Here is a 288,358-nt window from a genome sequence, read left to right on the forward strand (position 1 = left end):
AAAGAAAGACATCCAAAATCAGCATAAACTAGAGAGTTGCACGGGGACAGAAATCCCTGCCTGTCCCCGCCAGGATCCTCTCCGTCCCCACCCGTCCCCATCAGGATCCTCCCTGTCCCCACTCATCCCCGCCAGGATCCTCTCCATCCCCATCAAGATCCTCTGGTCAGAAACCACTTCACAGGTCGCAGACCTGATGGGCCGCCGCGGGAGCGGACCGCTGGGCGAGATGGACCTCGGTCTGACCCAGTGGAGGCAACTTCTTATGTTCTTATGTTCTCTCCATCCCTACCCATCCCCGCCAGGATCCTCTCTGTCCCCACCCGTCCACGTCAGGATCCTCTCCATCCCCACCCGTCCCCGCCAGGATCCTCTCCGTCCCCACCTGTCCCCGTCAGGATCCTCTCCATTCCCACCAGGATCCTCTCAATCCCCACTCATCCCCGCCAGGATCCTCTCTGTCCCCACCTGTCCCCGTCAGGATCCTCTCCGTCCCCACCCATCCCCGTCAGGATCCTCTCTGTCCCCACCCATCCCCGCCCACCCCGCCAGGATCCACTCCGTCCCCACCCATCCCTTCCAGGATCCTCTCCGTCCCCACCTGTCCCTGTCAGGATCCTCTCCGTCCCCCCCCTTCCTCGCAAGGAATTACCTCCATCCCCACCCGTCCCCATAAAAAGCAGCAATTACTTCTGACAGGATCATCAATTCCACAGTTTCTTTTGGGTTTGGGTTGCTGTTTTCCTTGTGGAATCTCTTTGGTGGAACCCTTTTTTTGTTTTCTGTTCAGGTAATTAACTTATAAATCCCCTCTTTTACTAAGGCTAACGTGTCCATTATATTATATGGACAAACCCTGCTTCCAAAACCTTCCATCCCCGTGGGAGTCCCGTGGGCCAGAGGGAGGTCCTCATGGGAGTCCCGTGGGTTAGGGGGGATTCCCACAGGACCCCCACGGGACCTGCGGGATTCCCGCGATCCCCGTTCCCGTGCAGACCTCTAGCATAAACCAGCACATCTTAGTAGTCAAAACTTTATGGTGGGAATTCTCAGAACAGACTTTCTAGATGTCTTTCTGGTCACTTTCCAGTGTATCTAAACCTTAAGGGGGTATGTTAGAGGCGTGTTTTGGGTGGGCTTAGGACTTGGATGTTCTGCATGGATGATCAAACTTTTAACAAAACATCCGGGTTATCATTTAGACGCTTGGAGCTAGACCTGTTTTAAAAACGAATAAGGATCAGAAAGGTGTCCAAACTTACCAGATGACCACTGGAGGGATTAAAAGATGACCCCTCCGTACTCCCCCAGTGGTCACCAACCCCCTCCCACCACCCAAATATGGGAAAAAGTACTTTCCAGCCTGTCTTACAGATTCGCATGGCTCAGCAAAGCAGAAGGTTAATTTGTTTTTAATGATGTAATTATTAACTTTCCCCTCAAGCTCATGTTCGTATTTGTAATTTGCCTATTTAATGTTCACATTTCTCCCCCCTACAAAAATTTATTTTAACCTTTCATTTTTAGCATTGTAAACCGGCCAGGTGCACGTCGATGGTCAGTAGATTAAAATTAATTAAACTTGAAACTTGCGGTGAATGCCACGTTAAGAGCTCCTTTTACGAAGGTGCGCTAGCCAAAAAACTACCGCCTGCTCATGAGGAGGTGGTAGCGGCTAGCGCGCACGGCATTTTAGCACGTGCTATTCCACGCGTTAAGGCCCTAATGCACCTTCGTAAAAGCAACCCTAAAAGTCCCAGGTCAGATGTCACTATAACTTGCTTATATTGTATGGTGAGCCCTCCAAAACCGGGGCTATTTTATTATGGATTAGCGTGATGCTGCTCTCCGGATAAGTCTGTTGTTCATGTCCCCGACCCTGAAGAAAATTCTGAAACGCGTCGGTGGGGAATGAAGCAGACCCGGTTTAAAAGATAAATCACTTATATTGCACAGAAGTACTTTACAAACTATAAATTATATATTATAGTATGTTAAATAACTAAAAATTAATCCAAAATCGTCACATAAAGATAATGTTCCAGTGAGGATATGCTACCACACTATATATCGGTGTGGCAATCTGAGGAACGTATGTGACTTGATATTAAGACTAGTGGAGTACGTTATTGCATTGATACCATATACTACAGTACCTCTTAGAGTGCCCTTCTGCTGTTATTAGCTGTCTGTGAACAGTTTGCTACGAATGCTGGCTGCTTGCTTTGTGCGTTTTTCATATTTGAGAATGGCCATAAAAGATAGATGCACTAAAGGCCAAAACGTCTACATGAGTCATTTAAAAAAATAAATAAATAAAAGATAGATGTCTTGCAGTTTTGAAAATGAACATTTTCTTTTCTGGATTTCTGAACGTCTTTCTCAAGATGTCCAAACTCAGACCTAGACGTCCTATTGAAAACAGCCCTCCACATGTGAAACATAAAAGCATACAATCAAAGTACACTATTCAAAATTACAATGTAAATTCATTCAACAATTTAATAATTTAATGATTCAAAAGTTAGATAACATCAAAACATGCACATTAAAATATATTCCAAAAACTCAAAGGAAGGAATCCAAAACTACACTACATTAGATTCACACATTTCCAAAAGAAAACAGTAGTGAACAAAAACAAAAACACAGTGCGTTCACTAGTTAGAGTAGCTCCTTTATCTTTGATCCATTCAAGCTTCAACATAAAGTCCAAGAAGACATCAAAGGGCCAATAGGAATCCTTAAACATCCGAGGAGGGTCAATATTCAAAATCCATAAGTCCGTGTGCAGTCAGATCCCAAATATATCATCGAAGATAAAGTGCAAGTGCAGCAATCAAGTGATAATGTGATCAAATTGTGTTGAAAAGCATAAGAGCATTCCATTACTTTAATATCTGTCCCAAACAATTGGTTCTTTGTGTATAAATTCTTTTTTTTCTTTCTTTCAGTGCCAGTGGTCTGGAGGATCTTCATACTGTCATTTCATTCTTGTTATTCCATTCATCAAGTACATTTTCATTTAACACACTTTTTACAATAGTTTCAGTATGAATTGTATACCAAAAATTATTAGCAATTACAGGGACTGGCTGGAAAGTTGGATCTTCAGCTGTTTTCTTTTTACTAGACACCTTGTGAGAAATTTCTGAATCATCCCACCTCCAATTATAATGCTTCAATCTACCTATATATATAAAATCGGAGGTATGTATGTGTGTATGTATGTATGTGTGTGTGTATGTTCCGCGATCACGCAAAAACGGCTTGACCGATTTGAACGAAACTTGGTAGGCAGATCCCTCACTACCTGGGATGATATGTTCTGGGGGTCTCGCGGCCCTCCTTCACACGTGGGCGGAGCTACAAACATAAAATCAGATTTCACCCATTCATGTCAATGGAAAAAATGTAAAAAGCTGCCATTCTCACAGTAATTCAAAAACGGCTTGCCCGATTTGAACGAAACTTGGAAAATCCTTGAGTACCTGATTGTTAAAACCGCTTAGATAACCTTGATAGGCGGTATATAAAATCCTAATAAACTTGAAACTTGAAACTTGATGCTGATCCCTCACTACCTGGGGTGATATGTTCTGGGGGTCTCGCGGCCCACAACTCTATGTTGCTTGCTCAAGGATGGGTTCACACAATAATTTATATGTTCTTGCTCCAGGAGGTGAAACTAAAATTGTTGTTTATAATCACGTTTTGCGTTAGTTGTATTGTATTCATTTTGTCAAATATTTCACATTATAATTTGAATATTGTACTTTTTATTAAGCTGTAAAAAAATAATTTCATTCACCACTATAAAGTATCTTTATTTGAATCCATTTACAGTGTTATTGCTATAATTAAATACCCGTGCAACGCCGGGGCATCAGCTAGTAAATTATAATGTACTTTTTTGTACTTTTCCATTTACATCAAGAATTTCTATAACATTTGCTTGACTTCCCACAATATTAACAACCAGATATGGTTCAGACTCCCAAATATCCTGGATTTTATGGTGACCCTGGAATCTCTGTTTTTGCCCCAACACCCTTGTTTGGTCAAACGGACCTGCCTACAAACGTATCTCTTTTGCTGTATTTTATGCACTGTCTTAACTTGTCTGCGACTCTGTACTCGGACAAGCTGCTTCTTCTATTCCCTAATAGACTCTTCTTTCTCTTCTTATAATTGTAACTCAGTCTTTTATACTTTTCAGTAATTGCTCATTTTGAAAACTTCACTAGAACTTCTTGACAGAACTCTGTATCATTTGTCTTTTCCAGCTTTCTCCTTTTTATAATTATGGTTTTTCAATCCCATTCTTGGGACAATGACACCTAGATCCTTTTTCTGGGCAGTGACTCCTAACACAGAACCCAGCATCACATAGATATTGTTCGGGTTCCTCTTTCCCACATGCATCACTTTGCATTTGCTCACATTAAACATCATTTGCCATTTTGACGCCCAGTCTTCCAGTCTCACAAGGTCCTCTTGCAATTTTTCACAATTCTTTTGCGATTTAACAACTTTAAACAACTTTGTGTCGTTATAAAATTTAATTATCTCACTAATTATTCCCATCTCTAGATCATTGATAAATATGTTAAAATGCAACGGTCCCAGCACAGACCCCTGGAGAATCCCTTCTCCATTGAGAATATTGACCATTTAAACCCACTCTGTTTTCTGACTTTCAACCAGTTCTCAATCCATAAAAGGACATTACCTCCTATCCCATGGCTTTCTAATTTCCTCAGAAGTTTTTCATGAGGTACTATTTCAAATCCTTTTGAAAATACAAATACACTGCCTCCTCCCACGTGGGCTCTGGTGGAACAACGTTTGCTCTCTTGGCAGAATCTGTATTACTTAACGGCTTTGCGGCATGGCAAACTACATGGCTATGCCCACGTGTGGCGTCGATTTCGGGCTTCTGTGGGGGTTTGTAGTAGGGGTGGTCGAGGGTTGTGAACTGGGCCTGGGGTTGTTCTGGGGGGGTGGAGCTGGGGGGGAACTCCTATAGCTCTTTAGTCCCAATTGGTGGGTTTTTGCTTAGTATAGACTGTTCTCAACCTTATTGAAAGCTGTGGGTATTGTGGTTTGTCCCCTGGGGGGGGTGGGTGGGGGGGTATTGATTGTGTATGGGTGGGGATTATAGAGTGTTAATTTTAGTTGGTAGGATTGCACATGTCTATATAGCTGATTGTATTGCTGTGCGTTCTCTTGGAATGTGATATCTTGCTCATTGTATTTTTGTGCTTATATCTTATGTGCAATTGCTATGTATTGTTTGGAGTGTTTTTTCAATAAAAGTTTTTCAATTGAAAAAAAAAGAAAATACAAATACACAATATCAACTGATTCACCTTTATCCACATGTTCATTCATCCCTTCAAAGAAATGCAGTAGATTGTTGAGGCAAGATTTCCCTTGACTAAAACCATGTTAGCTTTCTCCCATTAATCCATGCTCTCATTAATCCATGCTATATGATCTGTCATTTTGTTCTTTATAATAGTCTTTACCATTTTGCCCGGCACAGATGTCAGACTCACTAGTCTATAATTTCCCAGATCACCTCTGGAACCCTTTTAAAAAATCGGCATCAAGTTGGCCACCCTCCAGTCTTCCTGGGCTATGCTGGTTTTTAAAGAAAACTTATAAATTACAAACAATAACTCTGCTAGTTAATTTTTTAATTCTATCAGCACTCTGGGATGTATACCATCCAGTCCAGGTGATTTGCTACTGTTCAATTTGTCAAATTGACCTATTACATCATCAGTGTTACAGAGATTTGTTTGAGTTTCTCTGATTCATCAGAATTGAATACATTGTCTGGCACTGGTATCTCTCCTTATCAAAAAAGAAAAAGGAGCAAAAAAGACACCACTACTACAATGTAACAAAAAATTTCAACAAAGTGTCTCTACTTGGTGCTAGGTGGACGATTGAGCAAAGAGTACAATGTTACTAAATGGATCTCAAATCCAAAGGATAAAACCCATAAAGTCAACAACTTCAATAAACAATTTCAAGTTAATGTTATATGTCTGCTCTGAAAACTAAACCAGAGAGAAAAAACTCCCCACTACAACTAGGGGAGAAAACGTCTCTTGCCAAAAAACTGGGCTAAATTCAAAAGCTCAAAAAGCCACCTACCACCAAAACCAAATAAAGTTGCAAAAAATATCCTAGCAGGAAAATTATAAGTCACTGGGAGTTAGAACAAACATCAAAATGCTGATTTCACAAAAACCATGGAACTTAGCTTTAATAATAATAACTTTATTTTTCTATACCGCCATAGTCAAACTGACTTCTAGGCGGTTCACATAGAAAGAAGGCTGGACAATCAGCGAATTACAAAATGCAAGAAGAAGGAAGTTACATCATGAATTGGAGAAGCATGGGGAAAGAATACATGAGAGAAGAAAGATGTTACATAATATAATGGGGTTATAAGGGGAAGAAAAAAAATAAAATAAAATACCTGAAAGAGGTGATCTGATTAAGCAAGAAATTTGTCAAATAGAACGGTTTTAATTGATTTTCGGAATGTGTTGTAGGTCTATCTGGCTTTATTTATGCAGTAAATCCTAAGTCCATTCAGCCAATGATTGCAATCCACATGCAGACTGGAACATCTCTGTCTGCTGAAACTATCACCCAGGGACACATTCAAACATTCCCGACAAGAGAACTTGCAGGTCCTTGTTTTGCTCAGGAGAAACCAACCTCCAATCAAAAAACAAACTGGTATCTCCCCCACATCTTCCTCAGTGAAAACTGAGGCAAAGAATTCATTTAATCTCTCCGCTATGCCCTTGTCTTCCCTGAGAACCCCTTTTATCCCTCGGTTGTCTAGCGGTCCAACTGATTGTCTTCCCAGCTTCTTGTTTTTAATATACCTAAAAAAGTTTTTACTGAGTATTTTTGCTTCCAGTGCAATCTTCTTTTCTAGATCTATTTTCGCCTTCCTTATTAGCGCCTTGCATTTGACTTGACATTCCATGTGTTGTTTACAATTATTTTCGGTTGGATCCTTCTTCCGCTTTCTGAAGAATTCTGTTTTAGCTCTAATAGCTTCCTTCACCTCGCTCGTTAACCATGCCAGCTGCTGTTTGGTCTTCTTTCCTCCTTTTTTAATACATGGAATATATCTATTCTAGGCTTCAAGGACGGCATTTTTAAATAGCATCCAAGCCTCATGTATATTTTTGACCTTTAAGTTTCTTTTTTACCGTTCTCCTCCTGTTATCATAGTCTCCTTTTTTAAAGTTAAGTGCTGTTGTATTCTCCAAGGTAGAAGACTCCTTTGATTCACTTCACAACACAGAGCTATATGCTTATTTATTGTACAGTTACAGAAAAATATTTAATAGCTGTATCCCACATGCCTCAGTCTTCTCAGAAAAAAATAGAATGCCTGTCCTGGTAACAAAGGCCTCACTGAAGATACAGTACTACATTTTTTTCTGAATGCTGCACTTAAGAGACAGGAAGTTACAAAAGTGTTCTGCTGCAAGGGAAACAAAGTTTGTATAATCTATTTCATTATTGCAATGTTTATTGTCTCAAGCTACTTTTAATCAAGTCCCGCCTAATTTGAGAAAAGAAGAAAGTGGCAGACAGAAGCAATGCCAGCAGCAGCTGAAATATGCTACAGATGGTAAAGGAAGTGTGTTTGCTGCTGTTTAGGTAACAGAGCTGAGATTATGAAAACAACTTCAGCTTTATCTTTTGAAAGAGTGTTGAAAGTCCGTATGACAGCAGAGAACAAGAGAATCTTTGCTGAGGCAGATTCTCACAAACCTCTAGAACTGGATGTTCTCATTGGAAATCCCATCCAGCCAGATTTCCAGTGAACATGGAAACAGAAAAGCCAGTTAAAGACAATACAATACAATGTAATATAATAACAGAACTTCTGTTACGTCTACTCAGGAGTCCATACATTAGGTGATCAATGCATTCCTGTGAACCGGGTTTTACAGAAGTGTGATACTTGCAGCTTTTACCCCCCTTCCCCTCCAGTTTTTCCTTCTGCAAACAAACTGTGCAGAGGTGTTTCTGATCTGCTCTGCTTAGTCTTCTTATTTTCAGCTCTCTCGAGTGAGGGAGAGGCTATCCTGAAAGATGTGCAGGATCACAAGGTGGACATGATTTTGAAGAAATAATTTGAAGCTCTTGCTCTGAGAATCAAAGCTGTGGTGGCAACTTCCTTTGCTTCTCGGGCCTGCCAATCTAGATTGAGATGGGAGCCCTCTGTGGAGAATGATACCTGCCCCCAGATTGTGCTAGAGGGATTGGATTACGTGGCAGACACCTTATATGACCTGATCAGGGCCATGAGCAAGGTATCAGCATATGCGGTCTCTGCTCACAAAATGCTCTGGATCCGGCAGTGGGCAGGCCACTCAGCATCCAAGGCAACCTTAAGCAGGCTGCCCTTCAGGGGGCAGATTATCTTATGGCTAGTACAATGGATCACCGCCCTATGTCTTTGCCTAAAAACAGGCTGTGCTGACCCCTAGGTAATTTTTGACCCTCCTGCTGTTCTTGACAGTACAACCCGATTTCCTCTTCCCAGAGATCCTTCAAGATTACAGGCAGCAATTTGGCATCCCTAGACATCAGCAGCCCTCAGGATCTCATGTCAACCCTCCCTCCAAAAAGTCCCAATGACGCCAAGTTGGCAGCTGTGCCTCCACATATTGGAGGGAGGCTATCAGCATTTCAGAAGGAGTGATAACCAGTGGCGTAGTAAGGGGAGGGAGGCATCCTGGTGAAGGCACAGGTCCCTGTTCTCCTCTCCACACCCCCGCTCCTTCCCCACCCCCACGGCCGCACATACATACCGCTCCCCTTCACCTGTTTCTCTGTAACGTTCCTGGCATGAGCAGCAGCCCCCAACTTACTGTCACGCCCGTGCCCAGGAAGTGACATCAGAGGAAAAGGGGTTGCAGGTTGGGGGTTGCTGCTTGCGCCAGGAATGTTACAGAGGTACAGGGGAAAGGAAGAAGCATGCATGCAGCAGGAGAGGGTGGGGAAGGAGTGTGTGGAGGGGGGGGGGCGCAGAGAAGAGGGGGGGAAGGGCACCAACGCCCCAGGCATCTCTCACCCTTGCTACGCCACTGTTGATAACTAGTAGTAGTTACTACTACCCTTTGTTGTATCCCTTCAACCAGTTTCTAATCCAGTCAGTCAGAATAACATAGTAAATAACAGCAGATAAAAACCTGAACCATCTATCCTGTCTGCCCAATAGTCACATTCATTATACAGTATTTTCATTATTAAATGGTCTTTTCTTTAATATTTCTGGGAAATAAACCATAGAAATCCACCCAGTATTGTCTTTAGGTTCCTACTGCTGGAGTTGCCATTAAAGCCCACTCTAGCCTATCCTAACTAACCTGTCACTGGAGCATCTATCAAAGCTCTTCCCACCTTATCCTAAGCCAAATCACCATAAAATGGACGAAGACCATGCAGGATTGCCCAGTAACAGCCTTGTTTGTTTTATACTATTCATTTTCTAATTATACATCCTTTGTGTTCATCCCACACTTTTTTGAATTATGTCACTGTTTTCATCTCCACCACCTTCCTCGGGAAGGCATTCCAGGCATCAAACAATCTGTCTGTGGAAAAGAATTTCCTAACATTGCTCTTAAGTCTGCCTCCCCGCAACTTTAATTTATGCCCTCTAGTTTTATTATTTTCCTTTCTCTGGAAAAGATTTTTTTTCTATATTAATACCTTTCAAGTATTTAAACATCTGTATCATATCTCCCCTATCCCTCCTCTCCTCCAGAGTATACATATTCGGGTCTTCCAATCTCTTCTCGTACTTTTTTTTTGGTGCAAGCCCCCCTACCATTTTTGTCACCTTCCTCTGGACTGCTTCAATTCTTCTTATATCCTTCACCAGATATGACCTTCAAACCTAAACAGCCAAGTGTGGCCTCACCAATGACTAGTACAAGGGCATCAACACTTCCCTTCTTCTCCTGGTTATTCCTCTTCCTATACAGCTTAGCATCCTTTTGGCTACAGCCACTGCCTTATCACACAGTTTCATTGCCTTCAAATCCTCAGGAACTATCACCCCAAGATCCTTCAGTATTCCTAGTTCAATTTTTGTCTTCATATTTCCATTTATAATTGGTGATCCCTTTTTGTATATTTGGTGAGAGTCTATTTCACATGTGACTGAGATGTGGTATTCTGTTTGCACACAGTTTCTATGTTGAGATCTGTAGCATTCCTATTTGTTTTGTTTAAAATGTGGTATGTGTATTGGTGTTTTAGGGCCCACAGTAATATTTGTAATGCTGCCTGTTTAAAGGAAAAGTTCTAGCCGTTTGAATCATTAGTATTAAGATTGAAGATTAGTACTAAGAGTTTGCTATGACAGGTATGTTGAGTTAGGATTTTTTTCCCCCCAGATTTTGTAGTTCACAATGTTCCTGGTAATGGATAGACTTGTATCTTGCTATTGCTCAGATAACATGAAAATCAGCATTTTTTTTTTTTGTATGGTGACATCCAAGGAGAAAATGTCTAGTTCTGATCTGCACTTGTGAGGAGGCTGCATTTTTGTAGATGCAGAGCATGTTTACTTTAACTCATAAAAAAATGTTTTACTGTGTCTGACCAAAGGTCATCTATGAAGTCCGTCACAAATGCAAGTACTGTCATCAGATGTGTCCCAACTGAAACAAAGGTAGGCAGTCATTGCTCTGAGCAGCATTTAGAAAGCAAAACCACATGCAGATCTTTCTAAATATATACCCCAAATACACCGCTAGAAAATCTCACTCATCGGCCTTCAATCTTAGTCCAGTGTGATGGTGAATCTCACTCTTTAGAATGGGATACCCTTGTTACCTGTGTTGTGGGAAGGGGGCACACGGGCAGTACCCCTGACCTGCCAACTCCTGCCAACCAAAATTTGTGCCAGCTGATTTTTTTCTACTACTTGCCTGTCCCAGTGCCACTAAATCCACTGCAGAGCATAGAGCTTTTTTTTTTTTTCGCTCCAGCCAATATAGCTACTGGCACTATATAGCTGCTAAAATCAGAGAGAATCTATTTCATGTTTTATGTGCAATACAGAAAATAATTGTTCTCTGCTTTCAACTCCTCTGTGATTCCAGCAGCTACAGTGACTGAAGAAAGGAGATTCTCACTCTGGAGTGGATATAGTAGCACTGAGCAGATAGGAAAAGGGGACTGGTGAGACTAGTTTGATGCTGGGGGTTGGGAAAAAAGGGCTGAGGGCTGACAAGGGGGCAGGCAGGAGACAAAAGTTGGGACTTGGAGATAGGTCTGATACTGGGATGGGAAGAGTGGTGGTGGTGGAGTATTGTGAATGTCCTTTTGTAACCTGTTCTGAGCTCCCGGAATAGAAATCAAAGTAAATAAAAGAAAAAAAGAGGACAGATTTTCAGGGGAAGAAAGAAACATGCAGGGGAAGTGAAGATAGGCTGGAGATAAGGTAGAGGAAGGAAAGGGTAAATAAATATTGGAGGAGTGAGTGAGTGAGTGGATGCTGGAGATGAGAAGACGTAAAGGAGAACAGGCAGGGGAAATAGTTGCTGGAGGAAAGAGACAAAGGGAAATGAAGAGTGTGATGGATAAAAGGTGAGAGAAAATGGAAACAGGGAAGATAAAAGTGGGAATGTGAGCCTGAATAAGGGGGTAAGACATAAGAAAAGGAGTGGAAGTGGGGAAGGCATGAATAACAGGGAAGATGAGGGGAAGGTAGAATGAGAGTGAGGGGAAGACATTAGAAACATGATGGTAGATAAAGGCCAAATAGTCCATCCAGTCTGTCCATCGGCAGTATCCACTATCTCCTCCTCTCCCTAAGAGATCCCACATGCTTGTCCCACACTTTCATGAATTGAAACATCATTATGTCTCTACCACCTCTACCAAGAAACTATTCCATGGGTTTACCAATCATTCTATAAAGAAAGTATTTCCTTAGATTACTCCTGAGCCTATCACCTCTTAACTTCATTCTATGCCCTCTCATTCCAGAGCTCCCTTTCAAATGAAAGAGACTCACCTCATGCACATTTATGCCAGGTAGGTATTTAAACGTCCCTATCATATCTCTCCTCTCCAGCCTTTCCTCCCAAGTATACATATTGAGATCTTTAAGTATGTCCCCATAAGTCTTATGACAACCATTTTTGTAGCCTTCCTCTGGACCGACTCCATCCTGTTGATATCTTTTTGAAGGTGCTGTCGCCAGAACTGTGCACAATAATCTCAATGAAGTCTCACCAGAGTCTTATACAGGGGCATCAATACCTCCTTTTTCTTACTGGCTATACCTCTCCCTATGCACTCTAGCATCCTTCTAGCTTTTGCCATCACCTTTTTCAACCTGTTTGGCTACCTTAAGTTCATCACATACTATCATACCCAAGTCCCACTCCTTTTTCATGCACAAAAGGTCTTCACCCCCTAAACTGTACCGTTCCCTTGTGTTTTTGCAACCCAATTGCATGACCTTGCATTTTTTTTAGCATTAAATCTTAGCTGCCAAATTTCAGACCATTCTTTAACCTTTGCTAGGTCTTTCCTCATATTATTCACACCAAAGGGGGGTGGGTCTACTCTATTGCAGATTTTGGTATCATCCGCAAAGAGGCAAATCGTACCTGACAGCCCTTTAGCAATATCACTTACAAAAATGTTAAAAAGAACAGGCCCAAGAACTGAACCTTGAGGCACACCACTTGTAACATCCCTGTCCTCAAAGTGATCTCCATTGACCACTACCCTTTGTCGCCTTCCACTCAACCAGTTCCAGACCCAGTCCGTCACTTTGGAGCCCATACCTAGGGCACTCAGTTTATTTATTAGACGTCTGTGTGAAACACTGTCAAAGGTTTTGCTAAAATCTAAAAACACTACATCTAGCACACTCCCTCTATTCAATTCTCTGGTCACCTGGTCAAAGTAATTGATAAGAGTTCTCTGACAAGATCTGCTCATAGTGAATCCATGGTACGTGGGATCTCTGAGAGAAAGAGATAATGGTTACTGTGGATGGGCAGACTAGATGGGCCATTTGGCCTTTATCTGCCAGCATGTTTCTATATCTCGGGTCCTGTAATCCACTGGATTCCAGAAACTTCACTATTCTCTGTTTTAAAAGTGTTTCCATTAATTTGCTTACCATTAGAGAATGACACAGGGACAAATTTGTCCTTATCCTGTGGGATCTGTCTCCATCCCCGTCCTGTCCCTGTGAGTTCTGACTTGTCCCCGCCCCATTCCTGTAAGCTCTGTCCTCATCTGCACAAGTGTTTGAGGCTTGTGCAGATGAGGACAGAGCTTACAAGGATGGAGTAGGGACAGGGACAGAAATCACGGGGACAGGACGGGAATGGAGATAGATCCCAAGGGAACAGGGACAAATTTGTCCCTATGTCATTCTCTATTTACCACTGAAGTCAGACTTACTGACCTGTAGATCCCTACTTCGTGCTTAATTACACTTTTGTGTAGTCTGGGACCACATCCGCCCTTCTCCAGTCCTCCAGAACTACTCGCTACTTTAGAGAAACATTGAAATGGTCAGCCAGCAGAGCCACCAGAACTTCCCTAAGTTCCTTTAGTGTCCTAAGATGTATACCATCTGACCTAATCACTTTGTCTACCTTTAATTTAGCTAGCTCCTCACACACACAACCATCTGATAATTGATCAGGGTATATCACACCTCCAGCCCTAATTGCATTTGTCATCTGCAGTCCCGCTCCCAGCGCTTCAGATGTGAACACAAAACAGAAGTATTTGTTAAGCAATTCAGCCTTGTCTTCATCAGCTACAAATTTCTCCCCTTTACCTTTGAGTCGCACAATGCCATTTTTGCACTTCTTCCTATCACTAATATATCTAAAAATTGTCTTGTCCCCCTGTTTTACTGTGTCAGCTATTTTTTTCTTCCATTTGCATGGGATCTGCTGGGATCCTTGTTTTAACTCCCATGGATCTCAAGGATCCACCTAATCCCATAAATCTTCATCTTACCCCCTCCAGTGGGATCTGTGAGGTCTGCAGGAGTTAAAACAAGGATCTGTGACGTCTTCAAGAGTTAAAAAACGAGGATCCCACACCAAGGCCGCTTTCTTTTTAAGGCCATGCACCTTTAGTTCAGTGGGGTCCATGTTTTAACTTCTACACTTGCTGATTTCTTTTCTCTATGTGGTTGGGATTGGGAGGAGGTAAAACACAGACCCCACAGAGATCCTCATTTCAACTCTGGCGGACCTCACAGATCCCGCTCACCCCCGAGGTGAGCAGATTTTTAAGGGCGTGCGTAGATTTTAAGGATACACAGATTTTAAGGACGTGAGCAGATTTTTAAGGATCTGCAAAGTCCGTGTTTTACTCAGTCCCCCTGGAGGGCCTCCAAATATGCTCATTTCTGAGCTCAGGGCTTTCCAAATCCCAGACAAACTGCTGGGTTTTGGAAATCCATCCGGGCACCCAGACAGCGCTCTAAAAAGAGGCCATGTCCTGCTTTTCCAGGATATCTGGTAACCCTACCAGAAACCGTGCCATTTAGTAGTAATACACCACTCCACCACTAGGGGGGTGGGGGGCCTACATTATTGTGTTTGTTGCAGACAAGCAGACATTGATCCCTTTTAGATAACACTTATTCTAACAGTCCCATGAAGTCCACTGGAACCCAAAGAAATAAAAATAAATAAAACCAACAACAACCCCTAATTCGCACCATTAGTAGACGAGTAGACGCATGCGCGCGCAATTGCAAGGTTTCGCCGAATCCCCGGCCGCGCCCCCACCTGTGCGGCGATAGACGCATGCGCCCGCATTTGCGAGGCTCGGCCGAATCCTGGCCGCGTCTCACCTGTGCGGTGGAAGGGGTTGGGTGGGTGGGTGCGAGTGAGGATGCGTCGCTCGGCGTACGCGCGCTCCCTTTTCCTTCTCCGGGCTCGCACTGCGCAGCCTCCGCACGTCCCGGTGAAAGATGGCGGCGGATAAACAGAAACACGATGGCCGGGTGAAGATCGGGCATTACATTTTAGGGGACACGCTGGGCGTTGGTACCTTCGGCAAAGTGAAAGGTGAGCGCGGGTGGAAGGGGGAGCGCTAGGCTGTCCTGCCGTCCCATCTCGGGCCTTCCTCTGCTTCCGCTCTGTCAGCGCTCAGCTCCGGGGCCTGAGGGCGCTTTGCATCTTGCGGTCGCGCTCCGTCCGTCCGTTTTCGCTTGCTTGTCCGATGGGTCTCTGCCGGCTCTCGCTTTGGCCGGGACGGGTAGCCTGTGTGGTCCTTTCCTAACTAGACAGAGGACGCAATGGCCCTGATATTAGTGATATCCGACTTCCTGCAGATTTTTTTAGGCTGTTAGGATTGCAGAAAAATAGCAATGGCCAGTCATCTCACTAGCTTCCATAATCGATTATGTTCAGTTTTTTTTTTTTAATTGCATTCTGTCTAAATCGGTTTTCCTAGAATAATTTTTGTTAAGCGTCCGGGTAATTGTGTTATGGGATGGTGCTTTTATTATCTTCCTTAAGTTAGAGTTGTAATTTGAAGGTGAGTTCATCTCTGCCTATGCTCATCATGTCCACTTCCTATAATTGGGACAAACAAAACGAGAATTTTTATTTGTTTAATTTATACTCTGGTGAACCTAATCCTGCTGTTTATTTCATTGTCATAATCTTTAAATTTGTGCACATATTGCATCATCTTTTGTAGCTTCCATATTTTATCGTTTTTGCTTGCTTGCTTTATTTTAGTTGTTCTGACAATGTCCTCCTGCTTTTGTGGGTTTTGAGCTGAGTCAGAATCAGGTCTTGGAGATGGTGCTGAATATTTAGTATTCATGATTGCTCTCTTGCATTTTCCCTCACTTGGGCCCCCTGTGTGGCATAAATAATCTGATCATTTCAGCAATCATCCTGACCAGAAGCCATGCATCCAGGCTCCTCCCAAAGTCCTAGGTCTAATGCAGAAAAGTGTGGTTGGTTTTGCACCACTGGTTACCTCAGCTTTTTTTGGGGGGAGGGAGAGGTACCCTATGTAAAATTAAGTTTTGTGTACAGAGCCTAGCATATACACCATCATGTGGTACATCTACCTAAATCTGTACCGATGAAGCTATTTATCTGTTCAGTGCAGATGCATAGAAAAGCAATAGGCAGAGTACAATGTTGGGGCTATAATGGCATTTTTAAGGAGACACAACTTCTGTGGTAGCATTAGCAAGGATTTCATGTTTGTTTCTTCTTTATAGTAAGTATAATAAGCAAAACATTAAAAAAATAAGTTATTTATACGTGTACATTTTCCATGTAAGTGCCAGACTTCAGGGAGAGACGGGTCTGAGCACAAAAAATCGTATCGGCATCCAAGTTGTGTGCTCATACATCTGTGCATGTGCTAGAATACTGTTCTGGATATAAATATTGGTGTGGCATAATTTTATGTACAGAATAGCATTCCAGCTGCTACTAGTGCTGGTGTATATACACGCATGCATCCAACAATCATATGTTTTTGTGCAGAACTGATTTGCATTGATAAATAAAACTTTGGTGCTACTCTTACATCAGGAAACCATGCAGTAAGCATTAGTGTACAGTGCTAGTGCATAGTTTCTGCATTGGATCCTGACTATGGCTACAAGATAACACATCTTGAGCAACAACCATAGCTTTGTTGCCTTGGAGTGTTATTGGCTTGCCATGGAGGGTCCCAGACAAGCTCATTCTGGGAACCTGTACTAAGGCCCAGATTCTCAAAACTTTAACGCGGTCACTAAACTGGTTTCTGACGGTTTAGTCTGCATGCAATTTAGTGGCGGATTAAAACGGCTTATCTTGGTCTTTAGCAAGCTTTCTAGCAGTCTTCTACACTGCCATGCAAATGGGCTCTTCAATAATGAAATGAGCACGCCAGTGGATTCTTAAAAATTGCCGAACCTTTCCCCAAGAGTGGTGTCTGCTTTTGGTGACAAATATCAACGACTGGTCCGGGAGTGCCTGTACAGTGACAGCACTGTTAAAAGTGCATCTTGTGGCGTGTGTTTTGACTATGGCTAATAAAAAATTACATGACGAATCATAAATTGTTGCCTTTTATTTTTTAGTAGAAGTAGTAAAATCACGTTTCTTGAGCGTGTGTATTATAGCCCCCTTTGGCAGTAGGAGAGATGCCCAGCCTCTCCCAACACCAACCGACACATATCCACCGGCAGCAGAAGAGATGGCCAATGTCTCCTGCCACCGACACACACCCCCGGCAACGGGAGAGATGCACACTATCTTTCGCCGCCAACCAACACCCCCCAACTCCCCTTGGCAGTGGGAGAGTTGCCCATGCTCTTCCGCTGCCACGCAACCCCTCTCCGCCTCACCTTATTTTCAGATGGCTGACCAGAGGAATATCTACTCCTCCGGCCAGCTGGCCCACCTCTTCAAAATGGTTCTAATTGGCCCAGGTTGTTTAAGGTCTCTCCTATGAGTGGGGCCTTATGCATCTTGGCCAATCGGAGCCTTAGGCCCCTCCCCAGATGCATCTGGCCAGCCATCTGAAAATAAGGGTAAAGGGAGGGAGTTGGCGGAGGTGCGGGACGGGGTGGTGTTTCATGGCAGTGTGAGAGTGTGGGCAACTCTTCCACTGCTGAGAGGGGTGATGGTTGGAGGTGGGAGAGATTGGGCATCTCTCCCACTGTGGGGCGGAGGAGGTGTTGGTTGGATGGGAGAGATTGGGCATCTCTTTCGCTGTGGGGTGGAGGAGGTGTTGATGGGATGGGAAAGATGGCTATGGTCCGAGTACAGATGGAAGGAGAACCAGGACGGAGGGCAGAGGTCTCTGTACAGACCGAGGCCATCCCCTCAAAGATGTCTACAGTCTCAACGCAGACAGAAGTAATGGTTCAACCGGACGAAAGCCTTTTGATGGAGCTAAAGAGCCTGAGAGAGGATGTTCAGCGCTTAAGGAGCATCCGAGACGACGAGACCTTCATCGATGGAGTCATCCAGGAGCTGTCTCAGATCGCTGAACAGGAACCTGACAAGACCGCCCTGGGAACACCCATAGCATCCAAAACGGCCACCTTGAGACAAACTACCAGAATGCAGGAAGTGGTTGGAGACGCTGACTCCTGGCAGTTGGTGACTTCCTCCACAAGAAAATGCAGAGGACCTAACTCTGTCTCTTTTTCCCCCATACAGGACAGCTCAACATCGACACCTCATATCGCCCTGAGGAACAGATATCAGCTGCTACAGGAAGGTCCGGAGAAAGAGCTACAATTAGTTGTTCAGCAGACGGTTCCAACTCCGGAATCAACAGTACAGCCCACCCCTAAGAAGCGCAGACTGGTGGTCATCGGAGATTCGCTGCTGAGGGGCACCGAGGGACCAATCTGCAGACCAGACCTACAATCAAGAGAGGTCTGCTGTTTGCCAGGGGCCAAGATCCGGGATGTCACTGCTTGCTTTGACAGACTCATCAAGCCCCGAGACCACTTCCCCATGGTTCTAATCCACGTCGGAACCAACGACACCGCAAGGAGCAGCCCGGACAGCATACCTGAAGACTTCAGGGCCCTGGGGGAGAAGCTGAGGAGGATGGATGCGCAGGTAGTCTTCTCCTCGATTCTCCCAGTGAGGGGCAAGGGCAGAGCCAGAGAGGATCGAATACAAAGGGCGAACGACTGGCTGTGAGGATGGTGCAAGGAGATGAACTTCGGGTTTCTGCACCATGGAGAAGCATTGCAAGGTCTACAGGGACACGACGGGCTACACCTAACCAGAAGAGGGAAGAATGTCCTTGGACACCGCCTAGCCCGCCTACTCCACAGGGCTTTAAACTAGGTAAGTCGGGGGAGGGTACAGGCACAAACAACATACCAGGTGAACTAAAATGCCAATACATTTATGAGGCTGAGGAAAGTAGACACCGAAATTCTGGGTCAGGGGTGAGTGCACACACTTTTGAGTCGGGAGTAGGGTCACATCATATTTATGGGTCACATTGTAATTCCGGGTCTAGGGGGAGTACACACTGTAGTTCTGGGTATATGGGGAGTACACATTGTGGTTCTGAGCCTCAGGAAAGCACAAATAACACAAACAATGCTAAAGGTGTTCAAATAGCTCAAACAGGAATATCCCCACTGAGACATAACAAAAATATAACATGGAGGGCTATGTACGTCAACGCACACAGTTTAGGAAACAAGATCCTGGAATTGGAAACAGAAATAAGGAATGCCGACCTGGATGTGGTGGCGATATCCGAAACCTGGCTCACAGACTCCCACGGGTGGGACATGGTCATACCGGGTTACAACTTGCTTCGCCGGGACAGAGAGGGTAGGAAGGGAGGGGGTGTAGCATTATATACTAAAGATGACATTAAGGTCACGAGAATCTCAGATGTCCAGTATACTGGGGAATCCCTTTGGGTTAATTTGGCCAGAGGGAAGGACAAATGCTTGTATCTTGGCGTAATTTACAGACCCCCAAGACAACAGGATGACCTGGATATGGAAATAATCGAAGATATAGAAAATATCACCTTGCGTGGGGACACAGTATTGCTAGGTGACTTCAACATGCCTGATGTGGATTGGGTTACACTTACCTCTGCTTCCGGCAGCAGCAGGAGGCTATTAAACTCTATGAAAGGAGCAAGCCTCAGGCAACTGGTGTTGGAACCGACAAGGGATCAGGCAATACTGGACCTGATACTTACCAATGGAGAAAGTGTCACAGAGGTCTCGGTGGGCGACACATTGGCCTCCAGTGACCACAACATGATATGGTTCAATATCAGGAAAGGTTTCACTAAATCTACTACACTAACCAATGTCCTCAAATTCAAGGACACAAATTTCAAAGAAATGGGAGACTTCGTTCACCAGGCGCTACAAAGCCAAGAAGAAACCGATAACGTGGAAGACATGTGGTCGACTTTGAAAGCAACCATACAAGAAGCAACAAACCGCTATGTAAAATCAGTAAGTAAATGGCGAAGGAACAATAAGCCACAGTGGTTTACTGCGGAGATCTCAGACCTGATCAAGGAGAAGAAAAAAGCATTCATCTCTTACAAACAATCAGGGAAGCAGGACTCTAGAGCAGACTACCTGGCCAAATCAAAAGCCGTCAAAACAGCAGTCAGGGAGGCTAAATTCCTCATGGAGGAGTCTCTAGCAAAGAACATCCAGAAGGGAGATAAATCCTTCTTCAGGTATATCAGTGATAGAAGAAAAAACTCAGGCGGGATTGTACGTCTTAGGAAACCAGAAGGAGACTATGTGGAAAAGGATTCGGAAAAAGCCCAGCTATTAAATGAATACTTCTGCTCAGTCTTCACCCGAGAAGCGCCAGGGCTCGACCCTCAGCTACAGACAAGGGTTGGCTCAGTTGACCCGTTTAGTAACTTTGAGTTTACGCCCAGCAGTGTCTAAGGTGAGCTGTCAAAGCTCAAGGTTAACAAAGCAATGGGGCCGGACAACCTGCACCCCAGGGTGCTTAGGGAGCTGAGTGATGTCTTGGCGGAGCCACTGTCCGCGCTCTTCAACCTCTCCCTTAGTACAGGCAGCGTCCCGTTGGACTGGAGGACGGCTAACGTCATTCCACTCCACAAGAAAGGCTCAAAGATGGAGACAGCAAACTACAGACCAGTGAGTCTAACATCGATAGTGAGCAAACTAATGGAAACTCTAATCAAACACCAATTAGATAAGATTCTGGATGAGGAGAATCTACGGGATCCCCGACAACATGGATTTACTAAGGGGAGATCCTGCCAATCCAACCTGATCAGCTTCTTTGACTGGGTAACGGGGAAGCTGAATATTGGGGAGTCCCTGGACATCGTGTACCTGGACTTTAGCAAAGCATTCGATAGCGTACCACACCGCAGGTTACTGAGCAAGATGAGTTCTATAGGATTAGGTAACACATTGACGAAATGGGTTGGGAGCTGGCTTGGAGGTAGGCTCCAAAGGGTGGTGGTGAACGGCACCCCCTCCGAAATGACGGAGGTGATTAGTGGAGTACCACAGGGCTCAGTCTTGGGCCCAATCCTATTCAACATCTTTATAAGAGACTTGGCAGAAGGGCTTCGAGGTAAAATAACATTATTCGCCGATGACGCCAAACTGAGTAATGTAGTGGGCAAATGCACAACAGACGAAGATTCAGTGCCCGACAACATGATGCACGACCTACTCCTACTGGAGCGATGGTCTAGGACGGGGGTCGGCAACCTGCGGCTCCAGAGCCGCATGCGGCTCTTTTCCACCTTTGCTGCGGCTCCGGTAGTGTGTCACGCAGGCAGGCACCTTACAAGTCCAGTTGCCGAAGAGAGCCGCGGAGCAGGGGATGTGGCCGGAAGCAGGTAGAAGGGAGAGGGAGATAGGAAGGCTGTAGATCTCCGGAGCATGACACCGACCCCGGCCAGGATGATTTCTTTTTCAGGCACCTTACAAGTCCAGCGTCGCGGCGGGAAATAGCCATGCTGAGCAGTGAGCTCAGCACATACACAGATGAAAGCCTTGCTTGCTGATTGGTCCGGCGGCCCCGCCCCGCCGTGCCGCCGGACCAATCAGCAAGCAAGGCTTTCATCTGTGTATGTGCTGAGCTCACTGCTCAGCATGGCTATTTCCCGCCGCGACGCTGGACTTGTAAGGTGCCTGAAAAAGAAATCATCCTGGCCGGGGTCGGTGTCATGCTCCGGAGATCTACAGCCTTCCTATCTCCCTCTCCCTTCTACCTGCTTCCGGCCACATCCCCTGCTCCGCGGCTCTCTTCGGCAACTCAGCAGCAGCTTCTGACGTCGGGGCCTACCCTCTGCGAGTCCCGCTTGTTTCAGTTGCTGAAGAGAGCCGCGGAGCAGGGGGGTGTTGCCAGGTGCAGGTAGAAGGAAGAGGGCCAGATGCAGGACTCGTGGGTGAGGGAGGAGAAGAGAGAAAGAAAGAGAGAGGGGAGGGAAACAAAAGGAAATCTTTCATACTGGGCTGGGCCGGAGTGGAGGGAGGGTGGAAAGATTCTAGCTACAGGGTGCAGTAACAAAGGAAAAGGGGGGGGGGAAGCTGAAAATGGAGATAGTGACACAAAGAAGAGAAAGGGTAAGCAGGACCTACTGAATAAGGATAGAGATACAGAGGGGACATGAAGAGGAGGTGAAATAGAGACATAGAAGTAATGCTGAAAAAGTGGGGGGGGGAGATAAAGACATTGAAAGGGCAAATGGTGAACATGGCGTAAAGATAAGGACAGAGACAAATGAAGATTCTGAAAAAGTGGTGAGATAGGGATATAGGTGAGATGGACACAAAGAAGGGTGATGCTGGAAAATAGGTGGAATGGTAATTCTGACAGACACAGAAGGGAAATGCTGGATCAAGGAGAGATGGGGCTCAGGCTGGATGGAATGAGGAGAAATGCCTTGTTGGCCCGGAACTTCCTCTCCTACGTCAGAATTGACGTCAGGGAGCGGAATGCTGGTCAGCGCAACACTTCTGCAGGGAAAGCTTGGGACGGCGGTGGCTTGGGGGCTGTTCCCCGATTGCGGTGGCAGCAAACCGAGTGGCTTGGGGGAGGGCACGGAGACAGAAAGAAGGGGGAACAGGGAGACAGAAAGAAAAAGTTGGGGGAGAGAATGAGGTCTGGAGGAGAGGAAACATACAGGAGGCTGAAAGAAAGGAAGAAAGATTGGATGCACAGTCAGAAGAAGAAAGTGCAACCAGAGACTCATGAAATCACCAAATAGCAAAGGTAGGAAAAATGATTTTATTTTCAATTTAGTGATCCTGTATATAGCATTAAGATAAGAAACAATATATGCAGTGTTAGATTTGTTTTATAATGGTTTTGCGGCTCCAAGTTTTTTTTTCTTTTCGAAAACGGGTCCAAGTGGCTCTTTATGTCTTAAAGGTTGCAGACCCCTGGTCTAGGACATGGCAACTCAACTTCAATGCCAAAAAATGCAAAGTTATGCACCTGGGCAGCCAGAATCCATGCAAGTCTTATACCCTTAATGGCGAGATCCTAGCAAAAACGGTAGCAGAACAAGACTTGGGGGTAATCGTCAGTGAGGACATGAAGTCTGCCAATCAAGTGGAGCAGACTTCGTCCAAGGCAAGACAAATCATGGGCTGCATACGAAGAGGTTTCGTCAGTCGTAAGGCGGAAGTCATTATGCCATTGTATAGATCCATGGTGAGGCCCCACCTGGAATACTGTGTGCAATTCTGGAGGCCGCATTATCGCAAGGATGTGCTGAGACTGGAGTCGGTACAAAGAATGGCCACCCGGATGGTCTCAGGACTCAAGGATCTACCATACGAAAAACGGCTTGACAAATTACAGCTATACTCGCTCGAGGAGCGCAGAGAGAGGGGGGACATGATCGAGACGTTCAAGTATCTTACGGGCCGCATCGAGGCGGAGGAAGATATCTTCTTTTTCAAGGGTCCCACGACAACAAGAGGGCATCCGTGGAAAATCAGGGGCGGGAAACTACGAGGTGACACCAGGAAATTCTTTTTCACTGAAAGAGTGGTTGATCGCTGGAATAGTCTTCCACTACAGGTGATTGAGGCCAGCAGCGTGCCTGATTTTAAGGCCAAATGGGATCGGCACATGGGATCTATTCACAGGGTAAAGGTAGGGGAGGGACATTAAGGTGGGCAGACTAGATGGGCCGTGGGCCCTTATCTGCCGTCTATTTCTATGTTTCTATGATTGGGCGTGTCTCACGCTGCTGAGGGGTGTTTTGGGGGGGGTGTTGGTTGGCGGCGGGAGACATTGGGCATCTCTTCTGCTTTTGTGTGTTTGTTTTTCATTCTGCTCATGTTTCGATCACTGTAGCCAGCGATGGGCACAAGAAAATTTAGTGACTCTTCGCTACTCTCCGCCAACCTCATTTGCATGAGTGTTTTTGAGAGAATGACTCGCTTTTTTACAATCGCTACTATAATGGCTGCAATAGAAGCCTGTTGGTTTTTTTGAAAATCTAGTCCTAAGATATCCATCTGTGGCTGGTGTTGCACAGCTATCGGGCATACCATCATGGACCAACAGAATCTAATATTTTCCTCATAAAAAATGCAAAACAGTTTATAACTTGAAGAGCTGACCATATTTCAACATTAATGTATACCATTATTATGGAAATTTCCATGACCTTTGACCCTTATTTTCAGGTACTGTTTGCTTGTGTTAAAGTTGATTTTAGTTTTCAACTTCATCAGGGGTTCTGAAACATATTCTTTCTAATAAAATTAGTTTGAAAATGTTTCCATAATATTTTTTTTTGTAAAAGCTGGTTAAAAATATCCAATTTTAGACATTTAAATAAAACCCACAAACTTTAAATTGAAATGATAAAGTAATGAGATTAGCTTATAAATTGAAATCCGTATATTTGAGAACAGTCATGTCACAAAATAACACAAACTTTTACAGGGATAACTTCATTATTACAGGAGCCATAGAAGGCTAAATTTTGAAATTTTTTAACACGGTCCATTTTCAGGTTACTTTGAGGCTTTTTACGTATGTCGGTTTCAAAAAATGAAAATCTGCATTAGTTCCATTGAATAGATCATATAAAGTTGTATAAGATTGCCAAGTTTCATTTGTTTTAGCTTCAAAGGTCAAGGACATATTTTGACTCAATTGCCAAAATTGTGCAGGGATACTATACATGTCGTGGTATGGTATCAAACAAAGAGCTATATCTCCACAAATATTCTATTGGTGGATCTTAAACTTTACTAGAGTTCATTTGGGTCAGCATACAAAGTTTTATCAAAATCCGTGATAGTGAGGTGGGAAGCCCTAGACCACTTGACACAGAATGACCCCATAGGAAGAGGTATGGCCAATAGGAAAAAGGAGGTATTGATGCCCCTGTATAAGACTCTGGTGAGACCTCATTTAGAATATTGTGTACAATTCTGGAGACTGCACCTTCAAAAAGATAAAAAAAGGATGGAGTTGGTCCAGAGGAAGGCTACTAAAATGGTGTCTGGTCTTTGTCATAAGACTTATGGGGACATACTTAAAGATCTCAGTATGTATACTTTGGAGGAAAGGTGGGAGAGGGGAGATATGATAGAGACGTTTAAATACCTACATGGCATAAATGTGCATGAGTCGAGTCTCTCTCATTTGAAATGAAGCTCTGGAATGAGAGGACATAGGATGAAGTTAAGCGGTGATAGGTTTAGGAGTAATCTAAGGAAATACTTTTTTTACAGACAGGGTGGTAGACACATAAACAGTCTCCTGGAAGAGGTGGTGAATTCAAGCAAGCCTGGTATAGACACATGAGATCTCTTAGAGAGAGGAAGAGATAATGGTTACTGCGGATGGGCAGATTGGAAGGGCCATTTGACCTTTATCTGCCATCATGTTTCTATGTTACCATGGATTTCATCATCCGACCTAACCTCTCACAAACCAGGAAGCCTGTCACGGTTAGGCAGGAGCTCCATGGGAGGGGTTCTGGGCAGTGCATCTACTCCACAGATGAGCTTCATCCAGACAACACTGATAGGCTTCCCTATATATCAACATTTTTCACACAAGGTCTAACTTCTTGCATTCATACTAGATTAAACATAAGCCCAAATATGAAGTTACATCCTATGAAAAAAAACGAGTTATCGGCATATTCCCTTGATGGATCGGTTCATATATGGGTTAGTTATAGAAACAAAAGAAACACCCCCCTTGTGTTTTACAAACACGAGAGTGACCCAACATGGTAGCGAAACATATTGGGGGGAGAAGGACAGAAGTCTCAAATTGCTGGTGCATTCGGATCTCCTTTCACAGTGTCCAGTTCCCATGGAGAGTCTGGCATGCTTTGGTCTTATGGCATGGCTCTTGAACTCACAGCTCTGGTACGGAAAGGTTACTCTGAAGTGGTCATAGACCACTTAGAGCCAAGAGACTAACAATTGCGGCTTATGCAAACACCTGGAAGTCTGTTTCAAGATTGGTGTGTGAAGGATGAGGTAAGTGGAGCCAATAAAAGCCCGGGTGTTGGTGGTTTCCGCATTTCTGCAGACTGGTCTGGACAAAGAGTTGGCAGTGAGATCTCCAAAATGCAGGTAATGGGTCTCTCATGCTTCAGAACCCAAGTGGAAAAGGGCTCTTTGACCTCACATCCTGCCATAGTCAGATTTTTGAAGGGAGCGTTCAAGTTGCGTCCTCTGGTAAGGCAGCTGTTCCCATTGTGGAATGTTAATATCATTTTGAGGGACCTCAGTAATGCTCAGTTTGAGTCTTTGCAAGGAAGTGTCTCTGCTGTATCTGACATTGAAGAGTTTCTGTTAACCATCGTCTTGGCAAGAAGAGTCTCGGAGATTCAGGCACCATCATACAGAGAGCTGTTTCCCAGATTTACAGAAGCGGGAGTCTTCTTTCACCAAAAGTCTTCATTTCTGCCAATAGTGGTGTTGACCTTTCATATCAATCAGGAGGTCAGGTTACCCACATTCCATTATACGGGTTCCAAGAAGAGAGACAAACCCCCTCTTTTACTAAGGTGTGTTAACCGATTAGTGCGCGCTAATCACTAACGCATCCATAGACTTAACATGCATGCGTTAGTGTTTAGTGTGCGCTAATCGATTAGCGCACTTTAGTAAAAGAGGGCCAAAGTGTTAGAATTTCTAAATGTGTAGAGTTCTCCGTTATCTCGAAGTAACGAATGAATTTCGTCTCAGATCGTCTGTATGGCCTCGCTAATGCTGCTAGGCTAGGTAAACCAGCATCTAAGGCGTGCATTTCTAGATGGATTTGTAAAGCGATCTCATCAGCGTACGTTGACTGTGGGGAAACAGCTGCTGATTTCCTTGAGAACACACTCCACCAGAGGGGTGGTTTCTTCATGGATGAAGTCTCTGGCAATCCCTCCTAAGATTTGTAGGGCAGCTATGTAATCCACGTTCCTTACATTTAACAAAGTTTTACAGAGTGGATGTAGCAGCCCATGAGGATACAGCCTTTGGTCCTCACTTTTAAGGGCAGGTTCATCTGTCCCATCCTACACTCAGGAGTCTGCTTAGATATGTCACCTATAGTCAGGAAGACTCCTAGACACATTGTACCAGAACAGAAGATTGGGTTCTTGCCTTGATAATCTTCTTTCTGGTAGATGTGTCTAGGAGTCCTAACGCCCCGTGCTGTCAGAATTTGCCTGCTTACTGTCTGACATTGTATATCCTCAGCTGGAGATCTTCTCCTGTTCGTATGATATGAAGAGTAAAATGCCGAACGTGGAAAAAATGAGTCTCTCAGAGCTCCATAAATATAAATGCTGGTTGCACTTTGACGGGTGGGTTGTTCATTCCACCTGGGTTTGCGTTATGGGTTGATTTAACTTGGTTCAATTTTGTCTTACAGAGCAGAACGGAAATGTATTATCAGGGGTGTTCCCTGTACCCCTCCTTCCAATATCTTATGTTGTAGTGATGATCGATTGTTTTGAAACAAACTGAAGGGGGCACTACAGCCGCTGGAGAAGGAGGCGGAGTTGAAGAATGTAAATTTCATCTTTTTGAACACAACTTATGATATTGCCTATAGTCAGGACTCCTAGATACATATACCAGAAAGAAGATTATCAAGGTAAGAACCTAATCTTTTTTCTATATATGGTGCAACTCTTTTATAGAATCGCACTAATCATCATTCTGATTGGTGTTGATTTTTTTTTTTAGGTTCCATTTATAAAATCCTATCCACAAATGAGGTACAGTCAAAAGAAGATATAAAATCAGGTCTATAAAAACACAGTAAAACAAATTTAATTAATATTTTTTTTGCATTAATATCATGCAGGCATAGTACCAGTTTGACCCCCATCATAAATTTTCAAATTTACAGTGTGAAAGTACAGTACCAAATCCAGCTTGAGGATATGAAGCTATCAGTCTACTACCAAATGCTTTAGTATACACTTCTTTGCTTGTTTCTAAAGGTACAGTAGATGTCGAATGTCTCCTGTTGAGTATCTAATTTATTCTGTTGTCTGTGAAGAATCCTTGTTAAGCAACTTTATATGCTTGAGAGAAACTAGGAAATTAATCAATTAAAAATATTTTAATAGCTGTAGTGTTCTTAGTTTGCCACAGACTTTAGGCTTTAAAAGTCTGAAAATGCTATGTCATTTTTTCTTTCAGTTGGCAAACATGAATTGACGGGTCACAAAGTTGCAGTAAAGATTTTGAATCGCCAGAAGATTCGCAGTCTTGATGTGGTTGGGAAGATACGCAGAGAGATTCAGAACCTCAAGCTTTTTAGACATCCACATATAATTAAACTGTGAGTTCTGTTCTTTCTGATATATACCTGAAAGTATCCGTGGTATTCTTGAACTGAACAGTGTATATATTTTTCCTTCTAAAATATTAAAACCAATTATTTATTGCTTTATATCAAGTTGCATACTACCAAGTTGACCTAAAAATCCTGAGAGCGCTTGTCAAAGCTTAGATGAACAAGAAAAAAAGGTTAACTTTCATAAATTACAAAAGATTGCAGAAAGAGGAAGAAATCCACAATGAATATGTATAAGATAGGTCTGCCTACTAGAGAATGACATGGGGAAAAAATTTGTCCCCGTCCCCACGACCACTGTCCCCGCAGCATCCATACAAGCCTCAGTACTGCAATATGTAGCTTATTCCTTGGCTGCTGAACTAGAGAAACAGATGTTCAGCTGGCAGGACTTTGTTTATAAATTTTTATCAATACAACTAATATATTACTTTATCCTAAGGCAAAAAAAAAGAAAATAAATAGAAATTTTTTTTCTACCTTTTGTTGTCTGGTTTCTGCTTTCCTCATCTTCTCATTCATTTCCTTCCATCCACTGTCTGCCTTCTATCTCTCTTCCATATGCTTTGTAACTGTGCCTCTCCCTTCCATCTCTCCCTCCACCCTCCCCCCAATTGGTCTAGCACCCATCTTCTTCCCTCCACTCCCCCCCATTTCCCTTCAGCATCTGTTCCATTCAACCCCACCTTCCCTCTCTCTCTCCCTTCCCCAGTTCACTTCAGTGTCTTCTCCCAACTCTCTTCCCCATTTCCCTTCAGTGTCTGTTCCTCTGCACCCCACCGTCCCCAGTTCACTTCAGCATCTGTTCCGCCCCCTCCTCCAGTCCATCCTCGCTATTTCAACTCTAAACAGCTGTAGCCACCTTCCCCCAGCCTGCACACTTCCTACCTCTTAACTTCAGCCCATGCAAGCTAGCACTCTTCTTTGGAGCTGGCATGTCATTCTGCCTCTTCATTCTGGTCCACATGCGCCTAGGCTCACTGCAGCACCTCTCCTAGGCGAGTGGGCAGCAACCTCTACTGATTTGCCTGAGCAGACTATCCCCACCTTTCCCAGTTTCCTTCAGCTTCTGTTCTTCTCCACCTCACCTTTCCTCCCTTTCTCCCTCCCTGCTCCTTACCTTCGCGGCAGGCAATTTCTAAATTTTCTTCCTATGAGCAGCCAGAGTGTTGAAGTCGCGTGTGGCTGCAGGAAAGGTCTTTTCTGATGCAACTTCCAGTTGTGTCAGAGATAATCTTTATGGCAGCCACACGCAATTTCAACGCTTCGGCTGTTCGTAGGAAGGAAATTTAGAAATTGCCTGCCGCGAAGGTAAGGGGCAGGGAGGGAGAAAGGGAGATGTTCAGATGGGGCAGTAGCGGTGATCGGGCGGCAGCGATCAGTAAGGAGGGAGGAAGATGCTTGGACGGGGCGGCGATCAGGCGGCGGTGGCGATCAGTAAGGAGGGATGGAGCGCAATCGGTGACCACGTTCATTCCCTCCCTTAACTGCGGAGACAGGGCTATTCACTGCTCAACGGGGCAGTGAATGGCCTTGTCCCCGTAGCTGCGATGAACACTGTTTTCCCCCACCATTTCGGCAGGTTACCTGCAGGTAACAGCCACCGTGTCATTCTCTACTGTGTCATCTCGTGATTAAAAATCCTGAAAACTTGACTGGCAGGATGTGTCCTGAGGACTGGGTTAAGAACCCCTGGTTTATATGTAATATTGTACAATTAAACACATTTAAAAAAAAAAAAAGATGACAACGAAAACACTCATTCCTTATCTTTTCAGCTACTGCTTTTAAGAGCCAAAGCAGTCTTCTTTTCCTCTTAATTTCTTTACAAAATTGTTTGTTGCCCTTACAATAGCTCCTTTCAGATTTGCCCACTGCTTTCCTATTTCTTACAGATGATCCCATTCAGACAACTCCTTGATGTAATCCCCCATCTGAACAAAGTTACATAGTAACATAGTAGATGACGGCAGATAAAGACTCGAATGGTCCATCCAGTCTGCACAATCTGATTCAATTTAAATTTTTTTAATTTTTTCTTCTTAGCTATTTCTGGGCAAGAATCCAAAGCTCTACCCAGTACTGTGCTTGGGTTCCAACTGCCGAAATCTCTGTTAAAACCTACTCCATCCCATCTAAACCCTCCCAGCCATTGAAGCCCTCTCCAGCCCATCCTCCCCCAAACGGCCATACAAAGACACAGACCGTGTAAGTCTGCCCAGTACTGGCCTTAGTTCAATATTTAATATTATTTTCTGATTCTAGATCCTCTGTGTTCATCCCACGCTTCTTTGAACTCAGTCACCGTTTTACTCTCCACCACCTCTCGGGAGCGCATTCCAGGCATCCACCACCCTCTCCGTAAAGTAGAATTTCCTAACATTGCTCTTAAATCTACCACCCCTCAACCTCAAATTATGTCCTCTGGTTTTACCATTTTCCTTTTTCTGGAAAAGATTTTGTTCTACGTTAATACCCTTCAAGTATTTGAACGTCTGAATCATATCTCCCCTGTCCCTCCTTTCCTCTAGGGCAGTGTTCTTCAACCTTTTTACACCCGTGGACCGGCAGAAATAAAAGAATTATTTTGTGGACCGGCAAACTACTAGGACTAAAATTTAAAAACCCCGTTTACGCCCCATCTCTGCGAGCTCGGTCCCCGCAAACCATCTGATCCCATCTGCACAAGCCGCAATTATGATTTTATATTGAACGTATTTTATTAAAGTATAAAAAGAAACAATATTCTGAACAATTGTGATTTTATAAATACAAATATACAGAGCACGGACCAACAAAACCCCTGTCTCCCCTCCCCTTTACATATATCCCCTCTACTATCAAGAAAACTGAACAAGCCAAGTTATTATAGAATGCTACATAGAAATATCATGCTAACAGAATACTGCAGTTCCCAATTATGTCTCTAGCAGGATATATATTTCAAATCTGGTATATTCTAATGACAAAATAGAAATAAAATTATTTTTTTCTACCTTTTGTTGTCTCTGGTTTCTGCTTTCATCTTCTTTTCACTCTTTTCCTTCCAGCATCTGCCCATTCCATCCAATGTCTGCCCTGTCCCCCTTCCATATGTATCTGACTTCTTTCTATGCCCCTCTTCCCTGTCCATCCAGCCTGTTCCTCCTCTCTCCTTTTTACATCATTCATTCCAGCTTCATTGCCTTCTTCATTTTTATCTCTCCTACACCAGATCTAGCATCTTTATCCCTCTCTCATTTCTCTGCTGACCCCCTTTCCAGCATCAATGTCTCTCTACTTTCTCATTCCTCTCTCTCCCCTTTCCCTCATCTGATCTCTCCATTCCATCCTGACCCCCTTCCCCTCCTGTAATCTCCCTGCCAGCTGTTTCCTTCCTTTTATCTTTCTCCCTTCCCTCCTTCCTTTTTTTCCTTCTCCCTTCCCTCCTCCCTCTATCCAACATTAACTCTCTTCCCATCCCTTTCCCTCCTCCCCTCCCAGCAGCATTTCTCCTTCTTCTCCCTTCCCTCCTCCCTCTATCCAACATTAACTCTCTTCCCATCCCTTTCCCTCCTCCCCTCCCAGCAGTATCTTTCCTTCTCCCTTCCCTCCTCCCTCTATCCAACATTAACTCTCTTCCCATCCCTTTCCCTCCTCCCCTTCCAGCAGCATCTCTCCTTCTTCTCCCTTCCCTCCTCCCTCTATCCAACATTAACTCTCTTCCCATCCCTTTCCCTCCTCCCCTCCCAGCAGCATCTCTCCTTCTAACTCTCTCCAAGTCCAGTAACAGCTCTCCCTGTATCCAGCAGCTTCCCTGCCTCCTACAGTGGCTGTCTCCCCTTCCAGCAGCTCTCAGTACTTGCCTGCAGGAAGTTGCCGGTAAATCACTGCCCTGGCAAATAGGAGAGCTGGTGGGAGGGGAGACAGCCACTGTGAAGGCTCCCCAGGATCTTGCTCGCACACGCTGACCATCTCCCTCCACCTGCACCTGAATCTGCAGCTCTCTCCGTTCTAATCGCAACTTCCCCGCGGCCCTCTTCAGCAACTTGGCAGGGGCGGCGATCAAGACAGGCTGCCGACGTCGGGACCTTCACTCTCTGAGTCCCGCATCGAGGTGGAAGAAGATATCTTCTTTTTCAAGGGTCCCGCGGCAACAAGGGGGCATCCGTGGAAAATCAGGGGCGGGAAACTGCACGGGGACACCAGGAAATTCTTTTTCACTGAAAGGGTGGTTGATCGCTGGAATAGTCTTCCACTTCAGGTTATTGAGGCCAGCAGCGTGCCTGATTTTAAGGCCAAATGGGATAGACACGTGGGATCTATTCACAGAGAAAGGTAGGGGAGGGTCATTGGGGTGGGCAGACTAGATGGGCCGTGGCCCTTATCTGCCGTCTATTTCTATGTTTCTATGTAACCCTTCAGCAATGTCACTCACAAACATATTGAACAGGATCGGCCCCAGCACTGAACCGTGAGGGACTCCACTTCTCACCTTTCCTTCCTCCGAGCGACTTCCATTAACCACCACCCTCTGGCGTCTGTCCGACAGCCAGTTTCTAACCCTGTTCACCACTTTGGGTCCTAACTTCAGCCCTTCAAGTTTGTTCAACAGCCTCCTATGAAGAAAGTATCAAAGGCTTTGCTGAAATCTAAGTAAATTACATCTAGCATATGTCCTTGATCCAGCTCTCTGGTCACCCAATCAAAAAATTCAATCAGGTTCGTTTGGCACGATTTACCTTTTGTAAAGCCATGTTGCCTCGGATCCTGTAACCCATTAGATTCAAGGAAGTACACTATCCTTTCTTTCAGTTTGTTGTTTTTTTGGGTTGATTTTTTTAAAGTCTAGAACCTTTGCTTTTGAATGAGCCTTCTCTACACCTATCTTAATAATAAACCACACCATGCAGTGATCACTGGATGCCAGATGATTGCCCAATATAACATCAGAAACACTTTCCTCATTTGTAAGCACTAAGTCCAATATGTCTCCGTCTCACATGGGATCCATTACCAACTCCTAAACAGTTCTTCTTGTAGAGAATCCAGGATCTTTCTACTTCTAGGATACCCTGCAGTAGGGATACCCCTACTACTTCTACTACTTATCACTTTTATCAATATCTGGCATATTAAAATCACCTATTAGTGGTAATTCCCTTTTACAGCTATATTTTGAATCTTCAATTAAATCTGTCTATTTTTTCTTTCTGAAGGAGGCCTGTATACCACACTAATGTAAATACATTTAACATTTCCTCTTTCCAGATTGACCCACAGTGCCTCTTCCTTAGCCTGTAGGTCCTGCATTTGTGTGGCTTTTATATGATCTTTAATGTAATAACTCCATTCCAACTTTTCTTCCCAATCTGTCTTTCCAGAACAGACTATAACCTGGTATAACTATATCCCAAAACCACCAAAATGAGACTGAAGGTATTGTTTTATCTAAGGGAACAAGCCTCAGAACATGGAGTTTTACCCATTCCAGGTTTTCTTAAGGAGACAGACAAATCTGTTCTCTTACTCCTACTTACATCACGGGCTTGAACCCATCCTCCCTACCTTTAACTCAATTAATTCATTTTTTTATCACTTTAATTTATTATTCTTTATAATCTTCTATTAGTTAATGGTAAAATTTATCAAAATTAATTCTCTCAATTAATACAATACAATACAAGTTTTATTTGTATACCGCCAATACATCTTTGAAGTTCACAGCAGTTCACAAACAATGAAATATCTAATATTAGGTGCTTGGAAAAACATCCTTAAATGTCCAATAAGGCTCACAATCTGACTAAAACACTTGTATAAACAATTGCTTACATACTAAGGAATATAAAAAGAACAAAAAATTCATAATTTAAATCCCTTAAGCATTGAAAAGAAAAACAGAATAACAAAATTGAATCAAAAACAAGAGAGTAATTAAAATTAAATTAATAATAAGACCCTGTTCTATTAGACTACCCACATTTCGAACAGATCAGATTCTGATGACACTAAACAAGCAGCTATCGACCTTTCCAACGGCTGGGTGACGGATGATAGCCAGAGATGCGACGTGCCAAGGATTCTCCACGCTAACTCCCACTGCAGGTGATTGAGGCCAACAGCGTGGCAGATTTTAAAAATAAATGGGATATTCATATGGGATCTCTAACGATGTAAAGGCAGGGGGTGGTGAGCAAAATCAAGGCGAAAGGTCACTAGAGTGGGCAGACTTGATGGGCTTTGGCCCTTTTCTGCAGTCATTTTTCTATGTTTCTATGTTTTTCTATGTTTCTAACTCCAGACAGCACAGCCAGTGTATCCATATCCGCCTCCTCCGAGATTTGTCCCAGTGTGTGTCAATGAAAAATACTGTAAGATGTACTACAATAAATACTAAAAAAAAAATACCCTAAAGCTCGTTTCAGAACACAGAACCGACAGAAAAAAGTTTTACTTATTTTGAATAAAGTGCACTGGTGCTTTTAAAGTGCTATATTGAAAGTGCATTCGTGCTGTAAACTGCTTCACTTCATTTCCAGTTTTTCATAGCTTAAAGTGCTTAGTTCCTGCTATAAGATAAACAAGGCTGTTGTTTATTACTTTCAGTAATCCAACGCCGCCAGCGTATCGCGAGATACACTACACTCCCGTTGCGTCTTTCTGGCAACACTGAAGAATAAAGACAGGCAAAAATGACTAACTATTCAAAGGAAGCCAGCTTAAATACATTTACCTTTCTTATAAAAAATCACTCTTGCTTCTCTGGGCTATAAACAAACTCCTGCCGGTTCTGAGCAACAAGTGAACATAGCACTACTCTTTACTTTAAAGAACATGACGTATAGCACGTACAAGTATTCAAACTTAATTAGGAACTTCTTAAGGTAGTCCGCACAGATAGCAAAAACCTACAGAGGCTGGTGAATGCAAAACAGACTTTTTCATAGCATTCACATGCTCCAACCAGATTAGCAACCTTAAAAAACAAATGAGAAGAGCTGGAGCTTGAAGGCAACAAGGACAGCCTGCAGCAGCGTTAAATCAATTAGTAAAGTCAATAGAAATGTTGCCTTTCTAATGCTTTATTCAAACCATCAGGTTCAATTGTTTTCAGTTTAAAGATCCAGCGCTGTTCTTTTTGAACCAGTGTATTTACGGTTACTAATCTGGTTGGAGCATGTGAATGCTATGAAAAGGCCTGTTGTTGTTGCATTCACCAGCCCCTGTAGGTTTTTGCTATCTGTGCGGTCCACCTTAAGAAGTTCCCAATTAAGTTTGAGTACTTATACGTGCTATATGTCATGTTATTCTTTAAAGTAAAGTGTAGTGCTATGTTCACTTGTTGCTCAGAACCAGCAGGAGTTTGTTTATAGCCCAGAGAAGGTAAGAGTGATTTTTTTACAAGAAAGGTAAATTTTTATAAGAAAAGTATATGTATTTTAGCTGGCTTCCTTTGAATAGTTAGTCATTTTTGCCTGTCTTTATTCTTCAACGTTGCCAGAAAGACTTTTCCCTGACGCAGCGGGAGTGTAGTGTAGAAAGGAAGTGGTCACCGCAGGTACGGGGAGAAGACCATTCACTGCTCCGTGGAGCGGTGAATGGCCTTGTCTCCGCAGTGAAGGGAGAGAATGCGCACGGTCACCGATCCCGCTCCCTCCCTCCATTCTGATAGCCGCCGCCACCGAAGTATCTCCCTCCCTCCTTTCATCCTGATTGCTGCCGCCGCCACATGAGCCCGATCGCATCCCCCTCCCTGCCTTATCTTTAGCGGCAGAGAATTTCTTTAAACGTGCTTCTTTACCGGAAGTTGTATCAGAGACGACCTTTCCTGCAGCCACATGCGATTTCAACACTCCTGCTGCTGGTAGGAAACATATTTAGAAATTGCCTGCAGCGAAGGTAAGGGGCAGGGAGGGAGAAAAAGAAGAAAGGTGAGGTGGAGAAAAACAGACACTGAAGGGACCTGTGGAAGGTGGGATGGAGGAAGTGGGGAGAAGATGCTGGGAAATGGTGAAGAGAGAGTGGGGTGAAGACGCTGAGAAATGGGGAAGAGAGAGTAGGTAGAAGACGCTGGGAAATGAGGAAGAGAGAGTAGGTGGAAGACGCTGAAGGGAAATGGGGAACAGAGTGGGGAGAAGATGCTGAAGGAAAATGAGGATGACAGACTGGAGTGAAGACGCTGGAAAAAGGAGAAGAGAGAGTGGGGAGAAGACACTGAAGGGAATGGGGAAGAGAGAGTGGGTAGAAGACGCTGGAAGGGAAGAAGACAGAGATGCCAGACTATGGGGGAGCTGAGGGAAGGGATGGGGGGATGAAGGGAGAGGCACAGTAACAGAGCAAATGGAAGGTGCAGAGAGAAGACAGACAGTGGATGGAAGGAATTGAATGTGAAGATGAGGAAAGCAGAAACCAGACAACAAAGGTAGAAAAAAATTCTATCTATTTATTTATTTTTTGCTTTAGGATAAAGTAGTATATTAGTTGTGTTGATAAAAATGTATAAACAAAGCCCTGCCAGCTGAACATCTTTCTCCAGTTCAGCCAGAACTTTGATTTATAAGGAAGGAATAAGCTAAATATTGCAGTACTGAGTCTTGTATGGATGCTGCGGGGACCGGGCGGTGAAGGGTGTGACGATGACGGGGCGGTGAAGGGAATGGCAGTGAAGGGGCCGGTGGGCCGGGTACGGTGCAGTGATGGGGACAGATTTTTTCCCCATGAGGCTTGTTCCCTTAGATCAGGGGTGTCAAAGTCCCTCCTTGAAGGCCGCAATCCAGTCTGGTTTTCAGGATTTCCCCAATGAATATGCATGAGATCTATTTGCATGCACTGCTTTCATTGTATGCTAATAGATCTCAAGCATATTCATTGGGGAAATCCTGAAAACTCGACTGGATTGCGACCCTCGAGGAGGTACTTTGACACCCCTGCCTTAGATAAAACAATACTTTCAGTGTCATTTTGCTTTATATTGGTGGTTTTGATTTAATTAATAAATAACCACTGGATTTTTCTGGGTTTATTGTTGTATAACTATATCCCAGTCATGGTTTTCCATGAATCACATCTCCATGATTGCCACTACATCCAAATCAGCCTTTTCCATTACAGCCTCTAGATTCAGAACCTTATTTCCCATACTACAAGCATTGCTTTCCATGCTTTGCCTTTTTTCCCTTGTGTGTAGAGTGATTCAAAGAATCACTTACCTAGGGTTATGATCACCCAGTCCCAATGATTCTAGTTTAAAGCCCTCTTCAATGGATTAGCCTGTCTGCTGCTGAAGATAATTTTTCCCTTCTTTGAAAGATGCACATCATCTCTGCTCAGCAGTCCTTGGAAAATCATCTAATGCTCCAGCAAGCCAAAATGCTCTCGACATCACCATCCACATAGCCACGCAAGCTTCTCTGCCTCTGTCTTTGCCATTGACAGAGAGGATTGACGAGAGCACCACCTACTATGTACCTGTCTGCTTCATCTTCTTTCCTAGAACCATAAAGTCACTTTTGATACTTTTGGAGGAGTACTTAGCAGTTAGTGCCAACATGGACAAGCAGCATCGGATAATAATCATTAGGCCTGATGAGTCTCAGCAAGCTCTCCATAATATCTTGAATTTTGGCACAAGGCAGACAGCACAACTTCTGGGATATCATTGAATTTATCCATGATACAGAAATCCATTTTCACTTGCATGTGAAGGAATTTCTTGCCTTAGGGTTCAGTTCCTTCATCACCATTTCAAATTTATATATTTAATGCACTTCAAGAAAAACTTCACTCATTAACCTTCAATTTCACTTATAGGGGTGGTACATGTTGCTCTTCTAGATGGACCACCCTTGTCATCTCTGCATACTGATGCAGCATATATTTTCCCTTCACTACCCTGAGTCTCGTGGTTTCCTTACCCCTACCCCCATGCCTTCCAACTGGAGCTCTCAGATAGTTTGAGCAACTTGAGGTTCATGCAGAACCTGCTGAACTTGCAGCTCCTAGTCTCATGAGACGGTGACATCAACAAGTTCTCTGAGGTGGGAGTGGAGGGAGGGAGGAAGATGTGTTTGTGTGAGAGAGAGGAGCACATGGAGAATAGGTGGGTGGGATATAAGAGAATGAAAAAGTGGGCCATAAAAGCTGTGGTAAGTGGGAGAGGTGATAAAGGAGGAGGTAGACTAGCTGCAGGCCTCTAGAGGTGTAAGCATCTACTGATGCTTTTTTTAGACCACTTTCTAATCTAATGCAATAGATGTGTCATTCTGAATAACAGGTAATATCCTAGTGCTCGCGAGCCATGCAGAAGGAATCCCCTCCTCCTTCACCAGAGGGCTCTGCTGCTCCCTTCAGTTTTTCCTTGTGCACATAAACCAAAAGAAGTCTTTCTGAACTGCTCTATTGTATTTTTTTTTTTTAAAAATTTTGCCTTTTTCACTTGATCTCAGTGTTAAGAACTCCTGAAGTTGAGGGTTCAGCTGTGCCTGCGTGGAGGAGAAGCAGACTCCAGCTGACAAGCTGATCCCTTGTGGTACCTGTTAGCTAGCTTGCAGAAGCCTTCTACCAATCCTTCAAGGAATCAATTAAAATCTATCTCTTTGATAAATTTCTCCGACTCCTTCCTACCTTGTTATATCACTGAAATACCTGCTGTATCTCTGACATTTTTCCGGTTATACCTAACCTCTCTCGGCTTACTAATGTAATTGAAATTTGTTACCAATGTACTTGACAATATTTTCTGTAACGTTGCTGTATATGTACAGTCTCTTCCTCTGTAAACCGCTCTGAACTGCTTGTGGTATTGCGGTATATAAAAATAAAGTTGTTATTATTATTATTTTTGGAGCTCAGGGTCCATTCCCTTTGTAGCATTGCTTGCCTACTGCTTTGCAGGGGCTTGAGCGCAGGCTGCTAGGTATCTGTAGAGAACTCAGTGGGGTCTCACAGGGTTCCGGCTGCATTTTGCTTCCTCCCCTCTTTTTACACGTCCGCGGGAGTTGGAGGCTCAAGTCCGACAACTTTCAGACTGGCATCCAGATGACTCAACGCTAGAAAGACGTTTTGTTTTGAGGCAGTGATTTCTTCTCCCAGATAAAAATACCTTTGGAGCTAATGCAGGCTGCAGTACATTGCCAGCACAGGTCACAGTAAATCAGTCTGTTATAGCCTATGAGGAAAATTTGGGAGGGGCGGCGGCTCTGTTAATCTTATTTTTAAGTCTTCCTGTTTGTTTAGGTTCCCCCACCTCTAAAATTGCTAATTTTTTCTTTTTAAGTGTTTTTGGCGCCAAAATGCTACTGTGGTGGTCATCTTGGATTTACCAGTTTTTTAAAAAGTTATATAGAAGCTTCAAATCATGTCGTTTTGCCTCTAAACTAGCAGGGTTGGAGTCATCAGGTCTTTTTAACCCTCTTTCATGCCAAGTTTGAGCTGGATGTGCACCCAAAGAATGTCCATGTGTTATGTGCCATGTAGCACGTGAAGGGGAGACGGGAGCAGTCGGCTTAGTCTCCCCTTTGCTCTCTAGGGCTGACAAATGGCTGGGCAGTCTGTTGGTTGGGGTTAATTCCTTCAGGAGCCCTGAAGGAGCCTTAGGCGGTTGTCCTAAGCTCAGGATTGTGGGAGCCGCGGAGCCCAAGGGACACAAGCTTGAGTCATCTAAAGGAGACTCCATGCTGCCTAATAAGAGATTTTCTCCAGAATTTGTCAGTTTGCTGTGGAGAGCATTTCAGAATGACTGAAATCCACAGTGAGACTCTGGCAGTACAGAAGGAGGTGTACGAGGGGGTTCTCTATATACTTCTGTGTGCCCTACAGGGCTCAGACAAATGGAAATCCCCTGTGGATCCTACATCACATGGAAACAGTGCGGTCATAGAGGCTGCCGCTCTGGCGAAGTATCTGGCCTCTCTGAATTTGACAGTTATATCTGCTCATTCCCATATTTCCAGTCCATAGAGAGTTCCTGAGGTTTCATGTCTTGTAAAACCATTACCAATTCTTGCTTGGCCTTTCCTTTGGGCTGGCATCATCATCTCGCATACTCGACAAAGTGATTGTGGTGGTAGCTGCCCACCTGTGCAAGGTGGGCTTACAGGTTCAGCCATTCCTGGGTATCTGACTAATTAGAGCTTCCTCATTCCCAGAAGGGGAACAAACAGTGGATCTTGTGGTCAGGTTCCTGCAGAACCAGGGTTGGATAGTGAATTTCTGAAAGAGCCAACTGATTCAATCACAGTCTCTGGAAAACCTAAGGAGTTTTTTTTTTGACATGGCAGATGGTCATGTCTTATCTGTCTCAGGCATGCAAACTGCAGCTTTGCCGTTCCAGCTCCATCCGCATGGCACTAATTCCAAGTGCTAGATTCCAGGACGACCACAATATATAAGGTTCCCTGACTGGAGGCTTGCATGTGTTCTCTCCAGAACGTGTTGCATGCTAGTCAGGCCTTCAGGGTCTACAGCCTATACTATTACTATAACACTTTGAGGGGTTATAATTGTACAACATAAATGTTTCTGATTTGATTGTTGATTGACAATGTTCAACCTGTTTGACTTCAGAGCAGAATGGAGTTGTTCGGGGAGTTCCCCGTACTCCTCCTTCACTTGTCTTCCTCTACGGGGCTATCGTCTGCTTTGGGACAAACTGAAGGGGGCAGCAGAGCCTTCTGGTGAAGGAGGAGGGATTCAAAAGCTGGAGTGGATTCCTTCTGCATAGCTCATGAGCACTGGGATATTGCCTGCTCATCCAGAATTAGGGAAAAAAATTTATCACCATCACTGCCCTGTCCTCGTGAGCTCCATCCCTGTCATTGCCCAGTTCCCACATGCTTGGTCCCCATCCCCACAAACTGCCTAATCCCATCCCAAGCTTCAAATAGTTATGATTTTAAACTAAACTTACTTTATTAAAGTATAAAAAGGAAAAATATGTTGAACAATTGTAATTTTATAAACCACAAAACAGAGCAAGGATTAACAAACCCCCTGTCTCCCCTTCCCTTCACAAATTTCCCTTCCACTGTCGAGAAAACTGAACAAGTCAAATTACTATTGAAACATGATATTTAGAGAGTCCCAGTAGAGAGATTCCAATAATGGTGAAAGAAAGCCAGGACGGTTTAAGAGGAAGGCAGACTCAAAATTTCCACATCTTTTCAGCAGCAAGGAAAAAAAACCACAATTTGAAGTATCTTTATACAAATGCTAGAAGCCTAAAAAATAAAATAGGAAAGTTAGAGTATATAGCACTGAATGATGAGATAGATATAATAGGCATCTTGGAGACCTGGTGGAAGGAGGGCGATCAATGGGACACTGTTACCTGGGTACAAATTATATCGCAAGGATAGAGTAGATCAAATTGGAGTGGGGGTCAGGCTATATGTTAATGATGGAATTGAATCAAATAAACATTATGCATGACATAGATAGCAGTGTGGAATCCATATGGATAGACATTCCATGTGTGAAGGGAAGGAATATAAAGGTAGGGTTAAACTACTGTTCCCCAGGACAAAATGAGCAGCCAGATGAAGAAATGTTTTCAGAGATTAGGAAAGCTGGGAGAATTGGGCAACAGTATAATAATGAGTGATTTCAATTATTGTAATCTTACTATATCTAAGAAGCATAATATCAAAATCACCAAACTAAAATGAAAAATATTATGCTTGACATTCCATAGACAGCCATACTATCCCATGTATATAAGAATGCAGACTGCAAAAAAACAAAAAAAACCCACTGTTTGCTAATATTCCTAATAGAAGAAAAAACCTGTGTGGAAAAAATATATGTGAAGAAAAAAGGCCTCAGTTAAAGCTTCATGGTCCTTAAAAATACACCACTACCACCATCTGTAGATCACATGCAAATGAAAAATCAAGTCAGGGGACTTCAAACAACAGAAGAGGATCAGCGCTCCTGTATCACATCCAAATTAATTTGAAAAAATGACTGGTAAAAATGGGGACCTTGACTGGTAAAAAATGGGAGTCTCGAGTTATATTCAGATTGACTTATATTCGAGTATATTCGGTAATTCCAAATTATATTATAGGAACTTCACTGAGGGAGTAATTTATGTCACTTTAAACAAAACTTGCGCTTTAAGGGTAGTAATGTATACAATTAAGAAATGTTAGAAAATTTGCATTTTTTAAAACATTTTTTTTTAATTTGCATTTTTTTTAACATTCTTTCAAAGGACTTTCCACGCTGCAGCATCATTGTTGCTTCTCTGTTGGCCCAGTTGGATGTGTGTCTGGCAGGTTCTGATTTCTTAAATATATACAGTCTTCAATATTTTGAAATATTAAGAGGAATGGAATCTACTTTGCAGCTTCCTGAATGAGTTGCACTATATTTTTAAGGGTTCTTTGTTTGGAAAGTTTTGTTTTAAATATTAGGTTGTCTGTATCATTTTTGCAGCATATTGGATACTGTTACTGGTCTGTGATTCAAACTTTGTTTTTAGAAACACACAGCATTATGCAGGAAGGTTATGTGTAATGTACTAATATATCTCCCATGCATTTTAAAGAGTCATGAATGTACAGAATTTTATACTTTTAGATTATGAATATACAGTGGAATAACTAAAGATTCTTTTTTCAACAGATACCAAGTAATCAGCACACCAACTGACATCTTTATGGTGATGGAATATGTTTCTGGTGGAGAGTTGTTTGATTATATTTGTAAGAATGGACGGGTAAATATTACACAAGATTTTGTCTTTTATAACATCCTGTATCTATTTCATGTACATTTATTCCTTGGAGAAAAAGGAAACAATTCTGGTATTTCTTACAACTTGCATTTTTATTAGAGAAGTAGTTCAGTAGCTCTATGTCAGGTTTGTTAGTGGCCCCCCAATATTAGGTGGTAGGGGTTAAGTGCGAGGTGCCCTGACAAACGCCCGGTCCCAGGTTCAGTTCCCTCACAGATGACTCACCAGGAAGTAGAATCAAAGAGGCACAGCCAGAGGTGATTGCATAAAGAATATATTATAGAAATAGTCTTACAGAAAAGCAATATTCTGAAGTATTACAATAATTAAGCATTACAATTAAGTAGAGAGCAAAGCAGTTTCCCTGCCTTACAGAGTCCAGAAGGAAGCGTGAAGTTCCAGGGAAAGGCAGAGAGAGAGAAAGGGGGAAGGGGTGATGCTTCATGTTCCATAGATAAAGGGAAGGATAGACAGAGAAAGAGAGGGAGAGTCAAGACCCCTCTCCTCCAGAGATAGATAGCTTGATAGATCAGAGAGGAGGCTTTTATACCTTGGAATCTTATTCTGAATATAGAAACTATTGTATGTCCCAGTATCTTTCTGTTTAGAATTTGTAAACTGTTTGAAACAATGGTTAATTTAATTGATAAAGGAGGGTGTGATATTTACAGGCATGGAGATGGGATTAGTCTCTGGCTTCTTTGTCCCATTCAAGCAGCCTATCTTCTTGATCTGTGCACCTGGACCCATTGTCCTAAGCACCCTCTTAATCAGACATTAACACCTTTTAGCTAGTCATGATTCAATCAGGGCTACTTGAAACATATCAGGGATACTTAAAACAGTTTCCCTGCCCTCAGGGTCTATCTGCATTCCCATGCCAAAGTCAGATTGATATAATTTCCCATAGGCCTTCGCTGACATAAGTAATGCCAACTAAAAATGCTGAATGGTAGCGATAGCTAGGCTGACATCTCCCATGCTTTTTTTATTTTTATTTTTATTCTTTGAAATGAAGGGAAGCTTGTGGTACCCTCGCTTACCTCCAACAGTACGTCCCCTGTCCTGCAGAATCTTCAAGCTATGAAGATAGATTGTATAGTCCGTAAACAGTTCCCATTATGAGTTCAAACCTCTGTCTTAGGTTGTATAGGCCATCATCTGGGCGGGGGACCCCAGTATGCTTATATCTTACCCGTCGTTGAGCGAATGAACGGTGCATAAGGGATGCATGAAGCTTTTTCAAGAGGTTCAGGTATAAAGGTACCAAGATGTCCTGAGAGAGTATCTAAGTATGGGATATGGGATAATATTATCTCTGACCCTGGTAATGGTAATGCAATAGGCCATGCCAAATTAAAACCAAATTAGAACCAAATTAGCAAGTGTCAGAGAAGATATTGGAAATACTAAAAATGCTGAATGGTAGCGATAGCTAGGCTGACACTCTGCAGCATAGAAACATTGACACCTCGGTGCCTAAAAATTGCATTTTGACAGTTGGGATTTCAAACCCCCAAGAGATGATTTTCCTACTGCAGCACTGTCTGAACTGCTGTTCTTTACCCTGAACTGCGACCTAGCTATGCAGTTAATTGAGTCGCGCAATGCAAGAAGTTGAGGAAGTCTCACAGGACTTGAAAACTGCAAGACTTCCCTCAATTTCTTGCATAACTCAAATATATACAGAGCCCAATTGTGGTGCAGGGTGGAGAGAAGCAGTTTCAGGCAGTGAGGGGCACAAGAGAGACTGAAAGAAGACTGTGGAGTGGCACAGGCAAGAGGCTGGGGTAAGACTGGAGGGGCATAGGCGAGAAGCTGGGGTAAGGCTGATGAGGGCACAGGTGAGAGGCAAGGCTGGGGAGGGGCACAAGCGAGAGGCATTTGCCTCTTTTGCTTCACCTAGCTAGAAGGTGCTGTCACACATCTGACAGCTTGCTTTGAGAACGGAGACTATTGACTTCTGCAGTTGTTTAGCAGAAGCACTTTAAGGAACTGTTCTTGTACAATCCCATTCTATTCTTGGACAAGTGGGTTATATATCCCACCTAGTGAGATCTCTTGTAGGAAGCTTCACTTACATATTTTTGAACCTCCTTCTTTTCTCAGGACTGCTCTCTGACTTCCCTACATGTGAGACAGTGGGAGCTAATCTTCTCTGCTCATGTTTATTTTTTCTTTAACTTTAGTTTCTTGTACAGTCCCATGTATTCCTGGACAAGTGAGTTATGCATCCCATGTCGTGAGACTGCTTGTATGAAGCCTCATTTACATAATTTTTTCAGACTCTCCCCTCTTACCTCAGGACTGCCCTCTGGTCTCCAGTTGCTTTTCTACAAGCGAGACAGTATGAGCCAGTCTTTTCTACTTGTATTTAATTTTTTCTTCTATTCAATTTTTCACGCGACTTCACATCTTCATGTTTCAGAGATTCCCCGCGAGAACAGCTCTGGCTGTGGGAGATCGCACTTTGCAGGTTAAGTCTGCTTCCAGGGAGTTGGTTGTTTTGCAGTGTACCTCCTGGACAGCCTGCACCTTCAGATTGGGGGCTGGCTCACCCCAGGTTTGTCTGCTAATGCAGTATTTTTCAACCTTTTTACACCCGTGGACCGGCAGAAATAAAATAATTATTTTGTGGCCTGCAAACTACTAAGACTGAAATTTAAAAAAAACACATTTCCACCCCGTCTCCGCAAGCTTGGTCCCCACAAACCATCTGATCCCATCCACACAAGCCTCAGTTATGATTTTATATTAAACGTATTTTATTAAAGTATAAAAAGAAACAATATTCTGTACAATTGTCATTTTATAAATACAAATATACAGATCAAGGACCAACAAAAACCCTGTCTCCCCTCCCCTTCACATATATCCCCTCTACTATGAAGAAAACTGAACAAGCCAAGTTTATTACAGAATGCTACACAGAAATATCATGCTAACAGAATACTGCAGACACATGACAGGAATAGTGTTAGGGGAGTGCCCCCTGGTCAGAGAGAGCCCTAAGCCAGCTGGAAGCTAAAGAAGCACTGCCTGGGCTTTGCAGTCCCCAGTTATGTCTCTAGCAGGATATATATTTCAAATCTGATATATTCTAATGACAAAATAGAAATAAAATTATTTTTTTCTACCTTTTGTGGTCTCTGCTTTCATCTTCTTTTCACTCTTTTCTTTCCAGAGTCTGCCCTGTCTCTTCAATCCAGCATCTGCCTGTTCCATCCACTGTCTGCCCTTCCATATGTATCTGACTTCTTTCTATGCCCCTCTCCCCTTTCCATCCAGCCTGTGCCTCCTCTCTCCTTTTTTACGTCATTCATTCCAGCTTCACTGCTTTCTTCATTTTTATCTCTCCTACACCAGATCTAGCATCTTTATCCTTCTCTCATTTCTCTGCTGACCCCCTTTCCAGCATCAATCTCTCTCTACTTTCTCATTCCTCTATCTCTCTCCTTTCCCTCATCTGATCTCTCCATTGTCCCCTCCTGTAATCTCCCTGCCAGCTGTTTCCTTCCTTTTTTCCTTCTACCTTCCCGCCTCCTCTCCCAGTAGCATCTCTCCTACCTCCCTCCAGGTCCAGTAGCAGCTCTCCCTTTATCCAGCAGCTTCCCAGCCTCCAACAGTGGCTTCCTCTCCTTTCATCAGCTCTCAGTACTTGCCTGCAGCAGTGATTTACTTAGGCAGCATTATCTGTTGCCGCCTCTGAGGAAAGGGGAAGTTGCCGAAGTGAATCACTACCCTGGCAAGTACGAGAGCTGCTGGGAGGGGAGACAGCCACTGTCGAAGGCTCCCCATGATCTTGCTCCTGCACGTCCTGCACATTCGCGGTCCCCCCCCCCAAAAGCCGGCACAAACAGCGTTGCACTGCGGCCGCCCAAATTGAGCCAGAGGCCCCTCCCTGCCGTAGCCTGCATGTGGGCAGACTCAGCACAGACGCTGCCGATGGCCCCAATCCACACGCTGACCCCCCCATGCACGCTGACCATCTCCCTTCTACCTGCACCTGCAGCTCTCTCCTTTCCATCTGCACCTTCCCCGCGGCCCTCTTCGGCGATTCAGCAGGGGCAGCGATCAAGACAGGCTGCCGACGTTGGGACCTTCCCTCTCTAAGTCCCGCCTATTTTGTTTCAACTTCCTGTTTCCGCATAGGCGAGACTCACAGAGGGAATGCCTGACATCGGCAGCCTGTCTTGATCGCCCAAGGCTGGGAGGAACAGCAGATTTACGCCAACACCACCGGGGCAGGAAATTTAACTGCGTCGATCTCGCCGGCCCTTCGCGGACCGGCAGGAATTTTCTGCGGACCGGTACCGGTCCACGGACTGGCGGTTGAAGAACAGTGCGCTAGTGGGTTTGTGGGCAGACTGCAAAGCTCTGTAGAGGTGTGTCTGGGATCGGGGATGACTGCGTTCATCCGCCAAATGTGTACACGGTGTGTCCTGAGGTGGTGGAGTTGGACTGGTGGTGGAGTTGGACTGATGGGGAAGTCGGAAGACCAGCAGTCCAGTTTACAAGGCTTGTGAGACACAGAATCTCCCTGTATGCTTCTTTTACTGTAACTCACAGCACCACATGGCATAGTGAATACAGGGCTGACAACCTGTCACAGCGATTTTGGGGGTCTTAAAAAAATTGTTTATGGGCAATTTGGGAGTTAACCCTAGTCTCTCCCGCACCCTAAAATCCTAAAATCACCATGTTTGAGGTTTCCTGTGCTTTTCCCGGGCTATTGTCTTTTGAAAATTTTTCCTGCGGTAGCTATCTTGGATTTTTCTGTATTAAATTTAAAGTTTATTTTTTGCCTCTACAAGCTTTGTTTTTGTTAAAAAAAACCATTTAGTTGGACTCCGCGGGGCAGGATACTGCAGATTCATGCTCTTATTTGCAGAGGATGGCTGTTAAAGCGAGCAGCCATGTTCTGAACCGCTACTTGGTCCTTGCATTGATGTGGCAGCCAGGCAGGATGCTGCTTTAGGTTTCTCTGTTTGGGCAGCAGGCTCATCAGTCCCACTCTGACTCTACGGGACTGCTTTGTTACGTCCCATTGTCCAGGAATAGAGTGGAATTGTACAAGAACAGATTAGGTTCTTACCTTTGCTAATCTTTCTTGTAAATCCAAACTCTATTCCTTTACAATTTGGAAAAATTCCTGCTAAACTGGACTCATTTAGAGCACTGGTCTTTGACCTGGGGGCTGCCGCGTGAGCAAACTGCTGGGCACGATGGACCACTGGTCTGAACCAGCAGTGGCAATTCTTATGTTCTTAACCCACCCTAGGAGTTGCTGATTCGCTGATTGTCTGCCTTTGATAAGTACTGGTTAGCCTTTCTAAGAGTACTATCCAAACATGTTATGCACTTTACCTTGGGGGTCCCTAGTTGTTAGTGCAGGCTGCGTCTCCTTATAGCACAGTTGTTTTTAGGTGTTTCGGTTTGCTAACCTGTTTCAAGTGTTACAAAATTTTAATGTTATGAGCAGATTAGACTTTTTTGGAGATTTCCCCCGGACCCCTCTCTTTTGTTTGTCCTCTGCAGGTGTTACTGTCTGCTTTTGCATGAACTGGAGACCAGAGGGCAGTCCTGAGGTAAGAGGGGAGGGTCTGAAAAAATTATTTAAATGAGTCTTCCTACAAGCAGACATGAGATATATAACCCACTTGTCCAGGAACAGAGTGTGGATTTACAAGAAAGAAGATTAGCAAAGGTAAGAACCTAATCTTCTGATACATAATGGATATAATCCTTGCTTTGTGTTTGAATTGTTATGTGTTTTATTAGCCCATTAAAATCTTATATTTGCAGCATACTAATAATCCACTATAATAAAACCCTTAGCGCGCATACGCACTTTAATCTCCGTGATCTGTGGTGGCATGCTGTGCATGTGCAGTGCCTGCCTCAGCTGATTTCCTGCCTTCTGCCCTGATCTCCAATGCCGGCTGACTTCCTGCCTTCTGACTACGCTGCCACTGCCTGGATGCCTCTTCTTACCCTCGGACAAGCAGCGGTAGCAGCCACAGTCGCAGTTTCATCAAGCAGCCGCGGGGCATTTGCTAGGCCGACCCACTTTGATAATGCGAGGCGGGCCAGCGCTAGCGGATATTGGTCAGGGAGAGCAGGGAAGGGGTGCTGATGGACAGGGGGGAGGTCAAAGGAAGGGAGAAGGGCTACTGCTGGACAGGGGGAGCAGGGAAGGGTGCTGCTGGACAGGGGGGAGAGCCAGAAAGAAAGAAAGGTGGACAGGGGGGAAAGAAAGACAGACAGCGGGCAGGGAGAGAAACAGAAAGAAAGAAAGACAGGGGGAGAGAGACAGAAAGAAAGACACACAGAAAGAAAGATAAAGAAAGAAAGAAATGCCTAAGTCTACACATCTATTCTAGCACCCATTAATGTAACGGGCTAAAAAACTAGTGCTAAATAAAAAATTAAAGTAAATAACTCATAAAGCAGCAGTTATTTTTGTGTTCCTCTAAAAAGTGGTATGTGGGCATATTTTTGACTTCTTACTCCAGTATAGTATTATTGTTGGTGCTAAAGTGAGATCTTAGTATTATGTTGCCTTAACTCCTGGTCAAATCTGGCCCATAAATGTAAGGTTGTTGTACAAGTTGTACAAGGTTGTTGTACAAGTGCCCATTTTTAGGCATTGAAATCCAAAGTTGGATTATTTTTAAGTATATTGAATTGAAAGCAAGCTATTCATCTCCTCTTTCTCAGCTGGATGAAAAGGAGAGTCGACGTCTGTTCCAGCAAATTCTTTCTGGTGTAGATTACTGCCATAGGCACATGGTTGTCCATAGAGACCTAAAACCTGAAAATGTGCTGCTTGATGCACACATGAATGCCAAGATTGCTGATTTTGGTAAGTGTTTTCTATTGTAAAATAAAAAACTTGTAAAGCTTTTATATGGGATTCAGCTGGTTTCCAGCAATTGGGTGAATGATTTGATTTGGGGAATGTCATTCAATAATTTTGTTTCAAAAGTCTCTCCTTATGGATTGTGTTTTTAATTTAATTTAAAAAATCTCTATCTTATGTTGACAAGTGCTCAAACATTTATAATCCTTAAAGTGTTTTACCGCTGAAAGCTGTAAGTCATTTACTACTATACTCAAAAAGAAGCCAAGTATTTGGGCCTTGACTCATCATAGGGATAGAAATTTGATGGGTGAACTTTTTTTTCATGTATTTTAAATGAGAATGTTAGAGTGATGTGTGGTGTGGTTAATTTTAATGTTAAGGAAGGCTCAACACTTAGAATTTTGGAAGTTAAGGGGGTTTAGTTTTACCTAGGGCATCTTTTACAAATAGGGATGCTATTTCAGTCCTTGAGTTATAAACAAAGATATGTTTGAATGTTTCACCTTTTTGTGGTATTTTTTGGCCAGTTCTGGTGGCAAGCTAATGAAAAACCAATGGCGTTCTGATGTATTTAGGGAGGGATTCAACAAGGTGTAGTAAAGATTCACTCTTTACTACACCTTGATGCCCCGTGGGATTCGGCAACCTCGCAAGCAGTTCTATTTCAGCAGCCCAGGAGCATCGATCCACACAAAGCTCTTCACTAGGGTCATTTTTACTATCTAGGAGCACGAGACTGCCTCTAGGAGTGCCATTTGTCAGTGGATATTTAAGGTAGCCATTAGGGGTGATGGAGGCCAGGGGGGCTGATTCAAGGAGGGGTTCTGGCAGGAGTGGAGGAATTCATCCTTGCAACTCAGGAGCATCGGGCCACAGCTTTGCATGACTCAATGCTCCCAGACAGTAAAATAACCCCAGCAAAGAGCTGGGCTTATTTTACCGTTGTTTTTGCATATTTTGCATCTTATACTTAGTAACATGCAGCGACATAAATATCGCTGCACTATTTTAGGCCCTGCAGCATTAGGGTTGCTTTAAGTCACGGTAAGGTCCGTCTGATGCTGTTTGATGAATTTCTCTTTAGCATGTATGTGGACATGCATACACAAATGCCTGGGGCTATCAAATTAGTCCTGACATCCCAAAGCTAGTCAGGTTTTCAAAATATCCACAGTAAATACATATGAGAGAGTTCATTAGCTGCATAGTTGGTGAAACTGCCAGCCTTTAAGTGTATATTTGCATATACACCCAGTTATGCTAGCATTCTATAAAGGAAAATAGGTGCTTACTTTTGTTTTGTAGCTTAAGTGCCTACCAGGCACACAAGAGAATTGCCTTCAATTATCTAGGCCCGGATTCTCTAACCGGTGCCAATTTTTAGGCACCCAAGCTCAATATATAAAAAACAAAAACGCTGTTTAAATTACTTTTTTTTAACTGAGTTTCAAGACGCGTACTGGTGCTTAAAAAATTGGTGCTGGAATTGCGCCTCTGTAGGTACTTTAGGCCACCTAACGCCACTGTGGTAGGCGCCAGAAATGTAGGCCTGGAAAACCCTGACCTACATTTCCGGCGCCTACCTTTGCTGGAGCCATGATTCTGTACCAGGCACTGTCACATGATTGACACGCAATCGGCCACTTTTAAGGCGACCGCTGTCAACGGTGCCAGTTACAGTATCCAGGCCTAAGGGAGAAATTCTATAATTAAATGCCTCCTGTTAGGTGCCCCAATGCTGCACAGGAAGCACCTATTCTATAACTTCATCTGATCACTAAGATTCTATTTATAGAACACAAACGTAACTTGCTGTTAATATACTTTATGTTTACGCACCAACAGTTACACCAATCGTACAGTCGGAATAACTTCTAGTGTGCAGATGTGGTATGGGCATGCATAACTAAGTTTTTTAAAGTTATGCATGTAACTGGGTATTCCACACACATATATGGCCCTCACTCTTCTGCACTATAGCACTTACGAGCTGTGCCCTTATAGAATAGCACTTAAGGTGCTTATGTGTGTAAGTGCAACTGTCCTCGCTACCTTCAAACATGCAGTGGTTAAGCCGCTTTTCAAGTATCCCTTGCTGGACCCCATCTGCCCGTCCACCTATCTTCCTGTCTCCCATCTTCTGTTCCTGTCCAAGCTTCTTGAGCATGCTGTTCTCTGTCATTGCCTGGACTTCCTTTCAACTTGACAGATTCTTGATAGTCTACAATCTGGCTTTTGCCCTCGCCAAAGTCTGCAGTGAGTTGTTCATGGCCGATCTAAGGGCCTTTACTCGATCATCATCTTTCTTGACCTGTCTGCTGCCTTTCTGCCGTCATCTGAAACTAAACATGTCCAAGACTGAGCTGCTCCTCTTTCCTCCTAAACCATCTGCTCTTTCTCCTCCATACTCTATCTCTATAAATAATACTGCCATCGGTTTCTGGGTCTCGCTGCGTCTTTGTCAGGTAGAAACTGACGTTTAAGCTACCATGCTGAAGAAAGCCATAGCATGGTGGCTGAAACGTCAGTTTCTACCTGACAAAAATGCAGCAAGACCTGGAAACAATGCCTGCTGTGGAAACCCTGAGAGAACAATACTGTCATCGTTCCAGTCTCCTCTGCTCGCAACCTTGGAGTCGTCTTCGATTCTGACCACTCATTTTCAACGCACATCCAACAAACTGCTAAGGCTTGTCGCTTCTATCTCTACTCAAAAACTGCAAGGGAACTCACTTATCCAAGGTGATACTGTTAAATAACTCTTTCACTAATCACCTTTCTTCTTTATATCAAACACAAATACTTAATTCAACACATAGCTGATGTGGTTAAGTGAACACTCAGACCCACAGCTGAGGTCCCAGTGAAAAAATCACTGAGCAGCTGTTTAGGAGACCATCATAGTTGTTCACAGTCTCCTCCACCATGCAAAGACTGAATAACGTTAAATCAAAAATGAAATAAAGTAAAATAATACATAACATCAACTTAACTTTGAATGGTGTGGGTAATAAGCACAACTGCTTCTATCTCTACAACATCATCAAATTTTGCCCATTCCTCTCTGAGCACATTACCTGGACCTGTGTCCATACTCTTGTAACCTCACGTTTAGATTACTGCAATCTACTTTTAACTAGTCTGCTGCAGTGCCACCGCTACCCCTTGCAATCTGTACAAAACTCTGCTGCACGACTCATCTTCTACCAACCTTGCTACACTCATGTCATCTCTTTCCTTAAATCACTGCACTAGCTCCCTATCTGCCTTTGCATTCAGTTCAAGCTCCTGTTGCTGACCTACAAGTGTGTTCATTCTACTGCCCCTCAGTATCTCTCCTTATATACCTACCAGAGAATTCCGTTCCTCAGATAAGCTGCTCTTAGCTGTACCCTTCTTCTCCACTGCCAGTTCCAGACTTTCTAGCTGCCCCCTATGCCTGGAATAAATTACCCAATTTTGTCTGCCAAGCCCCTTCCCTTGTTTAAAAGCAGACTGAAAACCCACCTTTTTGATTTAGCCTTCAAACCATATCCCTACTCCCCTCTGCCCACCAACCCAGCTAGCAGATTAACCGTTCCCCTGTATCTATGACATCATAAGAACATAAGAATAGCCTTACTGGGTCAGACCATTGGTCCATCAAGTCCAGTAGCTCGTTCTCACGGTGGCCAATCCAGGTCACTGGTACCTATCTTGTCTGTTTAAATTATAAACTCTTTTGAGTAGGGGCTGACTTCTTTGTGACTCTACAGCACCACGTATGTCTGGTAGCGCTATAGAAATAATTAATAGTAGTAGTAGTAAGTTCAAATTTTCTAGCACCTAGTTATAGAATTGTCCTTCACAATTTTTATAAATCTGTGTCCCTGGATTAAGAGGTTAACACTCTGGACTTTAATGATAAGCATATTTTCCAGTACAGTAGGAATATGCTGAACCTTAGGGTACTCTATTCATTCTCACGAGCATACTGCAGAAAGATTTGAACCGCAGCTTTTGAAACCTCCTTCTCCTCCCAGGAGTCTGCTGCTCCCTTCATTTTCTCTTTCTGAAGGTGAGCATGAAGGGTGTCCCCTGATCTGCTCAGCTTTTCTTTTTTCTTTTGCAATGGATTTGCAGTTTTTCACTCTAGTCAGTCTTTCTTGTAGTTGGAGATCCCTTTTGATAAGGGTTTACTCTGCCTGCAGCTGGCAGGTGTATCCTTTGTGAACCTGTTTCATCCAGTCTGTGGAAGATTAGTGGAGCTCAGGGTCAATTCCCCTGGTGTTTGCTTGCCCCTTTGACTTTGGTCAGGGGCTGGAGCACAGGCTGTTTAGGCGCTAATTGCGTTCCTTTGGAATACTCACAGTGCTGGCTGCGTTTTGTCTCTCTCCCCCCTCCCTTCATGAGAGGTCTGGGGGAGGTTGAGGGTCAGTCGGTGGAAGTCTGACTGGCAGCCCGAAGATCCCAGCAAAGTAGTTGAGTGACTGGAAGCAGAGGGCCTTTCCTAGAACAGCTACACCTGAGAGGAGCTGAAGCAGGCTGCAGCACCATTTTCACAGCATATGGTCTGTGAGTAAGGCTGTGGGAAAAATGGGTGGGGGTGGGTGTTTGTCTTCAGAAGCTGTTATAACTGTTTCTCCAGCTAGGGCCTTGGTCCCCTTCTTCTAAAATCCTGTTTGTTGAGGTTTTTGGTCGACCCTGAGATGATTTTAAGCTGTTTTTTAGAACTAAAATTTACCAGTAGCGGCCATCTTGGATTTTCCCACTTTTTTTTTTCTAAGTTTTCAAATTTCTCCAAAACACCTCATTTTGCTTCCAAAGTGCCTGGAGTGGAGTTCTCTGATTCTAATACCCCAAAGGATGGGCGGCGGATGAGTGCCTTTGTACCACATGCCGTGCCGAGTGAAGCGGGGAGGTGGGAACTTTAAGTTTAGCTCCCCACAAAGCCTCTGGGGTATGGCACATGGCTTTTGAGCCTGCTAGGGGAGTGAAAATTTCCCCAGGAGCTCAAGAACAATGGCATAGCATACCAAATTGGCACAGAGGCTCTGCAGCCAAAGAAGAGGCATCTCCTCCCTTCTAAAAGGGAAGGAGAGTTGCCTACTAAGGCCTTTGCCCTAGAGTTCATTAATCTGCTCTGGTGGACGTATGCGCATAGCCAAAGTATGCAATTTAGGTCTGCTGAAGAGTGACCCTCGGCGCACACCTCTAAGAATCCTCAGAGCACTTCTATGGAGTGAAGCTCCTCCCAGACTCTGTCAGTCAGACACGGATTTTGGGGATAAAAGTTAAGTCTTGATCCCCTTACAGGCCTCCTTGATTGGAGATTCAGCCTCTTATGTTGAGGATCAGGATGGAGTCCCAGCCACAAACCCAGGAGAGGATCCCTTCATACTGCAGCTGTTCGTCTTCAGCCCTGCTAGACATTATTATGGTGTCTTTTCATGAGCTCAAGATTGATCCGCCTCAGCCCCAGTCTTCTCTTTTGAGTGGGGTCTGATGACAGCCCACATCCTACCCAGACATGAAACTCCTGGTTACAGAGCTGTCAAAAGAGCGAAAGCCATGACTAGTCTGTATCCAATGGATCAAGTGTTCCAGCAGATGTTTGCTATGCTAAAGGTAGCCTTCTGTTAGCACAGGTGACTAAATTCACATCCTTACTCAGTGAGGGAGGAGTCATGCTGAAGGATACTCAGGACCACATAGTGGATATGATCTTCGGGAGGCAGATTGAGGCCCAGGCCCTAGAAGTTGGCTCATCTCAGAGAATCTATCAAGGTTCTAGATAGAAGCCAGAAAATCCAAAATGTAGGTTCCTGAACCACCATGACAGTCAAGAATCCACAATGAACTTAGACAACAGAACTCATTATTAACATTCCGTAAATCGGTAAAGACCCTCCTCTTCAACTAAAGATCTCCTCTGTCTTCTCCCCCCCTTAGGCCCCACCCTCCACTCTCCTATCACCTTCCCGAACTTCCAATATGACCCTCTCTTCTCTATCCACTAACAAATTGTACCCAAACGCTTATAACTTTCCTTAAACTAAACTACTGTATTTCCCCCCTCTCTCTTTCTGCATACTCTCCCTGTATTTAATTCTCTCCAAAAACTATAAATCCAATCCCTAAACCTGTTGTACTACTTATATGTCTAGTTACTCCCCACTGTGTATGTTCATTTGTAAACCGTTCTGAGCTATTGGGAGGACGGGATAAAAATCTAAATAAATAAATAAATGAAGTCAGGCCTCCAGCCACCCTTCAGAAAATTGGAGGTCAGTTCTTGGACTTTCTGGAAGCCTGAAAAGCATAATGACACATCTTTGGGTCTTGGATATTGTCAGAGGAGGTTACAAGATAGTTTGCATAACCTCTGACTGGTTTGTGGATTCTATGGCGGGCCGAATGGATCAGATGGTCCAAATCTGGGCAATGTTAAACAGATTTCTATGGATATTTAAGCAATAGAACCAGTTCCAGATGAACACATGTGGTCAGGCAGATATGCAAATTATTTTGTTCGTTCCCAGGAAAGATTTAGATGAAAAGACCCATTCTAGATCTCAAACATGTTAATGCGACCCCGAGGGTTCTGTGTTTCCAGATGGAGATGAGACCTGTCATTTGCAGTGGTCCAGCTGGGAGAGTTTCTGGATGCTCTGGATTTGAATGAGGCTTATCTCTGCAGGGCGGAACACTAATAAATGCTTCATCCTTATGTAGATGACTGGCTCGTCAGAGTCCCCCTCTCGAGAAGAGGGAGAAAGAGCAGTGGCTGAAGTTGTGCAAACTTTAAAGAGTCTGGACTGGATTGTAAACTTTAGAAAGAACCAATCAGTCCTCACTCAGTCTTTGGAATACCTGGGAGTTCTCTTCAACATGGTAGAAGACCAAGTTTTTCTAATTGTGGCATGCAGACAGAAGCTTTGGGGGCAAATTACGAACCTTCTGTCTCAGTCAGCACCTACAACATTGTACTACCTACAGGTTCTGGGCTCAATGTCGGCTGCCAAAGAAGTGGTGCTGTCTCAGTGGTGCTATATCAGGATGTGCTTTCTCATTGGTCTCCCCAGAGAGACTCCCTACAGGTCCCTTTACCCTTGATGGAGGCAGCCTGCATGAGCTTGTGTCTCCACCTGCAATCCCTAGCAAAAGGGATTCTACTTCAGATTGATTCCTGGGTCACACTGACAATGGATGCCAGCCTGTTTGGCTGGGGGGGGGCACTGCAGTGGTTGCCTGGTGCAAGGGAAATGGACACTATCCCAGTGGAAGTTGTCAATTAAACAGGCTAGAGATAAGAGCGGTCTGCCTGGCGCTGGCTCTGAAACCTACAGATTGTATGTTTACATTGGTCCCCACCTAGACTTGTAGATAGGCGGGCTACAAATAATTTTAAATAAAATAAAAAATAAATAAGAGTATTCTCTGACAATGCCATAGCAGTGGCCTATGTAAATCGGCAGGAAGTCATTGGAAGCATGTTGCTCCAACTACGGCAAAACTACTGTTCGCCTGGGCAGAAAAGCACCTACTGGCCATTATGGTGGCACATTTATTTGGATTGTATAGTGTGCAAGCGGACAACCTCAGCAGACAGATATTGGATTCGGGAAAGTGGTCGTTAGCCCTTTGGTTGTTCCAACTTTTGATCTGATTGCAATGACATGCAGCAAGAAAGCACCTTGGTTTTTCCAACCGAAGATACGAGACTGGAAGTGCAAGGCTGGATGCAATCATGGCTGAAGTCCAGACTGTGTTTCCTCCATGGCCACTGATAAACCAAGTGGTCTGTTGCATAGCATCTCACCCAAAGGAGGTTGATCCGCGTGGTCTCATATTTGCCCAAGCATCCTTGATATGCAGATCTAGTATACCTACAAGTGTATGAATGTCTCCGGGTCTGTGTTGTATCTGGACTTGCTCACAGAAGGGCTGATTGCTCTGTAAGATCTGGGTCATTTTGATCTTACAGCATGGCTCTTGAGCGTGCAGCGCTAGCCAAGAAAGGATATTCAGAGGTGGTCATTACCACCCTACTGAAGGCCAAGAAACCATCCACTCTTTTGGCATATGCCAAGGCATGGGATACTTTTCAGTGCTGGTGCAATAAAGGGAATCTGGAGCCCAACAAAGTCCCAGTATCATCGGTACTGGCCTTCCTTCAAGAGGACCTGGACAAGGGATTAACAGTAGTTAAGTAGCTTAAGGTGCAGATGGCAGGCCTGGCTTGCTTTAGTGGCCAAGAGAAATGAGTCTCCCTGGCTGCTCACCCAGACATTATTAAATTCTTCAAAGGAGTCCTGAGGCTCAGGCCGCCAATCTGAGATCCTTTCCCTTCCTGGAATCTCAACATTGTGTTAGTGTCTGCAGAGGGCACTATATGAGACTTTGGAGGAACCTTCTGTTATGGATCTTACGATCAAAGCAGTGTTCCTAGTTGCAATTACCTCAGCTAAAAGAGTCTTAGAATTGCAATCTTTGTCATGCAGGGAACCATTTCTGAGGATCACAGAAACAGGAGTGATCTTGCATACAGTACCTTACTTTTTGCCAAAGGTTGTTTCAGTATTCACATTAACCAGGAAGTTAGGTTACCAGCCTTTCAACCAGCGGGTTCTAAGAAGAAAGACAAGGCTTTAAAGATGCTGGTGTCCACAGAGTTCTGTTGCGTTACCTGGAAGTGACTAAGTTTTGTCTTATCTGACCATCTCTTTGTTTTAACCAAAGAGTCAACCTGAGGCACACCAGCCTCCCAAGGCCACTAGTTTCTGGTAAATTCGAACATTGATTTCCTCCACCTACATTGTCTGCAGCAAACAACCACCGGTGTCGTTGAAAGCACATTCAACCAGAGGAGTGGTCACCTCTTGGGCAGAATCGAGGATGATACCTCCGGAGGAGATAAGTAGTTCTACGACTTGGTCTTCATTACACATTTTTGCAGAACAGTGCAAAACAGAAATGTCTTCCCTGATAATTCTCTTTTTTTTTTTTTTGACTAAAGGAAAGAAATTTATCAGGAAGATATTTTCTCCATCCTTAGCATCTAGCTACATTTTTCTGCACTAGTGGGATGTACCGAAGTAGATCTGCTAGATGTGGGAAGGTACGAACCCCCCCCCCCCACCCAAATGACAGCTCTGCCAAAATCCGAGCAGACTCTGGCAACTATGTCCAGCCTGTAATACTTAGCAAAAGATTGGAGTAACGACCACAACTCTCAGGAGACACCATCTGGAAATCTGCCCAGAAAGTACCCAAGCATTTGTAGAATGGGCCTTTAGCCCCTGAGATACAAGACAATTCTTGTAGATGTAGGCAATCTCAATAGTTGCCTTGATCCACCATGCAATGGAGGCCTTAAAGGCCACATGACCCCTCTTAAGGGCCATGAAAGAGAGCAAAATAGGTGACCAGAGAGACACAAATCATTCGTCTACTTGAGGTGCCGGAGGAGGGTCCTCCATATGTCCAACTTGTGAAGCCTCCTGTTCACTGAAGCAGAACCCTCCTCTATAAAGGAATGGTCAGGTCCTCTGGAGTGTCCTCTGTAGGCAGAAGAACATCAAGTATCTTTTTGCTTCAGCTCAGGGAGACAGAGGGGCTCACCTCCACCATATCCTTCACCAGCTTCTCCAAGTCTTCATCACTGAGCAAGCATCCCTTAAAGGGTAGCTGATACAAGAGCTGCTTAGAGGCCACATTTGTGACCCAGTGGCAGCGCCACAGTCAATGCTGTCCCATCACTAAAGCAGGTGACAGACCAGGTCATAGAAGACATCTGCTAAAAAAGGCCATCCCAGACTTCAGGTGAACAGCATCAGAGGACTCGAGCAACTGCTGCTACAGTGCAGTACAGCCCTGGCTATATAACCACCATAAATAGCAGCCCAAAATGCTTAAGGCCCCTACTCAAAAGACCAGTCATAATTTCTGCTCCAGCCTCTGAAAGGCCAAACCCCTCTGGCACAGTGGTTGCCTTAAAGACTGTAGTAGCCAGTGTCCACTTTAGGGAACACCCAATACTTCTCAACTTCCTCGGAAGCGAAAGTGTAGAAGTGATCAAGTTTCCTAGCTTTCCTGAGGGGGCCGTCTGGAGTCTCACACTCCACCATCATCATACAAATAAGGGCCTTATGGAGATTACAGCAGCAGGTATCATCAGAGGAGTCTATGATTGGAGGCTTGAGCACCTTGTCATTGAGACAGTTCCTTATGATGAAAGAGCCAGATCACAAGGGACTGCTCCTCCTCCACCACCCAAGGTTAAGACTCCTCCAAATCAAAATTCAAATCAGTCTGGTCCTCCATCACCACTTTCAAGGAGAACAGGCCTTTTCAAATGTCCAGATCTCTGTGGTCTCTGTGTCCAGATCTCTGAACTTGAAGCAGTGCCCTTGCTGGTCCCCTTGGGGCCACACCACTAAGAGGGGAGTCAGCATCTACCTGCAGGGTTTGTTTAACCATCTGGATTAAGCTTTGGAGCCAAAAGTCCCCAGGTGTCTCATAGGCAGACCAAGAAGGGTAAGAAATGAAGACCTTTCTAAGTCCTGATGGGGACCAAGTTGTCAGCCTGTGAGAAAATGGCTTCCGTTTCCACTGACAATATAGGGACCACAGGTCCCGATGCTTCAGCTGGGGAAGAATGGAAGATTAGGTTTTTACCTTCAATAATCTTTTTTTCTGTTAGTCGCTGTACGATTACATATACTAGGTGTTCAATCCCTTCCTACAGTTGTAGAAATCCAAACACTTTTCTGAGCACATGCTCCTCCCCCTTAAGAGTGAGTGCCGGGTAGGATTAATTCATCGAGGGCCCCTAGGCACACAAGTACATTGGGCCCCCTGCCCTGCCCCACCCCACCATGCACCCAGGTAGAAACAGGAAACTGCGTCAGAGGGAAGCTTTTGGGCAAGCAGCACCGCTTGCACAATTACAGTTCCCGTTGCCTTTCTTAACCACGTTGCTTGCTTGTCTTACTTTCCGTCGACGGGGAAGGGGTCGCGTTGCCGATCGGGGGGGGGGGCCCGCGTTGCCGATCGATGCTGGAGGGGCCCATCGCCATTTGGAAAAACAATGTTGATGCCCTCCTTCATCGGGCCCCCCTGACCATTTCGGGCCCTAGGCACGTGCCTACTTGGCCTATTGGTTAATCCTGCCCTGAGTGAGAACTAGAGCCATCTGCAGTTGAGTCCCAAAGCCAAGCAACATACATGAACAAATCTATGACAAGGAGGGTACAGGGGAAGATCCCCAGCAATCTAAACAATTTCTGAACTGGTCTACTCTGCAAAATATGAAACAAGTAATAAACAGGCACAAAGGCAACCCAGAAAAACATTGAGAAACAATGTAGAACTAACCTGCTGTGTGCAACGAGCACACACATGAGACAGCCTTCAGTAATGCATACTCACAGAAGTGGAAAACTCCCCATAGGAACCATCAAAGAAAAGAGAATTATCAAGGAAGACATTAAGTTTAGGGGGAAAATGAAGTAAACAAAAACAGAGTTGTTGAAATTTTCTGCATTACCAGTTCCTGTGACATTGTTTTATCCTGGAATATGTGGGTTAGTGAGTACCACTCTGTGGTCTTAAGCACACTTGATTATTTAAGCTGCATTGGTTGATGGAGCATGGTGATTTATAAAGGAACCATTTGCTACTTGGGCAGATGCATACTGGATTGTTCCAGGGAGCATCTCCAGTTTCTACAAAGAGGTCACTAGTAGAATTCAGTTTTCTCTACTTCCACTTGCTGGTAGGAAGGAATAACACCCACGTGTGCAGAACAGTGTAGCTGACTAAAGGAAAGAAAATTTTCAGGTAGGATGTAATTTTTCCGGGTTCCTCCCACATCACCCATTTAGAACTTTTGGGTTGCTGGACTCTTGAGCTGAAGTAGCTGACTTGGAAGGCTTAAATTTAGTTTATCTTAGATTCCATCATGTGGTGGTGCTTTGTATATCATAAATATCTGCTTAAGAGTAATGTCTTTGGTCAGCTGTAGCAATCTTCTTCCCATATGGGTGATGTAGTCTTCCATAGTTTGGAGTGCAAAAGAGGCACCTTCTATCTGTAATGGATTGAAGACCTTAGAAAGTCTGTCTGGTTATTTGTTTCATTGTCATTCCAATTAATTTGACAGTACAGTGACAAAATGCACCATTTCCAACTGGGTAGCAGCCAGAATCTCTTGTTCTAGGATAGGGTTGACTTCCTCCACTTAATCTGGGTGTTAAATTCACCACTCAATTTCAATAAAGATTCTGAGCCATTTGCAATCAAGAAATTGGCACAATACACAGAGAATTATATCAGTCAACAAAATATGTATGAAACTTCATACTATATTGAAAAAAGAAAGGCCTTTAGATTTTTACAAAATAGAGTACAGGAAGGCACATTCTCAAATACTGGGGGATGCCACATTTTGGCAGGTTGAAATATGAGTTATCCAAAATGCCCTTAAAGCAAATATGCTTAATTGGATAACTCAAACAAAGCAAGGTTGATAAATGTGATTTACTTCTTGAAACTGGATAAGAAATATCATGTGTAAGATAATAGAGACATAAAACTCCATAAGATCTTGTAAAAACAAGTAATTTTAAACTTGGTGGTGTAACTATCAAATTGCTAAATTGATTCAAAAATTAATTTAGCCACTGTTTTCTGTAACAGATTACAAAGTAGAATCAAGCAGAAATTTTCTGCATTTAATGAATTACAATAATCAAGTTGAGGTAAAATATTAGCCTGAACCAAAACTCTTTAACATGCTTTGGATTGAATAATGATCATATAGTTCAAAACTGACACAATCCTGAAAAATCCCTTTTAACTAACTAAGCTTTTTTACTTGAGTTTTCAAGTACTCCTAATACCCTGAGAGATGATTGTATAGAAAGAGTAATATTCAAAGGAACAGTAACCAGAGCATTACTAAACCATAACTTTTTTTTTTTCTTCTAGAAGAACATGTTAGGACCCTCCATGTTAGAAGAACGATGTTGCTACTTACCAGTCTAAAGGCTACCTGCTTTGGGAGATTACAGGACTGCAGTGTAGAGTTCAGTTGACAAATTCACATCACTATACTGTAGGGATGCTGGGCTTTTAAAGGGCATGGAACCCCATTGTCTTGTCTTGGGACCATTTTTATTACTTTTGTATGTGTGTGTGTGTTAATTTTTTTCTATTTTTCCTTTTGGCTGAAGAGAACTTTGAAACACACTTTTATTTACTTTTTAACTGTTTTGGTATGATGTAAACTGCCATTTAGGAGTATATCAAAGTTTAATAAAGATAAAGATTTTTCTCCAGTTGCCAACTAATCTGTTGAACACAACCTTGAGCTAGTGAGTCCCAATTGTGTAGAAGGTAAACTGTTCTTCAAAGAAAGCAAAGTTGCTTACCTGTAATGAATGTTTTTTGAAGACAAACATTTAAACCAGTGTGTCTCAAACTATGTGCCATGGCACAGTGGTATGCCCCGAAGAGATTCTGGGTGTGTGCCATGAGAGATTCCAGAATTTTACTTTATTTTTAAAAATTCCCTTCATAAGTATACACTAGAATAGATGACATGCATGTTGCATAAGCAATAGTCTGTCAATATTATGAGCGTCTGTGTACGCAAAATCGCCCAGACAAGCATCATTCTTTGATTTTTGGTGGCTGTTGTAGAATCCGGCCCTTAAAGCCACCCATACAGCTAGTAGAAGTGCTTATGCCTGAATGCAGGATATGCTGTATGTAACTTATAACACACTATAGATAAAATAGTAAATGAATGACAGCTAAAGACCTGCACAGGTCCATCCAATCTGCCCAACATGACAAAATAAATTACATACTTCAGGCTCCGTCTCTGGTACAATTCAAATCTATGCAAGTAATTTTTTTATGTACCGTATTTGCCGGCGTATAAGACGACTTTTCAGTACCTTAAAATCCTCCCCAAAGTCGGGGGTCGTCTTATACGCCGGGTACTGTTTAGAGAGCTGCACGGGGACGCCCCCTAGGGTCACGGGGATCCCGTGGGGACGCCCCCTAGGGTCGCGGGGATCCCATGGGGACGCCTCCGAGGGTCGTGGGGCTCCTGCGGGGCTGGATGCTCAGTCTTCTGGATGTACGCGGCTCTTCTTCTCCCTACCTTCTCTGCCTGCAGCACAGAGCCGAACGGAAGTCTTCCCGACGTCAGCGCTGACGTCGGGAAGACTTCCGTTCGGCTCTGTGCTGCAGGCAGGGCAGATAAGGAGAAGGAGAATAGCCTCACGGTTCGAGTGGCTACCAAGGGAGAGGGGCGGCCGCCCCGCCCCGGTTGCAGCACAGCCGGCCAGGTTCCCTTACTTTTGTGGCACTTCCCCGACCGACCGATAACAGCCCGGGTCCGACAATCCTCCCTGCCCTGTAGCCGCGAATCTAAATTACCTTCTTACAGCAGCTGTAAGAAGGTAATTTAGATTCGCGGTTAAGGGCAAGGAGGTTTGTCGGACCGGGGCTGTTGTCGGTCGGTCGGGGAAGTGCCACAAAAGTAAGGGGACCTGGCCGGCTGTGCTGCACCTGGGGCGGTAGAGAAGGTGTGCGGAAGAAGGGGTAGTCAGAAGGTAATTTAGATTCGCGGTTAAGGGCAGGGAGGTTTGTCGGACCCGGGCTGTTATCGGTCGGTCGGGGAAGTGCCACAAAAGTAAGGGGACCTGGCCGGCTGTGCTGCACCCGGGGCGGTAGAGAAGGTGTGCGGAAGAAGGGGTTTATACGGCGAGTATATAACAAAACTCTATATTTTAACTAAAAGTTGGGGGGTCGTCTTATACGCCCAGTCGTCTTATACGCCGGCAAATACGGTAGTAATTGTCCTAACTTGAGCAACAAAACAATCAAGGCTTTGTTACCATATGTATCTTCATATCTTTGCGAACTTGGAGTTTCAGCTCTGACAGAAATTAAATTGAAAAAAAGAGAACTGTATATGGTGGATTATGAAATGCATGTTTGCTTGTCAACTACTGAGCCACATTTTGAGTTAATTTACACTCTAAAACAAGCACATCCATCGCTTTCATTAGCAATCCTGTCTAGTTTCACCATTGTTACAATTACTTATACATAGCTTAAAGAACTTTAAATAAATATCTCTCAAATTTAATTTTTTGCTGGTTTTGCAGTTTTATCATTTCAATTATAATGTACCGCAAAAAAAACCATTTGCTCCATTTAGTGTGCCAGAGCTAAAAAAGTTTGAGAGACACTGATTTAAACATAAATCTCACAAACCACTTCCATCAGTGGGTGTTTTTCCATTGTTAGCATTGCTTATCAGGAGCTAAAAGCAGCTCAGCTTGGCAAGTCAACCAATGATCATTGAAGACTTGAGTCTTTACAAGAGAACTTTGTAAATATGTTCTATGCCATCACATCCTGTCTACTGAGAACACCTACTGCTCTGAATGCTCCTATTTACATTCCACTTGTAATTGTAAAAATGATTTAAACTTCCCAAGCAGTTATTGGTACACCAATTTGAACTATCACATAGCTACAAAGTAAGTTTGTGTTCAGTTTATATTAATCCATGATTGGTTGAGCATTTCTCTGTCTCTGCCACATTGAAAGAATCTTAATACATGTTTTATTTTGTCTTAGTTTAGTGATTTAAAATCACATCTTTATCTTTGATGTATTTTCTGTTTTTAGTCATACAGGTGCTTGGAAACACCCTTCTTTTGTTTTGAACAGGTCTTTCAAATATGATGTCAGATGGAGAGTTTTTAAGAACAAGTTGTGGGTCTCCTAATTATGCAGCACCAGAAGTCATTTCGGGAAGGTAGTGTTTTGTAAGCAGTATTCATGACAAGGTATCTTCAACTGGGAACCTTGTACAGCTTTTTAAAATTACATTTCAGTTTGTTGGTTTCTATGCTGTTAACAAATAGTATTATCTTTTCCAAACATCATCTTTTCTAGGCTGTATGCAGGTCCAGAAGTAGATATCTGGAGTAGTGGTGTGATACTGTATGCTTTACTGTGTGGCACTCTTCCATTTGATGATGATCATGTGCCAACCCTTTTTAAGAAGATATGTGATGGTATCTTCTATACTCCTCAGTACCTGAATCCTTCTGTAATTAGCCTACTAAAACACATGCTGTTGGTGGATCCTATGAAGAGAGCTACTATTAAAGACATTAGGTAAAAAGTTCAAGAATTTAGACCTGAAAATATTGAAGAAGTGTGATGGTGCAATTTGTGTTCAAAATATATTTATTCTTGGAGCTACCATTCAAATCTCGTTAGTTTTTCAGTAACTTTTCCAAACAGTGATTGTTTTATCCCACACATGATGGTTGAGGCTATGAATTGGGCAAGCCAAGGTTTAAATCCCACTTTTTTTACTGACAATGTCTGTGGCCTTTAGGCAGGTTGCTTCACTCTCCATTTTTTTCAGGTACAGCTTAGATTATAAGCCCATCTGGGCAGGGAACTCTTATGTACTGAGTGTAACTTGCTTTGCGCTTCAATTTGGAAAACATGAGTTATAAATCTAAAATCCAAAATCTGGTAGACTATCAGCAAAGATGGTACAAACTGTAATTAACAGAATGGCAATTGTAAGAATAAAAGTGGGGAGGTTGGGCAAAATTGGGGGGAGGAGTTCAGTGCGTCAGCACAGATATTTGCATGCACACCTACCTACTCAGACTTAAAGGACCAAAGATGAAAGACAAAATAAAACAAATTGGGGATGAACACTTCCTTCCACATATGCAAGCTTGTATGGCTGACAGCTAGAGTACACACTTAGCTATAGATAGACATGTGAGCAAATTGTTATACCTATTAACAATTGCATACTTCATAGTAATGTTGCTGTCTTGAAAATAAAATTTTACTGTTAAAGTGCTTGGTTTTTCCTGGCAGTTATAAATGGAGCTAGTTTTATATAGGAAGAAAGAAACTAGTGCATTTCTGTCTGTCTATCAGATATGAAGGAAACCAGATATTGTGGCTTCTGTAGTGGAAGATGTTCAGTTTTATCACTGTACATCAAAGCAATGTAGCAGTTGTTTGAAGATAAGTTTCTAATTTCCCTTAAATTAATAAAATGTTAATAGCTTTGTTCTAACTTGGTATATGTATTTGTTTTTATTTAGGGAGCATGAATGGTTTAAACAGGACCTTCCAAAGTACCTGTTTCCTGAGGATCCAGCATATAGTACAAACATGATAGATGATGAGGCCTTAAAGGAGGTGTGTGAGAAGTTTGAATGTGCAGAAGAGGAAGTTTTAAGCAGTCTATACAGTAGAAATCACCAGGACCCTTTGGTTGTTGCTTATCACCTTATTATTGATAATCGAAGAATAATGAATGAAGCCAAAGACTTTTATTTGGCTACAAGTCCACCAGATTCCTTTATAGATGATCCCCATATATCTCGCCCCCATCCTGAGAGAGTGCCATTCTTAGTAGCTGAAGCACCACGACAGCGTCATACTCTTGATGAGCTGAACCCACAAAAATCTAAACACCAGCAAGGTGTAAGAAGGGCCAAGTGGCATTTGGGAATCAGGAGTCAGAGCCGACCAAATGATATCATGGCTGAAGTATGCAGAGCTATGAAACAACTGGATTATGAGTGGAAGGTAAGAACGAGCATCACTCTGAAATTATTTTACATTCATAAAATGTAAACATTTATGTAGTGTTTCATTTTTAGTCTTTAGGTGGTTCTCCACATGTGATGCACCTCTAAACACATCAAATTGGCATCCTGATTCTTTGCTTGATGCTGTAAAATGCAGTTGTTTTTAATTAAAATAGCAGAATATAAGATTACTGATTTTATTATTATTATTATTCTCTTCATAAAGGTGGTTAATGAATCCCAATAAATAATGTTCTTGGGTACACCAAGTAGCTAGAGGCTCAGTCTCTATTGTAGTAATTTTGTTGGAAGGACGATTGTTTATTATACTGCCACCCCTCATCTTCTAGCTGTTGAGTCTTCTGAATGAGGGTGCAGTAGGAATGACTTGCACATGTACACCTTTTGTTTCCCTTTGGCTTATGTGCTATTTGAAGACTGATTCTTCTGACTCACATGACTTCTTGTTCCACTTACAAGCAGACCACTACCTTTTTCACACTGCTGCTGTAACTCAATTGGACAATAAAGTTGTAAGCATGTTCAGGAAGGTGTTGTCTATCTATCCCTCTGAACCCTTGGCTAGATGTATACTTCATTCTGCTTTTGGCATCTCTCTCCCTGTCTGGCAGAAGGAGAGAGTGCATTAGGATTTTTTTGGCGGTAAAGCTCAATATATTGAGGGTAAAAGGCATCACACATTTTTAACCACAAAACCAGAGGGAGTGAAGCCCCAGTGAGAGGTAGGGAAAAAGGAGGGGGAGAAGGCTGAGTGCTTGACTTAGTTTCATGCTTGTTTAGCTTCCTTTTAGTGATGGAGTTTTTTTTGTGTGTATGTGTGTTCTCATCTATTTTCAAAGTTGTAGTTGGGGCCCTAAATATATCTTAATATCCTCATTTATACTTTAGATGCAATACTTGATGCACACGTGATAGATCTTTCTTGTGTATTATGCCTCATTGATAGAACCAGTTTTCATTGCATATTCATAAATTCTTGTACAATCCCACTCTATTCCGTCAACGCTGGGTTGTCACCGAGGTGTGTCGGAGCCAGGGGCTGGCTACAGGCAGCACGAACCTCAGATTTTTAGAGACGTGCAGGTTTAGATCTGCGAGGTCCGTCAGGTCCGCGTTTTACACCTTCCCTGAACTTTGTTTATTCCACTCAATCTGTAATATCTTTTAATCATTGTAAACCGCATAGAACTTCACGGTCCTGCGGCATATATAAACTGTTGTTATTATTATTCTTTTCCTATGATCGCCAGACAAGCTTGTAAGGAGCCTCAATTACACAATGTTTTGAGCCCTTCCCCTCTTACATCAGGAGTGCCCCCCAATAATCCAGTTTCTTTCCTACAAACCTGATAGTAGGAGCTTGTGTCTTCTGCTCATGTTTGCTTTTCTTTAAATTCAGTCTTTTTGTTCATGAATTCTGCCCTTGTGCTTTAGAGGTTCCCTGTGGGGACAACTCTGGCTGTGGGAGATCGCAGGCTTTGCATAAAGCATATTTCCAGGGGATTGGCTGTCTGGCAGTGCACCCTCTGGACATCCTGCACGTCAGTCAGGGCTCAGGGACCGTTCCCTTGGGAGCTGGCTCACCCCAAGTTCGTCTGCTAGTGGGTTTGAGCACTGGCTGTGTGGCTCCGAGGAGGGGTTCCCAGGACTGGGGCCAACTGCGTTTCTCTGCCAAGTCATGTGAGAGGTGCGTCTGAGGGTGGTGGAGGTCCCCAGTTGTGGGTATTAGTGGGTGGGAGGGGTGGCAGTCAGAAGACCAGCAGTCTAGTTTGCATTCTTGTAGAGACAAAGGATCTTCCTGTAAGCTGTTTCAGCTTCCATTGCAGCAATAGTCACTGTGCCATGTGGAGCTGTGTAAGGGGCTGACAGCCTGAATCAGCAATTTTATGGGTTTGGGATGACTGGCTGATAGGGCGCTGTCAGATTCTGAGGGACATCGAGACGTTCGCCAAGTTGTCCAACTGCTTCAGCGCCCGAGCTGGGTGATCAACTTCTGAAAGAGTCATCTCAAGCCGTCACAGGACTTGGAATACCTGGGGGTTCGTTCCCACCAATTAATCAGGAATTTTCTGGCCACTCTATTCTTGACTGCCTGGCAGAATCTTCAGGTCCTGGGGTCCATGGTGGTGACGAATGATGTGGTACCTTGGGCCAGGGCACATTTGCGACCACTGCAAGACACTCTGATTTTGCACTAAAGTTCACAACTTTGCTAGACAGCGGTGGCTCGGAGCAGTCTAGCCTGGTGGCTGCGTCCTCTTTCTCTGTCCAAGGGTCTCCCCCTCTGGATTTTTGAGTGGGTGATCTTGACGACAGATGCTAGCCTCAGGGGCTGGGATGCTATTTGCAAGGGCGTTCCAGTTCAGGGTCAGTGAGCCCTCTCTGAGCAGAAGTGGTCGTTCAATCACCTGGAGCTTTCACTTCGAGTGTCGTCTGGCATCAAACTGTCCGCGTCTTCTTGGACAACACCAAGGTGGTGGCCTACACCTGTTGCCAAGGGGGCACCAAAAGCACCTCCCTGAGTGTGGAGGCCCTGCTTCTCTCCTGGTGGGCATAGAAATACCTCGTGGTGCTTTCAGCTGCGCACATAGCCGGGATGGACAATGTCCAGTCGTCACTCGACTCTAATGAGCAGTCTGTCCCACAGACTTTGTTTGACTACATAGTAGAATGCTGGGGTCATACCACATTCGACAACATGGCATTGGTGGCCAATGAGAAAACAGATCAGTTCTTCAGCTGCTGTCACAAGGCTGGCAGGGAAGGTCTGGATGCCTTGGTTCGGTCCTGGCCACCTGAGGATCCCACCTATGTCTTCCCTCTGTGGCCTATGAAAGGCCATCTGTTGAGGGGACTAGCAGCCCATGAGGGTCAAGTAATCTCGTCATGCCCGACTAGCTAAGGAGCCCATGGAGCACTGACTTGGTTCAGCTGCAGCTGATTCAAGGACTTGGGCTCTTTTGTCGCCATCTACTTCTCACGCAGGGCCCAATTGCGCTTCTGGATCTAGACAGCTTTGGTCTTCCGGCCTGGTTATTGGGTGCGTGGCCTTCAAGCTATTCCTCAACCGTGTTTGCCATTCTTCCCAGAGTGAAAAGAGGTCATGGTATGTCCAGAAACACGACGATCCATCTATTCTGTTGGAACACTGGATACTGGAGTTCCTTCAGTCTGTCATGATGAAGGACCTGGCTGGGACTTCTCTCAGTGTTCAGATTGCTGGTCTCTCTTGTCTAGGCCCTACATCTCTGAGGGTGTCTTTAATTTCTTATCCCGATGTTTTCCGTTTTCTTAGGGATGCGCTGAGGCATTGCACCCCCCCCCCTAATGTGGCCGCCCTGTCCGTCTTGGTATCTCAACCTGGTCCTCTGATATTTGGCTTATCCACCTTATAAACCTCTGGAACAAGCATCTTTGATGGATCTCATAGTCCAAACTGTTTTACCTTTGCCCACAGGGTTTCTGAGCTTCAGGCTCTTTCCTGATGGGATCCTTTTCATAGTATTGTGGATTCCAGCTTGTTTCTACACACTGTTCCCTCCTTTCTTCTGAAAGTGGTCTCCGCCTTCCACATTAACCATGAGGTCCGGTTTCCTACCTTTACGTCGTTCGGTTAGAGAGTGCAGGACTGGGTGTTGCAGTCCCTAGTTCTGTGCAGGATCTTGTTGTGGTACCTGGTGGTCATGGATGAATTTCGTGTCTCTGACACTTTCCAGATGGATCCATATGGCTATTTCCTCTGCTTATATAGCAGCCGGTATTAAGCCTCCCCCCTTTCGTTGAGGGCTCATTCTACAAGAGGCATCTCTTTTTCTTGGGCAGAGTCATCGGCGTTCTCTTTGGAGATTTTCAGGGCTGCTACCTGGCCCTCTTTGTATACTTTCACCAATTTTTACAGGATCGCTCTGGCAACCAGGCAGGATACAGCTTTTGGTGCCTCAGGTTGGCAGCAGGCTCATCAGTCATACCCTAACTCTACAGGGCTGCTCCGTTATGTCCCACTTGTCCAGGAATAGAGTAGGATTGTTCAAAAACAAAAGATTAGGTTTTTACCTTAGCAAATCTTTTTTCAAGTAAATCTACACTCTATTCCTGGAACCTGCCCTGGGGAACTGCTGATTCGCCAATTGCCTGTGGGCCATTCTTATACGTTTAGCGTGTTGCTTTGGGGGGTCTCTAGTTCTGGTGCCCTCTTCCATTAGTGCAGGCTGTGTCTCCTTTATGCACAGTTTCTTTCAGATTTTAAGCTGTTTAATGACCTGTTTTCATTTTTGTGATTGTTATGATATTGCATGTTATGAACAGATTGAACATATTTGTCAGGGAATATCCTTGCATCTGTTTCTTTTGCCTTTATCCTCTATAGGTGTCACTCTCTGCTTTGTCATGAACTGGATTCCTGTGGGGCAGTCCTAAGGTAAGAGGGGAGGGGATCAAAATTTTGTATAATTGAGGCTCCCTACAAGCTGCCTGACGACCATAGGAAAATAACCCACTTGTCCAGGAATAGAGTGTAGATTTACAAGAAAGAAGATTAGCAAAGGTAAGAACCTAATCTTTCATTGTAGCATTTTTTTATTTTTATTTTTTTTCATTGCAGCTAAAAGCATGGCACTTGACCCAGGCCTGTGGTCCACAATGAGTTGATATTATTGTCGAAAACTATTAAATTTAAAAAAAAATTGTATTGTGACTGTATTATGAAATGTTTATAAACTATTATATATAGTTCTTTGGCCTAAAACAATCATAAATATGACATGTAATGTTTTATTAAAACAAATCAAACTTGATACCTACCAAATGTACCATCACAGATTTTGAAGTGAAACTTTATACACATGAGATTCCAATTCTGCAAATACTGGCCAGATTTGGGTACTAAAAAATTTGTGTTAAGTGCGATTTTATAAATGGCGCTCAAGTTGGACGCCATTTATAGAAATGCCAATTAGTGCTAATACTTGTTAGCACCCAATTTTTGCTGCTAATTGGCTCATTAAGCAATTTGTTTATATAATTGGGTGCACACCCAAATTTGCATGTGTAGTTTTGAGCATTATATATCGATGCATGCAAAGCAGCTCATTTTACAAGGAGAGTAATGGAGTCTGCGTGAAGCATGGAACAATAACAGTTTGAGCTGGTATTATTTTTCCTCTACAGGAGCATTGGGCTACTAATACACAGCCTAATACTCCAAGGGAGCCTCTTATGGAACTAGAGATGGATGACTTGCACACACACTTCCCACCCCCCCACACACTCCTGATGTCTAGTACTTCTTTTTTTGTGTGGGGAGCAAGAGTGTTACATAGTCACTATCTTGTCCCTTATCAGTGCCCAGGCACAAAGTGGCACCAAATATCCTTGGCACAGTAGTCTTGCAGTACCGTATCTAGGAGGATTTTACAATTATTTTGAACCTGGCTGCTAGTAGAGCGAGAGTGACATGATTGTTCCTACCCTTCCAGCAGCAATCAGGGACAGGGAAGTACCTGGTAAATGGAAGAGGAAAGTATGCTTCTGGCCACTGTTTACTGTGCAAGTGAATAAGCCGTGGAAGTGATTTCAATGGTAAATTGGGCTGCTTAGTATCTATTAGGGATAGTTACTAAAAAGGTTTAAAAAAATCCCTACAAAGAAGAAAGTAAGGAAACATGATGGATTGATATATATGCAGTTGAGGAGGATAATGCATACGGGAAGGTTGTGGACTTTATAGTACTGTGTATATATACTGTTATCCCAGGACAAGCAGGCAGCATATTCTCATGTGGGGTGACGGCATCCATGGAGCCCCACTTAGCCACTTTAAGAACTTAAGTTTGCGTACTGCCCGCACCGTGCAGGCGCGAATGCCTTCCCGTCCGACACAGGCTCCGCAGTTCTTAGTTTTCCGCGGAGCTAAGGAGTCGTGTTTCTTTGAACATTGTTCAGTTTTTTTGCCATTGTCTTCCTGCTCATGCGTTTTTTTTCTTAATTTTTGTTTATTTCTTTTTAAAAATTTTTTCCTCGGGGGCTCCTGCCGCCGAGACCTTCATTTTTTTTTCCTCAGACATTGCTTTGGCTGACATGGTCTTTTTGACCACTTTTTTCTGTTTCAGGCCACTAAATGGGCAAAAAAATAAAGACTACTAAAAGTGCCCATAGCCAACTTTTCTTCCTGTTTGTCCAGAACATCGGGTGAAATTTGTGCACAGTATACTACTCCGCACTACATCAGCCAGAAACTTCAACAGGAAAGATTGTTCGGCACTGGCATCGATTAGAAATCTTCATCATTGAAGACATTGACACTGACATCGGGAGAGATATCGCTCTGCCTGGTAAGCCAATTCAGAGGCACTAGCTTCCCAATTGGCATCACAGGTCACTTTGCATCGAGTCTCTTGATGCTGACCAAGCAGCGACGACCACCCACCTGCTTGCCTCAACCTCTAGGTGTGCATCCTCAGTAAGGTCACCATCTTCAGGGCAAGCTGTGACACTGTTGGTATCGGCATGGAAACCAGAGGTACTAGTGTTATTTCTTGTGGATGCACCTACATTACTTAACCCAGTATCCACTCCCTTGGTACCAGTCCGACCTAAGTACATGACTACCAGGTCCTGAGATAGAAACATAGAAAGATGACGGCAGAAAAGGGCTATAGCCCATCAAGTCTGCCCACTCTACTGTACCACCCCATTAAGTCAGTGCTGCTCGACCCACGTAGAGATCCCACGTGGATGTCCCATTTATTCTTAAAGTCGAGCACGCTAGTGGCCTTGATCACCTGCACCGGTAGTTTATTCCAGTGATCCACCACCCTTTCTGTAAAGAAATACTTCCTGGTGTCACCACCAAATCTCCCTCCTCTGAGTTTGAGCGGGTGCCCCCTTGTGACTGAAGGTCCCTTAGGAAAGAATATGTCGTTTTCCACCTCGACACGATCTGTGACATACTTAAATGTCTCAATCATGTCACCCCTCTCCCTGCGCTCCTCTAGAGAGTAGAGCTGTAACTTGCCCAGTATTTTCTCGTATGAGAGACCCTTGAGTCCGGAGACCATCCTAGTGGCCATTCGCTGAACTGACTCAGCTCGAAGTACATCTTTACGGTAATGTGGCCTCCAGAATTGCACACAGTACTCCAGATGAGGTCTCACCATGGTTCTGTACAGTGGCATTATGATTTCAGGTTTACGGCTGACGAAGCTTCTATTGATACATCCCATCATCCGCCTTGCCTTGGATGAGGCCTTCTCTACTTGTTTGGCAGCCTTCATGTCTGCACTGATGATTACTCCCAAGTCCCGTTCTTCTGAGGTTGTAGCTAGTGTTTCTCCATTCAAGGTGTATGTTCTGCATGGATTTCTGCTGCCGAGATGCATCACCTTACACTTCTTTGCGTTGAAGCCCAGCTGCCATGTTGAGGACCAGTTTTCCAACTTGATCAGATCCTGCGCCATACCATCCGTGAGATCGCTTTCACCTACTATATTACACAGTTTGGCGTCGTCGGCAAACAGCGCTACTTTTCCCTGAAGCCCTCAGGTCAAGTCCCTTATGAATATGTTAAAAAGGGATGGTCCCAGGACTGAGCCCTGCGGCACTCCGCTAGTCACCTCCGATGTCTTAGAGAGGGTGCCATTGACCACCACCCTCTGAAGTCTTCCACTCAGCCAATCATTGACCCATGCCGTTAGTTTCTCACCTAACCCCATCGATTTCATCTTGTTTAATAGTCTACGGTGTGGGACACTGTCAAACGCTTTACTGAAACCAAGTACACTATGTCCAGAGACTCTCCCGAGTCTAGCTTTCCTGTCACTCAGTCAAAGAAGCTGATAAGATTGGATTGGCATGACCTGCCCCTAGTGAATCCATGTTGACAGGGATCCCTCAGATTCCCCTCATCCAATATCGTGTCTAATTTCCCTTTAAGTAGAGTTTCCATGAGTTTACACACTATTGATGTGAGACTTACTGGTCTGTAATTTGCAGCCTCCGCTCTGCAACCCTTTTTGTGCAGAGGAACAACGTTGGCAGTTTTCCAGTCCAGGGGGACTCTCCCCAAACTTAGGGAGAGATTGAAGAGCATGGCTAACGGTTCCGCCAAGACATCGCATAGCTCTCTGAGCACTCTTGGGTACAGATTGTCCGGACCCATGGCTTTGTTCACCTTGAGTCTTGACAGTTCTTTGTAAACATCAGCTGGTGTGAACTCAAACTTCTGAAATGGGTCATCCATGCTTTGCTTTGCTTTGCATCCAGCCGAGGCCCGTGCCCTGGTGCCTCGCAGGTAAAGACTGAACAGAAGTAATCATTCAGTAGTTTGGCTTTATCGGAGTCAGTTTCCACATAATTCCCGTCTGGCGTTCTAAGGCGTACTATCCCGTTTGTGTTCTTTTTCCTGTCGCTAATGTATCTGAAGAAGGATTTGTCCCCTTTCTTGATGTTCTTCGCTAGAGTTTCTTCCATACGAAGTTTAGCCTCCCTGACTGCTGTTTTGACCGCTGCAGACTTTGTCCTGTATTCAATGTTTGCTTCTTTTTCCCCCGTGCGTTTGTATGATAGAAATGCTCTTTTCTTCTCCTTGACGAGGCATGATACCTCATCTGTGAACCATTGGGGTTTCCTTTTTCTTTGTTGTTTGGTTACTGATTTTATGTAGCGGATAGTTGCCTCATGTAGGATCGATTTCAAGGTTGACCACATAGCTTCCACATTATCAGTTACTTCTTGAACCTGCAGCTTCTGGTAGACGAAATCTCCCATGCGTGCGAAGTCAATGCCCCTGAAATTTAGTACCCTTGTTTTTGTTTGTGATCTAGGGAAGCCTTTCTTAAGGTTAAACCATACCATGTTATGGTCACTGGTGGCTAGCGTCTCTCCCACCGAGACGTCCGAGACGCTTTCCCCATTCGTAAGTACCAGGTCCAGGATGGCCTGGGCCCTAGTGGGCTCTAGTACCATTTGTCTGAGCCGTACTCCCTTCATGGACGTTAATATCCTCCTGCTGTCACAAGCTGTCGCTGATAGTGTGTTCCAGTCTACATCAGGCATGTTGAAGTCTCCTAATAGAACAGCCTCCCCCTGTTTTCTCCGGAGCGACATCAATCCACTCTTTCAGGAAGCACCGGTATCAGAAAAAAACATTGCTCTTTCAAGTTCTTCAAAGAGATCAATAGCTTCACATCATATTTTTTTTCCTAGTCATCGGACTGGTACAGGATTCGACAGTATTGATCTTCTTGATGCAGAGAGGAAAAAGGAGGTATTGATGCCTCTGTACAAGACTCTGGTGAGACCTCATTTAGAATATTGTGTACAATTCTGGAGGCCGCACCTTCAAAAAGATATAAAAAGGATGGAGTCGATCCAGAGGAAGGTTACTAAAATGGTATGTGGTCTTCGTGATAAGGCGTATGGGGACAGACTTAAAGATCTCAATCTGTATATTGGAGTAAAGGCGGGAGAGGGGAGATATGATAGTCATTGACTGTATTTTTAATAAAGACCTGCATCTTGTACATTGTCGTCTCCCCGGTGTTTTTGTTTTTGTCTTGATTGACCTTCGGGTCTTTGGAGTATTAAGGGTCAATTTTTGTTTGTAGTCGTTTAAATACCTACATAATATAAATGTGCATGAGTTGAGTCTCTTTAATTTGAAAGGAAACTCTGCAATGAGAGGGCATAGGATGAAGTTAAGAGGTGATAGGCTCCGGAGTAATCTGAGGAAATACTTTTTTACGGAAAGGGTGGTAGATGCGTAGAACAGTCTCCCGGAAGAGTTGGTGGAAAAAGAGACTGTGTCTGAATTCAAGAAGGCCTGGGATAGGCATGTGGGATCTTTCAGAGAGAGAAAGAGATAATGGTTACTGTGGATGGGCAAACTAAATGGACCATTTGGCCTTTATCTGCCATCATGTTTCTATTTCTTCACCGATGCCTTCATATCGCTTGAGCTTAGTCTGACTCAATTGAGGACTTCTCTGAGCCTACAATAGAGCTCCACTCAACTGTCCACCGTCTAAATCTTCCACTGAAAGACTATAGTTCTCACGCAGTTGGGGAAAAGAGCGATCACTTGAGCTAGAAGCTGAATCTGCCTGCAGTGCTGAATACTTGCAGTACTTAGATTATGATCAGTCTTCTCAAGAACTTCTCTACTGTTTTCTTTATCTCAGCTTCTTCCTCAACCAATTGAACCTCGGCTCCAGCTGTATTACGGTATCCACATTGGGAACTGATAACCACATTCCTCTGGGTTCTAGAGGAATACTTTTTTCATAACACCTATAAAATGCCCCTCACCTTATGGGAGCTGACAGAGACTTTCCTCCTATATATAACTACCAGTCACTAGTGGTAGAGGTAAATTTTTTTTTTTTTAAATCTATGCCTCAGTGCTACTAACAACTGAAAGCTGCACTATGGACACATTTGGTAACATGGAGAACTGTTAAAAGTGGTATTCAATCAGATCTTTAAATGACAATAGAGTAGCTGTTTCCCATATCTCAAAGGCTCACCTTGCCTCAACCAGAAATGGTGCATTTTTTTACTTGGTTCCAATATTGTGGAACAATTTACCAGTAGAGTTAAGGAAGGAAGGATCATTTCAAAATTTTAAGAGACATCTAAAAGCACATTTTTTTCAAAAGGCTCTTCTGAATTGAATAATGGAATGGGGACCGCAATCTGCCTTAATTTGTACTGATTCGTGTTGATTTGGGTTTATTTATTTCATATAACAGTTTTAGTGGATATGTTTTAGAAATGTTAATTTCTTTGATGCTCTCAAGCTCTGCCAGTGACGGATCTGTGAAGTGTGCTATGCCGGGAGTTGTATAAGACCTGCACTAAAATGTGACTGTTTGCTATCAGACCACTTCAGAGACTTTTCTATCTCTTAAATTTGTTTTATTTTTATTTTTTTAATGTTTTATCTTCTTTCATTATTTCTATTTTCTATTTCTTTGATTTTTGATCTTGGAAATGTATTATATGTTGTTGTTGTTACATATTTTTAGTATATCAGATACTTTAGCTAGATTGTGAACCTTCGGGACAGATAGGGTAGTTTTTCTCAAGTACCTAATTTCATTTTAGTTTGATACACTGTAAACCGCTTAGGTCATTAAAATGCAGAAGCGGTATATCAAATCTTAAATAAACATAAACTATCAAAATGAAAATTTCTATATTTCCAGCTATGTGAAGCATTTTTTTGGATATTGCCTTCTTTTGATGGATGCTTTCCTTCTCAAAGTCTACAGGAATTTCTTCATATATCTTGATCCCTTCTCCTACCTAGAATTTCTCGGACTTGAGACTTATTCATGATCTAAGGAGAAATCTAACATGGATGTAGAGTCTGTAAAGTTAGATTCCTCCACATGTTGTGGCTTCTTTAAGATTCCACAAGATTTCTTACTAAAGAAAATTATTATTAATATAAATATAATATAAGTAGTTTTTTAGCCCTTTACATTAACGAGTGCTAGAATAGATGTGTAGACTTAGGCATTTCTATCTTTCTGCCCGCTATCTTGTCTTTCTTTCTGTTTCGTCCCCCCCCCCATCTAGCAGCACCCCTTCCCTGCTCCCCCTGTTTAGCAGTAGCCCTTATCCCTTCCTTTTACCTCCCTCTTGTCCAGCAGCACCCCTTCCCTGCTCCCTCTGTCCAGCAGTAGCCCTTCTCCCTTCCTTTTATCTCCCCCCTGTCCAGCAGCACCCCTTTCCTGCTCTCCCCCGTCCCACAATAGCCCTTTTCCCTTCTTTTTACCTCCCACCTGTCCAGCAGCACCCTTTACCTGCTCTTATCTGATGTCTTACTTGTTTTCTGAAACAGCTGTGCCAGGACCCGCCGCAGGCTCGTTGTAGGGATAGGGAAACCGCCGCAGACTCGTTATTAAGATGGCTCCTTTTTCAGCTTGGGGAAACCGCCGCAAGTGTTGCAAACCACCACTGCCACTGGGGAAACTGGCGCACGCGTCGCAAATTGCCACAGGCTCCTACTGCGCATGCGGGGACACGGCAGCACAGCAATTGAAATGCGAATGTGCACTAAGGGTATTATTATAGCGGATATATAATTGTGCTTAGTGAAAGCTAAATACTCTTTTAGTAAAAGAGTACAGGATTCTACCAGTTCTGGCTTAAATACATCTTAGCATACCTCCCTACCTACCAAAAATGTACATATCCCTGAACCAAGAAAATGAAGGGCACTTATCTTGAATTGGAAAAATTTTAGATGTTGAAAAAGTTGAAACGTCCTGAACTCACAATACTTCAATTCCAAAGGGCTTAGTGCTCCCCATCCAGGACGTTTCAGCACTTTGGAATTGAAGTATTGTGAGTTCAGGACGTTTCAACTTTTTCAATATCTAAAATTTTTCCAGTTCAAGATAAGTACCCTTCATTTTCTACCTTTATTTTATTGGTTGGTTTCTTAGCTTGCTTACGGAACTGAGGAGCTGTGAGCCTGTGTTGGGCGGGAAGGCACTCACGCATGTGCGGTATGGGCAGTTTGCAAACTTTCTTAAGTTATTAAAATGACGATGCAATTTTAAAGCTGTCCGTACCGGGGCTCCTTGAATGATGTTGCCCCACATGAGAATATCTGCCTGCTGTTCCTGGATAACACCTGTTATGGTAAGTAACTGTGTTTAATGGCCACTTGTGTACTCAGTGAAGATGTAACATGGTAGATATCCTGCAAACAACAGGACGGTTGGATAGGCTGGAGTGAGCTTGGACAGCAACTTCAGCATTTGGAACCTAGGACAATACCAGACTTTACAGTCTATGGCCCAGAAATATCAAAAAAGAGACAAGTTAATTTAATCATGTATTTTTAATGGGTATAACTTATGGACAGACTGGATGGATCGTTCAGGTCTGTATCTGCTGTCATTTACTATGTTACTATGTAAATAAATAAAATAACTTACCCTTGTTTATTGTGTTAGGTTGTAAATCCATACTACTTGCGTGTCCGAAGAAAGAACCCAGTAACGAGCATGCACACCAAAATGAGCTTACAGTTGTACCAGGTGGATAGCAGGACCTACCTTCTTGATTTTCGCAGCATTGATGGTATGGAATGGATGAACATAAACTATAAGTTAAGATGAAGTTCTATGTGTATCGATTATTATTTGGAAATGCTTGATATGGTGCCAATAGCATAGGAATGAAAAGGAAGTAGTGATGTACAATCGGCATTAGAAGAGCTATGTTCAAAAGTGGGGTTTGGTGAATGAGGGAAAAATATACGAGTTAGGTAAAGGGGGAGGGGAGTAGGAAAAGGGAGGGCATAAATCATCAGTAAGATAACTGAAATAGCTATTTTTTAAAGATATTTCATTTACTTTTTGATAGGGAATTCAAAGAGTGTGGTCCTAAATACCTAAAAGAAATGTTTCAGGAGGTAGGGTTCTTGTGTCGAATGTGGGTAGTAGGCGGGATAACAAGTAATGTGCCTGTGAAAAGCAAAGGAGTATAAGGAGGAAACAGATTAACAATGATTGAAGTAGCTTGTGGTTTCTGGCCTTGGAAAACAAGTACCAAAATTGTATATTTGAATCTAGCAAAAATTGAAAGCCTATGCTCTGCAGTAAGCAGAGGGGTAATGTCCATTCACAGCAAATTGTGAAGTAATTTAACAGTGGTGGATTGAATGAGTTGAAATTTTAAAAGTAGGCTGATAGACAATTGTAAGAGGAGATAAAATAATCAAGTTATCCGAGGGCAGGCAGACATCATTACATTACATTAGTGATTTCTATTCCGCCATTACCTTGCGGTTCAAGGAGGATTACATAAGAGTTGTCAGGAGGTTACAAGAATTGTAACTTTACATAGGAATTGTCGTAGGGATTACATAGGAATTGTCGTAGGGATTACTTAAGGTGATACCTGTTGGGTAATTAGAAACATATTAGATTAGATATGGGTAGAGAGTAGGTGACATCATCCACAGAACCTGGTATGGTATCAAGTGCATGCTCTCTTCAAATTTTAAGGCAGTGCCCATTACCGCATGTGTACGGGTGCCTTTCTGCCTGACATCAGCTCATGAGGCCTGCGGTTCTTTATTTTCTGAGAAAAATCAGAACTCTGATGTAACACTATACTGAGACTGTTAAAAACACAATTAAGATGCAAAGAAAGGAAATGGAGAAAAGTTCATTCAGCAGACAATCTTTCTACATACAAAAACTTGCTCACCATACAAGTACACTATACAGTGTTATGTTGCTAGCGATGTGTGGTCCTGGAGTTTCACAAAAACACTTTTTTTCCCAGAGAATTCACACAATTCACATCAGGTTTATTTTTCTTTTCAGCAGGTTTCAGTCCAAAACAAACAAACAAAAAAGCCCACCTCCTTTTAATTTAGATAGTAAATCCCTTAAGCCTGAAGCAGAAGTTCAGTAAGGAGTTTGGGCCTTATTTTGGGTTGGATTCACTAAGCTCACCGATCCTATCCGTGACTGGGTGACCGATTCACTACCAGTCCTTATGCAAATGAACGCGATCTTAGGCACACCCCACAGATTACTGCAGAGCAGGTGAAAACAGTGGGGGGGGGAGACAGAACACGCTATAGCCAGAGCCCTGCTGCAGCCAGGAACAGGTCAAAATGAGGAGGGGGAGGGCAAACAGAACACGCTTTAGCCAAAGCCCCGCTACAGCCAGGAACAGAACATGCATTTAACCCGCGGGTTAAAACCAGGGGCTTGAAGAGAGGCAGGGCGGCAAAGAGTAGGGATTTTGCACAAGGGAGATGTTATTTCAGTCGGAAAGGACATAAGCGACTGGTCCTCAGCAGTCGCTTCTTTTTTGATCAGCCAGCCCAGTCAGTGTTCTGAAATTGTTTGGCGAATTGCTGCCTTCCTACATCTGCATGCGTGGATCGGGAGGAAGGTTAGTGAATCGGTTCAGGGTTGCAAACTAGTCGTGACACGATTAGTAAGGTTATTGAATTTAGGCCTTTGTTTGGATCAGTTACGTCCATCTTAAGCAACAAGTCCCAAGCACTCCTAATGTCATTAATACTTGCCCTAGATAGAAGCTTGTCTCCATGCTGGACTCCTTGTTCCCCTTCCTGGGTTGTTTGCATTGCTGTTGAATTTCCATGTGCCATAATTCTTGTTGCTTTTTCTTTGTCTTGGCTGCTTTATCAATAAAAATTATTTTTAAAAAAGCTTCTAATTCTTTCATTCTGCATTGTTGGTGCTTCCTCAAGGTAGGGCAGAAAAGAGAGTGTAAATTGTAAAGCTTCCCTTTTCTGTATCACACAGTTATTTCTTTCAATAGCAATAAAAAAAAAAAAATTTCAAGTCCTTTCTCAATGGAAAATCCAGATCATAACCATACACAGTTGTGCCCGCAACCCACCTTCCACTAGGATTTTACAATTCTTGTCACCTGGCAGCTACCCTCTTGGCAAGATACTGAATAGTAGTAAATGGGAGCTACCCTCTGGCTGGTTGCTGAATAGTAGTAAATGGCATTAAAAGCCAGAGTTTAAGCTGATTTACACATTGTTATAACCTAAATTGGCTTCTCAGGACAGAGCTCCTATTCCTCCAAAACTTCATACTTTCCTCCAGCTGCTCAGGGGTACATAACATAAGAATTGCCGCTGCTGGGTCAGACCAGTGGTCCATCATGCCCAGCAGTCCACTCATGCGGCGGCCCCCAGGTCAAAGACCAATGCTCTAAATAAGTCCAGCCTCACCTGCGTACGTCCAAGTTTAGCAGGAACTTGTTCAGCTTAGTCTTGAAACCCTGAAGGGTGTTTTCCCCTACAACAGACTCCAGATGAGCATTACAATTCTCTACCACTCTCTGGGTGAAGAAGAATTTCCTTACGTTTGTACAGAATCTATCCCCTTTTAACTTTAGAAAATGCCCTCTTGTTCTCTCTACCTTGGAGAGGATGAACAACCTGTCTTTATCTACTAAGTCTATTCCCTTCATTATCTTGAATGTTTCGATCATGTCCCCTCTGTCTCCTCTTTTCAAGGGAGAAGAGGTCCAGCTTCTCTAATCTCTCACTGTACGGCAACTCCTCGACCCCTTAATCATTTTAGTCGCTCTTCTCTGGACCCTTTCGAGTAGTACCGTGTCCTTCTTCATGTACGGTGACCAGTGCTGGACGCAGTATTCCAGGTGAGGGTGTACCATGATCCAATACAGCGGCATGATAACCATCTCCAGTCTGTTCGTGATCCCCTTCTTAATCATTCCTAGCATTCTGTTCACCCTTTTTTGCCGCCGTGCATTGCGCAAACAGCTTCATTGACTTTTCGACCAGTACTCCTAAGTCTCTTTCCTGGAGGGTCTTTCCAAGTATCTTGTATTCGTGTATGAGATTTTTTTTGTTACCGACATGCATTATCTTACACTTATCCACGTTGAACCTCATTTGCCGTGTCGCTGCCCATTTCTCGAGCGTGGTTATGTCACGTTGCAGATCTTCACAATCCCCCTGCGTCTTCACTACTCTGAATAACTTTGTACGTCTGCAAATTTAATCACCTCCCTCGTTGTACCCATTTTCAAATTGTTTATGAATATGTTGAAGAGCACGGGTCCAAGCACCGAGCCCTGCGGCACCCCACTGGTGACGTTCTTCCAGTCCGAGTATTGTCCATTTACCCCCCACTCTCTGTTTCCTATCCACTAGCCAGTTTTTACATAGAAACATAGAAGATGACGGCAGAAAAGGGCTACAGCCCATCAAGTCTGCCCACTCTGCTTACCCACCCCCTGTCTATGCCCTAATGACCCAATTTCCTTATCTTGACCCTCGTAGGGATCCCACATGGGTATCCCATTTATTCTTAAAGTCTGGCACGCTGTCTGCCTCGATCACCTGCACTGGAAGCTTGTTCCAATGATCAACCACTCTCTCTGTGAAGAAATACTTTCTGGTGTCGCCATGAAATTTTCCGCCCCTGAGTTTGAGCGGGTGCCCTCTTGTGGCCGAGGGTCCCTTGAGAAAGACAATATCATCTTCCACTTCGACACGTCCCGTGAGGTACTTAAATGTTTCGATCATGTCTCCCCTCTCCCTACGTTCCTCAAGAGTGTAGAGCTGCAATTTGTTCAGTCTCTCTTCGTACGAGAGACCCTTGAGCCCCGAGATCATCCTGGTGGCCGTCCGTTGAACCGATTCAATTCTGCGCACATCTTTACTGTAATGTGGCCTCCAGAATTGCACACAGTACTCCAGATGAGGTCTCACCATGGCCCTGTACAACGGCATTATGACTTCAGGCTTTCGGCTGACGAAACTTCTATTGATACAACCCAATATCTGCCTTGCCTTAGATGAAGTCTTCTCCACTTGATTGGCAGTTTTCATGTTTGCACTGATGATTACTCCTAAATCTCGTTCTGCTGAAGTCCTAGTTAAAGTTTCTCCGTTCAAGAAGTACGTCCTGCATGGATTTCCGCTTCCGAGGTGCATGACCTTACATTTCTTAGCATTGAAGCCTAGCTGCCAGGTTGAGGACCAACTTTCCAATGTAAGCAGGTCCTGCGCCATATAATTCTGTAAACTGCATTCACTTACTATATTACATAGTTTGGTGTCATCGGCGAATAGTGTTATTTTACCTTGAAGCCCTTGAGTCAGATCCCCTATGAATATGTTGAAAAGGAGTGGACCCTGGACCGAGCCCTGCGGCACTCCACTGGTCACCTCCGATGTTTTAGAGAGGGTACCATTAACCACCACCCTCTGAAGTCTGCCACTCAGCCAATCATTGACCATGCAGTTAGTGTCTCTCCTAACCCCATCGATTCCATCTTGCTTAGCAGCCTGCGGTGTGGGACACTGTCAAAAGCTTTACTGAAGTCCAGGTACACGACGTCCAAAGACTCTCCCAAGTCCAACTTTCTTGTTACCCAGTCAAAGAAGCTGATGAGATTGGATTGGCAGGACCTACCCTTGGTGAATCCATGCTGACTGGGATCCCAAAGATTCCCTTCATTCAAGATCGTGTCCAATTTGCTTTTAATTAGTGTTTCCATGAGTTTGCACACTATTGATGTGAGACTCACCGGTCTATAATTCGCAGCCTCTGCCCTGCAACCCTTTTTATGCAGAGGAACGACATTAGCTAATTTCCAGTCCAGGGGAACTTTCCCCTTACTTAGGAAGAGATTGAATAGCTCAGCCAACGGTTTCGCCAGGACATCGCTCAATTCTCTGAGCACTCTTGGGTGCAAATTGTCTGGTCCCATGGCTTTGTTCACCTTGAGTCTTGCCAGTTCACTGTAAACTTCACCTGGTGTGAACTCAAAATTCTGAAACGGGTCTTCTGTGCTTTGTGTTGCCTTCAACTGCGGACCGTGTCCCGGTGCCTCACAGGTGAAGACTGAGCAGAAGTATTCATTCAGTAGTTCGGCTTTATCGGAATCTGCTTCCACGTAACTTCCGTCCGGTCTTCTAAGGCGTACTATCCCGCCTATGTTCCTTTTTCTGTCACTAATATACCTGAAGAAGGATTTGTCCCCCTTTTTAATGTTTTTTTGCCAGAATATCTTCCACTCTAAGTTTTGCCTCCCTAACTGCCATTTTGACCGCTGTAGACCTGGTCCTATATTCTACTTTTGCCTCTCTTTTCTCCGTGCGCTTGTAGGAGAGAAACGCTTTTTTCTTCTCCTTAATGAGGTGCGAGATCTCCGCGGTGAACCATTGGGGTTTATTGTTTCTTTGTCGTTTATTTACTGATTTTATGAAGCGGCTAGTTGCTTCATGTATGGTTGATTTCAGTGTTAACCACTTAGCTTCTACATCATCGGTCTCTGCTTGGTCCTGCAGCGTCTGATGGACGAAATCTCCCATGCGTGTGAAGTCTGTGCCCCGGAAATTGAGTACCTTTGTTTTCGTGTTTGATCTAGGGAAGCCTTTCCTAAGGTTGAACCATACTATGTTGTGGTCGCTGGAGGCTAGCGTATCTCCTACTGAGACCTCTGAGACGCTTTCCCCGTTGGTGAGTACCAGGTCAAGGATCGCCTGGGCCCTAGTGGGCTCCGTTATCATTTGTTTGAGACGTGCTCCCTTTATGGAGGTTAAGAGCTTCCTGCTACCACTGGTTGTCGCTGAAAATGAGTTCCAGTCTGCATCAGGCATATTGAAGTCCCCTAGCAGTACAGCTTCTCCTCGTAGAGTGATATTCTCTGTCTTCAATTAATTCTGCGTCTATGTCTTCCAGTTGTCTTGGGGGTCTGTATACCACACCTAGATACAGGCATTTTTCTCTGCCTCTTGCCAGGTTTACCCAGAGGAACTCCCCGGAGTACTTGACATCTGTGATCCTGGTGGTTTTGATGTCCTCTTTAATGTATAGAGCTACCCCCCCTCCTAACCTGCCCTCTCTGTCCTGACGAAGTAGATTGTAGCCCGGTATAGCCATATCCCACCCATGTGAGTCCGTGAACCAAGTTTCAGATATTGCCACCACATCTAGGTTGGCATTCCTTATTTCAGTCTCCAATTCTAGAATTTTGTTACCTAAACTGTGTGCATTGACATACATGGCCCTCCATATCTTGTGTTTGCTAAGTCCCTGTGAGGCGTATCCTACCCGAGTCGGTGTGACTCCCAAAGAACTGTTTGCAATGTGGGTACTTACCTTGGACATGGAAGCGGAGTTTCAACTCACCTCATCAGGATAATTCCTTTCTGCACTAATATGTGAATGGGTACCCTCCCCCGACTTACCTAGTTTAAAGCCCTGTGAAGCAGGCGGGCTAGTCTGTGTCCGAAGACGTTCTTACCCCTACTGGTCAGATGGAGTCCGTCTGGTCCCTGAAGTCCTTGTAGCGCTTCCCCATGGTTTAGGAATCCGAAGTTCATATCCCGGCACCATCCCTGTAGCCACTCGTTCGTCCTCAGGATACGTTCATCTCTGGCTCTTCCCTTACCTCTAACTGGGAGGATCGATGAGAAAACCACCTGCGCTCCTGTCTGCTTCATATGAGTATTTCACCCTCTATTCCATGGCTCTCAATTTTCCAAAGTAGTTATTCATGCGGAACCTTGTCGAACACCTTCTGAAAATCCAGATATACAATTTTGACCGGGTCACCTTTATCTATCTGCCTATTTACTCCCTCGAAGAAGTGCAGCAAGTTGGTCAAGCAAGATTGTCCTTTGCTGAAGCCGTGCTGGCTGGTCCTCATCAGATTGTGTCCGTCAAGGTGATCAATAATGCGGTCATTTATCAGCGCCTCTACCATCTTTCCTGGTACCGAGGTCAGACTCACCGGTCTGTAGTTTCCTGGATCTCCCCTCAAACCTTTTTTGAAGATCGGCGTAACATTCGCCACCTTCCAGTCTTCCGGAATCTTTCCCGATTTGATTGACAGATTGGCTATTAGTTGAAGCAATTCAGCTATAGTCCCTTTCAGTTCTTAACGACCCTCAGATGGATGCCATCCAGTCCCGGGGCTTTGTCACTCTTAAGCTTATCAATCTGCCTGCATACTTCTTCTAGACTGACCATCAACCCTGTCAGTTTCCTGTCTTCGCCTCCAGCATCAAGCCTGTCGGGTTCCGGTATGTTGTGTATTTCCTCTTTGGTAAATACAGATACAAAAAAATGTGTTCAGTTTATCGGCGATGGCTTTGTCCTCCTTTAGCACTCCCTTTATTCCATGGTCATCCAACGATCCCACCGCTTCCTTTGTGGGTCATTTCCCCTTAATAAATCGAAAGAACGGCTTGAAGTTTTTCGCCTCCTTGGCTATTTTTTCCTCATGCGGTGGCCCCCAGGTCAAAGACCAATGCTCTAAATAAGTCCAGCCTCACCTGTGTACGTCCCAGTTTAGCAGGAACTTGTCCAGCTTAGTCTTGAAACCCTGGAGGATGTTTTCCTCTACAACAGACTCTGGAAGAGCGTTCCTGCTCTCCACCACTCTGGGTGAAGAAGAACTTCCTTACGTTTGTACGTAATCTATTCCCTTTCAAATTTAGAGAGTGCTCTCTCGTTCTCCCTACCTTGGAGAGTGTGAACAGTCTGTCTTTATCTACAAAGTCTATTCACTTCAGTATTTTGAATGTTTCGATCATGTCTTCTCTCAGTCTCCTCTTTTCAAGGGAGAAGAGGTCCAGTTTCTCCAATCTCTCACTGTTAACCCCATAGGGTAAATTATCTTAACCTGCCATAAATATTTGGGCCCAAGGCAGTTGAAGCAGATTATGTGGCCATCCTTCAGGTCTACCTTTGTCTCGAATGAGACATCCTTTTTGCAATTCCAGCTTTTAAAATTCTGAATAGCTGAGAGGTGAAATTAAACTCATTGTGTTTTCTCGGAAGAAAAATAATTTCTGGAAGGGTCTTGTTTTTTGTATGTGTGTATGTACATATGTGTATATATATATATATATATATTTTTTTTTTTTTTTTTTTTTTTTTTTTAATTTCTTATATACCGCTATACCGTGAGGTTCAAAGCGGTTTACAATGAAGATAGATTAAAGATACATTAAAATAAAATAAATAAAAATGGTACTTTGGATTTCCCTAGCTGTCCCGAAGGCTCACAATCTAGCTAAAGTACCTGAAAAAACAATAAATAAAAATAAAATAAATTAAATTCCAATCAGACAATAGGATCTGATGTTAGAAGTTCATAAAGACGATATGCCAAGGAGAGAAAGCTGGTATGCTCCTTAAGCCCTGACGTATGCAGCCAAGCCAACACACAATATTTCAGCCATGAGGTTTCCCAGGAAGTAGTAATGAGTGCCAAAATACAGGCTAGTCATTTAGATCAGAATCAATGCAATGCTAAAATGCAGGCATGTCATATATATATATATATACACACACACACACACACACTCACAATATAAGATAAGAGGGAGAGCAAAAAGATGAAAAAAAAATTTTAGTTTAAAGCTATAAAGTAAGCATTAGTCTGAAAGGTTTGGGAGAGCTCAGGATTTGTGTCCATTTTGTAGAGCAGAAAACAAACTTTTTCTAGTATTTTTTTTTGTTTTGTTTTTAGATGAGCTACTCTTTTGTTTTCAACACCTTAATTTCCATTGCTGCTATTCTGGGACTGGTCATAAATTCTGCATAGTTTTATATATTTTTCTAGTGGATTGTCTTAATGACATATAGGGGTCCTTTTATCAAGCTGTGGTAGGGGTTTAATGCGCGCAATACCGCCTGCTGCGGTAGCCGCTAACGCCTGCATTGAGCAGGCGTTAGTTTTTTAGCCGGCTGCAGGGATTCTCGTGTAATGAAATGTCTGACGCGCTAACTCCACTAGCACGGCTTGATAAAAGGACCCCATAGTGGTAGAATTGAGGCCGTAGTTCAGAAATGTATAAGGAGAACTTAACTAATTTGTTTCAGTATGTGCTCGGCATTTTGTTTTGAATTTGCACATGAGCACATGTAAAAAAATGCATAGTATTTTGTATTTGAACTTAACTATGCACATCTTATGATTTGAAAATTTTCTTTTCAAGATGAAGTCACCGAAACAAAATCTGGAACTGCTACTCCTCTGAGGTCTGGTTCTATGGGCAACTATCGATCATTCCAGAAAAATGATTCAGATGTTGATATTCAAGGGAAATCCTTAGAAGAATCACTTGCTTCTTCAGCAACATCATCGCTGGACTCATCTACTACTGACTTGGTTGCAAGGCCAGGAAGTCATACGATAGAATTTTTTGAAATGTGTGCAAATCTAATTAAAATACTTGCACGATAAATATAACCAGTTAGCTTATTTCTGTCCAAAGCAATAAGCATGAAGAGAATCTTAGCCAAATGCATCCAGTCTTTAATCAAGTAAAAAAAATTTAAGGCACTGGAATGACTAGCCCCATCAGATATGCAATTTGCACAAGGATTGAATTTTTATTTTAACAGACCTCTAACACAGTGAAGTATAATCATTGTTTAGTGTTTCGTAGGTAAGGAATATACAATTACCTACAGCTTGTGTATTTGGCTGTGTTTTAATGTTGCATACTGGGCTTCATAGAATTTTTTTCACACATCACAGCAGTTGATTTTCTTTGAGATACAAGTAAATTGTCACTTGCTAGTCCTAGTGGCTTATGGCTTGGTTCATGCTCAGCTATACTGTCTGCAGCTATTTCTAGATGTATGAACTATGTACATTGACAGTGAGCTGTGCAAAGTGAGGAGATATCTGTTCACCTCTGCTTATTCCCTGCTGAGCAACTTAAACACATTGGTTTGGTTTCAAACAAAATTATATATTATTCATTTGCTGTTTTTGAAACAGTTATACCAGACTTAAATTTGAATTAGAGCAGTTTTTAATGCTTTGGATAATGAAAGTAGTCTGTTCATTGTATTTAAATTCCAATGAAACACTGAAATTATATACTTTGTAATTAGTGTTAATGCTTTTTTTAAAAATGTACACTTTAAAAAAGTGTTCAGTCTGCATACACTGAAAATGTTCATTTTCCCTCAGATTTTAAACCAGAAAGCCATTTGGCATATCTTGACTGTTAAGGTATTTCAGCAGAAATGTTGATCTATATATAGGTCTGGAACAGCCCAAAATGCAGTGTTCATCGACATGGATGATTTTTTTTTTCATCATAATTTTTAAACATAAAATACTATGACAAATAACATAATGGAGAACTTAGAAAGCTGCTGTAATTGTCACACTGTACACTATCTTTCCATAGAGATTTTTAAAATGCATTTTCACTATTCTTTGTCTATATAGTGACCATTGCATTTACATAGGGCATAGTTATGTTTAACAGCTAGCTAATCTTGCTGCATTGGCACATACTTTTTCCTAAACAGTTCAGGTGCCTTGCCAGCAAACCTACTATGCTCAACCTTGAATTCCTGTATGCTAAGGCTAGAAGGGGAGAGAAGCAATAGTGGTACATAGATAAAGATTGCAAGAGTTTGTTGGGAAGAATGAAATGGTTATATATATTTTTTTATTGATAAAGTGCAGGACCAAGTACCAAATCTTTCTTTGAGTGTTCATACAGCCACATTTTTTGGGAGAGTTTTTTTTTTTTGGCATTATGTTTTTAAAAATGCTCACCAGTCAAAATTTTATCAACCCACAACCCCATAGTTAGTGAACAATGTTGCTACATTTGTGTCAGAAACTAATACAGATTGAAAAATCTTGCATATTTGCTTTTTTGTACTGTAATTGAATTCATAATTTTCACAACTGTTTAGCCCCTAATCTAGTTCTAAGCCATTACTGATCTGCTACATTAGGCTCAATTTCTACTACTGAACGACTAGCTGAGATTTGGGGTGGTGGGAACATTGGTTTTCTGTAAATTGCTCCACTAGCTTTGTCTAAAAAGCAAACATGACTCTTCATATGCATTGACTGAGAACAATTCTTGAAAAAACAAAATACTCTCTCCCAATTCATGCTGTAACATTACAGCATGGGACCATGAGATGGTTTTAGTCCCATCTCTTCCCATAAGTTTGGTGATTTGAAAAGGAAAAAGGGGCAGGGCAGCTTTGGGACCTGTGAGCTTATACTGATTTATAAACATGTACTTGTAAATAACCTTTCTGCTGACTGTTAACAGAGCAGTGTCCCCCACACAGTTTTACTACTACTAATTTCTAAAGTGTTGCCAAGTTTATCCCAGTGTTGTACACACACATGAGAGAGAGAGAGAGTTCCTGCTCCTCGGAGCTTACAATGTAATCATGGCAAAGAAGAAAGTGTAGGAGAATATATTTATTATAGAGAAGTGATCAAGATGTAAAGGCAGCCTTTAAACAGTGAGTGTGTTAATCTGGATTTGAATACAACCAGAGAGAAAGCATGATGCACTCACTTAGGAAATCTGTTCTAGGCAAACAGTGCTCCAGGATTGACAGAGTGGAGCTGGGAGTTAGCAGTAGATAAGTGGTAGTTTGAAAGGTTTGAGAAGAAATGTATAGCCGCTTCAGTCCCTCATCACTCATGAACTTTTGAAGGGCTGCACAAGTAATATAAGTATATTACTAATGCAATGGTAAGATGTTAACCTAAGTTGTCACAATTTTTCTGTGATTCATATACATTACTAAAGTTTTTTTGTTTGTGGTATTTTTTTTTTATAACAATAGGTTTGAATTTCTCAGATGTATGTGTAAAATGCTGGTGACAGTATTGTAAATTAATAGGGAAAAACACGAGATGAAACCAATTGTACTTAAAACATGTTTGTTCTTGAAAGTTTATCCTGATATTTGAGATGGTAATTTATTGTGATCCCCTTTAGCTATTCTGTCCTAGCCTTCATTAGAATTTTGGAAGTATTCTTTCACAATTAAATGCACAAATTTATTTAGTACTTGCTGTTCTAGAAAGTCATTTATGTACATCTAAAGGTTTAGTACACAGATCTTTTTTTTTTTCTTTTGACAGATTTTAAGTTTTATAGATCTAATTTCTGAACATGGATTTTCCTTACTTTATGTATCTAAATATAGTGGGGGTTTCATGCCTTTGTACCATTCAGCAAGCATATATTGTACATTAATTCAGTCCTAGTCTTTGATTTTAAGGTAGCATCTCTTTCTTATTATTCTACAAATGGTTTACATATCCATCTACATGCTATGGAAATTCAGTGTCTAGTTTCCTTCTATTGTAATTGTTAATGATAACATTTTTAAACATGGAAAATCATTTATCTCTAAGTGCAATGTATAGGAGTGGTAAAGGGAGAGAAAATGGAAATCATTCGGTGCAATACTTCAGAAATATTCTTGTAACAAATTGCATTTTTAATGTGTATGTGTTTCAGTACAGATTTTCAAATAAAATGTCATGAATTACAACTGATTTGCTACTATATTATTGACAGTAAAAAGTATCCATTACTGATCACTTTAGGTTCAGTCCTTTCTTGACAGTTAGATCAAGTTCTTAGTTATAATGCATATAATAGAATTTGAATGGGTTTCTAATTGTATAATCACATAGCATTATACCTTGTGTGTCTGCCATTCTAAAGACTGATGATAGTCAGATCAGTTAGATCAACTTTCTTGATATGCTTGTTTTTGTGGAGGTAACCATATTAAAAATATCCCTCAAGACTTAAAAATATGCTAAAATACCAACCCCATTTATATCATGGAAATGTAAAGGATCTGCATTGTATTTGTTATGTTTCTGGAATTTTTGAAGACACACTATTACAGGCAGCCTTTAAAGATGAAAGTTCAGCTGGAGGGATGCATATACCCTCACTCCAAAATGGCAGCCTTTCCCTTCCTGGTGCATTCTGGGATGCACTAGGGAGGGGCCTAAGGCTCCGATTGGCCCAGATGCCTAAGGCCAGACTTTCATCTTTAAAGGTACCGGGGGGCTGGGGGTTGACAGGCGTCTACAGGTTCGGAGGGGGGTGCCGGATGGGTTACAGCAGATTTCCTTATGCTCAGCTGATGGCAAGGGATCTGGCATGATTCTCTAACTATTGCCTGTGATATGGGTGCCAGTTAGAGCATCAGGATGTTTAGGCATCTGTCTATTAGGGCAGACAGCAGTCCTCGATTCTCAACCGCTTCTTAGGTGGCTGCTAAGACTGGCATCCTATACAGCATTTCCCCCTTTGTGTACTATATGCAATGCTGGAGAGTAGACAGGATGAAGTCTATGAAGAAAGCGGCTACAGAGTCAAAAATATTGTGACAGAGTTAAGATCGCAATGTGTATGCTATAAAAGACAGACAGAAGAGTGGCAGGGCAGATATTTAAATATCTCTGTGGTATAAATGCACAGGAAGCAGGCCTCATTGAAAGGAAGCTCTGGAACAGGGTAAGGGTCTTAGGATCAAGTGAAAGGAAACAGAAGAAATCTAAGGAAATATTTCTTTAGAGAGGGTCATGGATGGGTTGAATAGTCTCAGTGGAGGTGGAAGAGATGAAAACTACATTTGAATTCAAGAAAGCATGGCCAAGCACAGAGAGATTGTAAAGGTTAGTAGTTAGCATTGATAGGCAAACCTGATATAGACCATATGACCTATATGTTTGACACAGTTCCTTGAGAAGCTCTTGAGTTAAACACACAGGCTCGGAGGCAATGCCCTACTGTGAATAAGAAACTGGTTAAAAGATAGGAAAACTATATACCCCTTTTGCTTCCCATCTTCCTCACCAAGCCATCCATCCCTCACTTTCCCTAACCAATGACTCTTCCCCATACAGCCACTATCATGCATCCATCGCCCTTTTGGGTGAGCATTTTTTTTTTTTTTTTTACATAGAATCATAGACCATGAAAGCTGATAACTAAGCCAGTCTGCCCATCTGCTTGCTATCCCTTCCTCTCACCCTTAGATATCCTACATACTTATCCCAAGCTTTACTGGATTCAGATACTGTCTTCACTTCTACTGCTGTTCCACACAAGCCACCATCCTTTCCATGAGGAAGTATTTCCCTAAGGTTACACCTGTCTGTCTTCATCCGTATTCTTTTGCTCTCTGCCAGGGATATCTATCCCAATTCTGGCCCTCCTGATCAAGTAGTACAAAAGGAAGTGGGAACGGACAATGAACACTCCACTGAAGATCACTGATGTAAAACCAACTTGTTTATTTCATAAAAGGATACAAGCAGAAGCTGTGGACCCAACACAGCACTGTTTCGGCGTCTGAGGAACGCCTGCATCAGGGGTCACTGTGACAGGACTGGGATAAAACAAAGCTTGGTCCAACTAACATGCCAGAGTAACCCAAATCACTGAAAAGCTATGTTTTATACCTGTGGGTTCTCTGTCCTATTGGACTTTTTGGTATTTACTTGGACCTCCTGATCAAGTCCCACCCCTCATGCAGGACCCAGTCTTATCTCTATTCATCTCTGATCTGTCCTATGGAACACCCACTCTGTCTCCAACAAGCTTATGTCCATGACCTCTATTGCTCTCGTGCACTAAGCAAGACCTGGCTCTGCCCTGAAGACTGCTTCTGTTGCTGCCCTATGTTATGGAGGTTACGTTCGCTCCCATATACCTCACCCAGTTGGTTGCAGAGATGGTGTTAGATTACTACTCTCACCTTTTTTATTTCAACCCCTTCTTCCACCTCAGTCTCACTGCTTCTCCTTCAAAGTCCACTCCATCTGGCTGGAAGTTCTCAGAATAGTGGCCATTTATCAACCCTCTGACAAGTCCCTCTCTTCCTGGCTTTCCTTCTTTCTTGAACCCTCATCTCCTTCCCTCATTCTTGGTGACTTCAACATCCATGCTAATGATCCTCTCTTACACTGCTAGGTTCATAGCTTTAATATCCTCATTCAATCTTAAGCTGTGCTCCATCACACCTATACATCAGAATGGCCACTGCCTTGATGTTGTCCTCTCCTCCAACTGCTCGATCGCTAATCTCTCTACCTCAGTTCTTCCTGTTTGACCATCACCTGATAACCTTCACAAATCATCACCCAACCTCCTTCATGGCCAAGCTCCATCAAGATGTTTAGAAACTTTCAGACTAGTGATTCTTGTGCTATTTCTGCCACTATATCACCCTTCCTCTTGAACACTATGCTATGTAAGTCTGTCAGCGAAGCTGTCTCTATACTACTACTCTCTCCTCCCATCTCACATTCTATGTAACGTACCAAACCTCAACCCTACAATCCGCTTCTTACATTCTTGTGCCGGACCTGCTCAATGTCTCTGGCTTAAATCCCACACTCAGGCTGACTTTATATACCTCAAATTTCTGCTGACCTTCCAATCAGCTCTCGACCTTGAAAAACAAGACTACTCTAACCCTCTTGACTACTTTTTCTCTTGGATTCAATCCCTACCATCTCTTTGCCACACTGAAATCTCAAGGTGCCCTCGCTTCTGCCCCAGATGATGGCTGAGTATTTCCACAAGGTCTACAAGACTAATTGTGAGTCCACCTCCCCCAGTCTATCCTGCCAACTGTCCTGCTTTTTCTTCCTTCTCTGTAATCAATGAAGAGGAAACTACTATTTCTTTCCTCCTCCAAACCCATAACCTGCTTCTCTGATCCTATGCCCACCCATCTACTTGGCACTATCTTCCTGACTGTTATTTGTCATATCCTCAATTTATTGCTTTTCACAGCAGTCGTTCCTGCCTTCAAACATACCATAGTTATGCCTCTTCTCAAAAACCCCTCACTAGACCCCACTTGTCCCTCCAACCATTGTTCTATCTCCATCCTCCCTCTAAACTACTTGAATGTGCTGTTCCCTGCCGCTGCCTAGACTTTATCATCCCTAGCTATTCTTGACTTGCTGTAATCAGACTTTTGTCCCCTGCACTCCATGGAAACTGCCCTTGCTAAAGTCTCCACTGATGTATTTCTGGTCAAATCTAAAGACCTCTTTTCTGTCTTCATCCTTCTTGATCTATCCATTGCTTTTGACACTGTCCTCACTTGGATTTTAGGACCCTGTTCATTCTTGGTTCTCTTCTCTCTCGCATCAAACCTTTACTGTATGCAGTGTGGATTCTCCTCCATTGCTATCCTGATATCAGTTCCATAGGACTATCTACAGTATACCCATTCACTTGGTTCTCTGATCTCATAGCTTTCAATATCACCTCTATGCCAACAACTTACAACTTTACCTTTCCCCACCAGAAATCTCTGCAGGAATTCAAACACAGGTCTTAGTCTACTTTGTCTGTCATTGCTGCCTGGATGCCCAGTTGTCACGTAAAACTGAAAATGGCCAAGGTTGAGCTACTTATCCTTCTATGCAAAATCTACCTGTCCTATTGCCATGCTCTCTATCTCAGTGGTAACACTATCATCCTCCCTGTCTTGTCAGCTGGCAACCTTATGGTCTTCTTTGATTCCTCTTTCTCCTCCTCTGTACAAATCCACCAGAGCACCAAAACATGCAATTTCTTTCTTTATACTATTACCAAAATCTGACCTTTCCTCTCAGCACCCCCTAAAACCCTTAGCATCTCCTAGACTACTGTAACTTGCTTATCACTGGTCTCCCCTTAACTCGTCTCTCTTCTCTTCAATTTGTTTAAAGTGCTGCTGAACGACTTATATGCTGCCAGTCGCTATGCTCACATCAACCCCTCCAGTCTCTTACTTGGCTCCCTATATATCTCAGCATACAGTTCAAACTCCTCTTACTGACCTACATGTACATTCCTGCTGCAGCTCCTCAGTATCTCTCCTCCCTAATCTCTACCTATGGAATCTCTCCCCTGGAACGCTGATAATTGAGAAAGTCTCTCTGGTTTGTGTCCTACTGTACTGCTAATGCCAGACTATGTCTTTTCTCATACTGGTTGTCTGGAACAGACTGCCTGAGTTGGTATGTTAAGACTAAGGTGACTATATGTCCCATTTTTACATTGCCTGTCCCGTTGTCCCCATGTACCACTTCGGGACACCAAAATGTCCCGTTTTCAGTGGTGAGGGCGATCTAATAACAGGACGGTCCTGTCCCGAACCCTGGAAGAGCTAGGGGCACAACTTTCTTTATTCTCTGCCACCATTTTGCGATCCTGCCCCTATTACTCTAACCTCCGTTCCTGCACTGGTGCTTGGATTTGCCTCGCCCCTTGGAGCCGAACTCTCCTTTGTAAGTGGCTGGCCCAGAAGCATTCTCTCCGATGTCAAAGTTCACGTTGGAGAGAGGCTTGTGGGTAAAGACGTGCAGCGTTTCGAAGCTGCTTGGACCGGGCCGTCCAGGAGTGCTGGAGCAAGGTCAGAGCTGTTCAAAGAGTCCACAAGTAAGCAAAGAGGGGATGCAAGGTGGGGGCTTGGACATAGTGATACGGGGAGTGCTGTTGAGGACAAATGCTAGAGACAGGGAGTAGTGCTGCCCGATTCAAAACAATTCAATTTTTTTTAAAAAAAATCGGCCTCCCGATTCGATGACCGAACCCTTCCCCTGTGCCTTCCTAAAGCAGGAGTGGCAGCGTTGCCTCTTGCTGACCGTCCGCTGCCACTCCTGCTGAGGGGGGAGGGTCAGTTGGCAAGGCCTGCATGTTCTCCGCTCTTACCTTAAGTTAATACGGCAGCCTGCAGGATCGCTGGTGCTATAGCAATCCCTGCAGCTGCTGTCATCCTCAACCGCATGTTCTCTCAGCTATGGTCCCGCCCCTCCTCTAACATCAGGGTCAGGATTGCCAGAGAGACCGTGCTGCTGAGGACGACGGCAGCTGAAGGGATCCTGCAGGCTGCCGTATTAGCTTAAGGTAAGAGCGGGGAAGCTGGGGGAACATGCAGGCTGGCAGGGGGAGCAGGCCTTCGTGGCAGGGAGGCAGGCCTTTGCGGGAGGGCGGAGGCAGGCCTGTGCAGAGGAAGGAGGAGGAAGAGTGCCTTTGGGGTGGTGAGGCAGGCCTGTGCAGAGGAGGAGGAAGAGTGCCTTTGGGGTGGTGAGGCAGGCCTGTGCAGAGGGAGGAGGAGAAAGGTGTAAGGGAGGGGAGATGCCAGACTTGGGGTGAAATGAAGGGAAGAGAGAGACCAAACCAAAAAGAGGGGGAGGAAAGCAGAGGAGAGGTGCTGGACTAATGGAGAAAGGGAGAGAGAAATGCAAGACATGGGGAAGGGTACAAGAGGGACAGATACTGCTCCAAAGTAGGTGGCAGGAGAGATAGTAGGAGAAAGCCTGTACCTGGGGAAGGGGATACAGGAGGTAAGGAAGAGAGAAAGAAGAAGTTGGATATGGGGAGAGACATGAAACAGAGATAAGATGCTGGGCATGGAAGAAGCATAGGAACAGGGACATAAGGGGGACACTACTGGAGAGAATAGGGACAGACACAGAAGATGCTTGATGAAAGGGTAGTTGAGAAAAGGAGAGGTGGATGGTGGGGTCCATTGCTGCAGCTGCGGGGAGATGGAGATGGAAAAAAAAGGAAAGATGCCAAACCTCCGGGGGAGGAAAGGGAAATAGATGGGGATGACAGAGATGTAAGATGGATGGTTAGCATGGAGAAAGGAGAGCCTGGGACCAACATGATTTGGAAAAATGACCAGACAACAAAAGGTAGGAAAAATAATTTTATTTTCTGTTTTGTGATTACAATGTCATTTGAAATGTGTATCCTTCCAAAGCTGGTGTTAAGACCACAAAAGTGAGCTAGGATTTAACAGAGAGGAAAAGTATTTTTTGTTTACACCACAGGACCAGTGTGGGTAGGAGAGGGCAAAGGGGGTGAAGAGGCTATAAAATAAACCCACCGGGATGTTTGAAAAAAATAAAAATAAAAACACCCAATTGGGCAGGAAAATCGATTCAATAGGCTGAATCGAAATTTTTTTTCCTGAATCGGGCAGCACTAGCAGGGATAAGTTTTCATATGGTGGTGGAGAGGGAACAGGGGGAGGGATATTGGACATAGTGATGCTGGAAGTGCTGCTGGGGATAAAGGAGCAGTTCAACAAGAGGGACAAATGCTGGAAAGCAGTGAGGAGGAGAGGGCACAAACTCAGGACACAGGAAGGAAGGAAGGAGGGAATAGAAAGGGACAATTGTTGGGCCTGAGTGAAGAAAGAAAGAAAAGAAGTGCAACCAGAGACTCATGAAATCACCAGACAACAAAGGTAGGAAAAATGATTTTATTTTCAATTTAGTGGTCAAAATGTGTTAGTTTTGAGAACTTATATTTGTTGTCTATTTTTCTATAGTGTTTACTGAGGTGACATTGCATATTTTAAAAATCATCTTATGTTGACCTTTTTGAAAAATAAAACAAATATAAATGATAATTAACATTTGCCCTGCATAAAGTGTGTGGGTTTTTTTTTTTTTTTTTAAATTTTATGGTTACCATTATGAATTAATAAGATATCGTGTGTACATGAAACATGAATGGAAGAAATGGAGGCGGGGATAGGGCTGGACTGAAAATTAGAAGATGTCCCCTTTTGAGGAAAAAAATAAATGGTCACGTTAATCAAGACCCATCCCTGGCTGTATTCAAGTTCAGACTAAAAGCCAATTTTTTTCGAGGTTGCTTTTAACTCTAACTTCCTGGTCACCCTGGGCAGGTCATTTGGCACTCCATTGCCCCAGGTGTAAAGTTTAGATTGTGAGCCGGTAGAGACCGAGATAGGACCTGCACAGTGCTGCCGCTGCGTACGCCTAGTAGTAACATTGTAAATGGCGGCAGCTAAAGACCTGAACGGTAGTAGTGTTATAGAAATGAACAGCGAGCCGGGAGCATTGTATCTAATTTGGCAGAAGTGGAAGACATCAACCCGATGTCCCAATAACAGTATAAGTAGGCTCACTTTTCACTTTGCTGAAAGTGCCGACCCCCATCGTCTCTAGGATGTAATGCAGGACTTCACCCAGAACACGATCTTTCACCGGGAAGTGTGGAGTCTGCGCATTGCGAGTCCTCCGAAGAAAGATCGTTGCGCTACTCGTCCTCATAACCCCCCTCCCAGCACAGATAAAGCGCAGTGTGGATTCGGCGGAGCCAAGTCTATTCACGTTAATATTCGAGCATGCAAGAAGCGCCAAGCGGCTACACCTAGCAAAGAACAGCACGTCTCGGGCTCCGTTTACACGTCCAAGATTGCAAACATTAACCTCTTCTCCCGCAAGAAAAAAAAAAGCGGCGTTGAAGAGAGAAAGTAGGCGCATGTGTAGATCGTCACCTTTTTTTTTTTGTTTCCTCTTCCGTTGACCTGTGACCTGAGGGCGGAGCTATCTGTGGAGACTGAGAGAAGAGATGGGTTGGTGAGAAATGAGGGAAGAGAAGTACTAATACAGGTGGGAGATAATTGAAAGTAAACCAACTTCACCAGAATTTCGGTAATGTCTTTGTTATTGTTCTATCCGGAAACCTGCATTTTTATTTTTTTTTGCATAATTGGAATGCTAATAAAGTTTCTTGAAACTGACCGTAAGATGGAGAAAATAGAGCATTGTTTAGAGAAGAGAGGAACACTAAAGGTGAATTATCAGGGTGATAGAGAAAGACGTAGCATAATTTCGGGACTAGTAAAAGTGAGAGGCCTTAATTTCTCCGTTTTCTCCCTATTTGATCTCCTGATGCCATTTGAATCGAAGGTATTAAACTATTATCGTGCAGCCTTATATATGAAAAGGTAGTAGTCAGGTTTTAGATCAAGAATAGGCAACTTTTATTTTCAAGTGTCACCAGCATGTCAGATTTTCAAGATACACTTGCATATAATAGAATCAATCCCCTGAAATACCATACCCATACCATACATTTTTGTTCTACACCACAAGTTTTGATTAAGATTCAGTGCGGTTTACAATAAATAATAATAAAAATAATAATTTTATTCTTATATACCGCCATGCCCATCGATTTAAGATAAGAGTTCATGAACAATGATGAAAAGCTTCATGAGATAGAGTAGAAGGGTTCATTTTACTAGTTATGGATCATCTGGAAACTTACAGTTCTAGATCAATACGTGTATCTGTCAGAGGACTTGTTTAGCTGGAGTAAACATTTTAGTTTCTCCTATACTACTTTGAATTGATTTGAAGTTTGGGGGTTGTGAGAGAGGTATGTCTTTAGACCATAACGGGACTGATAAGCTTCATGGAGGCTAAGGAAAAGTCTTTCTGGAAAAGGGTGTTTAAGCAGAACTTTCTAGCAAACTGTATAGGTTTGTGAGCACTGAAGATCATATTTGCTGTTTTGAATGGTTTGCCAGGGTTCTAAGTTGGCAGTGGAGAGGTTGGGAAAAGATATTTGTGTAAGACCCCAGTGGCACAATCGGGGTGTGATAATTATATAGTAATCAAGTTAAGATTTTGCAATTGAGTGAAGCTTTAAAGGAAAAAGATCAAATTTGACTGCAGGATAGCAGGTCTGATGAACAATAGCAGTAATGATGGGAAAGATAAGTGGGTCGAAAATTGGTTAGATAAGGAGATCAGACTTTGATATTTCAAGTATTATCGTAATTTATGTAATAGGCACTTAATACACAAAACTGGAGCACGTTCTCAGTGATGTCACTGATGATGAAGGGGGTGTTTTTTTAATTACTTTGGCATCTCAGAGCACCATTATGGAAGTGGTAAAATTGGCATGAGCCGCTACGTTAACAAGTGGTATTTTTTTTTTTTGGGGGGGGGGGTTGCATTGTTTAATGTTTTTCATCACAAGTGTGTATCAAGCAAATATTTCCTGTGCAATATGCCAGTTTTCTTAAACTTATCAATAGAATAAAGAAAAGGTCTAAACAAATCTCCTACAATATACAATAAACTCATAGATCAGGGGCAGAATTACCAACTAAGCACAGTATTTCATATAGCAGACTCTCATGAGAAAATTAAAGCAGTCAGGGCATCATAGAAATCAATAAATCAGTTATTTCAGATCTCTCCATCCTGGGATCAAGACTCTAATCTCTCCAAGACCATATAACTACTTGAACTTAAACACCACTGTTTCTACAATTCTATGATCATCAACTTCATTGCACAGTCCTATGTGATCCTATTAAATCATTCAAAAATGGCAACACTTATATTGATAGTGTCAACTAGACTCCAGCTCTGGCTTAACCTTATGTCATGTTGGTTCAGGTTTATGGATCGAATTGGTGGAGGCGTAACATATGTTAAGGAGCGCCTTGAATCGAGCGGACTCAAAATTCTGCAGCAGTGGAAATACACCTTGGAATCCCTATGTAATGTAATGTAATTTATTTCTTATATACCGCTATATCCTTTAGGTTCTAAGCGGTTTGAAGAAAATATACATTAAGATTATAAATGAGAAGTAAGAAGGTACTTAAAAAATTCCCTTACTGTCCCGAAGGCTCACAATCTAACTAAAGTACCTGGAAATTAATAAAGAAGAGAAAATAAAGATGGTTGAAAAAAGAAAAATTCTATGTGAACTTATAAGATGGAAATTAAACTGACAGTGAAGAACTGTATGAAAAATACATATGGAATGCAGTTAGAGAGGGTAGGTTACAATCTATGGGTAGAAATTCCATGTGTAAGGGGGAAAAGGATAGTGATAGGAGTGTACTACCGTCCAACTGACCAGGATGGACAGACAGATGCTGAAAGATTATCAGAAATTAGGGGGCTCACAAACTGTGTAATACAGTAATAATGGGTGATTTCAACTACCCCGATATTAACTGGGCAAATGTATCATCAGGGCATGCTGAGGAGATAAAATTCCTTGATGAAATTGAGGACTGCTTTATGAAGCAGCTGGTTCAGGAACCAACAAGAGGTGAAGTAATTCTAGATCATTTTTCCGCAACTGCTCCGTGTACTACTTTTTCACACTGCTGTTAAATGGCAAGTCTGCTCAGCCCAAGCCGATGATGACCAGCCAGCATTTCGCTAAGCTGCGTCAGGGCATCCAAGGTTCGGCACATAAACTCCGTGCTCACATAACACTTTCAGCATCTAAGAGACAAACTTGTTTTTTTGGTTTTTTTTTTGTTACATAGAACTTTTTGGAACCCAGTTTGTTTGCAGAAGTTAGATAGTGCCAAATCTAATAGATGCTGGCACTATCATCTTGAAATAGGGACACTGGATCATCTGTTGTTTTATTATCCCTTGATACTCAACTTTTGGAGATCAATATAGGGACAAATCAATTTGATTTTGGAATCTGCAATTCCGCTGTCTTATGAGATGGTTTGTGGTACTTTGTTGTCACCAAACCTCCTTTGGACAAATATAAAAGTAGATTATTTGCCGTCATGACTGGGATAGCCATGCAACTGGTTACGAAAAACTGGGATCGGCTCAATTTCTCATTTTGGTGGGAGTTTTTATGTTCATGCTACAAATATGAGAAAATGAATTCAGAAATTTTAGGTAATAATAAATTATTTAAGTTAACTTGGAGTCCATTGACAAATTTTGTTAAAGTTGATTAATTGGAATATTCTCCTGATTTTTTTTTTTTTTTTAAATTTTTATTTGGGTTACACATCCAGGAAGGGTGGGTGGGCGGAGGGGTATTATATTTTGATGTCATCATTGATCAATATGATTTCACTGAAATAATGCAGTTTGTTTTTGTTCTTATATTGGGGTGGGAAGGGGGAAAATATTTATGAGGTATTTTTATGATGGATGAAAATGCAATTTTGGAATTAATTATATGTATTTGTATATTTTAATGCATTGTTTTTGAATGAAAAATGAATAAAGATTTAAAGAAAAAAAACATATTTTATCAATGATCTAGAGATAGGAATAACCAGTGAGATAATTAAATTTGCTGATGTGACAAAGTTTTTTTTTTTTTTTTTTAAGTTGTTAAATCACAAGAGGATTGTGAAAAATTGCAAGAGGGCCTTGTGAGACTTGAAGACTGGGTGTCAAAATGGCAGATGCCATTTAATGCGAGAAAGTGCAAAGTGATGCATGTAGGAAAGAGGAACCCAAACTAAAGCTATGTGATGCTGGCTTCTGTGTTAAGTCACTACCCAGAAAAAGGATCTAGGTTATTGTTGAGGTTACATTGAAACCCTCAGCTCAATCTGCGGTGGCTGCTAAGAAAACAAATAGAATGTTAGGAATTATCAGGAAAGGAATGGAAAACAAAGATGAAAATGTTATAATGCCCTTGTATCGCTCTATGGTACAACTATACCTTGAATACTGTGTGTAGTTCTGGTCATCATATCTCAAAAAAGATCTAGCAGAATTAGAAAAGGTACAGAGAAGGGCGACGAAATGAGGAGAGACTATAGCGGCTAGGGCTTTTCAGCTTGGAGAAGAGACAGCTCAGGGGTGATATGATAAGAGGTCTATAAAATAATGAGTGGAGTGGAAAGGGTAGATGCGAATCGCTTGTTCACTCTCCAAAAATATTAGGACTAGGGGACATGTGATGAAGCTACTAAGTAGTAGATTTAAAACAAACTGTAGAAAATATTTCTTCAAACAACGTGTAATTAAACTCTAGAATTCATTGTCGGAGAATGTGTTGAAATCAGTTAGCTTAGCAGGGTTTAAAAAAGGTATGGGTAATTTCCTAAAAGAGAAGTCTATAAGTCATTATTTAGAAGGCTTGGGGAAATCAACAGCTTATTCCTAGGATAAGCAGCAAAGAATATGTTTTGCTACTTAGGATCTAGCTAGGTACTTGGGTCCTGGGTTGGCTACTGTTGGAAACAGGATACTGGGCTTAATGGACCTTCGGTCTGTCCAAGTATGGCAATTCTTATGTTCTTATGTTAAGTTGAAGATCATAGAATTGTAGCAACAGTGGTGTTGTAGTTCATGTAGTTAGATGATGTTAGAACCTTGATCCCAGGATGGGGATCTGAAATAACTGTGGGTATCATATGATCTGATTTATTGATTTCTATGATGTCCTCACCTTTTTAATTTTCTCATGGGAGTTCAATATATGAAATACTGTGCTTAGTTGTTAATTCTGCCCCTAATTTATATGAGTTTTCTTAAACTTGTCACATTGATTATTTTAGGCACAGCATTGTTGATCTGAGAATCCCCTGAAGAAGCCATTGGTGAAATGGGTTACATATATATAGTAGAAACCAAAAAGAACACTGTGGAGTGACGATATTCCTGAAATGGACCTTATTATGTCAAAGTTCCAAAAGTACTATAAAACAATCCATATAAAAATAAAATGACCCACATAAAAAACCTAAAGGACCTAGTCTGCTGAAAGCGTAGGACCCAACACGGTCTGTGATTCGACAAGATAGTCGTCTTCGGGGTCCCTGAAAAAGTCCTATGGTGGTAAACGCATGGAAAAATTGATATGTGGAGACTCGTGAGAAAATAGCTTTGATTCCAGCAGCGTTTTTCTCAGGAGTCTCCACATATCAGTTTTTCCATGTGTTTACCCCCGTAGGACTTTTCAGGGACCCCTGAAGAAGACTATTTTGTCGAAATGCGGACCGTGTTGGGTCCTACGCTTTCAGTGGACTAGGTCCTTTAGGTTTTTTATGTGGATCATTTTATTTCTATGTGGATTGCTTTATTGTACTTTTGGAACTTTGACATAATAAAATCCATTTCAGGAATATCGTCACTCCACAGAGTTCTTTTTGGTTTCTTCTGGACTTTTTTTCTCTATGGATATCTTGGGGTCAATTTTCTTTGGTTTTGTCTTGTTTACATATATATAGTAACACAGCAGATAAAGACCTGAACCGTCCATCCAGTCTGCTCATTAGTTACCGAATATACTCAAATATAAGTCGATCCGAATATAAGTCGAGAACCCCATTTCCCCCCCCCAAAAAGGAGGAAAAATGGTTGATTCAAATATAACATGGGGACTTAATATTCAAGTGCCATGCCCTGCCAGGATTTGCGCCCTGAGTCCCCTCCCTCATGCCCTCCCCTGCCAAGTTCTGTACCCAGCCTCCCTTACTCCCTGCCCTACCAGGCTCTGTACCCAGCCCCCTCACTCCCTGCCATGCTCTGCACCCAATCCCCTCACTCCCTGCCAGGCTCTGTACCCAGCCCCCTCACTCCTTGCCAAGTTCTGTCCCAGCCTCCCTTACTCCCTGCCCTACCAGGCTCTGTACCAAGCCCCCTCACTCCCTGCCAAGCTCTGCACCCAGACCTCTTCCCTCCCTGCCCTATTAGGCTCTGTACCCAGCCCCCCTTCCTGCCAGGCTATGCACCCAGCCCTCTTCCCTCTCTGCCCTACCAGGCTCTGTACCCAGCCCCCCTCCTTACCAGACTGCATCCAGCCCCCCTCCCTTCCAGGCTCTGCACCCAGCCCTCTTCCCTTCATTACCAGGCTCTGTACCCAGCCCCCTCACTACCTGATAGGCTCTGTACCCAGCCCTCTTCCCTCCCTTCCCTACCAGGCTCTGTACCCATTCCCCCCCTCACTCCTTGCCAGGCTCTGTACCCAGCCCCAGCTCCCTTCCAGGCTCTTCACCAAGCCCTCTTTCCGCCTGCCCTACCAGGCTCTGTCCCCAGCCCCCTCACTCCTTGCCAGGCTCTGTACCCAGCCCCTCTCACTCCTTGCTAGGCTCTGTACCCAGCCCCTCTCACTCCTTGCCAGGCTCTGTACCCAGCCTCTTCCCTCTCTGCCCTACCAGGCTCTGTACCCAGCCCCCCTCCTTACCAGACTGCATCCAGCCCTCCTCCCTTCCAGGCTCTGCACCCAGCCCTCTTCCCTTCATTACCAGGCTCTGTACCCAGCCCTCCCTCACTCCCTGATAGGCTCTGTACCCATTCCCCCCCTCACTCCTTGCCAGGCTCTGTACCCAGCCCCTGCTCCCTTCCAGGCTCTTCACCAAGCCCTCTTTCAGCCTGCCCTACCAGACTCTATACCCAGTCCCCTCACTCCTTGCCAGGCTCTGTACCCAGCCCCTCTCGCTCCTTGCCAGGCTCTGTACCCAGCCCTCTTCCCTCCCTGCCCTACCAGGCTCTGTACCCAGCCCCCTTCACTCCCTGCCAGGCTGTGCACCCTGTCTCACCTTCCTACCCTGTACCACCTCTGGTGGTCTAGTGTTAGGCCGGGACAGGAGGGATGCCTCCTGTCTCCCGTCCCGGTCGACTAACATTTTTTTTTTTTTTAAACACTCTCCCCTCCCCTCCGTGCTTACCTTTTGCGCTGTTTTTAATCCCTGGTGGTCCAGCAGTGTATGAGGCAGGAGCGATCTTTCCACGCCCTGCCCAATGCTGAGCTGCTCCGTCCCTGGTTCCCATTTCGCAGCCAGCAGCACACCCAACAGGGCCAAGCTTTTCGTGCTTTCTGCTCGGCCTCACTGGACGAGAACTGGCGGCGAGAGTGGTGCGGGGCTGAGCAGGAAGCATGAAAAGCTCGGCCCTGTCATGTGTGCCACTGGCCGCAAAATGGGAACCAGGGATGGAGAGGTTCAGCACGGGGTAGGGCAGGAAAGATTGCTCCTGCCCTATACACTGCTTGACTACCAGGAATTAAAAATAGTGTAAAAGGTAAGCGTGTTAAAAAAATTGTTAGTCGGCTGGGATGGGAGACAGGAGGGATCCCTCTTGTCCCGGCCTACCAAGTCATACGGCAAGCCGGTTGAGGCCTGCAGTGTCCGGTTGGGGGGTCAGGTCTTCATTGTATGATGACCCGAATATTGGACGAGACCCCCATTATTGGGCCATTTTTTTGGGCCCAGAAATCTCATCCTATATTTTAGTATATACGGTATACCCATTAAAAATACATTGATTAAATTAACTTGTCTCTTCTTTGATATTTGTAAAGTCCACTTGATATTGTCCTATGTTCCAAATGCTGAAGTTGCCATACAAGCTCACTCCAGCCTATCCAACCATCCTGTTTGCAGGATATCTACCATAAAGTCTGGCCAGTAACATCCTCATGTTCCATGTTAGTGGAGTTCTCATTGATGCCCTGCCCAGCTCATCCTATACCAAACCACCACATATGGGACACAGACCGTGCAAGTCTGACCAGTGCCGGCCTTCGTTCTTCTTTTTTTTTTTTTTTTTTAATTCTTTATTGATTTTTAATCGAAGACAGTGCCATACAAATAAAAGAACAATAATTTTTACATACAATGCACTATTAACTATATAGGTAACATATATATCATTTAAGATTTTCTAGAATTCCTACAATTAATAATAGCATAACATATTATATAATATAAATTAAAATAAAATAAGTTACCCAAATGTCAATATTTAAACCCCACCCTCCAACCCCCCAACCCCCCTAGAAGTGTAAAGGTAATTTAACAGAAGGAAAGAAAAGATAAATAAACATTATTATTTTAGTTACACAAAATTAGCCAATGGGCTCCAAACTTTATTAAATAGACTACTAAAACCCCTACGTTCCGCATTAATTCTTTCATATCTGTACATTGTACACAAATTCACCCACCAAAAAGTGTAACTTATTCTGTCATGGTTTTTCCAATTACTCGTAATCAGTTGAAAGCTATGCTAGTCATGATCATAAAAAGACGGTTCTTATATTTATCTAAGTTAGGTTGCACAAGTAGTATTGTTCCACATATAATAGCTTCATATGATAATGGAATATTTGAATCCAGAACCATATTTATTTGTCCCCAGATTGACTTCCAAAATATAAATATAAAAGGACAAAAATATAACAGATGGTCCAGAGTCCCTATATCAGTATGACAATGCCAGCATCTATTAGACTTAGAACTATCTATTTTATTTAATCGAACTGGGGTCCAAAAGATGTTGACATTGTACATTTCAGTCTCCAAGTCCAAATTCGTGGCCAACGAGACACAGAAATATACTGTTTTATCTTGAAGCTCCAGATGTCTCTAAGACTGTTTTTTGGTTTTTTTGTTTAAAAATCCAGAAATCAATTTGTACAACTAGGCAGCCTGATGTCCTACTAGATCTGATTGGTAGCAAAGGATCCGCAAGCTAAAATAAGTTTTTAAATTTTTCCATTCAGGGAACCCACTCTGAATAGCCTGCTTCAACTGCAACCACTTATATTGTTGAGATTTTAAAATTCCAAATGATTGTTGCAGTTGTGAATAATCCAGCAGATTTACATTAGACATAACATCATCTAATGTCCGAATACCTGCCTGTATCCAATTCTTCCAAGCGATCCCAGCACCGCCAATTTGAATCTTGGAATTAACCATAAGGACTGCAACATAGATTTCATTATGGGAATATCTGTTAATTTATCAATAAATTTAATTGTTTTCCATGTGTCCAATAAAATCACATTGTCCTTAGCATAACTAGGTATTTTGATATATATATATATATGTATATATATATATATATACATGCCGGCCTTAGTTCTTTAATTTACATCCTTTGTTTTCTAATTAGAAATTCTCTATGTTTATCCATGATTTTTTGAATTCCATCACTGTTTTCCTCTCCACCATTTCCCTCGGGAGGGCATTCCAGGCATCTACCACCCTCTTCGTGAAAAAGAATTTCCTAACATTGTTCCTGAGTCTTCCTCCCTGCAACCTCAAATTATACCCTCTAGTTTTACCATTTTCTCTTCTCTGGAAAAGATTTGGTTCTATATTAATACTTTTCAAGTATTTAAACGTGTATCTTCTCTGTCCATCCTCTCCTCCAGAGTATACATATTTAGGTCTTTCAGTCTCTTCTCACACTTCTTTTGATTCAACCCCTATACCATTTTCGCCAACTTCCTTTGGACCGCTTCAAGTCTTTCTATATCCTTCACCAGATGCGGCCTCCAAAACTGAACATACTCGTAATACTCCGTGTGGCCTCACCAATAACTAAACTAAACTAAACCTTAAGTTTATATACCGCATCATCTCCACGGATGTTATGGAGCTCGGCACGGTTCACAAGAACTTAAAATATAGGAAGAGAAGGAAAAAAAAAGGTTTACATGAACTTATATATAGAAGAGAAGAGTAAGGGGGGATAGAATTACATTCTAGTGAAAAGCCAGGTTTTCAATTGCTTGCGGAATAATTGGAGGGAGCCCAGATTCCGCAGCGGGGTAGTAAGGTCGTTCCAAAGACCTGTGATTCTGAAGAGAAGGGATTTTCCCAGTTTGCCTGCATATATATATATATATATAGGGGCATCAACACCTCTAGTTATTCCTCTTTCTATACAGCCTAGCATCCTTCTGGCTACAGCCACCTTATCACACTGTTCAGATGCCTTTAGATTCTCAGACACAATCACCCCAAGGTCCCTTTCTCCGTCAGTGCATATCAGCCTCTCACATCCCAGCATATAAGGTTCCCTCGAATTTCTATCCTCCAAATGCATCACTCTGCACTTCGCATTGAATTTTAGTTGCCAGACGTTAGACCATTCTTCTAACTTTTGCAGATCCTTTTTCATGTTTTCCACTCACTCCGGGGTGTCCACTCTGTTACAAATCTTGGTATCATCCGCAAAAAGGTTAACCTTACCTTCTAACCCTTCAGCAATGTCGCTCACAAACATATTGAATAGAATCGGTCCCAGCACCAATTCCTGTTGAGATATTCTGTACAGAAGATAAGTGCTTCACTTCATATTTTTTAATTTTTTTGAATGTTCATTTTTGGCTTTGGAATGCCTACTTGTATTTTTTACATTTTGCTTGAATGTGAAGTGGGTTGTTTTGTTTTTGTTTTTTTTAAACCGATGATTATGGTCAACCTGCATTGAATCCATTTCTGTTTATAGATACTGCTAGGGTATCAGAGGTTTTTCCATCACGTTTTTTGAAAGGCATTTTGAGAGGTGCATATGATTAATGTGAATCAAATGTGACTATTTTCTCCATGCTTTGATTGTGAGTTTGCACCACTGATTAAATGGAATATACTTCTTCTGTTTGTCAGTCTAGCCCTTATTTTAACAGAAGTCACAGATCACAAAATCTTGTAACTTTTCCTTATCATTATGTCCAGAAGTATCTAATTGTTTTTATAAATCATTTCCCACTGGTTTCTCAGTATGGCGTCGTTTGGTTGGAAGAGGAAGGCCGGTGAGAAGGTATCAAAGTCTGTTTCTCAGCAGTTTGAAGCTGATGCTGCAGATGACCAGGGTTTGATTGATACTGAGGAAGGTGATCGGCTCCATGCAATTAAACGGAAAAAGGAAATCGCTCCAGAAGACAACAATGTAAAAAGTAAACGGCTGAAAGATGAAGGAATGTGCTTGGCAGAAAATGGAAGGTACAATTTTTTATATAATTTTCTTTTCCCTGTGGAACTATAGAACGTTTGATATATTTTCAAAAATGAATTTTATGTGTTTGAACACTTAACAAAAAATTTACTAAATGTAGTGAAAACCTGTCGTAACATGGAGATGCCACTCGTAGTTCAGTCCACTATAATTGTGTCTTTTTTTTTTCTTTTAAAAACTGTGCCCAGTTTCTAAATGTATGTCAGGAATCTTTCTTTAGCTCTTAGGAATATTGATGATAACAGTCTATGGAGGAAAAACTATAAAATGTGAGACTCATATACTGGATGAAGTACAGTACTGGTGTTCTTCTGCCCATTCTCAAGCTAGGCATGTAGATAGCTGGGTGGCTGGTGGACATGATGATCGCCTGGTCACTTGCTTGCCTGGTGAGAAGGTGGTGGACCTCACGCATCACTTAGATAGGATTTTAGATAGTGCTGGGAAAGAGCCAACTGTCTTGGTACATGTAGGTACCAATGACATAGGAAAATGTGGGAGTGAGGTTCTAGAAGCCAATTTTAGGCTCTTAGGTAGAAAGCTGAAATCCAGAACCTCCAGGGTAGCATTTTCAGACATGCTCCCAGTTACACATGCAGGACCCAAGAGGCAGGCAGAGCTATGAAATTTCAATGCGTGGTTGAGACGATGGTGCAGGATTGAGGGATTTAGGTTTGTTAGGATCTGGGCAACCTTCTGGGAAGGGGGGGAGAGCTTGTTCCGAAAGAATGGACTCCACCTTAACCAGGATGGAACCAGACTACTTGCACTAATGTTTAAAAAGGAGATAGATCAGCTTTTAAACTAAGAGGTGGGAGAAAGCTGACAGTTACCCAGGAGTAGATGGTTTGGTGTGAGATATCCTTGAAGGGATACTATTGACACAATATATTTAAGGAGTCCCAGTAGAGAGGTTTCAGTAATGGTGAAAGAAAGCCAGGAGGGTTTAAGAAGAAGGCAGAATAAAAGACTCAGCAGCCTGTAGTTACAAAGAAAAAACAAAATTTGAAGTGTCTGTATACAAATGCTAGAAGCCTAAACAATAAAATAGGAGAGTTAGAATATATAGCACTGAATAATGAAGTAGACCTGGTGGAAGGAGGACAATCTGTGGGACACAGCATATAACCTTGGTATAAATTATATCACATGGATAGAGTGGATCAAACTGGAGGAGGGGTTGTGCTATATGTTAAAGAGGGAATTGAATCAAATAAAATAAAATAAACATTCTGCATGATATAGATAGCAGTGTGGAATCTATATGGATAGAAATTCCATATGTAAAGAGAAGGAATATAAAGGTAGGGTTATACTTCTGTCCCCCAGGACAAAATGAGAAGACAGATGAAGAAATGTTTTCAAAGGTTAGGAAAGCTGGAGAATTGGGCAACGGTATAATAATGGGTGATTTCAATTAGCTATAGCAAAGAAAAGAGTATGTCAAATCAATTAATGCCACATCATCATACTCTATAAACACTACCTAAGGAAACCCCCCTGAATTCAGTGTATGGCAAAGAAGGGCACAAACCCGTTCCAAAAATGATAACAACCACAATGAAGAAGCCCCCCAAAAAGAAAAAGAAGTGGACAAAAAAACCTCAGTTTGGCTTCATTGGTTCAAAAAAAACTCCACTTTTTCACAGTCTCTGTCTCATAAGATTGTGTCATCAGTAGTCCTCTAGGCTCATAGAGTAAAAGCCAACACTTGAAATACAGGGAACAAGATGCCAAATCCTCCAAATGTAGGCACAGTTCAGTTCAAAAAGTTCACAAAATAGAAGGCAAAGAGAATGCAGATATTTAATTGCTGGTCATGCTCATACTGTAGCCCCCAATCTCCAGTAATCCTCACACAGGAGCTAAAGTGCCATCCAGAGCAGACAAGTCCACATAAAGGATTCAACAGGGAACTTCCTTGTTTCGCCGAAGCTGCGTCATGGGTCTCTCTTCACCAAAAAACAACTCACCACACCGATTCCAAACAGTAGCTACAAACAACAAAGAACAAAAAAAATGGCACTGGGGATTGGGGGCTACATTATAAGCATGACCAACAGTTAAGTATCTGCATTCTCTTTGCCATCTATTTTGTGAAATTTTTGAACTGAACTATGCCTATATTTGAAGGATTTGTGATCTTGTTCCCTGTATTTCAAGTGTTGGTTTTCACTTTATGTGCCTAGAGGACTATTGATGATACAATCTTATGAGAGTGAGACTGTGAAATGTGAGAAAGTAGAGTATTTTGAACCAATGAAGCCAAACTGAGTTTTTTTTTCTCCACTTCTTTTTCTTTTGGGGGGACTTCTAATTTGTGGTGGTTGTCACTTTTGGAACGGGTTTGTGCCCTTCTTTGCCATACACTTAATTTAGGGGGGGGTCCCTTAGGTAGTGTTTATAGAGTGTGATGGTGTGGCATTGATTTGATTTCAATTACCCCAACATTGCATTTAAAAACAATTACCACCTGAGCACTTCCAGCCATATTCTATAAATGGTGCCCTAATCATGGCTGCCTAAGTTGGGGATGCACGTTGAACTTAAATTTTTTTAATTGGCTTAATCGTCGTGGTAATTGACCATGTCAGATTTCAGCCAATCAAAAAAAAATTTAAGCAATTTAAGAGTTCAGTGCCAAACTCTTAGGAGGTCTAGTGACATCAAGTGGAGGTGCCATCACGTGCTTAGGGATTCCTAATGTTAAAATGTAGGCGTGGTTAAGGGGAGAAAATAGGCAAAGATGACTTAGGCGCCACCAAATTAGGCGAGTGAAAAGCTGGCCTAATGGGGTAGCACCTATATCTAGGATGCTTAGTGATGTCTAAGTCCGCTACGTGTGATTCTATAATGATACGTGTGCTTTTATTGAATGATAGCTGCACTGTGCGGCACCTGCAATGTAGGCACCGCTTGGCACAGTTTATAGAATCTGGCCCTTACTGCCGCCCATTTTGTTGGCGTTAAGGTCTCATGTGGTAATCTTCTACTAGGCACATGGTAATGTAGATGAGCTGATTAGCACAGATGTGCCCACTCTCTGTCCCCAGGGTGCAGGTAGCACATGTCGATTTGGAACTTATTACTGGACGCCTGAGCGCGTCCCATGGTAAGCTCTTGTAAGATGCAGTAAGTGCAGCTTAGTAATAGAACTGCTAAGTGAGGCACAGCTTTTTTGTGGGACATTAAACTATTTAGCTTTTCTAGGGACAGGAAAATTACCTACTGTATTTCTGTGTAATATGTAAGCTACTTAATTGTTTCATAAAAGGTGGTACATCAAGAATCTTATAAACATAAACCTAATGGTCTGTTAACCTAGAAAAACTTGTTGCAAGTTTAAGCTCCATTATTCTAAGTGCGGTGAACTTTGTGCACTGGCCATTCCATTTCTGGTGGCCAGTAGATGGAGCCAAAGATCTTCATAGACAAGCAAGATTTGTAAGAAAGAGAAAGCTGTTACTAGGGCTCATTATTCAGCTGCCAGACGCACTCTTTCATCATATTAACATATTAGCTACATATACAAAAATATTCTTCAGAAGATTAAACTTGTCTATAAACTCCCCTCCCCCAGATTTTATATGGTGTGGAGTAGTGCTGCCCAATTCAGGAAAAAAAAATTTGATTCGATTCAGCCTATTTAATTGTTTTTTTGATTCGATTCGATTTTCCTGCCCAATTGGGTGGGTTGTTTTGTTTTTTTTTTTTTCAAACATCCTGGTGGGTTTATTTTATAGCCTCTTCAGCCCCTTTGCCTTCTCCTAACCACACTGGTGCTGTGGTGTAAACAAAATAAACAAACAAAAAAGACTTTTCCTCTCTCTGTTAAATCCTAGTTCACGTTTACGGTCTAACACCAGCTCTGGCAGGATACACGTTTCAAATCTGACATATTGTAATCACAAAACAGAAAATAAAATTAATTTTTCTACCTTTTATTGTCTGGTCATTATTCAAATTTTGTTGGTCCCAGGCTCTGATTGTCTTCTGATAACTTGCTTGCCAGGGTCTCCTTCTTTCTTCTTTCTCCGTGCTAACCATCCATCTGCTATCTCTTGTCCTCCCCTTCCGTTTCCCTTCCCTCCCAAGGAGGTCTGGCATCTTTCTTTTTTTCTCTCCCTCCATAGATCCACCTTTTCTTAACTACCCTTTCATCCAGCATCTCTCTCTCCAGGTCCACCATCTCTCCCTTTCTTTTCCCAACTACCCTCCTATCCAGTATCTCTATCCCCCCCTCCACACCATCCCTTGTGTCCAACTTCTCTCCCTTTCTGTTCCTTCCCTCCCTAAATCCCATTGTCCATCATCTCTCTCACTCTCCTCTATTTTCAGACCCATTATTTCTTCCCCCCAAAGTCCGCTATATGCACGTCTCTTTGAACACCCCTTCCCTCCCTCCCTCTGTGTACTTATACACCAGGGCCCCCTCCCCTGAAGGTCTGTTTCCCCCTTGAAGGCCTGTCCTCCATGAAGGCCTGCATCCCACCCCTGAAGGCCTGCCTGCCTGTCCCCCCTTAAGGTCCCACCCCCTCACCTCGAAGGACTGCTCAATTCCCCCCTCTTCCCCGGAAGGCCTGCGTGTTACCCCTGGCTTCCCACTTGTGTCCGGCTTCCCCCTGGCCTCCCCGCACTGTTTACTTTTGAGGAGCAGCCTGCAGACAAGATTGCGGTGCTAGCGATCTTTGCACTGCTTTGGAGCTGTTTCCTCTGCCGCGGTCCCGCTCCTCCTCTGACGTTAGAGGCAGGATCACGGCGGAGGAAACAGCTCAGAAGCAATGCAAAGATCTCTAGCATTGCGATCTTGTCTGCAGGCTGCTCCTCAAAGGTAAACGGTGCCGGGAGGCCAGGGGGGAAGTGGGAGGCCTGGGGGGGGGGAAACGGATGCCGGGGGGGAAGCAGACAGCAGCACTTCCCAACTGACCCTCGCCCTCTAAAGAAGGTGCGGCAGCGGCCGGCAAGCAAGAGCAGCACTGCCATTCCTGCTTTTAGGGGGCGAGGGGGGAGGGTCAGCCGAATAGGGAATCGATTTTTTTTTGTTTTGAATCGATTCGAATCGATTCACCCAAAGTGAATCGGTGAACCGATTTGCATTGTGAATCGGGCAGCACTAGTGTAGAGGGTTGGCGGGTTTCGGACGGGAGGGAGAGATGGAAAGATGGGAGGGTCAGCGGGGATCGGCTTCAAGGCGGGGGAAGCGCTGCTGCTGGCGAATCTAGGGACATTCGGGTTAGGTTTCCGAGGACTAGGGCTTATTTTTAGGGTAGGGCTTATATTAAGACCTACTCCGAAAATCATGCTAGGGCTTATTTTCGGGGTAAGTCTTATTTTCATGGAAACACCTAGGAAACCTAGGAAAGGTTTTTGAACAACTGGGGGTTGAATAGAGGATATACGCTGATGATATTCTGTTCCTCTTCCCCCACTGGAAAACATAAACAGGATATTGAGCAAAGACTGAATCATTGCATGAAAAAGGTTGATTTGTGGATGTCCTCTCATGGTTTGCAATTGAATGTTAATAAAACTGAAGTCATGTTTGTGGGACATAATTTGGAGGATTTGCAAGTGGATTTCTTAGATGTGTTGGGGATTCAAGTGAAAATAAAACATGAATTGACAATTTTGAGAGTTTGCTTAAATTCAGCACTTACATTGGGCAAATAGATTTTGAAAACCATCCAAGGGGGGATACGCACAATTACATACCCTTTATAGACTAGAAACGATGTTAACATATTACGATTTTAGAATGGTGGTACAAGGTTTAATCTTGCCAAAATTGGATTATTGTAATTCACTGTACCTTGGATTGACACAAGCAAAAAATAAGGCCTTGCAGTTGGTAATGAATTCGGCTGCTAGGCTGATTACAAATACACCTAGAATGGTGCACATTTACCTGCCTTGAAACAACTTCATTGGCTCCCAATGAGGCAGAGTACAGCATAAAGTCCTCCTCACTATAGTACATCAGGTTCTATATGGCCCCAGCATATTTTAATGCATTTTGGGAGATCTATAAACTTGGAAGGACACTGAGATCAGAGGGGGAGATGAGACTAACAGCTATTAAGGAAATAGGGGTGTGATATGTGACTTCAAAAATGAAAATGTTTTGTATCGCTGGTGTACATCTGTGGAACAATCTATCTGGACATTTGAGATTGTGCACAGAATGTGTTAACTTTAAGAAACTACTAAAGGCGCAACTATTCCTTCATGCTGTGAGCCGCTTATAACCTCCCTGGTATGGCGATATATAAATAAATTATTATTATTCCTTGATACCTATATATAAGATGAAGGAATGATCCCAATGTGGTTTGGGGCATATTCCTACCATTTATATGCAGACAGTGAATGTTGTTTATGTCTATAATAAAAATTGTCTATGTTTGTGGATTTTTATGAATGTTTTGATACTGGAAACCACCTAGATTTAGGCGGTATATAAATGTGTTAAATAAATAAATGTACTGTGTATGTTCTCTTGTAAAATGCCAAGAACTTTGGATTGTGCGATATATAAAAATAAATGTAAAAAACAATAAAATACAGTAAACAGGGTGAATTCTTCAAATAGCTAAGGAAATAATACTATATAAATTACGCTATAAACTTAAACTACAGCTAAGTAAACAGATCAGCCACCCTAACAGTGGTTAATTCTGAGTTGCTCAGTCCTAAGATGAGGCACTTTCTCTTGAATTCAGAAAATCTAGAAGCTGTTTTTACTCTCAAAGTTTATCAAACATAAGGAAATTTCAAAATACAATTTACTTCAAGAGCCAAGGTTCTGGGTTTTAAAGCCAGATATTCCTGGCATCTCTTCTGCGTTGATCTCAGTAAGTGAGGAAATATGTGAATATGAGACCCCCAAAAAATTTTAATTAACGTTGCTGAAGTATACACACAGGCCCTGATTCTACAAAGTGCATCCTGATTTTAGGCAGCTGTAGGCGTCCTACAGCTGTCTAATTAGCCAATCTGGATGCACGTTTTTTAAAAAATGCTCCCCAGGCAGGCCGCCTATATTGAAGGCGCCTCCGGGAGCCTAGGGAGGCCCACAAGATGCCTAAGCTCACCTAAGGGCCTTAGGCGGATCTACGCGTCTCCCTAGTAGAGGAAGAGACGCTTAAAATGTAGGCCAGCAAAATGCTGGTCTACATTGTAAGTAGACGCGGCCGCTATACTTATGGCAGCAAGGGATCTCCCTGTTGCAATAAGTATAGCGGCCGCGGCCGCCTGTCCCATCGCCGGCAGGAGGATGCCCAATCCTCCTGCCGGAACCCCCCTGGAATCCCCCCTCCCCCCAAACTGGTAATCGCCGGCAGGAGGATGCCGGAAAGCCCGACGACCCCCCCTCCCAAACTAACCTCCCTCTCCCAACTAACCTTTAAATGTTGGTCGGCTGGACGGGTCTTGCTGCCGTCCAGCTGACAGGCCCGCCTCGTGGAAATGAGACGGGCCCGCCCCTTCCCGGCCCATCCCCGCTAAATCTAAGGCCTGATTGGCCCAAGCTCTAGAAGCCTGGACCAATCAGGCCTTAGGCATAACGGGCTGCCCATCCCCACTAATCCTAAGGCCCGATTGGTCCAGGTGCCTAGCCTGGGCCAATCAGGCCTTAGGATTAGTGGGGATGGGCGGCCCGCTATGCCTAAGGCCTGATTGGTCCAGGCTTCGAGAGCCTGGGCCAATCAGGCCTTAGATTTAGCGGGGTTGGGCCGGGAAGGGGCGGGCCCGTCTCATTTCCACGAGGTGGGCCTGTCGGCTGGACGGCAGCAAGACCCGTCCAGCCGACCAACATTTAAAGGTTAGTTGGGGGAGGGAGATTAGTTTGGGGGGGTCGTCGGGTCGTTGGGCTTTTCGGCAGGAAGATTGGGCATCCTCCTGCCGGCGATTACCAGTTTGGGGGGAAGGGGGTTTCAGGGGGGTTATGGCAGGAGGATTGGGCATCCTCCTGCCGGCGATTACCAGTTTGGGGGGAGGGGGGGTTCCAGGGGGGTTCCGGCAGGAGGATTGGGCATCCTCCTGCTGGCGATTAGCAGTTTGAGGGGAGGAGGGTTCCAGGGGGGTTCCGGCAGGAGGATTGGGCATCCTCCTGCCGGCGATGGGACAGGCGGCCGTGGCCGCGGCCGCTATACTTATTGCAGCAGGGAGATCCCTTGCTGCCATAAGTATAACGGCCGCGTCTAATTTAACCAGATTCTCTAACCGGCGTCTGTACCATGGACGCCGGTTACAGAATCGGGGTTTAGTGTAGGACCGATTCTGTATAGGACACCTCTCCTGGGCATCCTATACAGAATCAGGGCCACAGTATCTAGTTCCTATCTGGCTATATTGAAAGAGTAACTATGAATATAGTTCTCTGTGCTATAATTTCTAATGATATGTCCAAGAAGTCCATTAAATCCATAGTAGCAATCTCCCCTCCTTGGTCTCCACAAGATTTCCTAAGTGCAGATACATAGTAGGCCCTAACAAAAGGAAGTAGTGCTGCTGATAGAATTTTTAGAACTTCAGGAATTATCTGTAAATCCTATGTATAGCAGAAATTACATTTTTTTAATTTTTAATTTAATTCTTATATACCGCTAATAACCGTGAGGTTTCTAAGCAGTTTACAAAAATGATGCATTAAAAAGATACAATAGATAAAAATAAATAAGATAGGTACTTGGAAATTTCCCTAACTGTCCCAAAGGCTCACAATCTAACTAAAGGAGACCTTGGGAAATTTTAATGGTCTCAAATTGTTCTTCCTCATTTGATTTTCCAAAAATTCAATATTGTAATGCATATATTCCTTGTCCTTCATTAAAGCTACCGTCCTCTCTTGCATAGACCTTTTACCAATGAATTTAGTCTGGAAGTGCATTGTTCTATGGAATAGACCTCATTCTGACCCCTCTTAAGAACATTAGTCACTCATCATTCTCTGTGTTACTGCTTTGGAGAGATTCATTCGCACCTTGAATTGCTTCCAAAGTGGCTCTTTAGGTCACATTGGTTGGCCTTCTCATTTCCCGTGTGCTGGCTTGTAGTATTTCAACAACACTCTCGCAAGGAACATCAATAGGGGTCAAAACTCCATCAAGAAAAGTTGTTCTATCACCTCTTACACCAGGAATGTGGACCCTGTTATATAAACTGCCAACTTTGCTGCCTCAGGGCATGCCCCGCATGCCTTGTGGGTTAGATGCTTTGTAGCTGGGATGGAGCCAGCTAGCAGGGGGGAAGTCTTAATGATTCCTTTCTTTTTCTTCACCATAATGGAAAGCACCACTGGTAAGTTACCCCTGGACATTCGCAGAGCTCAAACTGAATGTATATATTCAACGCCATCTTGACTCCACCATATAACGCATTTCTGTGGTACAGCCAAAGCAGTTCATATATATATATTTTCAACCGCAGCAATTGTTTAAGTTCTGGCTGCTGGATCTTTTATGTGGGTCCTGGCCGATATTCAGCTGGGTCCCTCATAAAACACTTAGGGCTAGATTCACTAAGGATCGTGTCTTAACCAGTTTGCGACCCCAACCCGATTCACTAACCTTACTCCCGATCTGCGTATGCAAATGAGAGGGAACGGCATGCTAATGTAGGAAGGCAGCGATTCACTAACCAAAATCAGGAACACTGACTGGGCTGGCCGATCAAAAAAAAAAAAGCAACTGCTGGGGACCAGTCGCTTACGTCCTTTCCAACTGCCCTGCTCTCTGCCACCCTGCTCTCTGGCCCAACTCTCCTATTCTTGCCGCCCCTCTCTCTGGCCCAAATCTCCTCCTTGCCGCCCCACTCTTTGGCCCGACTCTCCTGCTTTCTGCCTCGCTCTCTGGCTCGACTCTCCTGCTCTTGCCATCCCGCTCTTTGCCCTGACTCTCCTGCTCTTGCCACTCCGCTCTCTGGCCCGACTCTCCTGCTCTTGCCACCCTGCTCTCTGGCCCAACTCTCCTGTTCTTGCCGCCCCGCTCTCTGCTCCGACTCTCCAGCTTTTGCCGCTCGACTCCATGGCTTTAACCAGTACTATAGTGTGTTCTGTTAAGTTCCAGAACACGCCGCAGTGCAGCCCCACTTTAAACCCACGGGTTAAAACCTCGGGCTCGTGAGTCAAAATAAAAATGAAAGTAAAAAAATAAAAAAGCAATGCAAAAGCGCATGGTCAGACCATCTAAAGGCAAAGAAGATGGTCTGCGCATGCGTCAAGATCGCTCTCCAGCGATCCTTGAGGTCAGTTGGGGACGTGACTCCAATCGCCCCCATTTGAATGAGGACATGTCGTGAATCATGCGCCCTTCAACCTCATGGATTGGATCGCTAATGGATCGGATTGGATCCATGAGGTTAGTGAATCTAGCCCTTAATGCGGGCCCATTAGCTGGAACACACACAAAATTTTCTGATCATGTCCCCATTTTCTGATCTGCCCTTCCACTTCCAGAGCAGCATATTGGGATTGGTACTTGTAGTGTTACAACCCCATAAAGTGTACAGGTACTTCAAGCATTTTCCCTATCTGTCCCGGTGGGCTCACAGTCTATCTAATGTACCTGGGGCAGTGGAGGATTAGGTGACTTGCCTAGGATCACAGGGAGCAGTGCATATCACCTCTCTCTCTCTCTCTCTCTCTCTCTCTCTCTCTCTCTCTCTCTCTCTCTCTCTCTCTCTCTCTCTCTCTCTCTCTCTCTCTCTCTGGACCTTCACTATACCACTTTTCTGATCCTTCCTACCCCTCCCCTTGAAGAAAATATCAGGATGCCTTCATAGGTCCTATAGGGCTTACAAGTTCGTTGCTGGTCCTTGAGGAAACTGGCAGAAGTGATGCCTGCTCTTGAAAATGGCTGCTACAACTTCTAGTGGCCTTGAGATACTTTGGTGATAATGTTAGCTAAAGATAGCTACATTTTGGGGATGTAGTTAACTTTTGTAGAGGCTGATGTTCTGAGCTACAAGTCACTTTGTAAAAGTGGATTTTGTGCAGAAAATTTAGTATAATGCCCACAGATAAGTAAAAATACCAGGATTTAAACGTTTTGCACCATTTTCCACACAAAGCCCACTTTTTGAAAATGACTTATATAAGTGTTCTTTGGAATGGTAAACTGCCGCATGTTCTGCTACATTTGAAAGCTTATGTATATTCCCCATTAATGAGCTCCTGTGATGCAAAAGTGTACAAAATAGTTAATTAATAGATAATTTTGCAGATCTGTGTACAACAGAGGATTTTTAACTCCGTTTTCACAGAAGAGATAATTATACCTCACTGGCATAATGGTCTTTACTGGAGTCTTGGGGAGCAACAGTTTATGCACTAATTTTCTACCCAGCCTATTCAACTGGATAGAAAATTTGCAGCTGCCAAAGACTAATATTTGTATTCACTTGTACCCCTCTCATAATCAATCAAGGCCCTCAAATGGTTTACAATTAGAAAAGATAATTTGCACAAGTCATAATATAAAAAAAAAACCCAAAACGAAAAAAAACCCAAGGGTCCTGGTTGGGACTCAAAGATGGCATTTGTATTCTAACATACCGTTGCTTTTGGACTGTTTCCTTATCAGGGCACCTAAATTTAGGTGCTACCATGTTTCTCCGCTGTGTTCCTCTGCCGTGTTGCTGATGATGTCATCAGTGGGCAGAGGAACGGCCCAGGCCACGAAGGAACCTGTTTACATTGCTGCCGACGCTGGTGGTTTGTTATAAGGTACATTTAGTCTCGCGGTTCAGATGAGAGGGAGAGATGGGTCGGTTGGGGAGGGTGAGGAAGGAGCGATGCTGCTGCTGGCAACTAGGGCTTATTTTCAGGGGTAGGGCTTATATTAAGCCCTACCCCGAAAATCATGCTAAGGCTTATTTTTGGGGTAGGTCTTATTTTCGGGGAAACACGGTAGTTGCAGGCACCAATTTATTGACTAGGGAAACTTACATACTTAAATGACGTCACTAATTGGCATTTATGTGTATATATACTAAGTGCTATTATATAGCTTTGATGTGTTAGTCGAATGGCACATATCATAAATGGGCTATACCATTGGGAGGTGCATGGGTATTCTGCTTTTTTATAGAATAGTATCAGATGCATGGATTGTAAAGCACACTTAGTGTCAGATCATGCCTGCCATTAACCTAGCATAAACTGTCACTCCTAAGTTTCAGCATGTCAAAGCTATTTTGTTCTACTATTCTTTAAAGCAGGGGTGCCCAACACGTCGAACGCGATCGACCGGTAGCTCAGGAAGGCAACATGAGTCGATCGTAGAGCCCATCCTGGGCTCCGTGATAGACTCGTGTTGCCGTCCCAATCTACCGGGCCTATCAGCCTTCCTCTCCCCGACGTCAAAGACGCCGACGCCGGGCATTAGGCTGTTTTTGTTATTTCGGGGGGGAGGGGGGGTAGCGTGGCAGTGGCAGCAGCAGCCTGAAAAAGAAATCATCCTGGCCGGGGTCGGTGTCATGCTCCGGAGCTTCTACAGCCTTCCTATCTCCCTCTCCCTTCTACCTGCTTCCGGCCACACCCCCTGCTCCGCGGCTCTCTTCGGCAACTCAGCAGCAGCAATCGACACAAGCTTCTGACGTCAGGGCCTACCCTCTGCGAGTCCCACTTGTTTCAACTTCCTTTTTCCACAAAGGCGGGACTCGTAGAGGGAAGGCCTCGATGTCGGCAGTCTTGATCACCGCTGCTGACGAGTTGCTGAAGAGAGCCGCGGAGCAGGGAGTGTTGCCAGATGCAGGAATCGTGGGTGAGGGAGGGGAAGAGAGAGAGAGAAAGAGAGAGGGGAGGGAAACAAAAGGAAATATTTCATACTGGGCTGGGCCTGAGTGGAGGGAGGGTGGAAAGATTCTGGCTACAGGGTGCAGTAACAAAGAAAAAGGGGGGAAAGCAGAAAATGGAGATAGTGACACAAAGAAGAGAAAGGGTAAGCAGGACCTACTGAATAAGGATAGAGATACAGAGGGGACATGAAGAGGAGGTGAAATAGAGACATAGAAGTAATGCTGAAAAAGTTGGGGGGGAGATAAAGACATTGAAAGGGCAAATGGTGAACATGGGGTAAAGACAAGGACAGAGACAAACGAAGATTCTGAAAAAGTGGTGAGATAGGGATTTAGGTGAGATGGACACAAAGAAGGGTGATGCTGGAAAATAGGTGGAATGGTAATTCTGACAGACACAGAAGGGAAATGCTGGATCAAGGAGAGATGGGGCTCAAGCTGGATGGAATGAGGAGAAATGCCTTGTTGGCCCGGAACTTCCTCTCCTACGTCAGAATTGACGTCAGGGAGCGGAATGCTGGTCAGCGCGATGCTTCTGCAGGGAAAGCTTGGGACGGCAGTGGCTTGGGGGCTGTTCCCCAATGGCGGTGGCAGCAAACCGAGTGGCTTGGGAGAGGGCACAGAAAAAGAAAGAAAGGGGGCAGACAGGGAGGCAGAAAGAAGGGGGAACAGGGAGACAGAAAGAAGGGGGAACAGGGAGACAGAAAGAAAAAGTTGGGGGAGAGAATGAGGTCTGGAGGAGAGGAAACATACAGGAGGCTGAAAGAAAGGAAGAAAGATTGGATGCACAGTCAGAAGAAGAAAGTGCAACTAGAGACTCATGAAATCACCAAACAGCAAAGGTAGGAAAATGATTTTATTTTCAATTTAGTGATAAAAATGTGTCTGTTTTGAGAATTTATATCTGCTGTCTATATTTTGCACAATGGCTCCCTTTTACTAAACCGCAATAGTGTTTTTTAGCGCAGGGAGCCTATGAGCATTGAGAGCAGCACGAGGCATTCAGCGTAACTCCCTGTGCTAAAACCTACTATTGTGGTTTAGTAAAAAGGGAGGGGGTGTATTTGTGTATTTTTGTATTTTGTTACTGAGGTGACATTGCATAGAGTCATCTGCTGTGACCTCTTTGAAAAAACCCAGAATATGAATAATTAACATTTTCTCTGCCTTTCAGTGTGCTTTGTGTTTTTTTTTAATTTTATTGTTGGTAGATCATTTTGACTTAGTCATTATAAAAGTAACTCGCAAGCCCATAAAGTGTGGGCACCCCTGCTTTAAAGGGTTAGCTGTGCTTTAACACCATTATAGAATTGGCAGTAAGCATGCTTCTTGCTGCATCTACATTTAGGCCCCACTTTATAGAATGGTTCTCTTAGTTTCTTTCTTACCTTGAAAATGGGCAAGCCCAAGTGAAGGATCCCAGCTCGGCCCTCTCATCAGGGTTCTGCTCCAGTGCTCGGTCTGATGGAATCTTTCTTCTGAAGAGCAGGGGCTCAAACTGTAGACTTTAGAAGCAGTCTGCTTGAGATCCTCCAGGAATTTGGAGGATCCAAGAGCACTCTGGGGCATGATACAATATCAAACCCCACCCAGAGAGCGCTTCTCCATTAATTGCCACTCTTCAGCTTACTAATCTTGACTTCCCCTATGAGCATATCAGGGAGTTTAGGAGGCAGCGAGGATTGGGAGAGCTTCAAATATCAGACATTGAAACTGGCAGAGCCATTGACGGGGCTTGATAACAGTTAGAAATGCAGGTGATGCTCGAAAGTGCTTCTAGTGAACATTTTGGAAAATTTTTTGGTTACATTGTTTGGCTCTTATTGGCAATATAGGAACTACTTTGCCTAACTTTTTGACTTCTAGTCCAACTGCTATTATCCTGGACTCTATATAGGAAGCAATTGTAGATCTGAGGAAGATCTTAATCACAGAAATTAATGGTTTGACTGAGAATGCAGCAACTAGAAGCTAAGGTGGAGAGAGAATATGATTTGAAATCTTTAAATGACTGCCTGGAGAAGATAATGGAGGCATCTCAGACTGTACAGTCTACACCAGTGGTCTCAAACTCAAACCCTTTGCAGGGCCACATTTTGGATTTGTAGGTACTTGGAGGGCCGCAGAAAAAAAATAGTTAATGTCTTATTAAAGAAATGACAATTTTGCATGAGGTAAAGCACAAGAGGGAAGGAAATGCAAGAAAGTAACAGACCGGAAACTCAAGTGTATGTACACGAATGCAAGGAGCCTAAGGAATAAGATGGGGGAATTGGAAGCTATGGCACAAAAAGATAATCTTGACATCATCGGCATCGCGGAAACATGGTGAAACGAGGAAAAATCTGGGACACTGTGCTACCAGGATACAAGCTATACCGCAGAGACATGACTTTACATTTTTTAGCATTGAATCTTAGCTGCCAAGTCGAGGACCAGTGTTCCAAAAGAAGTAGGTCCTGCGTCATACTGTCGGGTAAAGTGTTTTTACTTACTAAGTTGCATAGTTTGGCGTCATCGGTAAATAATGATATTTTACCTTTAAGCCCTTGAGTCAGGTCACTCACGAATATGTCGAAGAGGATCGGGCCCAAGACCGAGCCCTGCGGCACTCCACTGGTCCCCTCCGACGTTTTGGAAGGCGTACCATTTACCACTACCCTCTGAAGTCTACCGCTTAGCCAATCATTAACCTATGCAGTTAATGTTTCCCCTAATCCCATCGACTTCAGTTTGTTCAATAACCTGCGGTGTGGGACGCTATCAAAAGCTTTACTGAAGTCCAAGTACACGACATCCAGGGACTCCCCCGCATCCAGCTTTCTTGTCACCCAGTCAAAGAAGCCAATTAGATTTGATTGGCAGGACCTTCCCTTGGTAAATCCGTGTTGGTGGGGATCCCGTAGGTTCTCTTCGTCCATGCACCTACCACCCAATTAATTTTAATTTTGCCAGTTATGAGCTGCTAACTGCTCATTATCAGTGCTGATTAAGCTTTTTAAATAATTGTTTGGCACGCCTAGCCGATCCAGTTGCCTATCTAGATGCCTAACTAGAATCAGAGCCTAAGTGCTTTTTGTGTTGGGAGGAGGTGGAGAATAGATGTGGAAGGCATTTTACGGTTAGCACATTACATATTCCGTGATCTACTCATCACTTTTGCAGTTAGTGTAGGACCATTTACCACCTCCTAAATAGGAGGCACTACTGGTTCCACCCTAACTCCAAAGTATTGCAGCTGTAACAGCAAATGCTGGGAATGTCCCCAATATTTGCCATATTAAATTTGCAGCCTCTGTACAGTAAAGTCCCATGATAAGCCACAATAAAGTGCAAATTTTACCAAGATTTAGTAAAAGGGCTGCTTAGTGTCATCGAGGACTCAGAGAAGCTGTTCTGAAATTCTGTCTCTGAGAATACATTTGTTTAGAAGGAAACAAGTAGATGCTTTGTCAGTTTTTTTTAACAATGTTTTCCTAGTGCACTAGAATGAGCAAACCCTTTGGTATGTAGAACTTCTTGTCTTGTTCCAGCAGAAGGTTACCTTGATTCTTTGTTAAAGATTTATGCTTCTCAGGCACTTGGTTGTGCTTTGATCCAGGTTATATTTTTTCCACTCTCATTAGATAAGTGCTAGAATTGCTCAAAGCACAGCTTGGCATTTGCTGACGCCACACCATCAGAGGATTTGACAACTACCTTCATCAACCCAGTAGGTTGGAAAGGAGGAAAAGATTATGGGCTCCCTTTACTAAGCTGCGATAGCATTTTTAGCGCACGCAGGATTTTAGTGCGCACTAAACCCGCTCTACGTGGCTAAAACTAACGCCAGCTCAATTGCCGCGCATGCTAGACCTTAATACCAGCATTGAGCTGGCATTAGTGGCTAGCTTTGTAACGCAGGTTTAGCGCGCGCTAAAATCCTGCGTGCACTAAAAAGGCTATCGCAGCTTAGTAAAAGGAGCCCTATGTTCATCACTGGAAAAATTATTTATCTGCCTTTGTTTTAATCTATGCCTTACCTAAGCATACAACTCATTTTTAGGTAAAGATTTAGATTAGGGGTGTCCAACCTTTTGGCTTCCCTGGGCCGCATTGGCCGAAAAAAATGTTTCTGGGGCCGCGCAAACACTGCAAGACAGAGGAGGGAGCCAACAAGACAGTAAACACCAGGGGGCAGCAGAGGAAAACACTGCATCGCACTCGACCGGGGCCGCACAAAATACTTCACAGGGCTGCAGGTTGGACACCCCTGATTTAGATGCTTCATAAAGAAAATAGTCTGAAGTAGTAGTTATTAGGATTTTTAAAAAATGAATATTACAATGAGACAGCACATAGGCCCTCTTTTACTAAGCCACGATAGAGGTTTGTACCGCAGCCTGGGGCGCTAAATGCTCCCATGCCAAGGACTATAACAATTATAGAACGATTGCATTAATTCCACACGCTAGCAAAATATTGCTGAAAATAATACAACAAAGATTTCAATCATACATTGATCAAGAACTACCCTTCCTCAAGTCGCCTCAACTCAAGCACGAGTCTTTGGCACCTAACACATCTGGTATCTAATGGACAGAGCTAGAAACCAAAGTCCTCTACTGTATATTTCTGCATATTAACATTACAAACGCTTAAGAATAGCCTTATTAGGTCAGACCAGTGGTCCATCAAGCCCAGTAACTTGTCACGGTGGCCAATCCAGGTCCCCAGTACCTGGCCAAAACACAAGGAATAGCAACATTCCATGCTACTGATCCAGAGCAAGTAGTGGTTTTCCCCATATCTTTCTCAATAACAGACTATGGACTTTTCCTCCAGGAACTTGTCCAAACCTTTCTTAAAACCAGCTACGCTGTACTTTCCACACAAAATTCGAATAGTAAATTTAAAACTTTTGAAGAGAAACTCCAGCAACAGTCTCTTAGAATGGACAAATTGGAGAAATCTGTGGCAGATGAGAAGATTACCACTAATTTACAATTTAAGGAGAAAGTTTTACTTGCTAGGAAAATTGAAAATCTGGAAAAATGCTAATAGGAATTTGAACTTGAGACTTTTAAACTTTCCTGTTTCCAAGTTTCAATCTCCTAGGGATTTTTTTCAGTCTTTTTTTAAACACCGTTTTGAAATTTCCTGAAAATAATATGCCACCATTACAAAAGATATATTACTTAAATTTACCAAAGGAGGATAAAGATAAAGGGAACGCAGTACCAGGAGAATTGGATCTCACTGGTATGCTGGTATGCTGGAGACATCTCAAGAAGATTTAATGACTAGAGCTACTTTATTGGTAACTTTTGTCTTTCTTCAAGATAAAGAAGCAATTCTTCGTCTATTCTATAGGACTGATAAGGTGGAATTTCATGGATTCAAAATTTCTATATTTCCTGATGTATCTAAGTGGACACAAGCCAGACGTAAGAAGTTCTTGGCTTGTCGTCAGTCTGTTTTGAGTTTAGGGGCAACCTTTCAATTACGTTTCCCCTGTAAATGCTGCATTACTTATCAGAGTAATAGATATATTTTTTATGAACCCGATCAATTGCAGTTTTTTCTTGAAGGTAAAGTAACCACAAGAATTCCAGACACCTCCATGGAATCAGCCCAGCAGGCCATTAGTTAATAACTCCAACTGCACTCTGTTATTTGATTAATTTAGTTTATTTCTTGAATCCAACTACCCTTGGAAGTGATTGATTCCTTCTCCTCTCAGATTGTGGACTTTAATCATAGTTACTATGCGTTATTATTTTATAATTAATATTTGTTTTCCTTATTGGATTGTTATATTTCCTTTCAAGTATTGATTGATTTGTTAATTTGTAAAAGTATAAATTAAAAAAAAAAAAAAAACAGCTACGCTATCTGTTCTTACCCCAAACTCTGGCAATGCGTTCCAGAGCTTAACTATTCTCTGAGTAAAAAAATATTTCCTCCTATTGGTTTTAACAGTATTTCTCTGTAACTTCAAGTGTTCACGGAGTGAAAAATCAAACCACTTGTGCCATATCCATGTCATTCGCTTCTTGGCTGGGCTGAGAATTTTTCAGCACCCCTCCTCGTAGTATACAAGTATGTCTCAAGTTCAGTCTTCAAGGGCTTGTAGGCAGAAAAGGTTTTTAGGCTATCCCTAATCAATATGCATGACAGAAATTTGCAGATAGTGAGCATTCAGCTCTTTCTCATGCATATTCATTAAGGAATATCCTGAAAACTGGCCTGTTTGCAGCCCTCAAGAACTGAATTTGGACAAGCCTGGCATAATAGAACATGAAATATTTCTGCATCAGGAATTTTGATGCATTGTAAAGCAGCAATACTAGATAAATTTCTCTAAACTATTCGTGGTTTTAAGAAGCTAAATCCTGTGATACTAAAGTCTTTTAATATCTGTATTCAGACAAGGCAATGATGCAACCTTGGGAGTATTCTGCACAACTTTTTTTTTCTGTATAAGGTTTTGTATATATTTATTTGTTTTACTTGGAAATTAAATCTATAGCCAAAAGATGCAGTGTGTTAAAACTGCACAAATTGACCTGTAGTTGCATTGAACATTTTTATTTTAACTTTGATTTCTAATGAGTAATTAGTATTCCCACCGTGAACATCTGATGCAGAATCAGAATCAGAGGGCCTGTTATACAAAGCCACGCAGCAACAGCCCCGAAGCCCATAGAGATTTAAAGAGCTTCGGGGCTGTTGTTGCGTGGCAGCCACTAGCACGGCTTTGTAAAACAGGCCCCGAGTCTCTAGAATTCGCAGTACTGTAGTGTTACCACCAGACTGTACTAGCAAATCATTATAAAAGTGTAATTTTACCATATTTATTCAAATAATTTGCTGGCAAATAATGAGGAGGAATTGTTGGCTTCTTTATCAGGTTGCACAGTCCATTGACAAATTGGGTGTAATGAAAAGCAGATTTTCTCCTTAGGGAGAAATAAAAGCAAAGAGTGGATTTCTGGTGATTGTTGAGTTATGCCAGTTATAAATCCATATAAATCCTTCCCGAGTATTGATTATCCCAGTTTACAAAGCAGATAAAATGTTAACACTTGTCAGCTGAAAAGAACACTGCGGGGAAAAAGAGGTTACCATTTAAAAGGGGCAGGGGTTGTTATGCTGGTTCAGTAGAAACATCACAAAGTAGATTGGACGATTCAGTGCCTGTCTCTGGTACATTGTGAGGATAAAGCTATCAGCATCTGGGACTTCTGTTCAACTCCATTTTTGGCCTAGAGCATCTAATTGCAGTTATCCAGCAGCAGTAGAGCATTTTACCACAGGCCAACGAGTTAAATGCTCCATCATTCATTCAGTTCCTATGAGTGTTGGAGCATTTACCTCGCCAGCCCATGGTAAAGGCTCTACCACTGCTTCATAAAAGGAACCTTTAGTTACTACAAAAATTTTTATTATTTAGGGTATTTATTTCTAGCTTTCCTCCTATCACAAAACCAAAAGTGAGATAGATACATACATACATACATACAGTCAAACCTCGGTTTGAGAGTAACGCAGTTTGTGAGTGTTTTGCAAGACGAGCAAAACACTCGGGCAAACTTTAACTCGCAAACCGAGCGTTGACTCAGTATGCAAGCGTGTCTCCCCACCCCGGGAACTGGCTTCTGTCCCCCCATGGCCCACCCCCTCCAGCACGCACCAATCCATGTGGGCAGTTCCTGTGGTGACAAGACATCACTTCCCCCTGCCGGTGTTGATCGCCATAGCAACGGAACGCGGCATGAAGGAGATTATTCCTGTTGCTGTGGGCGCCACTTTCCGGATCCTCACATACCCCGCACTGAACACAAGATGCTGGCGAGGCGGAAACAACAGGGACCCCGGTGTCGGGAGGTGCTGGGAACCAAACCGCGCTTAGTGGCCATAGTAAGGACTCACTGTTCCACTGTGAGGGAGGGGGGGCTTAAGGTGTTAACGTTATCAGCTTCCTGGCAAATAACAGATGACCTCCATTCACCTGTCCTCCGGCTCCACTCTGCAGCTGGAGTCCTCAAGCAATGTTCTGGGCATTATTATCGACTCCACTTTGTCTTTCAACGACCACCTCAATTCCTTGGCAAAAAAATGCTATTTCAGCCTTCACATGCTGAGGAAAGTAAGATCCTATTTCCATCAAAATCACTTTACCGTTCTCGTCCAATCTATCATCCTGTCCAAATTGGACTACTGCAACTCAATCTACCTAAGCCTTACCAAGAAAAACCTTCATAGACTTCAGCGGATCCAGAATGCTGCGGCCAAGCTCATCTTTGCAAAAAGTAAATTCGACCATGTCTCACCGCTCCTGTCCAAGCTCCACTGGCTTCCGATTATCGCCAGGGTCCACTTTAAATGCGCCTGTCTAACTTTCAAAATCCTCCACGGCATCCTCCCTTCATCCCACTCTCCTGGAACTCCTTAAATCTTAATACCACCAGACCCACTCACAAACTTAAATTATCCTTTCCTTCATTAAAAGGCATTTCCCGTGCAGGAAAACTAGGGACCTCCCTCCCCTTCAGACTCACTGAGCTCTGGAACAACCTTACCTCCCCCCTCCAGACACTGAGCTCTCTCCAACTCTTCCACAAACATTTGAAAACCTGGCTGTTTTCAAAAATGTAATACTTACCCCATCTTTGGCATCGAAAGCCCCCCAAACATCCTTTCTCTATACCCTTTAACCTTCATTGGAGTTCCTTTCTCTCTCAACTCCTGTAAACCGTGCCGAGCTCTACGTTTGTGGAGATGATGGGGTATATAAACCTAAGGTTTAGTTTAGTTTAGTTTAGACCCAGCTGGCACTTGGCACTTTCCTCAAAGGCAGGTCTTCTTTCTCTCTACCGAAGGTGATATCTTACAGCTCCGTCTCCGACCACTGGGGGCGCCATATCAAGTCACCACCCCCGACAATGTGTTTTTTTTCTGCTTCCACTAGGAATGCTTTATCTGCGGTGCTACAGGGCACAAGGAAGCAATGGGGTCCAGTGACTTACCAACGCTCAGGAGCACACACCAAGCACAGTAGCCTCACCTGCCACTTCCGGTTCTCATAAACACCTTTTTCCATGAATGGTGCGGTATCCACTCCATTCTCAAGTGGGACTTTGCCAACCAATCGCAGTCCTTCTCAAGGTTTTTCTTCCATGAACACCGAATCAAATTATTTGTTTAGCATGTTTGCTTTTTCCTCATCACTCTCCACATAGTGGTCCATACCTTCTTTCAGTCTTGTAGTTCTATTTTTTGTCTTCCTCCTTTCACTAATATACCTGAAAAAATTTGTGTTTCCCTTTTTTGTATTTCTAACCATTTGCTCTTCTATTTGCGCTTTCGTCAGACATTTTTCTCTCTTGGCTTCTTTCAGTTTCATCTGGTATTCCTTTCTATACTCCTCCGCTTGAGTTTTTCATTTTTTTTTTTTTTTTTCACAAACACCAACTCTTTTGCCTTTATTTTTTCCACCACTAATTTGGAGAACCACATTGGTTTCCATTTTCTCTTATTTTTATTTATTTTCGTCTGTTTTTCCACTTCCCTAATGTTTTCCTATCCAATCGGCTCTTTCTTCAGGTACTCCCCCATGCTACTAAAGTCTGCACGTTTGAAATCCAGGACTTTGAGGACTTTGGCTGTCAAATCAAACTACAGTATATGATGATTGCTACTTCCAAGCTGGAGGGGGTCAACCTTAATACCTGCAGAAAGAGAGTCTATTTGATTTCTCAGAGATACACAGAACCTCTGTGCTAAGTTTTAAAGCTTAGGTTGTTGTTACTTTTTATTCTTTGATGTCAAATATTTTTCAGCCTTAAAACTTTTCTCATTCTCGAATTTGAGGAATGAAGCCCAAGGGGATTGAGCCCTGAGCTGAAAGGTGGCTGAGGTTCTGCAAAAAATAGAGAAGTAAAGCAAAAATACTTCCTGTTGATTTGATTTGTGTGAGAAAAATGTAAGGTCAAAATTTAATAATTCACTTGTGCCACTATGTGACGTTATACACTAGTTGTGATTAGCAACAGATAGTAGATAATGTTTATAGTTTTCAGTCTGGTACCAGTCTCATTAGTTTGTTCATGACACTATAAAACAAGGTGGTATTATAAAGGGTGGCCTTGGACATAGTTATCTCTTATTTTGAAATATAGATTAACCTTTCTACAATAACTACAGATTAATATATTACAGCTAGGATACCTGAACGGGTTAGACTCAACTTGGCATCCAAATTTAACGAATAGTAATCCAGAAACTGCTATCATGTGAATTTTGTCAAGCTCTGTCTCTGGCAGTATTCAAATCTAGGCTAAAAACCTACTTTTTGAGTCTACTTTAAACTCTTAATTCCTACTCGGCTGTAAAGTACCATGTCTCTGTGGGAAATTCTCTAACCCCTGTTTGTCTGTTTTTGATTAGATTATAAGCTCTATTCAGCAGAGATTGTCTCTTGTGTATTAATGTACAGCACTGCGTATGTCTAGTAGCGTTACAGAAATCATAAGTAGTAGTAGTATATATAAATATGCCATGGTTAAATATTAGTGAGCTCATAAAGGTTATTCAATTTGAAGAGTTATACTGTTGTAAAATATTTGCATTTTTATTATTAAAAAGTAAAAACAAAGCTGAAATGTTTTAGAAAAATAATATAATTGAATCAGCTTATGGAGAGCATGAACATTGAATCTGAAAATAATTCTTATCATTTAAATAGTTTATAATTTGCAGCCTCTGCTGTTTGACTTTTGTCAGACTAGTTGAAGCTAAAAAATCAGAAAAGGAAGCAAATTCAAAACTAGATGTCATGGTGAAGATGGTAGCTAAACTTAGTACCTTCTTTTTGGTTTTTTACCCATGTTACACATTTGTGGTTTCTTTCCACAGAAGTTAGAAAAATCAATACATGAGTGCTTAATCAGGAAACAAGTGACCAGGTATTATTGCACTTTGGAAAGTCGATCTGTGTCAGTTCTGGAGAATGGTGTGACATTCAGCTACTCTATCTAATATGTCTGCATTTCAGAGGTCATAAATCAGACGAATAATGTTTCAAACTAATGGCTCTCTGTGGCCTTCTGACTGACTTAGCAGTGCAAAGAGAGGTGTAACATAAAGGAGAATGAAAAGGGAAAACCTACAGGAAGTCTTAAAGGAACAGACATCTTTAGTAGCTAATGTATAGACATGCATACTAATGCAAGAATTTTCCTAAATGACCTTTGTCAGGCTGGTGGCACTTTATAGACCACCCAGTTTAGATGACATGGACTGTTGTCCTCAAAAGTTCCAATCTTGTTGAGGGGCCCTTTTACCTAAGGGGTATTAAGCCTTTAAATTGTGTTTAGCACATAAGAACAGGTTGTCACAGAAACATGTTAAGACATGTTTTGGTGTTTTGCTTGTTTGTGCAACCTAACCTTTTTGAAAGTACTTTTCAGAGGAGACGTGTTATCCATCTAGGGTGTTATGTTTAATCTAATCGGATAGCACAGTTAACATGGGAGCACTTAGTTCCTCTTAAATAGAAAAACAGAAACATGTCGGCTAAATGGTCCATCCAGTCTGCCCGCTAACTTTTCCGCTTCCTAAGAGATCCCATTTTCTTAAATCCAAACAGTCTTTGTCTTCACTACCTCTACAAGAAGGCTCCTCTCCATCCCACCGCGCCTTCCCTGTCCCCCCTCACTGCCGCACATATACGCTGCTTCTCTTCCTCCGTACCTCTATAACACTCCTGGCATGAGCAGCAACCCCCAAGCTGCTGTTACACCAGTGTCAACTCTTCCTCTGAGTTCACTTCACTTCCTGGACCCGATCCTAGGAAGTGATGTCAGAGGAGCCAACGCTGGTGCAACAGCATCTTGGGGGCTGCTGCTCACGCCAGGAACTTTATAAAGGCACGGGGAAGGGAAGCAGTGTGCCCGCAGCAGGAGGGGACGGGGAAGGAGCGTGTGGAGGAGGAGAAGAGGTCGGGGGAGGGATGCCACTGCCCCGGGCGCCTCTAACCCTCACTATGCCACTGCCCAATCTAAAGACTATTTATTTTCCACACTTACAGCCCACCTACAACTAAGCAGGGTACACATTCCCTTCATCATAGAAGCATGATGGTAGATAAAGGCCAAATGGCCCATTTAGTCTGCCCATCCTCAGTAACCATTATCTCTTTCTCTCTCTCAGAGATCCCACGTGCCTATTCCAGGCCCTCTTGAAATCAGACATAGTCTCTGTTTCCACCACCTCTTCCACGCATCTACCACCCCTTCTGTAAAAAAGTATTTTCTTAGGTTACTCCTGAGCCTATCACTTCTTAACTTCATCCTATGCCCTCTCATTGCAGAGTTTCCTATCAAATGAAAGAGACTCGACTCATGCGTATTTACATTACGTAGGTATTTAGATGTCTCTATCATATCTCCCCTCTCCTGCCTTTCCTCCAAAGTATACAGATTGAGATCTTTAAGTCTGTCCCCATACGCCTTATAATGAAGACCACACACCATTTTAGTAGCCTTCCTCTGGACCGATTCCATCCTTTTTATATCTTTTTGAAGGTGCGGCCTCAAGAATTGTACACAATATTCTAAATGAGGTCTAACCACAGTCTTTTATACAGAGGCATCAATACCTCCTTTTCCCTACTGGCCATACCTCTCCCTATGCAACCTGTTTGGCCACCTTAAGATTTAACAATTCAACTCCATCATTCCTCTCTGCATGCAGGCTGTAAGTCACAGTTTCCCAAAAGCTGCACTCCCAGCTTCTGTTCACCCAGCAGCATTTGCTCAGCCTCACCGGATTAGCCTAATTACTCTCCTTTCTTGCCGCAAGTTGTTTCTATCAAACTCCTTTGATATTTCAAATTACTATTACTTTGATTATCACCTTCTTGGTTTTTGTCCCTTTTTAACAGTAGTTCAGTTAACACCCCTTCCCCCCTATTCCTCCATGCTCTTTCGCTTGTTTCCACATGGCTGCTAGCTCTGCCTTCATTTCTTTCTTTGCTGGGACCTGGGAAACCCCATCAGCGTTGTTGCAGTAGCTGCCAGATTACCCAGAGGTTTCAAATTGCAGTCTTGGAATACTGCAAACAAGTCTGTATTACAGGATAACCTTCATGAATATTCATGAAATGTATTTTCATGCAATAGAAGGCAAAGCATGCAAATGTGCCTCATGCATGACTTATATGAAAGTTTGTCTACAGGCACTACAGATGGACAAACTAATTTGTTAAATGCTTTTCATAAAACAAAAATACTAAAAATTAGAGCTGCATGTCAATTAACAATTGTAATCATGATTAATCGCATATTCAAAGCTTATTTATTTATTTTTGTTCCTGGGCAAGTCGCTTAACTCTCTATTGCTTCAGGTACAAAATAAGTACCTGTATAAAATATATAAACCGCTTTGACTGTAGCCACAGAAAGGCAGTTTATCCAATCCTCCTTCCCTTCTGTAAAGGATTGATAATCTCGCTCCTTTCTACCCCGAGATCCAACATCTCTCCATTTCTCTTCCTTCCATTCCTCTCCTCTTCCCAAGGTCCATTTATCTGTTTTTCTCTCCTGGGGTCCATTATTACTTTCTCTCTTCCCCCAGGTCCATTATCTCTCTCTCCCCTGTGATCCATCATCTCTCTCTCTTCCTCTCTCCCATGGTCCAATATATCTTCCTCACCTCCATCCCTATGAGTAGTGACACAAATCAAGCTCTTATGGCTTCTTAGAGTTTACCATATTGGCCATCGCTTCTACTGGTGGCCTCACCAGTTCTGCTCACAGGTCTACAGCTTTCCTCTCCTTACCAATGGTTTGACGTCTGGCCCTCTTCTCTGCTGGTCTACCTTAAAGTTGGTCTTCTATTGGTCCTGCCTCCTTTGACATCACTTCCTGTTTCTGCATGGGCAGGACTGGTCAGAGGAAAAGCTTTAGACCAGGCTGTAGGCAGGAAATATGCAATTCTGCTGTTAACATGGAGCATTAGAGCAACAGAAAGCCATCTTTAAGGTAGACCAATGTGGGGGTGGCTGGTAATGTTGAATTGTGGGTGGGAGAAAGATGCTGGCTCGCACCAAGGACAGAGGTTAGGAGTAGAAGAGAGCAGAAGAGATGTTTTTGGAGGAGACAGAGGGTGCTACAATATGATTAATTTTCTTAATCTAACATCAAATCCCTTCATGGACTTTTAAACTTTAGGAAAGCAATAAAAACCTACCTTTTCACCTGACTCCTCAGCTAGCATTCAGACTGTTACTTCCAAACCACTGTAACCTTAATAGATGTCCAACTGACTCTTCCTGTGCACACACTGACTCTCTCCCTGTGCATGCTTTAGGCATCCTGAGTCTCCCTGTACATGCTTCAGGCTCCAAGTGTCTGCTAATCCCAAACAATTGAACTAGAAACATAGAATATATTGGCAGAAAAGGGCCATCGGCCCAACATGTCTGCCCACTCAAATAACCCTCCCCCCTAAGCACTTCCTTGAAGTGAACCCACATGTTTATCCCATTTTTTCTTAAAATCGAGCACGTTGCTGGCCTCAACTACCTGAAGTGGAATATCATTCCAATGATCAACCACCCTTTCGGTGAAGAAATACTTCCTAATGTCACCATGAAATCTCCCACCCTTGATTTTTAACGGATGCCCTCTTATTGCTTTAGGTCCTGTAATGAAAAAGATATCTTCTTCCACCTCAATACAGCCAGTAACATATTTGAATGTCTCTATCATGTCTCCCCTCTCTCTGAGTTCCTCAAGAGAGTATAGCTGCATTCTCAGCACATCCTTTTGATAATGTTGCCTCCAAAATTGAACACAGTATTCCAGATGAATTCTCACCATGGACCTGTACAGCGGCATTACAACTTCAGGCTTTCGGCTGACAAAACTTCTTCGGATGCAACCCAGCATTTGTCTAGGCTTGGATGAAGCTTTCTCCACCTGATTGGCAGTCTTCATATCTTCACTAATGATTACTCCCAGGTCCTGTTCTGCCACAGTTCTTGTTAAGGTCTCACCATTCAGGGTGTAAGTTCTGCATGGGTTTCCACTGCCAAGGTACATAACCTTACGCTTTTTGGCATTAAAACTGCCTTAGTCTTCTGTTCCCTGTTATTATTTGTTATGTATCTTGTTTGCTGTTATGTATGTTACCAAGTAACCCATCCTGGGCTCTTTGGAGAAGATGAGATAAAATTTAAATTAAATAAATAAATAATCACAATTTTTTTAAATTGTAATTAATAACACAAGGCAACAAAAAAAAATTTCCGTAATCATCTGACACACAGCACATTTTTCTAAATCAGTTTTTCACGCTGATTTCAGATCTGTTATTAGTTTTTTCTGTCACGTAAACTTTTAAAATTATGATTAATGTTACTTTAGAGCATTTTAGCATATAGGGTTTTAAGAATTGCAGCATCAACTTAAAGAAATGTTGCAGTAACTTTGGTCCAAAGTTAAATAAGCACACAGCATAGCATAAATATACTGGACTGTGTCACAATATTTCTTCAAAAATGCTTAGAATACAATTTCTTTTTGTGAGTTGTGTCTGGATTGTAACAGCACAACATCCAGCAGTAGTCGGCCATTATACTCTCATTCCAGAAACCTTGGTAGCGATGCTTCATTAACTGAATGTCCTGGTGAAAACGTTCTCCTTGATTGTCACTCACCTTACCAAGATTTTCCGGAAAAAAAGTCAAGATGTGAGTGCAAAAAGTGTATTTTTAATGACATACAACAGCCAAGTTGCTGATATGAGTCAAGGTGATTCTGAACTCCTTCCTTGTATGAAAGAGACTTATGGTTGCCCAGAAAGCATTCCACTAATCATTTGAATGCCTCCCAATCTTCAAGCCGAGCTGCTGAGAGTGATTGCTTAAAATTGTCATCCTGCATAACGGACTTTATCTGTGGGCCTATAAATATTCCTTCTTTCAATTTTGCAGTGCTGATTTTTAGAAATTTCTTAATAAGATATTGAAAACCTGGCGAGTTTGCTTTACCCGTGGCCTTTACCAGGTTCTTCATCAACCCCAGCTTGATATAAAGAGGTGGAAGAAATATTTTATGAGGATTCACAAATGGCATAAATTTCACACTGCTTGTCCCTGGGTTATAGGTATCCCTCAGCTGCCAGATATAATGTTCAGATGTAGATTTGCACAGAAGCACAGGAAACAGCAGTATTTAGTGAATCCTCCTTGCATTCCCATTAGCATGCCAATGACCTTAAGATCACCACAGATGTTCCACTGGTGTGTTTTATAACTGATTGCTTCTAGTAAATTCTTCATATTCTCATAAGACTCCTTTAGATGAGCAGAATGGGCAATTGGTATACTTGTTTTGAAATTTCCGTTGTGCAGTAACACTGCCTTCAAACTTTTCTGTGAAGAATCAACGAAGAGATGCCATTCATCTGGACAATGCACTTGTGACAAACTGTTGAAGAGCCCGTTGATGTCATGACAAAAGCACAATGAGCCATTTACAATGAAGAATGTTGTTAAGTTATGATTCCTTTTTCTGTAATGAGTTATATTAGCATCTTTTGCAAACAAGTGCTTTTGCTTAAGCCTTGAAGCAAGAAGGTCTTTTTTTTTTTTTATAAGATTTAGATCACGAATAAGATCATTGAGCTCAGCTTGTGTAAAGGTCTCTGGTTCACATAATCAGGAACAAATAATTTTGGATTGTGACCAGCTGCTGCATCATCACATTCCTCATCATGTTCCACAGAAGCAAGTCCATCGTGTGGAGGTAGAGGGACAGGCAGTGAGTCATCGTGAGGAACAGGCCTAATAGCAGAATCCAGAGTAGGATATATAATTTTGTGCTTAGTTTTAGCTGAGAATCCACTTTTGTTCACAAGGCAAAAGCAGCAATCTTTAATATGGTCACACAGTTCCCTCCATATCATTGGGATTGTAAATGACATCGCTGCCTTTTGCTGATTAAGCCAGTCACGCAGTATATTAGAACAACTGGTACAGATGATATGTGGAGCCCAAGACTTATCCTGGTCACCCAGTGGACAATCAAAGTACAACTTGTATACCTTCTTCAGATCTACGGTAATTAGGCGATGTTGTTCTTTCAGCGTGAATGAACCACAGACATAACAGAAACTATCTGGATACACTTCCCCCTCTGAATCCGTGGTTTCAGCATCCGCGGATTCGGTTATTTGTGATTTTAAAACAAAAAAACTATTTTAATTTTTTGGGCTATTTTAAGCCCTGTAAGCCCCCCCCTTAAGCCTTACCTGGTGGTCTAGTGGGTTTTCGGGGCAGGAGCGATCTTCCCACGGTCCTGCCCATGCAGATCGCTCATAGGAAATGGCTGCCTTTAGCTCCCGTAATCTCTTGAGACTATGACAGGAGCTCAAGGCAGCCATTTCCTATGAGCAATCTGCATGGGGCAGGAGCATGGGAAGATCGCTCCTGCCCCGAAAACCCACTAGACCACCAGATAAGACTTATGGGGGGGCTTACAGGGCTTAAAATAGCCGGGGGAAGCGGGGCTTAGGGGCAGAACCAGCCTGAATATTATTTGCAGTTTTTTAATATTTGCGGGCCGGCTCTGCCCCTAACCCCTGTGGATACAGAGGGAGAAGTGTAATTAGTTCAATGTCTTGGCACAATAAAGACTGATATTACCCTTCTCCCTCCGTATTTGCAATTTCCATATCTGTGGATTTGCGATTTTTCAGATGCTGACTCCGCCCCCCCCAAAATTACATCATCACTAAAATTATTTTTCCTTTTACTGTACCGATAACAAAGTTTATCGCTTACCATTCACCCTGAAAAACGCTGCTTCCATGCTTTCTCCCACAAATTCGCTGCTTCCATTCTTTCTCCCACAAATTTTCTGCTTCCATGCTTCCCAGTGTGCACTGAGAAAAACGCTGCTTCCCAGCATCCATAGAGAGAAAGGCTTCTTCCCAGCAGGTTTGCCTAATCCAAGCCCAGAAATCGCTGCTTGCTACTCCAAGTTATTTGCGGTTTCAATAATAAAAACGAAGGCTTTTTCTAAAAGCCGCAAATAACTTTTAAAAAGTTATTCACGGGTCGGATCCAAGATGGCTGCGTGAAACTGAGAGTGGAAAGACGCTCAGGATATTTCCTCTAACTTGATTCCGCAGAGATGCCGAAGAGGAGGGGAAAAAGTGCTGCTGGAGCCTCACGGTACTTGGGAACCCCATCGCAGGCAACTATTGATGATTTCCTGAGGTGTTTACAACAGGAGCCGATCGCGTCTGGGAGTCGTCCGCTGGAATCACAGGCTGCGAGTGAAGCCATTGCGAACTTTCTTGGGCTGGAATCCACCTTGAGCCCAGACACCAGGACCCCGCCTCCACAACCGCAGAGTGCCAGCTCTCCACGGGAGGACAGTCTTTCTGACGTGGTGGACTCTATCCCCCCGGAGGCTACTTCGAGTTTGGCACTGGAGGAAAGCTTGAATGCGGAGGTCAGCGTTGGAGCAAAAGGATCAAGGCAATCAGGAGGGACTTCTGACAGCTGAGGAAAAACTACAGACTGCAAGTATTTTTACAGTTCCTAAACCCACTAATGTCACCCTAGATTTAATATGGGATCTAGTAATAACTTTGGGACAGACTTTATCACCACAAATAAAAAATCTAGAACAGAAGTTCCAAGAACAAAAGAAGGACATAAAAATCTTGAAACAAGATAATATTATAATAAATACAAAAGTGGAAAAATTTGAAAAAGACCTTTTGAAAGTTAATCAGATGCAATCCACTATAATTAGAGATAACCTGAATTTGAGAAGGAAGATGGAAATATTGGAAAATAATAGCCGAGTAAATAATCTTAGAATATTGAATTTTCCAAAAGTTTCCTCTATATCAGCGAAAGAAATGCTAAAAAAATATTTTCATGATATACTAGGTATATCTGAAGAATTGTTTCCCCCCTTCTCAAAAATTTGCTATCTTCCAATAAAAGATTAAAAAAAGCCAACAAACCCAGCAACAAAATCAGGATCAACAGATGGACTTAATAACTATGTTGGATACATCATTGAAAGTGTTAGTTATACCAGCTACTTTGCTGGTTACAGTAGTATTGTTGCCTGATAAGAATTGGATCCTAAAATTATTCTTTAAAAACCGACATAAGGAATTTCTGGGTCAAAAAATTCAACTTTTTCCAGATGTGACAAAAGAAACCCAGAGATGTAGAAAACAATTTTTGTTATTAAAACCAGGGGTGACGGCAATGGGTGCAATTTTTCTTTTACGATATCCTTGCAAATGTGTTATTAAATATGTCTAGTAATTACATATTTTTTGAACCTTCACAACTGTCAAGTTTCTTAACCATGAAACGTCTTGAAGGGGTAAATGTAACAACATAAATAAGGAATTGTTTCTGTAATCACTAACAGTTGACCGCCTTTTTTGTTAAATAGGATGTGTTTTCCTTTTTTCATTATTGAATTTCACTCATTAGAATCTTGGATTTCATCAAAATGAGACTTTATTGTTTAAGTGAATAATTTTTTTTTTTTTTTAATCTTATTTTCCTTTAATAGTTAATGTTAATCTTATTCATTTCTGTACAAAACATAAATAAATATATTTTTTTTAAAAGTTATTCACGGTTTTTCCATATTCGCGCCTTTGGTCCGCCCGCATCCCCCACGAATACGGAGAGAGAAGTGTAATCACTGTAAATAATGTCTGTAGCATAAAAAAACAAAGACAGCTGTCGTTAACCCTCCTTATACGTTTATCCTATAAACACATGATATATCGCCCAATTAACGTTTTATAATTATATATAATGAGCCTCATCACAAAAATGTGACGTGCTAGTGAAAAACTAAACACATTTGAAATCGGCAAGAAAAATACTACAAAACCTACCCAACATTAACTCTGATGAAAATGATGTGTTGACCTGTGTAATTGGTGCATTAATTGCAGTTAACTTCAATTAATTTGCAGCCCTACTAAAAATGAATATTTTAGTCAAAAAAGGTGCTTGTAAAAAGAGCACAGGCAAGACTGAAACAGTTGAATAAATCTGAGTGCTAATGCAATTTTCTCTGCATTATTACTTTTATTCAGAACTGACAAGGGGTGTGCTGATTGTATGTTATTACATTTGTAATGATCATAATATTTGAATGTTGAAATGGATTTCCTGATTTACATCATCAACTTTTATCTTATTTTCTATTGCTTTTTCTCCAGCATTTTTTAATGCCAGTAAGATGGCATATCCTGAACATTGCCCTGCTTAATTGCATAAAGTGAGAGTTGATTGCATTAAGACTAAATAGAACACCCACGTATTATCCTGCATACAGAATATGCACTGTCTAGAAAATTGCTTTCTTCCCTTGATAATTCTGAAAAGGACGCTGTCTTTTTTTTCAACTACACTTTCTAGTGTAGGAATAGAAAAGCTTGTGGGTAGAAGAAAACAATAGGTGAAATCCATCCAAGTTCGATTAGTGATTCATTGAGCACAGCATCCTGTTTCTAGCATTTGCCAATTTTGGGATACTAAGAGGGATCTGGCAGATCATAATGAGAGATATTTTTCATGTTGCCTACTCACCGAAGGAAGAAATAACAATTTCTTAATTGTTAATGGATCTGTCTTCCAGAAATTTGTACACATTAAAAAAAAATTCTGCCATACTTTGACAACCTATTCTGACAACACATATTATGCATTGAATTCTTTCTTTTTTTAAATCTGCTACCAGTTAATATCATGTGGGGTATGCTAGTCCCCAACTAGTTGAAAGATTAAATAACTTTTTAATTTCAACTTTTTTAAAGAAAAATTTGTTTTATAAAACAATGTAACATGGTACAACAAGTGTAATACAAACCATGGTAAACAGTAAAATGGAGATATACCATGTTTCCCCAAAAATAAGCCCTAGCAGGATTTTCGGAGTAGGTCTTAATATAAGCCCTACCCCTAAAATAAGCCCTAGTCCCGGGATTCACTGGCAGCTTCCCTTCCCTCCTTCCCATCCTTTGTGCAGCAGAACCTTTGATCAAGCACCACTCTCCCCTCCCCCCCCCCCCGAGCACCTGCACCCACCGCGCAGCCGAATCCCCATCCTTCCCGCCCTCCCATCGGAACCCCGCTGGGAGTCTTACTTACCTCTCTAAGCAGCATCGGGCCGGAATCACTCTCAGGTTGTTTCGGCCTTGTCCATCCATGAATTCGCTGCCGCGTTACTGATAACATCATCAGTAACACGGCAGAGATGATCATGTGCATACCCCGAAAATAAAACCTAGTGCCTTTTTTGGGCCTAAAATTAATATAAGACACTGTCTTATTTTGGGGGAAACACAGTATTAATGTACAGTATTAATGTAGGTATCATATGTTGCTATGAAACAAAGAAAACTTAAACATATAATTTGCAGCGTAATGAGGTGGAATGTTAATGTTGATATGAAGGTTGTGAAATAGGAGACCAGATTTTATCAATCAACATTTGTCTATTTGAGAACTCAACAACCTTACATTCATATTTATAAACTGTTCCCTGTTAACTTGTTCCACACCATTTATGATTTTATAAATTCACATTTCTTGTTTTCATGAGAGGTCCATTCCTTTGGCAGTTATACTGACCTTCTCTGAACCTTTTCTAATTCTGCTATATCCTTTTTGAGAAGATGAGAACAGTACTCAAGATATGGTCAAAACCATGGCTCTGTTCAGATGCATTATGGCGGTCTCAATTTTATTCTCTATTCTTTTCCAAAAAGAATTCCTAGAATTCTATGTGAAATGTTTGATGGCTGCTGCACCCTGAGTTGAGGATTTCAAAATATTATCTACAATGATACTGAAAAGAATAGTTCTGTAATTGGACATGTACAGTTATTAACTGATTCTGTAAAAGGTGCTTAAATCGGTCGGCACCTAGAAAAATTGTGTTGGCCGCATATCAATCACACTTAGATGCCGTTTAGAGAATCGTGCCTATGGGAAACATAGGTGCTTGATATGAAGGCCAGGGTTTCAAGGCCTACATTTCTGGTGCCTATCTTTGACATGAATTGCGCCTATGGAGGCGCTTCACGGCGCCTAATGCCACTTCCAGTATTAGTCAAGCCTACAGTGGTGTTAGGTGTCGTAAAGTACCTCTGTAGGTATGATTCTGGTCCCTTGAAGTTTGTCTTAGAAGCTCTTTTAAACGGTGTTTTGGACTTAACTTATGCGCTGGTTGGGCGCCTACCAGCACCTAAGTTAAGGTGCCATTTGTAGAATATGGGCCTCAGTGCCTATCTTGCACCTGTAAGTGGCAATTTAATTAGCACTTAAGCATGCAAGTAGACTACGTTAAGCAAGCACACAAGTGCTAAAAGCATGTAACTTCAAGGGGAGCATATACATGGGGGGTGGGGTATGGTCAGGACATGGGCATGCCACCTATTTACCCGTATATGCATACCTTGTAGAATAATACAAGCTATATACACTATATGGCACTCTTAGGGGTACCAACTAATGACAGTTATAGACCTGGTGTAAATGCTATGCATAAATGTAGGAATGTCGGTGCCAACTTATATAATAGAATCTTGTCACTCACTGAACAGGCATCAAGGTGCTTTCCCTTGGTTATAATTTCTACAGTATATAGAACCCTGCATGTAAACTTCTAGTTGGCATTTTTTCTGATGCTTACTTATCTAGATTTAAATTTTAACTGCCAATTAGATGCCAAATCCCTTAGCCTCCCAAGATCCTCTGTTGCCAGGAAAGTTACATGTATAAGAGGGAAAATGACATAAACAGATGGAAATGGCAGTGACACATGGCATCCCTGCAGTACTCACTGTAAAGAATGCCTAAAAGTACACAGAATAGACTTTTCAGTAACATGAGGTCTGATATAGTCCAGTTTCAGTTCAGTTTATTTTATATACCGCAAATATTAACAAAGAAAGTTTAATGTAAACGGTTTACAATATAAAAGCAAGGGAGGGTTCATTTCTAAAAACAGTTGACATATGACAAATAAAACCAAAAAACAAATAGACACAAATGGAAAAAAGGAAGTAGGGAAAGAGTTACAAAATATGTGTAAAAAGGGAAGGAAAACAAAAGATATAAGGTAAAAAAAGGAAGGAGAGAGAGAACTTTTTGGCACTTAGACGCTTTTAAAACGTCCAAGTTCTATCCAGGGCATCTTGCTAAAGGTTCGATTGTATCCACAAGATGTCCAAGTCTAAACTGGCCCTAAGCCCACCTAAAACATGCCTCTAACATGCCCCTTTTACTAATTAGACAGTCTGGAGGGAAAGCATCCTGCAAAACATCTAATTTTTCTTATTTCAAAAATTGGTACTTGAACGTTTTAGCAAGAAAAACATCCATGTGCCGACTTATTTGGGTTTTTGGATGCTTTGCAGTTTTGAAAATTCCCCTAAAAGTCAGTTGGGATAAACTGAAGATAAATTATATGTTCAGTTGAATAAGATATGAGGAACAGGTCTTTACAGGATGTGCCTGCAAGCTAGTTCAGGTGTAGAGCAATGTTCTTCAACCGCCGGTTGAAGAAAATTCCTGACGGTCCACGCCGGGCTGGTGAGATCGACACGCTGAAATTTCCTGCCAGAAATTTCCTGCCAGAAATTTCCTGGTCCTCACCAACGGAGATAGCGTCACGGAAGTCTCAGTAGGAGACACACTGGCCTCCAGCGACCATAATATGGTATGGCTCAACCTTAAGAAAGGTTTCCCTAAGACAAACACAGCAACAAGGGTTCTCAACTTTAGAGGTACAGACTTCAGCAGCATGGGAGATTTTGTCCATCGGGAGCTATATAAACAAGCAAAATCTGACAATGTGGAGGGTATGTGGTCGTCTCTGAAATCCATACTACACGAAGCAACAGACCGATACATAAAGACAGTAAGTAAACGCAGGAGAAACAAAAGACCCCAATGGTTCAGTAAAGAAATTTCAGACCTAGTTAAACAGAAAAAAGACGCATTTATCACCTACAAACATCTAGGCAGAGAGGGGGCAAAAGAGTACTATCTAGACAGATCTAAAGCTGTCAAAACAGCAGTCAGAGAGTCCAAACTCCAAATGGAGGAAGAGTTAGCACGGAAAATTAAGAAAGGGGATAAATCTTTCTTCAGCTATATTAGTGACAGGAAAAGAAACAAAGATGGGATAGTACGCCTGAAGCAATCGGACGGTAACTTTGCGGAATCAGATTCTGAGAAGGCAGAACTACTAAACCAATACTTCTGTTCAGTATTCACCCGAGAAGCGCCGGGAGTTGGTCCACAGCTGCAGACGGGAGATAACCAGAAAGACTCGTTTCAAGATTTTGAATTTACGCCCAGTAGCGTCTACGACGAACTATCAAGACTCAAAGTAAACAAAGCCATGGCACCAGATAACCTACATCCCAGAATGCTAAGGGAGTTAAGGGAAGTCCTGGCGGAACCATTATCTGTTCTTTTCAATCTTTCCCTAAGCACAGGAAGGGTCCCCTTGGACTGGAAAACCGCCAACGTAATCCCACTCCACAAAAAGGGCTGCAGGACAGAGACAGCAAACTACAGACCAGTAAGTCTCACGTCTATAGTGTGTAAACTCATGGAAACACTGATCAAACAGAATATTGACACAATCCTAGACGAAGAAAAACTGCGTGATCCACACCAACACGGGTTCACCCAGGGTAGATCCTGCCAATCTAATCTGATTAGCTTTTTTGACTGGGTTACTAGACAACTGGATGCTGGAGAGTCACTGGACGTAGTGTATTTGGACTTCAGTAAAGCATTTGATAGCGTCCCTCATCGAAAATTACTGAACAAGCTAAAATCGATAGGATTAGGAGACACTCTAACTACATGGGTTGGGGATTGGCTGAGCGGCAGACATCAAAGGGTAGTGGTGAACGGTACCCCATCTGAAGCATCGGACGTGATAAGTGGAGTGCCGCAGGGCTCGGTCCTGGGTCCGATTCTATTCAACTTATTCATAAGAGATATGACGCAAGGACTTAAGGGAAAGGTATCGATGTTCGCCGACGACGCCAAACTTTGCAACATAGTAGGTAGAAGCTTATTACCTGATAATATGACACACGATCTACTGCTGCTGGAACAATGGTCAACTACTTGGCAGCTTGGCTTCAATGCTAAAAAATGCAAGGTAATGCACCTGGGAAAGAGAAACCCGCGTAGAACTTATGTACTAAATGGTGAAACCTTGGTTAGGACCACAGCGGAACGCGATCTAGGAGTGATCATTAGCGAGGACATGAAGGTTGCCAATCAAGTGGAGAAGGCTTCCTCCAGAGCAAGACAAATGATGGGGTGTATCCGCAGAGGTTTCGTCAGCAGGAGACCTGAAGTTATGATGCCGTTGTACAGAGCCATGGTGAGGCCTCACTTAGAGTACTGCGTTCAGTTTTGGAGACCTCACTACCGAAAGGACGTGCTGAGAATCGAGTCGGTACAGCGAACAGCCACCAGGATGGTCTTGGGGCTCAAGGATCTCACGTATGAAGAAAGACTAGAGAAATTGCGGATGTACTCACTTGAGGAAAGAAGGGAACGGGGAGATATGATTGAAACGTATAAGTATATCACGGGGCACATCGAGTCAGAAGATGATATATTCCGGTTCATGGGACCCTCAACCACCAGAGGGCATCCGCTAAAAATCAGGGGAGGGAAGTTTCATGGCGACTTCAGGAAGTATTTCTTCACCGAGAGAGTTGTGGATCATTGGAACAGACTCCCACTCCAGGTGATAAAGGCCAGCAGCGTGACGGATTTTAAGAGAAAATGGGATACTCACGTGGGATCTTTAAGGGAGTAAACTCAGGGGGGAGGATACTTGGAATGGGCAGACTTGGTGGGCTATAGCCCTTTTCTGCCGCTTTTTCTATGTTTCTATGTTTCTATGTTTCTATGTCTGCACAGGGCCGGCGAGATCATGGGGAGCCTCCCACAGTGGCTTTCTCTCCTCCCAGCAGCTCTCGGTACTTGCCAGCGCAGTGATTCACTTTGGCAGCCTTGGGGTTTTTGCTGAGTCGCGGCCCGCCTCTGATGATGCAACTTCCTCTTTCCTCAGAGATGGCACGACCCATCAAAGGACCCAAGGTTGCCAAAGTGACTTGCTGTTGCAGGCAAGTATCGAGAGATGCTGGGAGGGAAACGAAGGGAGGGAAAGGGAGGAAGCCACTGTTGGAGGCTGGGAAGCTGCTGTATAAAGGGAGAGCTGCTACTGCAGGGGTGCCCACACTTTTTAGGCTTGCGAGCTAGTTTAAAAATGACCAAATCAAAATGATCTACCAACAATAAAAAATTTTAAAAAACACAAAGCACACTGTACGCAGAGAAAATGTGAATTATCATTTATATTCCGGGGTTTTTTCAAAGAGGTCACGGCAGATGATTCTTTGCAATGTCATCTCAGTAACAACTATACAAAAATAGACAAATATACCCGCTCCCTTTTTATTAAACCACAATAGCGGTTTTTAGTGCAGAGAGCTGCGCTGAACTAGTTGGAGATGGTACAAGTAGATGTTATCGTGGCATACAAACTTTTCCCAGAGGAGGGAAGCTGGTAGAACAAGAAGATATGAATTTAGATTGCAGGAGGGGCAACTCAGGAATAACAGCAAGAAGTTATTTTTTATGGAGAGGGAGGTAGATGCCTGCAGTACCCTTCCACTGAAGGTAGTGGAGATGGACCAAACAAGTTTAGCAGTGATTAGATGGCAACACCAGAAATTGAGAAGCAAAACCAGTAAATGGAAGACTTCTACAGTCCATGCCCTGATTGTGGCTGGACAGATTTGGAAGGGCTTTAGTGGGGCTTTGATGACAGCTTTAGTAATTGGAGAACACAGCTAGAGCTGGGCAGACTTCTAAGATCTGAGCCCTGAAAATGGCAAGGACGAATCAAGATCAAGTAAGCATATGTACTATTAAATCATATGCTATGAATTTATCTTGTTGGGCAGACTAGATGGATCTTATAAGTCTTTATTTGTTGTCATCCACTATATTACTATCTATGAGTGTATTCTGGCACTCTTGGCCTATGTACGAACAAAAGAAAAGTTATGCTAAATGAGACCAGGGTCCATCAAGCCCAGCATCCTGTCTCCGACAGTAGCAAGTTTGGGTCACAAATATCCAGCAGATCCCAAAACAGAGATCTAGTTCTCAGAACTCATTTCTAGGGATACGCAATAGACTTTTCTGCTAAAACTTGTCCAAGTATCTTTTTGAATCCTGCTATGTTAGTCACCTTGACCATATTCTGTGGCAAGATTTCACAGCTTAATTATGTGCTTCATGATAAAAACTTTCTAAGATTTGTTTTCAGTCTGCTGACCATTAGTTTCATGGAGTTTCCTCTTGTTTTTATGTTATTTGAAAGGTGAAAATAGCCGTTTCCTATTTAACAGATCCACCCTACTCATGATTTTATAAGCTTCCATCATATCTCTCTCAGTTTCTTTTCTCCAAACAAAAAATCTTAGGACTCCTTTTACTAAGGAACGCTAGCATTTTTAGCACATGCAGGATTTTAGCGCGCACTAAACCCGCACTACACTTCTAGAACTAACGCCAGCTCAATGCTGGCGTTAAGGTCTAGCACATACGGCAATTTAGCGTGCGCTCTTCCGCATATTAAGGCCCTAACGCACCTTAGTAAAAGGAGCCCTTAATTTGTGTGCGCTTTCTGCATAAAGGAAGTGTTTTATTCCAGTTAACATTTTTAGCCCAGGAAAAGTCAGTATATTCTCACGTGTGGGTGATGTCATCAACGGAGCCCATTACGAACAGTGCAAAAATATACTATCACTTTAACTTCTTTAGAAGTCTCAAGACAGCTCACGAAACCATCAGTTCTTTGTTTTCCGTGGAACTGACTAGGCAATATGCTCCTTCATCTACATCAAGGCCTCCGGCTCAAAGACGTCCTCAGCAACAAAGGATTCAAAAACCCGAAACAGCAACAAAAATCACAACAACCACCTAATAGAGAGTTTAGTCAAAATCGTCCAATCTCCACAGGGCTGCCTTCTCTAGAACACCTGCAGCATTCCTGCTTCGAGACATCGCTCCCACACTGGCTGTATTCCTGTGATCCTGCATCCGGGCTAGAGTCCAGCCGGCGAGGAAGGACATTTCCTGCATGTTCAGGTTGTATAAGCTGCTGTACTAGGAGGAGTAGTTAGGAGGCCTAATTTTAGCTAGTAGGAACGTGTTTGGGAGTGGGGTGCAGCCCTTCAGCGGGGGACAGACCTTCAGGGGAGGGGGTCCTGGAATAGAAGTACACAGAGGGAGGGAAGGGGGGCTTCAAAGAGATGTGCATATGCCGGACTTTGGAGAGGGAGAAATGGGTCTGAAAATAGAGGAGAGGGAGAGAGATGATGGACAATGGGATTTAGGGAGGGAAGGAACAGAAAGGGAGAGAAGTTGGACACAAGAGATGGTGTGGAGGGGAGGATAGAGATACTGGATAGGAGGGTAGTTGGGAAAAGAAAGGGAGAGATGGTGGACCCTGGGGTGGTGGGGAAGGAAGGAGAGATGCTGGATGAAAGGGTAGTTAAGAAAAGGTGGATCTGTGGAGGGAGATGGAAAAAAAGGAAATATGCCAGACCTCCTGGGGAGGGAAGAGAAACGGAAGGGGAGAACAGAGATGGAAGATGAATGGTTAGCAGGGAGAAAGAAGGAGACCCTGGCAAGCAAGTTAGCAGAAGATAACCAGAGCCTTAGACCAAGAAAATTTGAATAATGACCAGACAACAAAGGTAGAAAAACTAATTTTATTTTCTGTTTTGTGATTACAATATGTCAGATTTGAAATGTGTATCCTGCCAGAGCTGGTGTTAGACCGCAAACGTGAGCTAGGATTTAATAGAGAGAGGAAAAGTCTTTTTGTTTGTTTATTTTGTTTACACCTCAGTGCCAGTGTGGTTAGGAGAAGGCAAAGGGGGTGAAGAGGCTGTAAAATAAACCCACCAGGATATTTGAAAAAAAAAAACAAAAAACAAACACCCAATTGGACAGGAAAATCGAATCGAAAAAAACAATTCAATAGACTGAATCGAATCGAAATTTTTTTTCCTGAATCGGGCAGCACTAGTCCCTGGGGGTCCTATAAAGGTGAATACGTGGGAAACAATTGTGTGGTGAACCGGAAGTGAGACACTGCTTGCATTTACAGGATATTGTACAAAATGAACTACCGGTCTGACCCAGTATGACTATTTTAACAGACTTTATTATATATGTAAACTTGTAACCAGTTCTGAGCTCTCCTGGGAGGATGGAATATAAAACCAAATAAATAATAATTTTATGTTCTTATCACAATAGATAGGCTCTAGATATGCACCTAAAAATAGGCATTCATTTATAGAGTTACCATTCTTTCTGCAATGACTCTCAAGGTTTTTTGGGGTGGTGACAACCTGCTTTCTGTGTCTGTAGTTGAGATTATTTATCCCTATGTACGTCACTTTGTACTTGTCCACTTTAAATTTCCTCTGCCATTTAGATGCCCTGTCTCCTATAGTCTCACAGATCCTTTTACAAATCCTTACAATCCTCTATCGTTTTACATTACAGGTAGTTTTCAAAGGGGAATCACCTGCGAAAATTAATAGCCACAAAGTGCATGCGTTAAACGTGTTAATGTGATGTGCACCTGCTGTTTGTGTAGGCAGGTGAGTAGGGGCAGGTTTCAAATAGAACGGTATACTGGAGTCATTCTTTATTTAGTTATAATGGGTTAATCCTGATAATAAAAATAATATCTCCAAGGTAGGTGAATGCAAATGAAATTTGGATTTAACTTTGCCATTCTAAAAACAAGACAAGCGGTATGAGATATATATGTAATTATTTTTACAGAAAATAGAATTGGTCTAGGTTTGGAATGTATATTGGCATTTAGGAAACCTTTTTTTTCTTTTTAATATTGATAAAATGTTTAAAAGAAAACTTTAAAAAAATGCTTTCAGACTTAGGAAGAATATAGATTTATAGCCACACACAAGATTTATAGCCACAGACATACTTTCTCTCTGATCAGGGATATATTTTAACTCCATTGTGATGGACATATTGTAATGTCTTATAGTTTTATTATAAAGTTCCTGCAAATACTGTATGGTAGGAGAATAAAAGCTATCATTAATTGCATTAATCCAGCCTTGGACTTTGACTGGCTTACTTTAAGAAAGGAAATTGCTGAACATACCTTGGAAACTGATCCCTTGTGATAACAGGATGTATGAAAGTCCATATATCAGTAAGCAGGTAGGCGTTTTGTGTAGCTCTAGCAAAGTCAACAACTATTTTATGCAATTAAAAGAGTGCAGAACGTTTTCAAATATTAAAGCCTTTTATCTTCTAAACATAATACTGACTCTGTGGAATTCAGCAATGTATACATTTTATGCAAAGATATATGAAGTTTTTAATCTGTAGTTAACAATAGGAGTGGAAAAATGGGGCATTAGAATGTATGAGGGTAAAATAGATGGAAAGAAGAAACCTGATTCAAAGTGGGAGAAGACACACAGAAGGGAAAGGGAGAATATGGGACCGATGGAAAGATTGAAGGGCAGGGATATCACCTGGGCATAGCATTATAAAAAATTGAGGGAGAAAGGAAGCAGGGAGGAGGAAAGTAGAGTGAATGTAGAGAGCATAAGAATAGTCTTACTGGGTCAGACCAATGGTCCATCAAGCCCAGTAGCCCGTTCTCACGGTGGCCAATCCAGGTCCCCAGTACCTGACCAAAATCCAAAGAGTAGCAACATTCCATACTACCGATTCAGTTCAAGCAGTGGCTTCACCCATGTTTTTCTCAATAACAGACTATGGACCTTTCCTCCAGGAAATTGTCCAAACCTTTCTTAAAACCAGCTACGCTATCCGCTCTTACCACAACCTCTGGCAATGCGTTCTAGACCTTAATTATTCTCTGAGTGAAAAAATATTTCCTCCTTTTGGTTTTAAAAGTATTTCCCTGTAACTTCATTGAGTGTCCCCCTAGTCTTTGTAATTTTTGATAGACCGAAAAATCAATCCACTTATTCCTGTTCTACTCCATTTCAAGATTTTGTGGACTTCAAACATAACTCCCCTCAGCCGTCTCTTTTCCAAGCTGAAGAGCCCTAAACTTTTTAGTCTTTCCTCATACGAGAGGAATTCCATCCCCTTTATCATCTTGGTCGCTCTTCTTTGAACCATTTCTAGTGCCGATATATCTTTCTTGCGATAAGGAGACCAGAATTGAACTAATACTTCAGATGAGGTCGCACCATGGAGTGATACAGGGGCATTATAATATTCTTAGTCTTGTTAACCATCCCTTTTTTAATAATTCCTAGCATTCTGTTTGCTTTTACAGTTGCTGCCACCGTACATTGGGCGGAAGGTTTCATCATCTTTTCTACGATGACACCCCAGATCCTTTTCTTGGGCGCTAACCCCAAAGGTGGACCCTAGCACCTGGTAACTGTGATTCGGGTTATTTCCATTGTGCATCACTTTGCATTTGCCCACATTAAAGGGTCCTTTTATTAAGGCGCACTAAAGATTAGCGCATGCTAAATGCTAAGGCATCCATTATATTCTATGGGCACCTTATTCTAGTCTGGTCTGGTCTTCGGTTTATATATCGGGATCATCTCCTAATAGAGCTCGACTCGGTTCACAAATAAAGACCAGAATACATAAAAATGAGAACATGAAAAAGAGCATGTTAAAGTGCTATCAATTCATTAGGTAAGCCATTTAGATATTGGTAAGCCATTTAGTAGGTAAGCCATTTAGATATTGTGTAAACCTTATTGTGTCCACCTGTTTATTCACACCTTCAAAGAAGTCAAGCAAATTGGTGAAGCAAGATCTCCCTCGGCTGAACCCATGCTGAATCTGTCTCATTAAATCATGCTTGTCTACGTGTTCCACGATTTTATCTTGTATAATTGTTTCTACCATTTTGCCCGACATTGAAGTCAGGCTTACCAGTCTGTAATTTCATGGATCTCCCATGGAACCCTTTTTAAAGATCGGCATAATATTGGCTACCCTCCAATCTTCAGTTACTACAGACGATTTTAGCGACAGGTTACAGATCACTATCAGCAGGTCAGAAATTTCATATTTGAGTTCTTTTAGTACCCTGGGATGTATACTATCCCGTCCGTTTGAGAATGTTATAATGCCTCTATCAATCCATGGTGCGGCCTCCCCTGGAATATTGTGTTCAATTTTGGTTTCCTATATCAAGAAAGATATAGTGGCACTTGAAAAGGTTCAAAGAAGAGCAACTAAGATGATAAAGGGGATGGAACTCCGCTCGTATGAGGAAAGACAAAAAATGTTAGAGCTCTTTAGATTGGAAAAGAGATGGCTGAGGGGAAATATACAAAATCCTGAGTGAAGTAGAACGGGTACAAGTGGATCGATTTTTCACTCCGTCAAAAATTACAAGGACTAGGGGATACTCGATGAAGTTACAGGGAAATACTTTTAAATCCAATAGGAGTAACTATTTCTTCACTCAGAGAATATTTAAGCTCTGGAACACATTGCCAGAGGTTATGGTAAGAGCAGAAAACATAGTTGGTTTTAAGAAAGATTTAGACCATTTCCTGGAGGAAAAGTCCATAGTCTGTTATTGAGAAGGACATGGGGGAAGCCACTGCTTGCCCTGGATCAGTAGCTTGGAATATTGCTACTCTTTTGGGGTTTTTGCCAGGTGCTGGTGACCTGGATTGGCCACAGTGAGGACAGGCTACTGGGCTTAATGGACCATTGGTCTGATCCGTTAAGGCTATTCTTATGTTTTTAGGCCTACATAGGGGTCTGGCAATGGCCTCTCTTATGGCTCAGGTGGCAGATCTCTCATGTTTCCGAGTGCATAGTGGTTTCAGATCGCTTATGGCTCATCCTGATGTGCCTCAATTTCTCAGAGGGGTGCTTCGTTTGCGGCCTCCCCTACATCAGCCTTCTCCTATGTGGAATCTTACTTTTGCGGCCTCCCCTACATCAGCCTTCTCCTATGTAGAATCTTACTTTTGTTCTGTGGGGGTTTGCGGAAGTCCCTTTCAAGCTACTAAAAGATGCTTCACTTCTGGATCTGATAATCCAGAAGGTCTTTCTCGTACCTATTGTCTCCACACAGCGTATTTTGGAGCTCCAGGCTCTTTCTTGTAGGGATCCTTTTCTCTGGTTAGCAGACATGGGTGTTTCTCTCTGTGCTACTTCTTCCTTTCCACCGAAAGTGGTTTCAGCTTTCCATGTTAACCAGGAGATTCGTTTACCTGTTTTTTTTGCCTCGTAGACTCAGAGTGGAAGGAGCTGCTCTTGTGAATATTGGGTTTGTGGAAAGTCTTACTTCACTATTTAAAGCAGACTAATGAATTCTGACTTTCTGGTCATCTCTTTGTCTTGACTAACCATTCTCAACGAAGTAGACCATCTTCCCAAGGCTTCTGTCACCCATTAGATTTGCTTGGCTTTTCATCATCTTGCATCACCTGCAGCAAACAGCTGCTGGTCTCTCTCAAGCCCCAATCGACCAAATGTTTCACTGCATCATGAGCATAATCTCAAGCCTACTCCCCCAGATGACATTTGCAGGGTGGCTACTTAGTCTTCCCTTCATACTTTTACTAGATTTTACCAAGTGGATGTGGCTGCTCACTCGGATACTGCCTTTAAGACCTTAGTATTGAGGGCAGGCTCTTCTGTCCCTCCCTAGGCGCTGCCTATGGTTGGTACATCACCTTGCATACTGAATCCGGATGGGACATAACAGAATGGAGGATTAGGTTCTTACCTTCCATAATCTTCTTTCTGTTAGTTCCTGGAGGATTCAGTATGGCCTACCCTCTCTCTATATATATGATCAGTTTCTCTGAATCGCCTTCCTTTTCTGCCTCGGGTTTTTCTTCTTCTCGGCCAATGTATCATCCAGCCAGCAGACGGGCCCTGTGGGAGAATTTGTCATTCTTATGTGAGTACATATCTTGCCGATTGCAGCTTTCCAGTGGGTGCTCGTTCCACACGGCAGGTTAGTGCCACATTATTTATAATATGTGTTGCATATTGGTTGTTTATTAATTGTGTTCTTATTTCTTGAAGAGCAGGAAAGTGCAGACCTTTATTATATTTCCGGGGAGGTTCCCCTGTGCCCCTCCCAATTTTATTATTGTCTTGTTCTAATAAGGTTGGTTGGCTTTTTTGATGTAACTGCAGGGGGCTCTCCCTCTCTCAGAGGTAGGAGGAGCACATGGTGAGAAAAATGTGTGGATTTCTGCAAGACCCAGTTCGCAGCACTGGATTGGAAAACTTGTGAACCGAATCCTCCAGAGACTAACAGAATGAAAGATTACACAGGTCACACATCATTTTCATCAGAGTTAATGTTGGGTGGGTTTTGTAGCAATTTTCATGCTGATTTGAAATCTGTGTTTAGTTTTTCACTAGCACGTCACATTTTTGTGATTAGGGTCATTATATATAATTATAAACGATCTGTTCAAAATGCTGCTGCGCAACTTATATTCAGCGAGAACTGCTATTTTCACATTACCCTTCTCCTCAAGTCATTTCATTGGCTCCCCTTCCATCTCCGAAAACAGTTTTAACTCCTCTTGCTGACTTACAAGTGAATTTGCTCTGAAGCCCCCCCCCATATCTCTCTTCACTTATCTCCCCCTATGCTCCTCCCCGTGATCTCCATTCGTTGGGCAAGCCCCTATTATCTGTACCCTTCTCTTCCACTGCCAACTCCAGACTCCATCCCTTCTGTCTTGCGTCGCCTTATGCCTGGATCAATATGTCATGCTTCCTCCCTAGCAGCGTTCAAATCCAAGCTAAAAGCCCACTTTTTTGAATCTGTTTTCAACTCCTAACTCCCACTCACTGTTGTCAGATACCTATACCCACTGTATCATTTCCTCTATCATAATCTCCCCAACCCTGAAATGTCCTGTCTAAATTAGATTGTAAGCTCTTCTGAGCAGGGACCGTCTATTGTATGTTAACATGTACAGCGCTGCGTACACCTTTCAGCGCTTTAGAAATAATAAATAGTAGTAGTAGTAGTATATCATGCGTTTATAGGATAAACATTTAAGGAGGGTTAATGACAGTTGTCTTTTTTTATGCTATAGATATTATTTACGGTGATTAATATCAGTCTTTATTATGCCAAGACATTGGATTAATCATCCAAATAGTTTCTGTTACAGCTGTGGTTCATTCACGACGAAAGCACGTCGCCCAATTACTATAGATCTGAAGAAGGTATACAAATTGTACTTTGACTGTCCACTGGGTGACCAGGATAAGTCTTGGGTTACACATATCATCTGTACCAGTTGTTCCAACAGACTTTGTAACTGGCTCAATCGATGAAAAGCAGCGATGTCATTTGCAATCTCAGTGATATAGAGGGGACCACAAGACCATATTAAAGATTGCTACTTTTGCCTTATGACCACAAGTGGATTCTCAGCTAAAACTAAGCACAAAATTATATACTATATTTTTTGTTGCATAAGAGGCACTTTTTTCCCCCACAAAAATTGGGTAGAAGAAAGGGTGCGTCCTATGGAGCGAATACCCAAACCCTCCTTCCCCCATTACCTTATTTAGATCAGGATTTCTCGCCCTCCGCTGCTGCTGCTACTCGTCGCTCACTCGCCACAGCAAGTAGAGGAAGGGAAGGGCCAGGTGGGTGTAGCGATTGCACGCCGCCGGGCCAGAAGCCTTACCCCCGACGTCAATTCTGACGTAAGGAGTAAGGCTTCTGGGCCGGCGGCATGCAATCGCTACATCCACCTGGCCCTTCCCAGCTATTCATTCCATTCAGAGTGAAGCGCCACCAGCTCCCCGCTCTTCCCTCACTCTCGGGCCACAGCAAGGCCATGGCTTGTGATGCCGTGCTCACTGGAGTTCGACCTGCTGCTGAGCCAGGCGTCTCCCTCCCCCCCACCCCCCGCCGCTGCTGCTTCGTCCCGCCTGGAGTCCTTGCCCTTCGGCGATGTATCTTCGCAGCAGGAGATAATTAAATCCAGTGGGCAGGCTTGGGAGGAAGAGGACAAAGGCTGGAAGGCATTGAGGGGAACATAGGATGGAAGGAGGGAGGAAGGGACAATTGTTGGGTCTGAGGAAGGAACGAAAGAAATCACCAGACAACAGAAGTAAGAAAAATTATTTTATTTTCAATTTAGTGATTAAAATGTGTCAGTTTTGAGAATTTATATCTTCTGTCTATATTTTGCACTATATTTGTATATTTTTCTATAGTTGTTACTGAGGTGACATTGCATATTTTAAAAAGTCATCTGCCTTGACATCTGTGCCCTGTCCTGTCCTTCCACTAGACCACCAGAGGGGAAACAGGGTACAGAGCCTGGCAGGGAGGGGAGACAGAGTGCAGAGCCTGGCAAGGAGTGTGGGGTTGGAGGCAGAGCCGGGCAGGGAGAATTTGGTTCACAATGGGTTTTTTTCTTGTTTTCCTCCTCTAAATCTAGGGTGCATCTTATGGTCAGGTGCGTCTTATGGAGTGAAAAATACGGTATCCTACTCTGGATTCTGCTATTAGGCCTGTTCCTCATGATGACTCACTGCCTGACCCTGTGCTATACACGATGGACTTGCTTCTGTGGAACATGATGAGCAATATGATGATGATGCAGCAGCTGGTCACAATGGAGAATTATCTGATCCTGATTATGTGACTGATGAAGATTAAGAACCAGAGACCTTTACACATGCTGAGCTCAGTGATCTTATTCATGATCTAAATCTTTCAAAAGAAAAAGCAGAACTTCTTGCTTCAAGGCTTAAACAAAAGCATTTGTTTGCAAAAGATGCCAAAATAACTCATTACAGAAAAGGAATAATAACTTAACAACATTCTTCACTGTAAATGGCTCATTGTACTTTTGTCATGACATCAACGGGCTCTTCAACAGTTTGGTACAGGTGCATTGTCCAGACAAATGGTGTCTCTTCATTGATTCTTCACAGAGAAGCTTGAAGGCAGTGTTACTGCACAACAGAAATTCCAAATCAAGTATACCAATTGCCCATTCTGTTCATCTAAAGGAGTCTTATGAGAATATGAAGAATTTACTAGAAGAAATCGGTTATAAAACACCAGTGGAACATCTGTGGTGATCTTAAAATCATTGGCATGCTAATGGGAATGCAAGGAGGATTCACTAAATACCACTGTTTCCTGTGCTTCTGGGATAGCAAATCTACAGCTGAACATTATATCTGGCAGCTGAGGGATACCTATAACTAGAGAATGACATGGTGGCGGTTTACCCACGGCCACCGGGTTTAGCCGCAGGTAACCCGCCAAAACGGGGAACGAAAACTAGCAGTCGCTGCAGCGACGGGGACAAGGCCATTCACCGCCCCGTGGAGCGGTGAATGGTCTTGTCCCCGCAGTGAGGCATAAAGGATCGCGCGGTCCCCGCAGCCCACACCCGCCTGCCCAATCGATCCTAGTGATTAGCCAGCTCTCTCCCTTCTCCTCACCTTAGTTTGTAGGTTTTCTTTTTTGGCGACCCGCACGCTATCAAAGAGCCGCGCACCCGCTGCTGCTCAGTTTCGATCTTCTGCTCTGACGCAACCGGAAACAGGAAGTTGCAGCAGAGCAGAAGATTGAACACTGAGCAGCCGCGCGTGCGCGTCGCCGAAAAAGAAAGCCTGCAAACTAAGCTGAGGAGAAGGGAGAGAGCTGGCTAAACACTAGGATCGATTGGGCAGGCGGGTGGGGGCTGCGAGGACCGTGTGATCGCCTGTGTTCCCGGCTCAAACTGGAAGGAGGGAGTGAAAGGGAAAAGGATTCTGGGCCAAGGGGATGAAGATGGAAAGAAAAACCCATAGCAGGAAAGAAAGGGAAGGACAGGCAGGTGAGCCAGATGCTAGAAGCAGGGGGGGAGGAAGAAAGAGGGAAAAAAGCTAGATGGGGTTGAAAAGAAGAGACACACTGGTATGGAAGAGGAAGATAGGGGAAATCTGGACACAGGAAGGTAACAGAAAGAGGGGAAATTATGTGCATGGGGCATAGGGACAGAGACATAAAGGGGACATGCCATGGGGATGGTATATAGACACAGGGGGGGGGGCAATGGCAGATACATAGGGGAGATATTAGAAATGGGGAAAATAGGAGCACAGAAGCGAGATGGTTTGTGGGGATGGGACAGGGACCGAACTCGCAGGCTCCAGTGGCTTGCACAAATTACATTGTAACGTGCCATGAAAATAAGAGGGAGGAAGGTAGATAGATAGGCCACGCGAGAGGAGCTGAAGGGTGGTAGAAAGGAACAGATGGTAAAGGAGGGAGGGAAGGGTGGTGGTGGAAAGGAATAGGACAGACATTGAAGGAGGGTGGAGAGGAACAGACCCTGAAGGGAAATGTGGAAGACAGAATGGGAAGAAGACAGATGCCAGACTATGGGGGAGCGGAGGGAAGAAGATGGGTGCTAGACCAATTGGGGGGGTGAAGGGAGAGGCACAGTAACAGCAAATGGAAGACTCAGAGAGAAGACACACAATGGATGGAAGGAATTGAATGAGAAGATGTGGAAAGCAGAAACCAGACAACAAAGGTAGAAAAAAAATTATATTTATTTATTTTTTGCTTTAGGATAAAGTAGTATATTAGTTGTGTTGATAAAAATTTATAAACAAAGCCCTGCCAGCTGAACATCTCTTTCTCTAGTTCAGCAGCAGGAACTTTGATTTATAAGAAAGGAATAAGCTAAATATTACAGTACTAAGGCTTATATGGATGCAGCGGGGACGGTGACGGGGCGGTGAATGGGATGGCAGTGGCGGTGACGGGGCGGTGAAGGGAACGGCGGTGACGGGGCGGTGCAGAGGATGGTGGGCCGGGGACGGGGCGGTGACGGGGACAGATTTTTTCCCCGTGTCATTCTCTACCTATAACCCAGGGACAAGCAGTGTGAAATTTATGCCATTAGTGGATTCTCATAAAATATTTCTTCCACCTCTTCATATCAAGCTGGGGTTGATGAAGATCCTGGTAAAGGCCATGGGTAAAGCAAAAGAAGGGATATTTATAGGCCCACAGATCAAGTCCATTATGCAGGATGAAGATTTTAAGCAGTCACTCAGTAGCTGAGCTTGAAGCTTGGGAGGCATTCAAGTGGTTAGTGAAAAACATTCTGGGCAACCATAAGTCTCCTTCATACAAGGAAGGAGTTCAGAATCTTCTTGACTCATATCAGAATCTTAGCTGTTGCATGTCATTAAAAATACATTTTTGCACTCACATCTTGACTTTTTTCTGGAAAATATTGGTATGGTGAGTGACGAGCAAGAACGTTTTCACCAGGACATTAAGTTAATGAAGTGTCGTTACCAAAGTTTCTGGAATGAGAGTATCAGGGCCAACTACTGCTGGATGTTGTGCCGTTACAATCCAAACATAACTCACACAAAGAAATCATACTCTAAGCATTTTTGAAGAAATATTAGTTGCTAAGTGACACAGTCCAGTATATTTATGCTATGCTGTGTTTATTTGACTTTGGACCAAAGATACTGCAACATTTCTTTAAATTGATGCTGCAGTTCTTAAAACCCTATATTGTATGCTAAAATGCTATAAACTAACATTACTCATAACGTTAAAAGTTTACATTACTGAAAAAACTAATAACATCTGAAATCTGTGTGAAAAACTGGTTTAGAAAAATGTGCTGTGTTGTCAGATGATTCCGAAAAAGTTTTTTTTGTTGCCTTGTGTTATCGAAGGTAAGAACCTAATCTTCCATTCAGTCCTGCCAGCTGGCTGTTCTGGTGTTTGCTCCCTCTTTATGTGTATTTGTCTATCCACTCTTTCACAACCATATGGACAAGCAAACAGATGGTTCAAATCTTGACAACATATGCTAATATTAGTGTAAAATGTACCTAGTAAAGCATTTGCCACTATCTGAAACAAGATACATGTATATTAGTGTAAAGGCTAGCATAGATATGTCATTAATGTGTTCCATTTTACCTGCAGTAGCTACTATATGCAGTCACTCACTCAAATCATACACACCTTTTTGAATTACTTCAGCAGTCTTCAAACTTCAATACTCCAGGCTTAAAATAACTCCTGAGAATGGCACAAATCCAGAGCCCTGCCTGCTACAGCTATACATTTCCTCTGGAAACATTTTTTTTTTAATTTTTAAACATTTTTGTCCTTGGAAAATAACAGGAAAAGAAGCAAAAATAAATCTTTTATCAGATAACACCTCCTGAAAATATGTAAAAGGTTTCCGCTGTTTCTAGACATTGGTTAAAGTTTCCCATGCTAAAAGCACATTTAACGGAACAATAGTAGTTTTGTACTTGAAGATCTTCATCCTATCATTTACATGTTATACCTCTTCTCTTCACTTTTATTAAATCACACTTCATTCGTAGACACTGAGGGTAGTTCGGCGCCAGGATACTTCACATAGGGCTAAATTCACTAACCTGCCAATCGTGCCCGATCTGTGGCCATCCAAGGCAGGCCGACTGATCCACAACGGGTATTTAAATGGGGGTGATCGGAGGAACGCCCCCCTCCGACCACACTGATCGCTAGTGTGCGATCCTGAAGCATTCGCAGACCATCTTCTTTGCCTGTAGATGGTCTGCACATGCTTACAAAAAAGCGATTTTTTTTTTTTTTTTAAACTTCACTTCTTGAGCCCGTGATTTTAGACCACGGTCTTGCACTGTGGGGAAGGGCAGGAGAGTCAGGGCAGAGAGCAGGAGAGTCGGGGCTCAGAGCAGGAGAATCGCGGCAGAGGTCAGATCAGGGCTGAGAGCAGGGTGGCAGAAGGCAGGGCAGTCGGAAAGGACCTGAGCGACTGGTACTCAGCAGTCGCTTATTTTTGATCGGTCAGCCCAGTCGGTGTCCCTCATTTTTTTTAGCGAATCACTGCCTGCCTACATTTGAATGCCATTCCCCTTCATTTGCATGTGCGGATCGGAGGATGATCGGGATAGAGGTTAGAGAATCAGGTTGGAGGAAAATTAGGTCGCAAAGGGGTTGCTAAGTGGTCGGGACTTTTTCGGTGGGCTTTAGTGAATCTAGCCCAATGAGTGTGAATTCTATAACAGCAATTGCATGTGCAGTGTCATTATAGAATAGTAATGTAAGTCCGCTATTAGGCAATAAAGTATGTAAATGCAGGTATTCTATAACCCGTGCACACAACTACCAGACATGCCCCAACCTGTCCGTGCCCCTCCCAGGTTCTTGCACCTGCCCACTCTGGAATTTACTTGGGTAATTATAGAATACTAACTAGCGGCGATTAATACATGTGACTGCCAATTAGTGTGAATTAACACTAATTAGAACCAATAATTGATTATATATGGCAATTAGCAACTTGTTATTTAATCAAGTTATGTGCAACTAACTTATACTATAATTTGGGCGTGCAGCTTTGCATGCTATTTGCAAAGTTGGCATGCAAATTTATAAAAGTAGGGGGACATGATCCACATGCTTTTTACATGTATGCAAATTTGGTTGCACATATCTGCCTTTCAATTGCTGAACCAAATTGCATACAGGCACAGGATTATCTTTGCTCAAGAATGCAATATGATTACAAGACATATTTAGTACTGCTCAGTTTTACTTATAGAAACCTGTATGCTCATTTATGTAAATTTGTAAAGGACCAAAGAGGAAAGACAACAAAAGTGATGGACATGAGGTGGTCAGTTCTGTACAGCTGGCAACTAAAGTACAGGTTCACAATCCTTTATCCAAAATGCTCGGAACCAGGGACATTTAGGATATCAGTCACACGAGTAATAGGGAAGGCGCAGCATGCAGGATATCGGTAGAGAAGGAGGTACAATGGGCAGGGAGGGAGGACAGGGTGCAGAGCCTGGCAGCCCAGCGGAGACCTGTGACAAGTCTGGGAGGGGGGTGGCTGGCTGCTGGCCTGAATATAAACCGAGACCCCCATTTTGGGGCCAATTTTTTGCCCCCAAATCTCTGTTTATATTTGCGTATATAAGGTATAATAATTGATAGAAAAGAATGGCATAGGAAAGGGAAGAGGGTGCATAGTCTGTCCATGCAGGCTGACTCCTGGAGTATCTCTCAATGATCAGAGAAAGCAAGAGACTTCATTTGGTGAAGAAGGAACATTGGCTAAAAGCATTGTTAAATAAAAACCTCCTAGTCCTGTTGGCAGTCCACTTAACTGGCAAGGACGGAGTTCATCCCTTTCTTGCCCCTTGCCACAGCAAGCAGTTACTGAACTAGTTTGTGGCGCTAAATGCCTTAGCCGTGCAGTAACTGTTAACCATGCTTTAATAAACAGTCTCCTTAGTTTCTTAACAGTTCACCAGTCTGAGTGCACTTTAGTGACTTGTTAAGCAGAACTTAACGTGAATAAAAAAGAAACAAACACAATACAATGGGTTAAGCTGTTTCAGATGTAGCCTACAGCATCTATGCCAGGAAAACAGCTGCTGTTAGGGCAGTATATTTCCCAAGGTACTGAGTGGTATGTTTACAAAAATGAAGAAAGCTGTGACATAAACAGAATCCATTAGACTCAGAATGACTCTAGAAATCTCATATCCATTTTCATGTTTTCTTGTTTGCCATTGCCAATCCACTGAAATGGTATTTATTCTTCCGTGACTTATTTGGGTCTTTGGACGTGAACCAGTGTTCTATTAACGGATAGGGCATGACAAATGGCAGCCAGCAAGGAGGAAACAAAAAAAATCTTTAAGTAACTGAGAATAACAAGAGACATGTCTGAAAATAACTCAAAGAAACAGACAGGAGAACAAAAAGCACTAGGTTTATTAAGAATTAACTGTTTCCTAACTATTTTGTTTCATATAAACATCCTCAATATTGCACAATATCCTAGAGACCAATATTCACAAGGATTTATTTGGGTAACTTCTAAAATTAGCCTGATAAGACATTTATTTTAAAAGTTCACTAGTAACCAAAAGAGGTTTTAGCTGCCCAAGCTGATGTCCATGGGCAGAATTTTAAGTTAGCTGAGTACCGCGTTTCCCCGAAAATAAGACCTACTCCGAAAATAAGCCCTAGCATCATTTTTGGGGTAGGTCTTAATATAAGCCTTACCTCAAAAATAAGTCCTAGTCCCGGGATTCGCGGCAACAACTCTTCAACCCCGCCGCTTAGCCGAACCCCTGCTGATCCTCCATCCTTCCCACCCTGCCGACCGGAAGCGAGCCCTACCTTCATCCAAAGCAGCATCGGGCCGGCAGCACTCTAAGCAGGCTGCTCCGGCCTTGTCCATTGGGGAATTCACTCTGCCATGTTACTGATGATGTAAAAAAAAAGCCAACCATGATTAAATTACACTTCCCCCTCTGTATTCACGGTGGTTAGGGGCAGAGCCGGCCCGTGAATATTAAAAAACTGCAAATAATATTCGGGCCGGTTCTGCCCCAAACCCCCGCTTCCCCCCGGCTATTTTAAGCCCTGTAAGCCTTACCTGGTGGTCTAGTGGGTTTTCGGGCAGGAGCAATCTGCCCACGCTCCTGCCCCATGCAGATCGCTCACAGGAAATGGCTACCTTGAGCTCCCGTCGTCTCTCAAGACTACGACGGGAGCTCAAGGCAGCCATTTCCTGTGAGCGATCTGCACAGGGCAGGAGCATGGGAAGATCGCTCCTGCCCGAAAACCCGCTAGACCACCAGGTAAGGCTTAAGGCTCACAGGACTTAAAATAGCCTGAAATATGAAAACGATTTTTTTTGGCTGAAAATCGTGAATAATCGAAACCGTAGATACGGAAACTGCGAATACGGAGGGGGAAGTGTAACTTGTCTCTTCTTTGATATTTCTGAGTTATAGACTAAAGTAACCCTAGCTTTTCCCATACTCTGCTACCTCCAGCTATTACACCCCTATCTCTACTAGGCTGGTGACTAGATCTAGACCTTCCATGTCTCCTGCATTGACCAAGAGACTCCTGGTTTGGAGGGCCATCTTCTATCCAAAATCAGGAAACTCCCTTGGAGTATTGGAGTCTTGAAAGCAATCATTTGGTGTTTTGTCAATCTGCATTCAACCACAAGCAGCTTCAAATCTCACAGCTGACCTTTGCTGCTATGAAATGAGCAGGCAGGAAGTGTGGACTGGAAAATTTAAAGCTGTTATGGTGTAGTGCTGGTAATGAAGTGTTAGAGAGAGGGTGATGTAGGGGTAGGAGCTGGATAGGGGAGAGGGGTAATGTCAAAATATCTTGCTTGAAAAGTTGCTTCCTTTTGGCATTTCTGGTATAACTAGGGTTACCATATTTATTAAATCAGAAAAGAGGACACCTGACTGGCCCCGCCTATGCCCCACCCACAGTGCCCTGTCCCCTTCCTGCCTCCCACTAGTCTCGCCCCTAAACTGCTCCCCCGACCCCCAGCGTAGCCTCTCGCTCTCCAATCCCCCACCCAAGCTACCCCAAAGTTGGGTATGTCTTTCTGAGTCTCTCCTCTCTCCAGTACCTCCTTCAGCGCTGCAATTTCAAAATTATGGGCAGCCAGCAGTGTTAGCAACAGGATCTTGCTGCCATCGGCCTGCTCCAGAAGCCTTCACTCTGTAGCACTGCCTGTTCCCTTGTAGGCTGGACTACAAAGAGTGAGTCCAAAACACAGACAAACTCCATCTAGTTCAGGAAACCATCCAGATAACCGGACAGTCCTCCAAAAAGTCTGGTAACCCTAAGCATACCTCTTTTAATGGAATTAGAACAGGTTCAAAGAAGAGCAAAGAACAAAATGGTAAAAGGGACAGAATTCCCCTAGTATGAGGTAATGCTAAAGAGATTAAGGCTAGAGAATGATGCGGTGGTTGTTACCCGCGGCTAGCCATAGGTAACCCGCCGAAACAGTGACAAAGAAAAAAAAGGTCACCGCGAGTATGGGGACAAGGCCATTCACTGCCCCGTGGAGTGGTGAATGGTCTTGTCTCCGTAATTAAAGGGGTGAGCACGCACAGTGAACGAGTGTGCGGTCCGGCAGCCCCCTCCCGCAGGCCATGCATCTCCCTCCCTCCCTTCCCCTTACCTTCTCTTCTTGGCGAACTGGCGATTTCTATAAGGCTATGCCTTGTATTGCAGCTGGAGCCTTAAAGCCGTGTCACGTGTGGCTGCTGGAAAAGCCTCCTCTGAAGCAACTTCCTGTTTCCGGTTGCATCGGAGACTTTTCTAGCAGCCAATGCGACGCAACTTCAAGGCTCCAGCTGCAATACAAAGCATAGCCTTATAGAGATCGCCAGTTCACCACGAAGAGAAGGTAAGGGGAAGAGAGGGAGGAAGATGCACGGCTGGCTGGCGGGAAGGAACTGCTGGACCACGCAAAGGGTGCTGGGGGTGGGGGGATGGAGAGGAAAAGACGCTGAAGCAGCCTGAAGGGAACTGGGGAAGAAAGAGAAGAGAGAAGACGCTGGAAAATGGGGACGAGACAATGGGGAGAAGTCGCTGGGAAATGGGAAAGAGAGAGTGGGGAGAAGACGCTGGGAAATGGGGAAGAGAGAGTGGGGAGAATACGCTGGGAAATGGGAAAGAGAGAGTGGGGAGAAGACGCTGGGAAATGGAGAAGAGAGAGTGGGGAGAAGGCGCTGGGAAATGGGGAACAGAGAGTGGGGAGAAGATGCTGAAGGGAAATGGGGAACAGAGAGTTGGGAGAAGACGCTGAAGGGAAATGGGGATGACAGAGTGGGGAGAAAACGCTGAAGAGAATGGGGACAAAAGAGTGGGGAGAAGACGCTGGAAGGGAAGAAGACAGTGATGCCAGACTATCGGGGAGTGGAGGGAGAGGCACAGTAATAGAGCAAATGGAAGGCGCAGAGAGAAATCAGATAGTGAATGGAAGGAATTGAATGAGGAAAGCAGAAACCAGACAACAAAGGTAGAAAAAAAAATTCTATTTATTTATTTATTTTTTTTTGCTTAGGATAAAATAGTATATTAGTTGTGTTGATAAAAATTTATAAACAAAGCCCTCTCTTTATAAACATCTCTTTCTCTAGTTCAGCAGCCAGAACTTTGACTTATAAGGAAGGAATAAGCTAAATATTGCGGTTCTGAGGCTTATGGATGCTGCAGGAACGGGGCGGTGAAGGGGACGGCGAGGATGGGGTGGTGAAGGGGATGGCGGGGCAGGGCGGAGACAGGGCGGTGAAGAGGATGGCGGGGACGGGGCGGTGAAGGGGATGGTGGTCCAGGGACAGGGCAGTGACGGGGACAGATTTTTTCCCCGTGTCATTCTCTAGTTAGTGCCCTTAAGCTTGAAAAACAGATGGCTGAGGGGAGATATGATTGAAATCTACAAAATCTTGAGTGACATAAAACTGGTAAAAGTGAATCAACTTTTTACTCTTTCAAAATTTATAAAGACTAGGGGATACTCAATGAAATTACATGGAAATACTTTTAAAACAAATAGGAAAAAATATTTTTTTTTCACTCAAAGAATAGTTAAGCTCTGGAACTCGTTGCCGGATAATGTGGTAACAGGTTAGTGTAGCTGGTTTTTTAAAAGGTTTGGGCAAATTCCTGCTATTGAGACAGACATGGGGGAAGCTACTGCTTGCCCTGAGATTGGTAGCATGGAATGTTACTACTATTTGGGTTTTTGCCAGGTACTTGTGAGCTGGATTGGCCATTGTGGAAAGAGGATACTGGGCTAGATGGACCATTGATCTGACCTAGATGGTTATTCTTGTGGTTGCCCGCTGCAGGTTGCCATGTGTACAGCTTCCTAGTGGTAAACAAGCAAGGCAGTATTTTGTAGAGGTTCAAAAACATGTTGAATTGTGTTATGAAATGCATATTACTGATGTATTTTTTGTATTATTTCAAAAATTTTAGCCCATAAATCACTAAATTTAACTGACTACCCTCATGCACTTTGAACAAGCCAGCTGCATCCTGAAAACTTCTATTATAGTGTTCAATGGACTAAATATATGGTTAATTTGTTCCAAATGAAAACTTAATCTGTTTTCTCTGACTTTCCATGGTTGTATGATTCATCGGTTTAATAATTGGCATTCTTTTTTTTTTCATCTGCGTAATTTTTTCCTGTGCTCATCTAATATCCCCCTGTATAACTTTACCAGTTATTTGCCTTCAGGCTGAATTGGACCAAATGTGAATCTTCTCAGTTTGTTACTGTTCATACTTGCCTCTGAGTTACTTGTATATACCTGTCTGTAGTATTGCCATAGTTTGTCTTCATTTAGCTTCTTTCCAGCAAAGTGCTTTTCCCATGTCCAGAGTGGCAGATACAAAACTAGATAGTTTAGAAATTCTGCAGTTTCTAGAAGAGAATCCTTCCAAAATTGACCCATAAACTTAGCTCTCTGTAGTTCTTGGAACTTGTCAATCTCAGTACTTAAACAGTGTTTGTTTCAGTTTTGATTCTTTCCTATCAAACAGAAGTTGGAAAAGAATTATACAGAAGGAGTTGCTAATGTTGTCTCTGTCTTTCTATGGACAAAATAATTCTCCAAAATTTTAACAGAATAAGATTAAACTTGGTATATGGTTGTGAGGAAGTAGATTGAATAGTGATGAGCACTTCCTCACTGAGGGTCAGATTCTCAAAACTCACCAGTAAAATCCAGGGAGTTGATGTAGTAGGAGTTATGAGCAATTCTCTGCATAATAGCATGCAAACTAAGCACAGTTCCTCCCTTCTGTCAAAGATACTCTCCCTGCCACAATCAACTGAACTGCAGGTCTCCTTGAGTCCTGCCAGCTCAGCTGATTGACTGACAAGGAGAGCAGCAGAAAGAAAAATCCAAATGACTCCCTGATGCCCCTCTGACACTCTGTACAATATCAGCAGGAGGGATGCCCACTCCCTCCAACCACCGGGGTCTCAAGTTTCAAGTTTATTTAAAATATTTGATATGATCGCAATATCCAAATCCTTCCCCCCCCTGTACATTTAAACTGAAGGATGTCAGGAGGGATTCCCAAGCCCTTCTACCACCCTCATACTTTGAAATGGAAGGACGGCTGGAGGGATGCTTACTCCCTCTGGTCGGCAGTTCCGCCTCTTCAAAAATGGCAGGCCTGCCCCTCTCTGGTGCATCCTGGGATGCACTAGTAGGGGGGTCTATGTTCCTTATTGGCTCTAGCACCTAAGGTCTCTCCTATCCCATGGCTCTCTAATTTCCTCGGAAGTCTTTCATGAGCTGTTTTGTCAAATGCCTTTTAAAAATCTAAATACACAATGTCATCCAGTTCACCTTTATCCATATGTTCATTCACCCCTTCAAAGAAATGTAGATTGGTGAGGCAAGATTTCCCTTGATAAAAGCCATGTTGGCTTTCTCTCATTAATCCATGGTTATATAGATGTTCTGTCATTTTGTTCTGTATAATAGTCACTACCATTTTGCCTGGTTCCAACAACAGACTCACTGGTCTATAATTTCCTGGATCACCTCTGGAGTCATTTTAAAAAATGGCATCAAACTAGCCACCCTACAGTCTTCTAGTACTATGCTGGATTTTAGAAAAAAATTACAAATTACTAACAATAGCGCTGCACGTTCATTTTTCAATTCTATCAACACTCTGGGATGTATAATATCTGGTTGCTACTTTTCAATTTGCCGTCCTCCTACAATTTGACCTTTCTTCTGCTTTCGACATTGTTCACCATGATATTCTTGTTTACCAACTCTCTGGATAGGTATCAACTCCACAGTCCTAGGTTGGTTCTCTAAATTCCTCCGCTCTCGTTCTTACATTGTTAACATGAATGGCACCTCATCCTCCCCCTGGAAACCGAATTGTGGAGTCCCACAAGGCTCTCCACTATCCCCTATCCTTTTCAACATCTATATGTCCTCCCTAAAACTCCTCCACCTATCCCCCCTTGAAACAATTTACACTTATGCAGACGACATCCTCGTCCTCCTCGAGACCAATTCGAACCTCACCGACCTGTCTCAGAACATATCCTCTTGTATAATGAACCTACAATCCTGGGCCCACACTGTGCAAATGAAATTGAATGAGTCCAAAACAAGACTTCTTTGGCTTGGTCCAAAACTAGATCACCTACCCACCTCCATCCCACTACCCTCTGGCTTTTCTCTGCAGCTTGAGTTCTCGAGCAAGGTCTTGGGCATCATCATTTGATTCCACATTGTCCTTCAATGACCACCTCCAATCCTTGGTAAAAAAAAATGCTTTTTCAGCCTTCACATGCTGAGGAAAGTTAGATCCTGCTTCCATCAAAAACATTTTACCCTCCTTGTCCAATCCTTCATCCTCTCCAGATTGGACTATTGCAACTCTATCTACTTAAGCCTAACTAAGAAAAACCTCCACAGACTCCAACGGATTCAGAATGCCGCGGCCAAGCTCATCTTCGCTAAAAGTAAATTTGACCATGTCTCCCCGCTCCTGGCCAAGCTCCACTGGCTTCCGATAATCGCCAGGGTCCACTATAAATGCGCCGGTTTAACTTTCAAAATCCTATATGGCAGGGGTCTCAAAGTCCCTCCTTGAGGGCTGCAATCCAGTCGGGTTTTCAGGATTTCCCCAATGAATATGCATGAGATCTATGTGCATGCACTGCTTTCAATGCATATTCATTGAGGAAATCCTAAAAACCCGACTGGATTATGGCCCTCAAGGAGGGACTTTGAGATCCCTGCTATATGGTATCCTCCCTCCCTTTATCTCTCTTTCTTGGAATTCCTCAAACCTTAATACCACCAGATCCTCCCACAAATTAAAACTATCCTTCCCCTCGCTAAAAGGCATTTCCCACACAGGAAAGCTAGGGACCTCCCTCCACTTCAAAATCACTGAGCTCTGGAACAACCTTACCTCCCCTCTTCGGAACTTGAGCTCTCTCCAAGTTTTCCGCAAACTTCTGAAAACCTGGCTTTTCTCAAAAAATGTAAGTCTCCCTCCAACTTAGGAATCAAGGAAACTTATATCTTGGCATCCCAAGTCCTCTAAATTTTCTTCACACTTCTACCTCTAACCCTCTGTTGTAGTTCCTTCCTATTTCTCCTACTGTAAACCGCGTCGAGCTCTACGAACGTGGAGATGATGCGGTATACAAACCTAAGGATTAGATTAGATTACATCTTGCAGTGTTATCGAGATTTGTTCGAGTTTCTCTGATTCATCAGAATTGAATACCATTTCTGGCACTGGTAACTCTCCCACCTCTTAATATAAGTACAACTACCCTAGACGAGCTAGCCCCAATACAAACAAAAACCAGAATCAGCAGACGATCAGTCAAATGGTTAGACAATGCAGATGACTAGAAAGAAAATGGAGAAAAAGTAACCAAGAACACACAAGAGCAGCATGGAAAAAACTAAACCAACAATACAAACTAAAAGAAAAAAGAAAGACATACTACACAAACCAAATAGGCATAGAAGTCCAAGACACAAAAAAAATATTCCAATTACTAAAAGAACTCACAGACACCAAATCCTACCTAACCAAAAACGACAACCCTCCCCCTTCAGCCACCCTTTTAGCTGAATACTTTAAAAACAAAATTACAACTGCCAGGACAAACTTCGCAGGAATCCCAACCCACCTAGAAGAGATCACAATGCCCCCCCCACCCCTCCCAGAAAAAGAATCAGCTACAGCAGATAGAACCTAGTCCCACTTCTCTACAATACAATGGTCTGACCTTAACAAACTCTATAAAAAATACAGCCACGCAGCTTGCGACCTCAAGCAATGCCCTCCATACCTACTAAAAACCTCCAGCCTAAAATTCTGTACTCTCCTCATGCAGTGGATACAAACCATACTCACAGATGGCCTTTTCCCACAAGACCTCTCCAAAATCATTGTCACCCCAATCTTAAAAGACCCAAAAGGAGCAACAGATCAGCCATCTGACTACAGACCCATAGCCTCAATTCCACTATATGTCAAGCTAATGGAAGGCCTCGTTGCTAAACTTCTCACCAACTACCTAGAAAACCACAATTTGTCTATCCTACACAGTCTGGATTCAGAACCAACTTCAGCACTGAGACACTACTAGGCTCACTTCTGGACACAGCTAGACAACACCTCAGCACAGGCAAAAAAATGCTGATTATTCAACTAGATCTCACCGCAGCATTTGACCTGGTAGACCATGACAACCTGCTACAAATACTTGATACAATAGGAATCACAGGCAAAGTATACACATGATTTCAATGATTCCTACAATCCAGGACCTACAGAGTAAAGACAAACAAAGAAAAATCATAACCATGGTCCAACCCCTGTGGCGTACCCCAAGGATCGCCATTATCCCCAACACTCTTCAATCTCTACATTGCATCCCTCGACAAAATAGGCTTAACCTCCTATAGCTATGCAGACGACATCACCATTCTCCTTCCTTTTGATCAGCCAATGCCCACCATGACAGACACACTACACAGAACTCTAGAAACAGTGGCAACATGAATGAAAGACCACAAACTAAAACTGAACCCAGACAAAACAAAATTCATACTTCTTGAAAAAAATAAAACTCCAACCATAACAAACCTAGTAATAAATTCAATCACATACCCCATTCAACCCACTCTAAAACTTCTGGGAATGACAATAGACAGATGCTGCACCATGCAGCCACAAATCAACAAAACAATACAGAAATCAGCTGTCATTGCCTTACTTTCTGATCAGTGCCTGAGCGCTGATTGCCTTAGGCACTGACAGGAAAGTAAGATATGACAGCTCAGAACCCCCCCCCCCCCCCCGCAAATTAAAATAATTTTTTTAAAAACCCAAATTGAAGTTCAGCAGGAGAGATGCCCACTCTCTCCTGCCGCATCGCCAACACTAATAACCCTGCCCCCCGGCAGCGGGAGAGATGCTCACTTCCGCCACCAAAACACTCCCCTCCCAGCAGCAGGAGAGATGCCTACTCCCTCCTGCTGCTGACATCTAGTGACCCCAGCCCACCCCAATCTCCCACCACCAAACAGCGCACACCTGACACTCCCCGGCAGTGGGAGAGATGCCCACTCTCTCCCACCACCAAGCAATGCACCGCAATACCCCTCGGCAGCAGGAGAGATGCCCACTCTCCCTTGCTGCCATGCAACCTCCCCATGCCTCACCCTCTTCCCCTTACCTTACTTAGATGGCTAGCCGAAGGGATGCCTACTCCCTATGGCCAGCAGGACCACCTCTTCCCCTCCCCGGTGCATTCTGGGATGCACCGGGAAGGGGCCTGAGGCTCTGATTGGCCCAGTTTGTTTAAGACCTCTTCCATGGGAGGGGCCTTATGCATCTGGGCCAATAAGATCCTTGGACCCCTCCCCAGGGAGGCTGTTGGAGTGTGTGTTGCTTGGCAGCGGGAGAGAGTGGACATCTTTTCTGCTGTTGGGGGAGTATTGCTTGGCGACAGTAGAGAGTGGGCATCTCTGCTATTGCCAGGGGGAGAGGGGGATGTTGCTTGGAGGGTTGCTTGACTTCAGCAGTTTGATATGTTATTGGATTTTTTCTTTTTTGTGTTTATTCTGCGCATGTGCCCATTACTATTACCAGTGATAGGCACATGCAAATTTAGTGAATCGTCGCTGCTCTCCGCCAACCTCATTTGCATGAGCGTATTTTGGAAAATGACTTAAATCACTACTATAATGGATATGACAGCAGCCTGTCGGTTTTTAACCTAAATTTTTGAGAAGCTATCCCTCAGTAATGCCCACTATTGCTGTCTGATTTAGGAGAAAAAATTCAGATTTTATTCAATTTTACCAGCATTCTGTCTCCCTTCCAGGCCTTCTCTCCAGCTTCCATTTCTCCCCCTCCCCCCCCCGGGTCCATCAGCAGTAGCAACACCCCTCCCTGTGGGTCTGTGTCTGGCAGCTGCAGTGCCCCTCATCTCCTCCTCCCTGAGATGGTGGAAGCAGCACATATAGTATAGATTTTTAGCCCTCACTGCCAATCTGTACAGGTTTCTCTTGGGCTTTCCCTTTGCCAGAGTCCTTCCTTCTGATGTAACTTCCTGTTTCGTGAAGCAGGAAGTTACATCAAAAGGAAGGACTTTGGCAGAGGGAAAGCACAAGAGCAGGCCTGAATCAGTGAGTCCAATTTTTTTTTTTCTTTCAAAACAAATTGATTTGAACCATGAATCGGACAGCATTAATGCCCACTGCAGACGGTGAAGGCCAATGCCAGACTGCCTCTTCAGCACACCATATTCAATACCCCCCATCCAAGTGAAGTCCTCTCCCCTCAAGGACCACAAGAGTATGTATATATGGAGGGAGGAGTGGTCCTCTTCGACTTCTGCCCCATTGTTTCCATGGCTCAAAATGGTGACTCTTACCCAGAGAGGTTGTCTTGTATAACTACTGTCAGGATACAATCTGGCAAATAAGGAAACTGCTCGTTATAGCACTATTAACCTGACTTTTTGAAATATTTTCCATAGGTGTATCAGAACTTAAATATAGCATGATACACATTTAGAAGAAAAATCGCTGCAGGGAAAAAAAAACCATTACCGTAATTTGTAATTTTTTTCTCCTTTTATCTTACATCTGGCCTTTGATAAGTTAAACAGATGGACAAAAAACAATTAACAACCAAAAGGGGAACAAAGTTTTCCCTAGAGTAGAACCAGCTCCAAATCAATATCTTAAACAAATTATTTTTCCCTGTTAAGGGTGCATAATATAACATTTTATAGCTGAACTCTCACAATTTAATTATACTGAATAGTAATGCACTGTGGTTCTGTAGCCAATTTTAAGATGAGCCTCTGAAAAAAGGTAAAGCCTACAGACGTTTAGTAATATTTTTTGAGTTCTTAAAAGTAACATGAAAAATTAAGCAATCTGATCCAGCTAAAACTGAGAATAATGAACTTCATTAGATTTTGTTAGTACAGACATTAAATTAGCCATCTTGTTTGTAGTTCTTGCAGAAAAAGAACCTAGCCACGTTGACTCCTCTAAGGCAGTGCTTCTCAACCCAGTCTTCGTGGCATTTCCAGCCAGGTTTTTAGGATATCCACTATTAATACACATGGATTTTTAGGATATCCACAATTAATACACATGATATAGATTTGCATACCAAGAAGGCATTCTATGCAAATCTATCTCTTATCTAATCATTATAGATAGCCTGAAAATCCAACTGGCTGGGTGTGCCCCGAGGACTTGGTTGAGAATCACTGCATTAAGGTATGATTTTGTTTAAATATATTTCTAGACATGTGCATCCTTAGTGCATTTAACTTTTTTCACCATTTTCAAAAAACAAAATGGCCCAATGAATACAGTGCTCCCACGAGATTCCCGCGAATCTCAAAAAACCGTGAATACGGTTTTTCATGGGGGAGCCTGAAGAGGCCAGCAGGAGAACAGCCAGAGAGCCGCGAGTGCAGAAAATCACTCGCGGTACACTCCGACCGCCTCTTCCTGCACAAAGTCGGGCCTTATCCAATCAGGAGCGGCGTGAGAGGCAGTCGTAGTTTGCCCATGTCTGCAGCCCTTTCTCATACCGCTGAACAAAGCACCTACTGTAAACTTTTAGCCGCGTGTGAGCTAAAAGTTGCACCGGTCTGATGCTGTCCTTACCTTCCATCGCTGACAAATCCATTTTTCCTGCAGGTCTCCAGCCGCTGCAGCCAATCTGAACAGCTGCCTATGGCTCCTTTCCCTGCTTTCTTATGCCCTGGTCCTCCTAGGTGGAAACCGGAAGTTGTGTCATTGGGGATAGACTGTGGCAGAAGGAAAGCAGGGAGGGGAGCTGTAAGCAGCGCTTTAGATTGGCTGCCACAGCTGAAAGTCCCCTGTAGCAAAAATGGATTTTTCCAGCGATGGAAGGTAACAAAGGCAGAAATGGATTCATGATTTCCAGATGCAAAAGCTATAAGGACTCTTCTGGCGTGGATAGAAGGAGGAAGATACGGGTGAGGAAATCCCTGTTACTAGCTGTAATTTTTTTTAAGTAGAAAGGGGGATGGGGAGGGAGTTAAAAGAAGTGGCAGACTGAGTGTGGAAGTAGGTAAAGGGGAAGAGCTTGTGGTACTGGAAACGGGGGAGGAGGAAGGATGGATGGAAGGAAGGGGGGGAGAGAGATAGTGGGCAATGATCTGAAAGGAGAGAAGAGAAACAGAGAAGTTGGATGTGGGGTGGAGTGGAGTGAAGGAAGGGGAAAGATACTTGAAGAGAGGACTGTTGGGAAGAGAAAGGGAGAGATTGTGAACCTGGGGAGGGAGGGAAAGATAGGGGAGGCTAGTTGGGAAGAGAAAGGGAGAGATGGTGGACCTGGGGATGGAAAGAAGGGAGAGAGGGAGAAATGTTAGGTCTGGGGATGGAAGAGAGAAAGAGATGCAACATCTCTCTTTCCCTCCAACCCGTTGTTCAGCATAAAGGGGGAAGGGAAAAACACAACAATAGAAAAGAGGGAGCAAAATTTTGAACCATGGGGAAAGAGGAAAAGAGTTGAACCCATGGTAAAGGGAAAAAATCAATATGTTGGAGACAGGCATAGTGAAAGAAATGAAGCAAAAGAGGAGGAAAAAAAATGAACGACACTGGAAAGAGAATTAGTAAAAGATAGATAAAAAAGTAGAAAGAGAAACTGCAACCAAAATGATGGAAAAACAAAATGTCCAGACACCAAGGTAGAAAAAAGTGTTTTATTTTGAATGTATTAACTGGAATATGTTATGTTTAGGATATGTGTATATTCGTGAGGATTCAGCAGCTGGGAGCCACAGAAGTGCTGTTTCCTCCTGCAGCATCAGACCCCCCCCTGTCTCCTCTCCCCACCCTCCCGGGTCGCCTGGCCTCTCTGTCAAATTTAAGATCCCATTGTGACCCATGAGTCAGAAAGTTTGCCCACCCCTAGGCTATAACATCTGCAGCTGTCATGCAGGCATATATGTATTGTTTCTTCAGATCTTTGGGAATAGGAGGGGGCTGTGACCACTGTGGGAGTATCAGGGGTCATACTTACATTCTCCCAGTGGTCATCTGGTCAGTTTGGGCACCTTTTTGGCACTTTCTCATTTTCAAAATAGGTCTAGCCCCAAATGTCCAAATTGTGCCTTAGACGTTTTGTAAAATGTTTGATCATCACTACAAACTGTCCAGGTCCTAAGCCTACCCTTGTCCCACCCAAATCACACCTCTTGACAGTCCCCCTTGGAATTTAGGCAAACAGCATAGAAAACCATCTAGAGAAAATAGGCTTTAAAAATGGCAATTTGAACGTTTTGGTGATTTAACAGTACAAATTCCACATTATGCCATTTTTTGGGACATTTATCTGTTTTGAAAATGAGCCCCATAGAGGAATTAGAAGAGTGGAAGTAAGGAGGAGGTTGGGAATTATAGACTGAGTAGTCTGACTTCTGCAGTAAGTAAATTAATGGAAATACTTCATTATTCCTAACCCCCCTTCCAAAAAAAAAAAAAAAAAGCTAGTTAACATCAGGACAGAGCATCTCATGGCCGTGGCTGGAGGGCACCCTGAAATGTGCAGTCATTGACGAGATGACATCAGACACATGCACAGATGTCCTCCAGCCATGGCCCTGAGCCTCCTATTACTGCCGGTGGGGGAGGGGGAGTTGCTGTGGTAGGAGAGGTGAGGAGAAGGAGCAGAGGCGCAGGTGCCAGCTGACTGAGTAACGTGCCTCGCACCACGAGAGGCATGTCCTATAAGTAGTCAGCTGGCGCCTCTCCTCCTCGCCGGCATCTCACGGCACACCTGGAATCTGCCGGGACACACTAGTATGTCGCGGCACACAGTTTGCGATGCACTGCTTTAGTTGAAACAATCTTATACACAGAGGGCCAGATTCTATAAATAGTGCCCTAATTGTGGACACCTAGCAACACCTAACTAAATTCTGCAAGCAACCCAAAATGATTTAACAAGCTTAATTGGCACAGTAATTAACTATACCATTGATTTTTAATTTAAAAAAAATTAAAAAGCAATCAATTTAAAGTTGTGCATGAAATTCTGTGTGTCATCTAAGTTGAGGCACCCTCTGATGCCTAATAATGCCTACCTGAAAAGTAGGCGTGGTTAGGGGTGTGGTAGGTTTAGGTGTTTCCACGCATCCGAGATTGGCGCTGGAAAATTAGGCCAGGTAAAATCTGGCTTAAATATGCCGACGCCTAACGATTCCTAAGTCCGTTTTGGTGCAGCTAGGCATGATTCTGTAAAGGACCAGTGCCTAAAAGTTAGGCACCATTTATAGAACCTGGCCTAGAGACACCATTAATATGGTTGGTTTCACATCAAGGAGAAAAAGAATACAAAGGCAAAACCTCCCACCATTTTAAGTCTGGAGAAAATTCTCTCTATCAAAAAAAAAAAAAAACCATGTGCAAATTCTCATAAGATGGTGAGTTATTTACCTACCAAGTTAAGCGCCCGCTATCTAATTACCAGTAATTGCAATTTTCAATTAACACCAATTAAATTTTAATTATTAAATAATTATTTAATTATTAAATTATTATTTATTTAAATAATTATTTTTAAATAAATAATTTATTTAAAAATAATTTATTTAAATAATTAATTTATTTAAATAATTTATTTAAATAAATTTAAATAATTTATTTAAATAAATAAATTAATTAATAATTTATTTAAATAATTAATTATTTAATTATTAAATAATTAAATTAGGTGCCTAGATCAGTTTAACATGCCAATCTAGGCACCAAACTTTAGCCGTCTTTTATAAAATCAGGATCAAAGTATATGCGTATGTTATAAAATACTGTACTAGCATCAGAGGTGCCAGTAGTTGGTAGTTACACATGTAAGTGCTAGGCACTATTCTGTAACCGACATATCAGAGTCATTTAATGAATAATTATGTGATATATACTGTATATGGCCAGAGCATGGACTTGCTATAGTTGCTAAGCAATGCACCCGACCTATAGATTACTATCAGTTGCTTGCATTGTTTGGTACACTCCAGGTTTTCTGGTGATCCCAGTAATATCAATCATGCCTATTTCCTCCTCCTTTCCCATGGAGTACAGTTGTTTAATTTCTAGCAATACTGTAGTAACCATAGCAGCAGCAATAGGCACTGGAAACCAAGATAACTTGGAACTATGTGTGTTTGTCCATTTGGACACCCTTCATAGAGATATTCAATATAAGATGCATGGTATTATAAGGTTAAACATGAAAAGACATCTTAATATTTTCTGGGGTTTTTCACTGTAGGTACTGGGAAGCAATTCACAAATGGGATGAAGCACTTCATCTAACACCAGAGGATGCTACCTTGTATGAAATGAAATCACAGGTAACATATTTATTTATTTGGTTTTAGAGTCTATCCTCCCAGAAGAGATCAAAATGGGTTACAGAATTATATGCATATTACAGAACGGGTTACAGCATTACATACTTAATACTTTCAGTGGTGTGTGGTTTCCGTTGCAGGTGATCACTACACGGTATAAGTTAGAATAGAGGTCTATATACAAGGGGTAAAGAATATGAGAAGGAGAAGGGTAGGGTGTAAGTATAATGCTAGGTATACAGTTCTAATAGGATTTAACATATAATTTTGGATTACAGCTAGTTCCAGAGTTTGTAGAAGGAGGTCACAAGATACTTATTTATTTATTTATTCATTCATTCAATTTTCTATACCATTCTCCCAGGGGAGCTCAGAATGGTTTTATATGAATTTATTCAGGTACTCAAGCATTTTTCCTTGTCAGTCCTGGCAGGCTCACAATCTGTCTAATGCAGTGTTCTTCAACCTTTTTACACCTATGGACTGGCGGAAATAAAATAATTATTTTGTGGACCGGCAAACTAATAAGACTGACATTTTTAAAAACCCCATCGCCGCCCCGTCCCCCTGAGCTCAGTTAACTATCTGATCCCATCCGCACAAGCCTCAAATAGTTATGATTTTATATTGAACATATTTTATTAAAATATAAAAAGAAACAATATTCTGTACAATTGTCATTTTATAAATATAAATAATACAGGGCAAAGATCAACAAAACCCCTGTCTCCCCTCCCCTTCACATATATCCCCTCTACTATCAAGAAAACTGAATAAGCCAAATTATTACAGAATCAAGGATGACAAACAAATTGCAGACAGACTGAATTCCTTCTTTGTGTCTGTCTTTACAAAGGAGGACACCGCAACAATACCTGAAACAGTGAAAGTGTTCAAGGGAGTCTTAGAGGACAGCCTCACCACAGTAGAAGTGGACTTGGACCAGATTTACCACCAGTTCAAAAAACTTAAAAGTGACAAATCTCCTGGACCGGACAGAATTCACCCGAGAGTCTTAAAAGAACTAAAAGTTGAAATCGGAGAACTACTGCAAAAACTTGCCAACCTGTCAATTAGAACAGGGCAGATACTGGATGACTGGAAGATAGCTAACGTCGCGCCAATATTTAAAAAAGGATCACGAGGAGTGCCAGGTCCTGTGAGCCTCACGTCTGTCCCTGGAAAGATGGTTGAAGCGCTGATTAAAGATAGCATAGTCCGGCACTTAGACACACATGACCTGATGAGAGCCAGTCAACATGGATTCAGGAAAGGGAAATCATGTTTGACGAATTTACTTCAATTTTTTGAGCCAGTGAACAGACAAATTGATAGTGGAGAACTGGTGGATATTATATACTTGGACTTCCAGAAAGCTTTCGACAAGGTTCCAATGTAAGACTTCTCTGGAAACTACAAAGCCATGGAATAGAGGGAGATATACTAAGATGGATAGGCAAATGGCTGGAGAACAGAAAGCAGAGAGTGGGCATAAATGGGAAGTTCTCAGACTGGGAGAAAGTGACTAGCGGTGTACCCCAGGGCTCGGTACTTGGGCCCATATTATTTAATATTTTCATCAATGACCTAGAAGAGGAAACATCCAGTGAAATCATCAGGTTTGCAGACGACACAAAGCTATGCCGAGCAATCAGATCGCAGAAGGATAGCGAGGAACTCCAGAGCGACTTGAGTCAATTGGAGAAATGGGCAGAGAAATGGCAGATGAAGTTTAATGTGGAAAATGCAAAGTGATGCATTTAGGCAGAAAGAATAAGGAATACAGTATAGAATGTCAAGTGCAACTCTGGGAAAGACCGAACAAGAAAAGGGACCTGGGTGTACTGATAGATAGGACCCAGAAACCATCGGCGCAATGTGCGGTGGCGGCGTAAAAAGCAAATAGAATGCTAGGCATGATAAAAAAGGGAATCACAAGTAGATCAGAGAAAGTAATAATGCCGCTTTATAGAACGATGGTCAGACAACACTTGGAATATTGCGTCCATCATTGGTCTCCATACCTAAAGAAGGATATAACACTGCTGGAGAGGGTGCAGAGACGAGCAACGAAGCTAGTGAAAGGTATGGAGAACCTGGATTACGAGGAACGACTTAGGAGACTGGGGCTGTTCTCCCTTGGGAAGAGGAGACTGCGAGGGGATCTGATCGAGACTTTCAAAATACTGAAAGGAATCGATAAAATAGAGCAGGAAAAACAGTTATTTACAATGTCCAATGTGACACGGTCAAGAGGGCATGGACTCAAGCTGAGAGGGGACAACTTCAGGACAAATATCAGGAAATTTTGTTTCACACAGCGAGTGGTGGACACCTGGAATGCTCTCCCAGAAGAGGTAATTGCAGAATCCACCATTCTAGGATTTAAGGGTAAACTAGATGCACATCTCCTTATGAGTGGCATAGAGTGATATGGGGACTAAATCTATGCCAAGGTACACCTGGCGGGGCCTCCGCATATGCAGGTCGCCGAACTTGATGCACCTAAGGTCTGATCCGGAGTTGGCAATTCTTATGTTCTTATGCTGCACAAATATCATGCTAACAGAACACCGCAGTCACACATGGCAGGAATTGTGTTGGGGGAGTGCAACTAGGGCAACTGCCTCCTGGTCAGAGAGAGCCCTAAGCCAGCTGGAAGCTAAAGAAGCACTGCCTGGGCTTTGCATGCCCCAGTTATGTCTAACATCAGCTCTAGCAGGATACATATTTTAAATCTGATATACAGTGGTACCTTGGATTATCAGCATAATCCAGGAGCATGCTCGTAATCCAAAATGCTCGTTTATCAAAGCGAGTTTCCCCATAGGAAATAATGGAAACTCGCTTTGATGCGTTCCCCCCCCCCCACGAGAACCGGCATTGCTCCCCCCGAAGGCCCCCCTACGATCCGGCACCCCCCACCCCGCGATTCGGCACCCCCCTGCCATGATCCGGCACCCCCCCCCTGACGCAGGGTGGTGAATGGCCTTGTCCCCATGCCCATAGAAACCAGTTGATTTCTCCCCCCTCCCATTCCTTAATTTGGAGGTTTGTCCCTAAAGGGATCTTGTGGTGTCATAGACTCCGAGTCTAGGTTAGAACGCATTTTGTTTATTTTCTCTTGGAAGAAGGTGGCTAAGACTTCACTAAGTTTGTTTGGAGGAGTTGGTCTTTTCATTGGGAGCTTGTAAAAAATGTATTTGTGAGTGTGAAGAGACTTCTGGATCTGTTTGGGGCCTTTTTCAGTAATTCAGAGTAATGGGCATTTTTCATTTCATAGAGGGCTAACTTGTAGATTATTAATTGAGTTTTTCCATTGTAATTTGTTTTCTGTAGTTTGTGATTTGCGCCATATTCGTTCTGCTTTCCTCTTTAGTATTCTCAAGTGCTCTGTGAACCATGGGGATGGGTGCTTGTTTGAGTTGGAACTGGGTTTATTTTTTGTTGCTGCTAGGCTTTCGTATAGGGTTTGGATTTTGGAAGGATATACTATAGGTTGTATGTTTCTTGTGATTTTTACCCTCTTGTTGGAGAAAGCTTCAAGTTTAACCGATTTGGAGTTTAGCACATATATAGGTTATCATTCTGTGGGTGCTATAAAAAAAAGCACGCAAAACCAATTTTAGCATGGACTTGTAAAACAAAAATGAGCACAGTAAAATCCACTTAAAGAATAATGCAAAACATTTATCATGCTCATGGTAAAAAAAAAAAAAAAAAAATCTAAAATAGCATGTTCATATATGTTTTTTAAATGTAAATTCAAAAATGCAGTAGTCTGAGCATATACGTAGTGAATGGAAGCTAAATAGTATGAACACTAAACTAATCATCTTATTTCCCTTTCTTTAACCACCCTGTAGTGCAGGCAGCACAGTGACTACACTACATGGTCTGTTAGCAGTTTGTGTTCATTGGAATGAGCTCTGCATGCAAATCAAAACAGCTGGTTGTTCATTATTATTATTATTTTTATTTTAACATTTGTTGGCTCTTACAATACAGAACAAAACATCCCAACTTATCCCCAACCTTCTCAAAGCAAATTATCCCACCCCTCCTAGTGCAGAGAACACATTAATAATAGAGTGAAAAGAGAGAATGGAACGTGATGCCTGTGGTAAAGAGAAATCTGAATTATAGCTATGTGATACAAACATTGAATTTGCTTTCTTAGCTGCTGCTGCTGCACACTGAGCGGAGCGTTTCAATGTTATCATCAACTATGATACCTAGATCCTTTTCCTGGGTGGTGATTCTTAAAGGAGGAGGAAACTGACAAGTCAAAAATGCAATAAATTAATATGAATAAAAAAGACCACCGGTAATCCCATTAAGTTATTCCCCAATTAGAAAGGCATTGGATGCCTAGTTTCTATTTAGCTTAGCAGGGTTTAAAAAAAGGTTTGGATACTTTCCTAAAAGAAAAGTCCATAACCCATTATTAAGATGAACTTGGGGAAATCCATTGCTTATTCCTAGAGTAAGCAGCATAAAATCTGTTATACTGTCTGGGATCTTGCCAGGTACTTGTGACCTGGGCTGGTCCAGTATAGCAACTAAGTTCTTTATAATGAGTGCTTCAAAACGTGGAGGTTATGATCTGACAATGTTCAGAGTCTAATGAGAACTCTGAACTACTTGTCCCCTTCTTTGCAGCAGTAAAGTGTTTTAGATTTTAGGATGAAATTGTTGATCTGCTGATTTGATAACCTGTCACTAAAATCATCTGAAGTATCTGAAATTTGGAGGGTGACCAATGTTACGCTGATTATTAAAAAGGGTTCCAGGGGAAATCGGAAAATTATAGACCGGTAAGCCTGACTTCAGTGCCGGGCAAAATAGTGGAAACAATTATTTAAAGGAAAAAAAAAAATTGTGGAGCACTTAGACAAACCTGATTTAATGGGAAAGAGTCAGCATGAGTTCAGCCAAGGGAAGTCTTACCTCACCAATTTGCTTGACTGGTGTGAATAAACATGTGGATAAAGGTGAGCCTGTTGATGTAATGTACCTAGATTTTCAGAAAGCGTTTGACAGAGTTCCTCATGAGATGCTTCTAAGAAAATTAAAGAGTCATGGGATAGGAGGCAGTGCTCAGTTGTGAATTAGTAATCGGACAGAAAACAGAGTTAAATGGCCTATTTTCTCAATGGTGGAGTGCTGCAGGGATCTGTACCGGGACCGGTGCTATTTAACTTATTTATAAATGATCTGGAAATTGGAATGACAAGTGAGGTGATTAAATTTGCAGATGACACTAAACTATTCAAAGTTGTTAAAACACATGCAAACTGTGAAAAATTGCAGGCGAACCTTAGAAAATTAGAAGACTGGGCATCCAAATGGCAGCTGAAATTTAATGTGATCAAATGCAAAATGGTGCACATTGTGAAGAATAACCCAAATCATAGTCCACCTTGGGGGTCAGCGCCAAGATCTGGGGGTCATTGTAGACAATATGCTGTAACTTTCTACCCAGTGTGCGGCAGCGGCCAAAAAAGCATACAAGAGGCTAGGAATTATTAAAAAGGGATGGTTAACAAGATTAAGAATGTTATAATACCTCTGTATTGCTCCATGGTGCGACCTCATCTGAAGTATTGCATTCAATTCTGGTTTCCTTCTCTCAAAAAGGAATAGTGAGACTAGAAAAGGTTAAAAAAGAATGACCAAGATGATAAAGAGGATGCAACTCCTCTCATATTAGGAAAGACTAAAGAGGTTAGGGCTCTTCAGCTTGGAAAAGAGATGGCTGAGGAGAAAGATGATTGAAATCTATAAAATCCTGAGTGGTGTAGAATGGGTACAAGTGGATCATTTTTTTTTTTTTTTTACTCCATCAAAAATTACAATGACTAGGGGACACTCAATGAAGTTACAGGGAGATACTTTTTAAAACCAATAAGAGGAAATATTTTTCACTCAGAGCATAGTTAGGCTCTGGAACGCATTGCTAGAGAATGTGGTAAGAACGGTTAATGTAGCTGGTTTTAAAAAAAGGTTTGGGCAAGTTCCTGTAGGAAAAGTCCATAGTCTTGTTGTTGAGAAAGACATGGGGGAAGCCACTGCTTGCCCTAGATCGGTGGCATGGAATGTTGCTTATGTTTGGGTTTTTGCCAGATACTAGAGATCTGGATTGGCTACCATGAAGATGGGATACTGGGTTAGATGGACCATTGGTCTGACCCAGTAAGGCTGTTTTTATGCTATGATTAAACATTAGCTTTACATTAGGGGCTCCTTTTACTAAGCTGCGGTAGCATTTTTAGCGCGCGCTAACCCCTGCGCTACGCGGAAAAACTAACGCCAGCTCAATGGCGGCGTTGGCACACGTGGCATTGTAGTGCGCGCACTAAAACCGCTAGCACAGCTTAGTAAAAGGAGCCCTGAGTTTTCACATGGCCTCCCAGAGAGGGGGATGGAGAAAGAAGCAGTGAAATCCAAGAAGGCATGATTGCATTAGCACAGATAATTTTATGCTAAGATGTGCGGGAAAGATTGAGATCAGATGTGGACTATGACATACAGGAAGAAAATTATACAGATTAGATGTTTTACATTCTCTTTGTTCCATCATATTTTCTGTTTCTATTTTAATGTGACATTCAAATTATGTAATATTCAGTAAAAGCATTCTACTGATAATAGTTTAGTGCAATTGCTATGCTGCTAAGGGCTAAAATCAAGCTTGTAACAAGATCCTGCGTTTAGGTTGCTTATGATGATGGCTATCTCTGACAAGTGTTATAACTAATTCAGTAAATGGCATCTTTATTAACTTACTTCCAGTAAAAGACCCTTTCTGTAGTATGAAGAACATCTATTCTACGAGCACTCATAAAATTTTGTTCTCTTAAAATTGGGAAATGAAATATATAGTACTTTCCAAAAAATATTAAGCTTCTTACAACATCATTTGCTTGAATATTTTATACTAACCACAGACAGAGAAATGTAGCAAATCTGTGATCATGTCTGTTGTGAAATCATAAAATTGATTTTGTTAACAAAATATGTAGGACAAAGCATTTATTGATCAAAGGGCTTTCTAGCTACTGGAACCAAATGACTACTGAATGATTAGTTGAATCTAGATGAAGTCAGAGTAATTGAATTGTGAAAAGAAAAGCTAAATTTTGTTATTTATCCTGGGCTGTGTAGGAGTAATGACCCTGATTCCCAAAGGGATGCTGAAAGTTAGGCAGTGGTATATGTCTACTGCTGTCTAACTTAATTGGTTTAATTGACAATAAATAACACGGTAATTGACCACGTCATTTAAAACCAATCAAAAACTAATTTAAAAAAATGTAGGCACCTGCAGAACACAACTCCGGCGCCTACCATCAAAATGCACCAGAAGTGACCGTAGGCACTGGTAGGAGCTCCTGTGGATCCAATTCTCGTGTAAAGTAGGCACTGGAAATGTAGGCCAGTAAAATTCTGGCCTACATTTCCAAGTCCTATTTTACACGTGGCCACGATCCTAGAACTGGCACACGACTGGCTCCGGTTTTGGAGATGCCAACGGATACTGATGCCGGTTAAAGAATCTGGCCCAAAATGGCTTGTGCTTAATGAAACAGGCAAGTAAAGAACCTGAAATACAGTGTTTCTAAAAAAACAACAACAACACCATATAAGGTACTCTATGGTGGGTTGTGTTGAGTTTCTTCTATTTGGATTTCTGTGAGGTACTTGTGACCTGGATTGGCCATTGTTGAAAACAGGATGCTGGGCCAGATGAACCTTTTGACTGACCCAGTATGCCTATTCTTATATTCTTAAAGAAGAGCTGGCTCTTTTGATTACTCTAGTTATTCCTGTGAGAATTCTGCGCAACTGCGCAATGCAGAATTTGCACAGAATTACCTGTGATATTCTCAGAATTGGCACTCCCTCTCTACAGCCTGAGGCATTGGCACTCCCCTCTATGAGGCCCAAATCGCTAGTGCACATCTTCAGGCAGCCTTTGCAGACTCTGCAAGCTTCCTTCTACCTTGGTCCCACCCTTGATGTCACTTCCTCTTTCTTCACAGACTGGACGGCAATAGAGGGAAGCTTAGAAGAGGGTAGGAGATGCTGGCTGAGGGGAACAGGGGTGATAAAGATGCTGGCTCTTGGGGACAGGTATTTGGGGGGAGGGGGGTTGGTTCACATTGTAGCCTGGGTTTCAGTTATATAAATTCCAACTCCAGAGATGCAGAGAGAGTTTTTCAGTGTTCAATTTGATACCTTCTGCTGGAAAAAAAAAATCACTAAGCGAAAAAAAAATTTAAGTTTTTGTTTTCTCTAGTATAATTTAATGAAAATACTGAATTGTATTAATTGTATTAGCAAAAATATTGTTTAAATGTTGTCAAATAAATTAGAAGAATTTGGAAATTTTGTGTGCAGAATTTGAAATTTTTTAATGCAGATTTTTGATTTTTTTTTGGCACAGAATTCTGCCAGGGGTATCTAGTATAATGTACACATCTCGAGCACAAGCAGAATAGTTGGACAAAGGTTTAATCAGAGACGAGCACAACAGCTGAGACAGATCTAATGACTACTGCCTACAAGCATTCATAAATATTTACTCAATAGATTTAGTTTCAACTATCCATCCATATAAGTAACAATGTGTGACAAATATTGAGAGGAACATTCTGCTTATGGTGTTAAGCTTGACATGTTGAATTTAATTTATTTAACCGCCCCCTCCCCCCCCTTTTTACAAAACAGTAGTGCGATGTTTAGCCCCGGCTACAGTGGTAACAGCTCCAACGCTCATAATTTCTATGAGCGTCGGAGCTGTTACCACCGCTAAAATCCATGCTACAGTTTTGTAAAAAAAAAAAGGGGGGTTAATTAATTATATAATATATTTAATGATGATAATGTTTGCATTTGATTTTATTGATGAACTCATTTTATCAAGACACATAGATGCCTATATGCCTTTATAAATTGACCTCAGAAAAGTTGCAGACATGGCTAGAATAAAGCTGCATGTATTTTATAAACTACATGCATAAATCCTGATTCTACCTGTGCTTCACCCAGTGCCCACCTCTGAACACGCCACACCCCAGCCACATAAATATATGCATGTACATTTGTGCGAGGAGTAAATTTTATGAGTAGCATTTTACATGTGTATACGTTCGAGGAGGAGAAGGTGGCCTAGTGTTTAGAGCTGAAACCTTTCTGCCATGGGAGACTGCTGCTAGTGAAACTACCAACGGCATAGCTTTCGGCTTCACAGATGCATCAAGCCCAAGTGGTTTATTGTAGGAAAAAAAACAAACTACTGAATAATTTATGCTGTTACATCCCCTTTATTAAAACTTATGCTGCACTATCAACAAAGCATCAAATCACAAGCATCTACTTTGTCTGTAGGTTATTTTTCCGACGGAAATAGTGCACAAAGTTTTGTTGCATATACAGTATATCTCCCGATATTCAGTGGAACTTAGCCAGATGGAAATGGCTCCTGGCTGACTAAGTCCCATTTCACTGGCTATCCACTGACATTCAGCAATGGCCTCCTCTCCCATTCAACAGACGATAGACTGCCATCGGATACCCATTGGAAAAACCCAGACCCTGCTGCAGCATCTGTTGTAAGGTATGACTCTCTGGAGCCAAACATCTCTCTTTTGCCTCCGGAGACCAACCCACCTCCTTGTCCAGTGGAAACATCTGTCAGGGCAGCAGCGGCTCTTGCTCCATTAACTGAAAATTGGCACGCTGAAGGTGATGGGGACCAGCAGATTGTGAGACCAGCTGAAGTGTTCATCAAAGGCGCAGGACTTTTCCTATTCCTTCCAGAGAGGTAAAACTAGAACATATCTGGATGGTTCTTTAACGTTTAGACTCCACTGTTCAGAACTCATCTAAGGAGGAAAGGAAGACCTTACTGAAACGGAGGAAGGAATTGAAAAAGATTGCTGCAATCAAATTTCTCAGTTGAAAGAAGATGTTAGAAAATTGCAAGATGTTAATTTTTCTATGATTAAAGATAAACTTTTAATTCATAGAAAAATAGAACAGATTGAAAATTACAATAGTGGATTAAATCTGTGTTTGTTGAATTTGCCTAATCATCGTACTGATATGTTACCTGGAACTCTTCAAGAAATATTTGATTGAAACTTTTAAAATATACCCTAGATGCTATTCCGCCTTTGAATAGAGTTTATTTTATACCAAGTTCCTCTAAAAATTCTCCAGGAGAAGTGCCAGGAAGACGGATGGAAATTGGCGGACTTGATTTAAATAATTTAGCTGTATTAGGAGAATCTATTTCTGATGTGATTGAGAAGGTTGCATTGATGGATTTGTTTTTGAACAGGATTTAAATAATGTTATGAAATTTTATTTTCGTAACGTTCAGGCCCTATTTCATAGCCATAAAATATGGATATATCCTGAAGTAACTAAGGTCACTCAGGATAGAAGAAGGCTATTTTTCGCTATGAGACAAGAAATAAAACATTTAGGTGCCTCTTTCCTATTAGCTTATCCTTGTAAATGTATAGTTAAAATTGGTGTAGTCAAATGTGTGTTTTTTGCACCTGAACAACTCTGAACCTTTTTGAAAAAGATAATAGCTATTGATGTTAGATCTTTTGAATTTGATGTTTGAGTAAATGGGATTATAGTGTCTGTAAGGCCTAACAAGTTAGTATTCTTCAAAATTTTATTTTATTTATTTCATTTTCTATCCCATTCTCCCCAAAGAGCTCAGAACGGGTTACAGGTTGACATATATAATATACAGTTAACAGGTTACAATTTGCCATATTTACAGTACAAGTTTTTTTGATAAAAGTTTTTATCCTAATTCGACACATACTAGGGATCTAATACCAATATACATAATATGCAGTTTACAGGAGAAATTTGACATAGTTACAGTGCAAGATTTATCAATATAAGTTTTTATCCTAATGTGACACATTATCTTCTATAATTTATTTGTTCTCACTCCCCCTATTTCTATTGAGGTCTAATGAAGAATTATAAATATTGTTCTTGCTAAGTATTTTTTCTTTATAAGAATTATTCTTTTCTGTCATTTTAGCAAAATGCTTGTGATTATATATTTGAAAATATAAATATAAAAAAAAGGAAATTGTCCTTCTTATATTTTATATTCAGTTTGTGTATGTAAATTGTGAGCCGCTTTGGTTTAAAGCGGATTATAAATGCTTTAAATATATAAATAAATATAGGCATTTGACTCTAATTCCTTTAAGACTGGGATGTTATCTTAAATATGATTTTGTTTTTTGTGACTTGAGATAAATTTCTGATTGCCCTAACTAAATCATTGTTACCTCTGTCTCATAGGTGCTGATTTCTCTGCAGGAAGTATTCCCAGCTGTGCAAACAGCGGAGTTAGCTGTTCAGGTAGACCCGCATTATTGGGAAGCATGGCAGACATTGGGTCGTGCACAACTTGGTTTAGGAGAGATAACTCTGGTAAGAAATTCTCTTTCATATTACTCAGTTTTTGATTTGCACTGCAAGTACAATTTTGAAACAATATAGGGGGGGGTTCACTCAGTTTTGTTGTTGTTGTTACAGTCATGGGGTCACAGCCACAAAGGGATTGGGAAACACTGCCCCAAGTCTCCATAGGAAAGGATTTTGCCATGGTGTCCTTAATGTTCCTAGCTTGTATGATCATGCTGTACCTAATGTGGTGATAGTCTTGGCTTTTGTGATAGAAGGACTATGCACCAGGTGGTACAGGAGTTGGGAGTGGAAGCTTAGGGCAGAGAAAGTATCATCCTCTTAAGGAGATTTGCTGGTTTAAGCTATTGACAGAACCTGGGACCTAATGTCCGAAGTTCATAGGATGTGTGGCACAGCCTTAGTATTGAAAGAAATGGTACCTTTGCTTAGGAGTCTGGTTAGGTGACACTCCTCACATGATGTTTGACGTGGAGACTACCACTGTGGGTGACAGGCACTCATAATGCTGAGTGATTGCCCTCACTGTGTTCAGATGTCATGTTTAGCATTGCTAATTATTATTATATGTAGTCAGTGCCAATGACATATTCAGGGCACCAACTTCTGTAATATCCCATGAGCTGTGGATTAGGTAGTTGGAACTACAGTCTCCCTTTGAGTGTTAGCAAAGCAAGATCCCAGGCAACTGGAAAGGAGCCAGAGAGGCAGTGTCATTGTTGGTGAGAAACGGGAAGGGAGTGCTGCCAGAAGGTGCTGGAGAGAAAAGAACTCAGGCTAGGAGAGAGTAGGAGAATCAAACCTAAGTGATTGCCTTCACTGGTGCCATGGGAGATCATGATACCTAAATGTTCTGAGCCTAAATTTGGTGTGGGGGGTGAGAATACATAAATGTCCTTCTCCTCTCTTTCGTGTACACCCATCCCATGCTATCTGAGGGCATTACTCAAGTATGAGTCCTCTCCTCAGAGAACTCCTATTACAAGTAAGCAATTTTGCTTTACAGTAGTTTTCCCTGAAACACAGCTGGAACTTTTCTTATCCCAGGACAAGCAGTCAGCCTATTCTCAACCTGTGGGTGACGTCATCCATGGAGCCCCGATACAGACTGCCTCGCAAGCAGACTTGCTTGAAGAACTTGAAAAGGTTTGCGACTGCCACATGCGCGAGTGCCTTCCTGCCCAGTGCAGGGCACGCGTCTCCTCAGTTCTCAGTTTTCCGCGGAGCCGAGAAGACGTGTTTTGACGCTCTGCACTAGACTCAATTCTACTTCATGCCTTCTTTCACCGCGGCTCGTGTTTTATTTTCTTCAGGGTCGCTGTGTTTCTTGCACGTTTTATTTTAAAAAAATAATAAAAATAAAAATTTTTTTCATGTACCAATGTTGGGCCTACCTGCGGGCTCGATTGCATTGCGGCCTTTTCTAGTTTGAGTGTCCGTCTTGCCTTTTCCCCGGACGTCGAGTTTCGGTACAGCCATTTGGGCGGTGTGACTGGGCCTTTCCATAAGGTCCTTACCCCGACTTTACTCCTGGTCTCGACTAGTCAGGTCTCCTGCAGGGATTCCGTCCTCTACCTCATCCTCGAGTTTACTTCACCTTTTCTTGATTGGGAAGTCCTTGTCCAACTGCTATGTGTTTTTCTGAGGAGCCGTTTTCTTTTTTGTCTCCTTCAGATCTCATAGCTCAGCAGCCTCCTCCGACCATGCCACCATTAGAGCAGATGGCTTTGACGCTGCCTGTCTTCAACTTGTGGCTTCATCCTTCCTCATCTGCACCATATATACCAGTTTCCCTGGTCTCGATGCCAAGTTTACAGCATATGCTTCAGTTCAGTAGCATGCTTATCCACTTTACTCCTGCCTCGACTCTGCTTCCTGCCATCCAGCCTGGGCACTCGGCAGCATCACAAGTAGAGTCCTCCAGACTGCCTTGAACTGAAGTTCCACGCTCTATACAAGGAGTCGAGTCCTTGAGGGTGCCTCAACCTGGACCTTCACACTCTAGACAAGGAGTCGAGTCCTTCAAAATGTCTCAAGATCACTCTACACACTCTAGACAAGGAGTCGAGTCCTTCAAAATGTCTCAAGATCACTCTACACACTCTAGACAAGGAGTCGAGTCCTTGAGAGTGTATCGATCTCAATCCCTCCACTCTAAGAAAGGAGTCGAGTCCTTCAGACTGCCTTGAACTGGATCTTCACACTCTAGACAAGGAGTTGAGTCCTTCAGACTGCCTCGACCTGGACGTTCACACTCTAGACAAGGAGTCGAGTCTTTGAGAGTGCCTCAATCTCAATCCCTACACTCTTAAGAAAGGAGTCAAGTCCTTCAGAATGCCTCGACCTGGAGATTCACACTCTAGACAAGGAGTCGAGTCCTTCAGAGTGCCTCGATCTTCATCTATACACTATGCACGGACCCGAGTCCTGCAGAGTGATTCGACACACCTCGTCACAAGGAACTGAATCCTTTTTGGTGTCTCGTCCTCGACCTCCAATTGTTAGCCCTTCTTCCTCACATAAGGCGTTGCTCTTTTCGAGGCATAGGGTGATGTCTCCTCGACTTTCATCTTCCAGGTTTGACCTCCCTCAATCACGAGACCGTGATTCGAGGCATTGCTCTCCACATTCTCTGTCGAAGTCCACATCAAGCCCCAGGTCTTCCTTTCGAGACAGGTCTCGATTCGCCAGGCATGGAGGCTCTTCGAGGCCTCCACCTTCTTTGTCGAGGGTATCTGTTGTGCCTGCGAGGCATTCTGTACATTCTTTTACTGATTCAGATCTCAGGTATCAGTACTCCACAGAGGCTTCCTTCTCGCTCTCAGCGAGGCACAATGGCTCAGAGTCACGAGCTCCTCCTTTTTCAGACCAGGCTCCTATTCTTCAGGATCTGGACATCTTGTTGCAGTCTGATTTCAAACATTCCAAAGTGTATTTGGATGACTCTTGTATGTCACCTCTCAATGAGTCTTTCATATTGTCCATTTCTGGTCTTATTCCTCACACATTCCAAGGGTATTTTGAGTCACCATATTCCATTCCTGCTGGGCAGGCGCATTCAGGATCTCATTCCAGGATGGCCCACTGTAAGGCCTTTGGAAAATCTTTTTCTGTGGCCTCTTCTTTGATCAGATCCAGTCCGGCTGATGTTTTTGCCACAGTCCCTCCTGGCAGTGGGAGCAAGCCCTTAGACAAGCATGACCATCATCTACATCACAAGTTACTGATGTCACGCCACAATTTGCCCACTTTTCTTTGCACTTTTTATCCTAAGTTGCATATTATGCCTTGCCCCTCACTTCTGCAGTCATTGCCTTCTCAGTAGCGATGTGGTGTCTTGCCGGGCTTCGCTTTTTAGGCATGAACCGGCTGCTACCAAAGCATCTGGTCTCTTTTCATTGCCACAGTGATGAATTCTTCAGTTTTCTCACAGCAGCTACCACTGCTTATTTGAGTATGAGCAATTGCTTCTTTCTACATTGTCTAAGCTTTCTACGACCTTCAGACCTACCAGACGTTTTTGATTTTCCTCAGAAGGTGCCTCCTATTCACCAGAGCAACACCTTCATTGGTCTCACTCTGTCCTTTCCTCTCCCTTGGGGAGTCGTTTTCATTTTTTTTCTGACCATTGCGAGTTCTTTCTATCAGATCTCTGGGTCATCTCTCTGCTTACTGCAGATTATTCTCTCCATTTCAATCAGGGCCACCAGTCCTTTCTTCAGGAGAATATCCTTCCAATCCGTCGCATTGCTTCCGTCCATCAAGCATGTCCCTTTGGTATGTTAGAGCATAGCAATTTTTCCCCGTCCTTCCATATTCCGAAGGAATCGGAGAACCTGCAACCTTTTTTGGATCGGATTCTTCTTTCAGACCACTACTTTTGAATGATGTCTTGGGCATTCTTATATCTCCTTCTGACTCAGCATGCCTCGTTCTGCTTTCTGGATCTCACGAGGCTTACATTTCCCCAGCCTCTCGCAGTTCCTCAGATTTGGGTGGGATCAGAGTGCTCCCTTCGGCCTGGCTTTATCTCTAGAATGTTCACCAGGTGCCTACTTGTAGCAGCTGCAGCTCTGCGGAGCCGTAGTTTTCAGGTGTTCCTTACCTGGATGACTGACTCGTCACAGTTTCATCTCTCAGGAGATTTTTGTAGTATTCCAATGGACTTCTTTGTACCTACAATGCTGTGGTTCGCAGCCCACTTTCCCAAGTTCCAGTTCCGCCCCTCTCGGACTCTGCAGTTCATTGGAGCTATCCTTGGCACTGTGCCACTCAGAACCTTCCCTCCTCATCAATGTTAGGGGCTTTTCTTCAATTCTGCTGCAGTGTGTCTTCCCTCACTTCGATTTCAGCCAGTCACATGATGGTTCTTCCAGGTCACATTGCTTCTGCCATTCATTTGATTATTTTTGTCAGATTTCACCTCAGAATTCCTCAGTGAGCTCTGGCATCTCAGTGGGCTCAGGCTTTCGACCCACTCTCTCAATACATTACAGTGACTTCTTCGTTGAATCAGTCTCTTCGCTAGTGGATACTTTCTCCCACTTTCTCCAGAGGCTTGCTGTTTCAACTGCCCCCTCATTGGCTAGTCTTCACGACAGACTTTTCAAACTTTGCTTGGGGGACTCATTTTGACGGTCTCCATACTCAAGGTCTTTGGTCCACATGGATAGTCCGTGTTACATCAATCACTTGACACTTAGAGTGCTTTTCAATGCCCTCCCTCTTTGCCTAGCAATTCTTCAGATTTGGAATTGGGCACACCTTCACGACATCTTCCTGACAGCCGTCTAAGCAGTGTGAAATTGTCTGACGGCTCCTTTACTCGCCTCTTCTTCATAATTTTTCTCAGTGGAAGACTCTTCTGAAAGATCTCTTTATGTCTCCCCACTACCACTGCCTCAGTTCTGCTCTGAAATATACTCTCCTCACCAACTGTAGGCAGATACTTTCTTGCGGGAATGGATGCTTCAGTTCCTCTATACATTTCCTCCATTCCTTCTTATGACATTTGTCGCATTCAACCAGGAACATGCCACCCTCATTCTAATAGCTCCTCGGTGGCCCAGGTACCTTTGGTTCTCCTTTCTCCAACTCAGTAGCAGGGAGCCTTTTCTTCTATCTGTTTTTCCCTCTCTGTTTTCACAGAGTCAAGGGCCTCTCCTTCACTACTTGCAGTCTATGCACTTGAATATCCTACTGTCAGAAATGCACTTGCTTTCTGTTTGATCTACCTCTCATTACAAGGAGCTTCAGTCTACCTTCTTGTGTTCACTTTTGGATTCTTTCTTCCACTTCTCTGACTCAGGCCTCAACTCTTTCCTTTGAGTCCATCTCGGTGCAATTGCTGCCTTTCATCAGTCTATTGCAGCAAAACCCATATCGCCTCATCCTGTGGTTTCCAGATTTCTGAAAGGACTTTTCAGTGTCAAACCATCTCTCAAACCTCCTCCAGTAGTTTGGGATCTCAGTGTTGTTCTTGCTCAATTGATGAAGCTGCCTTTTGAACCAATAGATTCGGCTCATCTTCAATATCTCACTTGGAAAGTGGTTTTTCTCATTGCTTTTACGTCTGCTCGCACGGTCAGCGAACTCCAAGCTTTAGTAGCGGACCCACCTTTCACAGTATTCCACTATGACAAGGTGGTCCTCCGTACTCATCCTAAATTTTTACCTAAGTGGTTTCAAGATTTCATCTCAACCAATTGATTGTACTTCCAGTGTTTTTTCCAAAGCCTCATTCTCATCCTGGAGAAACACCTCTGCATACTCTGGACTGTCAGCGTGCTTTGGCTTTCTACTTGCAATGCACTCATCCAGGGCCGCCATCAGAAATTTCTGGGCCCCTTACTGAGCAATCCTATTGGGCCCCCCACGCACCCCTTCCCCCCCCCCCCAACACCCTCCCCTTCTTCCATGGGCCGAATACATACATACTTTTCTGCTAATGCTCCACCTAAGCCAGTCCCGTAAAATCTTCTCACGTCCATTGGGTGATTTGGCATAGAGGAGATATTCATAAAAAGAACGTCCGTCAAGATCTTTACTCATAGACTGTGCCATTTGCTTTAAATCATCTTCCATCATTAATCCAAATTGCACAATTCTTTCTCTGTCTTTGTCCTGAATGGCATCTGGCCACATTGCTGGATCCTTCCAGTCAACAAATTTTATGAGCAGGCACGGAGAACGCATTTTTAAACAAATGTAGTTTATCCTTGTACTCCTTATGTAATTTTAATCATCTATGGATATGTTTGTATGTTTATTGTTCAAATGGTTTTATTTATTTCCCCAAATTTATTTTTGTTATATGCATTGAAAATATTTGATATTGCGTTTAAATCAAAATCTCAATAAACTTGAAACGAGTGCCCGTGAGATTGTGGGAGGGTTAAATACTCAAAACTTAGAAGAATAACAATTTACTTAAAGTTTTTGCTACGCCAGCTTTCTGGTATCTTTACATAACAGTGTCGTACGTAGCATATGTAACACCCGGGGCCCATCATTTTTTGGCACCCCCCACCCCATCTGTAAGAAAAACATGATTTTTAGTAACAAACCACACGTCACACATGAGTACCTAGGAAAAGGCAGCATTTTACATATTGCAGTGCGCAGTACATCAATACACCCATTGTAAAACTAAACAAGCCAGACCAATCAATCCTACACCGTCAATCCTAAAAGAAAACCATGTCTTTCGAACACACAGAACACAGAAAACACCTTCGCCTAGTATGGAATATGTCATCACAAACTAACCCCTCACTCTTTTACAAAACTGTAGTGTGGATTTTAGCCACAGTGGTAACAGCCCTGACGCGCATAGAATTCTGAGCATCAGAGCTGCTACCACCACGGCTGGCGCTGAAAAACGCTCCACAGTTTTGTAAAAGGGGGGATAAAATAGAAATACACAGTTTCAACGCTCTAGCTCAGAGGTGCCCAAACTTTTTGAGCTTGTGAGCTACTTTAAAATGACCAAGTCAAATGATCTACCAACAATAAAATTAAAAAACACAAAGCACACTATACGCTGAGAAAATGTTAATTATCATTCCTATTCTGGGGTTTTTTCAAAGAGGTCAAGGCAGATGACTCTATGCATTGTCACCTCAGTAACAACCATACAAAAATAGACAAATATACCCTCCATCCTTTTTATTAAACCACAATAGCAGTTTTTAGCGCCGGGAGCTGCGCTGAATGCCCAGCGCTGCTCTTGACGCTCATAGGCTCCCTGCGCTAAAAACCACTATTGTGGTTTAGTAAAAGGGGACCATATTGTAAAATATAGACAGCAGATATAAATTCAGAACTGTGCATAGTGAGTGAAGGGAAGTTTTCATCTCTGGGAATTTATCCAGTTAACTATTAAGTTATTTGGGCAAATTCCTTTGAAAACTGTGGTAATACTGCCTCCACTTTGCTAAATTTAAAATAAAATCATTTTTCCTACCTTGTCTGGTGATTTCATGAGTCTCTGGTTGCACTTTCTTCTTCTGACTGTGCATCCAATCTTTCTTCCCCTCTATCAACCTGTATGCTTTCTCTCCTCCACACCTCATTCCCTCCCCCAACTTTTTCTTCCTCTCTCCCTGACCTTTCTTTCTTTTTTTCTGTTTCCTTCTGTTTCCCTGCCTGCCCCCTTTCTTTCTTTCTCCCTGCCGTTCCCCAAGCCACTGCCGCTGCCATCGGGGAACAGGACCCAACAAGTCCCAAAGCCGACGCCGACGCATGCTCTCCCTGCTTCGGGCCGATCAGTCTTCCTCTCCCCGACGTCAATTCTGCCGTCAGAGAGGAAGTTCCGCCCAGCCAGGCAGCGATTGGCTGGCCCGAACTTCCTCTCCGACTGCAGAATTGACGTCGGGGAGAGGAAGACTGATCGGCACGATAGATTAGATCACCAAGACAAAGTGAGTCCTGGGTGATCGACTCACTTTGCCTTGGCGAGCTACTGGCGCCCCTGCCTTAGAACACTGCCTAGTACCTGGGGGAGCCCGGGCCCCCTGTCAGCTCCGGGCCCCTGAATGCAGGACTGGTAGTACTGCCCTGATGGCGGCCCTGCACTCATCTACATTGATCTGCTCCTCAACTTTTTGTCTCCTTCGATCCCAACAAGTCAGGACATCCAATTTTCAAGCACACCATCTCCAACTGGTTAGCGGCTTGTATCTCTTTCTGCTCTGCTCAGGCTGGACTGCATCTACAGAGTCGAGTCACAGCCCACAAAGTCAGAGCCATGGCGGCTTCAGTAGCTTTCCTTAGATCTACTCCTATTGCGGAAATCTGCAAAGCTGCCACTTGGTCCTCGGTTCATACTTTCACCTCTCATTATTGACTGGATACTTTTTCCAGACGGGATGGCCATTTCGGCCAGGAAGTATTACAAAATTTATTCTCCTGAATGTCCAACGCTCCTATCATCCCATTATGATTAGCTTGGAGGTCATCCCATTATGGTTAGCTTGGAGGTTGAGAATAGGCTGCCTGCTTGTCCTGGGATAAAGCACAGTTACTTACCGTAACAGGTGTTATACAGGGACAGCAGGTAGCTATTCTCGCAACCCATCCACCTGCACTGGACGGGAAGGCCCTCACAAACTTTTTCAAGTTCTTCAAGCAAGTCTGCTTGCGAGGCTGTCCACATCGGGGCTCCGTGGATGACGTCACCCACAGGTTGAGAATAGCTGCCTGCTGTCCCTGGATAACACCTGTTACGGTAAATTAAAGTGCGTTATCGTGACACTCTTACTGATATAGAAAAAAGTGATATTTATGAGTTTCCTGTTGCTTCTTGGTGGAAATGTATGGATAGTTATTACAATACCACTTCCACCATCTGTGTACATATTTTCAAGTTTATTGTAGATTTTTTGACACAATCTTTCCAAATCTCTTGAAATTGCTGCTGTAACTTTAATTGGCTATGCTGAATTTCATGCTGAAACTAGGTTATTGTGGCCAAAAAATAAATAAAATATCTGCCTCATCGTATTTATGGGTTTGGCTACAAGGAAACAATGTGGTTCAACATCATGTTCCTACCTCAGAACAAAACAACAATGCACATGAATGTCGGTTGTAAGTTTGATCTCTAAACCCTTTGAATTCACCTTTTTCTGTGTGACTAGTTTCTTTCTTTTTCTTTTTTTTTTTGGTTATTTAATAGCACCCTACTTTCACTCCTTCCTAGAACACAAATTAGTCACAGTGATTCCATAAATTTCTTGGGGGAGAGGGGTAGATGAGGTTGTCTCACATTCATCTCCTAATACCAGTTAAATCCAGAGAAAGGAAAAATGGTGGCTATTACCACAACCAGAAGGAAAATGAAAGTTGCACCTGAATGAATAGCTGAAATCTTAAAAAAAAAAAAAAACCTGATAAAGAGCAACCCCTATACCAGGGGTGCCCACACTTTTGGGGTTTGCGAGCTACTTTTAAAATGACCAAGTCAAAATGATCTACTAACAATAAAATAAAAAAAACCACAAAGCACACTGAAAGGCAGAGAAAATGTTAATTATCATTCATATTCCTGGGTTTTTTCAAAGAGGTCAAGATAGATGACTCTATGCCATGTTCCCTCAGTAGCAACCATACTAAAAAAGACAAATATACCCCCTCCCTTTTTACTAAACCACAATAGCAGTTTTTAGCACAGGGAGTTGCGCTGAATGCCCCGCGCTGCTCTCGACGCTCATAGGCTCCTGCGCTAAAAACCACTATTGCGGTTTAGTAAAAGGGAGCCATAGTGCAAAATATAGACAGCAGATATAAATTCTCAAAACGGACACATTTTGATCACTAAATTGAAAATAAAATCATTTTTCCTACCTTTGTCTGGTGATTTCATGAGTCTCTGGTTGCACTTTCTCTTCTGACTGTGCAACCAATATTTCTTCCCTTCTTTCAGCTTCCTGTATGCTTCCTCTCCTCCAGACCTCATTCTCTCCCCCAACTTTTTCTTTCTTTCTCCCTGCCCCCTTCTTTCTTTATGTCTCCCTGCCGCCCTTTCTTTCTTTCTCTCTCTCCATGCCCCCTTTCTTTCTGTCTCCCTGTTCCCCCTTTCTTTCTGTTTCCCTTCTTTCTTTGTCTCCCTGCCCCCCCCTTCTTTCTGTCTCCCTGCCCTCCCCCAAGCTACCAGGTTTGTCGCCACCATTGGGGAACAGGTCCCCAAGCCACCGCCCTGCAGAAGCATCGCGCTGACCACCATTCCACTCCCCGATGTCAATTCCTACGTCGGAGACGAAGTTCCCAGCCAGCCAGGCAACGATTGGCTGGCCCAGAACTTCCTCTCCGACATCAGAATTGATGTTTGGGAGAGGAATGCTGGTTGGGCCGATACTTCTGCAGAGAGAGCTTGGGGTGGTGGTGGGGGACGTCGGGGAGAGGAAGGCTGATCGGCCCGGTAGATCAGGATTGCAACACGAGTCTATCACAGAGCCCGGGAGGGGCTCCGCAATCGACTCGCATTGCCTTCCCAATCTACCGGTCGATCGCGATCGACATATTGGGCACCCCTGCCCTATACCATCTTTCCATCTTCCCAAAAAAGAAAACTGACTAAAATGCCTCTGAGCTCCTTGTCTAAAAGAAGAAAAGGGAAGGATCTGCATGACTGAAACTAATTCTGCAGTACTGAGTGCAAAAGAGAAATTCAGGTGGTGAGCGATCTAAATTCTAACACCTTGTTTATTTTATCATTTTTTTAAAAACTTAATTATTGCTTATTTGTTGAAAGAGAGGTATACAAGTATGGGAAACATTACATACAAAATCTCACAATAACTGATACAGCAAAATATGTGTACCATGTTTTATAACCAAAATCCCCACCCCACATAACCCCCCCCCCCCATATCACCTTCTCCCCTCTGAAATGATGCAAGTAAGCTCAACAGTAACTTATGTAGCTCAACAGTAACATATGTAGTTAAACAGTAGCATGTATAGTTAATTAAGGGAAATTCACCAAGCACACAACAGTCATCATAGTATGGAACTTCCAGTTTCCACCCTCCAAACAATATACTGGAACTTAATAAGGTACTGGATTCCACTTTGCATCAAATTTAACCTTATGACCCTTTATCGCAGCCACAGTTTTTTCATTCTTCCTTATCTCCATACAGATCTGTGTCCAGGCTGCAATTATGGGACCAGTAGCATTTTTCCAAGACCTAGCAAAAGTCACGGGGAGGCAATCAACAGCGAGAGAGCCAACTGCTCAAATGGTTAATAAGGAGGAGTGACAGGCAGGAGTCCTAACAAGCATATGGCAGGCATGAGCTCCCAATGAACACCACTCCATAACTCAGTCCAAAAGGATCTGCTGAAACCCCCACTACATAAGTTCCAAGAAGCCCACACTGTGCCGGCAAAGATGTGTCCCATCTGGTGGAATTAAAGTGGAACAAGTTTTAGCTGGGTACCAGTGCAATCTTAATACTAACAGAGAAGATAATGAAGAAAGGGGTGCCTCAGGGTTCTGCGCTGTCTTCACTGTTGTTTAACATATACATGATTAATTTGGGAAAATTATTTTGTTCCTTAGAAGTAGAATATTGCCTGTATGCATATGACATCTTGTTCTTTTTCCCCATTGGGAATTTGCAAGAAACAGAGATAAATTTGAATAGTTAGGTATATGCATGAAATAACGGTGTGGATGGCCTACAGTTAAATATGAAAAAAAACTGAGGTTTTGATTGTGGGGGACATTGGCATTGTGGGTTGCCCTAAAATACTTACTGTTATGGGCACACAATTATTGGTAAAGCCTGAGGTATTGATCCTTGCGGTATGGTTAGGTTCTCAGCTCTCAGTGAAACAAAACATAGCTAAAGTGGTACAAGGAGGATATGCACAACTTCATATCTTTAGATTAAAACCGATGCTCTAGCCTGTGGATTTTCGCTCTGTCGTTCAAGCCTTATTGCTATCTCAAATTGATTACTGCACTCTTTTGTATCTCGGATTGTCAAAGAAAACATGCAGACCTGTCCAACTTCTAATGAATTCAACGGGTAGATTGATAATGGGCATTCCTAGGGTTGCCCATATTACATTGATCTTAAAAGCTCTACACTGGTTACCTGTTCAACAGAGAATTTGCTATAAAGCTCTGTCTGTTGTTCGTCAAATACTCCTCTTCTACTTGCTTTCAGAGCATGTGGAAAAATTTATCAACCCGCAAGATGTTTGAGATCTGAGGGAGGGATGTTGCTCTTCAGTTTAAAAGAAAATGGGATTCGTTATGTTAAATCTAAAATATCTATTTTCTCACTTGCCGGTAAGAATCTCTGGAATTCAATTCCAGGTATAATGAGATTATGCAAAGATCGTATGTCTTTTAAGAAAATGTTAAAAACACATATATTTCTCTAACTCTGTGGTTATTAGTTTAAAATTTAAAGAATTCTGTATTAAGGAAATTTGTGGGAAAGATTGACTTATTTGTTTACTGCATTTTATAATGTTTGTTTGTGCTTGAAATTGTGGATGTAAATGTTTTGTACATCGCTTAGATTTTTAGCAATTCATAAATTTTTTAAAATAAATAAATAACATATATTGCTTTACAGTTCTGGTTGACGTGTCTCAAAAAAGATATAGTGGAATTAGAAGAGGTTCAAAGAAGAGCAACCAAGATGATAAAGGGGCTGGAACTCCTCTTGTATGAGGAAAGACTAAAAAGGTTAGGGCTCTTCAGCTTGGAAAAAAGATGGCTGAGGGGAGATATGATTTAAGTTTACAAAATCCTGAGTGGTATAGAACGGGTACAAGTGAATCGATCTTTTTTTTTTTTTAACTCCATTAAAAATTACAAAGACTAGGGGACAGTTGAAGAAGTTACAGCAAAATACTTTTAAAACCAATAGAAGGGAATATTTTTTCACTCAGAGAATAGATGCTCTGGAGCTTGTTGCCGGAGGATGTGGTAACAGTGGTTAACGTAGCTGGTTTTAAAAAAGGTTTGGAAAAGTTCCTGGAGGAAAAGTCCATAGTCTGCTATTGAGACAGACATGGGCAAAGCCACTGCTTGCCCTGGGATTGGTAGCATGGAATATTACTACTACAGTGGTGCCTCGCATAACGAACGCCTCGCACAGCGAACGCTGCGCACAACGAACTTCTTGTCTTGATTCGTACAACGGACTTCGTTTCACACAACGAAGTCGCCCGAGCTGCATCCTTCCGCGCAGGCACTGCGCTTAACTGCCCTCTCTCACTTGTTTCCCCCGATTATCCAGCATCTAGCCCTCCCCCCCAAACACTTCCTGTTTCCAGCGAGGCGGCCCGCGTCAGAGGGGACGGGGTATCGAAGCGCGAGCGAGCTGCGGAAGTGGTGTTGGTGGTGGACGGCCTCAGGTATGAGTTAGGATGGTGGGGTGGGGAGGGGAGGCCTGAGAGCGAGCATGCGCGCACAGGGAGGAGACGGGGAGAGACGCGCTGGATTGGCAACGGTTGCTCTCTGTCGCCTCCCGGCTCCAGCGGCGTGACAGTTTTCAAACAGGCGCGTGGTTCTTTCTAAGCAGAACCACCAGCTTTAACGGCGCTGACTCCCGACTACAGCCTCCAACAGATGACTGCTTCCCATTGCATCCGGCCGCTGGCAGGTCTCGCGCGCAGCAGCCAATGGGTGCCAGCCACGAGTCGGCCAGCACCAGAGGGGGGAATCAGGAGAGACGAGCATCAGAGGGTGGAGGAGAGGCAAGGTAGAAGAAGAAAATCAGAGAGGAGGAGAGAAGCAGAGAGAGAGAGATTGGACAAAGAGGAGGGGATGGTGAAGGAGGAAGAGAACAGAAAAGGAAAGCATAGGAGGAGCATTAGAGAGGGAGAGGAGAAGACATTTGCCAGCCTGAGAAACTCCCTAACCCCTTATGCTGCTGCACAGGGAAATGGGGAAAAATGACAGACAGACAGTGGGAGGGAGGGAGACAGAAAGAAAGAAAGACACAGGGGTAGTGAGAGGGACATAAAGACAGACAGAGAAAGGGGGCCAGAGAGAGAGTCAGCGGGAGAAGGAAAGGGGGCTGCTTTGGGGGGGCGGAGCTACTCTCGCCGCTTCCCCGATGCTAGAAAAAAAAAAAAAATGAACAGTTAAGTCCCAGTTTTTGCAGCTGAGACTCTGCCCTCTCTCACTGTAAAATTAGACTCTACTTAGTCTGTCTTTAAATTTAAAAAATGTGTGTTGTTTTAAAAAACAATTATGTTTTTAGATGTATCTAAATAAAAATAATAACAAAAAATTTATCTTTTTTTATGTCATCTTAGCATATTTTATGCTACAGAACGAATTATTTTTTTTTACATGTATTGTTATGGGAAAACGCGTTTCACATAACGAACTTTTCGCATAACAAACTTGCTCCTGGAACCAATTAAGTTCGTTGTGTGAGGCACCACTGTATTTGGTTTTTTGCCTGGTACTTGTGACCTGGATTTGCCACTGTAGAAACAGATGGACCCACTAGGTAGTCTGACCCAGTACGATTATTCTTATGTTCTTTCAATAGAATAAAGGTGAGTATAGGCATAGATTTGTAACCAATTTCCACACTCCAGACTAGTAGATAGCCACTGTTCTTATGCATGTTCCTGCACCAGTTCTCTAAGTGCATGATAAATTCTAATCCATCTAAAAAAAAGTAAAAAGTACAGAAACATTAAAGCCCCTTACTCAGACAAAGATCACAATACCTTGACAAGAAAAACTGCACTGACAGATATTAGCTGCCCTCTTAATAGAACAGAGAAAAAACTGTTTCTTACCTTCTCACCATGGATGTCTGTTAACAAGAGCAGTCTTCTGTCTGAAGCACACAGCGCACACTTGCCCTTTTCACACCTCAACAGCAAGCAGTGCAAAAAAAAGTGATATTTTCTGAAAGCCAGCAATAACAATCCTATTTGAACAGCAAAAAGATGAATTTGTTCATTCCATGGACTGGGGCCACAGACCCGGGAACCTCTTCTGATTGAGAAGCATCAGCACTAGAGTCTTCAGAGGACTCAGGCTGCCGCAGTACGTACTGAGTGTCTGAGCTGTTTGGCTACTCAAGGCTGCACAGATGACTTGCAGTTTCTAGGAGCGTGATCGTCCATGGTCCCTCCACGTGAGACCTGAGCGCCATACTCTCTGGTGGCCCTTCTTCTAGAGAGGCTCTAGAGAGGGAATGGTAGTATCTAGTTTTGAGAAAGTTCTTCTGATCTATTTCTCTGCACCAAATATCTCTACTGAAACCCAGACCAGAGTCTCAGCCTCCTGTCCTTATTTTATTGTAAATCGCTTAGAATTTTATGGAAAGCCATGAAATAAATTTTAATAAACTTGAATATAAGAATTGCCGCTGCTGGGTCAGACCAGTGGTCCATCATGACCAGCAGTCCACTCCCGCCACGGCCCTCTGGTCAAAGACCAGCGCCCTAACTGAGACTAACCCCACCAGCGTACGTCCTTGTACAGCAGGAACTTGTCTAACTTTGTCTTGAATCCCTGGAGGGTGTTTTCCCCTAAAACAGCCTCCAGAAGAACGTTCCAGTTTTCCACCACTCTCTGGGTGGAAAACTGCTCAGAGAGCTGTGTGATGTCCTAGCGGAACCATTATCCATGCTCTTCAATCTCTCCCTGAGTACGGGAAGAGTCCCCTTGGACTGGAAAACAGCCAACGTCGTTCCTCTGCACAAAAAGGGTTGCAGGGCAGAGGCTGCGAATTACAGGCCGGTGAGTCTCACAGTGAGTAAGCTCATGGAAACACTAATCAAGCGTGAATTAGACACGATCCTGAACGAGGATGCTCACGTGGGATGCTCACGTCGGATCTCTACGAGGGCAGTGTAAAGGTATTGCCACCTGAGTGTGATCTCTAGGAGGGTAGTTAGGGAGGGTTAATAGAGTGGGCAGACTTGATGGGCTATAGCCCTTTTCTGCCGTCATTTTCTATGTTTCTATGAACTTCCATACGTTTGTACGGAATCTATCCCCTTTCAGTTTTGGAGAGTGCCCTTTCGTTCTCCTTACCTTGGAGAGGGTGAACAACCTGTCCTTATCTACTAAGTCTATCCCCTTCAGAACCTTGCATGTTTCGATCATGTCCCCTCTGAATTCCTCTGTTCGAGGGAGAAGAGGCCCAGTTTCTCTAATCTTTCGCTGTACGGCAGCTCCTCCAACCCCTTAACTCAAAAGTATTTCCCTACCCTGGATGTGTATGATCAAAGGGCAAAATCAACAATCACTCCTTACAGAATTTTGTCAATGGCTCCTAAACATCTATAAATTTCCTATAATGTACCTGTTGTATGGCCATCATACGTTCCATTTTAGAAGTGTGGCATAGAGATTCCCACCAGAAAGTATCATTTAACCGATCTCAGTTTTTCCAGTTCCTGAAAATAAGTTGTATGGCAACCCCTGTCATAATAAAGAGAAGTTTATTATTATGGGAAGATATTTGGCTTTTAGCCCTCATTAACGTGCCAAATAGCACGGTATCGTACGTCAATGCCACTGGATTTTCCAATAATTTATTCACTTGACCCCCAAATGGATCTCCAAAACATACATGTCCTTAATAGAATTGTAGCTGGTTTTTACTTCATCTGCACCCGAAAAAGCAACAACTGCGCTATCACTGTTAACACAGCAAATTTTTTAATGCATGTTATTTGCATTACAGATAATGTAATGCAGCTACCTATGCCTATTCTGATGGGGTTACCTATGAAACGCAGTAAATCCCTGTTCATTAAACATAAAGAGCAGTCTCTGCCCATTCACCCCTCCCAGTTCATGGCTCATTCTGTTTATCTGTTAATATGGCAATTAGAGCATGCTAACGGTTAAGGTGCCACCTCAAATTTTAGCATAATCAATTACTGCAATTAACTGCTAAAGCAACTTAATAAATAGGCTCTTCAATATTTACTTAATGTTTTTCCAGATGATTGCTACTTGAACTATGTCTTGGGAACTGCCTGATCTGGTTCCATTGCTTTGTTTTATTAGCTGACTGCGTTAGGACAAGCAGTTACCAGTCTACTGCTGGCACAGGGAAATATTTCTAATTCATAAAGCCTGACAACTCCCAAACAAGTCAGCTATTAAAACAACAACTGAATTCTCAGCAGCTTGAAATAGAACTTGTGAGCTTCTAAATTGTTTCTATTAGATAGAACAGAGATGCAGATGACACTAATTCTAGAGATTGTCTGTGTTTACTTTTATGACAAGTAAACAAAAAACAAGTCAAAGCTCATTAAACATGTTCTCTTCTCTATCTTATATTGCTTTCAACATTTGCTGAACACTGGTTACTTCACTCTCTCAGGATTAAGTTCAAATTTTTTACCCTTATGTAAAAGGGCCTCCTGCCTTCTGCTTCAGATTATCTGTCCAGTCTTCTAAGAACATAAGAATTGCCACTGCTGAGTCAGACCAGTGGTCCATCATGCCCAGCAGTCCGCTCACGCGGCGGCCCTCTGGTCTAAGACCAGCACCCTAACTGAGACCAGCCCTACCAGCGCACGTTCTTGTTCAGCAGGAACTTGTCTAACTTTGTCTTGAATTCCTGGAGGGTGTTTTCCCCTATAACAGCCTCTGGAAGGGCGTTCCAGCTTTCTACCACTCTCTGGGTGAAGAAGAACTTCCTTACGTTTGTATGGAATCTATCCCCTTTCAACTTTAGAGAGTGCCTTCTTGTTCTCCCTACCTTGGAGAGGGTGAACAACCTGTCCTTATCTACTAAGTCTATCCCCTTCAGTACCTTGAATGTTTCGATCATGTCCCCTCTCAATCTCCTCTGTTCGAGAGAGAAGAAGCCCAGTTTCTCTAATCTTTCGCTGTACGGCAGCTCCTCCAGCCCCTTAACCATCTTAGTCGCTCTTCTCTGGACCCTTTCGAGTAATACTGTGTCCTTCTTCAGGTACGGCGACCAGTGCTGGACGCAGTACTCCAAGTGAGGGCGTACCATGGCCCAGTACAGCGGCATGATAGCCTTCTCTGATCTGTTCATGATCCCCTTCTTTATCATTCCTAGCATTCTGTTTGCCCTTTTTGCTGCCGCCGCGCATTGTGTGGACGGCTTCATCGACTTGTCGATCAGAACTCCCAAGTCCCTTTCCTGGGAGGTCTCTCCAAGTACCGCCCCGGACATCCTGTATTCGTGCATGAGATTTTTGTTACCGACATGCATCACTTTACACTTATCCACGTTGAACCTCATCTACCATGTCGATGCCCATTCCTCGAGCTTGATTATGTCACATTGCAGATCTTCGCAATCTTCCTGTGTCTTTACTACTCTGAATAACTTCGTATCATCTGCAAATTTAATCACCTCGCTCGTCGTACCTATGTCCGCCCCTCCCCCCACCCGACGAGACTACACTGAGCCAGTTGGAAGGCTCAGGAAGTCTCTCAGCACCCGTTTTTCTGTTAGTTTCTGTTTATTTCTTGTTTTTCGTTTGAATCTCACTTTGGCCACATTGCTGGACCCAGGAGCAGGCAGGGAGGCTTTCCGGCGTGGGAGCGCTCTTTGCCCCTCCCCCCTCCCGACGGGACTGCACAGGACCAGCCATTTTTTCGTGAACCAGCCCTAGAGAGCCACGCGAGCACCGCACTGCCCCTTCCCCGAACCAGCAGGGTTGCTGAATAGACTGCCGCGTCAACGGCGCGCGGCTAAAGTGCACGGCAAAGGCGCGTGCGCCTTAGCACGCGCCTTTGAGAAGTGTCCTGGTGAAGTGCCCTGGAGAAGTGTCCTCATCTACTACAGACTGTCAGCTAAGTTTCCCTCTTTAAGGCCAAATTATAATTGCCAGTTCTTCCATACATTTATAACTGTTAGGTGCCTAATTAAACGCTAGTAGCATAAACAACCATTAGAGACATAATTAACTGTCAGAGGCAAGCCTAACTGTTAAGCTGCATGAATAGTTGCTATATACACGCGCAATTATTAGTCGCTTGAACTAGGACTCCCTATAGGCCCTCCTAAAGATCCGCCTAGCAACCAAGTATAATTGTTAGATACACATACCCTCCATCTGTTAACCATATGAATAACTGTTAGCCACATTCTTAACTATCAGAGACTGTTAATTGCATGTACAACTGTTAATCACATGTACAACTGTTAACTGCATGAACAACTATTAGTCGCATGTATAACTATTAGGCACAAAGTAACTGTTAAGCGCATATATAATTGTTAGATGCATGTACAACAAGTTAGTTGCATATGTTAGTTGAATGTATTAGTAGCATCTGATCAACCACAAGAGTCAACTGCAAGTGACACATTAATCAGTCACAGGAATATCTATTAGAAACATGCCCAATTATTAGTCGCTACTACCTGGACCTCCTAAGAACTAATCCCACCTGGATCAGCCAGCCAGGTCTCCTTGAGCATCTTCCTCTCCCGGGTCACAAAAAAAAAAAATTCTAGGGAAACAAAACCTTCCCCTGCCTCAGGACTTCAGGAATACTCAATCTACCTCCCAATCATGAATCTCCTACTAATCCTACTGATCTACCTAATAAGCGGTAACATCAAAGACGTTCACTCTCTCTACCCTCAATTACAATCCATCCACCACCCTGTTCTATCCTTCCCTTACATCACCAACCTGCAAGAAGACACTACAAATCATATTAATGTGATCTCATATAAAAAAAAGACACCACCATACCCTTAAAAAAAGAACAAGGGAAATAAAAACCATCAAAACCACTAACTCAACAGTAAATGCTGCAACCACCTCCATCCCATGTGCAGATGCAGATCTGTTAGAAACAAGGCATTCCTCATAAATGACTGGATCACCAGCAAACAAATAGCCTGCCTCTTTCTAACTGAAACTTGGTTACTATCTGAAGATGATCCTATTATATCTGATCTTCTACCAAACAATTTCAAAATCCTTACGTTAAACCGCACAGGAAAAAAAAGGAGGAGGATTAGCCATAATCCTTAAAGAAGGATTCGAGTTCGAACTTCTAGATTCTAAAATGACTGACAACCTAGAAATCCTAGCCTGTAAAATCAATAATACCCAGCTAGAAGAATCCTTATCCAGCATAATATTCTACATCCCGCCTAAAAGCTGGCCCAAAGCCAAAGAAGACTTCTGTGAATTCGTCCTGCACAATTCTATCAGCCCCAACTACAACATCTTCACAGGGGACATAAATTTACACCTAGACGAAGAGAACAACACAGACGCAATAGAGCTTAAAAACTTCCTAACTCTACTCAACTACAACATCCCCGTACCCACACAAACTCACGAAAAAGGCCATCATTTAGACATAGTTGCCATGTCCACAAAGGAAAACCTTGACCCAATCATCTCTCTGACTGTAGGCACCTGGCATCACGACATCTGGTCCGACCACTTCACCTATTATTTTAAGCTGATCTGGTCACACCGAAAATCTAAAACACGTCTGATGATAAAAAAAAAAAAGAACGTCAAACAAGAGGTTATATTAATCCAGAAGAATACTGGTCAGAATACAAACCGCATACAGTAATAGAGGAAGGAATAGACTTCTGGGACCATTGGAATACAACCAGTACTTCCATCCTAGATAAAATCGCCCCCATACATAAAAGTAAAAGCAACGCAAACAAATACAACAAATGGTTCGACACCGAACTATTAAAAACCAAACAAACAGCTAGGCAACTAGAAAGGATTTGGAATAAAACAGGAGAACTGACAGACTGCAACAAATGGAGAGCCTACATAAAAACCTACAAACAATTGATAAAAGACAAATGCAAAGCGTTCTACTCCACCAAAATTAACTTATCATGGAAAGGTTCACAAGGAATCAATACAAAAGAGTTATTCAACATAGTCACAAACCTATTTGACACCACCCGCTACACCACACCTGAGCACAACACGAAGTTACCCACCGCGAGGGACCTAGCTCTATATTTTGATTCCAAAATTAAAAACCTAAAAAATAACTGTATAAGCAATAACGATGTAACAATCATCCCCAGCAACTACCAAATAGCTAACTCACATGACAATGAAATACCTACAGACATGATCTGGAGTTCCTTTCTAGATCCAGAATGGAATACCTACATCAAACTCTACAACAAATACTCTAAATCTCACTGCATCCTAGATACGTGCCCTCCGGAGATTATGATAGCGGCACCACCAGAATTCAAAATATCACTATTACACTACATAACCCACAACCTAAAAAATGGGACTTTCCTCACTAACAACGGCCACATAATAATAACCCCCATCCCAAAAACTAGAAAAGAATCCTCAGCGCTAATAACAAACTACAGACTAATAGCATCTATCCCATTCATTGTAAAAATCATGGAAGGACTAGTACACACCCAACTAATGGACTACCTTAATCAATTCTCTCTCCTGCATGAAACTCAATCCGGCTTTAGAACCCTATTCAGTACGGAGACATTAATCGCTGCCATCCTAGACTATCTGCGCCTATTATTTAGTAAGGACCTCAACCCCCTGATCATGCAATTCGACATGAGCTCTGCATTCGACTTGGTAGACCATGAGAAAATGATGCAATGCTTAGACGCCATTGGTATCAGAGGTACTAAACTGGTTTCGTGGCTTCCTCATATCCTGTTCTTACCAGGTACGCTTTAACAACGAACATTCCAACACCTGGAGCAACTCATCTGGAGTGCCACAAGGGTCATCGCTTTTCCCACTGCTTTTCAATATCTACATGTCCTCATTAGGTGTGAAACTAACCCAACTAGGAATAAAACTATTCAGCTACGCAGATGACTTTACGATCATCATCCCATTCGCCAACTCCATCTCGGAAACCATTCCCAAGGGGTCCGATGCCATAAATGAGATGGAACAATGGATGACAAATTTCAAGCTCAAGCTCAACCCAGAAAAAACAAAATTCTTCGTTGCCTCCCCTCACCCACTTGACAATAAAACCCCACTATGAATCAATAAACTCAACTACCCTATTCAGCCCACCATGAAAATACTAGGTGTTATTCTAGACCAATGCCTAACAATGAAGGAACAAGTGGATTCCCTATTCAGAAAAGGTTTCCTTACTCTCTGGAAACTCAGAACCATTAAATCATACTTCGATACGTCAACATTCAGAATCCTAGTGCAATCCCTCATATTGAGTCAGCTTGACTACTGCAACATCGCCTATCTAGCAATCTCACAAAAGAATATGAGACGTCTCCAAATAATGCAAAATGCTGCGGTCAGACTTATCTTCGGGCTGAAGAAATTCGACCATGTGACACCCTACTATCGGCAGCTGCATTGGCTACCAACGGAAGCCCGAGTAAGGTTTAAATTTGCCTGCCTCTGCTTCAAAGTACTATATGGCCTGAACCCCAAGTACATAAAGGACCTTTTCGCATTTTCTAATAGCAAACTCAAGAGAAACACACACCCAAAACTCATTTCCCCTCCAGTTAGAGGCTGCAAAATGAAAAAACACCACGAACACCTTCTCTCTCACCAAGTAGTCCTATGGGGCAAAGACCTAGACCAGGGGTGTCCAATGTCGGTCCTCGAGGGCCGCAATCCAGTCAGGTTTTCAGGATTTCCCCAATGAATATGCATGAGATCTATGTGCATGCGCTGCTTTCAATGCATATTCATTGGGGAAATACTGAAAACCCGACTGGATTGCGGCCCTCGAGGACCGACATTGGACACCCCTGACCTAGACCAACTGCTTTCGCCCACTACATACGGAGAATTCAGGAAACACCTAAAAACATACCTGTTCCAGAAATACCTAAACAATTGACCCGGTCTCCCTCTCCCTCCCCCTTCCATATTTCCACCTGAACTTACAGCACTGTTATAATCTGTTATCTTCATCTTATCGTAACTTTACGTTGCTATTTATCCCCAACAGGTCCTGTCGGACATTGCCTACTAAAATGTACATATTACATTTTCGCTCAGCAAATTGTATTTCTATACTATTGCCTCCTGAGGTCTCTGATCTCTGAATATACTTATTGTATTTCGCTGAATGTCCAGCCCTCTTGATTGTAAACCGCCTAGAAGTCGCAAGATTGTGGCAGTATAGAAGAATAAAGTTATTATTATTATTTATAAAGATGTTAAAGAGCACGGGTCCAAGCACCGAGCCCTGCGGCACCCCAGTGGTGACGCTCTTCCAGTCCGAGTATTGTCCATTTACCCCCACTCTCTGTTTCCTATGCTCCAGCCAGTTTTTAATCCACGTGAGTATTTCACCCTCAATTCCATGACTTGCAATTTTCCGAAGTAGTCGTTCATGTGGAACTTTGTCGAACGCCTTCTGAAAATCCAGATATACAATGTCGACTGGATCGCCCTTGTCTATCTGTCTGTTTACTCCCTCAAAGAAGTGTAGCAAGTTCGTCAAACACGATCTGCCTTTGCTAAAACCGTGCTGACTGGTCCTCATCAGCCCGTTTCCGTCAAGGTGATCAATGATGCTGTCCTTTATCAGTGACTCTACCATCTCTCCCGGTACAGAGGTCAGACTCACCGGTCTGTAGTTCCCCGGATCTCCCCTCGAACCTTTCTTGAAGATAGGTGTAACATTTGCTACCTTCCAGTCTTCCGGAATCTTTCCCAATTTGATCGACAGATTGGCTGTTAGTTGAAGCAGTTCAGCTATGGTCCCTTTCAGTTCCTTGATGACCCTCGGATGGATGCCATCCGGTCCCGGGGATTTATCGCTCTTAAGCCTATCAATCTGCCTACATACCTCCTCTAGACTGACCGTCAATCCTGTCAGCTTTCCGAATTCGTTTCCAGCATATAGCCGGATGGGTTCCGGTATGTTGTGTACATCTTCTTCGGTAAAAAATGTGTTCAGTTTGTCAGCGATTGCTTTGTCCTCCTTTAGTGCTCCCTTTATTCCATGGTCATCCAATGGTCCCACTACTTCCTTTGCGGGTCTTTTCCCCTTAATATATCGAAAGAACGTCTTGAAGTTCTTCGCTTCCTTGGCTATTTTTTCCTCGTAGTCTCTTTTGGCCCCTTTTACCGCCTTATGGCACCTGCGTTGATGTTGTTTGTGCTTGTTCCAGTTTTCATCCATTTTTTGACCTTTTCCATTCCTTAAATGAAATTTTCTTGTCTCTGATCGCTTCCTTCACCTCTACAGTGAGCCACACCGGTTCTTTGTTCTTTTTCCTCTTGGATCCCTTGTTGATACGCGGTGTATATATATATTTTGCACCTCGGTGACTGTGTCCTTAAAAAGGGGCCAAGCTTGCTCTAGCGTTTTTACAGTGCTTATCCTATGCGCCTATTCATCTACTTCACTCCTCTCAACATGTTCTATTTTATCCTCCTTCACACACTCAACTTTGTTTTGATATTGCACATCATATTGTAACCCTGGCCTACATTTTAGCTGCCTATCTTTGCCTAGATCGCAGTAGCCGATCACGGCAGGAGAATTCCCCCATCAGCACAGTGGCAAGGATTCTCCAAAGCTTTAGGGAGTCCCTGCCGCTCAGCTGATTTTGGAGGGGGAAATTCCCCTGCTGTGATCGGCTGAGAGTGGCAGCGGCAGGGAACCCAACCTCAAATCAGCTGGAAGGGGCCATAGGAATCTAGCCAATCGGAGTCTTAGGCCATTCCCAGTGCATCCCACAATGCACTGAGAAAGAGGCCTAAGACTCCGGTTCGCCCAGGTGCCTAAAACCCCTCCTATGGGACAGCACCACCTGCAGAGCCTAAAAGTGCTGCAAGAGGAGCAGATCAAGAGGGTTTTGGAGACCAAGTGACCTCTGAGGAAGGCATCACAGATGCTGAAACTTGGATCCTTGTTGGAACTTTACTCATAATAAAGGTTATATTTTTGGTTGAATAGGACATCTCTTGCCTTTTCCTTTGTTTTGGTTTATTTGCCCTTCACAAGGCAAGTGCTCTCTGTTTTAGTTCACACCAGTGAACATTTCAAGAGTTATGTGGTGGGGAAGCACATAGCGCTGCGGTGGCGGATGCCATCACCCCGAGTACCAATCTCCCTTGCTATGCCACTGTTTATTATGACTCATCTTATTATTTGCTTGAATGTTTGCATCAGTATATGCCATCCAGTCCTTTATGTTCTGTGCATGCTTGTAATCTTGAGGTGTCTAATTATTGTCATTTGAGACAAAAATAACAACAAGGATTGGCACCTTTTCAGTTGCAGGCTCTGGGGAATAATTTGCCTTTGTATTTGAGGCAACAAAAGAATGTATACACCTTCAAAGTGATGTTGAAAAGTTACTTGCTTGACCAAGCCTATGGTTTACCATAAAGTCCCCACTGTTTTAGACTGATGTTTTGGCATGATGTTGCCGCAGTTAGTAGATTGTGATGTGAACATAAGAATTGTCACTGCTGGGTCAGATCAGTGATCCATCATGCCCAGCAGTCCGCTCACGCGGCGGCCCTCTGGTCAAAGACCAGCGCCCTAACTGAGACTAGCCATGTTCTTGTTCAACAGGAACTTGTCTAACTTTGTCTTGAATCGCTGGAGGGTGTTTTCCCCCATGACAGACTCCGGAAGAGCATTCCAATTTTCTACCACTCTCTGGGTGAAGAAGAACTTCCTTACGTTTGTACGGAATCTATCCCCATTCAACATTAGAGAGTGCCATCTCGTTCTCCCTACCTTGGAGAGGGTTAACAACCTGTCCTTATCTACTAAGTCTATCCCCTTCAGTACCTTGAATGTTTCGATCATGTCCCCTCTCAATCTCTTCTGTTCGAGGGAGAAGAGGCCCAGTTTCTCTAATCTTTCTCTGTACGGCAGTTCCTCCAGCCCCTTAACCATCTTAGTCGCTCTTCTCTGGACACTTTCAAGTAGTACCGTGTCTTTCTTAATGTACGGCGACCAGTGCTGGATGCAGTACTCCAGTGAGGGCACACCATGACCCGGTAAAGCGGCATGATAACCTTCTCCGATCTGTTCGTGATCCCCTTCTTTATCATTCCTAGCATTCTGTTCGCCACCGCCACACATTGTGTAGAAGGCTTCATCAACTTGTCGATCAGAACACCCAAGTCCCTTTCCTGAGAGGTCTCTCCAAGTACTGCTCCGGACATCGTGCATGAGATTTTTGTTACCGACATGCATCACTTTACACTTATCCACGTTAAACCTCATCTACCATGTCGATGCCCATTCCTCAAGTCTGATTATGTCACGTTGCAGATCTTCGCAATTCCCCTGCGTCTTCACTACTCTGAATAACTTTGTATCGTCCGCAAATTTAATCACCTCGATTGTCATACCTATGTCCAGATCTTTTATAAAGATGTTGAAGAGCATGGGTCCAAACACCCACCCCACTGGTGACACTCTTTCAGTCCAAGTAATGTCCATTTACCCCCACTCTCTGTTTCCTATGCTCCAGCCAATTTTTAATCCACTTGAGTATTTCATCCTCGATTCCATGGCTCACAATTTTCCGAAGTAATCGTTTATGCAGAACCTTGTCGAACTCCTTCTGAAAGTCCAGATATACAATGTCGACCGGGTCACCTTTGTCTATCTGCCTGTTTACTTCCTTGAAGAAGTGCAGCAGGTTTGTCAAACAAGATCTGCCTTTGCTGAAACCGTGCTGGCTGGTCTTCATCAGACTGTGTCTGTCAAGATGATCAATGATGCGGTCCTTTATCAGCGCCTCTACCATCTTTCCCGGTACCGAGATCAGACTCACCGGTCTGTAGTTTCCCGGGTCTCCCTTTGAACCTTTTTTGAAGATCGGCGTAACATTCGCCACCTTCCAGTCCTCCGGAATCTTTCCCAATTCGATCGACAGATTGGCTATTATTTGAAGCAGTTCAGCTATGGTCCCTTTCAGTTCGTTGATGACCCTCGGATGGATGCCATCTGGTCCCGGGGATTTATCGCTCTTAAGCCTATCAATCTGCCTGCATACCTCTTCTAGATTGACCGTTAACCCTGTCAGTTTCCCGTTTTCACTTCCAGCATATAGCTTGATGGGTTCTGGTATGCTGTGTATATCCTCTTCGGTAAATACAGGCGCAAAAAATGTGTTCAGTCTCTCGGCGACTGCTTTGTCCTTCTTTAGCGCTCTCTTTATTCCATGGTCATCCAACGGTCCCACCGCTTCCTTTGCGGGTCATTTCCCTTTAATATATCAAAAGAATAGCTTAAAGTTTTTTGCCTCCTTGGCTATTTTTTCCTCATAGTCTCTTTTGGCTCCTTTTACCACCTTATGGCACCTGCGTTGATGAGGTTTGTGCTTATTCCAGTTTTCATCTGTTTTTGATCTTTTCCACTCCTTAAACGAGGGTTTTTTTTTGTCTCTGATTGCTTCCTTTACCTCTACAGTAAGCCATGCTGGTTCTTTTTCCTCTTTGATCCCTTGTTGATACATGGTATATATAGTTTTTGTGCCTCGGTGACCGTATCCTTAAAATGAGACCAAGCTTGCTCTAGCATCTTTACAGTGTTTATCCTCTTTTTAATCTTCTTCCCCACCATGCGTCTCATCCCTTCGTAATTCCCCTTTCTGAAGTTTAGCACTATGGCCTTCGTTCTGGACCGATGTTTCACCCCTATTTCTAGGTTGAAGCGGATCGTATTGTGATCGCTGTTTCCCAGCGTTCCTTCTACTTCTACATCTTGTGCTGGTCCTCACAGTCCAATTAGAATTAGGTTCAGAATTGTGTTTCCTCTTGTATTTTCCTTGACGAGTTGTTCCAGGAAGCAATCGCCTACAGTTTCCAGGAACTTAGTCTCTCTAGCACAGCTGGAGATGCCTAGGTTCCATTCTATCCCCGAATTGTTGAAGTCGCCCATGATAACTGCTTTGCCTCCCTTGCAGTTGCGTTTAATCTCATCCGTCATTTCTCCATCAATTTCTTCGGACTGCCCTGGGGGTGGGAAGTAGATGCCTATCCTCGTTTCCGGTCCATTTGTTCCCGGAATTTTGACCCATAGAGACTCTAACTTATCCATCTGTTATGGCATGTTCTCTCCAGTAGATTCAATTCCCTCTTTGACGTATATGGCAATGCATCCTCCTTTTTGAGTCACTCTGTCTCTGTGGTATAGTGTGTATCCCGGTAGCACTGTGTCCCAGACATTTTCATCAGTCCACCATGTTTCCGTGATGCCAATGATGTCAACGTTATCCTTTTGTGCCACTGCTTCTAATTCACCCATCTTATTTCTAAGGCTCCTTGCATTCGAGTACATACACTTGAGTTTGCAGCCTGTTCCCTTCTTGCGTGTCCTTCTCTCTTGTGTCCCTTTTGGTCTGTGTTGTCTGCGATCTGGTGAGTCTTCCTGCACTGTATCCTCCGGGTATACCGGTTCCCAAACCATCAATTATTTCTCTCGGTCGACTGTCGGCTCTCCCCTTCTTCCTAGTTTAAAACTTTCTAAACTTTTCTCTTCATGTTACTTGCAAGTAGCCTCATTCTGTCTCTGCTGAGGTGGAGTCCGTACTTCCTCAATAGCTTGCTCTTCCCCCAGAACGTCGTCTAGTTGCGCACGAAGTGGATTCCTTCTTCCTCACACCAGCGCTGCATCCACTCATTGACTGCTTGCAGCTCCGTCTGTCTCTTCTCATCTGTCCTGGGTACCGGAAGGATCTCCAAGAATGCTATCCTCTGCGTTCTGGTCTTCAGCTTCCTTCCTAGCATCTGGAACTGGTCCTTCAGTACTTCTCTGTTGTAGTTCCTGTTGCTCATGTTCATCCCCACATGGATGATCCTGTCGTTGTGGCTCACTATGTCTTCTACCTTGGCTCCTGGTAGGCAGGTCACCAGTCGATCCAGTCTTCCTCCCGCTATGTGGCTGTCAACTTGTCTGATGATAGAGTCCCCCACGACAATTGCTTTCCTCTCTGTCTTCTCTTGATTCTACAGTTGCAAGTCTGTGTCCGTGTCCCATGTGGTGGTGTGTTTTCTGCCTTGGATAAAGGCAGGCTATAGATATACCTTCAGACCTATTAATGACTGAAAATATATCCACATTATTTTTGAGTACTGGCTTCTATGTGTGTAAATTCCCATTTAGGTGCTCACTTTTGGAAAATTTGACCTGGCCTCTAAAGAGTTGGATATAGTATTTAGAATATGTGCAAGATAATCTTGAATAACTTTATAATTGAAATCTATGGTTATATGCTTTTTCTTCTTTTTCCATAGGCAATCCGAAGCTTTCAAATAGCTCTGCATATCTGTCCAGTGAACTCTGAGTTGTGGAAAGAAGACTTGGCATGGGCAAGACAGTTGTTAGAGAAGCAAAGAGAAGCAAAGAAGTCTGAAGCACAACAAACAGAAATAAAGAATGTACAAGAGATAATTCCAGACTATGATTTTGAAAGCGATGAGGTTGTAGCAGCTTGCGCTGCCATTGCACAGAAACAGAAAATGGCTTCCACAGATGAAATCGTCGTTGTGTCTGCATCAGGGACTGTGGAAACAATAACCGAGAAGAAGAGAAATGCTTCAACACCTGACGATAAGATGTTTGTCAAAGCCAGAGGATTTTAATAGAATTGTTTGCTATCTAACAAATTCCCTGATATTGTTTCAGGGGGAGGAAGTGGAATACATGATTGCATTTGAAGTTTATTTGATCCACATTTAGAAAGTGGTAACATGCATGGTTTGGTGATGTGCAGTAGTTCCTACATAATATGTACAATAAGTCAGGTTATTTCTATGCCCTTACAGTTTTTGAAACAAATGCCTATAACATATGATACCATTCTGTAAAGATGGTGGGTGGTATTCAAAAAAATTTAAATTTGGCGTTAAACCACATACATCTTTTTTTTTTAATTTGGAGAGAGCAAAGTCCTGACTTCTGGCCAGATATCAAGATGTCTGGCCACGTTATACATATAAAAAGAGGTAACAACAGAGGGGTTCTAGAGGCTTGGCTTAAATTTAAGCCAATAGCAGCGATATTTAGCTGCTATCCAGTTGTGTTTATCCACGTGGAGAGTAATTTTTTTAACAAGTCAACTAGATAAGGAGGTTATGTACTTTTACACCTTTTGGGAGCTGGTATAAATGTATGCAGTGAGGTTTAAACAGAGGGGTGCATTTTATAATCTGCGTGTATACTTTGTGACTCCACCAGCATTCTGTCCAAAGTTCGCCTCCAAACATGCCTACATCCGGGTCACATGTAAATATGCCTGCATTTGAGTGAGTGTGACGCATTGGTTAAAGCTACAGCACCCTGAGGTTGTAAGTTCAAATCCATGCTGCTCCTTGTGACCCTGGGCAAGTCATTTAATCCCCCATTGCCCCAGGTACATTAGATAGATTGCGAGCCCGCTGGAACAGACAGGGAAAAATGCATGATTACCTAAATAAATTCATGTAAACTGGGAGAATGGTATAGAAAATTGAATAAATAAATACACGTACACCTTCTTGTCAAAGCACCTAACTGTAGACGTGTACCCTGTGGGGTAATTTTATGAGAGGCCTTCCTGGGTGTGACATCACTTCTGGGGCCCACACCTAGGCAGTGACGTCGGAGAGAGCGCCGAACCCAGTGCAGGCAGCTAGTTGGCAGCTTCTTGCATTGAAGTTAAAAAGGTATGGAGAACGGGCGCATGGGGGGGCAGGGAAGAGGGTGAGAGAGGGGCGCCGCTCACCCTCACTATGCCACTGTTTCTCATTGGACATATGTCTGTTCTCAGAACATGAATCCTTTTCTCTAACCAGCGGTCTTGGTCACCTTAGTTTCCTGCTGCATTTCAATTTTAAGAGGCCTATAGAAACTATATGAATATGAGAATAAATTCCACATGCAAAAAATGTATATGGGCTTCACTTAGGGCTCCTTTTACAAAGCTGCAGTAGAGGTTTCTACCGCAGGCCAGCGAAGTAAATGGCGCTCAGAGGAATTCTATGAGTGTCGGAGCATTTACCTCACTGGTCCGAGGTTGAAATCTCTACCAGAGCTTTGTGAAAGCCAGCGTTAGCTAGGTAAGCACAGAAGGCCCATATTCCCTGTAACTCTAGAGGTAAGTTTGTAATCATGCATAGGGGAGGTCCATGCTCAAACTTAAGGTAGCAGAGTTTCCAGACAAGCAAAGTACTGTGTGAACAGTGACTTTTATATTCATGGATAGTGATTAGTTTGCCTTGACGAAGGCCATCATTGTTAGGATCTTCCACTTTGAATGATAACAATGATATAAAATCTGCAGAAATGTATGGTAAGGTGTGCAGACGATAACCTTAAATATTATATGAAAAAGGAAATAGGCCTCAGGCACAGCTGGAAACAGCAAGACACTGACAAACATTCAAACTGTAAATCACATGACAGAAAAGATCTGGTTTTTATTCAGAGTCCTTGGGTTTCAAAACAATGAAGCCATAGTGATCAATAAGTAGCATTCACTTAATGAATAACTTGAGATATACTGATATTACCACCATAAAAATCTGATGAGTTTTTCCCATTTGATTCTAGGCGCAATCTGTAGCCGTTCATAAACTAAACAGAAAATCACTCAGATCAGCAACTTCTCTGGACTCGTTTGCTAGAGCTATGATATGCACGATCTCGGCCATCATTGTTCAGGCAGTGGCAACATCTTTATTAAGCTTCAGAAAATTACTTAAAACAGTACTGTTTGAACGATGCTATTCAGTTTAATGTTATTTAGTACCATTGATTTCAGAAGCTGCAGCTGTTATGTTGTCCGTTTGTCTGTTTTAAGATTGTGAAATTGCGATCTGTGTTTTAATTATAAATGTTCTTTTGTGACTCACACAGAATTGTAAGACGTTGCGAGTAAGAAATTTTTAAATAAATAAAATAAGCACACAAGAAGGAATTTGTCAAAGTGGAAATATGTATTATTTTTTATAGGATAATAGTAATAATGAGCAAATTTGGCCAACAGTCTTAAAAAAGATACTACTGAAATTTACACAATATAAATATTTCCATATATTCTGTTACAGAACAACTAATGATTGTTTCCTCAGAAGTGATTACAAAAAAAATTAAAAAACAAAGATATACATAATACCATGCACCTGAGAATCTAACATATCCTTTGCAGGCTAAGAACAGAAACTAATTCTTCCCTCGGCTATAAAAGTGAACCCTTTCTCACCCTAGAGGCTGGCAGTGTCCTTCACAGTGGAGTCACTCGGTGATGAATAGTATCCTTCATCTCAAGCTCTAGCTATTTCCCAGTGAGCCTACCTAGCAGCTAGCTGGTATCAGAGGTTTATCAGTCACTTTCATGTCCAGCACAGGTTGCCAGACTCTCACGGTGAATTAAAAACCGTAAATGTCAGCTAAAGCTTCTCTGTAATAGATTAGGGAACAGAGAGAGATAATTTATAGGAGATAGCTGATGCCCCGGCGTTGCACGGGTATTTAATTATAGCAATAACACTGTAAATGGATTCAAATAAAGATACTTTATAGTGGTGAATGAAATTATTTTTTTACAGCTTTATAAAAAGTACAATATTCAAATTATAATGTGAAATATTTGACAAAATGAATACAATACAACTAACACAAAACTTGATTATAAACAACATTTTTAGTTTCACCTCCAGGAGCAAGAACATATAAATTCTTGGGTGAAGAGACCCCCAGAACATATCACCCCAGTTAGTGAGGGATCTGCATACCAAGTTTTGTTCAAATCGGTCAAGCCGTTTTAGATTTACTGTGAGAATGGCAGCTGTTTACATTTTTTCCATTGACATGAATGGGTGAAATCTGATGTTCTGTTTGTAGCTCCGCCCACGTGTGCAGGTGGGCCGCGAGACCCCCAGGACATATCACCCCAGGTAGTTGGAATTACTGTGAGAATGGCAGCTTTTTACATTTTTTCCATTGACATGAATGGGTGAAATCTGATTTTCTGTTTGTAGCTCCGCCCACGTGTGCAGGTGGGCCGCGAGACCCCCAGAACATATCACCCCAGGTAGTGAGGGATCTGCATACCAAGTTTCGGTTAAATCGGTCAAGCCGTTTTTGAATTACTGTGAGAATGGCAGCTCTTTACATTTTTTCCATTGACATGAATGGGTGAAATCTGATTTTCTGTTTGTAGCTCCGCCCACGTGTGCAGGTGGGCCGCGAGACCCCCAGAACATATCACCCCAGGTAGTGAGGGATCTGCATACCAAGTTTCGTTCAAATCGATCCCACAGCTTTTTACATTTTTTCCATTGACTTGAATGGGTGAAATCTGATTTTCTGTTTGTAGCTCCGCCCACGTGTGCAGGTGGGCAGCGAGACCCCCAGAACATATCACCCCAGGTAGTGAGAGATCTGCATACCAAGTTTCGTTCAAATCGGTCCCACAGCTTTTTACATTTTTTCCATTGACTTGAATGGGTGAAATATGATTTTCTGTTTGTAGCTCCGCCCACGTGTGCAGGTGGGCCGCGAGACCCCCAGAACATATCACCCCAGGTAGTGAGGGATCTGCATACCAAGTTTCGTTCAAATCTGTCCCACAGCTTTTTACATTTTTTCCATTGACATGAATGGGTGAAATCTGATTTTCTGTTTGTAGCTCCGCCCACGTGTGCAGGTGGGCCGCGAGACCCCCAGAACATATCATCCCAGGTAGTGAGGGATCTGCATACCAAGTTTCGTTCAAATCGGTCAAGCCGTTTTTGCGTGATCGCGGCACATACACACATACATACCTCTGATTTTATATATATAGATACAAGTCAGATGCATACGCCGTCATCTCTTTCTCTTCTCCAAATTTCTTCACAAAGCCCAGTATCAGCTCTGTTCCAGTGGTCCTTAGATGACTTTTCTGGACCAATTAGGTCCCATAAACAGTATATCTGTCCCACAGATGAAATGCAATCCCTGAATATTGAAGCCCATGATCTTGCAGTTGATACTTCTTACCAGAGCTGGTACAGGATGATGGCTCCCTAACAAAGTGGGTAGCAAAGGTTACTTTGTTAGTGTGTCTTGTGTGAGTTTCACTCCTCCATGGTTCACTCTAGCGAGCAAACACAGATATTCAGCATGTTTTTGGGAGATGCTAGTCAGTGCAACAGGAAGTCTTATAACATCCATGACAGTATTGCTCAGAAAAGATACAGTAGTTCACGGCCTAGTCAGGCTTCAGGCCTACAAAAGGTGAGAGGCAGGGAACACCCTACAAATCCTCCAAAGCTATCAGCTTAGAGGAATAATGCTGCTTGTGAGCCATCTCGGAAGCAACATTATTCCTGTGGCCCAGTAACATCAATAACCGAAAACCTTATTTGCAGAAGTCTCCTTATATAATGTGTGTCTTTGATGATCAAATTGAATAATTGGGACTTAAGTGTCTTCTTTTAAAGAGAAGTTCAGTAGTGGGAACTCACCACAAGGTAAAGTATCCCCACGTAACCTCATAACTCACGCCCTTGAGCGAAAATTTATATGAGTCCACCGCTACATCATGTTTTCTCTTTGATTAATTTTTAGCTTTTTTTGTATCATCATGCAATAAGTTTAAAATTTAAAATAGTTAATGTGTCTAAAGAGACTTCTTTTAAATAAACTTCAAAAGTGAAAAATCAATTGTCATCTCCACTCTTCACATGGCAAATTCTGAGGGAATCACAGCTGTTTTTTTTGGCATGGCTTGAAATTAACCGACAGAGTTCTCCGTTTCGTTTCTTCGTCAGAGGTAGACACCAGTTTCACTGTTGGAAACCTTTTGCAAAAATCAAAAAATATGTTCCAAGTGCGAGAGAAACAACTTCTTCAAACATTCTTTTAAAGAGGACTATCCTTAGCAACATACTCCCGCAAAAGAAAAGAAACATGATGACATCATCACAAATAACTTGGTGGTTCAAAGACAAAAATTCACTTCAAGAAACAAATCCAATTACACATATTATTGTTATTGAAGATGAACAATATGAGTCGAAGACAATGAACAAAAAATAGACCTAAAAATGATTAACCCAAAACGATATACTATATAACATGATGGTGTTGTTATTTGTACTTTAATTAACCAATCAACCTTTTCATTTAACCCATAGGGTTGGTAGGACTTCAAATAAAAAATCCAACGTTGTTCACGAGTCAACAAAGGAGAAGACTCCCTGTCCCCATTAAATGTTTGTGCTATTTGTTCCAAAATGCTTCAACAGCTTTTCTGTGCTTGGCCCTTTTTTCATATGTTTGATTGACAGCCTTGTATTAACAAAGGTCTTGTGACCTGTGGATTATAACACTACAGTGACCCCTGATGTAGGCGTTTCGTTGCCAAAACACAGTGCTGTGTCAGGTCCACAGTTTGTGTGTGTCCTTTATTGAAATAAACAAGACTTTTTTATATCAGTGACCCTCCGTGGAGTGTTTATTGTCCGTTCCCACTGTTTTTTGTCCTTTTAAAGACACACATTATATTAGGAGATTTCTGCACATTAGGTTTTCAGTTACTAATAATATTGGGCGTACCTGTTTTGCTTTTTCACCCTCTCTTGAGAGCTATTTGTTAACCTCCAGTAACATCAGACCATGCAAAGCTATGGCCCGACACTCCTAGCCTGTAGCGCTGGGTCCTCCACCCCACATGGTCCTAATACTCTAGTGAATCTCATCATTGGTGGTCTGGGGGGGGGTCCAGTGGGACTGATATGGGGTCCTAGGCTCCAGCCAGGAGTGATGCCCAGTTGCTCCTGGCCACTCTGGCGCCATCCTCAAAATGGGGCCACTGGCAGCAGTCTTGCATGGCTACTGCTAGGGGTCATTGTTCAATATAATACAACCTTTAGTAGTAGTCACACAAAACTCGTGCTATGGGCACCATTTTAATGACCTCCCCAGACCACCAATGATGAGATTCAGGTAGCCACTAGGGGAGAGGGGGGCACTACATTGGGGAGAGTAGGTGTGTGAGGGAAGACCCAATGCTGCAAACCAGGAGTATTGGGTCTTGGCTTTGTGTGGCTCGATACTCCTCAGCCATAGGAATAATGCTGCTTGCAAGGTGGCTCGCAAGCAGCATTACAAGTATTTCTGTAATATGGGATTCAGCAACTTGCAGTACCTAGATACAGAAGGTTGCTGAATCCCATGTGGCAAAACTTTATTGCACCTTGATGACTTCCCCCCTTTGACATGCAGAATGAGCAGAGCTTAGTAACATGCCCGGCACAAACTCGGTTCCAGGAATCAGATGATCTTGGTGGGAGGGGAACAGATGGTAAAGTTCTTCCTTCCAGCACTTTAAATCCCTGAAGGTGTCTGACGTGCAGAATCGGTGGAGCTTAGCCCTACTCCCAGCATGAACTCGGTCCCAGAAATCAGATGGTCTTGGCAGAAGAGGAACAGATATTTGTGGGGAGAATTACATCATACATACCTATAGACTAGGATGCGACAAACACCAGGCCTGATGCTTAGGTTTTGCACTCTGAAGATACTCTTTATCCCAGCCCACAGTCCCCCTCTCTCCTCTGTCTGGGTCCAATCAGTGTCTTTCTTCCTTTCTCCATCTACGTGCTATTTAATCTAGGGTGGTAGATGCCTGGAATGCCCTCCTGAGGGAAATGATGGAGAAGAAAACAGTGATGGAATTCAAAAAAAGCATGGGATTAATATAGAAGATCTCTAATTATAAAATGTAAATTAAAGAAGTAAGGCTGGTACTGGAAAGACTTGCATGGTCTGTGTCTCATATGTTGTTATTTGGTGTTGAATGGGCTGGGGTGGGTATCAATGGGAACTCCATTAACTTGGAACATAAGGATGTTACTGGCCAGACTTTATGGTAGATATCCTACAAACAGGATGGTTGGATAGACTGGAGTGAGCTTGGACGGCAACTTCAGCATTTGGAACCTAAAACAATATCAGATGGAATTTACAGTCTATGACTCTGAAATATCAAAGAAGAGACAAGTTAATCATATATTTGTAATGGGCAGACTGGATGGACCATTCAGGTCTTTATCTGCTGTCATTTGCTATGTTACACTACTGACTAGCTTTGGAGGCTTGACCCTAGAAATATGTGGGCAAAAAACCCACCAGATTTTTATGGTGGCAGTATCAGTGTATGCCAAGTTTTTAAGATCATAAAAATAGCTTTAGTGGGTCAGACTAATGGTCCATCTAGCCCAGTATCCTGTTTTCAGTACCTGGCAAAAACCCAAATAGCAAACTCTTTTTTTTTTTTTAATCACTATGGCATCATTGTTTTGACAACGAGCTTTGTTAACAAAAAAATATACTTAAAAACAATTTTTGTCTGCCTTATGAATGACATTGTGGCAGTGCGACGACATCTTGCTGTGCCTAGCTCTGTGTGAGGGTTTTCCCCCCTCTTTTATATAATATATAAGATGTTTTATATAATCCCTATAACTCATTTGTGTGGGCTGAAACAGTCTTCCATTTTGACTCAGTACCAACATGTCATAAAGCCCCCTCCACTTCAGGACATTGAGATTCGGTGACATCATTAATGACTGTGCTGCAGCAGCTGGCACTAAATTGATGTCATTCATAATACCAAATAACCCTTTTCAGTATGCACAATTTCTCTTGGGTTTAAAATATCATTTAGCCAAAGGGCATACTGTCACCTAACTGAACAATAATCTCTTTCAATTGTGTGCTTGGAATTCTCCTTTGAATGTTCAATTGCTGTTTAAAAATTAATGTACCCTGATAATTCACATATGCTGTTTGTTCTGTGTAAGGCTCAGATTACTACCCTGTTACCTTTTTTTTTTTTTAGGATGCTGTTGCTAGATACAGGGGTTGTATTAAAAAGGAAAGGAGAAACATCAGAAACTTTATATGCACTGTTATTTAAAAGTGTAAAAAATGATTTGTTAAGTACTGGGTTCTTTAGCATGCAGTATATTAGCTGTAAAATATTTCTATTAGCTTTATTTTGTGCTGCACAAGGTTTTCTTTGTTGCAGTAGTACTGTGTTTTTCATTATTTTGGATCATTTAGGGGGCCCTTCTACTAAATCTGGGTTTAGCACATTTTAGTGCTGCATTTTCTCATGCAGTAAGTTATAATGCTCCCGTATCGCTCCATGGTTTGACCTCATCTGAAGTATTGCATTCAGTTCTGGTCTTATCTCAAGAAAGATATAGCAGCACTAGAAAAGGTTCAAAGAAGATTGACCAAGATGATAAAGGGGATGGAACTCCTCTCATATGAGGAAAGACTAAAAAGGTTAGGGCTCTTCAGCTTGGAAAAGAGACGGCTGAGGGGAGATATGATTGAAGTCTGCAAAATTCTGAGTGGACTAGAACAGGTACAAGTGGATCAATTTTTCACTGTCAAAAATTTCAAGGATTAGGGGACATTCGATGAAGTTACAAGGAAATACTTTTAAAACCAATAGGAGTAAATGTTTTTTTCACTTAGAGAATAGTTAAGCTCTGGAACGCATTGTCAGAGGTTGTAGCAAGTGCGGATAGCGTACCTGGTTTTAAGAAAGGTTTGGACAAATTCCTGGAGGAAAAGTCCATAGTCTGTTATTAAGACATGGAGGAAGTCTCTGCTTGCCCTGGATCGGTAGCATGGAATGTTGCTACTCCTTGGGTTTTGGCCAGGTACTAGGGACCTGGATTGGCCACCATGAGAACGGGCCAAGCCTCAAATACTTTAAAATCATAAGTGTTTGAGGCTTCTGGGTTAAGGCAGAACTTACAGGAATGGGACAGGGACAGCAACAAAACTTGCAGGGACGGGGAAATTGAGTTCCTGTGGGGACTGGAATAAATTTGCCCCTGTGTCATTCTGTAGTGTGAATCTCAAAAGGGGGTGTGGCCAGGGGAGGAGCATGTGTGGATCATGGGCATTTTTAAAAGTTAAGCACACTGGTGTAGATACACCCAGTCTGCGCAGGTATTTAGGCCTGGTTTTTCTTGGCCTAAATTAGTATGCATAAATTTTAGTGATACATATGACCGCTAAGTGTGATTTTTATATATGGCACATGCCTTTTATAGAATCACACTAAGCACTGTTCTAGTCGGCGCCATTTATTTTATTTTATTTTTTTGCATCACTAACATTTATGGACACTCGTACCATGGAAAACCAGGCCTAAATACCTGTACCTAAATTATGCATGGATTGGACATATTCTATATCAGTGCATTTAATATTTAGGACACCCACAATCTGCCCATGCTCCCTTTCCAGATTTTCACACTAGAACTGACGCACACCACTTTATAGAATGCACCAAGTTGTGCAATTAACACCTCATAATTTACACTATTGGCGCTGATTGGTCTTAAACAATTAAGTTGTGCGCACAACTTATGATGCTATATACAGAATTTGGGGATTAGTGCATGTAAGACTAGTTTTAACCACTTGTACTTGCACGGAAAACTTTTGAATATCTGGGCCTAAATCTGTAAATGTTTCAAGTTACTTAGTTAACCTCAGCTGCTCTTATCATGTATCACACACAGAAGCTGTTGCTTTCATTATGTAAATCAGTAGTCTCAAACTCAAACCCTTTGCAGGGCCACATTTTGGATTTGTAGGTACTTGGAGGGCTTCAGAAAAAAATAGTTAATGTCTTATAAAAGAAACTAGTGTTTAAGCCCGTTACATTAACGGGTGCTAGAATAGATGTGTAAACTTTTAACACAATGGGGCACTGAAGCCTTTCTTTCTTTCTTTCTTTGCTTCCTGCTGCCTCTGTCCAGCAGTAGCCCTTCTCCCTTCCTTTTACCTCCCCCCCTGTCCAGCAGCACCCCTTCCCTGCGCTTCCTGTCCAGAAGTAGCCCTTCTCCCTTCCTTTTACCTCCCCCATGTCTCTCTCAGGCAAGCTCTCCCTTTTACCTCCGGCTCCTTCACAACACCGAAGAGCCGCGGTCATGTTCCCATACGCTGTCTGTGCACCTGGCAGGGGTGCCTTGACCCCTATAGGCCTGGATGTTTGTCGAGACGCAGGTTGGCTGGGGTGTGGGAGAGGGGAAGCCATTGCCGCGTATGCGCATGAGAACGAAACCACCGCAGGCTCCTACTGCACATGCGGGGCCATGAATCACGGATGCACAGAGTTTAAAGTGAGTATGCGCGCTAAGGGTTTTATTATAGCGGATGACGATTTTGCATGAGGTAAAACTCTTTATAGTTTATAAATCTTTCCTTTTGGCTAAGTCTTAATAATAATATTGTTATTTATAGCTAAAGAGACATATGATCAAGAAACGGTTTTATTTTACTTTTGTGATTATGATAAATATACTGAGGGCCTCCAAATAGTACTTGGCGGGCCACATGTGGTCTCCAGGCCGCAAGTTTGAGACCACTGATGTAAATGAATATATCTTTTCCAGAAGCGAAGAGTCAAAAAGTAAATTCTGTATGTGACGCATGGTATCTGTGGCTTTACAATAGAGCAGTTTTCAGAATTATTGAGGTCAGTTGCAAGAACCGCTTGCAGCCTCTACAAATTTACATTTAGGCCCTGATTCTGCAAAGTGCTCCCGATTGTAGGCAGCTGTAGGCATCCTACAGCTGTCTAATCAGCCAATCGGGAGGGGCCTTAGGCGCCTGGACCAATCAGGCCCTAGGATCCTGTGAGTTGGGCAGGGGAGGGATGGGTCTGCATCATTTGGACGGAGGCGGACCTGCTGGCCGGATGTGCGAGGGGCCGTCCGGTCCAACTTGAGAAAGTAAGTCTAAGGGGGGGTTCCAGTGTGGGGGGGTTTGTTGGGGGGAGGTCCGGCAGGAGGGGTTGGGCACCCTCCTGCCGGCGATCTTAGGGGGAGCCGTTGGGGGGGCCAGCAGAAGGGGTTGGTCACCCTCCTGCTACGATTGTTGGGGGGGTCGGCAGGAGGGATTGGGTACCCTCCTGCCGCGATCGTCGGGTGGGGGGCGGGTTTTGTCAGCAGGAAGGGCTGAGCACCTTCCTGCCGGCGATCTTAGCGGGGCGTTGGGGGGTCCGGCAGGAGGAGTTGGGCACCCTCCTGTCGGCGATCTTTGGGGGGCTCTTGGGGGAGCGAGGAGGGGGGTTGGGCATGTTAAACCCAATTCTGTAACCGGGGTCTGCAACATGGACGTCGGTTACAGAATCGGGTTATCTTTGGGCGGATGTAGGCCCGATTCTGTATAGGACTCACGGACCGGCATCCTATACAGAATCCGGGCCTCAGAGCCTATGGCTTTTCTGAAAAAAATATTCTTACTATTTTATAAAGGCAACATGTGTGCCCAAGTGCTTTTATAATATAGGTCCCAATAGCACAAAAAAACTCATGTACAAATTTGCAGCTGTCTCATAGGTGGAAGTGTGTACACATACTCTGCATTTTTTAAAATATGTTCAGTATCACAACTACTTCAGTTGCACTCCATGTACATCCCAGGAATGCCAATGTACATAAAAGTATGTGCCATCTTGTCAGCACAGTTTTCTAAAAGATTTTCCTGTGTGCAAAATATGCTTTATTTGTGGAAAATACATTACAAAATTATCCCCAGGAAGGTAGTTATATAACAGGGCACTTAGGCTAACAAAGTCTAAGTGCCCTGATAGGACAATAAACATTTCAGCTATTTTATAAATGAATAAGGGCAATCAGCAGAGACATTATCAAAGTCATAAAGAGGCTCTCAAAAATGAATCATTACATTACATTGTACTTATTGACCGAGTTACCAAAAAGTTTGACGCGGTTTACAAAAAATTATCAATAATGAACATAATGTGTAAGTGAAGTAAGTTAAGTGAACGAGTACTTAGAGAAAAGATACGTTTTCAGCTGTTTTCTGAATTGTCCATAGGAGTCAGCTGTGAGTAACAATGAACGAAATTCTAGTCTAACATAAAAAAGAAGAGAATGATGTGGAACCATGAAACTTACAAGTTATTCCACACTTCTCTTGACACTTTTCATTTCATTCCGTATCATTGAAATGAAAAGTGTAGAATAACTTGTAAGTTTCATAGCTCCACATCATTCGCTTCTTGGTTGGGCTGAGAACTTTTCAGTGCCCCCCCCCCCCCCCTTGTGTGTGTAGTGTAAATTAGAGGTCAGATAGAATACAGAAAAATAATTTATCAGGATCCACTTAAGATATTTCAGTATCTAAACAGTATCCTTGAGTCCATCCAATGCCAACATAATCATGTTTTGGGAAGTACGGTCCAGAGCATGGTTAGTAAAATGGTCAGTGTTTTTCATCATAAGATGTACGTATACTTTGGAGGAAAGGTGGGAGATGGAAGATATGATAGAGACATGTAAATACCTACGTGGCATAAATGCACGAGGGCGACGAAGATGATAGGAGGCTTGCGCCAGAAGACGTATAAGGAGAGACTGGAAGCCCTGAATATGTATACCCTAGAGGAAAGGAGGGACAGGGGAGATATGATTCAGACGTTCAAATACTTGAAGGGTATTAACGTAGAACAAAATCTTTTCCAGAGAAAAGAAAATGATAAAACCAGAGGACATAATTTGAGGTTGAGGGGTGGTAGATTCAGGGGCAATGTTAGGAAATTCTACTTTACGGAGAGGGTAGTGGATGCCTGGAATGCGCTCCCGAGAGAGATAGTGGAGAGGAAAACGGTGACTGAGTTCAAAGAAGCGTGGGATGAACACAGAGGATCTAGAATCGGAAAATAATATTAAATATTGAACTAGGGCCAGTACTGGGTAGACTTGCATGGTCTGTGTCTGTACGTGGCCATTTGGGGGAGGGTGTAGATAAGCTGGAGTAAGTTTTGACGGAGATTTTGTCAGTTGGAACCCAAGCACAGTACCGGGTAGAGCTTTGGATTCATGCTCAGACATAGCTAAGAAAAAAAAATTTAAAAACTTGAATCAGGTTGGGCACACTAGATGGACCATTCGGGTCTTTATCTGCCGTCATCTACTATGTTACTATGTTACTATGAAAAGAAACTGGAATGAGAGGGTATAGGATAAAGGTGAAAAGGGATAGATGCAGAAGTAACCTCAGAAAATACTTTTTCAGCCTATGAGTGACACAACAGCTACATGTGATGTGCGCCTATGACGTTTGCATATATTGCTCTCCAATAAGGCATGCTCATGATATGCGTGCTTATGGTGTAGCTTTTTCCTGGCACATGTGTACATTTACACCTCTTTCCGTGGACTATTCTGCGCATGTGCTGATCACTATCACCAGCAACTCATCTCATTTAAACTTGGCAGCCCTCTGTGAACTTCATTTGCATGCACAGTTCTTCGAGAATGACTCATCTTTTTGAAATCGTTACATTTACAGCCGTGACAGCGGCCCATCAAATTTTATTGGTGTTATTAGAGAATCTGGGCCCCAGTGGCTTCTACAATAAGGAAATAGATATATTTTTGTATTCCTGTGCAAGATCAGGAATGCACATATATTTTGGGCCATCCAAATCACGATGAAACACTTTCTCTTTGGTTCTGTGCATCCCATAGCAATTATGCATATACAGTAAGTAGCAACATTCTGAAGTCAGTATTTACAGATGTATGCCATCTTTACATATAAATTCTGCTATTTAATTGTTGCAGAATGCTTTTAAATGGCATCCATAGTATACTTTACAGTACAGTATATGATAACCCTGGCAGAACTAGGTAATACAGTATGCTGCAAGGTTCAGATATATACGTTTTGTTCTAGTGATGACACTTACAGGAGAAATGTGGAGAGAGATTTCCATCCTGTTGTCTTTGAAAGGCAGGTGGTGCTTAGTTTAACATGACAGTGGGGAGGAGCCCATCTTGCTGGCATGGGGCCTGACTCCTCTGGCAGAAGAAGAGAGAGAAACTGCACAGCCCACTGCAGGCTCTTATCTCCAGCCTAGGGCTTGTAATTAAAGGTTAGACATTTGAGGAGGCAGAAAGGAAGGAAGTTAAAGGGAGTGAGGGAAAGGTAGAAGAATGAGTGTGTGGTGGAACTGAAATGACAGTGATAAATAAGGTGTGAGCATGAAAGTAAAGTGGGAGAGAGACAGAGGAGTGGGGAATGGAGGGCAGGGAAGAAGGGAGAGTCAGTGGAAGAAAAAGTGGATGAAAGCATAAGGGGGAAGAGTATAAGGGAGAGCCCAGAATGTCTATATGTGAAAGGCGTGCATCCCTATTCTCCCATCCCCCTCCCACACACACCCATACTTTCCCTTCTATACACTGTGTCACTCACAACCTACACTAAAGACACTCAAGATAGAAACAAATATGCATTCACCACTCAAAAGACACTTCATGCGATCCTGCAGCTCCTGATAAGGAGACACACTTTATTATGACTCTTCACACCCTGTTTCTAACAGACATTCATGAGTTTGCAAATGGAGGAAGAGGAAATATTCTATTTTGTCATACTATGGAGGTAGTTCTATAAAGAGGATGTTAATATTTAGATGCCAAGAATGTGCATAATTCTGGCATCTGCATGTATGTGTGGGCACATAAATGCCAATATTTCACCTATGTGCTATTCTGTAAGATGATAGTTACACCAGTACTATGGTTGTTGTAACTGGTTGCTCCAGAATTATACATAAGTATTTGCACCGCTACACTAGTATTCTATAAAGAAAACTAGGCGCGTTATGCCCTAAGGGATTTATGGTTAGGAATATCTAGAGTTGAAGGGTGTCTCAGGACAATGATGAAACAAATGGGGGATTTTTCTCAGTCTGTTTCTTCTAAATTAGAAAATGTGGACTCTAACTTAGGTTGCTTGGATAAACGATTAAATAATGTAGAAACTCAATGTAATAATTTACAAGCTGTCTCGGTATCTGCTGTTAAAGATTCTACAGTGATACATTCTAAAATTGAATCTATGGAGAATATGAATAGAGCAAAAAATCTCCGCTTGGTTAATTTTCCAGTAACTCATTTATTGTCACCTGAAATTTTATTAAGGAAGTTTCTTAAAGAAGTACTGGGAATGGCCAATGCGGAGAAATTTCCAATAAATAATTATTATTATATTCCTCCAAAAAAAATAGAATCTGCCCAGGAGGTGGACCATCTGGCCACATCAGAGGTAAATCTGACTGAATTTTTGGAAGATACACAGGATGTGATCCAGAGTCGGTCCACCCTGGTGATAACATGCATGAGCGAGATGGATAAGACGTTAATTATGAAACTTTATTTTAAGAACAGGTTAATGAAATTTTGTGGGGATTTTGTTAGGATTTTTCCGGAAGTCTCCAGAACCACTCAATTGAGAAGGAAAGAATTTCTGAAATTGAAGGATAGAGTTTTGGCTCTGGAGGCATCTTTTTACCTGAAATTTCCTTGTAAATGTTTAATTAAGTTACAAGATATTGAGTATGCTTTTTGGGATCCTATACAACTACAACAATTTCTAGTTGCGAGAATAGAAATGATTTTGTTTCACCTAGCTGAGAATAAGAGGAGTAATTAAGTTAATATCCCATAGTAAGGAATGATTCAAGGTAAGCTAGTACAAACCGAGAATTATTGTCCTTTAGTTTTCTTAAATTTATTTGATTAGAAATAGTTACATGTTCTCCCATTGATGTGGGCTTAAAAGGAATTATGTATGTATGATTTGATTATGTATTGCTTTGTGTGATTTTTTCCTTTTTTCCTTTGGAAATATTGGATATTGTAAAGTATTCAAAAGCATAATAAAAAAAAGTTTCGTTGTCAGCTGAATCTGCCTCCCTGGAAAGGCTTACATTTTATAGTGCATATCGTTTTTTAAAATGCAGTAGCCAACCTGATCTTGTAGAAAAGGGTTTCACGTTTTCTTGTGGCACTAGAAAAGGTTCAAAAAAGAGCGACCAAGATGGTAAAGGGGATGGAACTCCTGTTGTATGAGGAAAGACTAAAAAGGTTAGGGCTCTTCAGTCTGGAAAAGAGATGGCTGAGGGGAGATATGATTGAAGTCTACAAAACACTGAGTGGAGTAGAACGGGTACAAGTGGATCGATATTTCACTCCATCAAAAATTACAAAGACCAGGGGACACTCGATGAAGTTACAGGGAAATACTTTTATAACCAATTGGAGGAAATTTTTTTTCACTCAGAGAATAATTAAGCTCTGGAACATGTTGTCAGAGGATGTGGTAAGAGCGGATAGCGTAGTTGGTTTTAAGAAAGGTTTGGACAAGTTCCTAGAGGAAAAGTCCTTAGTCTGTAATTGAGAAAGATACGGGGGAAGCCACTGCTTGCCCTGTATCGGTAGCATGGAATATTGCTACTCCTTGGGTTCTGGCCACGTACTAGTGACCTGGATTGGCTACCGTGAGAATGGGCTACTGGGCTTGATGGACCATTGGTCTGACCCAGTAAGGCTATTCTTATGTTCTTATGTTTATAAATATTTCTGGCTTTCATCCTAACACCAATGATGTCCACTGTTGGGGTTTTTCCCCTCATTCACCATTTGCATTATCCAGAAATTTAGCCGTTTTTCCATCTTTTCCATTGACTGATCATGAACCACAGATGTTTTGGAACTTTCCGGTGCAGCATCACAAACAGATCAATGAATATTTTCCTCTTTTTGCTGGATGGATCAGATTCTGGATTCATTCACATTGAACTCAAGGCTGACAGCAGAAATAGACTTGCCAGAATGAAGCCTCTTTAAAAACGCGTATTTTGTCACTCAGACACATGAAATGCTTCTTTCTCTTTGGAGCTGTACCTGCAGATGCTTGTAAACTCTTGGTGCTTGGTGGCCATTTCTGGAAGCGAAGCCAAAAGCACAAAGTAAAGGTGAATGGAAATAGCCTTTTTCTAAGGTTGGAGGTCCACAAATATGCAAATACATAGTGTGAATGGCAAATACCTGTCACAATGCAAGCAACTGTTTATAAGTGAAATCACAAATCAGGAAATGCGTGAATAATGAGAATGGATTGTACATGTCTCTCTATGCCACAGGGTAAACCCAGACTGGATCAACCCTATCCTGTGAATCTGCACAATTCAGAACCATTTTCTTTTTCAGACTAGGATTTAATTTCTTGCAAGTTCTATGAAAGAAATAACTAACATACAACACTTCAGCAAAAAGTGCTCAGCTGGCAGGATGCTAATCTAGGCTTTTTCTCCGGGGGAGGGGGAGGGCTGTGAGCCTTATCTTCATGGGGCTTACAGCCAATGGAGGTCCATGAAGCATCAGCTGAGCCTAGGAATCACATTTGAGTTTCCAGCTGTACTGTTGATCAGGTTTGCCACTTAAAGAAAATGATTTAAATTAATTAAGGATTTCTTCTCTCTCTTTTGTGACAGGACAGCCTCTTCAAAGTAGATCACAATAAAAATTGAGGTTTTAGCAAGATTTTATTGCTCCACACCCTTATGGATGGCAGTAGAAACACTTCCCCCAACATCTATTATGAAAAGGTCACTAAGCAATTAGATTTTATTATATTATGTAGAAACTTCACTGTTGAATTCTTTACAAGCTCTTCATGTGTGTGGCAGGGAGAAGTCATATACATACGTGTGTATGTGCTTTCAAAAGAAGTATTTTATAGTTTAATCATAAAAGGTTAAGTCTCAAGGCATTCAATATTGCTGTGTGTCTCCATTACTAGTACAGTACACAGTATAAATAGTAACAAGTAGCAAACTACATAATTCAGATATAGGTGTGACCGTAGATAGCAAAATTTAAGAAAGCTATAGGGTTCAATCACTAGGTTTCACAGTAGAATTTACAAGAATGAAAATGGAATACACATCTGAATTACTATAAGCCAGCCCAGCAGGCATAGGGGTATGGCAGATAGAGGCCAACTGAATTTTGGGGTTGGATTAGGCTATGCCAGTTTTGGCTGAAACCTAAACTCTCCTCTCTCACATCACCCAAATGTAGTGACTACTCTCTTCCCCCCGACCAAAAGTGACACACTCTCAGCATCTGCAGGCCCTCCTCGGCCTACCATAGAAACCCAGGTGGTCTAGTGGCCTAATAAGGGCAATTGCTCCTGCCCATGCCAGCTCCTCATTCAAAATATCTTCTGTTTCCTCCTGTAGAAGTTTCACAAGACTGCTATGGGAGGTCACAGAAGCCATTTTGAGACTAGAGCCAGCATAGACAGGAACAACTAGAGATCATTCTTTCTTATGCCAGTTCCAATATCAAAATGACTGCCACAGTCTCCAGTGGCAGATTTGCAAAGACTACCTCAGGAAGTCTCATCAGCCATTTGGAAAGCTAAGCCAGCATGGGCAGAAGCAACTGAAGATTACTCCTGCCCTGACTAGGCCACTAGACCACTAAGGCTTCTATGATAGGCCTATGGAGGGCTTACAGGTGGTCGGAGAGAGGCACTTTCTATTAAGTAGACTAGGATGCCTACTTTCTGTCAGGTGGCTGACTTTGTCAGGAGGAATGGGGGCATGCAGCCCACTTTAGTGACAGACTGGTTTCAGTTTCAGCCGAAACTGTGTGGCATATCTCAGCCATAGATTTAGTTTCAGCAAAACCAAAACCAAAAAAGACCTATGATTGGGCATAGCTGGGAAAACCTGGATATGTCCTCTTTTTAGAGGACATGTCCGGGTACCCGGATGGACTTTCCAAACTCGGCAGGTTGTCTAGGTTTTGGAAAGCCTCTGGGCATGTGCTGATGATGGTATACGCATCCACATATGCTTGGAGACCCTCCAGATCCAGCAGAAAAGAGACAAGGCTGTGTGTGTGTGTGTGTGTGTGTGTGTGGTGGTGGTGTGGGGGGGGGGGGGGGGTCTGAGGGGCAGAATGGGGTAGGGTTTGAGGCAGGGTGGGGCTGAGGTGGGGCGGGGCCTTGTGTCCGAGATTTTACCCTAAGTGGGCATAGGATGAAATTAAGAGGTGATAGACTCAGGAATAATCAAAGGAAATACTTGTCTACAGAAAGGATAGATGATGTGTAGAATAGTCTCCCAGTAGAGTAGGGTTACCAGATTTTCGGGAACGAAAATCCAGACCCATGGCCCCTTCCCCCCAGCCCGCCCAGCCACTCGCTGTTCCACCCGAGTCATGCCTTGTTCCAACAGTGGCGGTAACTGCTCTGACATTTTTAGGAATGAAGAGTTACCGCTGCTGCCAGTGCTAAAACCCACGCTACACATTAGTAAAGGAGGGGGTTATTTATTTGATTAGGATTTATACAGCATATCACTTTTGTGAAAAAAATTCACCCAAAGCAGTTTTCTTTGGAGTTTCTACCACAAGTTTGTTCCTGTTCTGTTAAATTTTTGGAGACTTATTTTGACCTTGGAGAGTAGGACAGACATTCCCAACTCCTGATATATAACTTCTTTCTGGCTTGAAAAGAATATAAGGTACTAGTAATAGTAGGCTATCTTTTTCTTTCCTTTTTTTCTTGACATTAGAATAACCAATTAAAAAAAGGCTGATCCTGGTTTCCTGGTTTCTTATTCAGCAACCTGCATAAATGTCAAATTAAACTTTGTGATTGTAAGGTCTCTTTTGAAGTTCAGCCATAGTTTAACTGGTGTTATGAATATTTGTTTTTCATTTTTATTGCTACTTCTTAAGGGCATGACTGGAAATGTAATAATAAGCAAAGCTGGCTTTCTTTTCTATGTTTCTTGGTTTTCTCCATGCTGATAAAGAGGGCCTTAGCCTTCATTTACTCAGACACTGTTACACTAAAACAACAGAAAACAAAACCTGGTGTTTAAATCTTCACTGAGAAAAAGAAGTGTAATAGATATTCAAACCAGATTCACATCTTTTTTGACTTTAAACATCTACAATATAAGAAACTAGTGAGTTATAAAAAAGTTGCTGAAAGAAGTCTCGGTGAACCTGGAAGATGTACTAAGCCAAACTAACAAGTTAAAGAGTGATAAATTACCATATATTCCAGGGTTCTTGAGGACTGGAGGGTGATCAATTTTACGCTGATTTTTAAAAAGGGTTCCAGGGGAGATCTGGGAAATTACAGACTGGTAAGCTTGACTTCAGTGCTGGGCAAAATTTTGCAAACAATTATAAAAAATAAAATTGTGGAACACATAGACAAACATGATTTAATAGGACAGAATCAGCATAGGTTCAGTCAAGGGAGGTCTTGCCTCACCAATATGCTTGACTTCTCTGAAGGTGTGAATAAACATGTGGATAAAGGTGAGCCAGTTGATGTAGTGTATCTAGATTTTCAGAAAGCTTTTGACAATGTTTCTCATGAGAGGATCCTGAGAAAATTAAAGAATCATGGGATAGGAGGCAATGTTCAGTTGTAGATTAAGAGCTAATTATTGGACAGAAAACAGAGGGTAATATTGAATGGCCATTTTTCTCAATGGATGAAGGTAAATAGTGGATTGCTGCAGGGATCTGTACTGGGACTGGTGCTATTGAACATATTTATAAATGATCTGGAAATTGGAACGAATGAGGTGATTAAATCTGCAGATGATACTAAACTGCTCACTGCTTGCCCTGGGATTGGTAATATGGAATGTTGTTATTATCTGGGTATTTGTCAGGCACTTGTGACCTGGATTGGCTGCTATGGAAACAGGATACTGGGTTATATAGACCACAGTTCTTCAACCGCCGGTCCGCTGGAAATTTTTGCCGGTCCGCGCAGGGCCGGCAAGATTGACTCACTTCAACTTCCTGCCGGTCCGCGCAGGGCCGGCAAGATCAACATCTGAAGCGTGCGCTGGGCCGGAGAGATCTTGGGGAGCCTCCGACAGTGGCTTTCTCCCCTCTCTGCAGCTCTCCTTTACTTCCCAGCGCAGCGATTCACGAAGGCAGCCTCGTGGCTTTTGCTGAGTCGCGGCTGCCTCTGATGATGCAACTTCCTCTTTCCTCAAAGGTGGCGCGACCCAACAAAGGACCCGAGGCTGCCTTCGTGAATCACTGCGCTGGGAAGTAAGAAGAGCTGATGGCAGGGGAGAAAACCACTATCAGAAGCTGCTGGGCAAGGGAAAAAAAGGGAAAGCTGCTACTGGAGAGGGAGAAGGAGAAGGAGAGATGCTTCTGGGAGGGGAGGAGGGGAAGGAATCTGGGAAGCTGCTGGGCAAGGAGAAAAAGGGACAGCGGCTACTGGAGAGGGAGAGGGAGAAGGAGAAGGAGAGATGCTTCTGGGAGGGGAGGAGGGAAAGGAATCTGGGAAGCTGCTGGGCAAGGAAAAAAAAAGGGACAGCTGCTACTGGAGAGGGAGAAGGAGAAGGAGAGATGCTTCTGGGAGGGGAGGAGGGAAAGGAATCTGGGAAGCTGCTGGGCAAGGAAAAAAGGGACAGCTGCTACTGGAGAGGGAGAAGGAGAAGGAGAGATGCTTCTGGGAGGGGAGGAGGGAAAGGAATCTGGGAAGCTGCTGGGCAAGGAAAAAAAAGGGACAGCTGCTACTGGAGAAGGAGAAGGAGAGATGCTGCTGGGAGGGGAGGAAGGGAAGAGAGTTACTGCTGGACAGGAGGAGGAGGGAAGGGAGAATGAAAAAGGAAGGAAACAGCTGGCAGAGAGATTAGAGGAGGGGAAGAGGAGACACAGGCATGAGAAAGTAGAGAGATTGATGATAGGAAGGGGTCAGCAGAAAAATAAGCAGAGAGGGACAACGATGATAGATCTGGTGTAGGAGAGATAAAAATGAGAGCAGTGAAGCTGGAATGAATCATGTAAAAAGGAGAGAGGGGGCACAAGCTGGATGGAAAGGGGAGAGGGGCATAGAAAGAAGACAGATACCATATGGAAGGGGGAGAGGATAGACAGTAGATGGAAGGAGCAGATGCTGGATTGAAGAGACAGAGAGGGCAGACGCTGGAAGGAAGAGAGTGAAAAGAAACATAGAAACATAGAAAGATGACGGCAGAAAAGGGCTATAGCCCATCAAGTCTGCCCACTCTACTGACCCACCCCATTAAGTCTGAGTACTAATGACCTAGTTCCTTAACTCGACCCTCGTAAGGATCCTACTAGGGCATCCCATTTATTCTTAAAGTCAATAACGCTGGTGGCCTTGATCACCTGCTCTGGAAGCTTGTTCCAGTGATCTACAACCCTTTCTGTGAAGAAATACTTCCTTATGTCACTATCGAATTTCCCTCCTCTGAGTTTGAATGGATGTCTTCTTCCACCTCGACACGTCCCGTGATGTATTTAAATGTCTCAATCATGTCCCCCCTCTCCCTGCGCTCCTCTAGAGTGTAGAGCTGCAATTTGTTTAGTCTTTCTTCGTACGAGAGACCCTTGAGCCCCGAGATCATCCTGGTGGCCATCCGCTGAACCGACTCAACTCTAAGCACGTCTTTACGGTAATGTGGCCTCCAGAATTGCACACAGTACTCCAGATGAGGTCTCACCATGGTTCTGTACAGTGGCATTATGACTTCAGATTGAAAGCAGAAACCAGAGACGACAAAAGGTAGAAAAAAATAATTTTATTTCTATTTTGTGTTTAAAATATATCAGATTTGAAATATATATCCTGCTAGAGCTGGTGTTAGACATAACTGGGGACTGCAAAACCCAGGCAGTGCTTCTTTAGCTTCCAGCTTGCTTAGGGCTCTCTCGGACCAGGAGGCAGTTGCCCTAGTTGCACTCCCCTAAAACTATTCCTGTCATGTGTGACTTCAATATTCTGTTAGCATGATATTTCTGTGTAGCATTCTGTAATAATTTGGCTTGTTCAGTTTTCTTGATAGTAGAGGGGATATATGTGAAGGGGAGGGGAGACAGGGGTTTTGTTGATCCTTGCTCTGAATTATTTGTATTTATAAAATGACAATTCTACAGAATATTGTTTCTTTTTATACTTTAATAAAATACATTAAATATAAAATCATAACTGAGGCTTGTGTGGATGGGATCAGATGATTTGTGGGGACTGAGCTCGCGGAGATGGGGCGGAAATGGGGTTTCTAAATTTTAGTCCTATTAGTTTGCCGATCCACCAAATAATTATTTTTTTTCTGCTGGTCCACGGGTGTAAAAAGATTGAAGAACACTGATATAGACCACTAGTCTGATCCCGTATGGCTATTCTTATGTTCTTAACTGTTAATTCAGGTTAAATGACAGTCATGATTTGGAAGTAATGGTATGTGAAAGAGGTCAGGCAGCTACAGCCTGAATACAAGAATATGCATGTGTGTGGGTGTAAAAGTGAAATGATTTCCATGTGGCTATGTTATACATATTATAACACTAGAGTCAAGATTTCTCAGAGTAAATATCAAAAATAGAAGTTAGATGTAATTCAAATACAATAAAGTAAATGCACTTTTACATACACTCAGAAATGTGTAATCCGACCAAGAGCCATAGCTCCTATAGCCGAACCCACCGTCCCATCACTGTGTATGGCTACAATGCAAAATGATAGTATTGGAGTGCTTCTTAAGTATTAAATATATTTTTCAGTGGCAATAAAAGGAAAAACAATTCCTACTTAACTTAAAGGAATGTTGGTAGGTCCCGACATGGACCATGTTTCGAGGGTCTTTTTCAAGGAGCCCACAGGAGATGTTAATAGTTTCAAATGCCAAAGAAATAATTGCTGGGTGATGCAGACGAGAGAATTGTACTAGGCTGACAAAAGATAAATAACAAGGCTTTAAAATTAATGCAAAGTACTAACATAACATTATATCTAAAAGAGGGCTTTAGAAAGCAACACAGGAAAAGGTACTTGCCATAAGTTGAAAATATCACTTCTAATCCTTCAAAAGTATGGCGGCGACCAAACGCCGGGTTTAAATGACAAGAACAAAGAATGACATAGTGCCATAAAAAACGGGACTACGTTATACATATCCACATGGCATAGGCATCGGAATGGGGAAGGCCACAAGGGCCATAGCCTCCGCCAAAATTGCCAATTTTATGTGCCACTCTTATCCCTGGTGGTCCAGAGGTGAAGCAGGCAGGAGCACGCTATCCAGGTCCTGTCCCACTGCTAACCCAGTCGGTTGTGGCTGGTTTCTTCTGCTGCTGAGCGCCAATGAGCAAGCAAGCGCTTTGTTTCAGCTGTGCGCTCAGCGGCTTCTTTGATTATCTTCCGCGAATTCTCGCGAATCAATGGGTGACAGGGGGGTGGTGGCTGGGTGCAGAGTGATGGGGGTGATTGGGTGCAGAGACTGACGGGGGATAGATGGGTGCAGAGAGTTGGGAAGGCAGAGAGAACAGATTCTCAGGGGTTTGGGAAAGACAGATACTGCATGTACTGGGAGAGAGTTGGGAAGGACAAATGCATGGGCTGGGGGGGTTAGGAAAGGAGGAAAAGTGAGATGATGCACAGGTGGAGTAGTGGGAAGGGAGAGAAAGAAATGCTGCTGGTGGGGAAGGGAAAAGGAATGGAGAATTGTTGGACATAGGTGTGTGGCGTGAGAGGGAAAGAGAGATAATGTATATGGGGAAAGGAAGAAAGAGGGAGCAGATAGAAGTAGATAGAAGTAAAGGTAGGTTATAGAAATGGTCAGGAACCACTTCACAGGTCATAGACCTGATGGGCCACCGCGGGAGCGGACCGCTGGGCGCGATGGACCTCTGGTCTGACCCAGTGGAGGCAACTTCTTATGTTCTTATGATAGTGGTGAAGAGGAGGGAGGGAAAAATGTTACACTGGGAGGGAGGAGAGAAGACCCAAAGTAGAGAGAGATATCAGACCACTGGAATGGAGTGTGTATAGTGAAGGGAGCAAGACTCAGGCAACTGGTGTTGGAACCAACAAGGGATCAGGCAATACTGGACCTGATACTTACCAATGGAGAAAGTGTCACAGAGGTCTTGGTGGGCGACACATTGGCCTCCAGTGACCACAACATGGTATGGTTCAATCTCAGGAAAGGTTTCACTAAATCTACCACACTGACCAAGGTCCTCAAATTCAAGAACGCAAACTTCAAAGAAATGGGAGACTTCGTTCACCAGGCGCTACAAAGCCAAGCAGAAACCGATAATGTGGAAGAAATGTCGACTTTGAAAGCCACCATACAAGAAGCAACAAACCGCTATGTTAAATCAGTAAGTAAACGGCGAAGGAACAATAAGCCACAGTGGTTCTCTGCGGAGATTACGGACCTCATCAAGGAGAAGAAAAAAGCATTCATCTCTTACAATCAAGGAAACAGGACTCTAGGGAAGTCTATCTGGCCAAGTCAAAAGCCGTCAAAACAGCAGTTAGGGAGGCCAAATTCCGCATGGAGGAGTCTCTAGCGAAGAACATCCAGAAAGGAGATAAATCCTTCTTCAGGTATATCAGTGACAGAAATAAGAACTCAGGCGGGATAGTACGTCTTAGGAAACCAGACAGAGACTATGTAGAAGCGGACTCGGAAAAAGCCCAACTGTTAAAAGAATACTTCTGCTCAGTCTTCACCCGCGAGGCGCCAGGAATCGGCCCTCAGCTACAGACAAGGGTTGACGCAGATGACCCGTTTAGTAATTTCGAGTTTACACCCAGCAGTGTCTACTGCGAACTGTCAAAGCTTAAGGTTAACAAGGCAATGGGGCCTGACAACTTACACCCCAGGGTGCTCAGGGAGTTGTGTGATGTCTTGGCGGAACCGCTATCCGCGCTCTTCAATCTCTCCCTTAGTATGGGTAACGTCCCGTTGGACTGGAAGACGGCTAACGTCATTCCACTCCACAAGAAAGGCTCCAAGATGGAGACAGCAAACTACATACCGGTGAGTCTCACATCAATAGTGTGCAAACTAATGGAAACTCTAATCAAACGCCAATTGGATACGATCCTGAACGAGGAGAATCTACGGGATCCCCATCAACATGGATTTACTAAGGGGAAATCCTGCCAATCCAACCTGATCAGCTTCTTTGACTGGGTGACGAGATAGCTGGATGTTGGGGAGTCCCTGGACATCGTATACCTGGACTTCAGTAAAGCATTCGATAGCGTACCACACCACAGGTTGCTGAGCAAGATGAGTTCTATAGGATTGGGCGACACATTGACAAAATGGGTTGGGAACTGACTTGGAGGTAGGCTTCAGAGGGTAGTGGTGAACGGCACCCCCTCCGAAATGACGGAGGTAATCAATGGAGTGCCACAGGGCTCGGTCCTGGGCCCGATCCTATTCAACATCTTTATGAGACTTGGCAGAAGGGCTGCGAGGTAAAATAACATTATTCGCCGATGATGCCAAACTAAGCAATGTAGTGGGCAAAAGCACAACAGACATAATAAATTCAATGTCCGACAACATGATGCACGACCTACTCCTACTGGAGCGCTGGTCTAGGTCCTGGCAACTCAGCTTCAATGCCAAAAAATGCAAAGTCATGCACCTGGGCAGCCAAAATCCATGCAAGACTTACACCCTTAATGGTGAGATCCTAACAAGAACTGAAGCAGAACGAGATTTAGGGGTGATCGTCAGTGAGAACATGAAGACTGCCAATCAAGTGGAGCAAGCTTCATCCAAGGCAAGGCAAATCATAGGTTGCATACGCAGGAGTTTCGTCAGCCGTAAGCCTGAAGTCATTATGCCACTGTATAGATCCATGGTGAGGCCCCACCTGGAATACTGTGTGCAATTCTGGAGGCCGAATTACCGTAAGGATGTGCTGAGACTGGAGTCGGTCCACAGAATGGCCACCCGGATGGTCTCAGGACTCAAGGATCTCCCGTACGAGGAACGGCTGGATAAGTTGCAGCTGTACTCACTCGAGGAACGCAGAGAGAGGGGTGACATGATCGAGACATTCAAGTATCTCACGGGCCGCATCGAGGTGGAAGAAGATATCGCCTTTTTCAAGGGTCCCGTGGCAACAAGGGGGCATCCGTGGAAAATCAGGGGCGGGAAACTGCACGGGGACACCAGGAAATTCTTTTTCACTGAAAGGGTGGTTGATCGCTGGAATAGTCTTCCACTTCAGGTTATTGAGGCCAGCAGCATGCCTGATTTTAAGGCCAAATGGGATAGACACGTGGGATTTATTCACAGAGAAAGGTAAGGAAGGGTCATTGGGGTGGGCAGACTAGATGGGCCGTGGCCCTTATCTGCCGTCTATTTCTATGTTTCTATAGTAGTCCTGATGCTGATAGGTTTGATGAGTATTGCAGACTAAATTGACAATGTGTGTTAGATCAAGATGTTTGTGGCACTGCAGAGATTTTGTGTGTGTGTGTGTGTGTGTGTTGTGTTTGTATTTGTGACATTTGATATTTGTAAACTGCCTAGATTTAGGTGGTATATAAATCTTTAAAATATATAAATACATACATGCCAAAAAATGTTTTTGGGCTCACACGAGTCTTCACTCATAATGTGATTGAGAAGTACTCTGTTTCCTAGACCTCAGTGGTTCACATGTTCAGAAATAGTTTCTTAGAAGAATGCAGACTCAGACTGAGTGGGAGGTATTTGAAACACTAAGGGCTCCTTTTATCAAGGTGTGCTACAGGGGTTAGCGCGTCGGACATTTCATCACACGCTAACCCCCACGGCAAGCCAAAATACTATCGCCTCGTCAATGGAGGCGTCAGCGACTAGTGCGGCAGGTGGTTTAAAACCCTATCGCACCTTGATAAAAGAAGCCCTATGTATCATGTGACAAGGGATCAGACTGATTAGAAGTTAGTGCTGTACTGATGAGGACAGGGGTATGAGGAGGGGGGGTGGCCGTGGTCTCTGGGTGCTAACCTGAGAAGGACACTGGAAGAGATGCTGGAAGGTCAAAAACACCAAAGGTACAAGGCCTTTACGATGTGGCAAGCTTTTGGGAGAGGGGGTACAAATGCACATACTGACCCCCCCCCCCCCCCGATCTGAGACTCATGGTATGCCCCTGTTAGAAGCTTGAACCCCAGTTCTGACTTGGAATTACTTTTTCTCTTACTCAGCTCCAAGATAGTGTGTGGGTTTGGTACTATGCGTCCTCTGGCCCTATTCCTCTTGTTTATAGCCTCCTCTATCACTTTCCCTACCATAGCAGTCACCTCTTGGAGGTTGACTGGAGGGCCTGTGTCTTTAATTCTTCCCTCTGCAAATAAGGGTACAGGCTCAGTGTAGACATCAAAATCCATTAATTTATATATTGTATGATAACAAATAATATCACAGACGGAGAACAGAGTGTATTTACAGGGGTATTTAAAGAAAAACAAATACTTCAAATTTAAGTACTCAGGAAGAAGAAAACACTTATGTCCTGCTAAGTGGTTTTCACCACATCAGAAAACATTCTGACCTTTAAAGTTAATAATAAAAAAAATATTTATTGGTACACTTGAGAAATAGATGCATCAGCCACTCATAGTCTGCGCAAAGAGCTAGAGAAAATACTAAGGTAAAGGCAACCACTTGTATTTCTTTGTGTGGTTAGCTATTTTCTGCTCATGTTATATCTGGCTCATAGGCCTGACCAAGCACAGTCACCAATGTTTTGAATTTCTAGAACGGTCTTCTTAGTAGTCAGTTCTTTGCAGGTTCCATTCCACAAAGAACAGCTAGGCTTTGTGAACAGTTTCATTATCAGTCCTGTGTTTTCACAGGCTTTATCAGAAAAAAAGATTCTATCTGTAGGCCACTGGCTCCTTAGCTCAGCTTCAGTTAGGAGACTCCTCTGGATTCACATGTAACTTTTCCTATACCAGCTGCTTTTTATCAGACTCTTGGCTCCCTTCTGCTGCCATACTGCATTAGGCTGAATCCCCACCTCTGGGCCTCCCCATCTTGGCAATCTTTTCCCTGTTGTTTTTCATGGCTATGATTGACACTTTCTTTCCCCATTCTTCCCTTTCTACTTTTCTATTTTCCCCTTGATAATGTATAAATATCAGGTGCTAAGTTGCCATGGTGCCCTAAAATGGAATCCTGCTACTCAGGTTTAGAGAATGACACGGGGACAAATTTTTCCCCATCCCGGCAGGAACTCATTTTCCCTTCCCGTCTCATCCCAGTGAGTTCTTTTCCTATCCCTGCCCCATTCCTGCAAGCTCTGTCCTCATCTGCACAAGCCTCAAACACTTTAAAATCATAAGTGTTCGAGGCTTGGGTGGTTAAGGCAGAGCATGCAGGAATGAGGCAGAGACAAGGACAAAACTCGTGGCGATGAGACAAGGAAATTGAATTCCTGCGGGGACGGGGAAGAATTTGTCTCTGCGTCATTCTTTACTTGGGATTTCATGTTGCCTCTGCCACTGAAAGGCTGCATACAATTTACATCTAATTAACTTTAAGCCACATGGTGCAGGACTTTAGACTATGAAACTTTGCAACATGGCTTCTGCACAGCACAGCATACTGCAAGTGAGGTCCTGCAACCGCCGCCTTGCTTTCAGTGGCAGCTGCTAAGTGCCTGGGAAGAAGAGAGATGTGCAGGGTGAATGGTGGAGGGAGTACCTGAGAGGTGGAGGGAGTCGAAGGATAACTGACTGATTGGATGCCTAGAAGGAGTGCAAAAGTGGGGATGACTGGCTAAATGGGGTAGTGGGTGACTGACTTGTTAGGAGCAATAGATTGTTGTGGAGGGGGTGGAGGGGGGGTGGGGGTGGTAGAGATAGTAGAGAATGACACGGGGACAAATTTTTCTCCATCCCTGTGGGAACTCATTTTCCCGTTCCGAGTTCTTTTCCTGCCCTTGACCCATTCCTGCAAGCTCCGTCCTCATCTGCACAAGCCTCAAGCCACTTTAAAATCATAAGTGTTTGAGGTTTTGTGCGGTTAAGACTTAGCTCACAGGAATGGGGCAGGGACAAAGACAGCGGGGGTGGGGAAATTGAGTGTCTGCAGGAAAAAATGTGTCCCCCTAAGTGCAGGTAGGATATGGGAGAATGAGGAGAGAGAAAGTAAGAGAGACTAGGTAAAAGCACACTGCAGGGGTCATCAGCAGGCTACTGTCAGAATAGTTATTCTCCTGGCTTTTTGTTCCCAGACATAGAATAAGAACAGGATTATTGCACAGGCAAAGTACTGTAGTTACATGCCTAAGGCTCAGTGTTTAGGAGAAACTTTCACAAAGGTACTGGTTTTAAGAAAAGTTTGGACAATTTCTTGGAGGAAAAGTCCATAGTCTGTTATTGAGAAAACAAACCAAAACTGCAGACTTGTACACGGTGCAGGCAAATTTTATTTTGACAAATAAATCTTAACTAAAAACCTTTTACCAGACGGGGGACCCAACACGGTCCGTGTTTCAGACAACCTTCATCAGGGGTCCATGGTAATAAAGGTAAAAAGAAAAATATCACAAAAAGAAGCCTGGAAAAATAGCGTTTGGTAGCACACCACGTCACTGTGACGAACTTGTAGTGCATTTCGGAGATTCACTGGTGTGCTACCAAACGCTATTTTTCCAGGCTTCTTTTTGTGATATTTTTCTTTTTACCTTTATTACCATGGACCCCTGATGAAGGTTGTCCGAAACACGGACCGTGTTGGGTCCCCCGTCTGGTAAAAGGTTTTTAGTTAAGATTTATTTGTCAAAATAAAATTTGCCTGCACCGTGTACAAGTCTGCAGTTTTGGTTTGTTTGCTCTGGTCTGTTTTTTCACTGCAGACGAAGTTGGACCTCTGGTTCTTTTGTTGTTTTGTTGCTTTGCTGTTATTGAGAAAGACATGGAGGAAGCCATTGCTTGCCCTGGATCAGTTGTATGGAATGTTGCTACTCCTTGGGTTTTGGCCAGATACTAGTGACCTGGATTGGCCACCATGAAAACAGGCTACTGGGCTTGATGGACCATTGGTTTGACCCAGTTAGGCTATTCTTGTGTTCTTATTTAATGGTTTTTAAGGCAGATTTTTGCTCTAGTAAGTCAGCTGTTAGCATACAGAAGAGCTGGCAGGGAGGAGGAGGGAAGAATATAATCACCATTGCTCACTGGGGAGAAAGCATCATTTCTTTACTTGCTGCTTCCTCCTCTGCTGGTTTTAATCTGCAGTCAGAGCCATATGGGTTAATTTATGGGAGTTTTAACATGTATTTATATTATGATGAGGGGTCCAATATGCTTCTTTGTCTACAGGCCACAAAAGGCTTAATCCAGCCATGCATGGAATGAGAAAACAGTCTTAGTAACTCAGGACCTAAAGGCAGAGCTGACAAGTTACTTAGTTCCCGGAGGGGTACTTTTTGGCCAGTCTTGGTTAACCTTAATCCCAAAGAAGTGTGGTATTTATAGTCCCTCTTTTTACTCATTGAAATCAGTGCTGCAGGTCCTTTAATACATCAGGATAAAGCTGTCAGAAATCCAGAACTAACCTAAAATCTCCCTCCTGGAACTGGGTAACTTGGAAGCTCTGTAAACGTGCTGTAGTAGATCTTGTTAGTAGAGAAGTGGGAAGGAAAAAACATTATGAGAGTTGTCAATGACTGGATCCTGTTTTTAGGATAAATCCTAAATTTAACCTAATTTGCCAAGACTTGGTAATGTATATAGTATACCATCACACATCTCAAGAATGCTTGTTAAGACTAGAATGTCCAACTCATTAGACTCTCCACTACCAAGATTGTCCTGAGTGGTGGAATAAAGTGAGTGCTTGCTACTGGTGCAATTATCTCAGTTGGCACTTGAAATATCACTCAGATAACATTTAAACATCTCAACTACAGAAATAGTAGAAGATTTAGGAAAATTAATTAAACAAATAATTTTTTTTCCTTGCCACTGTTTCTAGAGAATCCATCTTAAAATAAGTCAATATGGGCCCTTTTACTAAAAAAAAAAAAAAGAGATAAGGTTTGGCACTGACCGTGCATTAGTTGCAAAAACTAGTGTACAGAACCCCCCCCTCTTTTTTACTAAACCGCGAGAGCAGTTATTAGCATAGGGAGCCACGCCTTATGCTCCGTGCTGCTTCCGACTCTCATTGAGTTCCTATGAGCATCAGAAGCAGTGTAGAGCATTCCGTGCGGCTCCTGTGCTAATAACCGCAGTTTAGTAAAAAAAAAAAAAAGGGGGGGGTAAGTGTTCTGCCTCCACTTTATGTGGCATTTGCTCAGTTTCTTGTATAAGAACAAGTTTAAGTGTTTATGCTAAGATGTATGAGTAAAGTGTGCTCTGTGGACTTAAATCCCCAGAGGACTTTGCTTCTCCCAGGAAGCTAGGCTGCATCCACAGAGCTTAAGCCTGCCCTTCTTCTTCAATTTGAGAACAGTTACCATATTTGTAGACCGCATGGCTATATGAGAACACTAAGATTTGAGAAGTAAGGGTTAACTGAATAGGAACTTCATACAATTGCCAATATAACTCAGAGCGAGTTCAATAGTGCTTGGCCATTCAGAGGAGTCTTTGTTTCTCAGTACAAAACCTAAGGAGATCTATGGTAAACTGTTCAATACAAGCTGTAGACAGCACAGTAAGTACAAAGCTTGTGTGGTACCATATTCTCAAATATACAACTGTTAACTCAAATATAAATCAAGGTGTTTATATTCAAGTATATAATAACTTCTCTCTCACCACCAATGATGGGCATTTCTTCCTATACACACACATGCAGAATTTATTCCTCCCCTGCTACCACTCTTGCCCCTATGGTTACCAGCATTTTATCTTCACCCTCCCTCCCTGCATACCCCACGGTTCCTGGAATTCTACTTGTAGTTCTCATCTCCTTCAGCAGATGCTATGCGCTAGGCTGGTGCATCTGCACATGCTCATAGCCTGCTGGTTCTCGATCCTCTCACAGAAGATCAAAGCCCCAGCTCAGTGCATAGCTTTATTAGCACCTGCTCAATGATGTAAGGACTGTAAGCAAAATTTCAGTAACTGTAGGGGTATGGGGGGGGGGGGAAGAAATACTTGTAACCAGGGGGGGGAGGAGGTATGGAATAAGAACCGAGATCCCAAATGTTTGGCTTTTTTTTGCCCACAAATAAAATTCAGTGCGAAGTAGTATAGAGTGATGCACATGGGGAGCAGAAATTTGAGGGAGCCATATGTGCTAGGAGGTAAGAGGCCAATATGCATAGACGGGGAGAGGGACCTTGGGGTGTCTGAGGATTTGAAGGCAACAAAACAGTATGACAAGGCAGTGGCTTTAGCCAGAAGGATGCTAGGCTGTATAGACAGAGGTATATCTCTTCCTCACTCCTCTCTTTCTCTTTGCCCAACAATTTTTCTTTCTTCCTTTCCCCATGTGCACCATCTTTCCCTCTCACTTACACACTCATCCCCGACAATTCTCCCTTTCTATCCCCTCACTTGTGTCCCAAGTTCATGCCTCCTCCCTTTCTTCTGTGTCCCGGGTTCGTGTCCCCCCTCCCTGCCTTCCAACCTCTGTCCCAAATTCATGCTCCTCCCATGTCCCAACGTGCCCCTCCCCTCTTTTCTCCCTTACTTGTTCAGGGCCATCCAGCCTCTGCTGAAGCCATATCAATGTCCTCTGCAAGCACGTGTCCATCTTCCTTCCGGCATGGCTGCTCCTTATCTTTAGCGCCAGCTGCACTTGTTTGCTGGGACAGCGCACAGCGGCTCTTGCATGCTGCTGACCCGGTTTTGGTTCCGAGACAGCCACATGCAGCATGCAAGAGCCACTGTGTGCTGTCTTGGCACACAAGTGCAGCTGGCGCTGAAGATAAGGAGCAGCTAAGCCGGAATGAAGACGGACACGTGCTTGCAGGAGACACTAATTCTTCATGGACCGGCAGGAAATTTTTGCCGACCGGCGGTTGAAGAACACTGCTCTAGAGGAGAGGAGGGACAGAGGAGATATGATTTATGATATAGACATTTAAATACTTAAAAAGCATTAATATAGAAATAAATCTTTTCCAGAGAAGGGAAAATGGTAATACTAGAGGGCATGAATTGAGGCTATGGGATAGTAACATAGTAACATAGTAGATGACGGCAGATAAAGACCCGAATGGTCCATCCAGTCTGCCCAACCTGATTCAATTAAAAAAATTTTTTTTTTTTTTTTTTCTTCTTAGCTATTTCTGGGCGAGAATCCAAAGCTTTACCCGGTACTGTGCTTGGGTTCCAACTGCCGAAATCTCTGTTAAGACTTACTCCAGCCCATCTACACCCTCCCAGCCATTGAAGCCCTCCCCTGCCCATCCTCCTCCAAACGGCCATACACAGACACAGACCGTACAAGTCTGCCCAGTAACTGGCCTAGTTCAATCTTTAATATTATTTTCTGATTCTAAATCTTCTGTGTAGACTTAGGAGTAATGTTAGCAATTTAGGCCGCGGCCGACGAAGCCACGCAGTCGCGACAACCCGGGAGCCCCCGAGCTGGAAAAAGATCAAACAAAACAACAAACACACGCGCATAGCGACTCTCCGCACAAAAATAAGAAAGCCGCGGTGCTAGAAGGCACGTTAGGGCAGAGACCAAAAAAACAGGACTTCTTGGCTCCGCGGAAACGAAAGAACTGGAGACCACAAGGAGGGGATGCGCCCTCTAGTGGAGCAGGAAGGCACGCATGCGTGGTGCAGCACAGCAAACTTGAATCTTCAATCAAGTTTGCTTGAAAAGCTATCCACGTCGTGGCTCCGTAGATGACGTCACCCATGTGAGAATATCTGCCTGCTGTCCCTGGATAACACCTGTTACGGTAAGTAACTGCTTTTTCAGAGGGTGGTTGATGCCTGGAATGCACTCCCAAGGGAGGAGGTGGAGATGAAAACGGTGACGGAATTCAAAAAAGTGTGGGATGAACACTGAGGATCTCAAACTAGAAAATAAATGGTATAAATTGAAGAACTAAGGCCGGTATTGGGCAGGCTTGCGCATTCTATGTCCCATACATGGCAATTTGGTTTAGGAGGGCTTTGATGAGAACTCCAGTAATTTGGAACATGGGGACAGTGCTGGGCAGACTTTTCTGCAAATGACAAGATGGTTTGGATAGACTGGAGTGAGCTTTAATGGCATCTCCAGTAGTTGGAACCTATGGGCAGTACTGGACAGACTTCTACAGTCTATGGCCCAGAAATATCAAAGAAAAAAGACAATTTAATTTAATCACAAAATTTATAATGCTTTTAACTATTGGGCAGACTGGATGGACTGTTCAGGTCTTTACTGTTTTAATGATATAATGTTGGTGGTTTGCTTGCCAAAGAACATTAGAGACCTCCATATAATTACTCTTGAATCCAGCCAAGGACCAGATTGATTACATTCTGACAATAGCATTGGTGAGATCGTAACTAATACAAGAATATTAGAATGTAAATGAACATGAGTCGAGTCTCTTTCATTTGAAAGGAATCTCTGCAATGAGAGGGCATAGGATGAAGTTAAGAGGTGACAGACTCTGGAGTAATCTAAGGAAATACTTTTTTACAGAAAGGGTGGTGAATGGGTGGAACAGTCTCCTGGAAGAGGTGGTGGAGACAGAGACTGTGTCTGTATTCAAGAGGGCTGGGATAGGCACATGGGATCTCTCGGAGAGAGAAAAAGATAATGGTTACTGCGGATGGGCAGACTATCTGCCATCATGTTTCTTTGTTTTAAAATATTTCTGGGATATTCTATGTGATGCGATATAGAAACTTTTCTTGAAGGCTAAGCTCACTTTTTGTGTTGTTTATACAACTTTTCTTTAGAACAGTGGTTCCCAAACCTGTCCTGGGGGCTCCCCAACCAGTCAGGGTTTCAGGGTATCCACAATGAATATTCATGAGAGACATCTGCATTCAAATCTCTCCCATGAATATTTCATTGTGGATATCGTTTATATCAACAGGTGTTATGAATGCTTCTTTGCGGCTATTGGCTGCTCTTTGGCCTCTAAACAACCAATGGGATGCAGAGATGAGAAGACTACTTCCTGACTAGTCGCAGCACCAATTTCTAACTAGTATAAACACAGAAATTCTGGAATTATCATAGCAACCATTTTTTTTCCTTCTGGTTTTGTTTTTTATTTTCTTAGGTTGGCTATTTATAATTGCTTCTTGTCTTACATAAGTATTCCTTCTCAAAAGGTTGATTCAAATAAATCAACAGGAAAGCGGGTGGCTAGGTTCAACAATTCCATTTAATTCTTATCTCCAAAACATTAGTTCTGCTTTACTCCATCTCACCATCCACATTCGGCTCAGTGTTTTAATCACAAGAAGGCAATTCACATACACAGTTTAAGCAACATAACATGCTTAATATTATTTTGACATTAGTCCTGTACATATGTGTGGAGGATTTAATAGGTCAAGGTGCAATAAAGTAACCCTTCAAAAAAAAAAAAAAAAAATTCCTTCTCTATTCTCTTAGGCTTCTGTGGCTGGCTTCATGATTGTTGTTGTTGTCCGGGTCTTGCTGCATCTGAGTAAGTGGAACTGACGTTTCAGCCTTCATGCTGTGGCTTTCCAACTTTGAAGAAAACCACAGCACAATGGCTGAAACGTCTTACCCTGAAGAAAGCCACAGCATGATGGCTGAAATGTCACTTCCACTTACTCAAAAGCGACAAGACCGGGACAACTGCAACAGTCAACCCCCTCCCCTTTTTATGAAGCCGTGTTAGTGTTTTTATTATGAGCGTTGGAACTTTTACTGCCATGGCCAGCCATAAAAAACGCTAATGCAACTTCATAAAAAGGGGGAGAGGGAAATTCCTTCCCTCCCCCCACATTCTTGACAACAGTAGTTTTATAGAAATAGAGCATCTGGGTGTGATTGAATCTCTGATGACTTTTACATATGAAATCTAGAAAATTTGGAGTTAAAAATTATATAGGGCCATATAAACTTTATATCTGTCACAGTAATAACAAATTTAGGTATATAGTATTAATAATAATAGGTAGAAGAAAGTGCTGGTTTTAGAGAATAGAATTTGTAGCATATACAAGTTCATCTTGCATTTTTGCATGGGAGGTACAGCCTCACTCATCAAGGTAACATTATGCTCAGTGTACAGCCTGTGTACCAACCTCCACTATTTGAGAACAGTTATTAAAGGATTGCATTTTTTTTTTGTTTTAAACTATGGCCAAAGGCATCAAGAATTGGGCACTCATCATTCTACCCAACCTATTATCAAAAAGTAAAAAAAAATAAAAAATTAATATACCTTTTTCAAGGCCTTGATTTTGCAATCCAAAATTACTATCAAGTTGATAAAGGGACTGGTACTTGTATATTACCTTTTTTGTAGTTTTACAACCACATTCAAAGTGGTTTACATCCAGGTACTTCAAGCATTTTCCCTATCTGTCCTGGTGGGCTCACAAGCTCTCTAATGTCCCTGGGGCAGTGGAGGATTAAGTGACTTGCCCAGGGTCACAAGGAGCAGTGTGGGGTATAAGTATCAATCATTTCATGCATAGACTTTGGAACGGGGGAGTCCACAGGGGCCATGGCCTCCCCAAAAACTGGCGGTCAGAGTCAGTTATGGCTCCACTCTCCCACCCACCTCCTCCCGGCCACTATCATTTTAAATCTTCTGGCAGCCACCGTTGCTGCAGAATGAAGACTTCCAGGGCAGACCTGATCATTGACGCTGTCTGGCAGCTGACAGAAAATTTACAATTAGAGCGATTGGGGAAGGTAGGTGGAGAAGCTGGACAGAGAGGTCGTGCCACAGGATCCTGCTGGCTTGGCCGCTGCCCCAAACAAAAAAGCATTCCGCTATCTACGCTTTCATGACTATCAGCCCGACATGGCCAAGTTTTGCCCCCACTTGGGGCCAAATTACCCATTAATATAAATAAAGGGTCCTTTTATTAAGGTGCGCTAACCAATTTAGCATGCACTAAAGATTAGAGCACGCTAAATGCTAAGACATACATTATATTCCTATAGGCATCTTAGCACGCGCTAAATCGGTTAACACACCTTAATAAAAGGATCCCTAAATAATTAAATACAAATCATATTGCTATAGATAACTAATCCACAAAGGCTTTACCTAAAATACCAATTATAATATAAACCATTGCATCTTTTATGCACACAATCCATTGCTGACAATTAGACTGTTCAGTATAAAAACATTTACATATCCATTGTCAGCAATGGATTATATGTATAAAAGAAGTAATGGTTTATATTATAATTGGTATTTTAGGTAGAGAGTTTGTGGTTTTGTTATCCATAGCAATATGGTTTGTATTTATTTATGTTATAATGTAATTCAGCCCCTGATGCAGCCCGAAACATGGCCATGTCGGGCTAATAGAAGTGTTTTAATAAATATTGTTTACATTTTCATCACGGTGATCTGCTGTGTTTTTGATCAGACTGAATTTTATAGATTTTGCAGATCGATTGCCTGTTTGTTTGTTTTTTGTTTTTTTTTTTTGGGGGGGGGTCAATCCTTTCATGGACAGGCCAGCAGCATGGGAAGGAAAGAAAATGGCATTTAAAAAAAAATTTCAGTACATCTTCCACTGATAAACCTTCTCATGGAGAAGAAATAAATATTTTCTTTCGTGTATATACATAGCAGTAAAAATTCACATTTCAGCTCATAGCTAGACAACACAGACGTAGTCTACCATATTATGAAAGTTTCTTTAAAAGTCCACCATAATTGCCCACATACATTCAGCCAGGTAGTACCAGACTTCTGGCCCCCTAGCAAAGGATTATGCCTTTCTTACATGAAAAGCACCAATGGTCTCCACCCAAAATAGCATTAGCAGCACCAGACAGGAAATGGGTTTTTTTTACTTCCCTGAACAAGGAATAACTTTTCCATAAAAATTTGTTATATTTGTCATAAATCTTTCTTGATCTGTCTAGTCTCTTCAGTAGTCTGGAAACATAGTACCATCTCATGGCAAGACAGTTAGAGCCCTTGAAATATAACAGATGCTGAGTGTAAGGGACCCCCCTCAAGGTTGTGAAGGTCTGCTGTACATAATGGGAGTGTACATCTATTGCACCAGCTGCACATGGCAACTATAAGGAACCAAACTGCTTTCTGGTGTCTCCGACATGACTGCTATATGCATTTTTCTGATAAGTTCAATGATTCGTTTGGGAAGGTGACGTGAAGACTGCCGCCTTTGGAAGAGGAGCCGTTAGCTATCCTGGCAGGCCTACTTTCTTTCACCAGGCTCACCTGCTCAGAATCGGGTCCTTGTGATGAACTGGACTCATCTGAGCCCCTTAAAGTTCTGTCAGGGATTCGGGAGAAACCCATAGTCATAGTGGCCCCTGGCAACATATTGCTGCCCCTCATACCACCCTCGCTTAGTTCCAGAGGATAAAGCAAAGTCTGAGAAGTACTGCTTATCTCATGCAGCTCTCGAGAAACAAAGGATGGGGAATGGGTAGATAAGACAGTAGAAGTCCTCCTGCCCTCCACACAGTTAAAACTGCCCCCCGAGTGGGGATGCCTCCCTCCTCCAATTCGGCAGAAGAGGCACTTGATCTTTTCAATGAGCTTCCTCAGCACAGTCTTACGGAGGAGAATGTAGATCCAAGGATCCAAAATGGGATTTACTGAGGCAATGCGGATGGCCTGCAGATCGGGGTTCCTGGTCACATCTTTCACCAGTGGCGGCTGGTTCAGTTGGTTTATGAAGACACGTACCTGTAGCAGACAGAGAGAGAGAGGTAGAAACAACATTGTTAAAAGCAGAGAAACAAACAGAGGAGAAATCGGAACTATTATAACAAGCTGATTCATCCTCAGATAAAAATGACCAAACAAAAACGGTAGGTGTGGTATTTTAAATATGTTCCAAATAGCTTCAGTAAATTATTTAGGGCAGTAGACGTTAAGCAAATTACAGAATTGAGCTTCTATTCATGCTCATGATTTGTTTATCTCTAGGCCGCTGCCTGTACTTCTGCTTCTTTTCTTGGTTACAATATAAATCTCATAGGTTAATTTTGATTCATCCCTTTTTCATCACTATAGGAGCCAGAAAAACATTGGTTAAAGATGTGCAAGAGACTCAGTTAGAACACTCACCCTGCTGACAGAGTGGGTGTATTAAACCCATAAAAAAGCTGTAGACAAAAAAAAAATCTTTGTCAGAGGTAAAATGTCAACCTCACACATTCACCTTCATAATTCAGCATGACTGCTTACTTTATAATAATAATAATTTTATTTCTTATATACCGCTATACCATAAGTTCAAAGCGTTTACAACAAGATACATACAGTCAGAGTATGAGATGTAAGGAAAAAGCAATTCAAACTGGAATACAATTACAAATGGAAGATAACCTAAGTTGATCTGAGTCTAAAGGATAAATAGAAACATAGAAAGATGACGGCAGAAAAGGGCTATAGCCCATCAAGTCTGCCCACTCTACTGACCCACCCCAATAAGTTTGAATGCTAATGACCCAGTTCCTTAACTCGACTTCGTAGGGATCCCACGTAGATGTCCCATTTATTCTTGAAGTCAAGCACGCTGGTGGCCTCGACCACCTGCACTGGAAGCCTGTTCCAGTGATCCACCACTCTTTCCGTGAAGAAATACTTTATGGTGTCACTACTAAATTTCCCCCCTCTAAGTTTAAGCGGATGCCCTCTTGTGGCCAAGGGTCCTTTGAGAAAAAGGATGTCATCTTCCACCTCGACACGTCCTGTGCAGTGTTCCCTCTAAGCGGGCGGGTGTTGTGAGCAAACTTTTTTCACCGTGAGCCAAAAATATCGGGCGCCAGCAAGTTATGAGCCAACTCGCCCGATTCTCCTCTCGCCGCCCTGCCATCTGCCGTACGCCTCTTCCGATCGTGCGCTGTGACGAGAAACGTGTGCGCTGCGATGTAATATTTTGTGCGCCAGCGCACGCCAGCGCAGCTTAGCGGGAACACTGGTTCAAATGGTTTTATTTATTTCCCCAAATTTATTTTTGTTATACGCATTGAAAATATTTGATATTGCGTTTAAATCAAAATCTCAATAAACTTGAAACGAGTGCCCGTGAGATTGTGGGAGGGTTAAATACTCAAAACTTAGAAGTTTTTGCTACGCCAGCTTTCTGGTATCTTTACATACAGTGGCGTACCTAGCATATGTAACATCCGGGGCCCATCATTTTTTGGCACCCCCCCCCCCATCTGTAAGAAAAACATGATTTTTAGTAACAAACCACACGTCACACATGAGTACCTAGGAAAAGGCAGCATCTTACATATTGCAGTGAGCAGTACATCAATACACCCATTGTAAAACTAAACAAGCCAGACCAGCACAGATCAATCCTACACCGTCAATCCTAACAGAAAACCATGTCTTTCGAACACACAGAACACAGAAAACACCTTCGCCTAGTAAGGAATATGTAATCACAAACTAACCCCTCCCTCTTTTACAAAACTGTAGTGTGGATTTTAGCTACGGAGGTAACAGCTCTGATGCTCATAAAATTCTGAGCATCAGAGCTGCTACCACCAAGGCTGGTGCTAAAAACGCTTCACAGTTTTGTAAAAGGGGGGATAAAATAAAAATACATAGACAAAGGTTAAATTGAACCAGCAAGAAGCTGGACTCTGCATACAATGCTTCACAGAAACAGTGACACATGTCTCCTAAAGCAATAAATAAATAGAAATTTTTTTCTACCTTTGTCTTCTGTGGTTTCTCCTTTCCTCATCTTCTTGTAACTCTCTTCCTTCCATTCACTGTCTGCCGTCTCTCTTCCCCTATATGGCATCTTCTCTCCTTCTATGCCCCTTCCAGAAACTGTATGCCTCCCCCTTCCATCTCTCCTTTCACCCCATTGGTCTGGCATCTCTCTCCTCGCCTTCCCTCTCCCACACCTCTCCTCATAGTCTGGTATCTCCCCTTCCCTGATTCTCTGGCATATCTCTCCTTTCCTTTTCTTCCATCTTTCGTTCCCCCTCCATGCTCTCACATCTCCCCCTTCCTTTTCCCTTAGACTGGCATACCTTCCTCCTATGCTCCAAGCCCTGGCATCTCCTTTAATTCCCTCCCTCATCTTCCTTCTCCCTCCAGCTGGGTACCGCAACACTCTTCCCTGCAGCTCTGCACTTCCCCACAATTGCCATGCTTCGGTTCCTCTTCTTCCTTCCTTCCTCCCCCCCCCCCCCGCGGGACCCTGCGGCACCATCAACTCTTACTCCCTCTAATGTCGGCCCTGCAGCTCCAGACTTCCTCGCACCTTCTCCCCTCCCCCTTTGGATCGCTATTATTTTAAATGTTATAGCCGCGGAGCTGTATCCATCAGTGGAGATGTCTAACCTCGGCCTGCCCCGGAACTCTTACTGCAGCAGCCGCCCGTCTAGGCAGGAACAGGAAGTCACTGTTGCAGTAAGAGTTCCGGGGCAGGCTGAGGTTAGACATCTCCACTGATGGATACAGCTCCGCGGCTATAACATTTAAAATAATAGCGATCCAAAGGGGGAGGGGAGAAGGTGCGAGGAAGTCTGGAGCTGCAGGGCCGACATTAGAGGGAGTAAGAGTTGATGGTGCCGCAGGGTCCCGCGGGGGGGGGGGGGGGGGAGGAAGGAAGGAAGAAGAGGAACCGAAGCATGGCAATTGTGGGGAAGTGCAATCCCCCCAATGCGTCCCCTTACCTTACCTCCCCTTACCTTTGCGACGCGTGTGTGCGCTGTGAAGAGAAACTTTGCGCTGCGATGTAATATTTTGTGCGCGCGCGCAGGCCAGCGCACCTTAGCGGGAACACTGGTCCTGTGATGTATTTAAATGTCTCAATCATGTCCCCCCTCTCCCTGCGTTCCTCTAGAGTGTAGAGGAACTATAGTCAAAGATTGAGATACAAGGGGAAAGGGGAAATACAATTACAAATGGAAAGAGCAAGAGTTGATCTGAAATCTAGAGGATTGGAGATTGGGATGAGGATAGATAAGGGGGATTGGACATGAATGGGATTAGAATTTATTAAACAGATGAGTTCTTCAACCGCCGGTCCGCAAAAAAATCTTGCCGGTCCATGAAGGATTCGGGTCCCCACCGCAGCAAAAAATGCCAGCGTCAGCTGACATGCAACTTACTGTTGCTGTCGCTATGCCGGCACTCCTGCCTTCCACCACCGACTCCTGCCGCGTATGTCTCCTGCTCCAGCCTTTGTCTTCGCACCGCCAGACAAGCAGGGACAGCTCTGTGTGCTTTTAACTTCGGCACACAGCTGCCCCTAAGCAGTATTTTAGCCGCGGTTTCATGAGGCAGTCTCGGGGCCTTTGCTAGGCCGGCCCGCTTCGATGATGCGATGTGAGCTGGCCTACCAAAGGCCCCGAGGCTGCCTCATGAAACCGCGGCTAAAATACTGCTTAGGGGCAGCTGTGTGCCAAAGTTAAAAGCACACAGAGTTGCCGCTAGCCTACATAGAGGAAACATTTGCTGGACAAGGGAGGGGAAGGGGGTACTGCTGGCAGAGGAGAAGGGAAAGGGAAGGGACGAGAGTTACTGTTGGATAAGGGGAGGAGAAAAGGGAGAACATAATATAATAACATAGTAAATGACGGCAGATAAAGACCCGAATGGTCCATCCAGTCTGTCCAACCTGATTCAATTTAAAAGAGGTACTCCTGGACAAGGGAGGGAAAGGGAATATTGCTGACAGGGGAGAAGGGAAAGGGAAGAGAAGAGAGTTACTGTTGGATAAGTGGAGGAAGAAAGGTAGAAGGTACTGCTGGACAGGGGAGGAGGAACATTGGAAGGAAACAGCTGGCAGGGAGATTAGAGGAGGGGAAGGAATCAGGATGGAATGGAGAGATCAGATGAGGGAAAGGGGAGAGACAGAGGAATAACAAAGTAGAGAGAGATTGATGCTGGGAAGGGGGGTCAGATGAGAAATAAGGAAAGAGGGACAAGATGCTAGATCTGGTGTAGGAGAGAGGGGCATAGAAAGAACGCAGATACCATATGGGAGGGGGAGGGGGAGAGGGCAGACATTGGATGGAAGGGGCAGATGCTGGATTGAAGAGAGTGAAAAGATGATGAAAGCAGAAACCAGAGATGACAAAAGGTAGAAAAAATAATTTTATTTCTATCTTGTGATTAGAATATATCAGATTTAAAATATGTATCCTGCTAGAGATGATGTTAGACATAACTGGGGAGTGCAAAGCCCAGGCAGTGCATCTTTAACTTCCAGCTGACTTAGGGCTCTCTCTGACAAGGAGGCAGTTGCCCTAGTTGCACTCCCCCTAACACCATTCCTGCCATGTGTGACTGCAGTATTCTGTTAGCATGATATTTGTGTAGCATTCTGTAATAATTTCGCTTATTCAGTTTTCTTGATAGTAGAGGGGATATATGTGAAGGGGAGGGGAGACGGGGGTTTTGTTGATCCTTGCCCTGTATTATTTATATTTATAAAATGACAATTGTACAGAATATTGTTTCTTTTTATACTTTAATGAAATATGTTCAATATAAAATCATAACTATTTGAAGCTTGTGCGGATGGGATCAGATGGTTAACGGGACCGAGCTCGCTGGGACGGGGCGGCAATGGGGTTTTTAAAAATTTCAGTCTTATTAGTTTGCCGGTCCACAAAATAATTATTTTATTTACGCCGGTCCATAAGTGTAAAAAGGTTGAAGAACACTGCTCTATATCATCTTCTGAAATGGTTCGTTCTTCCTTCTGATCTAATGCTTAGCTTTATATACCGAGTCATCATTCTAGGAAAGCTCGACTCGGTTTACAGCAGTTAGATTAATAAATAAAAGCCATAGAGAATAATAGCAAAAATTCAAGAAGTTAATTTTCAAAGTGTTTGGCAAATAAAATGGTTTTTAAAGATCTACGAAAAGATTGAAGCAAACCAGAACTCCTTAAGCTAAAAGGAAGATTGCTTCAAAAAACAAAGATTGACTAAAAATCTTGACTCCCTTAATCCCTTTCCTGGAAGGAAGAGTTTAAATTGTTGAATACCTCTTGTTCTCTCTAGTAGAATCACCAGCTAATAGAAAACTCCACAACACGCTAGACAGAAAATATTCCCTTGACTGAAGTCATGTGCATTAAACTTCCATGGTGGGTGGCGGAAGTGTCATAGCAAGGGTGAGTGGTGCCCGGGGCAGTGACACCCCTTCCCCGCCCTCTTTCCCATCCCCCTTGCCGCAGGCACATGCCCCCTTCCCTTTCCCCGTAACCTTTTTAGCTTCTCCAGCCATGTCAGTGTCGGCTCGCCCTTTGACCTCACTTCCCATGCGCAGGTCCCAGAAGTGATGTCAGAGAGAGTGCCAGTGCAGATGCGGGCAGCAACCTCACGCCGGGGAAAGCAAGGGGCGCGCGCAGCAAGGAGAGGAGCGGGTTGGGGGGTGGCATAGAGGTGCTGCTGAAACCTTAGGAGGACTGCCCCCCCCCACTACTCCACTGGTGCGGAATGACGTCCATATTGTAGGATATACGTAATATAAATAAATAAAAAAGGAGGAAAAAAAAACCCCAGAATGTAAATCTCTTCAAAAAGAAAGGTCAACCCAGACAACAAAAGTATCATCCACAAATGGCCTAGTGATCAGAATAATAGGACTGGAAAACAGGCGACCAATTCTCAGTGGCAGCATCTTCACTAGCCAAAAGCATCTAATATCATAAGAAGTTGCTTCTGCTGGGTCAGACCAGGGGTCCATCGTGCCCAGCAGTCCGCTCCCGCGGCGGCACATCAGGTCCATGACCTGTAAGTGATCCTTTGACTAAAACCTTTCAGTTCCCATTATTCTTCTATCTATTCCCTTTTATGATCCTATCTCTACCTTTATCTATATCCCTCAATCCCCGTATCCTTCAGGAACTTGTCCAATCCCTCTTTGAATCCCCTTAATGTATTCTGTCCTATCACAGCCTCCGGAAGCGCATTCCAGGTGTCCACCACCCTGTGAGTGAAGAAAAATTTCCTAGCATTGGTTCTAAACCTGTCCCCTTTCAATTTCTCCGAGTGCCCCCTTGTTCTTGTAGTTCCCAATAGGCTGAAGAATCTGTCCCTTTCCACTTTCTCTATGCCCTTCATGATCTTGAAATTCTCTATCATGTCTCCTCTGAGTCTTCTCTGAGTCCCTTATCCAAGATGTAAGCTTCTTGGATAAGGGACTCATTTGGGCTCTTTTTACTAAAGTGAGGAAAAGTTTTGTGATTACTGGGCATTAGTTACAAAATCTAGTGCACAGTAATTGCAAAAGCGGTGCAGTAAATGCAGGGGACCATGCCCAGTATCTGCTGCAAAGGGCAGACATGGCACTGAGTTTCCTGCAGGGCCAGATAGCCCAGGTAATGCGATGTGGTCCTACTCACCAAGACACAAAAAGATAAACCAACACCTCTGGCGTGGCAATGCACCCTGCACCCTCTTCCCATATCTGATTGCCCTCTTGATCTCCATCTCCGATTCAATTCCCCTGACAACCCTTTGATCCAAGCTCCCTGATACCCCTCCCCTGATCCACATCCCCCAACAAGGCCAGCACACATATACAAGCCTCAATCAAAATACAATCCTCATGTACCTTCTGAGCCAGCATCAGTCTTGGGACATACCCAAGGGCTTCCCTGATGGCCACCCAGCCTAGCTTTAGGTAGAAATTGGTGTCCTATAACCCCTAAGATAACCGCTTGGGGGTCAGCCTTCCATATAAGGGCAAGTGCTCTTACAGTAAGAGAACATGAAGGTTCTGTTGGCTCTCTACCTACCCTGACATTCATACATCTGCAGCTGAAGACTGGAAAATACCAAGGGCACTTCCAATCCCATTTTGTCAAATGTGGTTGATGAAATAGACCTAGCCCTTTATAAACAGCATGTTGTTTTTTGTTTTTTTTACAGAAATTAATTTCTTATACAAATATATTTTTCATTGACACAGAAAACAACAGGTCATTTTATGACGTAGGTCCTCAGAGTCGTTGTTTCAGACGCCAAATAAATGTTTCCCAGATACCACATGTATAAGATCTTCATAATAGGCTCTGATGCTGCTAATATATCAAAAACTAATAAATATAAAAGAGGAATTTTATATCTGCTAGAGAAAACCAAAGAAAAGAGGAAAAAAGAGGCCACTGAATACATAAAGTGACTGTAGAAGGCAATGACAAACCTGCTTGCTAATACGAGTGCCAAGAAACCATCCCCATAAGTCATTTGTGACTTGATATTTGCATATTGGCAATGACCTTTATACCTTTACCTATTATAAAAAATAGAGACCATACCAAACCTCTCATATAAAGTATTTCTCTAGCTTGAGAACAAAGCAATTCTTAGCAAATAAAGATATGTTTACTGGTTGAATGTGGTTATAAAAAAAGGTCGAAAAAGTCATAAACTGCTGTTGAGACAGACATGGGAGAAGCCACTGCTTTGCCCTGGATCGGTGGCATGGAATGCTGCTACTATTTGGGTTTTTAAAAACAACAGAAAAGGGGGTATAAAGGATAATTTATGATACCTTCATTCAGCAATTTTCTTGTACACGTCAGTGTCTTAATTTATTTGCAGTTAATAGTTTGATTTTTATTAGCCCACTGTTCTAAACATGTAAGCAATACCCTGATTTAAAAATAGGACTCATTCCCAAAATCTATAGAGAGGTTGAAGTGTCATAAATACGCATGATTCTCAGTAAAGAGACCTCTAATAACTTAGATGTTATTTCAAGTCCTCATTCTGAATGCATGTGATGTAATCATTTACTTCAAAACCTCCTTCCTAACCTCAAATTTAATTATTTGTTTATTGAATATTTATTAATAAATTAGTTAAAAGACTGACTAGCTAACTGGGGGTGCAATCTTTTAATCACTATTTGACTTTATCAATTATATATTTCTAAATATGTACTTTATACAAGAGCAACAACACTTATCTTAGTGGCTTTCCAGCCAGAACCAACGTTGGGGGACCATGAACTACCCGACGCTCACACTAGATTTAGAGCGTTTCAGCTAACAAATAGCCTTCTTCGGGGGACAATGTTGCTGTTGTGCCTTGCACATCACCTTGCTTGAGAAGTTGCTTGCACTGGCAAAGATTTAAGGAGATACAGGGTAGGGGAAGGGAGGGCATGAGCATGGCGGGGGGGAGGGGTGGGAGGAGAGGTCCCAGCGCCTCCACCAAGATGGCACCTGGGGAGGTCTGCCCACTGCCCCTCCCCCATACTACGCCACTGACTAGGAACATTTTAACATGATATCTTATGTGTGATGTTAAAGGTCTACAGGAGAATGTGAATTGGGGTTTTTATTTTTTAATGCCGGTGTACAGCAAAGTAGAAGATGACAGGGTACATAGGTAGGATGGAATAGTCTTTTCCCTCTTTCAGAAATTCCTTTTATGCGGAGAATCTGAACCAAAAGTTGAACCTTTACAGCATACATTGATATTACGGTAGGAAATATTGGAAAGTCCCCTAAAAACTGGTCCTGCACCAAACAGAAAATTAATACCACTATTCTAGCTTACCAGATGTCAATTTTGACTTCCGAAATGATAAGCACATTGCTTACTTGAATACTGTGGGTACATGTTATCGTGAGCTTTGCACATGTGCATGTCAAATGGTTATGACTTATCATCACAAACAGTTGAGCTGAACAGACAGCTAATTTCAGTGGATGACCCTGAAACAGTGGCGATTTTGCCACAAAACGATCGCCGGCCCTTATCACTGCTATCTATATCAAAATAGTGTGTGTCTAATCGATAATTTTTTTACTTACCTCAAGGCTAATTTAACCTTTATGCAAAAGTTTTTTTTGACGACGATGTAAGGGCGGGTGAGTGTGAGTTCACACCTCCCAACACTCTGAGGCTTTTTCTTTCGCCAGTTAATTTTTGCTTTGATGGACTAGTGTATTTGATTTGGATTTGGTAGAGAGTATTGAAAGGTTCTATCACATAGTCGTGTATTAATTAAGTCGATTAGCACAGAACATTTCTACTCTCTGCCCTCCGACCTACTCCCAATGCTAGTTGCTTTTGAGGCTGTGTAGCTATTTGCTAATGTATTCATGAATAATTAAAAAAAAAACTAAAATAAATCCCGGGGTGTTTCTGTGCGCACATCAATTTGCAACATTTAAAACTGATCAGCTTATAAACTAAAATCCAGTGGTCAATGGACAAGAACCTACACTCTTACTACATCAGCTCAGTTATATTTTCTGTACATTCAGGACAATGGCTCTGCTCTGCAACTAGTCGAATAGAACTTAACTAGCAAGATGATGGAGATAAATGACCAACTGATATTGTGGTCCTTCCCCAGAATTTTTTTTAGGCATGTGGAAATGCTCTCTTTCTCTTAGCTGCGTTTACTTTTCTTCGTACTGTATTTATTTTTTCCCTGGTTAGGGGCAATTGTTTCCCCTCAGAGATAGACAAGGGGGAAGCCACTGATCGGTAGCATGGAATCTGGCTACTATTTGGGATTCTGCCAGGTACTTATACCTAGACTGGCCACTTTTAGAAGCAGGATACTGGGCTAGATGGATCATCAGTCTGCTCCACTATGGCTATTCTTATTTATTTTTTTATTTTTTTTCCGCTTAACCCTTTCAGGACCAAGGGACATATTTGTCCCATAACTTTAAAATCCTATAAATGTTGATTGGGATAGTCTACAGTTCTAAATTTGATATGTACGGATTCCATATGATACTGCCTTTATGTAAACAAACTGGTTCCGACATTCATTCATTAGCGTCGTTGCCAGATTGACGAGAAGATTCACTTGCCACACTGTCCATAAGCCAGAAGTGTGATTTTTTTTTAAAAAAATAATGATATTTCACAAAAAAAATCAATTTTTTGGCATCTGCAAGCCCTTTTTACCATAAAAATGTCGTCAAAACCACAAAAATTGGCCTACGATCCTTATGGTCCTGAAAGGGTTAAAGCCTAAGCGGCTTACAACATACACATACACTTAATCAGTAAAACATTTTATTACCTAATCCTCCCAACTCTTCTAACTATTGCTAAAACTAGCACATAAAACTTAGATAAAGCAGATTATCAAAATCCAAAACATCGCAATCTAGTAAAAAGCTTATCTTTACATAGTCTCAAATATTCTGGTAAAGCATTCCATTTCAGAGGACCTGCTACAGAAATGGCATGTGTTACAGGATAGACCATTTGCCATGCTTCTACCAGTTGGTGGCAGCAGAGTACTATCTTTTCTTGCATAAGATTTCAAGATGGTGTGTAGCATGAGTGAGAGAATCCAGCTTTTATTTTGCTGAGGAAACGTTCATAGGAAGAGAACTGTATGTGACAATTTGGATTTATTTTAAATGCACTCAGTGAATATCTTTAAGAATGACAGCCCCAAATAGTTATGTTGCTTATATCTTTTGCACTATTTTCAATCAAGTTTCTCTAGTCTTGACTTATGCAATAAGGCTGCAGTCAAGTGTTTGAATTCTCTCACAGAAAAGAGACAGCAAGTCACATTAGGAAAGTCTCTGAGGCAGAAAGCAATTGCCTTGTGGGTGTAAGCAACTCAACTTTTTTTTTCCTTCTGTAATCATTTTCCAGAAAGATCATACACGGTGTTAAACTATTAAGAGACAGCTTTCAACAAGTATTACACTTCATAGGTAGATTACAAAGGCCTCCTGAATTAGAGGATGGCATTACAAGTATTACACTTCATAGGTAGATTACAAAGGCCTCCTGAATTAGAGGATGTGCTCCTAGTTTTAATAACCACAGATTTGAATTTGTGGTTTATTCTTGGAATCAAAGGCTAAGTCTCAAGCTTGAGAGCAATTCTCACAGCCATTTATCTGGGCAAATTGACCTGGCTGGAAACATGTTCAGGCTTCTAAAGAGCTCATACTTTTAGACAGGTTAAAAAGAAGCATTCAGAAAGAATAACAAAACAAAAAAGCATTATGTATGTTTGCACATCAGATGTATGCGTACTGGGTTACGCCCGCTTGGCTACCCACACAAATAACAGGTGGAGAACAAGTGTGCTCCTTTACAGCAGATGATCAGCTCGCAAGTAAGAGAATCATTCAAAACACAGCAGTACGTTTGATATTTGGCCTGAAAAAAATCTGAACATAGTATTTCATATTATAGAAAATTGCACTGGCTGCCAGTCGAGGCTAGAATTATATTTAAATGCGCATGTTTATGCTATAAGATGTTGGTAGGCCTTGCACCCACTTATCTTTTGAAACATTACAGCAAACACTCAACTAATGCGAGGAAATTCTTTGATCTTGTTTACAACACTCAAAGGTTATACATCTAAAAGATTTCTTGATAAACCTCTGTCTTATCATGCTGGTGTTTGGAGCAAATTCATAAGTGATTTGATCTCTCATTTTCTTCTTAAACATTTAGAAAATCCTTGAAGACTTATCTAAATGCGTTATCTTTATTGAAAAATTAGTGAAATATCTTTACTTTAAAATTACTGAGCTTTGGAATAATTTTCCTATCCAGCTGCGTATCTTGGGCTCAGTCCAATTATTTTGAAAGCACCTAAAAACTTGGCTATTCTCAAAAATGTAAATTTTGCTGCTCTCTATATAAATCACTAATTCTTATTATATTTTCCTTTCTTTAAATTTCCTGTAAACTGTGCCGAGCTCTATCTTTATATAGAAGATGCAGTATAGTGGTATATAAAAAATAAATTATTATTATTATTATTATATAAGCGTGGAGGGGCATAATCAAAAAAAGCGTCTAAGCCCCCTTTTGGCCTAAGTCCTTAAACGTTCAACCCAGAAGCAGGGAAAGTTTCCATAACCAAAACAAACGTCCATGTTTTGATTATGGCCTTCCTCTGCCTAAACGCCCAATCTCCACTACGTCTACAAGTACCCCCACAGCATGTCTACACTTTTTAGCCATAATGAAACAAAAACACGCCTAGGCCACAAACGTCCAACAGAAGGGCTTTTAAGCGAAGGAGGAGCCAGTCCTTCGCCTAAAAGCTGGATTCTGTAACCGGTGTCTGTCAAAAACAACACCGGTTACAGAATCCTCCCCCCCCCACAACGATCCAGGCAGGAGGGTGCCCAAGCCCTCCTGCCATGTCAAACCGCGACCCCCCCCTTCCCGACAACATCGGGGCAAGAGGGAGCTCAAGCCATCTTGCCCCGCCGACTCCCCGACACGATCGGGGCAAGAGGGAACTCAAGCCCTCTTGCCCCGCCGACTCTCCGACAATATAGGGCCAGGAGGGAGCCCAAGCCCTCCTGGCCCTGGCGACGCCCCCCCCACCTCCCGCTAGTTGTTCGGGCCAGGAGGGAGCCCAAGTCCTCCTGGCCCTGGCGACCCCCCCCGCTAGTTGTTCGGGCCAGGAGGGAGCCCAAACCCTCCTGGCCCAGCCGATCCTGCCCCCCCCCCTGACAACATCGGGCCAGGAGGGAGCCCAAACCCTCCTGGCCACGGCGACCCCCTACCCCCACTCCGCACTACACTACGGGCAGGAGGGATCCCAGGCCCTCCTGCCCTCGACGCAAACCCCCCTCCCCTCAACGACCGCCCTCCCCCCAAGAACCTCCGACCGCCCCCCCCCAGCCGACCTGCGACCCCCCTCGCCGACCCTCACCCCCCTTCCCCGTACCTTTGTTTAGTTGGCCGGACAGACGGGAGCCAAACCCGCTTGTCCGGCAGGCAGCCAACGACGGAATGAGACCGGATTGGCCCATCTGTCCCAAAGCCCCGCCTACTGGTGGGGCCTGAGGTGCCTGGGCCAATCAGAATAGGCCCGGGAGCCTTTGGCCCCTCCTGGAGGCGGGGCCTGAGGCACATGGGCCCAACCCGACCATGTGTCCAAGGCCCCGCCCCCAGGAGGGGCCTAAGGCTCCCGGGCCTATTCTGATTGGCCCAGGCGCCTTAGGCCCAACCAGTAGGCGGGGCTTTGGGACAGATGGGCCAATCCGGCTTCATTCTGTCGTTGGCTGCCTGCCGGACAGGCGGGTTTGGCTCCCGTCTGTCCGGCCAGCTAAACAAAGGTACGGGGAAGGGGGGGTCGGCCAGGAGTGTCGCGGGTCGGCTGGGGGGGCGGTCGGCGGTTCTTGGGGAGGCAGTCATTGGGGGGTTTGCGTCGAGGGCAGAAGGGCCTGGGATCCCTCCTGCCCGTAATGTAGTGCGGGGTGGGGGTAGGGGATCGCCGAGGCCAGGAGGGTTTGGGCTCCCTCCTGGCCCGATGTTGTCGGGGAGGGGGGGTCACGAGGGCCAGGAGGGCTTGGGCCTGATATTGTCGGGGAGTTGGGGAGTCGGCGGGGCAAGAGGGCTTGAGCTCCCTCTTGCCCCGATGTTGTGTGGGGGGGGAGTGATGCATCGCGGCAGGAGAGATACCTCATCTCCCCTACCGCGATGCCATCACTCCTCTACCCGAACTGCCGCAGGTCACGGCAGTTCGGGTAGAAGAGTGATGGCATCGCGGTAGGGGAGATGAGGAATCTCTCCTGCCGCGATGGTTAGGTTGCCGGGCCGCTGAACTGATGGCGCCAGCGGCCATCAGCTGAGCGGCCCCTTTTTCGGCACTTAGACCTGGTTTTATTTTGTCTAAGTGAAAAAGGTCTAAGTGCCGACTAAACTGTATTGGTTATACCTGTTGTACGGCTAGGTGTAGGTCGGCCCACTTCATAGAACATAGAAGATGATGACGGCAGAAAAGGGCTACAGCCCATCAAGTCTGCCCACTCTGCTTACCCACCCCCTGTCTATGCCCTAATGACCCAATTTTCTTATCTTGACCCTCGGAGGGATCCCACATAGGTATCGCATTTATTCTTAAAGTCTGACACGCTGTCTGCCTCAATCACCTCCCGCCCACTGCCCGCCCTTTCCCTTCCTCTAAACATACCTCTTTTCTCTCTGTGCATTTAGAGGCAGGGGAAAGGCCTAAGCTGCTTTTAGATACGTCTAAAAGCCAGCTTTGGTTATGGGTACTTGGACGATCAGGCTTTTTGATCGTCCAAGTAGCCATTTAGGACACTTTTTAGACTTTTTTTTTTTTGATTATTACCCCCTTAAGGTTTAGTTTATTTGATAAATTTGTTTAAGAAACTTCAATCATGTAATGAGTAGGTTCATGAATGTATTTCTTCTGCGTTTGGCAGATTTTCTTGATGTAAACCACTCTGATATGTAAAGCACTGTGGGTTATAAATAATTTTTTAAAACATTATCATCATCATCATTAATAAGTGTATGCACACTGTGCAGCTACATGGCGTCTTGAAAAATGCCCCAAAGTGACTATAAATATTCACAAGATTTTGGGTACATCTAGCTCAGTGGCTTAAAACCCGCGGCCTGGGGGCCACATGCAGCCCGCAAAGTACTATTTGTGGCCCGTGGTCTGTACCAGTGCTGCCCACTCTTTGCAGCATCTTCTGGATTCCCCCTGGCCTCCCGCTCTTACCTTCAGATAGTTACCGCAGCCTGCAGAGAGGATTGCCGGTGCTGTAGTGATCCTTGTCGTCGTCAGCTGCTCATTCCCTCTGCCTTGATCCTGCCCCTGACGTCAGGAGGGGCGGGACCGCAATAGAGGGAACATGTTGCGGAGGCCAATGGCAGCCTGCAAGGAACGCTACAGCACCGGCGATCCTTTTTGCAAGCTGTGGTAATTACCTGAAAAGAAGAGGGGAACAAACAGGTCTTCGGGGGGTGGGGGGAGGGAAGATTTATAAACTATAAAGAGTTTTACCTCATGCAAAATTGTCATTTCTTTAATAAGACATTAACTATTTATTCTGCGGCCGTCCAAGTACCTACAAATCCAAAATATGGCCCTGCAAAGGGTTTGAGTTTGAGACCACTGATCTAGCTAATATATGGCCAGTAGGAAAAAGGAGGTACTGATGCCACTGTATAAGACTCTGGTGAGACCTCATTTAGAAGACTGTTCTGGAGCCTATGCCTTCAAAAAGATATAAACAAGATGAAGTTGGTTCAGAGCAAGGTTACTAAAATGGGTGATGGCACTGGCATGGCAAGGGTGGGAGGTGCCCAGGGTGGTGGTACTCCACCCATGTTGCACGCGCCCCCTTCCCTGTTTAGCTTCCCCGGCATGAACAGCATCTCCAACTTGCTGCCCTTGCCAGTGTCAGCTCTCCCTCTGATGTCACTTCCTAGTCGCAGGTCCCGGAAGTAGTGTCAGAGATGAGAACTGAGGCTGGTGTGAGTAGCGGGTTGGAGCTGCTGCTCACGCAGGTGAAAAGCTAGAGGTATGGTGATGGGGGGGGGAGAGAAGGTGCATGCGTGGTGGGGGAGGAGTGGGAGCGGAGAGGAGGTAAAGTGCCCGCACCCCCCACCAAGACGGCGCCTAGGGTGGTCCGCCCCCTTATACTACTGGTCGATGGTCTTTGTCATAATGCGTATGGGGACAGACTTAAAGATCTCAATAGCCACAATGACTAGGCTTCACACAGCGCTGGGACAGCTGGGAAAGTGAGTGCTCTGCTTCCACACAAGCTGTAGAGCATAGCTTTCCTGTACTTTAGGCTCCAGCAGCCCATGCGCCATATTTAAACTGAGCCGGCTTAACTACAGCCTCTCCTTCCCCCCCCACTCCAATTAAGCGCACACTCCGTTTAAGTGCATGTGAGAACCCGGTCAGAAGGCCAAGCACTTAAGCGGAGTCGACTGTACTTTTTTACAGAAATGGAGGTAGATGCGTGTAACAGTTTCCTGGAAGAGGTGGTGGAGACAGAGACTGTGTCTGATTTCAAGAAAGCCTGGGATAGTCATGTGGGATCTCTTAGAGAGAGGAAGAGATGATGGTTACTGCAGATGGGCTGGCTGGCTGAGCCCTTTGGCCTTTATCTGCCATCATGTTTCTATGCTTAGATATGTGTGAACTTACTATGCACAACTATTATGTGATATTTTTTAGGTGATTTTTTCAGTAATGTTCTGCTTAAACTCGACAGTGATCTTAACCATCTGAGATAATAAACACCTTTTACTATACAGTTTTTTTTGGAACCTCAGGCCACCACTCAGAGCTCAAACTCGTTCATTGCTCTAAGCTTTATGTGGAAGCTCCTCATTGGATCCTTTTATATTTTTTTAAGCCTCTTTTTGCTTTTGTAATTAGTTTTTTGTTTTTTCTTAAACAATTTTATACAAACTCAAAGCTTAAGACATTAAGCAATACTTAGCTCGATCTTAGCTAGATATGTGTGAATGCATGTGTCTGAATATGTGTATGCTGCAAATTATTTTTATTTTTTTTAAAGTATGACTTCCTGTATTTCTGTACATTTAATGTGATAAATACTCTTCCTATTCAGATGCTATGCCTGTGACATATTTACCTGAATTTGCAAAATATTTAACACATAATTTAACCTCTGCTTCCTGTGTCCTTTGCATCATACTTCACTCTCCCCAAATACTGTAAGTACTGATTCGTGACTCTTTCATGGCTAAATGTGGCTCTATGAACAAATAAATGAAACAAAACTAACTAAATGTGCTTTTTTTGATGTGTGACATTTCCTGTATTATATCATGTTTTTTTTTTAAATTAAGTACAGTGTATAGAGAGATGAAATCACTGGTGTCTGCCTGATTCACCAACCAGAATGAAAACATACAGTACAGTCATTTGTAATTAATTTTGATAGTGCTTCTAAACTGCGCTGTTTTTCCACGTTGCACCTGTGGAATGGCAAGAGATCCCGGAGCCTCGAAAAACACACAGAGCTGGCAATATTTACCTTGGTTAGCAGTCCTGGAAGAACTAGTTTGACATAGCTGTTAGTACAGTAGCCTCATGGCAAGCCTGTTAGTTATCTGTACCCAGCAGACATAAGAACATAAGAAATGCCTGCACCGGATCAGACCTGGAGTCCCATCCAGTCCGGCGATCCGCACACGCGGAGGCTCAGCCAGGCGTACCCTGGTGCATGCATTAGTCACTCGTATCCCTCAATGTGTCCTGCAAGAAGATGTGCGTCCAATTTTCCCTTAAATCCTAGAATGGTAGTTTCTTCCACCATCTCTTTCGGGAGAGAGTTCCAGGCGTTCACCACTCACAGAATAATACTTCGAAAATAACGCATGCAAGGCATATAAAAAAACTAATATTTTCACTTCAGCTTGCCCACATAATCAGGTGTTTACTCCCCTGAAATCTGATTTAAAAAAAAAAAAAGTGTGACAGATTGGCCAGCACTTCCTTATCACCAGACAAGTTAATACACACTGCAAATAAGCACAACATTTATGTTGTTATTGCTGAACGAGGTATCTGAGGAGACGGGTCTCCCACTGTGACGACCTCACCTGGAAAAGGCAGGCTTGGCTCTGTGGAAATGACGGTGGTGCGCGCTTAACTCCCTTCCCTCCTCCCCTGCTATGGTTTGCATCTGCAAGCCTGTAAGATGAAGTCAGAGAGTGGAGAAAGACCCCCCCACACACAGACACTCCTTTCCCACTCCCAGGCTATGAGCTGCTGGTGGTTGTTCTTTCATTTTTTTTCCCTGCTTGTCATTCGTAAGAGTTGCAGGTTATGAAGAGAGAGAGAAACAAGCAGGTGTAGTACTTCCCAAGTCATGAAAAGCATTATTGCAGTTCTCCTCCCTTCCGCCCCCCCTTTATACCTCAGGTGGATAGAAAGGTGGAGTGGCTGCCAGTACTCAAAGTACAGTATAGATCCAAATGCACTTTCATACACTTCAAAGCCCTTCAAGGGCCATTAGCTATTAACTGAGGCACACCGAGTGGAGTAGAACGGGTACAAGTGGATCGATTTTTCACTCTGTCAAAAATTACAATGACCAGGGGACCCTTGATGAAGTTACAGGGAAATACTTTTAAAACCAATCGGAGGAAATTTTTTTTGCACTCAGAGAATAGTTAAGCTCTGAAACGCGTTGCCAGAGGATGTGGTGAGAGCGGATAGCGTAGCTTGTTTTAAGCAAGGTTTGGACAAGTTCCTGGAGGAAAAGTCCATAGTCTGCTATTGAGAAAGACACGGGGGAAGCCACTGCTTGCCCTGTATCGGTAGCATGGAATATTGTTACACCTTGTGTTTTGGCCAGGTACTAATGATCTGGATTGGTCACCATGAGAACGGGCTACTGGGCTTGATGGTCTGATCCAGTAAGGCTATTCTTATGTTATGATCGTTTGTACTAATCAACTAATCAGAATTCTTTCAACATATTTACGGGGTGAGGGGGGGGGAAGGGGCAATAAATAAGCAGTGAGCATTTATATCTGGTTGCTTTCCCTTGCACCTCTCTGGCAGAAAAACCTGTGTCCCTTGAGCTGAAGCTCTAGCTGAGGACGGTGATAACTGCAAAGTAGCCATTAGATCTGCAAAAGTATGGGGAAATCTCATCATATCCAAAGCATAGCTGCCAGCTCTGTGGGTGTCAACGGGTGCTGAGCACCCCCAATTCTGAGCAAATTCCTTCATTGTATCGGGGGGGGGGGGGGGGGTTTGGGGCAAATCTGTGCTGTGTTCAGCACCCTCAATGATTTTGAAAAGTTGAAACCTATGATGTAGAACCTCCTTCACACTAGCTAGACCAGTGGTCTCAAACTCGCGGCCCAGGGGCTACAGGTACTATTTTGAGGCCATTGGTATATTTATCATAATCACAAAAGTAAAATAAAACAGTTTCTTGATCATATGTCTCTTTAGCTATAAATTACAATATTATTATTAAGGAAAGACTTATAAACTATAAAAGGAAAGATTTATAAACTATAAAGAGTTTTACCTCATACAGAATTGTCATTTCATTAATAAGACATTAACTATTCTTTCTGAGGCCCTCCAAGTACCTACAAATCCAAAATGTGGCCCTGCAAAGGGTTTGAGTTTGAGACCACTGAGCTAGACAGAGAAAAAAAAACCCCTCTGGGAATAAAGCCTTATAAGTCTTTTGCTCCTACCGGAAGTGGTTGCCTTGTGATGCCAGCAAACTCACTGCCAACTAAAATAGCCAGCTGTTTATTTTCATTTAATAAGCTTTCTGGAGCTGAACTGGCTTCTTTCCTTAACAGTGACCCGCCCCATTCTCATCAGGACCCTCTCTGTTAATTGCACATTTTGATACAATGCATCTTTATTTTGGCTCCAATGCCACGTTACATGGCACAATTCAAATGCAAACGCTCTCTGCCTGCAGCTGGTGTAATAATGAAACCAACACAATTTATCATAACCCACTGTCTAACCTGTACAACGGAGGACATGGCTGCCAACTTACTTATTAGCAACATGTTGGCGTGCCAGGAATGGGTGGCCCAAGAAGCCAACTCAAGTGAACCAGTAGGCTTCTCTGAAGTGTGTCTTCATTTCAGTATTTGTCTTCCAGCTGTGTCTGAGTTATTGCAGCTGCCCATATTAGTCTGATGTGGTTAGTTAGTGGGGGGGAAAAAAGTGCTATAGACTCAGGTTCTCATTTGCCTAGGCGAATTCAGTCATTTCAATACCCACAGCTTGCCTTCTTGGTCAATGCAGTAAAGCACAACCTCACTTGAATTACTGTACAGTATAAGGCAATTTATACATTTCCTTCTCTGTATCACTGCTGAAGTGCTTTGGGGTGCTTGCGGTGGCCATTGCCATATAATTAATTAGAACCCAGAATGTCCACGTCAGCCAATCTGCTGCAAAATCCCAAGGCATCAAAACAAGCAACTTTATACTGCCACTACTGTAATGACTACCATCAAAAACTGAGCAAATGATCGACTCAGGATATTACAGTTGAGTCATAAGCCCTTTTCTAATACCGGGATCTTCCATCATGGGGCACACTGAGCCTTTTCCCCTATGTAAATGGAAACTTTACAGTCTGTGCTTTGTGCTGCTGGAAATTCGGGAGTCAATAGTCTAGATTTTGGCAGATAACCAAAAAGTCTTTTATTTGCCATACAAAAGACAAAGGGCAGCAGGGTGTGTTTAGAATTAGAGTTAAGATCAGGGGGGAAAACCCCCCAAACCAAATACTTCAGGTGGAACTTGTGTTGAGGAGGAGAAAACACAGGATAGCAACCCCCTTTTCTATCAGAAAGTCTCATATCTGACTTTCCGTGGCTGCATTTCTTGTTTCCTTTTGACCCAGAAGTTATACAGTATTGAAAAATCTCACCCAGACAACCCCTCTAGTTGCAAAAAAAAAAACAACAAAACCTCAAGGGACTCACATTCACTTACTTCCTTCTTTCAGTTTGGCATGTTCAGAATATTAGATGTAACATTTATCTCCTGCATCTTAGGCCAGTGTTCAGGAGGTAGATAGTTAAGGGGAGGGTGGGAATGCAGGCATTACCTTTCTCCCACAAATACTGCCTGTATCTAAGACTTGAAACATTATATGAGACATTTAAAAAAGGGAACTAAAACTTTCCCTCAGAGAACCCATTTTTCCTCTGTGTTTTAAGGGTCTCTATTGTGATGCAGTGGGTTAGGGCGCTGGGAGCAGCAGGGATCTCAAGCATACACGGCAGCTCTGTTCCTTCAGGGTATTATCTATGCAATTGCAAGTTCTTTTCTTACTTTATAACCTTACATTATAATTTTTGGAATTGCAAATTGCCATGCCGGTCAAATAGGGCTATATCAAATTTCTAATAAACTGAATGAAAGGAAGCAATTAGCCTGTTTGAAGACTTGAGAATTGACACTTCTGTTCACAACTGTCAAACTTTGTATTATTTCAGTCCCTTTGAGTAACAGTTTTAAAACACTCCTGATCAGAAGGAGTTTTGAGTCTTTTGACACCTTACATTTACCTTTAAGAACATTACTTCTGAAGAGTTTGCAGGTATGGAATAAAGAAGTATTAACAGGGGGGGGGCAACCTCAACATAATTAGGAGGAGAAGGGAAAAAAAGGTAAGTTTCCTGAACTGAGTGAAATAGCCCTGCTTCAAACAGGGCAACTGCTCCCAGGTATTGTCCCGGAGATCCCCTTATGACCCTCCCCGCTCCAGCTGAAATTCGCCCTTACACTCAACATCTCACTGGGGGAGGGGGGGCTCTCCTAGGACATTTGTGGATCTGGGTGGCAAGAGGGGTTTAAGCACTTACCACCAGGGGGGGGGGGGCGGATCTGGGTGGCAAGAGAGGCACTTACCACCAAGTGGGGGGTGGGGGCTCTCCTGGGACATTTGCGGATCTGGGTGGCAAGAGGGGCAAAGCACTTACCACCAAGGGGGGGGGGGCGGATCTGGGTGGCAAGAGAGGCACTTATCATCAAGGGGGGGGCTCTCCTAGGATATTTGCGGATCTGGGTGGCAAGAGGGGCACTTACCACCAAAGGGGGGGGGCTGTCCTAGGACGTTTGTGGATCTGGGTGGGAAGAGTGGGCAAGAGAGGCACTTACCACCAGCGGGATGGAGCAGATGAGCACCACGGCCGAGGTGGCGATGAGCAGGATGACCATCTGGATCTCGGCGCCGGCCATGCGGCGGAAGGAGCGTCGGCGGCGCAGCTCGGCTAGGCGGCCGTCGGCGGCGCCCAGCGAGGTACGGCGCACGAACTGGCGGTGCATGCGGAGCAGCGCGGCGCACACCAGCACGTTGCACAGCACCGTGGCCAGGATAAGGAAGGAGCTGAAGCCGGCGTACATGTAGGAGTAGGCGGCGTGCACGGACACGTTGGCGCGCCAGTCGATGAAGCACCAGGTCTGCGGGTACTGCAGCGTGCTCCGGCCCAGCCCCATGCTGGGCAGCGCGCAGAAGAGCACGTTGGACGCGTAGATGGCGAAGAGCGTCAGCCCGGCCAGCTTCTTGTCCACGTAGTGGTTGTAGAAGTAGGCGTGGTTGATGGCCAGGTAGCGCTCGATGGACATGGCGCAGATGATGCTCAGGCCCGAGAGGCCGAAGAAGAGCAGGATGAAGGAGCTGTACTCGCACAGCGCCTCGCCGCCCGGCCAGCGGTTCTGCACGTAGGTGGCGATGGTCACCGGGCTCACCAGGCACGTGCCCAGCAGGTCGGTGATGGCCAGGCCGCAGACCAGCGTGTAGAAGGTGGTCTCCTTCTGCTCCTTGCGCGACTTGCACAGCACCACGATGGCGATCAGGTTGCCCACCACGCCGAAGATGAACATGATGGCCGGGATGGTGGGGGGCTTGCCGTCGGGGATGCTGCCGATGACGCTGCTGAGCGGGGCCGAGCCGTTGCCCGGGCTGCTGTTGAAGTGCATCGTCCCCCCTCCCCCCCCAGTCAAAGCTCCCGAGACAAGTGCTTGCAGGACGGCTCAAGTGGAAATGCTGCGCCAGGTCATGATTGGTTAGAGAAAAAGTTTGTAATTGTTCGCTTGCACTTTCCAAGCACTATTTTAAAGCGAGATATCCGCTCGAAGATTTGTGGATCCCTCTTAACGTGGAAAGGAACTATTTTGAAAAAAATGTTTTGCAAGACACCAGAGATCCTTTAGTGGTCATTGGTTGAAAACGAGTGCAGGTCTGTGCGCCTGGGTTGGGACCTCTCCCCGGGCAGGGAGGCAGCAGTCCAGGTCCTGAAGCTTGTTTCAGACTCCTATGGTGACCCCTTTCTTTTTCATCTTGGGTCAGTACTCCGGCGCTCACCAGCACATGTGCTCCCTGCCTCTCTGTCACTTGGACTGCCTGAAGTTTGTGCAGAAGTGGAAAATGAATCCGAGCTCCACCTCTTCCCTCACCCCATTGGTGCTGAAAGACTGAAGGCTTTTTCCCTCTGTTGTGGCTATGTGTGTGTTTTCCGGCTCTAATGCCGTCTGTGCTGATGTCAGAGTGCTGACGTCAAAGTGCTGATATTGGGGGGGAGGGGGTGGAATTATAAAAGTGTCCAATTGCAAATCGGACTAAGACTGATTTGCAGAGCTGCAGAGGGAAAGCTTTGGAGTTCATCTCTCTGCCTCCTGCCCTCAACTCACATATTCATATCCAGAGTCTCCTGGGTCATTAGGTGATTGGTACATTTGCTCAGGTGGAATGGTGGTAGTTTGGTAACTGGTTTCTTCTAAGCCTCATATGCTAATCAGCTCAGCAATTCTTCTGAAAAGTCAGGAATCCACCACTAATCCAAGTCAGTTGGCAACTTCAGCTGCAGTTTACCTACCAAATGCAGTGAGCGAATGTTTTGAGAATCGATTCTTTCAAAAGGCGATGTTAGCGATACTGTATGACAGCTTGTCGTCTTTGCCTTCCTCTTTCCCCTGCTCCCCTCCCCCACAGGAAACCCCAGCATGCAGTATTGCACTGCTTGTTAGAAAGTGTTGGAAATGTGCTTGGTGAGACCCTCTGTGAAGTCCTGGGACTTTCCCCGATAGTAGGAAACAGAACCCTAAAAGATGACTGTTTTAAGTTTAGTGGTTTTATGGGTAGCTGGTCAGGCAGCAGTCAGATAGCAGCGGACCTCCTTGTAGGGATGGTGGATGCAAAAATTATTGATTTGTAACAATATGCCATTTTTATTCACTTTTATATCATTTATACTATTTTGCTTTCCTATTTATATACACTTCTCGCGGTTTCAGCATTCACGGTTTCTAGCTTGCTGGCTCCTCCCCCAAATTACATCAGCTTGCATAGAGAAATCGCTGATTCCAAGCGTTTACAAAGAAAATCACTGATTCC

At 43.1% G+C, this 288,358-nt stretch overlaps 3 protein-coding genes across 10 annotated transcripts; 2 read left to right on the forward strand and 1 right to left on the reverse strand.

The window, feature by feature from the left end:
- Window positions 1–14,951: 14,951 nt before the first annotated feature.
- PRKAA1 (protein kinase AMP-activated catalytic subunit alpha 1) lies at window positions 14,952–93,485 on the forward strand. Of its 7 annotated transcripts, none has more exons than XM_033932259.1 (9): window positions 14,952–15,131; window positions 28,232–28,373; window positions 42,996–43,089; window positions 49,828–49,972; window positions 65,711–65,798; window positions 65,939–66,163; window positions 67,126–67,615; window positions 80,604–80,730; window positions 90,140–93,485. In XM_033932259.1, the coding sequence occupies exons 1-9, from the start codon at window positions 15,035–15,037 to the stop codon at window positions 90,385–90,387; spliced, it is 1,656 nt and encodes a 551-aa protein (XP_033788150.1). In that variant the 5' UTR covers window positions 14,952–15,034; the 3' UTR covers window positions 90,388–93,485. The 7 variants fall into 7 exon arrangements, with proteins under 7 accessions (XP_033788150.1, XP_033788159.1, XP_033788178.1 ...); XM_033932268.1 differs by lacking the exon at window positions 14,952–15,131 and adding an exon at window positions 15,473–15,603; XM_033932278.1 differs by lacking the exons at window positions 14,952–15,131; window positions 28,232–28,373; window positions 42,996–43,089 and adding an exon at window positions 62,945–63,041 and having other exon boundaries at window positions 49,946–49,972.
- A 7,751-nt stretch (window positions 93,486–101,236) lies between these two features.
- TTC33 (tetratricopeptide repeat domain 33) lies at window positions 101,237–226,886 on the forward strand. Of its 2 annotated transcripts, none has more exons than XM_033932330.1 (5): window positions 101,237–101,394; window positions 112,050–112,271; window positions 183,450–183,531; window positions 194,881–195,012; window positions 224,212–226,886. In XM_033932330.1, exons 2-5 carry the CDS (start codon window positions 112,051–112,053, stop codon window positions 224,557–224,559), a joined length of 783 nt encoding a protein of 260 aa, XP_033788221.1. In that variant the 5' UTR covers window positions 101,237–101,394; window position 112,050; the 3' UTR covers window positions 224,560–226,886. The 2 variants fall into 2 exon arrangements, with proteins under 2 accessions (XP_033788221.1, XP_033788230.1); XM_033932339.1 differs by having other exon boundaries at window positions 101,294–101,436.
- A 34,024-nt stretch (window positions 226,887–260,910) lies between these two features.
- Window positions 260,911–287,468, reverse strand: PTGER4 (prostaglandin E receptor 4). The gene is made up of 2 exons (XM_033932351.1): window positions 286,123–287,468; window positions 260,911–264,432 (listed from the first exon to the last, which is right to left on the reverse strand). The coding sequence occupies exons 1-2, from the start codon at window positions 286,942–286,944 to the stop codon at window positions 263,839–263,841; spliced, it is 1,416 nt and encodes a 471-aa protein (XP_033788242.1). The 5' UTR covers window positions 286,945–287,468; the 3' UTR covers window positions 260,911–263,838.
- Between the last annotated feature and the right edge of the window lie 890 nt (window positions 287,469–288,358).

The sequence above is a fragment of the Geotrypetes seraphini genome, chromosome 1 (assembly GCF_902459505.1).
Source record: "Geotrypetes seraphini chromosome 1, aGeoSer1.1, whole genome shotgun sequence".
NCBI lineage: Eukaryota > Metazoa > Chordata > Amphibia > Gymnophiona > Dermophiidae > Geotrypetes > Geotrypetes seraphini.

Bases quoted from the DNA above. Each gene is read 5' to 3' on its own strand.
- PRKAA1 (XM_033932259.1), top strand. From the start codon at position 15,035: ATGGCGGCGGATAAACAGAAACACGATGGCCGGGTGAAGATCGGGCAT. The intron at 28,374-42,995 runs GTGAGTTCTGTT...TTTTTTCAACAG, and splicing joins CATCCACATATAATTAAACT to ATACCAAGTAATCAGCACAC. The intron at 66,164-67,125 runs GTAAAAAGTTCA...GTTTTTATTTAG, and splicing joins GCTACTATTAAAGACATTAG to GGAGCATGAATGGTTTAAAC.
- PTGER4 (XM_033932351.1), bottom strand. From the start codon at position 286,944: ATGCACTTCAACAGCAGCCCGGGCAACGGCTCGGCCCCGCTCAGCAGC. The intron at 264,433-286,122 runs GTAAGTGCCTCT...TGTCTGCTACAG, and splicing joins TCTGCTCCATCCCGCTGGTG to GTACGTGTCTTCATAAACCA.
- TTC33 (XM_033932330.1), top strand. From the start codon at position 112,051: ATGGCGTCGTTTGGTTGGAAGAGGAAGGCCGGTGAGAAGGTATCAAAG. The intron at 112,272-183,449 runs GTACAATTTTTT...TTTTCACTGTAG, and splicing joins TGCTTGGCAGAAAATGGAAG to GTACTGGGAAGCAATTCACA. The intron at 183,532-194,880 runs GTAACATATTTA...TCTGTCTCATAG, and splicing joins TGTATGAAATGAAATCACAG to GTGCTGATTTCTCTGCAGGA.